This window comes from Halictus rubicundus, chromosome 8, assembly GCF_050948215.1.
Source record: "Halictus rubicundus isolate RS-2024b chromosome 8, iyHalRubi1_principal, whole genome shotgun sequence".
NCBI classification, from domain to species: Eukaryota; Metazoa; Arthropoda; class Insecta; order Hymenoptera; family Halictidae; genus Halictus; species Halictus rubicundus.
Window position 1 is genome coordinate 16,417,855 of NC_135156.1, and position 227,570 is coordinate 16,645,424.

At 44.1% G+C, this 227,570-nt stretch overlaps 13 protein-coding genes and 2 long non-coding RNA genes across 29 annotated transcripts; 8 read left to right on the forward strand and 7 right to left on the reverse strand.

Annotated features, from left to right (window-relative positions):
- Positions 1-9,580: 9,580 nt before the first annotated feature.
- On the reverse strand, positions 9,581-12,128 carry LOC143356661 (FAD synthase). The gene is made up of 10 exons (XM_076792539.1): positions 11,739-12,128; positions 11,549-11,643; positions 11,351-11,474; positions 11,180-11,292; positions 10,975-11,118; positions 10,778-10,917; positions 10,494-10,697; positions 10,223-10,396; positions 9,874-10,137; positions 9,581-9,688 (listed from the first exon to the last, which is right to left on the reverse strand). The coding sequence occupies exons 1-9, from the start codon at positions 11,857-11,859 to the stop codon at positions 9,882-9,884; spliced, it is 1,371 nt and encodes a 456-aa protein (XP_076648654.1). The 5' UTR covers positions 11,860-12,128; the 3' UTR covers positions 9,581-9,688; positions 9,874-9,881.
- An 862-nt stretch (positions 12,129-12,990) lies between these two features.
- Positions 12,991-14,723, forward strand: LOC143356663 (transmembrane emp24 domain-containing protein 5). Its single transcript, XM_076792542.1, has 4 exons — positions 12,991-13,305; positions 13,776-13,972; positions 14,042-14,108; positions 14,186-14,723. Exons 1-4 carry the CDS (start codon positions 13,117-13,119, stop codon positions 14,414-14,416), a joined length of 684 nt encoding a protein of 227 aa, XP_076648657.1. The 5' UTR covers positions 12,991-13,116; the 3' UTR covers positions 14,417-14,723.
- A 110-nt stretch (positions 14,724-14,833) lies between these two features.
- LOC143356659 (uncharacterized) lies at positions 14,834-21,956 on the forward strand. Of its 2 annotated transcripts, none has more exons than XM_076792534.1 (5): positions 14,834-15,776; positions 16,210-16,393; positions 16,490-16,683; positions 18,595-18,801; positions 18,913-21,956. In XM_076792534.1, the coding sequence occupies exons 1-5, from the start codon at positions 15,596-15,598 to the stop codon at positions 21,585-21,587; spliced, it is 3,441 nt and encodes a 1,146-aa protein (XP_076648649.1). In that variant the 5' UTR covers positions 14,834-15,595; the 3' UTR covers positions 21,588-21,956. The 2 variants fall into 2 exon arrangements, with proteins under 2 accessions (XP_076648649.1, XP_076648650.1); XM_076792535.1 differs by having other exon boundaries at positions 15,645-15,776; positions 16,214-16,393.
- Positions 16,674-18,672, reverse strand: LOC143356662 (carbohydrate sulfotransferase 11). Of its 2 annotated transcripts, XM_076792540.1 has the most exons (5): positions 18,544-18,672; positions 18,038-18,458; positions 17,647-17,966; positions 17,399-17,585; positions 16,674-17,328 (listed from the first exon to the last, which is right to left on the reverse strand). In XM_076792540.1, the coding sequence occupies exons 2-5, from the start codon at positions 18,143-18,145 to the stop codon at positions 16,816-16,818; spliced, it is 1,128 nt and encodes a 375-aa protein (XP_076648655.1). In that variant the 5' UTR covers positions 18,146-18,458; positions 18,544-18,672; the 3' UTR covers positions 16,674-16,815. The 2 variants fall into 2 exon arrangements, with proteins under 2 accessions (XP_076648655.1, XP_076648656.1); XM_076792541.1 differs by lacking the exon at positions 18,544-18,672 and having other exon boundaries at positions 18,038-18,524.
- On the reverse strand, positions 21,677-25,866 carry LOC143356660 (solute carrier family 2, facilitated glucose transporter member 10). 2 transcript variants are annotated; one of them, XM_076792537.1, is made up of 6 exons: positions 25,379-25,866; positions 24,748-25,153; positions 24,091-24,642; positions 23,670-24,016; positions 23,243-23,471; positions 21,677-23,170 (listed from the first exon to the last, which is right to left on the reverse strand). In XM_076792537.1, the coding sequence occupies exons 2-6, from the start codon at positions 25,091-25,093 to the stop codon at positions 22,923-22,925; spliced, it is 1,722 nt and encodes a 573-aa protein (XP_076648652.1). In that variant the 5' UTR covers positions 25,094-25,153; positions 25,379-25,866; the 3' UTR covers positions 21,677-22,922. The 2 variants fall into 2 exon arrangements, with proteins under 2 accessions (XP_076648652.1, XP_076648651.1); XM_076792536.1 differs by having other exon boundaries at positions 25,237-25,866.
- Positions 25,867-26,887: 1,021 nt separating this feature from the next.
- Positions 26,888-74,155, forward strand: LOC143356545 (FERM, ARHGEF and pleckstrin domain-containing protein 2). Of its 7 annotated transcripts, none has more exons than XM_076792333.1 (21): positions 26,903-27,364; positions 28,799-29,074; positions 29,972-30,076; positions 30,153-30,375; positions 30,919-31,042; positions 31,130-31,217; positions 31,513-31,668; positions 32,125-32,285; positions 32,553-32,627; positions 36,976-37,118; positions 39,261-39,491; positions 70,437-70,588; positions 70,867-70,956; positions 71,500-71,875; positions 72,094-72,203; positions 72,279-72,419; positions 72,501-72,655; positions 73,041-73,162; positions 73,295-73,455; positions 73,527-73,786; positions 73,853-74,155. In XM_076792333.1, the coding sequence occupies exons 2-21, from the start codon at positions 28,889-28,891 to the stop codon at positions 73,884-73,886; spliced, it is 3,093 nt and encodes a 1,030-aa protein (XP_076648448.1). In that variant the 5' UTR covers positions 26,903-27,364; positions 28,799-28,888; the 3' UTR covers positions 73,887-74,155. The 7 variants fall into 7 exon arrangements, with proteins under 7 accessions (XP_076648455.1, XP_076648453.1, XP_076648448.1 ...); XM_076792337.1 differs by having other exon boundaries at positions 73,301-73,455; XM_076792334.1 differs by lacking the exon at positions 26,903-27,364 and adding an exon at positions 27,583-27,695.
- A 5,848-nt stretch (positions 74,156-80,003) lies between these two features.
- Positions 80,004-83,018, forward strand: LOC143356720 (uncharacterized). The gene is made up of 4 exons (XM_076792631.1): positions 80,004-80,067; positions 80,653-81,348; positions 81,606-82,449; positions 82,524-83,018. Exons 1-4 carry the CDS (start codon positions 80,004-80,006, stop codon positions 82,669-82,671), a joined length of 1,752 nt encoding a protein of 583 aa, XP_076648746.1. The 3' UTR covers positions 82,672-83,018.
- Positions 83,019-84,395: 1,377 nt separating this feature from the next.
- On the reverse strand, positions 84,396-93,034 carry LOC143356552 (uncharacterized). The gene is made up of 7 exons (XM_076792346.1): positions 92,877-93,034; positions 92,691-92,732; positions 90,579-91,268; positions 86,338-90,036; positions 85,427-86,014; positions 84,951-85,082; positions 84,396-84,535 (listed from the first exon to the last, which is right to left on the reverse strand). Exons 1-7 carry the CDS (start codon positions 92,995-92,997, stop codon positions 84,510-84,512), a joined length of 5,298 nt encoding a protein of 1,765 aa, XP_076648461.1. The 5' UTR covers positions 92,998-93,034; the 3' UTR covers positions 84,396-84,509.
- Positions 93,035-99,611: 6,577 nt separating this feature from the next.
- Positions 99,612-108,449, forward strand: LOC143356125 (retinaldehyde-binding protein 1). Its single transcript, XM_076791562.1, has 5 exons — positions 99,612-99,950; positions 105,599-105,939; positions 106,792-106,920; positions 107,335-107,569; positions 107,922-108,449. Exons 1-5 carry the CDS (start codon positions 99,827-99,829, stop codon positions 107,951-107,953), a joined length of 861 nt encoding a protein of 286 aa, XP_076647677.1. The 5' UTR covers positions 99,612-99,826; the 3' UTR covers positions 107,954-108,449.
- On the reverse strand, positions 102,354-103,896 carry LOC143356127 (uncharacterized). Its single transcript, XR_013082618.1, has 2 exons — positions 103,138-103,896; positions 102,354-103,098 (listed from the first exon to the last, which is right to left on the reverse strand). It is a non-coding gene; the product is annotated as an uncharacterized LOC143356127 (long non-coding RNA).
- Positions 108,450-113,802: 5,353 nt separating the features above from the next.
- Positions 113,803-126,409, forward strand: LOC143356122 (alpha-tocopherol transfer protein). Of its 2 annotated transcripts, XM_076791555.1 has the most exons (7): positions 113,803-113,978; positions 118,829-119,341; positions 120,820-120,911; positions 121,166-121,411; positions 122,256-122,450; positions 122,905-123,076; positions 124,755-126,409. In XM_076791555.1, exons 2-7 carry the CDS (start codon positions 119,071-119,073, stop codon positions 124,793-124,795), a joined length of 1,017 nt encoding a protein of 338 aa, XP_076647670.1. In that variant the 5' UTR covers positions 113,803-113,978; positions 118,829-119,070; the 3' UTR covers positions 124,796-126,409. The 2 variants fall into 2 exon arrangements, with proteins under 2 accessions (XP_076647670.1, XP_076647671.1); XM_076791556.1 differs by lacking the exon at positions 113,803-113,978 and having other exon boundaries at positions 119,103-119,341.
- LOC143356126 (uncharacterized) lies at positions 123,131-124,724 on the reverse strand. The gene is made up of 2 exons (XR_013082617.1): positions 124,488-124,724; positions 123,131-124,409 (listed from the first exon to the last, which is right to left on the reverse strand). It is a non-coding gene; the product is annotated as an uncharacterized LOC143356126 (long non-coding RNA).
- On the reverse strand, positions 126,159-156,390 carry LOC143356124 (alpha-tocopherol transfer protein-like). Of its 4 annotated transcripts, none has more exons than XM_076791559.1 (5): positions 156,262-156,390; positions 128,908-129,081; positions 127,569-128,122; positions 127,279-127,429; positions 126,159-126,611 (listed from the first exon to the last, which is right to left on the reverse strand). In XM_076791559.1, the coding sequence occupies exons 2-5, from the start codon at positions 129,074-129,076 to the stop codon at positions 126,577-126,579; spliced, it is 909 nt and encodes a 302-aa protein (XP_076647674.1). In that variant the 5' UTR covers positions 129,077-129,081; positions 156,262-156,390; the 3' UTR covers positions 126,159-126,576. The 4 variants fall into 4 exon arrangements, with proteins under 4 accessions (XP_076647674.1, XP_076647675.1, XP_076647673.1 ...); XM_076791560.1 differs by lacking the exon at positions 156,262-156,390 and adding an exon at positions 154,760-154,885; XM_076791558.1 differs by lacking the exon at positions 156,262-156,390 and adding an exon at positions 150,311-150,447.
- Positions 154,969-183,901, forward strand: LOC143356121 (alpha-tocopherol transfer protein). Of its 2 annotated transcripts, XM_076791554.1 has the most exons (7): positions 154,969-155,256; positions 157,207-157,408; positions 161,563-161,846; positions 173,275-173,566; positions 173,673-173,767; positions 180,680-180,994; positions 182,976-183,901. In XM_076791554.1, the coding sequence occupies exons 4-7, from the start codon at positions 173,401-173,403 to the stop codon at positions 183,330-183,332; spliced, it is 933 nt and encodes a 310-aa protein (XP_076647669.1). In that variant the 5' UTR covers positions 154,969-155,256; positions 157,207-157,408; positions 161,563-161,846; positions 173,275-173,400; the 3' UTR covers positions 183,333-183,901. The 2 variants fall into 2 exon arrangements, with proteins under 2 accessions (XP_076647669.1, XP_076647668.1); XM_076791553.1 differs by lacking the exons at positions 154,969-155,256; positions 157,207-157,408; positions 161,563-161,846 and having other exon boundaries at positions 173,173-173,566.
- Positions 183,902-187,636: 3,735 nt separating this feature from the next.
- Ac3 (adenylate cyclase 3) lies at positions 187,637-222,943 on the forward strand. The gene is made up of 9 exons (XM_076791542.1): positions 187,637-188,468; positions 203,192-203,571; positions 207,384-207,668; positions 211,925-212,199; positions 213,129-213,457; positions 213,842-214,177; positions 216,768-217,073; positions 218,852-219,187; positions 219,925-222,943. Exons 1-9 carry the CDS (start codon positions 187,857-187,859, stop codon positions 220,105-220,107), a joined length of 3,042 nt encoding a protein of 1,013 aa, XP_076647657.1. The 5' UTR covers positions 187,637-187,856; the 3' UTR covers positions 220,108-222,943.
- Positions 222,944-227,570: the final 4,627 nt, after the last annotated feature.

The window sequence follows — 227,570 nt, forward strand, 5'->3', positions numbered from 1 at the left end:
CCTCGTGAAGATATTTGTTTACTCGAAACTTCTTGAGTCTGTGGTTAGTCTTGTGTCCGGTTTGACCATCAAAATCTAACCCCTTGTACTACGATTTATTTTACGGTTGGTTGTAAAAGAAATGGCTAACAGGCACATTAGTTTGTTGATTTGACAGTGATTTCTGACTGGTTTTAGGAATTCATTTTTACTATATAAGATATTTTATTGGAGTCTTTCGAATTCGTAAGGGTTAAGGCAGCATCCCCTGTAGTACATTTTCAATTTCCCGTTGTGGTTTCACTAATTAAATTACTCTGATTTTGTAAGAATCTTTCGAATTCTTAAGGGTTAAGACTGCATCCCCTGCAATACATTTTAAATTTCTCGTTGTGGTTTCATTAATTACATACTCTGATTTTGTAAGAATCTTTCGAATTCTTAAGGGTTAAGACTGCATGCCCTGTAATACATTTTAAATTTCTCGTTGTGGTTTCATTAATTACATAACTCTGATTTTGTAAGAATCTTTCGAATTCTTAAGGGTTAAGACAGCATGCCCTTTAATACATTTTAAATTTCTCACAGGTTTTATTAATTAAATTACTCTGATTTTGTAAGAATCTTTCGAATTGTTAAGGGTTAACAGCGTCCCCTGCAATACATTTTAAATTTCTCACAGGTTTTATTAATTAAATTACTGTGATTTTGTAAGAATCTTTCGAATTCTTAAGGGTTAACAGCGTCCTCTGCAATACATTTTAAATTTCTCGTTGTGGTTTCATGAATTACATTACTCTGATTTTGTAAGAATCTTTCGAATTCTTAAGGGTTGACAGCGTCCCCTGTAATACATTTTAAATTTCTCGTTGTGGTTTCATTAATTACATACTCTGATTTTGTAAGAATCTTTCGAATTTTTAAGGGTTAACAGCGTCCCCTGTAATACATTTTAAATTTCCCGTTGTGGTTTCACTAATTAAATTACTCTGATTTTGTAAGAATCTTTCGAATTCTTAAGGGTTAACAGCGTCCCCTGCAATACATTTTAAATTTCTCGTTTTGGTTTCATTAATTACATAACTCTGATTTTGTAAGAATCTTTCGAATTCTTAAGGGTTAACAGCGTCCCCTGTAATACATTTTAAATTTCTCACAGGTTTTATTAATTAAGTTACTCTGATTTTGTAAGAATCTTTCGAATTCTTAAGGGTTAAGACAGCATCCCCTGTAATACATTTTAAATTTCTCGTTGTGGTTTCATGAATTAAATTACTCTGATTTTGTAAGAATCTTTCGAATTCTTAAGGGTTAACAGCGTCCCTTGTAATACATTTTAAATTTCTCGTTGTGGTTTCATGAATTACATTACTCTGATTTTGTAAGAATCTCTGGGATTGATATTTGGCACGTGTGAACTGTACGGCTCGTTTCGCCGTTCGAAAGGTCCAATAAACCGTGGCCGCGAGTGTCCTCTTCGTCGGGGCGGGGGTGTACGACCAGCGTGCACGCTCTCTCCGCGATTCTAAGCAAACGATACGCGTCGCTTCGGTTTGTTTGACGCCGCGCGGATTACGAGAGCTCTGTCCCGAAAACGCTTTCAAAGGTGTCCGAGCTTTCGGGAAAGACGCGGCGAAAGCCGGCGAATCGAAACGGGGAACAGCAGTCTGCTGGATCGACGACCGCGTCTATTTCCGTCCGAAGTGCTGCGACGATCGAGCAGATGCACTTGGCTGATCAAGTTATTAGAGTTGGCAAACACTAAAAATACATCGGTCCATTGTACGTAAAGCCGCGCAGCTTTTGCGGAAACGGAAATCCAGCGGCTGTTGCGAAACACTGAAAGACGCTACACGAGCGGTTTAACGCAGAAATGGTGGAAGTCGATTTACTCCGTTGATTATTGTTTCGGTACGTAGAGAAACTTGATTGATAAGCAATTAGCGGTCGTGAAAAAGTCGACTTTGTTTACATTAACAGGATACTTTCTCTGTCCGAGGAATATCTTTTATTTTCAATGTAGTCGATCTTTTTGACTCGTATGCATAATCGGTTGACAAAACTGTTTATTAAGACCGCTTGTGTTTTATACACAATTGGAACAAGAAAACACTGCACTCAACGCGTCTTTGCGCGTGGAAAGGGTTAAGAAAAGAGTGCAAAATTGTTGACAGACGATGACGAGGGATAACGAACCCCGGACAGAGGGTTAACAATACTAAAAGAAATTGTCTTGCTTTCTTTCAGGGTACAATGGCGGTTCGCTTTAACGCGACTTATCGCGTTCCGGTCTTCCCGGTTTGTCGGAGACAAATCCGATGTTTTGTTCGCCGGTTCAAAGGGGAGACGAAGAGGGGGGAGAAAAGAGGAAGAAAGGAAGAAGAAGGTCCACCTGGTCCCTGCCTCTGGTCCAGTCCGGTTCGGCTCGGTTAGGCGAGGTGAGCTATTTACGTCGCTATTTAGCCGCGCAAAGGGAGGTCCTGCGAGAGAGCCTTCTTCTCGGCAAGAGGAAAAAGAAGAAGAAAAAGAAGCTGGCCTGCTGGCCAGCTGACGGTCTCGTGCCGCAACTCGAAACTCCTCGCGAGGATTCGATCGCTGGCATTTTGAATACCGAGACCGCGACCGTTTACCGGCGGTGGTCGACCGCATCACTCGATCTTCGTCGATCACGGTCGATCGGGTTCGCGGTATCCAATTTTTCGACTCCGTCGCCGCACGCTCGAAAGTAAGTGTCCACTGCCGAGTTGAGGTGCGCCGCAACCGGACAAAATATCGATGCGTTTGAGAGTCCCGAAATTTCTCGGGAATCCCGAAATTTCTCGGGGAACGGGAGAGATCGTGGAGGCGTCGAGCGTTCCTCGCGAGAAGACACACAATCGAGCACACGCCGCGTACGTTGTTCCCCTTTCGCGATTCTCTCTTGGTCCGCTGCTCGTTTCTCTTCCTCCTATTCCTCGAGTCGGTGTATTGATCCGTCGAGTTTTCAAAAGTAAAATAGGTTATGCCGTTGAATCCCACGGAACTATCGCTCTCCGGACGAACGGCAACGAACGAGGCGCGAAACCAAAAGAAACAGAGGCGGACGGGGGAGAATGGAACGGCTGAATTGATAGACGGATACGGAGAAAGAGGCGGCCGCGCACGCGAACTCCGCCTGCATAATGTAGCCTGGTGTTGCGTACGATTCCGCATGGACAAGCTGCACGTAACATTTACACGGAAATTTACGCGAGCGAGAAGGGAGAGGGCCAGGTTAAGCAACACGGGGACGAGGATAGACGCGATGGGCTCGGATCGTCGCCAATCTGCTCGGACGAAACGTGGATCATTATGCGACTCGGTGGGAACGTAACTCGGGGCACGGTGCTGGAAAAAGTCTGATTAGTCGCTTCAACCGGAGGCATTTCTACCGACATTTTTCCTAACCCATTAAGCATCAAATTCTTGCTCTAAATGTGTACACACATCTGAGACAATTTCAAATCTAACAAATATCCCCATTCGGGGATAGCGACGCTTGGAATGTATTCGGCTCTTTCCATGTGCACGATCTCAAGTGGGGATCATGGTCGTAACGGGTTAGTACAATCTCTCAACCTAACGCTAGGTTTACGGAGCATTAAAAGCGAGTATTTTACATTACTTTATAAAAATAAGAAGAACGTGTCTGTCCAAGTTTTCAGCCAGTTTTTAAATAATATACACCTGAGGAAGTAAGTTCGTTGAGTAATCCCACGTAGATGGATCTTCACAGTCTCAATAATCGTAAATTAAAAATATTAGAACCCGTCATTTTGACGGGTCCCGTAAACCTAGTGTTAAAGACAGTCAAATCAATCTTTCTCTTTATTTTAACATTTCGTAAGAAGGTACGTTGCACTTAGTAAAACATTTTGAAGATGAAGATATGGAATGAAATAAATTCTGATAGCGATGTTAATAGCATCACAAAGTCTTGTGAGACATATGTCAGTTCTGTGCTTTGACCAACAACGATATCGAATCCTACTCCTTTCGGCTTTGAACCGCAGGATCGTGGCGCGCGCGCTCTCCTGGAAGACGATCCTATTTAGCATGAGTCCGCTCTCCCTCTCTCTTTCTCTCTCCGCGGTCAGGCTTTTCAGCTCTAACAGGATTCGCATGTTCGTTTTCGCGTCGCAGCTAGTCCCGCACGGACGCGTCCGGCCGAAAACATTTTCGCTCGTACGACGATCAGTTTCCCGACGTTTAAAGCCGTTTCGGAAACCGCGTGTCTCTCGTATCTGTCGAGCCTGTGACCGATTCGAATCGACGGCGAAACAAGGACGTCGATTACGATCGCGATAAAACCGTAAACGACCCGGTCGAACGGAACGAAATCCCCCGTTGATGCTCGAACGACGCTGCACCAAATGGAAATCCGCCTTTATTATCCCACCCCGCAGACACGGAACGCGATCGTTAAGTGCCGATCGGATGACTAATTAGTTTAGTTGATTTTCTGGCTCTATGACAACTGAAAAGGACCCGGTTTCCAATTCCATTGCATTTCAACGTGTTAAAAAGTCCCGAGGCATGGCTTTCCAAAATTATCGAATAATTTAGTCCTAAACGTGACTTAGACTTATCTCTTTATGATAACAGCAAGATCGAATTTGCTCAGGTTTCATACGATTTTTGTGGTACTCCAAAGAAGAGATATGTTAAACAATTTGAAAACGTTTTCATAGTTTCAGTAATCGCCAAAGAAGAAATCATCCACCAGTCATTTAGACTGGTTCGGTAGTTCCAGTGTTAAGCAACGTTGTGCAGAAAATTAGCACTTTGAACGCCAAACTAGAAACCCCAAAAATTGCATGAAATCAGAGTAAGTTATTTAATGAAATAAAAATTGCACAAATTTAAATGTACGATACTGAGTAATCCTCCAACTTTCTTGCATGTTACAGATTCTAATTAACCCTTTGCACTCGAGTGGTGACTCCAAAGCACCACTAGAGATTGTTGTGGCATTATTTCAAAGAAATTACAAAAAATATTACAAAATATTTGTTACATTACAAAATTTGTATTCAATAGATTACTGAACATTTAGATATTATATGTGGAAATCGGATCAGTTTCGTACGAATAAAATGAAAATATTCCGAGACGGAAGAAAAATTTAGTTTTACAATGAAAACAGCGCCGAGTGCAAAGGGTTAAGTTTAGTACAAAGAATATATCAACGTAAAAATTAATGTTCAAACCTGCACAAATAATTCCGTCAGCCACATATGTCTGACGTGGCGTTCAACGTGTTAATATGCTTTTGTGACGTTGTCAGCGAATATGTTAACCCTTAAATGCACGAGTGGGGTCCGCAAAGGACCCCAGTGTTGGATTTTGTGTTAACATTCTTAGCCGCGGCATTTTTAGTTTACAGAAATTTTACAGTTTTACAGAAAGTTTACAGAAACAAATTGTTGCTGTAATCAAAGTTAGCAAGGAATTAGGTAAGTGGGGTTCCTCAATGGACCCCATGTATGCATTCGTGTTCCTAATATTTAGTTTACCTATGCACTTAAGGGTTAAAACAACGTACGAAAATTAGGAAAGCGGGAAGCGGGAGGGTCCTGGAGGCTGATGTCAGAAGAAAATCAAAGCGGGTTTGAGTCCCGGTTTCCTAAAAATCGTACAATAATACGGCAAGGGGTTGAAGTCGGTTAAGGGTGGACAAAGTCGGGCACCATCGGCGTATTATCGTAAAGTATTGCCGGGCGGATCGTACGGTGGCGTACGTTGCCGGTGCAGTTTTGTATCGTTTCGTTTCCATCGTTTCGATAGTCCTCATCCTATTTTAGCACCCTTTTCGGGACTGGCTACCCGAGGGAATCAATAACCGACGAGGAAGCGACTGTAGATTCGGGTACCGGTGGAGAGAGAGAAGGGGAAGGGGAACCCAAGGAACCAAAGAGTACCGAGGGGCGTCGCGCGTCGAGTAGAAGAGCTCCCTGCCGTAGCGTAGCGGGTGCCGGGTGCCGGCCCGGGAGGGTGTTGGGTGTTGGGTGTTAGAGGGTGCAACAGGGACCGCGAACTTTAGGGTGGAGGTGGCACGCGAGAGAGTCGGAGCTTGGCTCCGCCTCCGGCACGCGACCAGCACGCGACCAACGCCATCGACCACGTCGTCGGCTCGCGAGGGCCACCACCACCACCTCCTCCACCGCCATCTCCACCACCACCACCTCCACCACCACCACCACCACCACCACCACCACCACCACCAACAAAGTCGCGTCGTCGTCGTCGGCTCCGTCGTCTACCTCCACCACCACCGTCACCGCCGCCACCGCCGCCGCCACCCTCGCAACCACCGTTGCTCTGCCGCCACCGTTAACGTTACCGTTACCGTTACCACTGTTACTTCTATCTCGCCACCGGCTTCATCGACGATTACGCGACCACCGGACCACCGTTCGATCTTTCACGCTCCGTACATTTTCTTTCCTTCCTCTACTACTTCCTCTCTCCTTCCGTTCCGCTTTCTCGACTTTCGATTTCGAACACCGATTCTATCCGAATCCTCTTACCCGGACCGAAACCGATCATCTCTTTCTACCCACTCTCTCGAAACTGACCGAACCTCGCATCTAGAGACGCGTATGCGACCTATATGCGGCCAGGCACGATCCATTCTTCTTCGATCGTTCGACGCTCCCCATTCGCAGCCAAAAACCTAGAGACGACAGTTTCTAGACCTCGTTTCCGACCACCGTCGATTTCCAGAAACGACAATGCCTCGGCTTCCTCGTTTTTTATAACCTCCTAGGCCAACGCTGTTGTATTTTGTTTTGTTGTCTCCGGACACGATCAAATCGGCCGGCAACAAACCACGCCTTCCGGGCAACGTTGCATGTATCCGTCGCGCGCATTGTCGTTATTGGCCGAGGACAGCGATCGACAGCAGATCATAGGACAGCGTCGAGATTGAGCGATGTAGAATGATCATCGCTTTGATGCAAACGAAATTGTTAGCCCGCAATTTTTCCCACGTCTACGCCTGTCGCGAAGCTCGCTGCACTGTCCTAGAAGAACCAGGCAAATAGAATTTTGCATCTGGGACAAGGGATTACCATGCATCCGTAAAAGCAACGTCGCCGATTACAAGCACGAATATAATCGAATTCTCTCCGTTCAACGAGAAAGGAATTTTACTGACAAACGTTCGAAAGACGAACAAACCGTTTTTGTAATTATGAAAATTCACGATGCTTAACGCCAGAACTACCGAACCAGTCACAATGACTGGTGGATGATTTCTTCTTTCACGATTACCGAGACTGTGAAAACCTTTTCACGAGAAACATGTTACCATAAAAATCGTATGAAACCTGAGCAAATTCAATCCTGCTGTTATCCTAAAGGGATAAGTCTGAGTCACGTTTAGGGCTCGGTAGTTCTGGTGTCAAGACCGAGCGTACGCATTTATTTAGCAATTTTTTAAAGTATATCTTTGAAGGTGCTTCTCGTAGACGCTCATTAGTCTCTCTGTTGTTTATGACGTAACAGCTGTTCATTTCATTTAATCGCTGGAAATTGAATTGTATGACGAGTTTGATCCCACTGTAAGTGAAAATAGACACAGCTGTCGGAGGATTAATTTAGAGCGGGGCAGATGTAAGACTCGAAAAGATCAATGTCCGTCAATTTTTTCGAGAAGGTTACCGGCGTGTAACGAATCGAAGAAAGCTGTCGGGGGGTGGCCGATCCGATCGAGAATCGGCGAATAAAATCATTTTCGGCTGGGCCGTACGAGCCCCCGTATAAATACCGGCGTCGGTGATGAATACGTCTGACCTAGCTTGGCCCGAGATAATCGAAAATATGAAAAACAGTCGGCATTTGGTTAAGTTCGGAGGCTGGGAAAGCGTCGAGTGGCGCACTGTATGCGGCCCGTGAACTGCAGAACCATGGGCGTTGCTCGGGTAGTAGCGATTCATTCCCCTCTTTATCGTTCCTTCTACTCCAGCTTTATATAGCCGCCCACCCCGTCCCCAGAACCTCAGCCCCCACCCCTCGGAGCGGGGCTGGCCCCCAACCCCCCGTTTCCACACAGCCCCCCATCCCCCTCGACCCCTCCCCCGTCTCCTCGCAGCCCCGAACCCGCCGCTTCCAACCCCCAGCCCCCAATCCACCGCCTCGCCCCTTCTAGCCAACTACCACCCACTCTCATTTTAAACTTTCAAAGGAAAAAAGCTAGAAATACTTTAACTCGAAATGAAATTTCAAAAGGATGGAAGGGGGGCCCCCGACAACGATTCCCTCTCCAACGAACAACCCTCTCCTTGCTTCTTTCTTCCGCGTTGCAGCGCGACTGAAAAATATGTAATACGAATTCAGATACCCTTCCTTCGAACTCCCGACTAACCGTCTAGCACGCCATTCTCTCCGCCTAACCCACAGACCCGGCATACGTTCTACGACACGCACCGTTTAAAAAAGGTCGGCGATGTCGCAGCCAAGATGCATGTCTCCCCCAAATTTTCATTATTTTGCATTCTGCTACATCTACATTGCAAACCGGTCTTTCGTCGTGTCGCGAGAAACAAGCATCTTACATCCATCTGGCATCGACCTGACCCTCTGTCGTACCTCGCGAACGTGAACGATTTTTATGCAACATGAAAATGTTCTGTATCAATTGCAGAAATAGAATAGAATCGAAATGAAGAGTTCTTTTCCTCTCTATTGATCTTAACGGATTGAGGATACATGTATCAGTATCGTTCAATTTTTTCACTATTTTAGATTTCACTTACTAACAACCAGACCGTGATTAGACGACCGGAGATTGACTATTAGATGACCGGTGATTTCATCTTAGACAAGAATAATGCGATCGAATGTGAACAATGAAAACATTTCAACAGTTTAACACGTTCGCTGCCGAACAAGTATTCCCAGAAATCCCGCAAAATCAAAATAATTTAATCGTTGTAATAACAACTGCAGAATTATCATAAGGATTACTTTTTCGGTTCAAGCAGCAATATTGTGAACAAAATTAATTTTTGAAGATTGGCATTCTATGACCGACGTGACAGTCAACGAGCGTAAAATATTTAAAAAATGGATGTCCACGACGCGTTAAAAGATCATCGAAATCCGGAAGGAAGTAGCTTTTCCGTAGCTTTGGCAAACTCCACCTGAACGCGTTTACTATATTTTCCCCGGCCATATACCGAAGTAAATGTGTTTCGACGAGTGGACCACCCCCTTGTCCAGGAAATCCCTCGAGCGTCCTCGTTCTTGCGAATACATCGACTTCACAGATATTAGGCGGCCCAGAAAGTCGCTGCGGTTTTCGTACCTCCGAAATTAAACGGTTTTCCCACTTTTCCAGCAAATTTATATTGTAGAAATCTGAATAGGCCTTAATATCTTAACTCAAGACCACAAGTTAGTTATCTGTAATATTTATTCACGTGAATCGTTTACAGTTCAAAGATGAAATATCTGTTTCACGAAAATAGAGTTACAACAGCGATATCAGCTTGAACCGCACCTACTTTCTAAGCTACCTCTCAAAATTCCAATAACTCCTCCAAATTTTTTCCGTCTCTTTAATAACCACGACAGCTCATTAAATAACAATTATATAATTCCAGTAAAATTACAATCGTGTCGACTGCAGCACCAACGTGTCTCCGACTTTTCTTCTTGCTTCCTCACGCGATCTTCGCCTTATCATCTACGAAAACAGATCATTTTTATTTATTAAAGAAAACAGATTTCTCATTGAGAGAGACAGGAAAGAATTTTTAAACTTAATTTTACACGATTTAAACCATCGTTCTTGTGTGTATCGGTCGACGATCATTATTTTTCGGAGATGTATACCATAATGTAGGACAACAGAATATTTTCTTTTCTTACCGAAACGATCATACTTCGTCCGCAGTATGATAATGTATAGAGAGAGACCCGACGAAACTCGCGACATCTTCGTCCGTCCACTCGATCAGAGGAAAATGTATTTGTACGCTCGGAAGAGACTCGCTAAACAATCTCTCGAGCCTCTGATAATCTTCTATTTCCCTTTCGCTGCCGTTCGATCGTTTTCCGAGCAACAACATCCGCATTTCCGGTCTAATTAGAACCGTTCCGTTGTTTTTCAAGCAGCACAATTCGACGTTGTACCTATCACAATAGTCCATTTCTTTTGTTTCGATTACGGATTCGGTTTCCATTACTTTCGCGTAGCGCTAACAATAGCCGCATCTACCTGTTGCTAATTTCTTGAAGAAACTTATTCGCTGTTGGACAGATGCCGCGCAATTTGGTCTTCGAAGGTCCCCCGAGCTTTTCCATCGTAACGCGAGCAAGATGCACCATGACAACGGATTCTGCACAACCGTCCAAATAGATCCAGACCTCCTCGGGTTTCCGACAATAGTCTCTGGAAAGAAGATAAAGCGAGAAAGATTGAGAAATCCGCCGATTTTGAAAACGCTACGGCACGAGCAATCGATACTTTTTTCCACTTGATGCATTACAGGAATATTTCGAAGGACTTCTGATAAATCGATCTACGCTCCGAGTTTTCGAGCAACTGTTCGTATTTGCTCAGGGCGTCGACGTGAGGCGTGCGATCGTAATTCACCAGCACGCCGCTCGGAACTCGAGAACAAAACATTCTTTTGGCAGCCTCGGTGTCCTCCTCGTTCTCGCTCTCTATGGTGATACGCGCTTTGTAATACCTGCAACAAATATTTCGAATCTTACAGACACCTTCGACGATCGCGCGACAAACTTTTCTATCGTGTGAAAATCTCGTTACCTATTAGTCTCCGGATACGAGCCGAACGTGACGTTCGGACACTTCCGTACAACATCGTTTAACACGTTCGCGAACGAGTCTTCCCTCGCGTTTAAGAAAACCTCTACGGTTGAAAAAGATTTGTATCCGGAAAATAACTCCTACAAACATCTTCTATAATTGTTTCTCCGAAATAAGAGAATTGTCACAGAATGTACCTTGCACAGAGCCTGAAATGGAAATTCGAAGAACATAGGTGATCCAGGAAAGACAAAAACGTTCCGCAACTCTATGCAGGGGTAAGGAAAAGCTTCTCCCGTGACTGGGCTTATGCAAAATTTGAGAACAGATTTGGTTGGAATCTGGAAGAAGATTGTGAAATTATTTCAACCGCTGAACGACAACTGTGAAACCTGGACTTACGTATGCCATTTTATAAGCAGGAGAAGGAAAATCATTGCAACCAAAGCGATTCTTCACGATGTCCACCAATTTTGGATGATAATGCAGCGTATCGTCGAAAGCCAATCCCAAGGCTGTGAAATACATATTATTTTATCTAGAATGTTCCATGTGCGAATTCCAAATAAATACCTTGATAAGTGACATCGTCATGAGTCGGTCCTATTCCCCCAGTGGTAAACACGTAATTAAAATTTCCGGAGAAACGCTTGATCGCTCTCGCGATATCCTGGACGTCGTCCCGAACGACAGTGATCTGTAATGCGTCGATTATTTTAATACGTCTATGACAACGGAACCGGTGATTAAGATGTGCACGTAGAAACTAACTTTTTGAACCCTGACTCCATGCTTGTACAGTAAATGGCTCGCATAAAAGGAATTAGTGTCTCTCACTTGAGCCTTCAAAATCTCATCGCCGACAACTACACAGAAAGACAAAAATAGAAGCCAAGATTTTTAACGCGGGAAACAATGTACACGAGCGTACGCAACTGACAATTGCACAGGCTGTTATTACCAATTATCCCCGCCGTCGGGTGTTCCTCTTTACTTTTGTTATGTACCAACTTTACCCTCGTGGTTGTTAGTCCATGGTGCTTCGACGAGATATTTGCTAAACATCGTCGCAAGTGTATCATAATTGACCGTTTAACCTTACAATGTACGGTTATCGTACGGTAACGTTCTCGAGGATCGTTTCGCAGCGCCTCGCAACTAAAACGCTAGTCGAATTGACCCGGTTCCTCGAAATGTACCTAACGGAAGGCTAAATATCATACAAATACATGCGGCATTTTCCTCCGTTTCGAATGTTGAAACGATTGAAAGATCAGGTATGATTGTTGCCGTACATGTCGCCAGACACCGCGCATTTTACGGCAATAATCATTTCCCCGGCGAAAAACAGCATCTTGGACAAGTAGAGTCACCTGTGGCGAAATGTTCAAACTAGGGATGTTCGATTACGATTCGATTCTTTCAGTGAAAAGATAGAATCGACCTTTTTTCTGTCCAATAGCATTCTTTCGGAGGTGTTCGATTGTTCCGCAAAGAATCGATTCTCGACATTGAAAAGTATCGATAGCTATCGAGGGTCGTTTGAAATTGTGTATTGACACCTGTGCAAATCTGATTTTTTTGTTTTTTTTTAATAATGAGGCACACAGGCGTAGTGATGGGCATTATCGACTAAATTCAACTATCGACTAATTACTATTTAGTTACTACATACATACTATCGAATATTTAGTCGATAGTTTTTAGTCGACTGAAATTTCGTTTTAGTGGTTACGTCTAGATTGCGGGCTATAGTCTATGCCTACGTATATCACATGTACAGTTTATATCGCATAAATAGCAATAAGATTTTAACATCTAATATGAATTAAAGTATTGAAATATCTATTACATATTTCATTACTTGCATATTTGCACGTCCTGTCATAATCATGTATTTCTAACCTTTTCGTTTCTTCGTGTGACACTGACATTTGAAATTTCAAGATGGCGACGTGTAAAACGTCGATAGTTTAAAAAATCAGTCGACTGAAAATAGTAGTTGGCTACTATCGATTTAGTCGATAGTTTTTAGTCGATGGTGCCCATCACTACACAGGCGCTTGTTTTCAGAATTATGTAAAACCCTTAGAGGGCTAAAGAAAAGACAACGCTGTCTGTATGTTGTGCGTCAAGGTCATCCAATTTGGAGACACTGCGATGAAAGTTGAACGACACGAGTTTCGCCTCTTGTATGATACATACTCTGTGTTTGTCGGTGAGACACAGCGAGACACCAGCGAAAGTTTAGATTGTAGCACGTTTACCTGTCAGTCGTTGTGAAAGCGATTGTCAGACGGGTGGATCATTGTAATGATCTATTCGATCAAACGCGTAGAATGTATACTTTTTTACGAAGTCTGGTTCTCGGGGTGGTTTTCAGCCTTGTGAATACCAGCACGGCTGGATCCTGGAACGAACCTTTGCCATTGGTAATCTCGAATTACAAAGTACAAATCGATGCCGGGAAAGAGGATTGTTACTTTCAATATGCTTCCGCCGGAGCGGATTTCTACGTGCACTTTCAGGTACGTCACAGAGTTGCGTCTCTTTCGATCCGTCGATTCAAATCATTTCGTTTACACGAAGCGTTCGATTGAATTTGAAACTCGTCTGCCGCTTGAAAATTCTTACGATCAACACTTGCGCCATATGGCTGTGAGTAATGCTAATAACAACAACCATAATGTCGTCCTTACCGCATAAAACAAATAAAAAATAATAACAGAAAGTATGAGTTTAAGTGACAATAGAATTAGCATGTAGAGTATCCGTGTAAAGCTAAATAGATTTGGTACAAGAACTGAGAAGAAAATGCATATGTTAACTAATACACAAACAAGGTAAATACAGGTAAGCACAGAAGACGATACTTTGCGCAAATAATAGATTTAACGAGTAAGCTCTGTTATTAAGTGATTAGAAAGAAATTTAAATGTTTGCTATATTCTCTTTTTTGAACTAGCAAGTATTTATTGGATGATATTTTTGACTGCAGGTGATAAGAGGCGGAGATGGAAAAGCTGGCCTTGCCGTAAGGGATCCACTAGGTGAACTGGTTCATCCTTACCTATGGCTTCCTAATTCAGCTTATAAGGATACTGTGAAAACGGCTGGATACTATTGTATTTGCATGGACAATACATTCTCACGATTTGCTTCAAGATTAGTCAATTTATATATCTCTGTGATCAAGTAATGTATTATAGTATAAATTGTTTATAGGCCTCGATCAGTATCATTAAATAATACCATCTTTTGCAGGTATGACGAATGGGATAAATATTCCAAGGAGCTGGAAGACTTGAATGTATCAGTTGATAATTTTACGGTAGGAATATTCCCTGTCTTACGCACACTTATTGAATCACAGTTTGTTTGCATTATAGTTGTTTGTTTCTTTAACAGAGATCGATATCGTTCGTGGAGAGAAATGTAAATGAAATGTTCCAAACGCAATATTTGAGTCGAGGTAGTGAAGAACGAGATTACAATTTGCTATTGGACAACAATTTTTATGTGCAAATGTGGTCCATCACCCAGATAACGGTCATAATAATAACAACGACGATACAAATATATTTTGTTAGAAAACTATTCGAGGTGAAACCGTCGAAATTTTCTAGGGCCGGCATATGAAGAAGGCAAAGCCTCCCATCGAGAATTAGTTGTAATTCTTCGAGTCGGGTTACAGGTTTCTTTCCAACTATCTTCAGTTTAATCAACTATTTTCCTTCACACGAAACTGTGAGAACTTATAACGTAAGACTGTATCGCATTTCATATTTGCGTCAAGGGATGCAAATTTTTACTCATTTTCGCAATTGTCAACATTTTAGTATAGACCAGCAGATTCTATTTATGTATAGTTGAATTTATTGAAAGAAAGAAAAAACATTGTATTTACACGAAAGTAATAAATAATAACGTACATTTGTTATATTCATTTGAGTGTCGTCGAATTTATTGGACGCTTTAAGAATTCTTTAATAAACAATTTCGTAACATGGAAGTGCATTCTTCCAATTTTAATTTGAGTGCGCAAATATTAAAAAATTCATTGTTGTGGCGCCTCTCGTGGCGAAATCGTGAACCTTATCGTCTCTGTCGATAATTGGCTACTAGTTTGAACGTTTTGTCGCTAAGTGTATTGGCGCTGTACGGACATTTTACCGGAGCAAATGATTCTTGCCGCTATTTACGCCGTACCTTACGAGAAAAGCGGTACGAATCATGTGTTAGCGAAAAGGGTCGAAGTTTCTACAAAAATTTCTAGAAAAGTCATTATTTAAAATTTTCCTATAACTTCATTCTTTTATAAGAAAATTGCTAGGGATTGCTATAAATTGAACGTGTCCAGGTGTACAATTTCAGTGGTTGAACAGGTTAAAAAATCAACAGAATATTCAGGAAGCTAAGGAACTGAAAAATAGGAATGTAAGAAATATCCTAGAGCGTGTTGTTTTTTATATTCAAATTTATATTTCGTATAATGCGCCACGAGGAATTAGTCGAGTGGATACGCTTCTGATTGGCACGCTTCTAGTTTGAAATCGCAGATTTCAATTCGGGATTGGCTGTAATTAATGTTTGTGGTCAGTGGTTGTGATCGTGATGTTTTCGTTGCGATCAGTCGCGGCGGTTTCGTTTGCAGAAAAATTTTCGTTTCCCTTGTTACGTCTGTGCACGAATGGTTTCCGAACTGGAAAACCGATAGCTGAGGTTCACCCTGAGATTTAGGATAAATCGGCAAAATGGGACGCACGCGGCTGACAGTGGAACGCGTTCTTTCGTCTATTGTGTGGAATTGAATAAAGAATGGCCGGGAAGATGGCGGCGGCAGAGTTGAAACATGACAATGTTTCGTGCTACGAAACTGTGAAAAGAAATGCATCGACAGCAATGTCGCACAGAGAGATCGAATGTTACCGGTTCCGATTGTTCGATTTAATTTACTATATGACTTCTGTCAGTTTTTTTTTCATCGATATAGCAACAGGTGAATAAAGAAAGAAACTAAATATACCATGTATTTTCTCTATTGCATTTAGAAATTCTGTTTTCGATCGATGTAACGTAAACACGATTGACGAGCATATTTGATCGTCAACGAACTTGAATTGTTGTTCACGAGTTTATTCCAGTCTTGTGTGTATTGTTTTTGTGCACATCTTTCACAGTACAATAACAATTATGACCGAATAATATGTAGAACTCAACGTTTTTTAAATATGTTTTTACGTTTTATATACGCTCGATGTATCATGTAATAAATATATAAGCTATAATTAAATAATGTATTCTCGTACGAAAGAATTTCATTCAATCAATGCCTTTTACTCTGGATGCAGGTTTTAAATGCAAATTAAGAGACATTTATTAAATGCGTCTATCGATAACATACAAATTATTATCTGATTCTTTTTTTGTAGACAGTATTGTTTTTACGGAATATTTTTTACAAGGCCAATTTATTTGGGGATGCTTTGCCTTGAGTTTCACAATTTTACCCGCCGCTGTTATCCAAATGTTTAGTTTGAGATGGTATCAGAGCGATGGCTCCATTAAAGCTATACATTGGCTCTTACATTTTCTCTTTTTAGGAGTATTACAAAGGTATTCTTTTTTTAAAATTCTTTTTTCTTTTGTTTAATCAGTTCACAATCTTTGGTTGCATTTTCTTCGAGAGAAGGTACATACTTTTATTTTTAGGTATTTGATATTACTTTACGCTACAGTTTATTCGTTGAGGAGCAAACGATTTGTAAAGGATAAAAATTGGGTATATAGACAGGAAAGCGATATATGCATGCTACACCTGTTCGAATCGTTTATGGGGGCTGCTCCGCAATTAATATTGCAGCTATACGTTATGGCAGTATTACGTCGTACGCCGCTGTGGACAAGTAAGGACAATCAAATAGTCGTATTATCTACGTTACAGTAGAGACCGTCGATGCACAGACTCTGGCTAAATGCAGCTATGTATCACATTCACGTTTTTTTCTTTTATCACTATCGACAAATGTCTTAAATTATCACAGAGGTGAATAAGAAAACAATTTAAAGTCGTTTTCGTAAACCTTATTAATTTCGTTGAGCAACGATCGAGGAACATTCTGCATATACTCCTTAACAAGAGCAGTGGTTGTAACTCCTCGCGGATTGATGTTTCTCCAATCGCCCTTTCCATATAAATAATCGCTTAAACCTAGTTCTTGTATCAGAAACTGTTGATCTCTATCGAATGTGTCGAACTTTAAGATGTAATTGTATTTAATCAAGCAAGGCTCGCACGTATCGATGAACGGTGCCCAATGTTCGTCGAAATACTTTTCTTCCACAATGAAGTGAAGAAATTCGGTAAACGTAGGTTCCAATTTTGTTTCGTTCGCTTGCCTATATTTACGATATTTGTGCGCAATGTGTCGTCCAAATCTTTTATAGTAATAATCTCTTCCTTGTATGTGTTCTAATTTGTCTCTGTACGCGGACACGAGCCGTTCAAACGGATGTCGAACAATCAGAAATTTCATTGTGTTATTCAGCTTCTGCAACAGAGAACGTTCTCATCGATTAATATTTTTTCTGTACATGCGTTTTCATTCTATTGTTACATACTTGATATGCTTTTTTCACGTCTCTGTTGCGTGGGAATGCTTTCCTGACGATAGTGTTAATTTGTAAAATATCACGGCGAATCAATTCCATAGCTGTCTCCGTTAACACTCCTCCGAGCGTAGCGAAATGCTTCATCCACGTGGAACTCGCAGCTTTGTATATGGGGCACCATGATATCGCGTGCACTCTGCAAGGTGTGCACTCGAATTAATCCAAGTTTGCAAACACACTCATTATGCTGTACTTACGTATCGATGATCATGTTGGACAATACATTGTCCAAGTTCGTCACCGGTCTCACGATGCTTTTGCAATACGTTTCCAGTTCGTTTTTCCTATTGTTGAATTGGATTCGTGTCTTCTCCATTTCTTTCTTAGTCAGAGTAGTCGAAGCAGATTTATTTCTAACCGGGTCGTAATGTTTGTAATATCTACTGTCGATGTAGTTCACAAATTTCAAATTTTTGCTCGTCTTCAAGCACGAGTTGTGCAACAAATTCAGTACGAATATCAATGACAAAAATATCACGGCGACTATCGTGATCAGTTTCACTAACGTCAGCTGCCTCTGTAACAAAATAACATGTTCGTTACCATTCGAAATCGTCGGACCGTTCCATCGAACGACATAGCACTTACATGTAGCCCTAAGAACATGTTACCAAATACATGTAAACACTTCACTTTTAGAAAACATGGACGTATATTCGTTTGGCTCTCGAGTTCCGTCACTTTGACCTTTGGCATTTTGTGGTCTCCTCTCTGCGTGTAAAAAGTTTCTCTAAAATGATAATACTGTCGTCGGGAGGAGGGTACTGTGACTCGCAGAGTTCGCAGGAATACTGTAGCTCAGAGTCCGCATATTTTGACTTCCTTCAGCCCGCCCCCGTAGATAACAGAAGCAGGAAGAAAGATATCACGGACAGGTTCTATCTTCCTACGGAAGACTCTTCTCGATCCACGATCGAACCGTTTTGGTCGTACATTCCATGTAGGCAGTCGATGGTTCGGTGACTTTAACAAAGATTCTTCCTCGAATAGCGTGGGAGCGTTCGAGGTGCTAAAAATAAAATGACTGCCTCTGTCACTGGCTCACTAAAAAAATTGTTACGGAAATCCGCGAGCTGTGTGACGCCGGATCTCACCGTAGAAACCTGAATAAATGAATAATTTTGCATAAACGAACAATCGAACAGGTTTGTCGGCCGCGGTGTCCTTTTGCTCGCTGAGCTGGGCTATAGGCACCTACACGAAAGCGATGCACAAGATAAATCCTGACCACGAGGCGACATGGGTAGCATTGGTTCTTCAGAGTCTCTGGCGGGCTGGTATGCTGATGTCTAGAATAGCCGTTCTGGTCTTAACGGCGCTCTGTTTAAGGGAATGGTTTTTATTGTTCCTGGGTAAGTATCTCGGCAGGCTGTGTAAGCCAGCGCAAAAGAACGCCTAGACTAGAAATAGATTTATGTGTTCGACGCGGCGGCGCCTCTCATGATACCCGACTCTGTTCGCAGGACTCCATTGGCTATTTATGACGGTCTGGGTGATCCTACAGAACACAGACTTCTGCCCGACGATGTGGGAGGAGCGTATTTATAATTGTATCATAGGACTAATTTATTGCTTCGATTTCTTTAATCTGCGGGTCGGCAGGTCCCGGTACAGAATGCTTATCTTCTATTTCGTCGTCACGCTCGAGAACACGGTGTTCCTGGTGGTGTACGTGTTCTGTTACAAGAACACGATCAGGACCGAGGAGATCGCTACGGTGGCCAGTCTGGTGGCCGGGGGGATGATGATCGGTCTGGCGAGTATGCTACTGTACTACGGCAAGTATCATCCCTCCAAGGTGATGATCGGGGCCGGGTCGATGGCCGCCGACAAGCGGGACAAGCGTGCCGAGACAGCGACCAAGACGACTGGCACGCCTAGGTCGTTCAAACAGTATTACTCGAACTCGCCGTGTTCGGTCGGTCATTCTCAGGGGGCCGCGTCCGAGGAGGTCACCACGGACAAACAATCCTTGCTGACGAACATCGTGCAGAGCTCGGACTGCGCGGAGACCGGCGTTATCAATCAGAGCTGCAAGGTCGCGAGCGAATCGAAGACTGCTGCCGTGCGCGTTGTTACCGAGTGCGAGTCGGCGCACAACGAGCCACCCCTCAAGGACGAGGGTGGCGGGGCTGAATCGAAAGGGTCGTTCCTCCCAGAGAGCAGCGCGGCTCGGGAGTTCGAGATGCAGAACGACTGCAACGACGCGGCCGAGAAACAGAACATTCACCGGCAGAAGCGCAGGGGCATCTGTCTGCCGACCAGCCACGGCTTCGACATCGAGAACGTGTCGCCCAAGGCACCGCCACCGTCCTCCAGCTTGTCGGGATCGTCCCGAAAGAGACGAGGCATCTGTTTCTCGACCCAATTGATCCTCGAGATGGAGAACGACGAGAACGAGAAGCTCGCGGATAAGAAACTGCTGTCGAACATCAGCGGAGCTCGCGAGGACCTGTTGGAGGACCGGTCCGAGGCTCGCAAGGAGGACGAAGAGGAGCACAAGGAAACGGACCACGATAACGCGAACAAGATGACTAGCAGGGACAGGTTGAAGACCCCGCCGATCTTCGACGATACTCGCGAGAAGATCTCGGAGACCGAGAAGCTGACGAAGGAGCAGAGGGACGAGACCATGAGCTGCGTCACCTCGATACACGACTACGAGAATGTCTGCCCGTTAGGGGTCGCCAGGCCACCCTGGTGCATTCGCAGCTGGAAAGGATACACGGACATAGAGACTTATATTCATGACGACAGCGTGGTCAGGGACAGACGGAGGGACACTCTGACCAGTACCACCACCGGGACCACGTACAGCTCGGAGTTCTCCGATATAACTTGCGTCAGCTCGATACTCAGGGGGATTTTGAAGCAGGACGATTACCTCGACACGTTAGCCTACGATCTGATCGATCCCAGAGAACTGAGAGCTATCCACAGCGAGGACCCGTCCTCTGCGAAAAGACCCTCCGAAGCGGAAGAGCAGAATGCCACGCTCTACATCGCGAAACCGGTCGTGATCGACGAGAAGGGCGGTATGTTTGCTCTGGACACCATTCTGGAGGAGCACGACGAGGAGAAATTGGATTACGGTAGGCCCGCTCACGACTCGGTTAGCACCCTCGTGAGCACGATCGATCAGATCAGAAGGTACACGGCGGACAACTCGCCGAGGCACGTGTACCACACGACCGGGAGCCAGTGGGAGGATTTCGACCCGAAGAACCTGATCAAGAAGGCGCAGTTGACCAGGGCGTTGTTCAAAAACGACCTGAAGGACCCTGCCACCTGCAGTAAGAACTACTTCAACAGACTGGACGAGCCGGACTCGATCGTTCGCGGCAGGTGCGAGATAGACACTATCAGGGACTTGGTGAAGTATTGCGCGATCGAGTCGATCAGGAAGACTCCGCTGATAGACGCCATATTGTCCGACTCGCCTATTCTGGGCGGAAAGGCAAAGCAACCTCAGAAACAGCAGGACGCCTACCGGGAGAACGAGACCGAGAAGGATAACGATATATACGTCGAGATGAGTCCTCTGGTCCCGGTCGTTCAGGATGTCGAAGTTGTACAGGAGAGCTTCTCCGGCAGCCCCGAGTCTGTCAAGACTTGCAACGTCGTCACACCGAACGTCTCCGCACAGTCCGCAGACCCTAATCCAGGGGAGAAAACAGAATGTCCTGACAGGCGGAGGAGACCGATGAACTATCCGAAACGGAAGTTCTCGCTGTTGAAGGAGAAGTTCGAGACGAAGTCGCAGCTGGTTTACGTTGTCACGCCGAACAACGCTATCAAGCTGGGACAGTCCGCTGTTCCAACGGAGCTCGACACGTCCAAGAAGAACGCGTCGGTTGCCTCGAGGAAGAACACGGACTTATCCGCGAGGCATGATAAAGAGAACTTAGCCCCTGCGGCGCCGTTGAACGTCGCGCATCCGAAGAATGCAACGGGGGACAGGTGCCACGCGAATCGGGAGAAGACTGACTCGATTTACGAGAACGACAAGTCTCGCGATACCGATTTGAATCTGAAACAGAGGAGGCACATATTTTTGGAACAGGTGCTGTCGCCTCCCAAATTGCTCACGTGGAACAAGAAGAGGTCCCTCGTCGGTTCAGCCGTGAAAAAGTTCTAGGTTTGCCCCCCAGCGAAAGAGCTTGATCTTGATCAGATTAGCTGTCCCTGATTAGCCAATCGGAGGCAATCGGAGCACTCTTAAGAGTCTAAGGTAACGAGCTTCCTCGCGAGAGTGATATTTAGATTTATTTTTTTACTGGATCGATGTCTTCCTGTGCTCTGGCTCGGTTGCCGCTCGGCGATCAATTCGGAGACGAGTTGTATTGTGTACTGTATCCATTTTTATTAAGTATGTAAATCGATTACATCGTTGCCAAGTACGATATTACATTATACAATATTAAAGATCTGTAATAATTATACATATGAAAATTATTTTTATATACAACAATGTTATATATAATAAAAGACTTTTTTTACATAATAATATATGTATATGTATATATATATATATATATATATGTATATATTTATGTACAAGGTGAGCTGCTCGAAATTGGAATCTGAAATGTCTACGTTGTTTTCAGTGACGACAATCTTTTCTGTATATTGCGAAACGCAACGGAGATATTTTAGCATCGCACGCAACTCACCGAGTACATGCATATATGTTTTTCTCTTATTCTTTTTTTTTTTGTAAATGGCACTGGAAAACATTGCATGTTATTGCGATGTAGGTGGAGACTACAACGAGTAGATCGGAACAAATGCGATAAACATCAAGATTGCAAAGATTCTCTAAAAAACAGCACGACTATAATAATAATAACGATTATCATTATTACTATTATTATAATAAAAATAATACTATCTTTTAGTACGAAGTGGCGTACAACGCATGTACCCTTCTCTAAGTATCTAATTTACGCATACGTTACCGTAACTTTTATCAGTGCAATCTTTACTGAACTATATAACATACGACTAATTACTTTTACCGTACACTTAATGCTTACTTCTCGTTTCTACATTCGCGAATTCAATTATACTTCTCGTTAAAGTGATTGCATCGTGCAAACGTGGAGTTCAACGAATCAAAATCGAAGAAAATAAATAAGGAAAATAAACTAAAACTATACCGTCAGTCTTTTAGGTTGAAAGTGGATTGCATATGTTAGACGTTCCCCGTCACGTTCGTCTGATATGTGATACAATGATTGGTGGTCAAACAAGTTCCGTTCAAATAACCAGACACGCGTTATTTCCGTACAACGTCTTCTGAACACAATATTATTGCACAAACAACTTATGAATACCTTCGCGTCCTTTTTCTTTGTTAAAACTAACAGCGAGTCGTCTACACATAGAAAACGTGGAAAATCGTTGGCATTCGAAACGCATTCTGTTCGCGTGCGTATACCCATTACGGTATACAACTTTTCGTTTCGTACGTTCAGATTAAAGTACTCTGACCGGCTCCCGCGTTCTTATCGTACTTCTTTATCCATTTAATATGGCAGATCAACGGCAGGCTGCGTAAATTATTACATACTCGTGTACCGAGTGAAATTTTCCGGAGCTCTTGAGCAATTTGATGCAACGACTTGCCTTTCGTTTCCGGAATGAACAGGAAAACGTAGAATATGGTGATCAGACACATGAAGCTATAAAACAAGTACGATCCGGCCAGTGTCAGCGATTCTGGAAGAGAATAATTGCGTACATAGGATACGTTGGTTGAAGAGTATTCCATTAAGAAAATGAAGGACTCACTGATCATGGCGACGACCGATTCCGTGGCGATAATGTGCGTTACCCATATGACGATGAAGAGAAAACTGATGCATTTTCCTCGGATCGCTGCAGGGAAGACTTCTATGAGATTCAGCAACGGCACCGGACCCAATCCTAAAGCGTAAGCAGCCTCGTACACCAGCAACGTTATCACCGCCAGGATACGCAGACCACCGGTGAGACCTTCCGAAACGATAATGTTCTGTGTCTGTAACAAGTAAGGTCTACTAAAAAATTCTGAAAACCAGAATACCCATTTAACACGTTCGTTACCAGCGTCATGGATATGTGACGTCCTCAATCTCGCAGTCTATTTAAAGATAGTCAAATTCATGACACACTTCTGCTAAATTGTTTTAAATACTGGTAGCGAACGTGTTAATGCCTTTTCCCTCAAAGTATATACCTCACAGGAAGACTTCACTTGAGTCCACGTCTCTGGACTGGGCGCGACCATAGCCAGAGGTGTCGGCAACAATGGGAATGGCGGCGGTGATCCGGCTGGCATGACAATCTGAACTTTCACCTCCTCGTTTCGGAAGTTCTTGCAGTGAGGAGTGACTATATCCAGGTTATCGTCGCTGCGATCTATCGTGGCCAGCAGCGACAGCAACGATATCGTTGTCATACAGATTGTCGCCGAGGTGATGAGCGCGGTCCGTCGTCCGCATCTCTCCACTATGATCAACGAAAGCATCGTGCTGAACACCTTCACCACACCGAGGGATATTAAGGCCGTGATCTCGGCGACGTCTGCAAGGTAAACGATACAGAGACGCAACGTTTTGATAGCAAACGGCGAGGCGAAGAGGAATACAAGAACTTACTCGAACAAATGCCCAGTAACGCGAACAATCGCGGCGCGTAATACAGGACCTGTCGTTTGCCGGTGCCTTGTTGAAATATCAATAGGAAAACCATGATCGTGAAAGTCTCGAGAATCGTATGCCAAGCGTTTTTCGACGGCTGCTTGGAGACGTTCGTTATACGTTTGTAGAGCAGGAACGGTGGGGACCGTTGGAGAAATATAATGGTAATGATGCAGGCCGCTAACGAAGGGACGGCGGTGATGCCAATAGAAAATCGCCATTGATAGTCTATATTCTTCACAGCGGCGGCGATAACGGAGACCAGGAACCCGGTGGCAGTGCCCAATTGATACAACATCATGTTGTACCCGCGTTTATTCGAGTCCGACACCTCTGCCATATAAATGCAGTGCGCCACGGCCGAAACGGATCCAGAATATCCGCAAATTATTCGCGCAACCAGAAGTAGGATGTAATGATTCGCCAATGCTGATAACGTGGCGCCGAAAGTCAAGAAGACCAGCGTCAATATCATTGTCCAACGACGACCGAACGAGTCCACTAGAAACCCTGTAACACAATGTTATATTGCTAATGTTCCAATTAAAGCTTTTACCACAAGGTAAGGAGTTGTTATGTTGGAAGTGATTTTAGGATGGTTTTGCAGAAGCTTACCGCCAGTTAAACCACCGAGAAGAGCTCCAATGAACCAAATGCTGATGACAAAATCTTTCTCGAAGCAATTCAAATTGAACTCATGTTTGATCAGTGGGGCTATGGGTTTTGCTACTCCCATGTCACAGCCAAAGGCAATACCTGCCAGAACCGCCACCATGGAGACAAACACATTCTGATTTCCTGATGTCAATGGTGTTAAATTGTCGGTTTGCTTTGGAATCGGTTTCCTCAAGTTCTTTGGTGGCAGGCATTGGTATTCCTCGTTTGGAGCTTTGGTGATACATGTTTCTGTGGTTTTGCTCGCGCTGTTTAACAGTATCGCTGTGTCCTCTTCGTCCGACATTTTATTTTTAATTCAATAATACGTTCTGTGGATTCGTATTAAACCATCTAACCCAAAGTCCTGGAAATTGCATTTGTATGAAACATTGGCAAATTGTATGATCGTTTCGAAAATTATTTCAGGCGTATAGATCAAACACACACCTAAACGAAGACGTTAATATTTTCAACACTACATGCTATAGTTTCTATTACATGATTATTTTAGATACGGTACGAGCGTCGGAGTCTTGTAGGAGGTAATAATAATATTGACAAAAGACTGCAGTATTTTCGTTTGACTTACGTGACCAACCTGTGCAGCGGACAAACAATCTACGACACGATAACTTGCTACTCGCCTCACATAAAATCACGATAAATGCCGTCGTTGTTCCTATTTCTTTTATTCATTGATAACTTGACATTTCGGATTCGAAGAACACACGAATTGACAGGTCTCGCGAGCGTTCAGGTTTTTAGCGCCATCTTGCGTATTAGAAGAAGCGTAGTAGAAGCGAAAAGGAGCATGTGTGCGCAAAAGCGAGGCACTGCCTTACTTTTGCCACAGAGTATACCAGAGGCGAAGCTCCCGCTCGGAGCCTCTGATGCTCGCAACTCGCAATCCTAAAATTTTCGATGTACATACGAACAGTGTTGCCATTTGATTATGTCGATGTTTCTGTTCTTTACATTAGCCATGCCAATGAAAGAGGACAAAGAGACTGCATCCAAGGAATTGGAATCGTTGCAAAGCGCGGCAATATTTGAACCATAATATGACAGAAAAGGGGCTTTAATTTCGATTTCGAGAATGTTATCGCAATTACATTTAGCTTGTAATCCATTCATCACGAAGCGCATTCATAGAGCTTTAATTTGTGTGTTAACAAATTATTAAATCTTAAAAGGAACAGTTTTAAATATTATTTTAATGGGCGACAGTGGCGCCTCTTGTATCCAAATCTCGAAGCTCCGCCCATGGGTTCGTACAGCGCCAATACATGTAGCGGCAAAACGCTGAAACTGCTAGCCAAATGTTACCGACAGGGACGATCGATAACTTCGCAACTGTCGGTAACATTTGCCTAATAGTTTCAGCGTTCTGCCGCCACGTGCATTGGCGCTGTATGGACCCCTGGCCGGAGCTTCGATTTTTCACCACGGGAGGCGCCACCGTAGCTCCTTTAATTAATATTTGCAGAGGAAATATATTTGGAATGGTTAAAACTGTGTTTCTGATAAACAACAGTACATCAATTTTTCTCCGTCCACGTAATAAACACTGCGGTTTGGTTTGCGCGAAACCTACGGATCGGTTTAAATTAATTCTAGCAGAGAGGAAATGAGAGTTCTCACGCCCGGGATTTCAGTGTCCTCGGTATAGTGCTGCCCCCTAGTCTAATTTTTAGCCTGGACCAGAACCTGCATCATCTTACCTGCATCATTAGCAGCGGATTCCTAATAATGCCAGAGTGGATACTACTTCTATGTTACAAGAGGTTCTCCTATGTAGGCTCTGATCCAGCCTAAAAGATGATACAGCTTCTAATACAGGCTAAAAAGGTGATGCAGGTTCTGGTCCAGGCTAAAAAGTTGATCGAGGTTCTGTTCCAGGCTAAAAAGATGGAGGTTCTGTTCCAGGCTAAAAAGATGATGCAGAAAAGTGGGGACACTAAAACCCCGAGCGTGAGCACTCTCATTTCCTCTCTGATTCTAGAACGTCAGTCTTCCAAAAGGTTTCTCGACGGATCTGGTAGATGTCGTTGGTCGTGTCTTTTCGCGTGACTCCGCCCTTGTAGCGCGCCGCGCGCGCCGTAACTCTCAACGCAGCGGAGCAGAGGTTTAGTCGGGTATCGGGCTCGAGTGGTTCGGGTTATTCGTCGGGTCAGTCTCTGTCCTTTTTCGTGGTAACGAGCTGGCACGGTCGGACGTCGCCGTGCCACCGCGGTCCATCAATGAATAATCGGACCGTTTCTCGCGCGCTGAGAACCACTGACGTCCCGTATAATTCATGCCAAGGCGGAGACGAGCGCTCCGTAGGTGTGTGATGTGGTTCAATTCGGTGACTTCCTCGACCGTAGCTCGGGGATATTCGGGGATCGTACGTGGAGTATATGCCGGAAATAATGGTGGTAACGGCTCGTTAAAAGCACGGGCAACGTGGGCACGATCGTAACGACGACCGGGAAGGTGGTGCCGGTGAACGAGTCAGTGTTGTTCGGTGATCAATGAACTCTGCGTTGCTGTATGTTTGGGCGTGCTGCCACTGTTACCTATTAAGCCGGCAGACGTACGTATCCGAGAATGTATACCACGTATGTGCGTAGACTCTTTCCTGTCGTTTCGTAATGCCGTAGGTACTGCGATTCCTTCATTTTCGAAGAACATTCACTGCCCCGCCTTGTTCTGGCTCGATCCTTCTCTCTCTCTCTCTCCCTCTCTGTCTCTCTCCCCCTCTCTCTCCCGTTCGTTCCTCGGTACACGCAATGGTTCCCCGCACCTCTCTCGACGGTGTCATTATTTCCCCGAAACGACATCGCGACGTACCGTTCCGTTTATTTTCTTCTTGGTCCGTGTTAGAAAGCTCGGCGAGCCAGAGCTAACGAGGCGGACGGTTAACGGTACATTTCTATCGTGTGTGCACACTCGCGGGATCTCGAGATCGTTCATTGATCGACAAATCAACACTCGGAGATCCGTTTCGACCGCGGCCAATCTCTTGATGCACACCCCACTAACGTTATCCGATCGGCAGCAGCGTAATCGGTGTAATCGTCGGTTGACGTACCAACGCAGAGACGAAGGGTATCTTCCTCGCTTTGCGGCACTACGCTAGGTGGACCGTGCGAATCGGTATACGGTAATATTACCGCGTATACCGCATCTTGCACGGACCAACATTACCGAACGATGTAAACAAATGCGTGCGATAATACCCACTTATTTTCTCTCTCTCTCTTGCGCGCTCTGTCTCTCTCTCTTGCTCCTCTCGGCGCGCCGCTCGCGATAAATTCGTTCGATTAATTGTCGTTTACGTAATCCTTGCCATTGACTTACTTGCCGTATCCGTCGGACTCGCATCGCCTCCGCTTATTATCCTTGGTGGTTTTCACTCCGCCGCGACATGACGAAGAGCGACTGTACGTGCGATGTGTCCGCGCGGTGCACAACTGCGTAGATGCGTGTCGACCCGTCGATGAGATTTTCGGTTTTTTTTAATTTTTATTCTTTCGTTTCGTTTCGTTTCGTTTTTCGTCACCGGAGTTTCGAAAGTTCGTTCCAGTTTCGAGGCGCAGTTACACAGTTGGCTTGGAACGTTAAGCGAATTTTCGAGCAGCGCGGATGCTGCGCGAGGCTACCAGGTTCAAGAGTAATTAGATATTAAAATGAACGTGTCGAAGTGGGACACGGCGGCGTTAATGGGTTAATTTTTTAGACCGCTCCTCGTCACGGTCTTCTCTCTGTCACGGTGTCCGACGGACGTCTGAAAAACTTCACCTGTTAACCCGCCGGATTCGTCGGTCACGAATTCTAAATGGGAATTGATGCAGCGATGATTTCACTGCAATAAACGCGACCGTAATACATACGATATTATGACGTAATTAAACGCTCCGCGAATGATCGTATATGTTAAATGAAATTATTTATTCAAATCGAGAAACACACATTCCTATTTAATTTCAGTTTTGTTAATTTGCTTGTACTCCACGTTCTGTTGCAGATGACTACGTAATAGGAAATTCTACACTAAATTTTCGCTAGGAAAATAAAGCCGAGCAGCCATTCTACGGTCGAAGTTAGATGTCTAAAAATGAATGATATAGAAAGTATAAGCATGAAGGGCAGCGGAGGTTCCAAGATGCCCCACAGTCATTCGACTCCGGCGGGTGTGGATGGGGGTAGTAGAACTCCTCCCACGACACCCAGAAAGGCTGGGAAAATGCTTGCTGTTCGTGTACAAATGTTGGACGACACGATCACGATGTTTCAAGTTCAGGTAAGACCCTTTGCCCGTCTCTTTTCAGTCGAGTAGAGAATTATCAACGCTTTGTACACTCTGGGACCGTTTAAAATGTCCTTAAACGCTTGTTAATGTCGAACAAGTGCCTTAATATGTCGGCTTAATGCTATAATGGCGAGTCATTGACTGTGTACCTCCACAATGGCACGTCTAACGGGCACAAATGCCAGTACAACGCGTTGAGTCTTACTTTGAATCAATGTATGAATAATACAAAATTTTCCTCAGCCACCGGTGTCCCATTTAATAGCTCCTCTATTGTTGAAAACTTGATGAAACGTCTGCGCTTGTTCCGACAAATTTGTCAGGCAGACATGGAATCGTTCCAAATAGCATATCAGGGTCATTTAGCGAATAGAGGTCAAGGGTCATTGTCCACAGAATCTGCTGAATAGTATCTGCGAGATCATTATTGCGGATGCTTTGAAATATCCTCTGGCTAAATTATTCTACATAATCGCTTGGAGCAACGCGAAATAATTAAAACAAATAGAATGAAAAAAAGATTAAACATCGTAGATTTTACATGCGCATTATTTTACGCATTGCTTAAATAATTACCGCACGACACGTTTGACTTGCACGGCGAAGCCCGTTCGGTGTGTGGCGTGGATGAGGATAACACTTTTAAATGAACTATTGGAGCACATAATTGGTTCTACTATATTGCACGAGGTGCACATATTGACGTATTGATTATTCATAAGACTTTACTTACAGCATCTGAAACATATTCTCCCCGGCCTTACACGGTACTTTAACACATTAACGAGCGTACGCGGAAAAAGATGCTTTTATGTGCATGAAATCGATAAATAATTCGTAGGATTACTTACCCTCTGTGCTCTCACGAACGCGTCTTTGTAATTTCAGGCGAAAGCGCTAGGCAGGGTATTGTTCGATCAAGTCTGTAAACAGTTACATCTTCTGGAGGCTGACTATTTCGGATTGGAGTATCAGGAACCTAATGGAACTAAAGTAAGCCATTGACGAGCACGCACACGAGCCGCTACATCCGATTTGAATCCTGATAACTGACTTGTTTAAATTGCAGTACTGGCTGGATCTGGAGAAGCCCGTTTGCAGACAAGTCGGATTGTCGTTGATAGATCCTCTATTGAAATTCTGCGTGAAATTTTATACACCGGACCCGGCGCAGCTCGAGGAGGAGTTCACGAGATATTTATTTTGCCTTCAAATCAAGCGAGACTTGGCCCAAGGTTTGCTGCAGTGTAACGACAACACGGCAGCCTTGATGGCCAGCTACATTGTTCAGGGTGAGTTGGCCGCGACATTAAGGGATCGCGCCAACTTGGAATTTTCGAAAAATCGATTTTCTCGTTTCGCGCGTTTGCTGGTTACACCGGGCCCGCATTGTAGCGGAATTTTCTCGAAAACCACGAGATTCGCTAAGCGCTGTAAGACAAAAATGGACTTTTGGGAAAGCAGTGAAAAGGGAGAAATAACGAATCAAAAACAGATCGGTTGTTTCGAGCCTATCTGGGTAATAGAGGGGATTTCGGTAATTAAGACTTAAATTTTCTGAGTTGCATGAATAATATCTTGCGTGCGAGGATCAGTATCATGTCAGCAGGCTAGGATTACGGGACGCGACAAAATTGCGCGGTCTAATATTTTTAATTTACAATTATTGAGATTGTACACATTCATGATCATGTCTTTGGGTATATACAAGTAGACAAATATCTGGATAAACACATTCTCGTTATTTTGATGAAGGTGATAGTCACTTTCAGTCCTCCATAAACCTAATGTTAATTCTTCGAGGAGAGCGGCGCCTAATTGATTGTTCATTTTAGCGGAATGTGGAGACTACGTAATAGAGGATTACCCGGATCACACTTACCTGTCGACATACAAATTTGTACCTCACCAGGATCAGGAGCTCGAGCGCCGCATCATGGAGAACCACAAGAAACACGCGTAAGATGCACACCGATTAGTTTCGTTCGACAGTTGGTAGCCGGTCTCGCGGATCGCGTTCATTGAAACCTTGTATTGTTCGAATAGAGGCCAATCGCCGGCGGAAGCTGACCTGAATCTTTTGGAGACGGCGCGTCGTTGCGAGCTGTACGGAATGAAAATGCACCCGGCGAAGGTGAGCAATCTCCTGGCTCCCCTAAAGGTGTGAATACACTGGCGAAAGTAACTTGCAAATATTATAGGAGACTGCGGGTTTTATTTTATTTATTTGTTACGAATATTGATCTGAGGTATCGATACGATCCTTCTCAGTTAACAAAGCGAATACGTTTTCTATAACAAAGCCTTCTCGCGCAGTAACGCCTCAAGTACGAGGGAGCTCAATAAATGTTACGAGTTACTTGCTAGCGTATTCGCAAATATTAATGTCGGCTTGGGAGCAGTTTGAGACCGTGCCCTTTTCGTTCTAGGACCACGAGGGCGTGTCCCTGAATTTGGCGGTGGCGCACATGGGGATCTTGGTGTACCAACACTTCTCCAAAATCAACACGTTCAGCTGGGCGAAGATCCGGAAGATTAGCTTCAAGAGGAAGCGGTTTCTAATCAAACTCCATCCCGAGGGATACGTGAGTGTACCGCGTGGTCCCTCGAAACACGCGTTCGAAAAGTTCCCGGGCTTTTGGAACCTTGTCTAGAGTCGTCTTAGGTTTGTGCGTATGAAGTCTCCGATTTTAGAGTGCAAATGTAAGGAAGTCTTTCGATCTAGAACGGTTACCACCATAATACAATCGAGGAACTTGTAATTCTTTGATCGATAAGTTTTATTTTGAGGAAAGTAATGTTTCTTTAACGCCACTGTGACAAATTGGACATTTCATATGCTACGCAGTAGAAGCTTATAGTTGCCTACCTTCCTGACTCGACGAAAATTGACACAATTAATATCGCATGCTCACGCTGGGCGGGTCCACTCGGTGAAGCGATACTTCGGGGAAAATTGAGGCCGAGCACTTTTCGAATGCACCGTGTGTACGCAGTGCGGATGTGCATTGAAACCCGATCGATCACCCTCGACTTTGCAGGGTTACTACAAGGACACGGTCGAGTTCTTCTTTGAGGGTCGCAACGAGTGCAAGAACTTCTGGAAGAAATGCGTGGAGAACCACGGGTTCTTCCGTTGTTCCGTGGTGAAGCGGGTCGTACGACAAAAGACGCGGGTGCTCAGCCGTGGTTCCTCGTTTAGGTATGTCAGCTTTGCTAAACCGGACGTAACCGGGAATCGGCGGAACGATTTATCGTAGCTTATATACCTAAACGCTAGAACTGCCTTTCCCTCCGTAACGTCGCAAACGTAGATACTACAGCGAATGCGACGTTACGGAGGAGACACTGAGCTTTCCACCATTCAGACAAAAATTCCAGTCGCTCGGACTGCTCTCTCGGGTGTTTCTAGCGTTAAGCGATAGAATCCCACGGATTGATCCGACGAATTGAATTTTGGTGTCGCCAGGTATAGCGGCAAAACCCAGAAGCAGATCGTCGAGTTCGTGCGCGACAATTACGTGAAGCGGCAAACGTTTCAGAGGTGAGTAGCAGCGTCGCACGAAATGGGATTATGCAGCGTTCAATCGAGGATCAGAACCAGAGCCTCCTCGGCATACTATACTAGTAAATGCGTAGAGTGTTAGTGCATGCGTACCGTTAATGTACTGTCCCCTCCCCCCCTTTTTAACGCTGGTCTTCATATATATATATATATATATATATCTATATATCTCGTTTGGACACGTGTACACGTAGACTTTTCTCTGGTAAACGAGCGCAGCACCGAGATCTCCTTGCGTGGTTAAGACGGGAGGTGGCACGGTCTTGCTTTAGCCGGGACATTCATTTTTTGATTTCGTTCGTCGTTGCTCCAACATATTTCCGTAGTGTTTCAAGCGTGTCTTCTTTCTTTTCTTTTTTTTTCCATTTTCTATCACTCTATCTCTCTCTCTCTCTGTATCTTACACTCTTTCTCTATCTCTCCCTCTCTTCATCTTTCACTCTATCTCTCTCTCTCTTCTTCTCTTGAGCTCTGTTTCTCTCTCTCTCTCTCTCTCTCTCTCTCTCTGTTTCTCTCTTTGTCTCTCTGTACGTACTAGTCTTCTTGTACTTGACCGTTTGTCAGTGTTGCCTGCTCGGACAGGGGTGGCGGGGAGTCAGGCTCACCATCAGGCACGATAACCCGAATGATCAATGTGTTACCCTCTTTCTCGATAGCGTGGTCACTAATTCTCGTCATTGTTATAACACACACACACACCAGATCAGACGTACACACATCAACACGCGTACCTACCTCTAACTCTAACGACATACGCATACACACGTACACGGCAATATCACAGGCACACTGTGCGAACCACCATGTTTCACTGTTCCCGGCAGCTGTATTTTGTTTCTTTTCTGTTCGTTTTCTCTATCACCATCGGAAGATATATAAATATATTATACATAGATTATCCGTGTATACATATATATGTGTATGCGATATAATGCGTATATATATATATATACATATATATGTTTACAAATATAGCGGTAGACTGTTCTCCACGATAGCGACTAGATCGATTACTCTTTCCTCACGATGATCTCGTCCTTGTACATAAAATACAGTTGAAGGACTCGCGCGGTCCACTCGCTTCAGTCGCGGCTTCCGATCGCGAAGAAGTATTTGTACGCTCGGCTCTCCCGTTTATGCGAGACAGATCGATCGCGATTTAGCTGGCGCCTCGGTGCTCAAAGAAACGCTCTAGGTACACGCTCTTTTAGAAACGTCGATCCTGAAAAGAAAACGAAAACGAAAACTGGAACAAGGACGTAATATCTCTTCCTTCGATCGGAAGATCTTTTTGACAAAGACGCTTTGTCCGCTGGCACCTATTCAAAATGCTCATTCGAGTTTCATCCTTAGTTCTCAATCGATCGTTCAATGACCTATAGCGTAGGCTTCCGGTAGCTCATTTTCTTCATTTATTGATACAATGATTAGAGCAAGATGAACGTTAGCAACTACCTTTGAACAACGTAAGTAATCGGATAACAATTAGAGGCGACGCTGGCGAGCACAACACATTATTGATAAGCGTATACGATCATATTTATTAACCCTTTGCACTCGGAACTACTTTAACTCCAAACATTTCTACCAACCTATTTCCATTCTATATGATATTTTTTTTCATTTTATGCATATTGGACAGACGCGATTTACTCACGGGCACTTAAATGTTTAATGATCTAACACGTTCGTCACCACCGTCACATGTATGTGACGTCAATAATCTCGCAGTTTGTTTCAAAATGGTGAAATTAGTTTCATGCACTTCGTCGTTCGAAGTGAAAATAATATTCAGAGAATCCGTGGACTTTTTTGTGCTAAGCTGTTTCAGTGTTTCACAAATGAGGTTCGTTGCGTTTCGCAAAACTTGTTGTCAAGGAAGATAGTCAAATAAATGCAGGTAGCGAACGTGTTAACAATATTTTGGATAATGATGTAGCAATTTTTAGTGGCGTTTCAGAGTCGCCATTCGAGTGCTAAGGGTTAATCCTGCTATTGAATATTTGATCAGGCCAACGTGTTGATGTTTAAACAATCCGTAGTTTAACGTCCACACTGTAACACCGAACGCTCGAATTAGCGCAAATCCATCGGATTTGCAGAATTTTCGAGCGAAATGGTCGCGATAAAATCGAGCGTACAAACACTTTTACGTAAAAAATGTGGAAAAATTTGTTAATGGAAGCGGATCGCGATTGAAAACGACGAGCCAACGATGCCTCGTGCAGAAGACAGTTTCCGTTTGATCATCCGAGCCGCATACGATCTGCATATTTATCGTTTCGAGGGCGTGATCGATCCCGCGGAGAAGCATCGACACTTTTCTCTTTCTTTTTTCGCTTATTCTCCACCGCGACACTTCGCGGAGCTCGAGGACACATAGGACACGTGGCAGTGAGACTTTCGACCCCTTGCCCCGATTTCAAATTTCGAAACCGAATTTTCGGAAGCTCGAACATTTAACATCGAAACTCCACTTTTTCTTGGGGGAAATTCCGACCGGTTAAAACCTCTCGGAAATTCTCCAGAAATTCATTTGATATCAACAGTGTTTGTGCGTGCTGCGCGCAAGCTTCTAATCGGGTCTTTTTAATTAAATTTTGCAAAGTGCATTTTCTGAACAGTGCACGGGAGTCAGCGTAGTTGGAACCCGAGCGAGTTTTCTTTTTCGTTGGTCGAATCGTTAGCGGCGAGAGGCTGCTTTGAAAGAGATCGCGGCGCAAGGGGTCAAAAGGTAGCGAACCCTTGAAACCAGGGCTTGAAAACTGTTATAATATCGATTTCGGTTCTTCGAACGGTTCCCAGGAACCTTCGCCCCGAATAACTGTCACGGACAACCGAAAATTCCAACTGTCATCTTTTTCCTTTCGAATTTTCGGCTCTGAAACGGATTCGGGATTCTTGCATCGACTTCTAATCGATATCGCTATAATTGCTATACATTTTCCATACACGCTGTACTATTCTCGACAGGAAGTTAACAAACAGACGTTTCCGATTTCCTGTTCTCAATTTTCACTCGATTTTATACTGCACTTGATTTTCATATTTTCCTGTGCTTTTCTCTGTGTGTTTAACTCCTTTGCATTCGACTGTCTCCTCCGAGGCACCACTGAAAATTACTATACCACAATTTAAAAACAACCCCTGCGCTATTCCAGCAGTTTTGTAGACTTTGTGTTTATAATAAATTGCTGAATTGTCAAGTGACAAAATGGAAAAGGTGATATGCGACAAAAGTATTCTAGATGAAATCGGAATTCTCAAGTCGATAGAGCTTCGAGTGCAAAGGGTTAAACGAATCGGTAGGGTATCGTCTTTGATGTCCGACTTCATTGACGAGGGATCAATTTAAATATCAAAAAGAAAAAAAAAAAAGAAAAGAAACAGGAATCGTTCCTGAAGCGAGGCAGACACGGTGCAGTTGGAAATCTCGGTTCTTCGGCAGAGTTGTTCGGGATAAAGGTTCTTCGGAGCTGATTCGATCAGGATCTTTGTCAAACAGTTTGAAAGGGTTATTTCCGGAACCGTTTCAAGCACTGGTTGAAACCAGAGTTGGGCATTGTTTGAACTGTCCCGAATAAATATTTATCTGAAATAATTATTCGAATAAATTCTCTTCGGTCGAACATCTTATTCGGAGAATAATTATTCGAATAAATTCTCTTCGGTCGAACATCTTATTCGGAGAATAATTATTCGAATAAATTCTCTTCGGTCGAACATCTTATTCGGAGAATAATTATTCGAATAAATTCTCTTCGGTCGAACATCTTATTCGGAGAATAATTATTCGTAACAAGTTATTCGTAACGAGTTTATCATTATTTGCTCGAACATCGACTGCAAAATTATTCGAATGATAATACGAATGATCGTTTATTACTTTTGATTTCACTTGGAACTATAATAAGGCCAATACGAGGTCACTTCTTCCTCGAGTGAATTTTTCTCCGAATAAATTCGTATTTGATCGAACAAGTTCATTCGATAGTAGATTTCAAAAATTCGAAGAAAATGTTGCCCGACACCGGTTGAAACGATACAACGTCGTTGCCACGATGATCGATCCAACGCTACCATCTTGAGCGAGCACGCGCGCACGGGGTACGGTGGGTAGATCGGCGTGGACGAGGGGATAAGAACAACAGACACGAAACAAAAATGACATATAAGAAGAAGGGGGATGAAAAGAAAAAGGGGGAAAAAAGGAAAGGAAAGGAAAAGAAAAGAAACAGAGAATCACAAGTATACGTTAGTGTTCTGGACAGGCTTGGCATTTGGTAGCCTAAGTCTGATGCTGAACTTGACTCTCTCTTGCTCGCAGGTCCAATTCGTTCCGGCAGACTAGCGGTGGTAGGGCATTGCAGGGCTTGGAGGGGGGAGGCTATCGTGGGGCCACTCCAAGCAGCTCCCTTATGGGCAGCTCCAGCATCTCTGCCCACCCCCTCCTGCCCCTCGGCGATCCTGGTATGTACACCATGACCGACACCAACCTCCACGAGAGACAATTAAGAACAAATCTAAGAAAAAGACGGAAAACAAAAGAGAAAACTACGGAAGAAACGCTTTCTTCTTTTATTTTTTTTTTTTTGGTTCACATCCTCGCTGTTTTCTCCGCCTCTTTCTCTCTCTCTCTCTCTCTCTCTCTCTCTCTCTCTCTTTCTCTTTCTCTCTCTCCCCCTCTCCCTCTCTTTCTGTCGTCGAGAAGAGTACACTGTCGGGTGAGGGCGGTTCCCACTGGCCACGCCCCCATTACTCCGGACCGCCCACTGGGGGCGGTACTTCGAAAACAGAAGACGATAGAATTGCTCCTCCAGTGGGCGTGGCAGTGCCTCGCGGGCTAGACTCCGCCTACACCTGCTCCACAGACTTCTCGATCTGCATAGTTTGTGAACTGTTAATCGTATTTGCGTAGCCGTTTCTGTTCTCGTACGAATTTCTTTGAGAACGACCGTGCGTTTAAAGCTCAGAGAACATACGGTGTCCTTTCGTTTCGAGATTCACGGCGTTGTTCAAAAACGAGTTCCGGAGAGATGCATGGCTAGTGTACAGGGTGTGTAAAAATTATATGTCACGACCACCGTAGCGTGATTCTACACCTCCGGATCGGTGGAAATCTGTTAAAAAAATACACCGCAAAATTCAGCTTGACCATGGAAATCAAGGTGAAAGTGTCGAAAAATTTTCTTTTATCGCATCGTATAGTACTCATCACTCAAATTTGTCGATACTTTGACCCTTAAGTTTCGAGGTCAGAATGAATTTCGCGGTGCATTCTTTTCACAGATCTCCACCGATCCGGAGGTGTAGAATCACACTATGATGGTCGTGACATGTAATTTTTATACACCCTGTGCGTAAATCGTTGTCTTCGACGATCGAGGCCCCCATGGATTTTCGTTCTTTTTTTTTCCAAATTGCTTACAGATTTTTGACTCGCACACGTACACTGAAAGATTGCCCACAGTGTACTCTAGTCGTCGGTCTCTCTCTCTCTCTCTCTCTCTCTCTCTCTCTCTCTCTCTCTCTCTCTCTCTCTCTCTCTCTCTCTCTCTCTCTATCTCTCTCTCTCTTTGATCCCGTTCCCCCAATCTTCTGCCGATCCCGCTCTCTCTCTCTCTCTCTCTCTCTCTCCTCGCCATCTTTTCTCTCTTTCTCTGTCTCTCTTTCTGCCTCTGTTTCTCTTTAGCGTTTTACTTTCTCGTTTTTTCCCACCCACGTATCGTACACGAAGCAGCAGTAATCTATATATCGTAAGCGTAGTGAGTAGCTTAGAGCGTATCACGAACTTAGAAAACGCTTGTTCGAAACGATCGATCGACCCTCCGAAGGCGGCTGCTTTTTAAAGACTTCGTTGCGGCCGACGATGTCTCGGCTCGACGGAACGCTACTTCTTTTTCTTTTTGTTTTGTTGTTATTGCGTGCTAACGACGCGGATGTTCCAACATTCTTCCTCGGCCTCGAAGGCTAAAAACGATGAATATTTGAGGATACACGAGACCTTACAGCCCGGACACGGATCTCGCGCTTTCAAATTAACAAGTGATCCACTTTCTAATTACGAAGTCTTTGAAGGGGCTGGGTCGAGACAGTCTCTCTCTCTCTCTTTCTCTCTCTCAGCTGACTCTCTGTTGCTTTCGGTTCAACAAAGACCATTCCCGACCTACGACTCGAAAATCATTCGAGCGTGGTGGTTTAAATCGGACATGCCGATAAGGTGACACATTTCTCCTTCGCTGTGCTACGTTGAACAGGGCCCCTTTATGACTATTAGAATCGGAAGATCACAGTGATTACAATAACGGCAGTTAACGGCGAGGCAAAAGCAACGTACGGTTAAAAATCAAAAATCCGAAGAAATAAAAGTCTGTATCGTGTCTATGTGTTGCAATCGATGCAGAGAATTTTTGTTTTTTATCAAAAATTCTCAGTCTATCCAGCATGCCTGGTTCAAATCATTTGTCAGGAACTGAGAGAGAGAGAGAGAGAGAGAGAGAGAAAGGGAGAGAGGAAAGGGGGAAATAAAAGAAAGAGAAGGTGGAATGGAGTAGCGACGACTAAACGAGAAAGAAGGGTGATATGGTGATATAGTTGGGATTGGTTTTGCAGCCCTGGAAACCCCAGCTCTGTCTCTGTCATGCGGCTCGATGACACTGGATTCTCCGACGACTGTGACGAGTGTCTCGATGGGAGGGACGATTCACCGTCGCGACGACACAGCTACATCGTTTCGGACGCTTACGTCCATCGACGTCCATTCGCCTGCCACGCCCAGCCAGGCACCAGCGCCTCGTCAGCAAACGATGCTTGTTACCAGCCATCAACGGATTTCATCAGCAGGTCGTATCAGCCCCTCTAACAGCAGTCCCCCTGAATTCCCACCGCCGCGACCCCAGCCCCGACATCCCTGGCAGCGATCGGCGAGCTGCCGCGAACTGTACGCGTCCAGTTTCGAGGATTCAGGTAGAGCGCGCACGAGGGAGGACGAGAAACCGTCCGCGGGCGACTCGGTCCCGTTGCTAGAACCGTTCCGGTTGCCGTCGCAGGGCGAGCTGGACAATCCGGTGACCAGGTACGACGAGAGCAATCGTTCGTACAGCGCCGCCAGCTCGAAACTGCCTTCGTTGGACCACGACTCGGTACCGGACCGCGTCTACAGCAGTTCCTATCCGGGTACCTCGTCGCTGTCCACCGAATCCGGCCACGAGGAGTCCGGCCCCGCGGGAGATCTGTCGCACGACGATCTGTCACACGATTCCTACGAGCTTCTGGAACGCGAGCACGAGTTTGAGTACCCGGAGTCCTACTCGAGTCCTCGGGACGACGAGGACGAGGAGGAGGACGACGAGAACGAGCAAGAGAACGGTCACGAGCAACCGATGACCGTGACCGTGACCGGCGCTAGCGTTGGCGGCGGCGGCGGTCGTGCTCGTGGTCGTGGTCGAAGTCGTTCGCGTCGTGGCGGCGGCGGCGACGGCGACGGCGACGACGACGACGACGACGAGATCGAGATCGAGATCGAAGCCGCCGACGCCGAGCCGATCTCCGATCGGAGCGACGAGGGAATCGAGCGCGAGATGTTCCAGATGGACACCGAGACCGATTCCTTCGTGAAGCATCGTTCGGTCAGATCCTCGGACAAGCAGCACTTCAAATCCGTGCTCGCCGACCTGAAGAACCAAACTCGAACCAAGTCCATCGATCGGTACACGCCGGCGGTCGCCGGGAAACTCGACACCGACTTCGTCACGGTCGAGTCGAGGATCCAACGATCCAGCACGCAGATCGAGCGAAAGTTCGAGATGCGTCACGCGAATTCCGTCGACCAACAGCAAACGGTCGTACAGCTGCAACAACAGCAGTCGCAATCCCAACAACAACAACAACAACAACAACAGCAGCAGCAGCAACAAACTCCTATAAGCAAGCTGCTGCCGTTGCCGCATCAGGATTCCGCGCGGAAAGATCCGATCGTGTCGCAAATGCAAAAACAAAAGATGTCCGTGCTTAACGAGCTGAAAAGTCTTAGGCCGAAGTACCATCGGATCACTCACGTCGACTCGGAGATATTGAGGGACGAGGGGATCATGCGGCCGAAATCGCGGATAGACGACGACGAGGTTAGTCCGGTCGAGACGAGCGGCAGAGCGGTCGCGTCGGATCGACGCGCGAGAACGGTGCGAGCGCGCAGCATCGCGAGCCTCGAGGATCACGCGTCGTCGTGCGTGCACGTAGACACCGGTAGCCTAGGCAGGGAGCTGAGGAGTCGCGATCGAAAGTTCAGGGAGTCCTCGATCGAGGCTAGACTAGACGCGACCTTGTCCAGGTTGCAGGAGAAGGACCGTAGGGATCGGGAGGAACGGAAGCGAGTCGAGAGGGAGTACTCTAGGGATTACGGGAAAAGGGGGGAGAAGATTGGGTCGGGGGATGCGAGGGAGAGAAGATCGATCGAGCGATTGGACTCTCGAGAGAGCAGGAAATCGGATCACCATGGTAGGCGTAGCATAGATCGAATCGATCCCAGGGAGCTACGCAGGAGCATAGAAAGGCTGGACGCGCGGGAGAGAAGCTTCGAGCGGCTGGACTCGAAGGAGAAGAGCTCGCGCCACGATCCTTACGAGCAGCGCCGCAAGAGCTTCGAGAGGTTGGACGCGCAGGGTCTGCGCGGCAGCTCGGAGTACTTGAACAGGAGCCCGAAGGAGAGAAACCATGGCGGTCATCGTCACGCGGATCGTCGTGAAAGGAGCACGGAACGGTTGGACTCGAGGGAGAAGCAGAGGTCGCAGATCACCAGGAGCAGCACGCTGGATTATAATCAGAGGCACACGTGGGAGCGATTCGAGCCGGTGCACAGGAGCAGCCCCGCGGAGCGCTCCTACGGCAGGGAGCAACGTGGCCGGAGCGTCGAGAGGCTCGACTCGCAAGAGCGATCGAGCTTCGAATTCGTTCCGGTGACGATCGAGCGGCTCGAGTCGTTTGGAGTGGGCGGGACCGGACACGAGAGGCGGTCCGAGGCGAGGGGCGGCGACCGGAAGAACCTCGAGAGGACGGAGTCGCGCGAGCGCAGACACGCTGATAGGATCGAGCAGTGGGAGAGGGGAAGACACGCGGAGAGCGGGCGATCCGGTCGTAGTCTCGAGTGTGTCGAGCACGAGGCGTACGAATGGAGGCGGGGCAGCGCCGAGAAGATCGAACACAAAGAGTCGCGTAAGAGCAAAGGGGGCGGGTCCAGGTTCGAGAGGGGCAGGTCGGAGGAGAAACCGCGGGAGAGGGATGATTGGCGGAGCTTGGAGAAGGCGAGGAAGGACGAGGAGAAACGGGAGAGGGAGCGACAGGCCAGGTTGTCGCTCGAGTCGAGAACGGAGACGGTGATCGGCGTGCCTATGGAGTTGGAGACCTTGAAGCCGAAGGCCGTGTTCTCGGAGTACGAGCCGAAGATCGTCGGAGGCGTGGTCCTGGGATTCGACGACACGATTCCGGGCCACACCCCCGTCGAACGCACCAAGAGCGACCCGAATCCCGCCAGGCAGAGATTGGGCTCGAACAGCAAACGGCACATCCTGATGCATCAAAAGTCAATCGACCTGACACCCGCCGACTCGGGCGACGAGGACCCGTTCTCGGACAGCGCGGCGATACAGAAGACCAACCAGGAGATACCGTACACGCTGCACAAGCGGCACGTGATGAACGGTACCGCCTCCGACGAGAAGTCCGAGTCCGATAGCGGCAAGGCCTCGAAGAAGCCAACCGCGACCAAGGATCTGCCCAAGCTGCCGCTCAAGATGATCGCCGACATCACCTGCTTCGACCTGTCGAAGCTGTCCCCCGTGGAGAAATCGGCGAACAAAACATCGCCGGACAAGCCGAAGGTTACCACGCCCACCAGGCCGAAGTCGATACTCATCAGCCCGTCCGACAAGCCGAAGAGCATCTTGAGCCCTACGTCGAAGCTGTCGCCAACCGACGCGAAGAGCATAGTCTGCAGCCTCTCGCCGACCTCGAGGAGCCCGTCGAAGGCGGGCTCGAAGGCTCCCTCGCCGGACAGACAGTCGCCGAGGTCCGCCTCCTTCGACAGGGGGCGGGCCGAGATCGTGATCGAGGGCCGTATGTTCAAGTCGTCCAGCCTCGACAAGCGCCCCTCGCCGTCGAAGCTGTCGCCGATCGAGCCGAACGTGACCATCGTTTCTGCGATCAAGAAACGCTCGCCCAAGGTGTCGCCCACCGATCCGGACAAGACGATCGTGTCCGTGATCCAGAAGAAACGGTCCCCGGACGCCGTGAAAACCCTGGCGACCGGCAGGTCCTTGGACTCGAGATCGAAGCCGCTGAACCTGGCGGACGTCGTCGGCATGGAGATGAAGCTGAAGTTGGAGCGCAAGGCCAAGTCCGAGGTCGAGAAGGACACCTTGAAGACGCCGGATCTCAGCATTGAAAAGCAGGACAGCATCGAGAAGATACCTCTGCCGGAGATACCGTTACCGCTACCACCGGTGATCGACAACGTTGTGCCATCCGGTTCCGAAGCAGTCCCACCGCCGGCCGTCGAGGATTCGAAGCATCCGGAGGACGCGGCGAGCACAGTTAAGGAGAAACCAGTTCCTCCTCCGGTTCCCACCACGCCGCCCATCATCTCCGAGAAGCCGACAATCGGCGAGAAGCCGAAGATCCCCGAGAAGCCGAAGAGTCTCGAGAAGCTGAGTATTCCGGAGAAGACCAAGCGTATCCTGGAGAAGATCGAGTCGAAGAGAACGAGGGCCGCGCGACCGAAGATCATCGACACCGGATTCGACGACTTTGTGGATCCAGTGGCCGATTTGCCGTTGGACGAGATGCCCGCGAAACCGCCACTGGAGCTGGACAGCCTGAAGGTCCCGGAGTTCGTTCCGTTCGCCTCGAGGCCGCACGGCGAGCCGTTGCGCTCGAAGTCTCTGTCGCTGGCCGAGGAGAAGGCGCCGATCGACACTCTGCTGTCGCCCGAGGTCGAGAACAAACACTTCGTGACGGACGTGTCGCCGAAGCGGGCCCGGCGGGTCAAGTCCGAGCCGAAGAAGGACTTCAAGAAGCAGTCGAAGTCGTTGGAAGGGGACAAGCCGCCGCTGAAGAAGTTTGCGTCGAAGGAATCGCGGCCGCCGACCGCCGCCACCAGCTCCAAGATCGACAAGTCGAAGCTGAAGCTGGGCGAGATGCCGCAGGAGATCATCATCATCGAATCGACGGACCACCCGACGGTGCCCGAGGTGAGCATCGTGCAGAAGGCCAGGTCAAAGTCGGTCACCAGGCTGACGGAGAAGGCGCACTCCGCCTCGAAGGAGGAGAAGGACGACGTCCAGAGGAGCACCGGCCGGGTCAAGTCCGCTTCGGTGGACGACGATATGATCAAGGCTGCCGCTGGAGCGAAGTTGGAGAAGGCGCGGCCAAAGTCGCTGGGCATCTCGAAGTCTCTGGGCAGCACGGAGAAGAAGGATTCGACGGAGAAGATATCCCCGAAGAGGACCGTCGCGGTGAAGTCCGGCGTAAAATCAGCGGACGCTAAGTCGCCGTCCTCCAAGGACCTGCCGAAGCCTCTTCGCGCCAAGTCGGACAGCGAGGATCGGCCGGTGGCGTCTCCCTCGGAGACTGTGCGAGTGATCGCGCGGGAACCCGAGGCGAAGCAAGAACAACCGGAGACCGTCGTAGCCGAGGATCAGCAACAAGAACAACAGCAACAGCAAGAGGTAGACCCTGGCAAACTACCGGAGCCAGGCAAAGATGCGAAAGATGGGAAGAAGAGCGCGGTTCATCAGGAGTTGACGCAACCGCAGGTCGTGCTGCGCAGAACAGGACAAACGCCAGTCCTCTTTGCTCGCGCTCGATTGGGTCTTTCGGAGGGAAGCGGAATCGGCGCGTTGCAGAGACAGGGGGCTACCCAATCGCCCACTTCTCAGAGGCGAGCGAAGTCCTTGGACGCTGCCGTGATCGCGGTGCACCGTTTGCCGCCGGCGAATGCCTTTTCGAGCAAGGACGACACCGTGGAGGAGGACCGGGAGGATCCTCAAGAGGCTCAGGAGGCGGAAGCTCGAGCAACGGAGGCGGTTCTCGTGGTAGGCTCCGCGCTCAGCTCGAGGCAAGCCTCCTTGGTCCAGGTGGAGGCGTCGCCGAACCACAGATCCGACAGCACCGACCACACCACCGTTCCCGAGATCTTCACGGACTCGTTGTCCGTCACGGAGACGTCTGCGCAGTATCTGGAATCGCCTCTCACCGAGTGCAACGAGATCGTTGCAACCGTTGACCTGATCCCTTACGAGAGAGACACGGCGCAGGAGGAAGACCGGGACTATGAGGAAGAGCAGCAGGCGATCAGGCTGGAGACGGTCAAGGTGGACGTCGGGACCAGGTTCATCGATCAGAGCTCCGTGGAGTCTGGCGCTGAGCAGGATGCTGCGCCCGAGAAGCAGGACGTCGGGGACGCGAACACCCTGGAGGAGACATTGACCGGAGCAGCTTGCGTCGTTGTTGAGAGCGTCATGGTCGAGAAGGAACCGGTGCCGGAGGTGATCCAGGTTGTCCCGGAAACGATTGAGACAGCGAAACCGTCGACGACGGAAAGGGAGGAGCTGCCCGACGTGACGGTGACGGTAAGCGCGGCGAGAGACGACGACCACGCGCACGAGCCCGCAGGCAGGCCGATCGACCTTGAGGACGGTCAAGATATGGTTAAGTCGCCGATTCAGATTTCAATCGAGGAGTGCTCGGACGATGAGAACGGCCGGAGCGAGGAGCAGGAAGACGATTATCGGGAGCTGGAGTACCAGGAGGGCGACGACAATCGTCCGTTGGACTCGGGCGACACGAGCGAGGACACTCTGGACGCCCTGGACACGCAGATGCGCACCAGGGGAATGGACAGCGAGCCCAGCTCGCCGGACTACGGGGTCGATCGGATGGACGAGAAAACTCTGGTCGAGGTGGAGCTGACGCCCGAGTATCTTGAAGCGCGGAGGGGCGAAGACGAGGAGGTTGCCGCGGAGGAGCTGCCCGAGGACGAGCCGGTGGAAGAGAACTACACGGCGAAGCAACAACCACCGACGATCGATCGTCTGTCGATCGACAAGAAGCTGAGGCTGAGCAGCGAGCGGTCGAGGAGCGAGGAGACTAACACCTGGACGCCGGACCGCGAGGACCCGGAGTCAAGCTCGTGCTCGATCGCTCGGCCTTTGGGGATTGGGCAGATCCAACCGATCGTTGATCGAAGGGAGCTTGCCGCGATGAGAGAGGCTCGCAGCGCCGGTTCCCTGGAGGAGGAGAGCGGATCGCAGACGGACCGCCCGAGACCGGAGATGAGCTCCACCTGGAAGTCTTTTCCTCTGGAGAGCTCCGGGAGCTCGAGCATCGAGGAAGGCTGGCCGCCACAGGACGAGAACAACGCCGTACAGTCGCAGTCCGAGGACAGCAACGGTCAGAACGAGGACAGTTTCCAGGAGGATCTGGCTGACTTCCCGGGCCTGGTGTACCCGATCGGGCCGGACATCTTGACCAGCTGCGGCACTTTCGCGCTGACCCGTACGCTCTCCAGGATATCGGAAAGGTCGACCACGTCGGAGCAGGACAAGAGCGACCTGGAGGACTCGTTCAAGCCCAGCTCCAGGTCCCCGAGTCTGGATGACGAGTCTCTGATGTCCAGCGACCATCAACCGTCCCTCTCCTCCGACCCGCCGTCGGGCACCGCTCTACCGTCTGTTTCGGACGATCGTCGGACTTCATCCGAGCTGCCCGATATCCCGATAGACGTGCCCGGTGGCGGTGTGCAGGAAGACGACGCGAAATCCCCGAAGTCCGCAGGTAGATCGAAGCTGCAGGCTCAGAGCTCCGAGGACTGGCCGTCACCGCCAAGCTCGCCGGTGTTCGAGCCTCCGGTGGTCAGTCACGTGGAGACCTTCTACATGGAAATCAAGCCTGAGGAAGCTGTCAAGGTTACCGTCACAGACAGCACCGACACCCCCGACCGTGTAGATCACGACAGTGACTCCAGCGACGAGAATCGCACTCTACACGACGACCTACACTCGACCTTCCTCGAGGACGGACAGAGCTCTACCTCCGGGACCACCGTGGACGGCACCGTCAAGGTTGTGGTCAAGCCGAAATCGAACTCGTACATCACCGGCTCCTCCCACAGCGAGGACACCTCCATGGGCCTGTCGATGTCGGAATGGTCCAGCTCGAACAACACCGTCCGCCAGTACTGTCAATACTCCGGCGGCACAAAGTCCGACGACAATTCCCTCGCAGAGTTGGGCGCCTCGATCTCCGATTGGTCCGGCAGCACCACCGTCGTCCCTCAACAGTACTACTCCTCGGCGATCGCCGTGGAGAAGAGCCAGAGCGACACCACCACCTCGGACAAGAGCGTAACCAGCATGCGGCCGAACTCCAAGTGTAGAACAGCAGACAGCCCACCGACGACTCCGCCCTCGCCACCGTTACCCCCACCGCCGCCGCCTGACTCCCCGCCCCTGACTCCGCCCCTAGACGCGACCCCTGGACCGTTGTACGACGAGGAGGTTGCGTCGCCGTGCGACGAACGACGATCCTCGGACAGGACAACCAGGGACGAGCAACTGGACGAGGCCAGACGGTTCATCGAGAGCCAGTTCGACGAGCAACGACGCCTCGCGTCCCGACGCTTCGACGAGGAGCAACGGACGCAGGGAGGCGGTTCTAGAACGTCCTACGTCGACATCTCGCCGCCGAGAATCACTCTGAGGAACGAGTTCGACGAGGCGGTGGACGAGGATTTCCGGGCAGTGATGTCCGACGACGGTGATCCGCCACCTTTACCCATCCTCGAGGAGGAAGAGGAGGTGGACGACGAGGATCGCCTCTACGACAACGTTCCCGCGATGAAGTACCCCAGCGGCGACCACGTGCGCATGGAGGTGGGAAGGGGCGACAGCTCGGAGGACATGCACGAGAAATACGCGAACCTGGCTCTGGGTTCGAGGAGCCCGCGCGGGGACGACGAGTGGTCGTTCGAGGAGGAGCGAAGGGATCAGCCTGGTAGTCTGACCCGGAAAGAGAAGCACGCGAGCGGCTCGGCTTCGAAATTCGAGAGAGGATTCTCGGAGCCGGCCGAGACGGCCAGGTACCACGAGACCAGGTCGACGGAGAGGCCGGTGGTGGTGCCGATCAGGGCGAAATCGACGCCGTACTATTCCACAACGAGTCTGAGCGGCGAATCCACCACGTCCAGCCCACCGATGCCGATCCGGACGCAAATCCGTACGAAAACGATGCCTTTCCCGTCGAGCAGGAGCCCGCAGAGCGAGGGCGACACCTCCTCGAGCATGGACAGCCCCGTGCACACGCCTATCCGGGGCCAGATCACAGTGCGCCGGCGCAGACGCGAGAACCTGAAGAGGCGGCACCGCGTGGTGGTCGACCTGGAGGTTAAGGACGGTCAGATCGTGTCGAGTACCGACTCGAGCTTCGACGTGGCCAGCCACGACGTCGACGACGACGAGGAGGAACCCGACGAGGGGGAGGAAGAGGAGGACGAGTACTTGGAGGCGCACGACGAGCGAGAGACACGTCGCCAGCAGCGTTGACCGCTCGAACGGGAAACGACACGGCCGAGTCCCTCGATCTGGTGACGCACGGCTCTCCTGGTTACTCGCTTCCGGTTCCTCGAGCTCCGCTTCCGGCGTCGGCACGCGTCCCAGCCCGCTGCTCGCTCGTGCAAACTTGCGGCGCTGGCGGGAACGCGATTCGCACGCTGCGGAGACGTTTCTCTCGCGCGGGGCATTTTTCGTGGCTCGTCGTACACGTACACGGACTTCCGGTCCTCGGAATTGAGCGTGGCCTTCACTCCTCGTACACCGGTGGACCGTGTTTCCCATTCTCGTGGCGACAAGTCGGATCGATGGATCGTCTGCGAGGATGAGATTCAAGGTGACCGTGGTACGACGTCGATCGACGGGGAGGAGGCTCGCGGAACGGTGAACAATCTAGTCTAACGTATCTCCCGTTAAGAGTATATAATTATCTACGGTTTGTTACGCGTTTTAGAAACTCGATTTACTTTGATATCGTCGTTGACCGCGTATTAGGTGGGAGAGAATCGCGGCACGGCCGGCGTGCCGCGCTGTTAGCGTAACGTGTAAACGAGAAAGCCGATGATACGAATCGAACGAGATGATGCTGCACCTATTAACGATAGTTAGTCTGTAATATGGACGCGACAAACGGTCGAAGACCGGGATGGGATACACATGTAGCGTATCAAATACGCTAATGCGAACGATTACGAATCGTGTCGGTATTCGTCGCGGATAGGGGGAAAAAAAAAACGGTCGCGCGGCTGTGTTCTCCTAATTAACCCTTTGCACTCGAGCGGCGCCGATACGGCGCCCGGCTGATTTCAAGTATCGACCCGAGCGACGCTGCTGCAGCGTTACAGTCTTTTGTAGATATTCCTCCCGGAAATACTCTCGTGAACCAGGCTCGGCTTACACTTTCAGCCAGGTCTTAGCTCAGTTTAGTCAGTCTGAGCATAGCATTCGGGCTTGAAACAGTCTTGGCAGCGAATAGAGCAACCGAAAAGTTTTTGAGCCCTAAAACTATGGATCAAGGTCGGCTCAGCTCGAGTTCGGACGAATTCAATTTTGCCGCTTTCGAGGAAGAAATTACATTGATCTCTAGTGGAGAAGATAGTGAGGAAGCAAGAGGCGTGAGACGACGGAAAATTAGAATTATAGAGAGCGATAGTGAAGTTGAAAGCGAAGTCGAAAGTGGAACCGCGGAAGATGCAAGCAGTTCGAACTGGGTACTTTGCAGAGAGTACGAAGAAATACCGCAAAAGGTACAATTTATACCCGGCCAAAAGCCCACAGCATCAGAAATAGTTTCCAATATCGAACAACCAATGGACTTTTTTCAACTGTTTTTCACCAATGAGCTCGTGGAAAAAATTGTTTGTGAAACCAATGCGTATGCGAAAGAAAAATTGGAAGGGAAGACGCTATCTGCAAATTCGATATGGCGAAGCTGGCATGATGTGAACACAGCAGAATTCTGGGCATTTATTGCTGTTATTATCAATATGGGCACGATGCCGTTGGCCAATTTGCAAGAATATTGGTCGAGGAATATCGCCGGTTATATTCCTTTCTTTTCGGACACATTTACTAGAGACAGATTCAGCCAAATATTCTGGACGCTTCACCTGGAAACTATTTTACCACGTGACACGAATCCGAGATCGCGTCTACAACGAGTAAGTTGCTTTTTGGACTACGTCAGCTCAAAGTTCTTGGATTATTTTATACCGGGCGAGCAGATATGCGTGGACGAGTCAACGATAAAATTCGACGGTCGGATTTCATTCATAACACACAATCCTAAGAAACCGACAAAATGGGGTATCAGAGTTTATACTCTACGCGACTCGAAGACTGGCTACGTTTGCTGCGTTTTGCCGTCTTATGGATCACCGACAACAGAGCGCTTGGCCAGAACCGATTTACCCGTTTCATCCAGAATTCCGATTCACTTATACAACATGTTGTTGGAGAAAATTCCAGGTGCTCAGGGGCACCATATGTTCACGGATCGGTATTACACTAGTTGCGGTTTAGCTCGGGAACTAGCCAAATTGAAATGCAATATCACCGGAACGATCTTAACGAACAGGAAAGGATTGCCCAAAGAAATGAAAAAGCCAAATTTATCGAAAGGCTCCACGGTCGCGTATCGACGGGACAACACCTTACTTTTAGGGTGGAAAGACAAGAGGATTGTCACTTGTTTAACTACGAGGGGTGACACAGGAATGTTGACGGTGAAAAAAATTATACGAGCTGGTGTGGAAGTAGTCGTCAAGAAACCCAAGATTGTATTAGATCATACGAAATATATGGGTGGTGTTGATCGGGCCGATCGATATGCATCGACGTATTGTTTTCTGCGAAAATCGTTGAAATGGTGGCGTAAGCTTTTCTTTTTGGGCATGGAAATTTGCCTCATCAATTCTTACCTTCTCTATAAAGAAGAGAAGACTAAAAAAGGGGAAAAGCCACTGAGCCATTTGCAATTTCTAAAAACACTTGTTGAGCAATTGAGAGGAACATATCGCCAACATCGTGAGCAAGCGTCTACGTCGCATTCCGATGACATCAGACTCAATGGAAAGCTGCACAGTGTACTTAAAGGGCCGAAAAGGGACTGCAAGGTTTGCTCTGACCGTAATACGCCTGGAGGTAGGCGGGAAGTAACCTATTATTGCGATACGTGTCCTGATAAACCTAGGGTGCATCTTGGGCATTGTTTTACGAAATATCATACAAAAAGTAATTACAGAGTATAGTATTTCTCAAATTTTGTTGTTTTTCATATAAAAATAAACAAATTGGTGAAATCTTATTATTTCTATACGTTTGTTCGTTTATAAATGATTTTAAAGTACTTGTTAAATGTTTCCCTAATTTCGCCGAAATCGTCTCGAGTTGCTGGTGTTTGCGCAAGCGGAAAGGGCCTCGAGTGCAAAGGGTTAAAAGGGTTTCTTGGGTGGGTGGAGGATGTTTAACGAGGAGGAGGAGGAGGAAGAAAGAAGAAGATGAGGAAGAATTGAACGCGCGACGCTGTTCGAGTTTTACGAGAACGACAATCATTCGTCGGATGTAAGAGAGAGAGAGCATCGTCGGGAGACCTGGTGTCGAGGCATGGGTTCTTGCCTCGTTTCCGTTCGAGAATCGTATCTTCGACGGCCGGTCGTATACAATTCGGTCGTAGTTTTTAGGTCCGTGTCTCTCGTTTCTAGGAACGAATGGACAAGTTGCTCAACGTAGATACATGAATGGGGGAGGAAAAGGAAACGATTCTCGCGTACTCCCACGCGTCGTCCGCTTCTTGACTCGCTTCGCTTCGTTTCGTCTCGTCTCGTCTGCCGGCGAGTCGACTTCGACGGGGAAAACATCGAACGGATCGAAAACTATCGCTGCGATCGACGATCCGGGGCCCAGCGAGTTTGTCGACTTTCGATCTCGTTGGTTTTCCGGGGCTCCATGGACGGGCCGGTTTCTCCAAGCTCCGCCCCCTGTCTTCGCGCATTGGTAGCGGGGCGGCGCCGGGCGATAGAGTGGGGGAGGAGCTTAAAACATCGAACGGATCGAAAACGATCGCGGGCCCAGCGAGTTTGGCGACTTTCGATCTCTACGGGTTGGTTTTCCGGGGCTCCATGGGCGGGCCGGTGCTTCCACGCTCCGCCCCCTGTCTTCCCGCATTGGTAGCGGGGCGGTGCCGGGCGATAGAGTGGGGGAGGAGCTTAAAACATCGAACGAATCGAAAACGATCGGGGGCCCAGCGATTTTGTTGACTTTCAATCTCTACGGGTTGGTTTCCGGGGCTCCATGGGCGGGCCGGTTCTTCCACGCTCCGCCCCCTGTCTTCCCGCATTGGTAGCAGGGCGGCGCCGGGCGATAGAGTGGGGGAGGAGCTTAAAACATCGAACGGATCGAAAACGATCGGGGGCCCAGCGAGTTTGTCGACTTTCGATTTCGTTGGTTTTCCGGGGCTCCATGGGCGGGCCGGTTTTTCCAAACTCCGCCCCCTGTCTTCGCGCATTGGTAGGAGGGCGGCACCGGGCGCTAGAGTGGGGGAAACGCTGTCACACCCACGCGAAAGGGCGTCGCCAACGACCGTTTACCAAAACGCTGAATTTCGTTTCTCTGATTTGACTAAGTGTTCTTAAACTTAGGGGGTAAGTAATTTTCAAGGAAAATGCGAGCGGGGCGGTTTTACGTGAAAGTTCGTTTTGCGTTCGACTCGGGTAGGAAAGTAGAAACATATCAACGACGACCGCAAGAACTATTTCGAAAATCGTGTGGGGTTGGTCGAGCAAACTCGCTGGTCCGCGTCCGCGACCGAAAGGCAAGAAAGTTGCGCGCGTGCAAGGATCGTTGTTTCGCAGGCGCCTCGTCCCGTCCAGCGGCGAGCGCTTTTCGTCGGAAGCGCGCCGGAGCGGAAAGATTGCACAGGCACGGGCATAAAAGGGCAAAGGGGAATAAATAGATAGCCATTAGCGGGCGCGCGAGGGTCGGGGTTGAACGGTTGACGTTGCTCGTCGGGCGTAAGGGCGCAGGTTAAAAATACGAGGCGCGGGTTAAGAATACGAGCTCGGAAAAATTGCGACAAAAAGAGACATAGAGGAAGCGGAGGCCGACTCGAATAATTTGTTTGTGTGTCGCGCGTGCAGCGCACAGTGGGCAATTTGGACGAAATCGGATTCAAAATCAAAGAACTCTCGATAGAAATGAGGTAGAGCGATGAAATTTTTTTTAAATTAAAGCTGAAACTTTGTAGAATATGGGAAAAATAGGGAGATTATGGTACGAACGCTTTTTAACCTTGAGAAAATTCGTTAAACTTGCACAATTTCAAGAGAATTGTGGTTTCTCCAATACCGCGCGCGGAAAAATTTTTTTTTCAACATGCTATACATCATTTCCCATAGATTTTTTCACGCTGATTTCAGATCTGGTCTCAAAATTTGTCTACGAACTCGGGATTTTGCAAAAAATAGATTTTTGTGACAAAAACTAACGAAATCATTTTTTCGTTGAAACGATTGGATGGTAATAATCGCTCTAGCTCATTTCTATCGAAAGTTCTTTGACTTTGAATCCGATTTCGTCCAAATAGGCACTGCGCAGCGTACCGACGGAACCGTCCTGCGACAACCAGCGACCAAGGAAGTATCGGCCAAGAACAATATTTTTAGATCGACGCCTCGTCGCCTTCGGACGTTGGGAGTTTTTGGTTCGCGTTTCCGTCGGTTGAGAGTGAGAGAAAATCAAAAACCGCTCGTTCCCGGAGGCTGTTCGAAAGCAATAATCGCGTCGTGGATCGGACGGTGGAGGGAAAGGGGCGACCGCAATTTCCACGAATCTGACTCGTCCCTCCGACTATACGCTTAACCTGGACATTCCTCGAGAGCGATACGATAGATCACACAGCGACCACGGGCATATGCGACACAGGCGAATCTATTTTTCATATCACGGCGACGCGTCTCGACCATCGGGAATCCGGTGTCCTTAACGATTATCAATCGTTTCTTTTCTATACATGTATCTCATATCGTTCGTGTACGTTTTCTTGTCGCTTCATTCTTGTCGGTTATTCCGCGTTTCGTACATACATACATACATACGTACGTACGTACGTATGGACCTACATCGTTTCGTTTCTTGTACATACCGCGTTGTTCGAATCGATTTGTGGTTTTTGTTCGTTGATACCCGCTCGTGACGCGAAATACGGTCGATGATATTGAAGAGGCGCGAAACGGAAAGGAGGGCAGGGGAGAACGCGTGCACGCGAAGCAAAGAGGAGCGCGCGACACTTTGAGCGAGAGCACCATCGCGAGATCATCGTGGTGGTCCCTAATCGTTAAGCACGGACAGCACACGCGGACACAAGGTACACACACGCCCACATACACACACGCACACACGACGGTGGTCGGTTCAATCGTTTTGCGTGAACGTTGGAGACGAGCGGCCACTTGACCGCCGCTCCATTATCCTCCATTGTTACCCTATTATCGTTGCAACTAATCGATTAACAAGGTTACCCGTTTAAACGTACGTCGTAGGACTCAGCGAAAGAAAAACATTACGAGAAACGAGAAACGGAAAAGCTGTATCCGTTCTCAGCATCTATAACATTTCTAGAAGAAACGAAGGGAGAAGGAAAGAGCGTATCGAAATTATTGGGCGGCTGCCGAGCGCCGATTACGATGGCGAGGTTCGAGTCTCATCTTGCCCCGACGAGTAGCCGCGAAAATATTCGTTCGTCGAGTCGACGGACCGAGGACGGCTCAGCGAGACCCTCCGGTCCTTCGTCTCTGTTTCGATTTAGGACGCGAAGGGCCCGCGAGGGTCTCGCTCTGCTGTGTTCGGTTCGTTCTCTGTTCATGCACGCGCATCCCCGTTGGGTCGTCGACCGACTCCGTTCTCCGTAGGGCCGAGTTTTCCGGTGCGCGATCCCTCACCGGCCGGCTGCTGCTCTTCAAATTCTCGTCGACAACGGTTCACGGGGGGGACACGAAGCTCTCGGAGCCGATCTGCTCCGCCCCCCAGTTCGCCCCACCCACCGCCAGCCACGCCCGGAGCTCACTCCGCCCCGAACTAGCCCCGCCCCGAATTTACCCCGCCCCGAACCGTCGATCTCTACTAGAGTCTCGCTTCTTTCCTTCGTTCTGCTCTGTCTTTCCGTTCTTATTCCCGTTAGGAACATACAGGAAGCATCCTGTTCGAACCTCCGCGAGCCAGTGGGCGGGCACAAGAGCCGTAAGGAAAAGAGGTGTTTTCTTTTTCGTAAAAGAAAAGAGGCGTGGTTTTATTCGTCGACAGAGTTCGTAGCTCGCCGAAACTGGCTCGCAGGGACACCGGCTTACGCGCAGTCGACGAGTGCGGATGTTTATACCGTTTTCCATACCGTTTGAACGCTGAGAGATCGATCAATATTATGATCGATAGGTCGAACTCGTAAATCATCCTGTCCGGAAAGATGGAAAAATTGGTAAACGCTCCGCAAGCTGTCGGCCGCGCGGTCTATAAGAGGCGGGTCGGCTCCGAGAGCATGAGACCACCCCATGCCCACAGGCGGAGGATTAGTATCGTCGTGTCCTCGATCAATTTCCGTACTCGAGTCCCCGTATCGGTTTCCGCAAAAGATCATGACTTGTTCTCGTCTGTTGCATCTGTGCATCGTCAGTCCTGTCCTTTGCCATCGATATATTGTATCACACACGCACGCGTCTCTCTTCGAGCACCGTTTTTCTCTCTGTTCTTTATTTCTTAGTTCTCTCTCTCTCTCTCTCTTTCTCTCACCCCCTCTTTGTCTCTCTCTCTTTCTCTACCCCGTCTGTCTGTGTGTCATCGTATCATTCTAGTATCGCCATCAACGAACCCATACTTCTCAGTTTCTTTCTTTCTTTCTTTCTTTCTTTCACTCCGCCACTGAATCCAAGAACTCACAGGACGATTTTCTTTCTCGTCGTCGACGAACTGCTTTCAACCCCCCATAGGCATCGCCATTGTCATTTTTCTTTCCCCTCTTGTTTGCCGAGTATACGTATATATATATATATATATATATATATATATATATATATATATATATATCATTGGACGTCGTCGAACGCGTGCGTGTTTGCGACTTAACGCGTCCGCAGCCTCGAAAGATCGTCGCGCTGGATGTTCTCCGGCAATCGGCCGAACAAACTCGCCTCGGTCGCTATACATTCAGCAGAGAACGCTGTTCCGGGCAGCGGCACACGGGTCGTCCCGTGGGGCGTTGCCTTGGCTCGGTTGGATGAAACCACGCCCACCGAGGACACTCTATTCGGAGAAACTGTAAGACACTTCTATCTTCTTCCCCGACGTTATCAATCGCTACTCTAGAATGAGCGTAATTACAGATTCCTTTACGAGGTATTGTCCCAACTTTGTTAAAATCGAGAGCAACAGGCCACTCCCATTGACGGCCCTCTAAAGTCAGAGAAAGAGATGGGAGATCATTTACCTTGCTACTCTTTCTCTACATATTTGCCTTGAAACGCCATTCTCGAATAGGCGTGGTCACAGTGTGGTGGGGGTTACTGGGCTCCGTTAATCTCGAGAGCAACCAAGCCACGCCCACTCACGACACTCCAACGTTAGAAAAAGAGATAGGAGATCACTTATCTTGCAAGAGCCACTCTATTTCTTTCTCCAACGTTACCTCGCCTAAATCGCTACTCTAATACGAGCGTAATTAAGGATTCCTTTACGTGGTATTGTCCCAACTTTGTTAAAATCGAGAGCAACATGCCACTCCCATTGACGGCCCTCTAAAGTCAGAGAAAGAGATGGGAGATCATTTACCTTGCTACTCTTTCTCTACATATTTGCCTTGAAACGCCATTCTCGAATAGGCGTGGTCACAGTGTGGTGGGGGTTACTGGGCTCCGTTAATCTCGAGAGCAACCAAGCCACGCCCACTCACGACACTCCAACGTTAGAAAAAGAGATAGGAGATCACTTATCTTGCAAGAGCCACTCTATTTCTTTCTCCAACGTTACCTCGCCTAAATCGCTACTCTAATACGAGCGTAATTAAGGATTCCTTTACGTGGTATTGTCCCAACTTTGTTAAAATCGAGAGCAACATGCCACTCCCATTGACGGCCCTCTAAAGTCAGAGAAAGAGATGGGAGATCATTTACCTTGCTACTCTTTCTCTACATATTTGCCTTGAAACGCCATTCTCGAATAGGCGTGGTCACAGAGTGGGTGGGGTTACTGAGCTCTGTTAATCTCGAGAGCAACCAAGCCACGCCCACTCACGACACTCCCCACCCACTCTTCTAGAAGAAGAGATAGGAGGTGACTTATCTTGCAAGAGCCGCTCTGTTTCTTTCTCCGACGTTATTTATTCCGGAGTATTGCCCCAGCGGGCAACCCGTGCCGCTGGCAAGGCAGCGCGCAAACAGTCAATTCGCTCGGAAGTTAAATAAACAACGGGAATCCGACTCGTAGCGACCGAGACGGTTTCGCGAGAATCGCGAGAACCTCGAGCCGGTCGATCGTTTTCTATCCTCTCGTCAAGGGGCCCGTGCGAGTCGTCGCTTATCCTACCACCTGTTGTACCTGGCAACTCGATCGCATAACCGCCGGTGATCGTCGCCACGACACACCTAAACGAGCGTCCACGGGTTTCGAGATTTCGAGGCCCGGACTGAAACACCAGCACTGAAACGGTTCGTTTATACAGGTTTTTAGAATTCTAGAGTCCCCCCCCCCCCCACGTTTTCAGTTCACCTTTCGCGTAGAGATCGGCATCGTCAATTCGGCTCGTTTCGAAATCTGGAAGGTCCGGATTCCGGCGAGTACAATATATTCGTTGTTGTAATCGTCGCGATGAACGGCAGCTCGCGCGGGCCTTTTTAGCAAACGACTGAACACTGTACTCGTTACGATTAAAGAACGTCGCGCGCCTACGGGATGGTAGCGTGGGCGCGTCTCCATAGTGTGTATTTAAGAATCCTAGACGTAAGAAGTTAGCTTGCAAAGAGGTCGTGATGCCTACCTGCGATAGGGATCAAAGTATTAGACAGGTAAAATATATGGCAGGTAACTGGTACGGTTATGCCGATCGTCCCACCTTGTCGTTTCGCTCGGTTGCCCTCCGGTCGATACGGGGCACTCGTTAATGAGGATCGACGACTCATGCCCACGCATGTGCTGGCTCATCAATGATTACGTTCAATTAGAAAACGTTTTCAACGTACAGCCTCCCCGAATATTGTCGCGCGATGGGATTTCTCAACCTTACACTACAGTCTAGTTGATTTCTAATTGTTATTCAATGGCAAGCATTTTTAACTAACTCTGTAGGCTGTGTTAACAGCCTTTTTAATAGATTTTCACCTGTGCTCACTTTGTCACAGTCAGATTGCTCTTTTTGTTAGAACATATTCAATATTCGCCAGCACGTGTGTAGTCAGAGGATCGATCCATCGTTCATGCCAGTGTTCCGAGAGGGATTGTGTGCGAGGAAGAGAGAAAGAGGGAGCGTATGATTGCGAGAGAGAATGACAGAATGAAAGAGGGATAACACAGAACTCCTTTTTACCATCTGTTCTCCAATAAAGATCTCCCCAAGAGGTTTCGAACTTTAAACCGAAGGACACCCGACGATACATCGACGATCGAAATAGTTAAACCCTCCGAGTCTTTCCGACACGGCGGGCGGCTCGATTACTGCGCGGCCCGGGGCTGCAGGGGCGGGCACTTCCATCTCGCCCCGCCCCCTTCGTCCGTTTACGCTGGTAGAATCGTCGGAACGTGTAACGTAGGCTGATACGCTATTGACTCCATAATTTCATCGGTGAAAAGTTACAATTTTTAGATGGAACCGCGACTGGTCAATTCCTGGGGGCATTGCTAACATTTCAAACAACGAACAACTGGAACAATCAGCGATCGAACTAGACTGTAGATACTATGCATTTGTGACAAAAACAAAGCTGCTTTAACTCCAAAATCAAACGTTCTCTACATAATTTCTTTTCATTTTATCTATCTGAAATTGGTCCGATTCAATTGACAAAATATTGAAGTCATGCAATACTTAAATGTTCAGTAATTTATTAGATAGCTTGGATATTGGTACAACGAGTTTTAGTGGCTCCTCAGATTCTCAAAAAATGAAACTTCTATTTGGCTGAAGAATTTGTATTTCGCACGAGGATCCGCTGTCGACCAACGCGGATTACGGAGCGGTTAGTATGTATCGTTTTTGGGTAGGGTCGTCGGTGTTCCTCGGTGGTCCTTCCCCCGGGAGAAAGCCATAGACTGGTGGTCCAACCCGTTCTCTATACTGTGTGCTTTATCGACAGGTGGTGAATCGAACAATCGTTGGAGCTATGCGAACGGCTACGTGAACTCGCCGGCTTGGCACGTGCCGCTGCGCGTTGCGCAGATTCGTAACGTAATGGTTCACGCAACGCCACGCACCCTCACCAACCGGTTCATACCGGCGTACCCACGTTGAGAGAGAAAAAGACACACACTGTTGCGGGCCCGAACAGGGACCAAACAAGTACCACGCTGCTCGCCGAGTTACCCGAGACACACGAACTACATACCGTTAGAAATACGTCGCTCCGTGATTGCATCGCATCGTGCGCCCGTTTTCGAACGATCCGGAACGGTCGAACCTGACCTCAGACTGACAAAAACCTGGCTCCCGACCCTGGAACGACCAAACACAGAATTTTTCGGACGTACGACTTCCCTCGATGCGTTCCCGATGCATTCTCTATGCGCCCGAAACCATTATAACGTGACAACGCGTTCGGTTTACACTATGTTTACGGAGCACTAAAACTATTTTAATGTGTCTGTCCATATTTCTAGCCGTTTTTTAATAATATATATATATATATATATATAGCCGAAGAAATAATTCCTTATGGACGCATCTTTGCAATCTCAATAATCCTGAATTAGAAATATAGAACGCGCCATTTTGACGCGACCCGTAAACCTAGTGTTAAACCTACCGGCATCGGTCAAACGAGTTTCGTATATTTTATTCTGCAATCGTTCGAATTAGAAGAACCATTCCGTGGGAAATGGGTGAATTACGATTCAAAAGCCTTCCCCAGCCCTTCGAAAAGGGCAAGCTTCTAGATCGCTGTACTTCGATTCCAGTCGTTAACCATTCAAAGAGAAATCCGTTTCATCGAAATCGTCGTTCTTCGCTGTAGCTCGTAGATCTTCTCCTTAAAAAAAAAAATATATTAGACATACTCAACGTCTGCGCACAAGCCGGGAAACCGGAAGAGCGCCACGTGGCAAACCGGAAACGCGTCACGGTGTCGTTCGAGCCATCCTTTCCATGTTTCATCCTTTGTATTCGGAGGTGAAAGATGCGAATTTTGGCTCTGACGATTCCGTTGCGATCGACGGAGAATGACTCCGGTGACGCCTTGACAAAGATATCATGATCTACTCCGAGCCGTCTCGGGATCGAATCGGAACTTTGCCGAGAGATATTTCGGCTCGCACGATCGATCGACGCTTCTTTCGAGGCTCGATCGATTTTCACAGCCCCCTTGCCTCTCCCGCAACCCCTCTCTGTTTCTCTGTCTCTTTTTCTTTCTCTTTCTCTCTTCCTCGATCTCGTTAGGTATCCCCTAGTTGCGCGACCACCATCTTGCACCCTGTGTCGCCGAGAATCGCCGGAAAATCGATCGATCGTCTTCGTTTCTTTTGATAAGTCAAAATTTTATCTTTTCTTGTCATGTCAAGTTTGACGTGTGTCTTTAACAGTTTACCCACCGAAAGCCTATTAACATCTACCGGCAATTGTTCCATCATTTTTGAAAATATATGATCCACGGCTAAGAGCTTTTTGATAGATCCTCCAACGACAATTGCAAGCCAACCCCTGATACATAATCTAATAATTTTCCTTCCTTCCGGTATAGCACTATTCTTGAAAAGCCTCTTAGGCTTCCGGTAGATAAAGTGTTAACAGTAATAAATAAAAATCATTTATTGGGGATGAGTTGTTGGTTCTATTGATATTGAAGGATCTATTAAATAACTTTTCAACACAGATCATAGGCATTCAAAAAACAACGATAAACGCGGTCCAACAATTCTGCGTTTGATAACCAACAATTCTAATCGATTTCGAGACACCAAAGATCTAAAAGTCGGTTTTCTCAGTCGCTTTACTTTTTGAGAAATGCCATTTTTAATTAATCGGACCGAATCTTTCAAGACGTTTTCCGTGCCCCGAATTTTAGAGAAATTTTACTCCAACATCGTTTTTAAACGTTTTTTCAGAAAACGTTTAAAGATCGATATAATTTGTTGGTTGTTGTCGGCTTTGAATTTCGCGCTTTCTCGGACGAATCTCGGCGGCCATTGCCACTTGTGCCTGCACCCCGCACCTTTAGATCATATTATATGTAGATCACCGTAGCGATCGGTGTGGATCACCAGCGGCCCCTTTCGACTCTCGGCACGTTTCCGACGCGAGCTCGATCATCATCCTCTCGATCAAAAAATTCTACGCTCTGTCTCACGAAAATTTCAAGCCAAGATCAAGATCAGAAGACTCGTACAAAAAGACTGGCCCCTCGTGAGCGAAGATTCTTTCATTAAAAATATTTTCCCCGGGGAAAGAGATTTTGTATTCAAGTCTTAATCTAGATGTCGTTTTATCGAAATAACTATAAATGATTTATGCGGTACCTCAACAATCAGATACACGATCGTGACTGCGGATTTTACGCATATATGGGGAAAAAACGAGTAGGTGCAATTAAAAATAGCAAACAGATTACAAGAATCCAGTAATGTGGACATACTATTTCCAACATGTCAAAATTATTAACACGTTCAGTGCCAAGTATCATTCCCAGAGATTCTCACAAAATCAGAGTAATTTAATTCATGAAAGCGAAACTAGAAATTTTAAATGTATTATGGGGGGATGCTGTTTTAACCCTTTTGAATTCTAAAGATCTTAATAAAACGAATGTCTAAACCTAGTCAAGAATCACTGTCAGTCGTATGTAGACTGCGGATGTTTATGCAATTTCCAATTTTTGCAGACAAATTTTCAGAAAATGAAATTAATGGCCTCTGTAGATCCAAAATTAACAAAAATCGTACTGAATTCTATCGAATTTTATATTATAGTATTTCTTGAAGATTTTCATAAGTCATAAATGCATAAAGATCCGCAGTCTGGTCTAACTGACACGGCAGTTAACGTGTTAATGATGGAAATCAATTTCTACTTAGCTCCGGTGGCTCGTAGTTGACGCGTACAAATTTTCTTTTGCATACAGCTCCAATTATGATTTTAAACAGCGAAGCGTACAAAGTTAATTTGACTGAAGTACACAGTGAGACTGCGACCCACAATCTGTGGGGGCGGTAGTGGTAAAAAGGCAGAGCGTAGATGCGACATCCGGGGATGTTAATTGCCCGAGGAACTACGATAGATAGTTTGCCCCCATCTAGGTGTGTAGTTTGCCGTGTTCGATCCTGTCTGTTCCCTGTTCTTCTTTTTTTTGCGCGCGGAGATGTGAACTCACGGCGAGGTCGTGCACGAGAAACACTTTCGTTTCGAAACCAAGAAATCGCCCAATGGATCCCCGATGATCGCGTGTGCATTATCATGATCGATCGGAACGGGACGCACGCCGATTCTACGGACCTCACATCTCTGGCTGCAGTGTGGTACTCGATTTCTCCCCGCATCGTGCACCCACGCAAGCACGCACAAAACACACGCAAACGAGGCGCCGGAAGTTACCAGAGTTCGGCACGTGCTTCCTGCCGAGTCCAAATTTTCGAGACAACTCTATTCCCAGGCTAACGCATTGAACAACGTTCTTCTGCTATTCGGGCTGCGGATTTTACCCGTTTAACAGAAAAACATGATCTATATTCTGGACTTGTTCAAATTATTACAAGAGAAAATACACACTTTTATTCAACTTCCGCTTCCTGCGGTTATCTTGGAAAATGTTTGTTCTGCACGGAAATCCGCAGTCTTGTTATATTCAACTCACCGCTGGCCAAGAGGTTGCGCGAGTTAAGGCAGGAACACACTACAGGGTGTTCAAAAAATAAAACCATTCAATATTTATATGGTATATAGGATACATTGTACTGAGTAAGAAAGCTTTGGTTTAACACAGGTCGAAAGGTCAACCGTTTCTGAGATACAAACACTTTTGCTTGCCAAGTTCATGATTCATTCACTACTGGCCTTTTGATCTTTACAGAAATCTTTCAACGAGTCCTTCTTCCTTCGATAAATAATTGACAAATAATTGTCGATAAATAATTATATCTCAGAAACGGTTGACCTTTCGACCTATGTTTACTAATACTGTTTTACTCGGTACAGTGTATCCTATATACCATATAAATATTGAATGATGTTTCTTTAACACCCTGTACATACTATCGCACCGCGTGAAATAATAATATACAGGGTGTCCCATAACTGTTGTGCTCCCTTCACGGGGCTGATCCTGCGGTGGTTTCAAGTAACTTTTCGCAAAGGACGAAGTTGCTTCGAACGACCTCGGGAATCAGCCGTTTCAAGGACGCGCAGCATTCTTGAAACACCCTGTATATGTTCCTACCGTTAAATAGAACTCGAACCGTGGCGCGTAACACAGACTCCGTGCAGGCCTGTTTCTCCGAGGTTCAATGTGTTAGACCATTTGATCCGCTCGAAAGTGTGTGCGCGTGGAATCGATTCGAATGCGAGTTTCGATTCCCTGAAAATACGCTTTCCTGTCCGACTCGAACGAAGGTCCTTCGAATATCAAAGGCTCGTGTCCGCGCGCGATTTCGCTCCCAGGGGCCGAATTTTCGAAGATGTCGAAGAGGTCGAAGCCCGAACAAGATGGGACCAGATCAGAGCGTGTACACAGTGATTTTATTCGTTCGATTTGATTCGTTTACGATTGAATTTTCGTTCCTCTGGAGTCTCGATTACTGCCGAACTTTGTCTGTGAACCATTACGTAGCGAACTCCCCTTTCTCTCACGAACAAACTAAACCACCGACGATCGTCTGTTTGTCGCCTGTCACTCGCCCCCCGACACACGTGACCCCCGTAAACCGGAAGTCGTCCTGCGGAAGGGACTTCCCCGATTCTGTTCCGCGACAGAGCCACGACTGAGCACCTCGACTGATTCTCACACTCACACGACCAACCATTGTGGCCAGTCATTCTTTCCAAACGTGTATGCGTATTATCACTGTGTAACATTGTACATGTCTCTCTCTCTCTATCTCCCTCTTTTTCTGTCTGTCTCTCTCTCTCTCACTTTCTTTCTCTCATTCTCTCTCTCTCACTCTGAATCTATTATCTACGTTTCGCCCTTTCCACCCTTCTTCATACCTCGCTCTCTAATGTGGCCTTGTTCCAGGTGTTCGCGGCCGAATCGATCTCTGTTCCTCCTCGATCTCGCCACAGAGATCTCTCGATCTCCCGCAGGACCCCGTTTCGCGACCGGAAGTGCCAAACGTTTGCGAAAACAGAACTGAAAACTTGCCCTGTATCGTGCCCGAGACTCCTAACTCGCGTAGCGTTGATTCCGGCATAAAATGGCGAACGCGCGTGTTTCGAAATTGTAGGAATGCAAATTTCGAAAATTCGCGGGTCAAATTGGCAGACACATTCGCCGGACGGAGTTGACAAGAATATTATTTTCCATTACAAAGTTTTTCATTACAAAGTCCATGGTACCAAAAAGAAAAGGAAAAATGGAAGAAATGGCACGAGGAATCTAAAAATTTAACGGGATCCATTTCACGTTTGACCCTTTGCTCTCGAAACTGTTCTAATTAGAGCTCCGCACTGAGATCCGGATCCGAATGTCCGAAATGAGATAACCGGATGGTAAGAGCCCCACTTCTAACTTCCGGTACCCAGAAGTTTCATCGTACGTGGAAACTTTATCGCAAAAGACATTTGAAGAGTTCAGGGCAACAAATTTGCAACAAACTGTTTGCGACTGTTTGTTACCCCGAACGATTAAAATCTCCAAGGTTTGTAGCCTTGAGCTGTTCACTCAATAAACAAGAAGAGCGACACGAAGCTCTGCATTGAAATTTTTTCGTAATTTGTCGGATGCAACGAGTTCAGTAATACATTGCTCTGAGTTCTAGTTATGATCGTTTTTAGTGGCGCCTCGGAGACGCCATTCCGAGTAATGCAACGGGGTTAATAGCGAGAGTAAAATTGTACACGGATTTTTATAGAGTTTTACAAGGTTTGCTTCGTTGGACCGTTCCAACGCCATTTTAAACGAGTTGATTTCGACGCCAGCGTTTCGACGATCGACGCTATCGATTCCCTGGCACGGGAATCAGTGCCAAATACACGATACAGGGACATTCTTTCGACGTGGTACGCGTCCCTCTCAGTTTCTCGTCCGAACAACTCGATCGACTATATGCACACTCACTCGAGAGCCTTTTATAAACTTTTTACGAGCGTCGTTCGACGGATTCCGAGGACGGTCCGGAAACGGGGTTCCCGAACACGCGTTTCTTCTCGGAGATCGCTGGATCGGTGGATCGTTTATGCGTTTCTAACGGAAAATCGTTGAATCCTCCACGAGTGACATAACCATCGATTTCTTTCGAATCTTTTTTTGTTTCTAGGGACACTTTATACACTCTTCGCGTTCGGTCTATAGATTTTATCAATTTTACCGATACCAGCACAAACGCGCACAAACCTCCGTGGCCCATTAAATTATTCGTCATTTTTCTATCCCATTTTCTTCCGCAACAGACTATTTTTCCGTTCATTAACGCGTTCACTGCACAATCGATCCTGTACAATCATTTTGTTCGTGACATCGACGGTGTACAGTTCGATTTTACCACAGTGATCACTGCGGATGTTATGCGTTTCTGATAAAAATGGGTAGCCGTGATTTCGGACAGAGTGATCGAAGGAATTTAAGAATACATAACTTAATGAAACTGTTACAGAGAACAATTTTCTATTTGATTCCCGTGTCTCGTAATTCACGCAATTTTTATTTCGCACAAAGATCCGCTGATAACAGTCTCGAGCCTTTTTAGATTGTCACAAATTATACAAATCTAGTCAAATTCTTCAGGGACGACGTCTCGTACAGCGTACCGATTCTAGATCACGTTTTAACGGTCGGACAGCGGAACCCGGGTCCATTTTGATCCAGCTATTCAGCCCCCGAGGACGATTTTCAATGAACCTAGAGAAAATATCATTAAAAATATGTTTAAACAAAAACTTTACGAACACGGAATCAAAGATTGCCGTTTGCACAATCGTAAGCGGGTTCCGAGTGTGAAAATTGATTACGGTCAAATTGTTATGCGCGATTCGCTTCCATGCTACTATTGCTCAGGTTTTAGGAGATAGCTATGGGAAATGATTTGAAGATAGTTCTGCAAAATATTTGCAGGAACTGTAACATCACGTAACATCGATCGCGCAAAAATCGAGGATCCGGCGTCGTCCCTGAAGCTTCGAGCGACCACGTTACACGAAAAATTCATTTTCAATCGAACGCCGATTCTGACGCGAGTCCCGTCACTTGAACATGATCGCGACACGCCAGTGAACATGTTATTTCGCCAAATTCGAACTTTCCCCGACGAGAAATCGTCGTTCGCATAAAGATCCGCCGACGATCGCGCTTCCACGTTTTCCCCCCAGGCTCCTGCGCGTTTATTTCCCGGCGAAAAGAACTGAAAAGCCATGAAAGGTTCGCCGTGTCGAAGGAGCAGGATTTTCAAGGTCGCCATTCTTCCCTCGAGAGAGAGCAGGAGGACGAGGAGGAACACGCTCGCTCGATCGGACCGTTCTCCGATTGTTATTACTCTCTTTTGTCCCCTCGGTCGCTCATCGACATACCGTACTCGTTAACTCTATATATATGTTCAAACTATACATACGTATACATATATACATATGAATCTATACATATATATATATATACACGGTCCGTATATATACGCGCGGCGGTGATTTCCCCTCCCCCCTCCTCCCCGGCCCCCGTTATTGGACTATTCGTAAGAAAACCAAAAGAAAAAAACAAAACAAAATAATACATTTTTACATACGCGCGGACAACGATTGTTTCGACACGACAACAATTTGTTGTTCGCGATGCGAGCGTTGTTCGTGGAACACGCCGGCGGGTGGGAGGGGTCTTTCAAAAAGACAATGGTTTGTAGGTTTGCGGAGAGGGGGGGAGGTGTGGGGGGAGGATGAACAAGATTCTCGGGTTGAGGGTGGGGGTGGTTGGTTGGAGAAAAGACAATTCTATAACGGGTGAAAAATCACGGCGTTGTTTCGAGGGATGGGAAAAGACAACTTTTCAAGCGTAGGGAATCTATTGTACATTATCGATTTATTGATACATCAATTATGATAATAATAAATTATATACAAAGCGAGACAAGTGTGTGTGGCCTCGGAGATCTTCTGTGTGTGTACTCCACAAGTTTCTCTCGTATCGTTTTCTTCGTTTCCTTTTTTTCTCTCTAATTGTTTTTTCGTTCTCCGACGAGATTTCTGTCTTCCATTTCGACGTTCGTTTCACGCTTCTCTCCTCCCTCCCCCAGCCCCACGAACGGATCGAGGAAACGTTTTTGTTCTCGATGTGTGCTCATCCTCGAGAACTGCGGCCCGGTAGACGTCGGGTCCGCTCCGACCCACCCGTTATCATCCGAGAAACGTATATCTTTCGAGATCGTTGATCGGTAAAACGGGTCTCACGAGCTTCGTAATAAAGCATTTCTGTTTAAATTTTTTGGAGATGTTCCTGAAAGATCGCTTCACGCGACATGTCTGTCTTTTTTTTTTTTATGAAACTCTTTTGAGTTTTGAGTCGAACGTCCTCTTTAAGGATCAACGACTGTGAGAAGACAATTCGGAATAGCATTGATCGATAAATCACTCTGCCTCGCATATTAGAGATTAATAGACTGCGGATTCGTATGAAGAATAAACATTTTTCGAAGGCAATTCTAAGAAACAGAAACTGAATAAAAATGTATTTTCCTTTCACTAATTTCTGTGAAATTCTGAAATTCTGCAATTCTTCTAATGCCTTCACAGTCTCATATTTTACCTAATATTATTTTTGTCACAAATGTAACGTAATCACGCAGAAATTGCAAAATTACAGATTAAATGTCGAGCGACTCGGCGTCCGCCCCCGATATCGGCTTCCGCTTCCGACTTTCCGCCTTTCTATCTCTCACTTTCTCTCTCCGCCTCTTTCTCTCTCTCTCTCGCTATCTCTGTGTGTCTCTTTTCATCCCTTTTGCCTCGTTTCTCTCGATATTCAGTTTCGTTTGGCGTTCGACACGCGTTCTTCCGGTCCCCGCGAATCCTCCTCTTCCCGATCTTTATTACCGTATCTTTTTATCGCACTCCCGGATTCGTTGGTCGGCCGGATGACAAATAACCATGTGTGAGTAATCCCTAACAGTGCCTAATCTTTACTGTCAGTGATGCGTTCGTTACTATGTTTATTATTATCGCTACTATTCTTGCTCTCTTGCTGTTGTGGTCGTTCTTGTTCGTTGATATTATTTTTTCTGCTAATCGTTTTGCGAGTCGACACGTTCGGTAGCACCAGACTTCTCCGTGTAGTGCGACTTATGTTGTATTATGAATGGCTTCCACGATTCGCAGAGCGCGTCGCAAATCTTGGTGCAAGTCTGGATTAATTTCACTCGGAAAAAATCGGTCGAGAATGTGGAGAAACTATCTGATCGTAATATTTATGAACTGACATGGCGTGCCAAAATTTCAGCCCGTAATTTAGGTGGGACGAGTCTACTCTTGTCTCGGCGTTTTGCCAAATTCTCATCGATTCGCAGCTGCAAACACGTTCGCGAGTTTCGTTGCACCCGTACGCGTGCAGACAACGGTTGTACTACGTTTTCGATCGATTTTTTTTAAAGAGAACTGCTCTTTGACCTGCACCGTGACCTTTCGAAACACTCTGCACGATCAAATATCTTTACAGAGAATTATGCATTCGAAAAGCGGAACGTTCACACGTTTGCACACGACTTCTAATTAGCATGCATTAGCTGCACGTCTTAGGAGGCACTCGTCCGTCTGGCGATACAGCATGTCCGCGAATTATGTTCTCCACGATTATGTGTTTTACAGACTGCGGATGTTCACATCGAACCGACTGGGTTCTTCAAGTCATCGTTTTCCTGATCTCGGATTTATTTATAAAATACAGAGCCTTCGATTTTACGACCTATAACGATATCGCTTCGAGACAAATCGATCAGTATTTGCAACAAACGTTAGTCGATTTCGTTCAAAATCGGATACGACATAGTGCACCCTAAATCAGGGGTAGTTTAAGTCATCATTTTCCTGGCCCCGAATTTGTTTATAAAATACGGACGTCTAAACATCTCAATTTCTACACACTCGCTTGGAGATCTATAACGATATCGTTTCGAGACAAATCGATCAGTATTTGCAACAAACGTTACTCGGTTTCGTTCAAAATCGGATACGACATAGTGCACCCTAAATCAGGGGTAGTTTAAGTCATCATTTTCCTGGCCCCGAATTTGTTTATAAAATACGGACGTCTAAACATCTCAATTTCTACACACTCGCTTGGAGATCTATAACGATATCGCTTCGAGACAAATCGATCAGTATTTGCAACAAACGTTAGTCGATTTCGTTCAAAATCGGATGCGACATAGTGCACCCTAAATCAGGGGTAGTTTAAGTCATCATTTTCCTGGTCCCGAATTTGTTTATAAAATACGGACGTCTAAACATCTCAATTTCTGCAGATTTTAAAAAGCGAACTTTGCGCTTACAAATTTCTATCTCGGAAACTGTTTCTCCTATCGAGTCAATTCTTTTTTCACGCTAATCGGGAATGTTCGATCTACCGAGAGAAATTTGTATCGTTGAAAATTGTTCATCCGCAGTCTGACAATTTTATCCAACGCAGCACGTAACACGTTTCTCTCAAGTTTCGGAATAAGTTATTCCGATTTCGTTGAGAACGCGTGGTAGATGATGCGTGTGCATTCGACCGAGAAAATTTACCACTTGCACGTGCATCCCAGAGTAGCAAAACGAAAAGAAAAAGAATAAAATAAAATACTGATTCATCGTTTATTCCACCAGCGAAAGATGACACTGTACAACGAACTTCAGCGTTTCCTTGAAGCGCGTTCACCTTGAAAAGCTTCCGGGCCGCTTGAGAATCGAGTTTGTCAGCGCACGCGAGTAACGAAAGTAAATTTAGAGAAAGTTAGGCGCCCAAGAACGCTGGTTGCACAGTGTGATCATCATTCCCAAGTGGGGGGGTTGTTCTCGTTTCCCGGACGTCGCGGGGGACGAACGTCCGAGAGACGTCGCCGGATAGCCAGTTCGGTGCACCGTTCTGCATGCTACATCCTCTCACTTTCTCTGCCTCCTCATCTTCTCGAGAGAGCGTTCTCGTTTCTCTCTGTCACGGTCTCACCCTCTTACACTTTCTCTCTTTCTCTCTTTCTCTCTCTCTCTCTCTCTATCTCTCTCTGTTCACTCTTCTTTACGTTTACTCGTACCGTACTCGTTCTTCTCGAGCCGTGGTCTTTTCGCTGTTTGTGGTTCAGGGCCGCGTCCATTGGAATTCCCTCTCTGACTCCCGTTCGTTTACAGATAATAAGCCGGGGACCCCGAAGAAACCGGAGAACAACAATTCGGTGTTCGCCAGCGAGAAAACGAGCATGGTCGACACGCCGGACCTCAGCCCGGTGAAGCAGGTCGTCAGGAACGGCGAGGTCGAGGACACCGAGATCAGGAAGACCAAGGTTAGCTCTCGATACCAACCCCCTTCATCCTTACAATTTGTTCAGATTTTTGCTTTGGCAAATTTCCGCACAAACACGCGTAAGTCAATCACCGTCCGACAAGCTAGTTGAATTTTTACATTCAATTAGATTTTCAAACCTGTCTGAACAATTTTTGAGGAGACCGAGAAACACACTGTAGCTAGTAATTCTCAGAAATATGAAAGTGTTCGGAGCAATATTAATTGTAGGTTCTATTGTATCACAAGTTTTACAGTATGTTAATTGTATTTGAACAGAGATGGCCCACGGACAAGGCGTATTACATAGCCAAGGAGCTGCTGATGACCGAACGAACCTACAAGAAGGATCTCGACGTGATAAACGTGGTAAGTTAACCAGTTAACTGTGTTTGACGAGAATTCTCGTCATGAAGAAATGGAAATATTTTGTGCCATGGCTAGTATACTCGTCAAAACAGCTATAATTCGAACAGCGGTTAATTTTTGCCACGCAACTTAGGTACACATTTTTCAAAGAGGTCGCAACAGCTAACTGGTTAAATATACTAAGCAGAATTGAAGAGGAAACTTCTATTTCGTCGTCTACTTGAATCAGTTTAAGAAGCAATAAACCTGTTAGGACGTTATGATTAATAATTGCAATGGTGCTTGCTTTGGAACACAAGATTTCTATAGTAGAAAGTTATGTGCAGCGACCTAATACAATTTTCTTGAAATAAATAGCCTGATCGGTTGCCAAGCTTTTCAATTTGGGGCTGTGTGTGATGTGCCACGAGTTAGGGAGTTTTTTCACGAAGGTCTTCAATTAGGGGCTGCATAATATCGGATGAAATGTGCAACAGAGCGTCCAGCGACGAGGGAGAAGTTGCAATGGGCTTGGCACTGATGCGGTTGTCGTTTTGTTGGCAGTGGTTCCGCGAGGAGGTGTCCCGGGAGGCGGAGCTGGAGGGTGAGTCGGTGGTTTCTCTGATCGAGCTGTTAGCGGACGTCCACGGTCCCTGTCTTCAAGAGATGGAGGCTAGGCTGGCACGATGGGAGAGCAACGCGCGCCACAACATCGGCGATTTCCTTTACAACACGATGCTGAACGTGCTGCCGCTCTACGATCAATACCTGGAGAACCTGATACAGGTCCTCGAGAAGATGGAATACTGCACGAGAACCTCCCGCCGCTTCGATCAACTCTGCCGCGACTTCGAGGAGCAGAAGCACTGCTATCTGCCGCTGACTTCGTTCCTCCTGAAGCCGTTGCAACGGTTGTTGCATTACAACTGTATTATAGACGGTAATGCTCTATCACAGGGCCGCTTTGCAACCCTGGAGCAACTGATTGCTTCTAGTAACAGATACCTTAACGCGTTTGCGACCACCGCCACAGATTTTTGATAGCCAAATTATTTTGATGCTCAACCCGTTGCGCCACGATTCAATTTTACGGTTTCGGTGATTAGAACTTTTCATTTTATTGTGAAAACTGACAATTAAAATTCCCCGATCTTTCAGGACTGCTGGACCATTACCCGAAGGACCACACCGACTTCGAGGACTGCCTGGCAGCCAGGGATAGACTAGGCGAGACGTTGCTGGAGGGTCTCAGCATCATCAATCAGGCCGTAACCTATCAGGACACCATCGTTCTCTTGCACCTTCTCGCGCGCCGTTGAGCTAATTGTCTTGTATCTCCGTAGGAGAATTTGGTTCAGCTACACGAGATGCAGAGGGACATCGGCGGGTTCGACAATCTGGTCCAGGAGGGTCGCAGGTTCATCAGGCAAGGCTGCTTGCAGAAGTACAGTCGCAAGGGCTTCCAACAGAGAATGTTCTTCCTGGTAATACATTGTTCGAACGACAATAGCGAAAGCTCAAGAAGGACCGGCCAGTCTTTAACCAATCCCCTAACTGTTCCCCAGTTTTCGGACGTGTTACTGTACGCATTCCGCACCCAACAACGAGCTCAATGCTTCCGGGTGCATGGCCAACTGCCGTTGAAGGGCATGAAGATCCGCGAGACCGACAAGAAGACCGGCGCGGACTTTGCGTTCGTGATCGAAGCTTCGGGGAATCAGTGAGTGCTCCGTTAATTACATCATTATCCTTTCCTCGCTCGAAAGGCGTCTTAACCCTTAGATATTATTCAACTACGTAAAAGTTAGAGCATTTAAACCGAGTCATCTGAATAAGCAAGTTCGACAAGTTCCAGAGCAAGCGAGATCACGCCTTGTACATTTCAGCGAACCGAAGTATCATATTCTTCATTCTTTTAATGTTCCATTAATACCCGACACTAAACATAGCGTTGCATTGCGCGGACTTCGACCGCGAAGAGTTAGTGGAATCATTGACCATAAGGGAGGCGTCAAAAGGAGCCGTGTGTCGCTATTAAAAGGTCAATTGACCTGACTGACTGCAATTGGCTATGAGCTGCCTCACTATGGTTTAACTGTTTGCAGGCCCCTGACAGTCTCGGCCATCAACGAAGAGGAGAAGAAGCGATGGTTAGAGGACCTGAACATGGCGATCGTGCAGGCCGACGCGGATGCCAAATTGCCCTACTTGAACCTGCAGTCCTCCAGTAAGTGAATACCTTGCTCTCTGCACATACGGTGGGCGGAGCTTGTCGAGAGTGGGCATGGCCGCGCTGCTCTCGCTTTCTATAGGGCCAGGGCATTGCCATAACTGATGTGCCAAGAACGATTCGATAAAGTTTTAGGCTCCGCGGACGAAATGGGAGACGGCATCGGCTCCGAGGGCAACAGGGGTAGCTGCGGTACCGTGAAGGAGTCCCAGAGGAACAACATGACCGTGCACGTTTGCTGGCACCGGAACACCAGCATCAGCTACAGCGATCGGTTGCGAGCGTTCCAAGTGAGTCCACACCGGTCCACAGAACCTTCGAGAAGGCACCTGGATGATACAGTATCGTGTCCTCGTTTCAGAACCAACTCAGCGGATTTCTGTTGCGGAAATTCAAGAACAGTAACGGTTGGCAAAAGCTCTGGGTCGTGTTCACGGACTTCTGTCTCTTCTTCTACAAGTCCCACCAGGACGACTTCCCGTTGGCCAGTCTGCCGCTGTTAGGCTACACCGTGACCACGCCCTCCGAAAAGGACGGCATCAACAAGGACTTCGTGTTCAAGCTGCAGTTCAAGAACCACGTCTACTTCTTCCGCGCCGAGAGCGATTATACGTTCGGCAGGTGAGGGTCAAAAATAAACAAAAGAAAAGTGGAAGAACATGTTGAGGACATTGCACAATTTTTCAGGTGGATGGAGGTGATTCGGAGCGCGGCGCAGTAATAGGTCCGTCGGCTTCAACGAGAAGGAAGGATATTATTAGCGTATTCGATTAAACGAGACAGTATATTAGATAAGAGAAATTTCGTCGTCTTCGATGGACGAGATCCGTACGGAGAGCAAATCGGGACATGAAAATTGTGCGGCCTTACTTGTGGACTGAGCAGAGATAGATCAAGATCAAAAACAAAAAAAAAACGTAATCGACAATCAAACGAAGTCGAAGACTGTAGGAGGAAGCATTTATATTTCCCCATTGAATTCCGACACTGACGCTAGAACTACCCAGCGCTGGAAGCGACTGGTTTGCCTTGTGGAACCAACGAGACTGCATTTATTCGGATTTTTATCATATTCGGCGAATTCTCGCCAGAGGCATCTTTACAATGTCGGCGATGTTTAAGGAAAAAAATCATGGACCAGATCGGATCGGAGGACGATCCGGTAGTTTTAGCGTCGACAGAGACAAATCGGATCGCGTTTCCTTGTACCGCGACACCGCTGACACGCGATAACGGTGATAGTCGGCGTGTAAATAGATTTCCTTAGACCTAAGCGTATCATCGCCCGTTTTCTTTCCGAGTCTCTAATGCATTCGATGGACGCGCGCGATAAGCGCGCTCGCGGCGACCACAGCCATAAACACTGTCCGACAAGTATGGATTTTTGTCCAGTTTCGTGATTTTACTGCGCTGCGCAGAAAATGATCGTTGGTCGGTAGAACGTACGTCGTCCTTCGTCGCGATACGACGCATCGACGAGGCTGCCGGCGTCGCGACGCGCGCAAACCTTGGACCAATTTTCCAGTTAGATTCTTTCGATGATCCACGTCTTGGAAAAAAGACAATAATTTCGGTTAGCGTTAGTTCCCCCTCGTTATTAGATTACCGATCGGTTTGTTGAAGTAGCGCGCTCGCGGAGTTGTTGTTTCTCCCCGTTAATCGAACGAAAGAGTCCTTCCGGTGATCGTTTTTGTTGAGATTAGAATTAGGCGTACCTGGGAACTGCTACCTACCCTATTACAATGATTTTTGGGGGATGTTGTAAATATCAACGTTTTGAACAACTTTTTCCTGTGCGTAATAGTGGCGGCCTCGAACAAAACTGTCGGTACCACTACAGTGAATTCTGACTATCCTTGTGCGTCTGTGGGCAGCGCACGCTTTAGTATCGGTGGCCACTTATCTTCTGTTTAGACATGGGGATCGGGTGAGCTTAAAGGTCCCGTGCACAACGGTGTAGGCGTGACTGCAAGAAATGTCTTTTAATTATTTTACGCAAGCGTTGTCGGCCGCCAAACCAACGTAGGCACTTTTAATTGAGCGGTAACAGACTTTTATCGTATGCAGCTGTGCACGGCCACTAATACTAGCGGTGTCACAGACGCACGTGTGTAGGCGGAATTCATTTTGTGGTGGTACTAAGTGAAACTAAGCGGGACCGCCGCTAATGTGCAAAGGGAATCGGTGGACGTTAGGTACTTAGCTGTTCCCGCAAGTTCACCTTGAATTATCCCGAACGAGTGCGTCGCGCGAAACCGAGAGAACGAACCAATAACGATCATGTAACCTGTTAAACGGGCGACTACTCGGTGAATCGACGTCGTGTTTCACTCGACTCGCGGAACATCGTAGACTGATATAGATATTACAATGTTAACGGTAATCGCTTTTAGGTGACCGAGTGAGAAAACGAATTTTGTTACCGGAAGTGATGATGGGAGGCGAACGATCGACACGTCCTCCCCGGTTAACAGGTTAATGGTTATCTGTTTTTCAGTTGCTCCGATTGTTTTGTTATAACATAGGATTTAATTAATATATGTATATATATATACACATATTCTATATATATAAGATAAGAGAAAAGATAAGAGAAGAAAGAATTAGTTTTATACTCGTCTAAGAAGAATCGTACTGACAAGATCAGAACGTCGGATCGCAATCGTTCAGCGCTCGTACGTTTATTTAACAAAAATAACAAAAAACACAATAGACACTCTCTCTCAAAAAAAAAAAAAGAAAGAAAAGACAGAATTGTACCGCTTTTGCCGATCGAAACGAGTTTCATAACGTGGACTCGAAATGTATGCCGTTATGTAACATTATGTATCGATATTTCGCAATAAACGTACACATTGACGCTCTCAGCTGATCGTGTTATGCAAAGAACACAAAGAATTCGCAAGAAATGTTCATTTTCCACTTCTTAATGTGTCCTTGACCTCGAGTGACCTTGAATGATCACGGCTATCGTATTCTTCGGTTGATTTCTTGTTAAATAAAATAGAGGGACTAACTTTTGTTTCTCTCAATCTCTGTGGCTGCGAGTTTGGTCGCCGATCACGATCAGCGGTCAGTGACCGTGACTTTGATCAGTGATCTGATGAGTCTTGAGGTCCGTGGTCATTCAAGGTTGTAGGCATAAAACATTCTGAAAATCTTTGTAACCTTCGATCGTTTCTTGAATGTTGCGGAAAAGGTAGTTGATACATTAATATTCATTTTTCTTAATCCTCGTGACCCTTGCGCCGGTCACCAGTGACCACCATGACAGTTACCGTGTGAACCAGTGCTTTTTGAAACTGTTTCATTGGTCCCAAGTACATTCTCCCGATAAAAGCGTTTGACCATCACGTGCGATCAAAGAGCAGAACAAGACCAAAGTTTAAACAATCTCTTTACCGTTCTGAAAAGCGTAGGAGTCGCTACAGTGACTCATCGTGAATTTTTTTGTCCCCTGCAAGGTATTACAGAGCGCGCAACACGGCACAAACGAAAAAAAAAAAATTCAAGAAAACCTTGAGAATCGCTCATTCTTCTCTCTTCAATCTCTGCGTCGCTCTCGTGAGAACAGATCGCGGTTCCGATCTCCGCGTAGGGAGTTTTTCAGGTCCGATGGGTTTCTGCTAACGAGCTTAATGAGCGTCGGCGGCGGCCGGTGTGTGTACGCGCAATTTGCACGCGGGCCGGATCGATGGATCGTTTTTTTTCTTTCTCTCGTTTTACCGTTCCCGTGGCGAAACTCGTTTATTTTCGCCGAACGTTCGTCGTCTTCGTGGCGTGAAAATGCAGCTGGAAATACCCGCGTGTAAACAGATCGCGAGCGATATGTCCGGCAAAACCGTTTCCCCGATATCGCGACGATCAATCGGCGTCGATGTAATAATTCCCGTCGTATTAATTACGATATGCGAATCCGGTCAGACTGGTATTCAATCGCGAGAGACTTTATCCTTGCGGCGTGAGCGAATCGGACGAAACTAATTGTGTGTTGTACGCGATGGAATCGCGCGTACGGAAAAAAAGAAACTCTCTCGCGACGCACAGTCTTCGGGCTCTTATCGGAGTCGGCAGAAAATTTATAAACTAATACGTTTTCCACCTGAGGGGCTTAATACTTTTTTTTTAAAAATGACAAGAGGGTGTATCGATTGATGAAAAAAAGAAAATAGAATTTTGTTAGAAAAATATTAGATTTCTTATTGAATACGAAACTTTTTGCTAAATTTTTGTATTGCAATTTATTATCGTATGGTTACCGATCAACTTTTGTTTCGAAAACTTATTTATCAGGTTGTTGGGAATGCGTGAAATATAAGATAAAGATGAGAATATAAGAAAATGGATTTCTTCGATTCGGGCAAAGATGGGCGAATAAAGTCAATTGCTATTTCAAGTAGAATGTATCCAGAAATAGTATGCAAAAAATCAGATATGTACTTCTCGTTACATTGTTTCAAACTCGACTCAAAGTTGATAAAGATGAAAAATTCGGACAAATTGTTAACCCTTTGCACTCGAAATTATTTTAACTCCAAAATGAAACATTTCCTCCGACCTAGAATATTGCCCTTCTATATATATATATTTTTTCATGTTATACATATGAAAATGGTGCAACTTACTGGTACAATACCGAAATGTTTAGTAATTTATTAACTACAAACAACATACATTTAATAATGTAAAAAATATTTTGAATAATGATGCTGAATAATGTTAATATTTCCGAAACATTTTTGGTGGTTTTCGAAGGCTTTATAATACTGGACGTAACTTGTAAAAATCGAATTAATCGAGTAAACGTTCAACAAGCAGCACGTGTTCCAGGAAATGTCTCGAGTTTTATATTCGATTTTCCTGCTTCAGTTTTATCAACAAATTCATATATTTAGTTAAAATTGTGGCTAGTATCACAATCTACATTAAATTGCTAACGCTTCGAGAATTGCATTTTTCTAGGATTGTCTCGAACATTGTGCGACGCTTCGATCTCCAGACGATTTTGTAATCCGCGATCTATTTCTTTAGCGTACTAGAAATTCGAATGTTGTTCGCTGATCCAGGTCAATGTCGAAGCAGACGAATCGAACTGGGGTTATCGCCTGACGATTTTTCTCGTCAGCATTCCTCGAGCGCTTTCCGATCGCTGTACGTCATTGCCGTCCTTTTATCGATCCTCAAAAGCGTTTCAGCCGAGACAACCGCGCGCGTTTTCCAATGACGCAGTCGCCGGGCCACTGGTTTTTACCAATTGTTATCTGTCGAATTCATCCTCGACCAGAGGGAACCCCCGTCATGATAACGCGACGCGATAACATCGCGGAGCGTCTTCGATTCTCTGAACGAATCACGGGATCGTGGAAAAGCGCAAGGTCGAAGCGGGAAAGTCGCCGAGTTGAATTCGCTTCAAGGACAACGGGTCCACGAGTCAGGCCACAATAATGGCGGAATACGACCATGCTAATGGAAAAATTATTCTGTCAGGGTGGCTCACCGAAAGCAATATCAATGAAAAATGATGCTCGCGACATGGATACTTATGCTTGCTCTTACACTTCATCCGAGAGATCATTCGGAGAGATTCATTCTGTCTAATCTATGTGTTTTGATGCACTCTGCTTTTTTGCGATTGCGGAAAGATGCGAGGTGGTAGGTCTAACTACTGTTTGAAAACAATTTCCCGAGTCCGCGTGCATTCCAGATCTCGGTTTGTACCATCTTTGTAAAAATGACGGCTGCATAAACATTCAAGTCCTCGTGCATCATTACGATCTGCGACTCAAAACGATTTGTACCAGCCCCGTCAAAATGGCCGCTGTACAAACATCCGAGATTGTATTGGGCTGTCCGGAAAGTCCGTGCCGGTTTTCTGTAGGTGGCATTTGGACAGGTCTGGATACGTGTAACAAAGGGATCTTTCAGGCATTTTTCGAAACAAGTTTGATTAGGATACGTTAATTTTTGTTAGTTTTGTACGCTCTTAAATGTGGAAGGAAACAGAGTGAATTATAGCTTCAAAAGCTATTGGAGCTTGTTTGGGATGTGCTAATTACATTAGACATTACACCCTCAGATTTTCGTCTCTTTAGGTCAATACAAAATTCCCATAATGCCAAAAACTTTAACTCTTTGGTCGACACAAAAAATCATATTTAAAAGTTTCTCGCCGCAAAACGCAAGTTTCGCGAAAGATGGAGAAAGATTATGGGAACAAAATGGCACTTGTAATAATTCAATAAATAATTCAATAAATATCTCGAAATTTAGATGTACCGTGTTTGAGTTTCCCTTAAAAGTCTAGCAGATAGAAAAGAATTTCGCGAGTCCGCGTGCATCGTGGCTTTGCGATTCGAAACGGTTCGTACCAGCTTCGTCAAAATGGCGGCTGTACGAACATCCGAGATGATACGAGAATCGCGACGGCAAGAAGGTTGACGAAGGCTCGCGAACGTTAAAAAGTCGTTACTTTTTCTTCCTCGTTAGGATGAGTTTCGTGTATGACTTAAGCGTCGAAAAAAAAGGCGAGAGACGTTGATTGACACGGAAGTTCAACGACGTGCCGAAGTCGCTGGAGGCGATCGGATTCGCGGAAGAGTTCGGATATTCGGAGAAGCCAGGATATCGGATTCGCGGGTGCGATCATCGCCGGATTACCTTAGCCTTGGCCAACGGACGTTTTTTTGCCCCCGTTGCCTCGTTTCGCGCTTAGATCTGCGTTCGAGGAAGCGTCGCGACCGTTTCAGGAAGATCCGCGGTCTAATCAGAGTGGGAGGGACGATATAAAGATGAGCGATTCGCGTAACAGCGGAATAGAAGAATCGATCTCTCGACGACTATGTGGCGGTACCAGAAAATCGGACTGATCGCCGCAGTGGCCCTCGTCTGCGTCCATGCGCAAGGTATTTTTCTCTTTTTCACTGACTTCACTGTTTCGCGATCTCGTTGGCAATCATCGGACAGTCGTGCCTCCGCCAACGTGATCTGTAACTTCGTTTTTTCCACGGATTAAGGCTGTCATCCGTGTAACAGCACTATGACCGAACATCTGAACGGCATCGACGTGCTCTCGCAACAACCAAGAGGGAATAGGGAAAATGAAAAGTGTCTAAGCCGTGCCGTTGTCGCTAAGTGGACGCAGTTCTGTTAAAACAATACGCAAACAAACGTGTACACGTCGGTGCTGATCTGATGCTCTTGTGTTGTGCTGTTCAAAGTTGTGGTTACTTAATGTACAAACTGTTCGATCACGGATGGAAGAAGCGTTGATAGGATTCATTAATTCTTTGAAGACGTCGCTACACTATATAATGACCCTGACGAATATGTAAACTTTTCAAAGAATTCTTGAATTTCCAAGGAAGATCGATCTTGGGAATTCCGGGATACGTAGATTCTGTCCACGATCCAACCGGATTTATAATTTTACAACTCGCGGCTGGATTATTGCTTGAGGAAGGAAGGTTAATTAGGTAATTTTTCTGCAGATGCTGAGATAAGAGCGAAACGATCCCCGTGGTCAGGCCTTGGGGGATTAGGCGGCGGTGCAGGCGGCGGATTTGGAGGAGGCTTTGGGGGAGGATTTGGCGGTGGAGGCGGTGGTGGCGGCGGCGGTGGTGGAGGGGGAGGTTATGGTAGCGGCGGTGGCTTCGGCGGTGGAAAAGGCGGTGGCTTCGGCGGTGGAAAAGGCGGTGGCCTTGGAGGTGGTCTTGGAGGCGGTCTTGGAGGCGGTCTCGGTGGTGGTAATGGAGGTGGCCTTGGCAACGGTGGTGGCCTCGGTAACGGAGGTGGCCTAGGAGGCGGCGGTGGTCACGGTGGTGGCCTAGGAGGCGGTGGTGGTCTTGGAGGTGGCGGTGGCCTTGGAGGCGGAGCCGGAGGTGCTGGAGGCCATGGAGGCGGACTTGGAGGTGCTGGAGGCCACGGATCAGGTGGTTGTGGCTCAGGTGGTTGCGGAGGCTCCGGCCCCGGTGGTTATGGAGGATCCGGAGCCGGAGGTGGTGCTGGAGGATATGGTGGATCCGGAGCCGGAGGTGGTTCTGGAGGATATGGTGGATCCGGAGCCGGAGGTGGTTCTGGAGGATATGGTGGATCCGGAGCCGGAGGTGGTGCTGGAGGATATGGTGGATCCGGTGCTGGTGGTGGCGCAGGACGTGGTGGCGGACACGGTGGTGGAGGAAGCGGAGGTAAGCATCGGAATCCACCATTTTGACTATAGTGGAAGTCGGTTCAGCCGTATTAAGTTGATACATTTTTCACTTTCTCGTGTCTGCAGTTTTAGTTCGACTTAATTATGTAAAAAGAATTTTTAAACCTTCCTCTTTACATATTGTAGAAAAGAATAAGTTATGAACGGCTGATTTGATAGATGCGAAAAAGATCAACTTGCCCCATCGCCCTAGACAGTTTTCCGACAACTAATATTTGTTCATTTCTGTGCCAGGATCGGGTGGAGTAACAAAAACCGGCGGTTATGGTGGAGGCTTAGGCGGAGCCGGTGGTTATGGTGGTGGAGCTGGTGCTGGTAGCGGCGCTGGAAGTGGAGCTGGTGGTTACGGAGGCGCTGGTAGCGGTGGTGGTGGATACGGAGGCGCTGGTGGCGGTGCTGGCGGTTATGGTGGCGGTGCTGGTGGTCATGGTGGCGGTCTTGGCGGTGGTAGCGGTCTTGGAGGTGGTAGCGGCCTTGGCGGTGGTAGCAGTCTTGGAGGTGGTAGCGGTCTTGGAGGTGGTCACGGAGGTGCTGGCGGCCTTGGAGGCGGTGGCGGAGGTGCTGGCGGCCTTGGAGGCGGTGGCGGTCTTGGAGGTGGTAGCGGTCTTGGAGGCGGTCACGGAGGCGGATCTGGCGGTGGTCTTGGAGGCGGTGCCGGAGGCGGAGCTGGAGGCTACGGTGGCGCCGGAAGCGGAGCCGGTGGTTACGGCGGTGCAGGAAGTGGAGCCGGTGGTTACGGTGGCGCTGGAGGTGGCGGAGCAGGTGGTTACGGTGGCGCCGGAGGTGGTGCCGGAGGTTATGGCGGTGGTGGAGCCGGAGGTTATGGCGGTGGTAGAGGCGGAGCAGGTGGCGGATGCGGTCCGGGTGGATGCCCAGGTGGTGGATACGGAGGAGCATCGTCATCAGCCAATGCGGCCGCAACGTCCAGCGCCTCCGCAAATGCGCAAGCTATCGCAAACGCGAACGCTTTCGCCGGCGGTAATTCTCATGCAAGCGCGAGTGCGAGCGCAAACGCTGGAGGCTATGGGGGCCCTGGCGGCGGCTATGGTGGTTACGGCGGCGGTGGCCACGGACCAGAGTAAGTTTCACTTTCGTTTATCTAGCTTTTACGCCAGCGATCAAACGTCTAATCATCCTTTTCTCGAAACGCAGTCTGTTCTCCCGAATGGGCGACATCGACGAAGGTGCTGAGAAGAGCGGCACCGTGACCGGCGCCAAAGGTGTCCACAGCAGCAGCTCGGCCAACATTGACTCCTCCGGGAAAGGCTCGTACAAGGTCTCGGCTGGCAAGACCACGTGAAACTACGGACGAGATACTGGAACCATGGAGGAGACGATAGCTAGCGAAGCAACGTTCCCGAAAGTTTCACCCGCGAACGAATTAGAATGAAATTTGTTTCTACTGTACACGCGTTTCTGTAATTTCCCAGTGATCATCCCTTGTCATCTGTACTCCCTTTGATTCTCTCTACGCCCTGTTATCATTCTCGAGCTCTAGAATAGTCGATCGCTTTGCAAATTGTATCCGTTCCGAAACACGAAATCGTGAATAAAGTGGGACTTTGTTGAGCTGAAGCGACTGTGGAGGATATTTTCGTACTACGGTTCAATTGTATAACGAATAAACGATTGATCGTTGTTGTTGGACGTGTGCAGCATAATTCATAATAATTCGTCGCGTTCTACCTTTCCGTGTTCGCGACGATGACTACATTCAGACGAAAATACACCGTGCGGTCGCGTTAATCAAACGTGTCTGATCCTTCGATCGACGTCCATTCTACGAGCCTCGACATTAAAATTCCTCGGAGACGCAACGACGCGGTCGATCGTAGCGCGATTCTCGATCCCGGATCCATTGTGTCTTGCGCGATTCGCGAATCGATAAGGTTCTTCGACTTCTCCCATCTGTTCTAGCGACGGTCGAGCAGAACCTCATGAATAATTCGCGACCAACAGCGCCTCGAGGAGTCCGACGATGATGTAAGCGTAAGCGGAATTCCCGCGGACACTGCGGTTTGTTTATGATCGTTCGATCATTGCCTCGCGTCGATCGCGCCGCGGAAACTGGTTTCGGCGCTTCGAAACCGCACGGGTCGTAATAAAACGATTGCAACCTGTTTCCTGTCGAATTCTATCGAATCGTTTATCGACTCTTCTGTTTCAATCCTCGCAAGACTCTCATTTTCTAATCAATCGGCTATTAATCGAACGACAATGTGATGAAGCAGGTTCCGTTTCACTGGGCAGCTTCTATGAACAACTGTTCGTAGAATTTCTGTTGTTTCAATACTTGTATTAACACCTCCACATTTCATTAACAGAAACCAAAACTGGAAAGACAAATCTGATCATACTGGTTACTCCTTCGACCCTTCTACATCCTCCATATCCTAATCCAATTTACAATAACAATTAATTTATTAGACTTGGTTAAATAATTGTGTCACCCATACATAACTGACGTGGCATTCAACGTAATACTTTTGCTTGGGATTATAAAACACGATTTCCCAGCTTTCGGTATAGCACAATGATTGGAAATCCTATTAATAGTCGATGCATCTCTGATATCTATAGTCTTGCAATTTTCATGCAGCGATTTCGCGAACTGAGCTGCGAACGATCGCTATTCCACTGCAGATTTCTAAACGGATATAAATGATCGCGTACAGAGGGATCGTGGACAATGAATGGCGGATAATCGGCTCGTAATTAAACAACGTGCATAACTCGTTTTGTTGGTTTTAATGGATACACGTCGGATCCGTTTGGGCACGCGGCCGGTACATCGCTTATGTCATTAGCGATTATCCGTCGCGGCATCAGCCGTCGATCGTAATCGCGTCGTGTAATAGCGGTACAATCTGTTCGACGAATCGGCGATTAGTTCACCGGCAATTACCGGGAGATCGCCGCCGCTCGGTGAAATAATACATTCTCTTTTTTTTTCTTATTCGTACAAGATTGTATCTCGCCAGGGGGGAGGAACGGAATCGAATAAATTACAAGCGAAATTAAAAGTACAAAGCGGACATTAACGACAACGATAGCGTGTCCGAGTCGAGATCTCGACGCGTCAACGACACCGTCGCTCCTCGAGCATAAATGTCTTGCACTCTCGTCTCAACTTCTCTGTTAACCTTTGACGCCGCCGGACCAACCTGAAACGTTCATTATGATAATTACGGGATCGAGTCACCGGAAAATTCCAGCTTAGCATGACGCTAATTTGTTTATAACCAGACTGCGGATTTTATGCGTTCACGACAAGAATGACTGGACGAGGTTGGAAATAGCAGAAAGATTGAAAGAACATATGTACGTAAACATATTATTTTCAACTGGTTCCTTGCTAGTGATGCAGACAATTTTTATTTTGCATAAAAATCCGCGGTCCATTGATAACTAGCACACGCGCTAATATTCGTGGTACGTTTTGTAAGAGGAGACTGCTATTAAAACTTATAGTATTGTTTTAGCGTGAAATCAGCTGTACGCGATCCCCAATCAACCCCACCACGAATACCGGCTCCGATTGATCTAATTCGCGTAATTTCAAAGGAAAGCGATACTTACTGCCGGCGTTGCTACTCGCATAAGCGGAAGCTCCGCTCGAAGCCCAGGCTCCGCTTCCGGCGTGGCTCGCAGCATTGCTCCCAGACCAACTTCCGCCATTGGCATGACCCAAACCTGGCTGTGCACCTGCACCTGCAAAGAAACATACTCGTTTCATTCATTCGTTCCGATCTTCTCTTCTCTTCTCTAACGCGCAATACTCGACGAGTCGATGTTTCTCAATTACAACCAATGTTTATACGCTCCTCTTCATTCACGGTTACACAACATAACGAGGCTACGGTCTCAAAACAGACCGGAAGCTTGCGATCGGCGATTAGCCAATTAACAAACTGCGTCTTTGATTAATGCGTTACCGTGGGAAACCGCCTTATTGAAACGATTCCTTAGGCGTTCATTCAGTCGCGTTCATTCTCGGCAACGCGGCTTGCGGGTTAGAAGCCTTAAAAAACGATTCGAAAATCGCGCGGACGCACCTGCGGAGGATTGAGCACTGCTGAACGCGCCCGAAAACGCTCCTCCGAAGCCGGCTCCGCCCCCTGGAGCCGCTCCGAAGCCGGCTCCGCCTCCTGTAGCCACCCCAAAGCCGGCTCCGCCCCCTGGAGCAGCTCCGAAGCTGCCGGGGCCAACTCCGACGCCGCCTCCGCTCCCGGAGCCGCGAATCGTCGCCAGAGGATGTTGCTGATGTTGATTATAATCCGGTCCAGAATTTGCACCGGGTTGAGGATTGTAGGATCCAGGAGCTCCTGGATGCCCTGCGCCGTTGAAATTAGGGGATCCATCTCCAGGTGAGCCTGCTGGACCCTGATGTCCAGGTAACGTACCGGCAGGTGCACCGTTTCCAGCGCCACCTGGCGAGAATCCTGCACCAGGTCCGAAGAAGGGGTTATCTTTGCTGACGGGCTTCTGCGCATCTCCGGTCGGCGGGAATTCGTGTTTACCGACTGAACTGGACCAGGATCCTGCACCTGAAACTGCAACTGCACCCACAGGTGCAGCCGCGCCCCCTAAGAACGGGTTGCCGTGGCCGATTGGCTTGCTGGTGGTTTCCGGTTGTGAGTTGCCTGAAAATAGTGGTTAATTTAATTAATGGGAGACTGTGGATTTTTTGTAAAATAAAAGTTGTCTCCGTGTGTTACGAGAAGTCTCCTCCTTTATCACCAAACCTATGATATATACATAATCGGTCAAGTGACCGCTTTGAGATTTTCATTTTATAATTATATTTAAACATTCAAAAAGCTATGAAGATGTGCTCGTGAGAATTGAGTCAATAGATGACTTGGAAAAGTTGAAAATTCTTCTAATCTTTCCAGCGTTTCAATTTTTACTGTCCATTTTTTTAATAAATGCACGAAATCCACAATCTAGTGATTTCAGCAATTACCTCCGACAGGGGCAGACACCTTTCCATTCAAGAACGGATTCTCCACGTAAGGTCCAGGCGCGCCATAGCTTCCAGGTGTGGGAGAACCAGGTTTACAGCCACCGTAACTGCATCCTGGTCCACCGGATCCTCCAGGAGCAGGGCCGCTTCCTCCAGGGAATACATGCTGCGTATTCTGGGAAAGGTCGTCAGGGCTACCGTCTCCGAGCGGACCGAGAACTTTGTCTACACCAGTAGAACCATCTTGATCGCAAGGCTTTTTCTGATCCGGAGAACCGCTGCACCCACTTCCGCTTCCGCAAGGCTTCTTCTGATCCGGAGACGCGCTGCACCCACTTCCGCTTCCGCTTCCACAAGACTGACCCGAACAGCCCGTTGTTTCTGCACCGGGAATGTTGTTTCCAGTACCTCCGACCTGTGGCCCATTGGGATGGAATGGTTTCGGGGTCGTTGGACCTCCAAAAGGTCCTGGTTGGTAGGACGGTTTCGTAGTTCCTCCGTATGATCCAGGTTGGAAAGGATTTTGACCAGGTTTCGTTCCAGGGCCACTGAAAGGACCTGGTTGATAGGGCTGCTTGCTGGGGCCTGTTCCGTCTTGGGGCCCAGGTTGGAAAGGATTTTGACCAGGCTTTGATCCAGGACCACCATAGGGCCCAGGTTGATAGGGTTGCTTGGTGGGACCTGTTCCATCCTGAGATCCAGGTAGGAAAGGATTTTGACCTGGCTGATACGTCTGCTTTGTGGGGCCTGATCCATCTTGGGGTCCAGGTTGATAAGGACTTTGACCTGGTTGATTCGGCTGCTGCGTGGGGCATGCTCCACCGTGAAGTCCAGGTTGACAGGGCTGCTTCGGGGATCCTGTTCCATCATTTGGTCTAGATGGATATGGTTGGTTCGCCGTTCCTGGCCCACCATGAGGTCCAGGTTGGAAAGGGTTTTGACCAGGCTTTGTTCCAGGACCACCATAGGGCCCAGGTTGATAGGGTTGCTTGCTGGGACCTGTTCCATCTTGAGGTCCAGGTTGGTAAGGACTTTGGCCTGGTTGATACGTCTGCTTTGTGGGCCCTGTTCCATCTTGAAGTTCAGGTTGATAAGGATTTTGACCTGGTTGATTCGGCTGCTGCGTGGGGCATGCTCCACCGTGAAGTCCAGGTTGACAGGGCTGCTTCGGGGATCCTGTTCCATCATTTGGTCCAGATGGATATGGTTGGTTCGCCGTTCCTGGCCCACCATAGGGCCCAGGTTGATATGGTTGCTTGCTGGGGCCTGTTCCATCTTGAGGTCCAGGTTGGAAAGGATTTTGACCTGGTTGATACGACTGCTTTGTGGGGCCAGTTCCATCTTGGGGTCCAGGTTGATAAGGATTTTGACCTGGTTGATTCGGCTGCGTGGGGCATGCTCCACCGTGAAGTCCAGGTTGACAGGGCTGCTTCGTGGATCCTGGCCCATCATGAGCTCCAGGTTGATAAGGATTTTGACCAGGCTTCGTTCCAGGACCACCATAGGGCCCAGGTTGATAGGGTTGCTTGCTGGGACCTGTTCCATCTTGAGGTCCAGGTTGGTAAGGACTTTGACCTGGTTGATACGTCTGCTTTGTGGGCCCTGTTCCATCTTGAGGTCCAGGTTGATAAGGATTTTGACCTGGTTGATTGGACTGCTGCGTGGGGCATGCTCCACCGTGAAGTCCAGGTTGACAGGGCTGCTTCGTGGATCCTGGCCCATCATTTGGTCCAGGTTGATAAGGATTTTGACCAGGCTTCGTTCCAGGACCACCATAGGGCCCAGGTTGATATGGTTGCTTGCTGGGACCTGTTCCATCTTGAGGTCCAGGTTGGTAAGGACTTTGGCCTGGTTGATACGACTGCTTTGTGGGGCCCGTTCCATCTTGAGGTCCAGGTTGATAAGGATTTTGACCTGGTTGATTCGGCTGCGTGGGGCATGCTCCACCGTGAAGTCCAGGTTGACAGGGCTGCTTCGTGGATCCTGGCCCATCATGAGGTCCAGGTTGATACGGTTGGTTCGGCGTTCCTGGCCCACCATGAGGTCCAGGTTGGTAAGCTGGCTTTGTAGTTCCCCCATACGGTCCCGGTTGATAAGGATTTTGACCAGGTTTAGTTTCAGGGCCGCCGTACGGACCAGGCTGATAGGGTTGCTTCGTGGTTCCTCCGTGCTGTTGGTAAGGCGACTTCGTAGTTCCAGTTCCGTCATGGGGTCCTGGCTGATAGGAAGGCTTCTGTGTGGTGGGCTGACCATACAGGTTGGGTTGATGCGCGGAATTCACGGTTTCCGAGGGTCCGTTGGCAAATGCTGGTTTCGTTGTACCTGTCCCACCGTACGGTCCCTTCGTGGTGCCATGGGGTCTGACGCCGGTCGGACTACCTGGCGCAGGAATCACGTTGATGTGAAATATCTTGCTCTCGTCATCATCGGAAGGTTTAGGCTTGCCGTGATTCGGTTTCCCTCGTCCTTTCCCATTCTCCGGATTGTAACCTCCGTGATCAGGGGCGGGTTTGCCAGGTGGCGATCCAGGCCGCTGTGGCCCGTTACCCGAATCTGGTTTCTTGTCCCCAAAATGGGGGTTATACGTCGGCGCGGGACTGGATCCTGGAGATTGTCCTGCGTTCGGTCCTTGTCCAGGAGCTGGTCTTGCAGGAGAAGTTCCTGGAAAGGCACTGGAACCAGCATTCGCGCTTGCGCCGTTCTGCGGCTGATTTCCTGTGGGGCCTGGGCCGCCTGGACTCTTTGAATTTCCAGGATTCCAGGGGCTCGGTGCGTTTCCTGGACCGCCTGGATTCTTTGAATTTTCTGGATTCCAGGGGTTCGGTGCGTTTCCTGGACCGCCTGGAGTCTTTGAATTTTCTGGATTCCAGGGATTCGGTGCGTTTCCTGGACCGCCTGGAGTCTTTGAATTTCCTGGATTCCAGGGGTTCGGTGCGTTTCCTGGGCCGCCTGGACTCTTTGAATTTTCTGGATTCCAGGGGTTCGGTGCGTTTCCTGGACCGCCTGGAGTCTTTGAATTTTCTGGATTCCAGGGATTCGGTGCGTTTCCTGGACCGCCTGGAGTCTTTGAATTTCCTGGATTCCAGGGGTTCGGTGCGTTTCCTGGGCCGCCTGGACTCTTTGAATTTTCTGGATTCCAGGGGTTCGGTGCGTTTCCTGGACCGCCTGGACTCTTTGAATTTTCTGGATTCCAGGGGCTCGGTGCGTTTCCTGGGCCGCCTGGACTCTTTGAATTTCCAGGATTCCAGGGGCTCGGTGCGTTTCCTGGACCGCCTGGAGTCTTTGAATTTTCTGGATTCCAGGGGTTCGGTGCGTTTCCTGGACCGCCTGGATTCTTTGAATTTTCTGGATTCCAGGGGTTCGCTGCGTTTCCTGGACCACCTGGAGTCTTTGAATTTCCTGGATTCCAGGGGTTCGGTGCGTTTCCTGGACCGCCTGGAGTCTTTGAATTTTCTGGATTCCAGGGGTTCGCTGCGTTTCCTGGACCACCCGGCTGTCCAGAATTTGGTCCACCGTACGGAGAGCCGGGAGGAGTTCCGTGAGGTCCAGGCTGACCATCCGGATTATTTCCACAATTGCCATAAGCACCGGGACTGCATCCTGCTGGCGACCCTTGAGGATTGGTCGCAGGACTCTGATAAGTAGGCGCTGGTATACCAGGTATAGGCGCTTGCTTCACGGGACCGACGCCGCCGGAGCCTAAACAGAGAACGAGAATGAGAATTCTAAGTACCGAACTTAGGGCTCTAAGTACCCTTTAGGGCTCTTACTGTCTCGATATCCGAGTATCCGGATTACTCATTATTAGACACTTTTATTCAAAATAAATAGTTTGTGTTTCAATCGCAAGACACAAGAGCTAAATATAAATTTACATGTTTCATTAATAATTTTAATGTAGTGGAAATAGTCTTAAAGTCATTTAACCTTTCACTGTTTTAAATTGCACCTACGCATTTTCGTCATAAATGCGTAAAATCCGGAGTCTACTCATTACGAATCGAAATCCGGAATTTGAGATCCGAATCGGAATATCCGAGACGAGATATCCGGATACTAGGAGCCTTAGCCCTCGGATATTCGGATTCGGAATTCGAGTTACAATGAGTATTCCGAATACTCGAATATCCGGACAGCAAGAGCGTTAATTCCAGTTCAATTTTCTTTTTATCTCGGTGCCTGAAACCAGTCGTGGGAACGAATAACCGTGCAAACAAGAACTCGTCAAAAATCTAGCTGACCTTGACTGCAGCTCGAACCAGGTTGACCAGCACCGGAGCACGGGGAACCAGTTTGGGGTCTATTGTTCCAGCCTCCGGCGGGTTGATTCGGCTGCGGGCCACTTCCAGGTACGCCGTTCAATCCAGGCCCGGGCTGTTGATTAGGTTGTTGACCAGGCTGTTGTCCAGTCGTTGGCTTGTTCCATGGGGAACCCGGTGAAGGTCTTCCACCGCTCGCAGGCCCACCTTTGACTGGCCCCGAGGCGCCTGAAGGACCTCCAGCCCACGGTTGTCCTTCTTCGCCTGGTGCACCGACTTTGTGCACTTTTCCAGATCCACCAGGCCTCTTCTTGTGACCGTAATGATGCTCCGGCCTGTACTGTCCGTCGTCTCCGTCGTCGCAGTCGTCCTCTTCCTCTTCCGGCTCCTGCCAGTCCTCCTCTTTCTCCCAGTAATCGTCGTCCTCCCACTTCCGCTCGCACTTGGGACACCCGTTCCGGTCTGTCTTGCCCCCGGGCCCGGAACCACCGGAACGATGACCATGACCATCGTCCTCCCGGTTCTCGTTCGCGTATCCGGCTCCGTCGTAGCTGCGAACCCCCTTGTGACCGCTGTGATCACTTCCGGGAACCTCCACGCCGCCGGCGAATGCGTCAGAACCGCTCAATGCGAACGCTCCTGCACTCGCCGATGCGGATGCGGATGCAGCGCCTGCAGCAACGCAAGAATACACGGTGCAACATCCTTCGATCATTGCAAAACGCTACCTTTACGCGCTACTCATAAATGTTTCCCAACAAGCTCGCGAGAGCATAGACATTTTTGTCGAATTTAATTTTGGAGGAATATTTCAATTATATCAAGAAATAAATCTGACATCTTGTTTAGATTTAATTTTTAGAAATTAGTTAAAAATTTTTAGTATTAGCAATTTAAAAATAATATTTCTTTATATGTATCATTGTCACTTAGTATTAGCACCTTCTCTCGCTTCTGTTTCTAATTAATATTTTGTATGTTAAATCGGCCAGGCTTGCAAAAAGATCGCTGCAATTTAACGAATGTTTCAACCGTGCAAACGGTCTTTAATGGTACTGCGGGACAATTTCTAAAAGTTTTTTTGAACTTCTTTTATCTGCTTCTTTTATCTACTTCTTCTTGAATCTATGAATGGGGGTAATAAAATTAGGAGCAGCATCTAGGTGAGATCTAATTCACGAATCACAGTCAATTAGCAGCACCAGGAACAATGTAACACTGTAACCCTTTGCACTCGAACGACGACTCTGAAAATTGTTATACTATTTCTTAGAACAATTCTCATGTTACAAATTCAAGTGTTGTAAGGACGACTAATAGTGTCACAATAAACTTCACATATACAGGGCGCCTCAGTATCGATGGTACGACACCGTGGAGGGGGTGATTCTGCATGAGAAAATGAGTCGAAAATTGCGGAATAAGTTTTTTTCGTTTGGGGTTTTGTTTTCGAGAAAATCGAGTTTAAAGATCCAGGAAGCAGGAAGTAGAATTGGTTGGTCATGATCAGACGCGTCAGACGATTCCTATCGAATAGCATGCGTATTCGCTGCATTTTCAAACTGGATTTTCTCGAATACGGATGAAAAAGTTTTATTCTATATTTTCGACTTGTTTTCGAATGTGGAATCACCCCCTCCACGGTTGTACCATCAATACCGGGACACCCTGAATATAAAAAGAAGTCAGAAGAAATGCCTTGGTTTTGGAGTGAAAAGAATTACGAATCTTACTTCAACCTAATCGCTGCTCCAAATCAGGCTACCTTCCCGGTAATTTATCCTGCATTTTCCAGTCGTAGAATCTCGAGTCCAAAGAGCAACACGCTTCACACGGAATTTATACCGGAGCCGGTCGAGGCGAACCAGTTTTGAATGAAAATTCGAGTCGGCGGGGAACACGGACATGTTACGAGCAAGCGGAAAACCCGTGGAGAAGGCAGAGGACGTAACGAGCGTCGTACAAAGTAACAATCACGCGTAATGATCACGCCGAGACAAGTTGTAATTAGAAGATCGCGCGCGAGCTATGATCGGACCTGGCGATTAATTCCGTTGTCGCCGGTGATTTTCAGTTCGAGAGGATTGTACGTACTGTGTGCGACGCTGCCGGCGCCGGAGTTGGTCCTGTAGGCTCCTGAAAGCAGTGATGTTTCGTGTCACGAAAGGACTCGATGCGTCAACGCGTATAAATAGCGGAGGAATGCGAGGACGAGGCCCGCGGATCGCGAGTAGACTGAACAATAGTTATCGAAGCGAGAAGGAGCGGCTGAATAGTTACCTGATCCGACGACCAGTACACCGATCAGCAGGAGGATCGTCGGGGCCCGGATCATCTCGTGATGAATCGTCGCGGACGATCGGCTGAATTGTTCCTTCGCGGTCCGCGTGTCTCGGACCATTGCGAAGTGAGTCTCTGTCGAATACTTGTATATATAAGGATACCCCCGGCGAGGTGAAAGGATGCGCGTATCATCGTCATCATCATCATCCCCGACGAAGACGCCCGGGGCGACGTGGGTGGCGACGCATAGATCGTTCAGCTCTTTCTACCCAACCACCATCCACGAACGGGTTCCAGGAGCCGGCTTTGTCTCTCGTCTTAGGGACTACGTCATCCTGGTTTAGGAGTTTCCCGGGACTAGCGTGCAGGATCCTCATGCAAATTGGTGCGTGTAACAAGAAAATCTTCGCTTCCGACGAATTTACGATGCACCATCGCGTCACATCGCGTCGCGATGATTTGCTGCTATTGTCGTTGCTGCATTCTTCCGCGATGACTTCAAATTTATTCGACTGCACCATTGCTCGCCTAAAAGCGCCGGTGAACAGCGAATACTGTGGGGTCGTAGGCGGAAGATGGTTTTGCAAATGAATAAACAGAGTTCTAATCCAAGCTCTATGAAACTCTATAAGCTCTATATCCAGGGAGAGATTTAACGGGGCTACAGATTGAGACAGACGCCTGTTCAACTCTTTCTTTATATTATTATGGATTTCTTTGAGTATTTTCGATAACGTTGAATTTCACGCAAAGTAGTCATTTAGCAAATTATATTCTGTATGTCACCCGCTCAGTGTAAAAGTAGAATATCTGTTTCTCATCGAACCTGCAGGACACGTGTCTTGAAATCATCATCAGCATCATCTGCGACATATAAATCGCTTGGTGAGGTACATCATTTACAGGAAGAATATTTATGTGTTCGTCTAATAAGGGTGTAAAGATGATGTAATTGTGACTAGTTCTTTACTCAGAAATTAGTCTATCCAATTAAACGCTTATATTAAATACGGGCGTTACTGATTCGTGCCGCTTTTGCCGTAAGGTACAATGTAAATTCCGGCACGAATCATTTGCTCCGTTCAAATGTCCGTACAGCGCCAAATCACGTAGCGGCAAAACGCTGAAACTGTTAGCCAAATGTTACCGACAGCGGTAACTTTTCCTCAACGACAGTGGCGCCTCTTGTGGCGAAATCTCGAAGCTCGGCACAGGGGTCTGTACAGCGCCATTTGACGTAGCGGCAGAACGCTGAAACTGTTAGCCAAATGTTACCGACAGTGGTAACATATTCTCAACGACAGTGGCGCCTCTTGTGGCGAAATCTCGAAGCTCGACACAGGGGTCTGTACAGCGCCACTTGACGTAGCGGCAAAACGCTGAAACTGTTAGCCAAATGTTACCGACAGTTGATAACCTGACAATTGTAGAATCGGAAAATCGCAACTCACCATCAGACACCATATTTACCGACCGGTAATGCACGGTCGGTAACGTTTGGCTAACAGTTTGAGCGTTTCGCCGCTGCATGAATTGGCGCTGTACGGACGTTTGAACAGAGCAAATGATTCGTGCCGGAATATACAGTTTGTCTTACGGGACTAACGGAACGGATCATTTGCACTCGAATTCAAAATAATTGCGTAAATGATTCTTGCCGCTTCTCCCGTAAGACCAATGTAAATTGCGGTAAGAATCTCTTGCGCTCGGATTAAAAATCATTTACACTGTTTTCTCGCTCCGACTTCGTAATTATTGCAGGCGCTAACCAATGCTGGATGCATGCACTTTGGACTTGAGGAATTAAGAACGGTTTGTTGAAATAAATGATTAATCGGTGTATACGTAACAGGACTCTAAGATCTATAGAATTAGAATGTGCCTGATCAACTTTGCCCGGCGTATGTCAATGTCGAACCGTGGACCACTTCCTTCTTTTGACAATAGCGAATTTTTTCCCCAGACTATTTCCGTTGGTCGTTCGTCACCGACGTTTGAAGTTGTCCGAGAATAATAGAAGAAAAATGATTATGCATGCCGGCGCGCGTCGCAAAGTGTTATGGGACATTCAGGAGACGCTTGCACAGGAACGCAACGAGCGATTTTCATGATTTATGCGCTCCACGAACTGGAACGATAATTTCGTGGCCCGGCTGAATATATCGTTCGTCCATATTTTAAGCAACACAAACGACAACCGACTGATTAATCATTGTTATGCTCTCTCGCGGCCTGAAAAAAGAATATCGATTACCAGTTTACTTGCGAGAATGACGAAGCAAGGTCGAGAATAAATGTTTACTAAATATTTATGGTAAGTAATACGGGATAAGATAGTTCAGCACGAATATGACAGAAAAAGACATTGCTGCAGTTGAATTTCGTTGAGCGATGATACACACGTTTTTATTTGCGGACGTTCTCAAAAAATTTGCATGCAACATCAGTTTTGCGATTCAATTCAATCGATTGTGTTTTATTCATAATCTCATTACTGAAATGGAAACACGACATTACCGTTCATTTACTAGAAAGCTAACAATTGTTACAACGTATGGTTACACAAAACGAGTTTCTATCCGAGCGAATCGAAATTTGATTCGACTTTGCGACAATTGAATTAGGCAAAGAATACCGGGTGACACAGTTAATTACTGATTGCGCATTGTTCCGCGTCGATCCAGAGTATCTAATTTACATTTCATTTTGATCCACGCCAGGAAAGTGTTTATGTTCCACTTTCGCGAAAATTCGTTCGCATGAATCTGACGGTTGCAACAGCGGTGCCTTGCAACGCGTGCATTCTAGATTTCAGATGTCGCTTATCGAATGAGACACTCGAACAAACATCGTCTTTGAGTCAGGGGAATTATTTTATTGGACTTTAATCGATGTTCTATCCAGTCGTGAGTTTGCTATGTGCAGAGAAGCACCGAGCAAATTTAAATAAACCGGCGTGGCTACATCACCGATCTGCAATGTTATCTCTGTCCACGAAGCCCGTCGAACTTCGTGTTCGGTTTTGTCAACAAACTCGACGATAAGATTTTCGAGTGAACTGTTAAAAAGCACAACAAATTTCAATAGATAACGGACATCGAACAGGTTCAGATTCGCTTGTTGTTTATTGTATACTCATCCCCGCTTTATCTGAACTGGATAAGAAATTGTTTGCACGCCTCCGAGATGCATTGATTTTTCTGTATCATTTCGCCTTCTTCGTGGGGACAATGTTACTTGAAATGACCTCAGCAATCACCCCTTTCAATGAGGTACAACATTTATGGGACACTCTGTATATAATATTGACATACTTAAATCGTTTTAATCTTCGTGTTCTTTTAAATTGCGTTTAATCATCTTACCAGTTTATCTACGAACTCTGTGTAGTGATCCCATACGGTGTAGATTAATTGATCACAGGGATCAAGTAATATTTCTCTTTCCGACGTATTAATCACTGAAATGTAATGCAACGCAAATACCGATTCGGATCGATATCGAATCTCTCCGAGACGTATTTTCTATTTTCTAATCTATTATTAACCGTCCACCAGAACGATTAGGCTAATAATCTTTCCACTGTGAAATTAAATTCACCATAAATTCTCTAAGAATATAATCTCGGTGCACATTAACCTTGTGTACAGCGAATGAGTAATTCGCGGGGATCGAGTTTATCTTTTCGACGTTTTAATCGCTGCAAAAGGTGAACCTTTACACAAAAATACTGATTGCATCTGATCGACATCGGGCTGATCAGATTGCAAATTAAATTCAGTTTTCCATTCGAATTGCATCGGACGAGCGTTGAATGCAGATGGATCTCGTACAGGAAACGAGATGCTTCGCGATACTGTTACAATAGTAGAGAAACACCGAACAGTTGTTCTCGCGAATACTCCCCGTCATTTTTACCAGATTGTTTTCGTGTGCAAGTATTAATTCGTCAACGTAATTGTTGGTGCTCATGATGAACACCGTGCACGCACACATTCGCGCGGCAAAAGATAGGAGGAAGCGACGATCGTGGTTGGCAACGTTTCGCTGCAATCTCTAATTCTCATTACTTTACGTAATCCTCGATAAATTCGCAGGGAACAGAAGCAAAACGCACAAAACATCGGCCAGCACGAAACAACAAAGCATTGTGGCGCTTCACACTAGGTCGACGGAGCATTAAAAGTGACTAAATTAATTTATAAATTAATTTATAAATTAATTTAGATTAATATTACATTTTTTCTTTTTTAGAATACATATGTACCTAGAGAAGCATCTTTACAATCTCGGTAATCGCAACATTAAAAATATTAGGAAACGTCATTTTGACTTCGTAGAGAATGAATTAAAATTCGTGCATCGAAAATTTCTAGAGAAATCTTTTTCGTTAAGTTTATCCTCTATGAAATTTTCTGTGCTTCTTTGCGGGACCATTGCGAAATATCCCAATTTGATTTTCAGTTAAATCGAGTCTTAATGGTTTTCAAATTGATCGGTTTTAAGTGTGTTTAAGTGTGTTTAAAGAATGATGGGTGATGATAGTTTATTCGCTTGTAAATCAGGTTTTTGTTACAGGAGGCTCTTCAAGCAACGAAAATTGTTGTTACGCAACGGGAATTCATTAAAATTATGCGTTTGTGCTCCACCGAGCGATAACGCCCGGTGGTCTCGTTTGTAAAAGTTATTTTACGGTGCAATAAAACTGGTTAAACAAAAGGCCATCACGCGTGCCAGGTCTTAAACCTGTTCATTACAAATTGCTTTCTTTCCTGTTTACCTTCCTGTTATGAAATTGATCTGAGCAAACAAAACAATAATAATGTACAACACTTAACTTTCACCTACAGAGTGTTCCAAAAATTACTTCCTTGGAAGGGGCGATTCCCGAGCTGATTCGAAGTAACTTCTTCCTTTGCGAAAATGTCCGCCTCGGCTTTGTTAAGGAGTTATTAACGAAAAACACGGACCAATCAGAGCGTGGCAACAACTGAGCGTGGCGTTGGCATTGGCCGAGCCGGAGTCCGTCTGTTGTAGCCGCGCTCCGATTGGTCCGTGTTTTTCGTCAATAACTCGTTAACAAGGCCGCGGGGAAAATTTTCGCAAAGGAAAACATTACTTCAAATGACCTCAAGAATTACACCTTTCCAGGAAGTACAATATTTTCGGGACATCTTGTTTAACAGTTTCTTAGAGCCCGTTCGAGTTGCGTGCTATACACTATACCGCTTCAAATTGCACCTGCTCATTTTAGCCATAAGTGCCTACAATCCCCGATCTACGCATTACCATCAACCACTATCCTTTCCATTTTCCGCACCGAAACCGATTTCCGTGCATAGACTCCATCTTCTACACCGTTAACACGTTCACGGACAAAAAAAAATGTCAGTGAGCTGCAAAAATAGACAGGCAATTTTTCTTGAAGCTAGTTGCACCATCCGAAATCTGATTGGACATAAACAATAATAATAAGTTAACTGTCATTAGTAACGACAGTTGGTCATTACTTTGAAATGTATATTGCATTTATCGAGAACAGCTCCGAATACCTGCACAACAGTCGTCTAACTTCAAACTTTGTATTGAACAATCGTACATGTACGTTCATTCCGATGTACCGAGTTCACAGGTACAAGCATGAATTAAATTGCATTTATCGAGAACAGCTCCGAATACCTGCACAACAGTCGTCTAACTTTAAACTTTGCATTAAACAATCGTACACGTACGTTCATTCCGACGTACCGAGTTCACAGGTACAAGCATGAATTAAATTGCATTTATCGAGAACAGCTCCGAATACCTGCACAACTCTAAACTTTGTATTAAACAATCGTACACGTACATTCATTCCGATGCACCGGAAATCTATATTAATTACAAAAAAATTTCAGGTTGTATAAAATTAAATAAATTCAAAATCGTCTTTACATTTTGAATGCTGCAGCATTCATGTCACTTTGCGTCGCTATGAAAATGAATGCTATAGCATTCACGTCCGCGAACGTGTTAACACCAGAACCACCGAGCAACAAATGCGACTGACGTATATCGCTCCGTGACAGTGCCCATTCAGACTTCATACAACATTTATTGTAATGTGTGCTTCAACGAGGAGGTTCATCAAAAAATTTCCGATGAAAACTTCTTAACAATTTACAGTAATTGTAAAAGAATAATTCGGATATAATAATTCAGATAGAATAATTCAGTCATTTTCTAGTGTTAAAGCATCCTCGGCCATCGGTACACAAGCATGAGTCGCACAAAGAGCCACGGCAGTCCCTAATCAACCTGTCCCCGGTAGCGCTATCATTCGCGTTTCCCGATCGCGGTGAGAAAGAACTCTGGGGTCGAGTTCCATGTTTGTCCCGTGTCATTTGATTCTTCCGAGGAACAAACGAATTACTCATCCGCTCACGCGAGAAAGAGAGATAGAGAAAGAGAGAGACAAAGCGAGAATGAAGTTCGTCGATATGATTCTCAAGAGGAAGAAACGGATGATTCGCCAGCGAGAGAGAAAGAGAATGAAACTGGCGGAGGCAACGATCGATGCTTATCAATCCGTCGGGCAGCAGGCGTCGCGTCGCGTCGCGTCGCGTCGTGTGCGCGTCTCTGTCTTCATTATCAGGTGACGTACCCGCGCACGATGCGTCCCACAGTCTCACAGTCTCACAGTTTCACGGTTTCACAGTCTCACGAAATCGTTTGCTCGATTCTCCGGGGGATCGAGAGCGGGCACGTTGGTCGCCGGTTGGACTTTGAGCGGTCAAAGATTGGATCCGAGATGGTGGACAAGAGCACGGGCCTCCTTCCCCGGCCGCGAGATATATCCGATCACAGATATATCGCGGTCGTCCTGCCGCGAGGATCGTTTCGAACACACTCGCCGCGAAAGCTGAACCGGCCCACGAGATCGGAACGGAACCGTGCGAATTGGAGACATGTCGTTCGAAATACAACTGGGACCGCCGGAACCGGAAGCCCTGGCCTTCGCCGCAAAGGAGCTCAGGGAGACCGAGGAGAACGTCAAGAAAGGATTGGAGATGCTGAGGAAGTACCTCGCCGGTGAGAACACGTTCTAACGTATTTTAAATACGCTTCCGCTCGGACTTTATGCGATTGCTTTCGAAGTATGATCGATTGCGGTCTTAGGAACGATGTGACGTTGGATTTGTTCCGATTGGAAGCCTGGTTAGCGAATGTTTAAGAAAAACGTGCGAAAGTAAAGAGAGTCGCGAAAGCTGGGCTCGTTCTGTTTGCCAGAAATTGTTTTAAATGATCAGCGGTGGAAATTACGACTGTTTTTATTTACATCGATCAACATTAATCAACGTACGAATTTTGTTTCATAATATCGACACTCTATTAGTTATATTACAACTATTCTATTAGTTCACGAAAACTAATGTACTAGCTCTGTTTGGAATGAAAATGTTTCTAGAATGATGTTTTAGTTTGAACAGATCGCGTTAGAAGTTGCGCCTGTTTTACATTGATGAACTTTCATTAACATTTTTATTAACGCACTAATTGGTTTCACGATACTGCGTGTACCTCGATCATTTTACTATTTCACGAAAAATAATATGAACGTAGTCACACCAATTCTAGCCTGAATGTTCACGTCACCGTTCTCGCACCATTTTGCACTGAAATCAGTAACAACTGGACTGCGGGTTTCATGCATTTATGGCAAAAGTTGGTGAAAAATGAAGCACCGTAGAAGAGTTTACGAATTCAAGTACGCTATTTTCGACCAGTTTGGATTATTAACAGAAGAAACGTAACCTCTCCCGTTACGAATGACGTATTAAATTTTCATTTAGCATAAAGATCTGCAGTCCGGTAATAACCGTCGATGAATTAGCGGAACACTCTAATCCGCAAACGTGCGAACAATTTGACTTTCAGCTGTCGCACCTGTGCCGCTCGTTCTCGAAGAGGATCGAAGACGCGATCAGTATTTTTTTTTTTTTTTTGTCGAGTGTACGACTCGTCTGAAATTCGGCGCGGAACTCTGCGTCTCGCGTTTCTAATTTTCCCCGGCGCCGCTTTCGATAGTTTATCTCCCGTCCAACGAGCACGGCTGGCAGAATCGCGCGCATGACGAATCGCGAAATGATTTCCTCTTATGCGAACAGCTCGGCGCGCGCGTGCCGAGTAATTTCGCGCGGCACCTTCCGGCCGAAATTCATATTATTCTTTATCGTTGACGCGATGTACCTCCTCGTGGATCACCGTGGAGTCGTAAAAACGATCGACACGATTTACGATTCATTGTTCGGGAAATCGTCTATTTTCCGGGGGGTTTTTCTCTCCATTTTATTTTCGAGTTTTCCGCCGTGACGAGAGCCTCTCCGGTTTTTGGTTTTGTGGAGTTGACGAATCGTCCTGTTTAATTACAACATTCGCTCGGACACTTGATAAATGTTTGACAACGCGACAATGTTGTTCATGATTCATTCGTGACGCGGTGTCCACGAGTGCGGCGAATTTTTCATCGATTCGATCATTTTCGCGAAATTAACGAAATTAAAAAACTTGAAATTGTTAACTAATTTTATGCATTTCTGCGAATAATGTTCACGAGCTTGAATGCATTCAGCTTATCGATGTCTAGTATTCCGGTAGGGTAGCATTAAATGAATGCAATTTATGATGCGGAATTACGTTTCCGAACGCAGCAAATTTTCAGTCGGAGTTGCAGAATTTCTAGCATTTCTAGCAATTGAAAATATTGAATAATAAATGAACAAGCTTTGAATAAACGTCGGTAATGCTCCGACACGTGTCACGAGACAAAACAGCAAAACTGAGAAAACACAGTTTTACAATATTTGTGAGAGACGTCATCGCGCTAACGCGCTTTTCCTCTCAGCTAATTAGAAAGACAATCGGAGGAAAACCGGGTGATTAATGGACCCGTCGCGTTTTCAATAGGACACGCGATTCTTGAGGAGTCCAGATAAACGCAAATTAGACGAACAAACAGGCTAAAGTCATCGATGACGTTCCTCCGGAACTGACATTTGAGGAATATAAATGATGGCATAAAAAATTCCCGAAGACGTGTCGATGAAGAACGTGTTTCTTCGTTACGATAAAACCGTGTTTTCCTAAACTCCGAAAACGTGTACCGACACGATCCGAGTGCATCGGAGGCTAGACCCGGGGTCACGTACTTTGATAACTGTTATCACGAGCCAATGGAATCGTGGCTCGCTCTATCTGTCTTTCGTCCGCCCATTGGCTCGCTTCGAAACACAGTTCTCGCGGTGTAATAATTTTTTTTTCCCTCGGAACAGAACCGATTTTCATAACATTACGGACTAAAAATAATTTTAAAACAAACAAGATAATACGCGGGAACGGTTTACGTATTACTGAAATCGTACGGTATTATATAACAATTTCTAAAACGAGGAAGGGCGAACGAATTTTTCAACACAATTTTTCTTCTTTTTAGAGTGGAAAATGTTAAGGTAGTACCCTTCATGATGAACTTTAATTTTCTATTCTGTATACCTACTTCGCCTCACTTTTTTCAATATAAAATTACTCAATTTTCGGTTTTTCCATCAGTTACCGATCATCCCGTGTATTCGAAGAAACAGAAAAATGTATTGTAGAATTCTTTTTTCTCTCGAATAATTTCCCTTCAACGAATCCTTGCGAACGAATTTTTCAACACAATTTTTCTTCTTTTTAGAGTGGAAAATGTTACTTAGTATCCTTCATGATGAATTTTAATTTTCTATTCTGTATACCTACTTCGCCTTACTTTTTTCAATATAAAATTACTCAATTTTCGGGTTTTCCATCAGTTATCGATCATCCTGTGTATTCAAAGAAAAATTTATTGTAGAATAATTCTTTTTTCCCTCGAATAATTTCCCTTTAACGAATCCTTGCGAACGAATTTTTCAACACAATTTCTGATCTTTTTAGAGTGGAAAATGTTGAGTAGTATCCTTCATGATGAACTTTAATTTTCTATTCTGTATACCTACTTCGCCTCACTTTTTTCAATATAAAATTACTCAATTTTCGGTTTTTCCATCAGTTACCGATCATCCCGTGTATTCGAAGAAACAGAAAAATATATTGTAGAATTCTTTTTTCTCTCGAATAATTTCCCTTCAACGAATCCTTGCGAACGAATTTTTCAACACAATTTTTCTTCTTTTTAGAGTGGAAAATGTTAGGTAGTATCCTTCATCATGAATTTTAACTTTCTATTCTGTATACCTACTTCGCCTTACTTTTTTCAATATAAAATTACTCAATTTTCGGTTTTTCCATCAGTTATCGATCATCCCGTGTATTCAAAGAAAAATTTATTCTAGAATAATTCTTTTTTCTCTCGAATAATTTCCCTTTAACGCATCCTTGCGATCAATTTGTAAATGTTAATTTTTGATGGAGTGTTAATTGAATTGGATTGATATTGTGGGAATCTTCGGGCGCTCGACGAGCTCGAGAGTATGAGGCAGAGTTAACGATAGAGATTCGTTTCTTTTTTTTTTTTTTATCGTAAACAACCTGTAACTACGTGGCAGCGATCGAGGATCCCCGATAAGAGCGATCGATCCGAAATCCGTCGCGATAAACGAAGCCGACGGACCTTGACCCTCGGCTGCGGCAACGAGAACCGAAGGAGATCCGTACACTCGAGATAACATTCTTATTGCACTGGCGCAGAATCGCGTCCGCCGCTGATAGCGTCGGAAATAATGGCTGATACCGTCCACCGATCGACAAACTAGAAAACAACGGGGCTCTGCCGTTGAAACCTTCCTGTATTGTCTTTTCGAAAAAATTGTAGAAGCTGTTAGGTGCAGATCGCAGCAAAGATACTGGGGAGATTGCCGTGACCTTTGATCCAGTCGGTCAGAATCTCTAATTCAATTGATTGTATTTTCATTCTGATAGACAGGCAACGACGAGGATCAATGAAATTTTCGTCTTTCCGGAGAATTTTGAACAGCTGTCTGATGTCGAGAACATGAGTAATTATAGTGGTCCTCGGTCTAGCATGTTAGAATTTATCGATAAGTGACTTGAAATTGAGATTTAGGTTTCAGCGAAACGGTTTGAAGTCGACGATAGGCGAACGTGTATTGTTTTCTGGTGCATGGAGGAATCAGCGGAGCAGGCGACCACCTAACAATGCGATATGGTTGTTGTTTTATCGCGAGAGTACAGTGGAACTCAAAAGTTTGAGAGCGAATAATTGTTACATCGATAGCTTTGGTATTTTATGGAAAAGTTGTTCAATACGATGACTCATACGTTCGTTTCCTGGGAAAATAGTGTGCAGAGAGGATCTCGTCTTTCTCCAATATGGCGTCCGTAAGATCGACGGAAAATTCTGACAAGTTTCAGCTCCTCGGTTGTTTCAACCGAAACACAATAACCAGCTGTGTATTTTAGTTTTCTAGTAGCTCAACAGTCAATAATTTATATCGCTTCGCCGAAGACGTTCCCTTATCGGTGTTCCTATTAAATGTTTACATAGATATAGTTTCGCGTGTGCGAACGAAAGGGGCACTCGTGCTTACACGATTATCGTCGATCGAATTGTATCATCGTGCTTATCGAGTTTTCAATCACAATATCGCTTTACGTTTAAATCACAAGTGCGTGTTAATTGGTGCTCAAACAGTGGGACACCGAACTCGTATATCTGTCTCTTCGTACTTCGATTCAATTTTGAACTATTATTATTTAATTATTCTATTATTAGATCTTCGCCATAATTATTTTACTACTTTTGCGTTCGATGCAGGGCTTGTTACAAGCCTAGAAAATTGATTCTCAAATTATTGGTCTTAAATCTATTTTCAAGTCACAGGAAGCTTTCAGGAACAGGAAGCTTTTCTGCAACATAGTCCTTTCCTTTTCGCGATTATGCGTTAGGTGTGCAAATCAGCTCGGAGCCGTTTCATCCAATAATTTGTTTGCACACCTAATAGATTGCAGGGACTGAATACTTCCTCTCGCCAATTTCGTCCACGTTTTCAAAATGGCGGAAGGGAAACCTCCTCTCTCTCTCTTTTTCTTTTCGGGTTTTCCATCGAGTCTCGCGTGTCCCACGGTCGAATCTCGTTGGCACGAGAGCCGCCGATTGCTTTTGCAACTTCTCCAGGCAAATGGGGGATCATTGCAATTTCCTTAACGAGGTTCCGCGCAGGCAATTTCCTACAGGACAGAGCCCGGATCTTCCTCGCACGCGAGGACAGTTCCGTCCGCCATCGCTGTCGCGGAACGTGAAATGAAAATCGTTCTTTTCGGCCCTGATAACGATCTTCCATAATTACGCCTCGGATTCGACGACGATTAGATAGGAAATAACCTTCCTTTCCCCCTGATGGGAAAACAACCGAGAGATTCGATCATGTTCTCCCCTAATTGACGAGATTTCATTGTTCTCTTGCGATCGCCGATGCTCCTAAACAAATTCGATCGTTCGGACCTTCGTTCCATTGTTTCATTCCACACATATGAAACTTTCAATTTTTATTTCGTTCAATAAATTGCTTTCGATCACGTGGAACTTTAGTCTCTTCGTGTCTTCGCAAAAGTGTCATAATTCGTGCTGTCAGTTTATGAAATTATTGTAACAGGAAATATGATCTGCTCTTCAGAGGAACCCAGTAAAATTGATTTGCTACGGATCGGAAATTAATCGGACGTAATAATTCTTTCTTCAGAGGACACCACGCTCTACTACGGCACCGACGATGACTTCCTGATGATCTTCCTGCGGCCGTGCAAATTCTACCCGGTCAGTGCCTACGAATTGATGAAGAGAGTGGCCGAGTTCAAGGAGAAGAACGCCAGCCTCTTCAAGAATCTAATTCCCAGCGACGAGAGGACAGCGTTTCTCGAGCACAACGTTGTCAACGTCTTCAAGGGCAGGGATCACAAGGGCAGGAGGGTGATGGTGGTCAATTCTGGGAAAACCTGGGACCCTTCCAAGGTCACCGCTGACCAGATACTCAGACTGTTCTATCTGATCCACGATGTCGCCATGCTGGAACCGGAAACGCAGGTCAGGATCATCGAACATTCGGAATTAATTGTTTGCACATCTAGAGAAATGTGAAAATTAGAAAAAAATTTGCTGAAACGTCTTCCACCGTATAGTTTAACACTGCAACGACGTGACCCGGGTCCACCGTGACCCAGTACTTCAATGGCATCGCCTAGCCATTCCTGGCGATAAATTTCGATCGAGAATTGTGAAATTGGGTGAAAAATAATCTGTTTCAAAATCAGCGCGTTCGCAGATTCTTTTAATCTTTGTAGAATTTAAAATTGCTCTAGCTCATTTTTGCCATAACTGCATGAAAACCGGGTTCTAAATGTTCAGATTGCTCTCGAAAGCGTTATATATTTTATTATTTAGCGATGGTAACAATGGGCGTGACGTTGAGCCGAGCTATTTTACTAAATAGAATGGAATGGACGTTAAAAAACAATTTCAGTTACTTAAATTTCGGTTCTACCTGCTTTAGAAAACCGTACCCGAAAATCTCTTCTAAAAGTCGCGTTTGCTGAAACACGCGCCGAGAGCAAAGTCCATCGATGCTAATATAGTTTACCGATCAGCAAACAAAAGAAAAAAACGCGGAACAGCATTGTTTAACGAGGGGGGCAGTGCAGCGTTCGCTGGTCGATTTGTTATTAAAAGTTCTCGACGATGGAAATTGCGAGCAGCGACGCGCCGAGCATTCGTGTGAATTGGAAACGACGGACGAGCGATTTCTATTATAGGAAAAGGTCGTTCTATTGTAGAAAATCGAGTCGGATGGTTGTGCAATATCTTACGAGGAAAAATTAGCTTTCATCGCATGAGCGATCTCATTTCCTCGCGATACTCACGATGCGTTTCCGTTCGCAGATTTACGGAACCGTCGTGATTATGGACTTCGACGGACTGGCCATGAAGCAGGTGCTCGGGCTGACGCCATCTTACAGCATGAAGCTGCTGACTTTCATCCAGGATGCTATGCCGTTGCGTCTTAAAGAGGTTCGCCACGAAAACTGAATGGGGTATTGTGGGTTTTGATTTCGAAAAAATCGATTCCAGTACAAGTCTTGTAGAATATATAAAAAGATCGTTATTGATTATTCTCACTTTAGAAAAATCACAGGCGTACTTCAAACATCGATAAATGTGCGTGCAAAGTCCCACTGCAAAAGTTTTAACAGTTTTTCCGGAAAAAAACGCCTAGAAATTAAAACCAGAATACCTCGTTAATGCGTGAATTATTCAGAAAATATTTAATACTTATGGAAATAGTTGCACAAGAGAGCCTAAGATGTCAATCATTTTTGTCTCGCAACACAGACGGAATGAAATCAATTGTTTTACAACATCTACGGGGTTTCTTTTAGTTATACCGAACGAAGTTGTTGGTGTTGACTCGATTGCTCTTTGCAGGTTCACATCGTGAAACAACCGATCCTGTTCAACATGGTCTGGCAGATGTTCAAGCCCTTCGTCAGGGAGAAGTTGAAGAAACGCATGTTCTTCCACGGCAGCAAAATGGAATCCCTACACAAGCACATCCCGCCGAGCCACCTGCCGAAGAACTATGGCGGCAATTTACCGGAACTCGACTATACCAGCGCCGATTGGTACCCCACTTTGGTCAAATGCGAAGATAGAATTAAAGGTGACACGATTTCCCCGACCCCTGACATGTGAACTAGTTGAAATTCATCAACGAACCTGCAAAAACAATACATTATGTATCTGAAGTTCTTCGGTCCTCAAGAATTATCGAATGCTTGAAATTCATCAGTGATAGAAAACTGTTGAAAGATGACAAGCATTTAAGAAAATGAATACATGATCGTCCATTTGTTAAAATTATTAATGGAAAAAAGAAATGTTTAGTTCGTGCCAGTACCCTGTAATCGATGCAGAAAATTTTTATTTTGCATATACATCCGTAGTCTAGAGATTCTATGCAAATGATCGACTCTTATAATTTTTAATTAACCATTGACTTCTCTGTTTTTCAGCGTGGAACTCGTACGGTCTCCGCAAGGACTAAATAGACTGAGATTCGCGTGGAGAAGGAGGAAAATAATAATTGTTACGCGGAACGCTCGAGGCGATCGCAATTGTTGCGTATTTCTAATAAATTTTTAATTAATTGTATACTTTTGTACACTAGGCAAGTTGTTCCAATAAACGAATACACTGCGGTTATTCCAAAACAGCGATCCGAAAATATAATGTGCCGACACACGTGACGATGTTCCGTTCCGAATAATTAAAACCGATTTTCAATTAACGCGCTCGCAATGCGAGCGACGATGTTGCAAAGGTTGCTGAGACAATTGCACTCAACGAATGTTTTTTTGTCGAAGTTCAAGGAAACCGTCGGGGAATGTTAGAACAATCGTGCTTATTGAAAGAAAACGCTGTGTAATGTTACGAAGTAATAATAGATAACCTTCCAGCGGACATGTCGTGGCATTTAGCATTTTATCATCAAATAACCATTATATAAAGGATAGTTGACATATACAAATTTTTATTTTATATGTTGTACTGACTTATTTCTTTTTACACGTCTGTGAAATCATCAATTTTTAAGATATCGAAAAATCCTTCGAGATTCGTTCATAGGTCACTGAAGACTACACACATTCAAATTTGAAGAAAATCCGAAACATTACTCCAAAAAGTGTCTGGTTTCGCGTGGAATGACCCAATATAATATCTATCATATTTATAATGGCGGTCCTGCCTCTTTTTATGATTATATGGTTCTTTTGAATATAAACATTAAATGCTATTCCGGTAAGAGCGTTAATAAATGCATTAGACAGTTTAGATCACGAAGAAACATCTCAACTATGTCCTCGTTGGAAGCTGATACACCCTTAGCGTTTAATTGTGGATAAATTATAACAAGAAAGACGAAACAAGACTAAAAGAATACCCATAAGGCCCGAAACTGCTAGAGGGGGTTTTACTTGCTTTATTTGCGCAAAACCGATCTGCGTGCAGGAAGTGCACATACGCGTTAGCCGAAAGGTTAAACAGACCAACGTTGTATGATGATTTTTAATGAACTCATTAACGACCAATTTTACATTGAAAAAGCCGGCCCTGTAATTTCATTTCGTAGGAAGAACGTTGGGATGCAGAACGTAAATGCAAAGAAATGTTTGCATTTTCGAAACAATGACTCTCGGAGACTTAATCGGGGCGTGGGATTGCACAGTTTGAATTCATAATTTTCTTAGGTCTTGTGAATGTTATTAACGCAACTGTCCTCTTTATTTCAGCATTTCCGGATGCTAGCAATTTTGAAATTCAAAATTCTTAATTACACAATTATTCGCCTAAGTTTGTTACATCATTAACATTGCAACTTTCCTTTCTCACCCTTAACTTTTCCTTCTTTCTGCAATAGTTGCTATAATTGTTAACAAACTTCAAAATTCTTAAGCAATTTTGAAATTAACAAAGTTATTTTGATCAGATTCTCTGATCTTGCAAACAGAGTAAGCAAGTGCAACCGATTTAGTTATTCGACTGAATCTCTCAATCTGTGGAAATTGGAAATTTAGTATTTTCATTGAATTTACTCGAACTCATACTGACCTTCACGTGTCCTTCACGCGTCCACCACCAACAAAACAAAAACCCCAATCGACCATTAGAGATCTCCTGAAAACATTTTACCTCCGTCCAAACATTTCTCGCTGCGAATTATAATAATAACGTAATTACGAGTCGATCGTAATCGTAATCGACAATGTCCGGCGAATCACCCTGAATATTAATCAGGAATGATCGGTAATGAACCTCGTGTGAACGACGTTGTCAAGTTACGGTACAGCCGATGGAAAAAATATGAGATGAAAGAATTTTGTTCGGGGCGTAACGACTGAAACAAAATGGACGAGGCGGCTGTGAATGATAGAAGATGGCGGACGAGTAGGGGCATCGAATACGAAGAGACTTTGGCAGAACAGTGAAGAAAGTATTGGAGAGCGACGAGAGGGAACGGTGAAACTACGGAAAACAGGAAATTCCGTGGGACAATGGAATTCTAATTAAAACGTATACCGGTGGATTAACGACGGAAGATAAAACCGCTGTGAAATTGGTCCCTTGGTGAAATTTCACAACCCGAGCAACCGCGTCAGCGATTTATATCGATATTCCAGAGCGTGTCGGCGTATGTATGTTATTTTCATGACTGCTACCTGTCGTCGCGTGCGTGACGATCCACGATTTGTCATCTGTACGTCATTGGACTCCGCTGGCACAGAAAATGCTAACGAATCCGTGCGAATAATACATAAAAAACAAATTGCAACGATGTTTTATTGTCCGCCATTCGTATGGCAATTTCAATTTTCTACAATGTCGAGTAAAAGTAAAAATCGACGGTATATTCAATTTAACGAGCGATTGCTTTCTGTCGACAATGCATTTATCAAAAGTTAAAAAAAAAAAAAACACCGAAATAACTTGTTTCGCTCTTCGATCTGCGGTCAAAAATAAAATCATGTTCCCGCGAAATGAAATTACGGAAGGCAGACAATTATTCATTTTCTGCCAGCAAAGTAGTACAGTAAATGAGCGGAAACATTAACGCTTTCGGACAGCTGCGATTAGTATCTACCAATTGTCCAAGGGCAGAATTGACCATAACCGTACAGGACTTGAAACTCTTCAACTTTCACGGTCCCCAGTGCAAACACTCGGCGAACGCTTTCTCTCCTCGCGTCTTTCGCAATCGTGATCCCGTCGTAATTGTTTACTCGCCGGGAAAAGCTGTGCAACAACGCAGTTTCCTCGGATTACGCGACGCGTGTGTCCACATTTGGAACTATAGTAAGCGGTGCTTTCGCGTGAGCGACCGATTTACAATGTAAGACGACCTTTCCAATACCAGTGAAATTCCCAAAATTCGTGAAACGGAAGTAAACTCGGTCGACGCTATGCGTTCATTCGCAAAACACGTTTACAAACTCGATGCTGGTTCCGCTATTTTCAATCGAGCCAATAAAGGAGTGAAAAATAAATTCGCAAGCACTCTCGACTTATAAAAATTGCAGTAGCCGACAGCGAAATCCCGAGGCTGTTAAGTATTAAATTTAGGCACTCCAGATTCTGTGTATTGGATGCTAGAACGCGGTTTCCACGCGTTGTACAATTTCATGTTTATTTCCGATCGTGCTTTCGCATCGTATTTAAAGCAGCTCGGACTCGTTAATTTGGCCACGATCGAGAATGACGCGAAAGCATGACGCAATAGAAATTTCTCTGTTGTGTCGTGTGTCATGGCCTGGTTTCGGACTGTCATTACGAATCAGGTTGGCCAGTCGCGTCGGGCTCGCTCTCTCAGAGGTCTGAGAACGTTTGCTCGTTATGCAAACTCCGGGAGACGTGCTCTGACGATTTCGTAATTTATATTGCCCGTCGTCCTCGATCCCACGGTGTTCTGGAAGGCTGTCGGTGTCGGCTCGAGTTTTTTTCACCGCGTCGAAACTTTCCGCTTTTCCCGACAGTTCTCCCGGTTTTTCGCCGTTTTCCCGCTGGACTTTTTACTCTCCCGCCCGAACTTGCGACCTCGCGCGATCTCTCTCACTCGTCCGCGTTTAATAGCACCATTTTTTCACTCCCCCGGTTCTTTTTTTTTTTTTTTGTTCAACTTTGTCCCCGAGCTTCGCCGCGTCACCGACAAAGTTTTCGCGAAAAAGCGCCAATCCATTTCACCTTGCGGATCACTTTATCAAAATATTCGTACGAGTTTATCGCCGCGTTCGATCGAACCGTTCCGACGAAACCGTTTCTCGACAACAAAGGAACATTGACCCCGTGTACCCTAACGACCAGACAGAGTCGCGAGGAAAATTTCGAACAGGTTCTACCGAACAAGTATGTTGTTGAAACTTACCGGCGATTTTTGATATTTAATTTCTTATATTTTTGGTATCTTGTTGATACAAGGATTTTTAGAGTTAACGTAGTGTATTCTGGTATGTTAAAGTATATTCTGGTATATTCTAGTATATTCCGGTATATTCTAGTATATTCCGGTATATTCTAGTATATTGTATTATATTCTGGTATATTCCGGTATATTCTGGTATATTCTGGTATATTCTGCGATAGTCTTCTATATTTTAGTATATACTATTATATTCTCGTATATTTTGGGATATATTAGTGTATTCTAGTATATTCTGGTATATTCTACTATATTCTACTATATTCTAGCATATTCAAATATGTTCCATTATGTTCTGGTACATTCTATTATATTCTGGTATATTCCGGTATATTCTGGTATATTCTGGTATATTCAGCGATAGTCTTCTATATTCTAGTATATACTATCATATTATATTCTCGTATATTTTGGGATATATTAGTATATTCTGGTATATTCTGGTCTATTCTGTTATATTCTACTATATTCTAGCATATACAAATATATTCCATTATGTTCTGGTATATTCTATTATATTCTGGTGTATTCTAGTATATTCCGGTATATTCTAGTATATTGTATTATATTCTGGTATATTCTTGTGTATTCTAGTATATTCTGGTATATTCTATGATATTCTGGTGTATTCTAGTATATTCCGGTATATTCTAGTATATTGTATTATATTCTGGTATATTCTTGTGTATTCTAGTATATTCTGGTATATTCTATTATATTCTGGTATATTGCGGTATATTCTGGTATATTCTAGTATATTCTGGTATATTCTGGCATATTCTACTATATTCTAGCATATTAAAATATATTCCATTATGTTCCGGTACATTCTATTATATTCTGGTATATTCTATTATATTCTGGTATGTTCAAGTATATTCTGGTATATTCGACTATATTCTAGCATATTAAAATATATTCCATTATGTTCTGGTACATTCTATTATATTCTGGTATATTCTATTATATTCTGTTATATTCAAGTATATTCTGGCATATTCGACTATATTCGAGCAAATTCAAATATATTCTATTATGTTCTGGTACATTCAAGTCGGTAGTGACAACTTGTTGCGAAATTATTCGGTCCTTTTCATTCTATGAAATTACAAACGACAAAGAAGTGTTAGTCGCTGTAACCGTAAAACAACCGTAAAACTACAAGCAAAATGGCTTCCTAGATGCTCAAACTCGATCAACGAATTAACTCGAAATATTCGGTCACCAGGACCTGACAATCGAAAAACAATCCAGCAATCTAGAACCCAAAACCGACGAGAGAGACCAACCAAATTCGTCTAGAAAATCGAAAACACTACCGGAAGCAGAATTCTCAACAAGATGGCGGCTGTCCGTCCTCGATCCCGAGCAGCCGAGCAACAGTGCATCGCGTGGCGGAAGCGAATCGCGCGTTGAGAGGAGAAAAAAATATAGGAAAAGGAAAACCTGATTCCCGCGAGGCATCGTCGCGGAACCGTTAGATGCGAGGTAGCGAGGGGGGACGAGACGGTATGGGGGGTCATGACAATGCGAAGCAACGGAAGGAAACGCGTTGGCGTCGCATCGTTCGACATTTGACACTGGGGGCCCTCGATGAAAATTTCATGGCGACCGTGGATGTTCGCGGTCTGTTAACCTTTGTCTTCTTTTTCTCACTGTCACGAGCAAGTTGGCAGTACCGGGGAAAGGTGGGAGTAACGGCCGGTCGCTTTCCAGCCGATTTCTGACAGCGAGGCGTTTGCACGAGGCAGTCTTCTCCGGTGTCTTGGCCACGCTGGGTCATCCTTCCTCGGCGAGCAACAACCTGTTTCTTCTTCTTCTTCTTCTTCTTCTTCTGTCGCAATCTTGCTCTCTCCGTCTTCCACTTCAACCTCGTCCTGCCTGGCATCCTGATCGAGAATTCCCTCGTGCTCGAACCGTGAAATGACATCCTTGGATCGTGCCAGCGGGATTTCGTGAGATCAACATCATCGTCCGCGACCTCATCGAGGTCAGACCAATCGGAAGAGACCTCCGCGATCCCAGAGGTCTGTTTCTGTGCCATAGTTACTGCGACAAGGTCTGCAAGAACTCAGGATTTTCGTTCCAGTCTGATCAGGTACCGTGTTGTTATTGTTGTTGTTGTTGCTTAGCGGTGGCTGCGATGTTGGGACTTCTTGGATGTTGTTCCTGAGGGATCGGGAGTGTCCCCAGGTAGGGAATATTGTTTTCTTTTTTTTTTTTTTTGGTTTGTGTGGGAGTGAAGCATTCGAGGATTTGTGGTTTCGGTATAGTATAGCGGAGTTTTGTAATCATTCACGACACATAGCGTTCCAGGTGACTGACCTTTTCATTTTTGTGAGTTCATTATAAGGCTGTCCGGTTGATTGGAGTTTTCTTGTGCGAATTGCGGAACTGTGGAGTACAGCTAATTAATTCGTCGGGTAGCATGTGTCGAGGAAAAGTATTAAGGAAAAACGCGACTTGTGTAAAGAATGTCTTGACCGACCTTGATAATTGTTTGTTATTTTATTTGCAAGGGAGACGAATTATTTTATAGAAGAGAAACAGCTTTATGTGATTTCGCTGTCTCTTTGTGCCGTGCGAATTCTGGTTAACCTTGCCGGAAACGTGAATCGAGGAATTCCTCGAATGGGGGAATTTATTCGATGACGTTCGATTAAATTGCATTCGTGTTTCCAGCCATCGCGAAATTTAAAATTCAAAACTGGGTATATCGATTTCTCTAATGGGTCTGCTGTTAATCCACAATTCTTTGGAGCGTGTAATACGAATTCTGGAGCTGTCATAATACTTCACAGCAGCAGTAAAATATTTCAATGTCCGGGAGAAATTGGGCTTTCTTTTTTTAATCGAATCGTTACTCTTAAGAACGACAGTGTTAACAAGCTACGAAATAATAACTGCAGAAATTAGTTACGAATATCGATTGCTGAACTATGGTTGCAAGAATGAAAGCAGAACGATAAAAATGTTCTTTTTGCCTTAATCATTTTTCCAAGTTCTTTCGATATTTCCATATTTTTACATGTCGCTTCTCCATGTTTGATGTATCCGTAGAAATTGTCAAGTAGGTGATGTAAATTTACATAAGAGGTCGTATGAAGTTACAAAGTTACATAATCGATTAATGAAGCGTAAGTTGAACCTAAGGCTGGAAACTAAGTCGAATGTTTCTCTTAAACAACGTTCGATGACGCATGACGCATGACGATGACGATCTTTTCAGGTTTAGAGGAAACAAATTGAATTCACAGTTTAAATATCTTAGTAATTTTTCAGACGTCGGGTTCAAATTTCGAGTGATCGCAGGAAATCGATTTCGATCTCTCGATCGAAGTTCCCACATTCTAGCTCAGAGCTTTGGATACCTCGAAACCTGCTAATCGAACCTCTGTCGATTATCCCTCGAATCGCAATTATTCGCGGTCGCGAAGTTCGAATTTCCCGGCGCCGGAACTTCATTTTAACGGACGAAACTTCCCTCGAATGGAGACCCTAACGATGCAGAATCATTCTGGCTGAACATCGGTCGAAAGTTTAACCGTAGGAACGCGCTCGCATCCGCGATTTGTCCCTGACGACGATCTCCAACGTCTGCCGTGCGATTCCTTTCTACGATCGCCTTATACGTACGGTGGCGATGCGTCCTTTATGCAAGAGGACTGTCTTTTTAATCCGGAAACTCTCTATTTCAAACCATCTAAAATTTTTCGAACGAATAAACGAACGCGAATGCGAATTTTCTGCATCTCTTTGATATTTTTAAGACACGGAGGAAAGGTCGATTTAATTTTTGTTTTGCATAATATATTATCTATAGAGAGCGAATACGAACTCGACGTTGGTTCAGAGCGAATCGTGCCCGGTGACGCAAGGCTCGCGAGTGGAAATGAAAACAGAGTGAACGAACTTTCTCGTGCGATTCTTTGTCAACGAACACGAGGCTTCGGAATCGGAAACGCGATAAAACTCCTCGGTCCACGGGAGACAAAGAACTGATAAGCCGAACGCATCTTTGCACGCGTTCTTTGTTGCAGGAAATGCGAGTAGAATCAAGTAGATCAAGGACTCGGTTGACTCGTTAGCATGCGACATAGCGCAGACAGAGAACTGTAGATTTGATATTCACGGATATCGCGCTAGTACAATATGCAATTTTTTAATACCGATTCGACGTTGTTAGATCATGTTGGTCGGGACGCCATTATAAAAGTAGGTTTCGAAGATTTCTTCAGTATTTTTGTCATCGCTGTACCTGCTTCCGGTCGGATTTTACGGCATTTTGAAACTCGCAAAAATCGAAGCACTCGCACTAGTGCAATATGCAATTTTTTTAAAGCGATTCCACGTTGTTAGATCATGTTGGTCGTGACGCCATTATAAAAGTAGGTTTCGAAGATTTCTTCAGTATTTTTGTCATCGCTGTATCTGCTTCCGGTCGGATTCTACGGCATTTTGAAACTCGCAAAAATCGAAGCAGTCGTACTAGTGCAATATGCAATTTTTTAATACCGATTCCACGTTGTTAGATTATGTTGGTCGGGACGCCATTATAAAAGTAGGTTTCGAAGATTTCTTCAGTATTTTTGTCATCGCTGTACCTGCTTCCGGTCGGATTCTACGGCATTTTGAAACTCGCAAAAATCGAAGTACTCGCACTAGTGCAATATGCAATTTTTTTAAAGCGATTCCACGTTGTTAGATCATGTTGGTCGTGACGCCATTATAAAAGTAGGTTTCGAAGATTTCTTCAGTATTTTTGTCATCGCTGTACCTGCTTCCGGTCGGATTTTACGGCATTTTGAAACTCGCAAAAATCGAAGCACTCGCACTAGTGCAATATGCAATTTTTTTAAAGCGATTCCACGTTGTTAGATCATGTTGGTCGTGACGCCATTATAAAAGTAGGTTTCGAAGATTTCTTCAGTATTTTTGTCATCGCTGTATCTGCTTCCGGTCGGATTCTACGGCATTTTGAAACTCGCAAAAATCGAAGCAGTCGTACTAGTGCAATATGCAATTTTTTAATACCGATTCCACGTTGTTAGATTATGTTGGTCGGGACGCCATTATAAAAGTAGGTTTCGAAGATTTCTTCAGTATTTTTGTCATCGCTGTACCTGCTTCCGGTCGGATTCTACGGCATTTTGAAACTCGCAAAAATCGAAGTACTCGCACTAGTGCAATATGCAATTTTTTTAAAGCGATTCTACGTTGTTAGATCATGTTGCTCGTGACCCTAATATAAAACTAGGTTTCGAAGATTTGTTTTGAATGTTAAAACGTTGCACATCTTTAGAAAAATAGTCGACGAAGAAGTGTATAGACTTTGAAATAACACAAATGATTCGTGATCAAATGAATAAAAAGAATATCTACTATGAAATTCTGAACCGTCAATCTTCATTTCTGGCAGCACTATTAGTCACCAGCGATAGATGAGATAATTAAGCGGTAATAGACTATTATAGACTATTAAATCGATCGCAAATCGAAACGTTTCCGTCGACTACAGAGAAGATAGACTTTACGCGGACACGCATGTTTTAATTCTCGTTTTTGTCAATTAGACGTAAACGCGAAGATTCGATAAGAGTCGTGCACGGACGAGTTTAATCAACGCTGTTCAATTGGCTTATCAGCCATTGGATTAGGATCTGTGTGCGTGGAACGTCAACACGCACAGTGCAGAAAGTGTGTGTACTTTGCACGCGGCTGCACTTTGATCGACTCATTTTTCCTAATCTCCGATCTCGGGAATTTTGTCAATGCGTTTCATCGCTGCTTTTGAGTCACCCGGTATCTGTAGAATAATTTTGGACCATTGTTAATACCGGCCGATTCCCTGGAAGCTTTTTCTGGGAATTTTTGGAGTCTGCGTCAGCCATCGCAGAAAAAGAAAGTGGGCGTTTAAATGTTTGAAGGAGAGTGCATTTTGGGAATTTATAGTGATTCCTTTTTTATTGTGTGTTTTCGTATCGTGGGAATTGGCGGATGAGATTAATGTTGTGATTTATTATTGCGACGACACCAACTGCACACGTTCTGACACGCACACGCACAAATTCATCACTACACTTTTAGGCTACTTGGACTTTTGGGATTGGTTCCAGCGTTACTGTGTCCCTAATGCGCACCGTTGTGTAAATAATACTTTTGTTTTGGTGTGGTTTGAGAGCTATACTTTTTCGATGATCGGATGCTTAGCTTAACCAATCACTGCAACGCATCGATGTCCCACTGGTAATTTTCCATCCTATGAAAATTTACCATTTTTCAAAAATCGTGAACCTTGTCTACCCCAAACTATCGATGTTCTTTTGGCAACAGAAAATTCTACCATCTTCTTCAATAAAAATAAATGTTATACTTATCGGGTCTTCGTTTGATATCAATTACGCTAACTTCTTATCGAAATTATTCGCAGATTGCAGACTTTGCATTATCAGCAGACTGCGGATTTCTATTCAAAATAAAAATTGTCTGCATTAACAAGATACAGGAGCCACGTATGTAGTTCTTTCTTTGATCAATAATTTTAACGGGTTGAAAATGGCACGACAGTATTTAAAAAAAATTTTTAAATTGTTTTGTGCATTCGTAACAAAAATGAAATACGATACAGGAGAAAGATACAGAGAATTAAAAGATGCTGTTGCGTCAACGTATTCCTATAAACAATTCTGCTGTAATTCATTTAGGAAATGTTGATTAATAACTCGAATAATGTCGAAACTTGCCAGAAGAAATCGAAATCGGCGATCATAGTTTCAAAAAAAAAAAAAATGCGCACCACACAGTATACTCAGAAAGCCACGTGAAACCAACTTCAGATTCAAACAAGATGGCGTCGCTTTGCAGAACGCGACTTCCTGTTTGCCCTGTTATGCGCAGCCGGCGACTGGATCATCGGTTTAACCTTTGAACCCTTGTGTATACGGTCAGGTGGGGCACAGCACACGAGAGGGCTCTCCGATTAGCTCGAACGACACAAGCAACAACAACAGAACAACAACAGCAACAAAAACACCACGCGACGCAAAGTGTCGATAGCTCGTGTCGTCACTGTTTTGGACACCGTAGACGTCACGTAGGAAAACACACACACACATAACGGGGACACTCCGACTGCGGGATTTTCGTTCGGGATAGTTCGCAGCCACTCGAGGAGGAACCGGAAGTTGACCATGTATGTCCGACAGATCTCCGTGAGACAGGGGGGCCCCGGCAAAGGCAAGGGGAGTGACAGTTCCACGATGTCGAGGCAACGGGACCAAGATGGCGGCGGGACCATCACCGGTGTCAGGGACGTGCCGTGTTTCAAGGTCGACGACTTTGTCCTGATGGCGGATTTCGACGACAACGACGAGTTCTTCAGGGAGAAGGCCAAGAAGGAGCTCAGGGAGACGCCCGAGGTCGTCCAGCAGGCTCTCAAGGACATCAAGGTGATGGTACAAGGTAACTGAAACTCGATCCCCTAACAACCCAACCTGCGAATTTTTATTTACACTATTTCTTTACCTTTGCAATTTCTGTCATTCAATTTTTCTTTATTCAAATTTTTTTCGAATAATTTAATCAATGCTAGCGCACTGGCTCTTGACTTTTTGAGTTGGAACATCTTCGAGTGCAAACGGTTAATACATCTACACCAGAGTATTAATAAATAAGTTAGTTTAGTATTATAAATAGAAAAAAGAGAACGACAAATAGAACGAACCGACGATAGAACACTTTTATCAAACGTATCAAGCAAAAAGAGAGAGACAGTCTTAAAATAAACCGTGGACAGTACGATATCGGTTTCCCCGATAGAACAAAGTTCGTTTAACGATCGAGATAAAAATCGTCCCGTAAAAGTGTCCGAGTACAATCTGGATTTTTCATCGATCACCGTTTTTCACCGTGATCGCGATTATGTCGGGCAACGATTGCTATAATGTTCCCTCGAGGGCCGGCTCGATGAAAACGAAAGTTCCGGCTTGCTCGTCGTCGGTAGAACTCGAAACCAAGAGTGACGGTTCAACGATGAACAGGTTGCGAACGATTTATGTACTTTCTACCGTTGGAGAGATCACTCGGGGCTGCTGGCAAGAGAAATAGATCGGTGATCAATGTCGAGAGAGCCCCCCGGGGATCGTTCGACAACTGCCTGAAATTGCTATTCTCTTCGAAGAGAATTATTTCTTGTTCTATCGGATTATCCGCCGCATGAAATAGACTATATCTCGCAATAACAACATTTTTTTTTTTGGATTTCCTAAATTCTCGAATATTTGTTGATCGTGGATTCTGTTGGTAAAGTTGTCGGTTTCGAAATAAAAATTGATCTTTGAGACTTAATCGACTAATATTAGTTCGGAAAAAAAACATTGGAAGAATTTAAGAATCCTGGCGCATTATTATTATTATAACTTCTGCACGTTGCAATTAATGCAAACAATTTTCATTTTGCATAAAAATCCGCAGTCGTATTATGAGAGCTTTCAAATCGATGATTTTATCAGGTGGAGAAACTCTAAAGTAAATGTTATTTCTCAAGCGTGTTATTATTATGCAATTGTACAAACACCCGTACATAATAATGCATTTATACCAATTAACGCTTTTACGGCGATGTATCTCGGATCTGAGGTCAAGTAGAGTTCTGCCAGGAGTGTAAAACGCTTGCGATTCATTGACAACAACTCGTCGAACAAACAAATTGCGTTCGAACGGCCATTTAACGCTCTCCCGAAGACTTTTAGTGGCCATAAAGTTCTAAATAGATTTGGATATCGGCGTGACTGGTGTAACAGGCCCGAGGCAATAATTTCCGTGATGCCCGTAATGATTTGCGGTTACGATCGTCCATGAATTACTATTTTCTTTCGTACACGGAAGCGTATAGCGAGAAGAATCAAGATGGCCTCTGACCTTCGTGTTTTCGATTCCAGGCGAGCCGGACCTCACGCTACCGGAAGACGACGAGTTTTTCCAGAAGTTCTTGCGTCCTTGCAAGTGGTATCCGAAGAGCACCTACGAGCTGGTAATCCTCGACCATAAGTTCTTATCACTTAAAAAGACAGTCTTTCATTTCGCTGCTCCGATCTTTAGATTTATTTTCAAACACAAAGCTGATTCATTAAAAAAAAAAGAAGTCCATTTTTGTGTCGAAAGTATCACAATGTTTGCTTATACATTATTTTCTCCGGGAAAATATTGGTCACCGTACGTATGCTACACACGATCATGTCGGTATGGTTGATTGGGAAATTAATTTGTATGTTTCATCGTCGATAGTTGAAGAGGTTCTACAAGTTCAGGGCCAACCATCCACGACACTGCGACAATTTACTGCCCAGCAACGAGAAAAAGGTTCTGTCTGCGGAGATACTAATTCCTCTGCCTGATCGTACACCGAACGGTTGCAGAGTGTTGCTGATTAATGCTGGAAGGAAGTGGAACACTAAAGAAATCAGCATCGATGAGATCTTCCGGTCTGTTATGCTTTCGTTGGACGCCGCTATGGCGGAACCCAAGACACAGGTATGTAAACAATTCAAACGGACGCGGAAGAGGTTAATTGAATATTTTTTGAACAACTACACCGTGAAATTGTATTTTGAAATAGAACTTGTCTACTTTGGCATTTTATTTCCCTCTTTGAATCATTTTAACGTGATGTTGGAAAGTCAGTTAATCTTCTTGGTCTAGCTTGGTTATCGCAACAGATGGAATGTGTATTTTTATGTAAAATAAACATTGTTTGCTTTAGCCCCAACACGCAGAAGTTGCGCGGACATTTTATTTCTTTCTCTCGAGCATTTTAGCGTGTTGCGAGACAAGACTTTGTCAAGATCATTTTTCGACTATGTAAATTTCGCGAAGTATACGTTGACTTTTTTGAAGTGTGCACAGCTTGCTCAACACTCCGAGTGTCAGGATTCTGCAAAATTGATGTACCTCTTGTTAAGCTAACAATTGCGCACCTTGTCGTCGAACTTATGCGGAGTCATCGGCGTTTGCTTTTGCACAGACTCCATCTTGTCGTTGCGTGTTGATCGCAGTGTTTAGCACGCGAGTGTTGCTCGGCTTGTTTGCACCGTATACTTTGTTCACGTTTCTCTTCTCTTTGTTTACGAGCCATTGTAAGCCTAACTATACTGACAACAATATCAGGAAACGATTAAATGTGGGCGACACGTTAGGGATCGGTATTTACCACACAAATCAGATTTTGGAATCCTCGTAGGAGCTAGCAAAAATTAATTGGTGATCAGCTCGCTTCGATGAACATTCAGCTCGATAAAGTCGATAATTTCTTGCGTTAATAATCTTTTGTTTCGAAGCACAGAAGGATTTTTCGTTGAACTGTGATTTTTTCTTCTAGATCGCCGGTGTTCACGTGATTTTGAACATGGAGGGCATGTCGTTGAGACACGTAGCGCAACTCACGCCAACTTTCGCGGCAATGTTGACAGACTGGGTGCAAAGATGTCTGCCATGTCGACTAAAGGGTATCCACATAGTGAATCAGCCTTTCATATTCAATATGGTCTACGCCGTTTTCAAGCCTTTCCTTCTAGTAAGTCTTTTGGACAGTCGTTTCCATCGAACAGCAAAACAAACGATTTTTACCGTCGCCATCTTTGCTTCTTCCCTTTACTTTGCCGTTTTACGTTGCAGTTGCCAACTTTATCGATTTATTAATTGAAACATCACATTATTTTCGGCAGTACCGTGCTCAAAAAAAGTACAAATAAAATTTTATCAAAACTTGAAAATAATCGAACAATGTTGAAATTGTTAAATCGTGTATTTAATGGGCCATTCTTTTCATTGCGAAAGAAATGTCAATTTCTAACAGCGGGCCCATTGTCTCGGGTTTTCTCCGCTCGGTTCATCTGCGATCGCAGGTGAAAGTGTTGATCCGGGTACGCTAATTGGTTCGCGCGTAATTACTCCATCACCGTGGCAACTATGGTCAACTTGCGAAACGGGACGGTTTCGTGAACGCTCACGTTTCGGATTTCTTGCAGGAGAAAACGCAAAAGAGGCTCCATTTCCACGGGACGGATCGCGACGCTCTGATCTCGCACCTGGGTGCCAAATCTGTGCCAACCGACTTGGGCGGTGAAATGGTCCTGCCAAAGGTGCCAATTGGCGAAGGTATTTGCGAGTACTTCTGCTGGTACGAGAAGGAGTTCGAAGGTAAACCCCGGCACTGGTGTTATCTGTCGCCTGTTGATAATTGTAATCGTTAAAAACACTAATGACTCTCGTTTTATTTCACAAAAAAAGAAAAAATGAGCTTTGCCTTCATTCCAACTACCAACACTAATCCGTTCAACATTAATCTTCAAATAACATTGATCTTTCCGTGTACGTCTCATTAATATATTTTAATACTCTGTAACGGATGTCTACTGCGCTTATGCTAACACTGATCGCTGGATTTTTTGATTTTTTTTTCGCTGATATTTTTTGTATCGTATTGTTTTTTGTACACACTCTTTAACAAATACAATGTCTTCACTGTGCTTTGTTGAATAAAATAAACGTTATGCTGCACGATTCACTCATTTATAACCCGAACGAAATACACAGGACAATTAACATCTCCTTAAAACAAAAAAATATTCAAAACCATCGACTGCTGGTATTTGCCATTATTAATTTCGCATTAACGCTTACCTCCAACATTCACATTTTACGAAACCGTAGATTATAAAAATCTAGGGAATCACGTACAGAATGCAAAATTAATCGAGTTCTACTTTGAATGCAAAATTATTATTTTGTCGTTTACCGGAAATTAGTTTTCTTTCCGATTGTTGTCGCCTGGAATACGTATAAAATCGTTGATAGTTGCAAATAAATTTTCCACGTTGTCGGATGACGTTTGAAGAGTTGCAAAGCAGTTTTTGCGGACTTTGATCGTTTCGAACGAGTTCATTTAACCCTCTTCCGTCATGTGCAGAATGGCGGAAGTTCCCCGCAATTATGACCGGTCACTGGGCTGGGATTATCATTCGATTACGTAATCGGGTATAATTTTTCGCGATGATCCGACGGAACACGTGGCACGTCATTGCAGGCCACGGTGCCTCGTAACCGTGGCAGCCAAGTTCGAAGTTCCTCCGAAGAACGAACGAGCATTGCCTTGCAAATGACAGCGAGCCATTGTCGCAGCCATCGCAGCCTTGGATTTATGCAACATTGTCAATTCATTAGTGGAAACGGCCCCCGTTGAATATGCCACTCTCAAATTATCCGGTTCTAGCACCGGACCCACCCAACATATCAAAATAACCCTCTAAAAATTACCATCAATTTTCAAAAACCATCTATTCAGCTTTAAATAAAGTTCCCACTCTGTACTTCCAATATATCAATATTTAAAAATTCTTGCATTTCCTGTTCAGCAGTTGTGGCAAATATCAATGATTAAAAATCACTTTTGCAACTTTAAATAAAATTTGTACTCGGTTGCTATACTATCAGGCTTGTTTAATAACACACTGTGCAACAAATTATAATTTCTCTGTCCGCTGAATATTTGTGTTTACTTCTCGTCGTGGGGAGTCTTCGGAATAATTAAAATTTGAAATTTGTGTTGCACAGTGAAATTGACGAATATTATTCGCGGCATTTTAGTCTTCCGGCAGCCGCCATTTTGTCCGATCACGTAACCAGTGGACGTTTCAACCATTTCGGAATTTTATGTGAATGTCTTTTAATATTAGAACTATACGCGACACTTGTTAGAAGAAACATTGTTTTATTAAGCACAGTTCTAATTTAACGGTTGCGAAAATCTTCATTACAAAAGAGTTAATCGTATTTACATTTTCCTTATACCGGACCGATCATTGTAATTTGTTTTCAGCTTCCAACAAATGCGGATATCCTTCCGGAAAGAGACGATAAGGATTTTATGGTCGTCCGTCGACCTAATCGTCCCTGTTGAACGACCACCCTGCAGTCAGGATGATCACGTGATCCGGGGTTCCATGTTTTCGATGGAAAAAGGCGGGAAACGAGGGAATTGCACGAGGCAACCAGGCAATTCCTCAATTAGAATTAAGAGAAGAAGATATGAAAAGATACTTTAACTTAATTTAAGCATGATTGTTAAGACAGAATAGAACTACGATTTTAACGTCCGTGCAACGATCGACGCGTTCGCTGCCACTGAAAGTTGTTCAACAACGATCACAAATCAAATTTTGTTAACGATAAAAATGATAACATGATTGATAATTCATTTTACGAGAACGAACGATACTTTCGCGTGGCGGTGAACGCGTTGAGATCTACAGCGTCTGTAACACTTTCTGCGACAACGAGGAGGAAGATGATTGATGATCTCGTGCATGATTGTTGCGCTAAGATCACGAGAGAGTTTAAATATTTAGACAGCTCGCTGAGAGCGAGTACAACAATTTTTTTCCGAGCTAGCGTGAACAAAAAAGAGACGAAGAATAGGATGACCTCGCGTCGTTTCGCGTGCAATAAAATGACGGTATTCGCAAGTAACTTGAAGACCCATTCTCAATCAGTTTCGACGAAGGCGTTTTTAATTGAGATTTCAGTTTGTACAGCGAACGACGCGCAGCGTGAACTCGACGTTTCCGGACAAATGACAAGGTTGACAAGAATCAATTAAGAAAATCATCCGCGACACGCCAGCAAACGAACGTACAATTACCGTAGTCGATTTCTCGCGTCACTCTAATTAAGTACACGTCTCGTGCCCGGGGAGACTAATAAAAACGAGTCGGTTCGATTCGTTTCTAGGAAAATTCATTTTTACACTCTTGCTTTGTCGTCGAAGTTATTGTTTTGATAATCACACTGCGGATCTTTAGGCGAATTTCGATTATTGCTTTACAAACATTAGAATAAGGGAGACATTTCTTTTAAAAACCTTGGTCAGAAACTCTGCTATTTTTCCTCCATTTTCTACCACCTGTAGATAGAGTATAGACTGCGGATTATACTTGCGAAATGAAAATTGTATTAATTTGAAGTTACGGGAGTCGTGTAAATAGAGCAGTATATTTCAATTATTTAAATACTTTTACCATTTCAATTCGGACTTACTCATTTTCGGTATAAATACATCAAATACATACAGTTCATTGATTAAATAAGGAAATACAAAATAAGAATAGGCTACCATCTCGTGTTAAGATTAATATAAAGATTCGCAGTGTGTGGTAATGTTCAATTATTCGTCGGTCGGATTTTCAGGAGACAAGTGAAATTTTATTGTGGATTTTTTCCTCGATTTGATATCCGTTTTATCGATGGTTCGATATAATTTATTGGAAAATTGTTCTACCACTAAGTATCTCTATGGTTCTCGTAATAATACAAGGCTAACGATAATTGTAGCTGCGACAGCCAGCAAACCTGTTGCTTCGTCGGCATTCTTTCTCTCGTAAGAAAAGTAAAAAACACGAAAAAATTATCGTGGACAGATAGGGATGAGAGAGAGAGAGAGAGAGAGAGAGAGAGAGAGAGAGAGAGAAAGAGAGATAGAGAGAGGAATAGGAGGGGCAACGGAAAGCAACAATCTGATTTTTTATAAATAATGCAGACGAGTCGACGAGCCGAGAATGTTGTCCCGATCCTGTCCCGATCCTGTCGGAGGCAATTGTTCCTCTTCACCCCTTCTCGCGGGGACGTTCAATACTATTTACACGTTATTTTCCTTTCACGTAACCATAAGAGTTGATCGCTGCAACAAAAATGAAAGTTTAGTCGAGAAACTGCGATTTCAAATTGGATTTTTACTATGTCAGGCGAAGAAGATCGACAAAAGTTAACTACGCCAGTCGGTGATCACCCAGTCTTATGTATGATTCACTTAAAAAATATTTTATAATGCTTTCTGAATTTTTAAATGAATATTTTTGAGCCTCCAGGTGCACGCAATTATATCTTTACATTTTCTGAAGCCTTAAGTTAATTTTTCCGAGCAATACATCTCGGTCGACTAAATAGAGATACTTTTCGAATTATTAAATTAATTTTTCTAAGCCCTAAGTTTCAGTAGATTAATCCGAGAAGGTTTAATGGTAAGTAGTAAACTATCCGAGCCCACGGAATATAAAAATAATTGACTTTTCGGTTGCATAACGTATCAGAAAAAACTATTCGTTTCATCCTGAAGCCTGAAAATCGGTATCGAGATCGTTTTTAAATTCGAAACGCTGCTATTTCACTTACAAAATACAGGAATACACAATTATAGACGCAGTTAACGTGTTCAGACTCTATATTTGGTCTTCCTGGTGCTAATTTATTTTTCTCGGGTAGAATGTTGATTGAAAAATTGTTTATTGCCGCTCGAGATCTCGAGATCGTTTTTGAAAACAATTGATTGCAACAGCATTTGAACGTACCGTCGTATTCCCGATCACACATCAACAACAGTTCCAACCACTGTGGTCCAGTGACACGTGGTATCTGCAGGGTGCCGCCATAGCAATCAGGCAAGCACTTAGGCGACAGGTACTGGTGCAAGGATTTGCGGTCGGTACCGTGGAAAATAATCTAAAGAAAAACAAACATACAAAATTACGTTCTAAGGATCTCGAAACAACACTCCAAGGTCATGTAATTGAATCAGGTAGCTTCCAACACAAATTGCATTTTAGAATGATCTGAAGCGAAAGATTCTTTTCCAACGCACCCTGCTCTTCAGTTTCTCCCTGAGGAACGGCTTGAACAGCGCGAACACCATGTTGAACACGTATGGCTGGTTGACAATGTGGATGTTCTTGACCCTAAGCGGCACAGCTTCCTGCAACCAATCCAATATCCTCTTTGCAAACGGAGGATTGAACTGCCAGGTCTGTTGAAGCGTCAGACCGTCCATGTCGAAGATCACGACAGCTCCTGCGATTTGTGTGCTCGGTTCCAAAATGGCTGCCTCTAGATAGAGAACGCATCCTTTGTAGACCTCGTCCAAGCTGCATTTGTTATGCTTCCATTTTTTCCCCAGCTCGATGATCAGCACTCTTCGACCATGCTGATCTCGGTTCGGCAAGACGGTTAGGATATTGTGTTCGAAGATGTTCTTCTCTTTGCTCGGTTTCAGACCCTTGTAGACGTTCTCGTGCTTGACCTTGAACGCGTAGTAACTCTTGATCAGTTTCAGCGCGGACTCGGGATAGTACTTGGCGGGCCTGAGGAAGCGGATCATCCACGGCTCGTTGTCTAATGGCACCTTGAGGTCTGTTTCGGCTGTGGATGCACAATTATTGTTTCAATTTTACTCAACTTTTTCAGAACGTTCAATCTCACCGCCAAACGATTCTTCAAGATGATTTAAGCAGAAAATACATTTTCATTTAACATTAGAACTACCGAGCCCGCCAAAATGACGGATTTCAGATCTCTTCTTTTGCAATTCGTGAAGCTATAGAAATTTTTTAGTACATTCTGTATTTACGTATCCTGTTATTATTATAAAGGAATATACACGAGTCTCGAGTTTAGGGCTCGGTAATGTTAAATGAAAATGTGTTTTCTCTTTTAATCGTCTTAAAAAGTCGCAAATATTATAACGCTATAAACACTGTGCAAATGAAAAGAATTTGGATTTTCGAGAAGTCGATTCACACGGTATCATGTCGGGCGTCATTTTAATCGGGAAAGCGTTACGATCATGTCGACCGTCGAACGTTTCATAAGAAGATGATTGAAAACAAACAAAGCTATCACTGAATTTAACCAAACACGCACTGGAGGATCGATCGAATTTTAACTGAAGCGTAACACGGTAACTATCACTTTTCCACCCTATATACCTTAATACTTTTTTACTCGGAATTCGATACTCTTTCGAATCACAGATATTTAGATATTGCGACATTGTAATACAAAAACCGGTCACCTTTATGTCTCGGTAAAATATCAGGACGTCAAAAAGCCAATGATCACATTGCATGTCGAGGAACTTTTGTTTCAAAATTTTTGTTATGCAACCAGTGGGTTACTGGGAAGATTTTCTGCCATAAGTGTCGCACCTTTTAACAGTTCCCTGAGCTTAGCAATGGACTCCTTCTGCAGTTCCGGCGACTCTCGAAGCTCCCTTTTGGCGACCTCCTCCAGCTCCGGGCTCGGGTGCATGAGCTCCAGCTCCAGAGTGAATTCGCCTAACTTCAGGCTGGGCACCTTCTCGAGGTCAGTCAACATCGTTCCTGCGAACCGAAATCAATCAAATCACTCGAACAACCAACTTCCTCTCGATGAAAGAAGAAAAAAAAAGATGCGAGTATGCCATGAATCCAGCGCTCCGAAAATGTGCAGAACAGTCTGAGCACTTACTCCGAAAGTTTTCGTCGATCTCTTTGAATATCACTTGTGACATGTTAATGAATTGACGAGCACGCAACTTGGGACAGGAAACGATTCACCAGGACCTGTTGTACCGTGTACGAAGGGCGAGCAATGTTTGAGAAACGAGTCACAGCGGAAAACGAATTTATGAAGCGGGAACGACAGGCATCGCTCGGTTGTTGTATGTACAAACAACCGCTCACTGATTTTGCAAACTTTTCGAACCGCGTGAAAACAATAGTTATCGTCTGCAACACCTCCCGCGAAGATAGCAGCTTCGTAAAGAAACTAGAATTTGACGCGTCTCTCGATCGGCAACAGTTCAACTGTCGCGGATCATCTGGTGCCTGGTACGAGATCGATCGAGATCAAACTGTGTACATTGTCACACAGGTCAATACGTAGCTGCAGAGTCAGCGTGCATGATCTCCGTTAAATTTTTCACCGATAACTATGCTTTCGATCTCCAGCAATAATCGAAAGCTGTCGATAGTTTGAGGCTTGTTGCCAATTTTAACCGTTATCTTCGAACTCTGACAGTTTGTTGCGACGAACAGCAGTCATTAACGATCACGTCGGCGCGCTAACTTCGCAAGTCCATTTTTAATTTTCCTGTCGCCTAGAGTAAGATCGAGTTTCCGAGCAGATACCCGGAGCACATCCGCGAAGACACTGCTGGCCGGACACTCGGCCCGCAAACTTTTAATTAGAGCATCGAAACCGGCTGAGTAATCACTCGACGACGCGGCAACGAAACATGACACGGTTCCATCATGACGTAGAGTCAGTCATCGGTTTTTCGTGTGTCTGTTGGATCGTTAATGTCAACTATCGACCTTCTGTCACCTGCTAACGATTCGGAACCTCGATCACCTCGATCACCTCGATCGGAGCCGTTCATCGCTGTTTACACCGATTTCCTATGATCCCGAGTCAGATTTCATTCGGAATTTTATTAATTAATTGATTTCTCGATGTGGCCGATGATCCGAGGATTGTGCACAGTTCAATTCGCGACTTTTTCACATGATTCTTGTGCGCAAATTTCGCGGAGAGTCACTTATTGTATTTTACATAGTACCTGATATATTCATTTTTTTTTTCTGGAATTTCTTTATGAAAAATTGTGTTACTTTTCCGTTGTTACTGTTCCGATTTTTGCGTTCTGTATTCGTTCAAGCAGAGCTGCGTTAAGACTGTTTCTATTTCGCGTTTCGGTTTATGCATATATTCTACATTGTATACTTCTGTCGCGCTTATCGTGTATTTATAAATTGTTAATGTCAATGCAAATTGTATATGTACATTTTTTAGCATTGGCCATATATGCCGCGGAGTGTGTAGAATTTGATCAAGCTTTTGTAAATTTGTCTATTCAACATTATGGAAAATTATCTTTTTATTGTTGCTTGTCGTGCTCATTGAAATTCATGAACACAAACGAGTAACCGTGCATTATTCACTATTTGATCATCGATTTTATTTTATTTTAGTCATTTCGCCAGGGAAAAATTCTGTGGAGTCATGTTTGCTTTGTTATTTAGTCATCTCAATATTGTCGGACCGCATGATTCTTTAAATACCTAAGTTCACATAATAGGCTATGAATTATTCACAGAGTGGTTATCAATTTTCCGTGAGACAGTCACCGTATCGTTACAACACTTGTTCATTTCTTTTTTTAGGCTCCTCAGTCAACTTTTCAAGTACCGACGATGAACCAGAGAAAGTTCATAATTATCGATTTTTCGTTCAACAATTTCTTCCGGAAAAATTGTCTATATATTATTTTAAAATGATTTAAGGAAGCGATAAATATTTATATGGCTCTCTCTCTCTCTCTTCTAGTAATCGTGACTGTCCAAAGGAACAGGTGACAGGTGACATTGTTTCTTTCTTCGGCAATTGCAGGATTGAACATTTCTGTTTAAAATAATTCTTTTGATATTTCTACTGCTTTAACTTTCCCCCACTAATTTTTCCCACGAATGCATAAAATCCGCAATCTAATCGGCCCGGAGAAGTTTGATTTTGCAAAGTGATCAGCAATGAAATCTTTAAAAATAGTTGCGGCCCTAAGAGGCGAATGAATTCATTCGAAACGAAAGACCATAAGTTGCTTTCCCCTGGTTCCTTTCAGTTTCGCGATCTATGGCTTTCGAAAGGGAAAACGAGGATCGAATTAGGTGATCGCAGTGGCACTGATCGAAACGAAGATTCCGCTTTTCACGTTCAGACGAAGAATGAACGGACGCGTCGGCCACTCGGTTAGGCTGAAACCGAACTGTGCGTTATCTGCCGACCGGTGTTATCAGTTTCCAGTGCAGACCCGTGAGCGTGTATTATCATTAGCGCAGCGCGGTTTCATAAGCGATGACTAGCAGTGTTGTCGACCGTCATTTAATCTGCGACCGCCAAGTAAAATAGGGAAGCGTGGCAGGCGAATGGTAATAATTGTTTACAAACAGTTCGACACGCATTCGCGTGGTAATAGCGATCGATATTTACACGGTCGAGACTGTCACGACACCTTGAGTTCCTTCAATCGAAGTCCGCTACACAGGAGGCGGACGAAAAGGTGCGAGACAATGATCATTAACTTCTCATAATTTGCGGAAGCTCGAATTCCTTCCGATTATAATTTATCGCTTCGCCAGAATAATGCCGTAACAATTGGCCTACTTTTGTCTTGATCTTGTTAAAATTATTACAGAACGAGGCAAATGTATATCCGGCTTGTACATCTTGTAACAATTGATGCAGGAAATGTTTATTTTGCAGAGCGGTGCGCAGTATCTGTTTTACAACAGGATTTTACATTGCGCAAAACAAATTATTGTAATTATAAGGGTTATTGTAGAAGTAAATGCCGAGTCGCGACGGTACTAACGAAGCAGAATTTTTCTCTTCAAATATTATTATAGCACTATAATAATGTTATTAGCACTGATATTATTTCCCGTCGATTTCTACTCGAGCGAGTTTTTCATTGAACGTGATACAATAATAACGATATTAGCGCACGCGACTCGTTCTTTTTTTTCTCGCCAGAGATCACGGGTCTCGCGAAAATCTCGATCTGTCCCCGGTTGAAAGAAAAGGGCTGCACGGCGGAGGGTAATCCGGACCAATTAAATTCTCGCGCGCGTTTCGAAACAGGCGTTTCCATTTGCGTTTCCATTCGAGAATCGAAGGAAAAAATCTGTCGCCCGCCGAAATCCAATTGAATCCAATCCGATTTATTGCGCGCGCCCCAGAATCGCAGTCGCACCGAAGATTAAATTCGCCGGGCGACAAAATGCCTTGCAGCGCGGAGCAATTGGCGTAATTAACCTACTCTAGCCCGTGAACGAAAAATGATCTCCACAGAATGGAACTTAATGTTCTCAGCGAAACAAACAAAATCGACGGTTCCCCACAAAATGGAACCTCGGAACACTCGATTAGCTTAAATTAAAAAAGAATAAATAAATAAAATCAACAACGAGCCTAGCCAAAATTAAACTTCGTAACATTCGGTCGAATTCAACGAAATAAACAAAATTCACTATGGCCCCCACAAAATGGAACGTCAGAACATTCGATTGGCTTCAGCGAAACGAACGAGATAAAAATGGCTCTCCGCAAAATTCTCCCCGCAAATCACCATGAATTTTCGAACAGTTCCGATTCCTCGTCGCTCGAACGTCTGAAGAGACACGAGATCGTATGCGCGAGAATGGATCGAGAAATGGAATTTCGCGCGCGAGGATCCACGTTTTCGGTGACAGAAGCACTATTCGAAGGTCATATCGCGATTGGAACCGCAATTAAATGTCTTCGAGGCGACGGATGCACCTCGCGGTCCGAACAATCACTGTACTCGCGTGGCACGGCGAATTCGCACGCGAAAATTCACCGTTCACCATAATGGCCGCCGCGAGACATAATTCCCTCGGCGCCGCTTTTCCTTTTTTTTCTCTGTTCGCTATGCGATTTAGCCTGGCAATTATGTTTTTTTGTGCAATGGCTCGATTGCAGGCGTTGCAGCTGGAGCGTGGAAGCGCTCTCTCGCCGAAGAAAGCTGCACCGATGCAACCTGCACGCAGCTTGTCCTGCATTTTTGCCGTTTCAGCTCGGTAATGCATGCTCTTTCTCCGTAGAAACTGCTGCGAACTTTTTCTTGTTATGAACAGTCTAAAAAATGTGATTATTCTCTTATTAATGTAGTAATTGGCCAATGTATATATAGTTGATTTAAAAGGGTATCGAAGAAACGGAACAGAACTATCCGAGCGAAATTGAATGAATTGTTCGTTGTAGTAATGTTCGCGTGCACCGGAGACGTTGTATAATAACAATTCTTAATGTACAATACCGCGGACGAGGCATTGTTTGTGTTAATAATGAGAGTACCAGGTACACTCGCGAGCGAACTGCCATCTCTTTAACGAGGAGGAAATCAAAATGGCGTTGGAGAACAACTTTGTACGCCACTTACAATTTAAACGTAATTGCTTCTACAAATACTGTAAGCCCCCTCAATACGATGAAAAATTAAAATAAAAAAACATGGTTTAAAAATTGACGCAATTCTCAACACAATTATTAATCAAATATTCAAGTGTTCTGAAAATACGCGAGGAATTCATAGTAAAAATTGACGCAATTCTCGAACAATTACTGATCAAATATTCCATGGACGTCGTAAATACAAAAATTGCACAAAATCGGGAACAAGGCATCGTAATTAAAAATGATACGAGACACCCGTCAACATAATCGATAAAGAAGGGAGCTCGCTGTGATTTCGTCAGCGGAGTGTTTAAATAATATATTCTTCTACGTATATCGAAGAAATATTTATTTGTGTCCACAAATAGCGACTTTAATCGTCTATAAATCTCGCGGTGCGTTAGAAAATTGCGGGCACAATGATGTTCGCAAACGAAAGTGATTGTCGCGTGATGAATAAACGAGCTTTTACGATTGTCATAAGGACGTTCTTTCGCCAGTGCTATCGTCCTGACAGCGTGGCACGCTCGTTGCATAGAAATCGTCGAAAGAATGCGTCGTCGTTGCCGATTTAAAAGCGCATCGCGTCCGTAATAGGTGGAAAAAAATGTTGTTCGAGGTTGTTCATTCGACGCATGCGATCGCGATAACGTAACCCGCAATGCAGCCGCACTCATATTTTCACAAACGACTCATTTTTCTTCGCAAATGCGTAAAACGTTTAAAATTGCATAAAATTCATAAGATTAAGCGTTTTCATTGCCCCGCATTTGATGTATAAATAAATGATCATAAATGTATAACTGTTCGGAGTTCAGGTTTTCAGTTTTCTGTAGTTTCTTGTAAAATTCGTGTAGTTTTGGATCCTCGACAGGAAGAATGGTGTCACCCAATTATGGCTGGCAGGACAGTGGACGTGTTAAACGCATCGCCGACCAGAGACCTAATTTGTCTATGCACGATGCGCTCCAGACAAGTTTCGCTCGACAGAATTATCTGGTAAACAATTTTTTTCCCGTGCAGAAACCTATTGCACAATCGAAATTTATGGCATAACGAAGCACGATGTAAAGCAATTGCTATTAATTGCATTTTACGTTTTCGGAAGCGTGCGAGCAGGGAAAATCGTACAGTGTGCTTCAGAAAAGTCGCAGAATAAATCGCGAAAAGTAAAATTGCAACAGTATGTTCCGAGCATGACAAAATGCCGTGTCATGTAATACCGACGAACCGCAAGGTGAATTCGGTGACGTTACATGTATCTTATTGTTCCAGAAAGTCGTTGGCAAGAAAAATTATTCACCACATTCGTATTCGTGGCGCAGAACGAAAATTACAAAATGAACGGTGAAAAATAACCATTACGAAGCGAGGCATTTGCACAATTGCAGGGTCATGTAATATTGATGAGCAACAAAGTGGGCTGTCTAATGTTGCGATTAAATTGTAGAAGGTTCTGCAAAACCTCGCAAATGCAAATTAAGTAGAACCTTCAGCTGTTCGAGTCGCGGCTCGAATAGAGAACCAATTTCAATACTGCGAAACCTGACGGACAGCTCTACGCTTTGTAATATTCTGAAAATTACTGTGAAACAAGCTAGGATTAATAAACCAAAAAGAAAAATTTATTTAGGTGTGAGCGTCGAGTGTAAGAAATTTTCATTCGAACGACATCTCGAAAGTTCGCTGTTTATCAACCGAGAAACTCGCTGAACTGATTTGGCGTGCGCATTTGTCTCTCCGTAGGTTTCTCTTAACAAGTTTGAAGCGACGACAAATATTCCCGGGTTGCTATTCAACGGGAACGAGAGTATGCGTGCCGGTGACGCGTTATTCCGGCTGACATTGTTGTCCTTCCAATGCGGGAAACCGGAAACGACGTACTTACGATCGTTTGGTCATCTTTGTGGCGAAACCGCAGAACTTTCGATGCAATCAATTTTGCTTACATCAAAGCCGAAATATTACGGAACAATTAAAAAATATATAGAAAAATTACCGGTACAGTTTTGCCCCGGAAAATATTTATCGAAGTTGGTCTGTCTTGAAAAATTGAATATTTCTGAGGAAGGTCAACTTCAACGAACATAATCGCAGAACTTTCGATTGAATTAGGTTAGAGCGACGAAACCTTGCTTAAATCGAAGCCGAAATGTTGCAGAATAATGAAAAAATAAGTAAAAAAATGATCGGTAAATTTTTGCCCCGGAAAATATTTATCGAAGTTGGTCTGTCTTGAAAAATTGAATATTTCTGAGTAAGGTCAACTTCAACGAACATAATCGCAGAACTTTCGATTGAATTAGGTTAGAGCGATGAAACCTTGCTTAAATCGAAGCCGAAATGTTACAGAATTATATTCGAACAGAATTATATGTTCAAAACATGTTGAAAAAATAAGTAGAAAAATGATCGGTAAATTTTTGGCCCAGAAAATATTTATCGAAGTTGGCCTTCCTCGAAAAATTGAATATTTCTGAGGAAGGTCAACTTCAATGAGTATAATTGCAGAACTTTCGATTGAATTAGGTTAGAGCGACGAAACCTTGCTTAAATCGAAGCCGAAATGTTGCAGAATAATGAAAAACCGAGTAAACAAAATTAGGTTGAAGCCTCGCCCCGGAAAACATTCACTGAAGTTGCTAAGGAAAGTTTCTCCTCTGTTAACAAACCGAAACTCTCAGAAGGAAGGTCAACTTTAATAAATATTTTCAAGCATGAAACTTATTCATCCATCTTCCTCCATATTTTTCCTTTGTTCCGCAATATTTCCAGGTTTTTTTTTAAAAGAAAGTTTCATATCTGAATTTTACCCGAAGTTTGTAAACAAATGACGAAGCGACCTCGCTCTGCATTATTGGAAACGCTGGAAAAGTTTCTGCGCTGACATTGTACATTTGTTGATAACGACATCTGTGAATTTGCTGTGTATACTGTTCGTCAGTCGCTTGTGATATAAATTTTTTCGCCATTATGATGATTAGAGTAATTCGCCGTAGGAAAAAGAAAATTGCTGCTAGTGCGCGGCTTTTATGCAATTGCGATAAAGATTGCAAGAGTATCGGACTATTAAATATATCGTTTCCTCCTTGTAAGAATGATCGAAAAAGCGGAATGACGTAACAAGCCTACGAGAAGAAAGAAAAAGGAAAAAATGTAGAAATTGGTCATAGACGGCTGAAGATTTGTGTAATTCGTGTTTGAATTGTCAATTGTGTCGAACGCGGGCAGGAAATAAGGCAAATCCATCGTGACATGCAAGTTTCGAGCCTACTTCAGTACAACTGATCGATGACGTCCGTGAAATCGACGAAAGAATGATCTAATTAATCGCAGAAAGTTTTCACTTTCCCCGAAGATCGTTTCAGAAATAGAAAAATGTAGATCGATCGAGGATTCAGAATGATCAACGATCGGGTAGATTCGCGAACCGATGATCGAACGACACGCAGCTTGAAATTCACATAGCATCCAGAGATCCGCCGGAGATCGACTGAGCTGTCATCGTTATAATACCAAGTTATGGTTTCACGAGACAAGCCGCGATCATTAGAATTGTAAAACAGCAGATGAGAGCGTGCAAACGTTTACGCACACATGTGTATTTGTTGCTAAATCCGCGGCAAACAGCGAGTCTTCATTATTTTTCAAGTGCTCGTTTACATAATCGCTTACGTCAAGTTAGCTTCCCCGCTTTTAAGAATCATACTAATTGTTCGCCGAGGATTCACGGTGTAAGGGAGAGTCCCGTTTTCTGGAGATCGATCATCGTGGTTATTTTGATCGTAATTAGCGGACCTTGCGCAGATTTTCCATCGACCTTCGTTTGTCTCGCGAAACGAGAACATTACTTTTTACCATAATTTTTCTCGCGTGTTAAATTATTCCGCTCTTATCCTGTTATTACTGTTATTGTCATTGAAACACGCCGTCATTCGGAGATAATTGAACAAATACAAAATGCGAGCTATGATTGATTTCTCGCGGTCGCGACGTGCTCATTACGCGCGCGCATAAACAAACGATAATTCATTCAAACACGTGTCACCCGGAAGAGTTTTTATTTATTTTACAAGATTGTAACTCGTGCAATATAATGTTCTTCCAATTTTCCATATGCATCGCAGACCTGCAAACACGTTTTTACACCTAACTCGGTGATCCACTGAAAAAAAGTCGACTTGGACATCGAATGAATAAAATTCACATTAATTACGATCGTAATCGACGCTATTATTTCATCTCGGCTCATGCATATTCGATCGGGAATGGAGAATCGGGGAGAGAACGAGACGCGAGAAGGAAATTACGAGGATTTCGGTCGAAGGCTCGCGATCAATCGGCATATTTTTCTTGTCGCGACAGTTCGAGGGAAGGACGATCGATCTCTCACGGGAGGGTCTTGGCGAAAAAGGATCAAGGACGCGATTGAAAATAGTAATTAGCCGCGGAGAAGCGCAACGTAAACTCCTTTAATTGCGCAACTTTTCCGCTCGTGTTTGTTCGGCACTTGACGGCCGCTGCCGTGTCTTAACCCGGACTAAAAAATAACGAAACAGTTTCTTGCGAGACCTCGTTACAGAACAATGGGAAATACATTCCATTTTCAACGCTCGAGACCGTTTATAAAATTGCTTACCGGTTCTCCTCTCCTCACGAACCAATTCTACATATTCATTACCGAGAACTTCATAATTAACCCTTAGCACTCGAATGGCGACTGTAAGGCGCCGCAAAATATTTTTTACATTATTAAATTTGTTTGTATTTAATAAATTAGTAAACATTTCAATACTGTACGGGTAAATTGCACCATTTTCATATGTATAGCATGAAAAAATATATATATATAGAAGGGAAATATTCTAGGTCGGAAGAAATGTTCCGTTTTAGAGTGAAAATGGCTTCGAGTGCAAAGGGTTAAATATTTTAACTTCTAATAAATTGTTTCAATATTTTATAACTCAGATGCAGTGCGTTTGATAAAACATTTTAACGATGCAGATGATGCAACAAATACAAACGGTCAATGAAATTAGCTACCAGCGCGGCGTCGGATTCAAGATGGCGGCACAATTTATGCTTCGTCTGGAACAGATACTCTTAGGTTGGAATAAGTAGATTGCGCAATCGTGTTTCGAAATAAAATACAAATTAGCCGCTCGCGTTCAATAACATGTTTGCATTCGAAGAAGAACCAACTCCATAAAACCGTATCGTGTACATCAGCGCCTTTTTCCTCCTCCGACGTCCGGCTAATTATTACAGCATAAATATTAATGCGATCGTGTTTTAATATTGAACAATGTCACTTGTCGGCTCTAGGTCGGAATTACCATTGTCAATGACAACAAAGTAAAAAGAACAGTCCGCTTTTAGTACAAACTTGTTGAACCACTGATCGATCGTGTTTTTCTCCTTGATTAAACAAACATTGACAAATTTACACGATGTTCACTTACGGCATTAAAAATAAAAATTATGTCACAATACGTGGCAATTTCTGCCTGGAACGGATGCAAAATGTTAGATCAGCAAATAAGTTCGGAGCCTTTTTACTCGATCGGCCGTAACTTTAGTTTTAATTTTAGTTTTAATCTTAGTTTTAAAGTGCCGATCGTCAGCTTCAAAAATGCCCTACTCTTCGCCTTGAAAAGTTGAAATTCAAATTTCCACATTGGGTCATATTTCCACGCGTAATAAACGAAGCGCTGCATGCTCTGGTAATCGTTGTCAATTGGCTACCTTTGCCGGGGACTCCCGAAATCCTGTTGGAAAACGATTGCACAAGTATCGCCGGTATAGTCAGCGTCTACAACCACGTAAACACGAGCTTCCTTATCGGCGTATCAACCGTTCGGCGAGTTCAAGCGAACAAGCTCTTGCGTTACGACACCGGCCGTTCTCAAAGGTCGAATTCTTTCGCCATTGGCGACCTCGAAGGTGCACGAGCCGCCGGGAGGGAGGAGCCTAAGCTCGAGGTGAACCTGTCCCATGATCAGGGTCATTCGTATTCTTCTTTCCGAGCCGTCAGAGCCATCGGAGTCACCGCAGCGATTTCGAAACTGCGCGCGATGGACGCGGCCGATCTCGTTGACGCGTGAATAAATCTGCAGCGATCCCGATGCTCGAAAACAGGGCGTCGACCTTGCCCAACATTCGCCAAGACGTCCATTTTTTTCTCTCTTTATTTAACACTAGGTCTACGGAGCACTAAAAGTGACCATTTTGCATTACTTTATAAAAATAACAAGAAGCTGCTACCCACATTTTTAGCAATACTTTTCAAACAATATATACTCAAAGAAATAAATTTGCTGGATAATTTCTCATGTACGCATCCTTAGAATCATAATAATTTTAAATTAAAAATACTGGAATCCGCCATTTTGACGGGTCCCGTGAACCTGGTGTTAAGCATTTCAGATCTCAGTCGAGATCTATTTCTGCTGCGCTGAGACAAATTACAGTATACATACGTATACACATTCATACATACACAGTCCACGCTAAATCAAATCAAATTCGCAGCTTACATTTTTTCAACAACTTAAAAATTCGAAGACAAGACGTCCATTTTATCGGCTCGGAAGAGAATTCACGGTTGGATTTATTTTTCAAACTGTTTGATTTTGCGGATTTTCCGAACACCTTTGCGAACGAATCTCGGGCAGCAAAAATGTCTTCTTCCGACGCAATGTCACACAAATTAGACGTACACATAATACTTGAACCGTTAAATTGCGATTAATTCTGACCAATTGTACATGGGAAAAGTTTCTTCGATCAGTTAGAAGATGCATCGGAAGTGAAACGAATGTGTTAATAATTCTCTTCTAATGCGAGCGGCTTGGTTCGAAAAGATCCGACAGTTATCACAAACATACATTCCTGCTATGCATACTTTTGTCAATAGGTTGAAATTTGAACACAACAGTTTGAGCACAACTTTTTCGATATTCACGTTTAGCTTTAGATAAGCACGTTTTTTAGATATTCGGCATAAAAGAACTGTTGGAATTACTACAGCGAGCTATAAATGCGCGGAAGGTCCGCAGTGCAATGGATACGAATAAAAATGCAGAATCTACAAAGTCGATCCTAAGCGTCCAGCTCGGAAAGAACGACGGTAATTAGGTGAATCGTTGGGCAGATCGCCGGTTAAGTACGAGCCCGTAAAAAATCGAGATAAACAGCGAGTGTATTTCGGCTGGCAGAGGATTTCAGGCGGCCGTCGGTGCAATTAGCGTTTACGATAAGGGCGGGACCGTGCGGGATTAACTTTGCCGGTGAAAATATGTTGTCGAGCTGTTACGAGGGCGCATCGACCCGCCGCGTCACAATTGGCAATCGACCAAGAGCGAGAGAGAGAGAGAGAGAGAGAGAGAGAGAGAGAGAGAGAGAGAGAGAGAGAGAGAGAGAGAGAGACAAAGAAAAAGAGAAAGATTCCTGTCGTAGGAAAAAGGGTGCAACGGGCTGGATCGAGCTGCTCCAGGGCATCGGTGCAATCTTTAGGCGTTGCAGCCGCGGATGCAACGCGTGCCAACACGGCCGATGCGCGTTCCTCGATGCGATCGTTCCCGGTGAATCGCCGCTCGATGACATTCGAGCTGTTCGACGTCGCAACAGGCGTCCTTTGTTGAATTATTCCCGGGACAACGACTGACGTACTCTCCTTCTCTCTCTCTCTCTCTATTCCATCGCTGACACGACTGTGTCGCTGCTTTCTCGCGACGACTCCAAACGGAATCGCGAAACGGGCTTAACGAGATTGATGCGAATTATTCATTCCTCGTCGAGAGAAGCTTCCTCAGAAACGATGGTGTAGAGATCATGGTCGGTAATGTCGTTCACAGTGACAGAGAGAATCGGTTTTCGGGCAGTAGACATGATTTCAATTGACGAGCAGTTGTTATTGAACCTTTAACGTCGCACCCATGTGTGGGTGACGAAATTATTTGGCCAGGTTTTAAAATGAATTTTTACGTCTATATATTCGTTGTACCGAATTTGATTAGGATCTGTGAAATTCAAGAAAGTCCAAGCAGGACTACATTTAATTTTTATCGATTTTTATTTCATTAAATTTAACTTACTTTGATTTTACGGAGTTCTTGAGGTTTCTAGTTTGGCGGTCAAAATGTTAACTTTAAATGTTACCAAACATTTCTTCGGACCTAGAATATTTTCAATGATTTTGTTCACCTGCGTATGAAACCGATGTGATTGACTTGTACAATACTCGAACGTTTAATAATTTATTAACACGTTGACTGCCACGCGAATTTTATGCGTTTCACACAAGATTTTATTCGTAGCACGGCTCGGCATTGCTCGTAATGAAAAATGAGTAGATCGAACCAGAAACAATAAGAACATTAAAAAAAAATATGAAACTGCTGTGGCATTATTTTCAACTCAATAAATTAGGGAAAGAAATACACGTAGCTGTGTCTTACAATTTTTATTCTGCATCGAATATTCGCCGTCTACTAATAACAATGTGAACAACAACATTAACAAACAATGTTAAGTTACTTGACGAAGAATATCCCACACCTTACACTGTAATCTAGTTAATTTCAGCATTTTTAAATTGATATTCAGTGGCACTGCAATAGTTTTGCCTTTATCACCGTGGTTCAACGAGTTCAATACAAACAAATTTAATAATGTAAAAAATATTTTGGATAATGACACAGCAATGTTTATTGCCGCCTCGAAGTCGGCACTCGAGTGCAAACACGTGAAAACATCTTTCCTGAACAGAAAATATACAATGCGGAAAACGGCGCTGCATTTTCAGCAAGATTTTCAGCCGGGAGCAAAGGCGAAAGATAAAAATCATTGTTTACGATTCTGTCAAAGCGAATAGAGAGAGCCTTGTATTTTAAAATTGGAAAAATCGTTTCTTCTTCGTTCTCCGCGATACGTTCCCGGCCGCTGACGCAATGTTACGTCTTTCCGTGCGAGTCGTGGTTGCCTGTCCGTGACGTAATATTACGACATACTATAAGTTAGCAGAACGAACTGCGAGAACAAGTTTAGAAATCTAGTTCGGAAGTGTGCGGTCTCTGTTACTGCCAGTCTTCTCTTTGTCGATGTGAAGTTAACGAGCTCATTTTACTGATTTATGGAAGTAAAATTGAATTAGACTGGACTAATCAAGATGACGGAGAAGGACTGTCAGATAGACTGTCAATGTGTCCGAGCAAAAACTAATGCGGTTCGACAGGGCAATCTCGATGCCGCGAGACAGAGAGATAGGAAAACGGCCGGTGAAAGCGTGAAGCCTTCCACTTTATTAATCGCGAAACGAGATCTTGGACGAAAGCAACCAACTAACTACTCCCCTGCGCGGAACGTCATTTGACTTTCATTCGCTCATTGCGTAAACAGTGTACGCAGCTCGTTATCCTCGCGCACGCAATGACGCCTCTCGACGAGACTACTAACACCTGTTCGGCTTGCTCGACCAACGAATTGCTGCATTTTAATCGAGTTCTCTCGGATGCTCTATAATCGGTGCTTCCAAGACCATCCTTCCGGTCGGCAGATCGGTAAACTGGAGATAGCGAAGATAAAATCATTTTCAGAATTAAATTCGACATTTTAATCGAATTCTCTTGGGCGTTTTAGAATCGGTGCTTTCAAGACCATGGGGCGATCAATTCAGTATAAATTTTTCTCGCATTCTGCAACCTTTCGATCGCCAGATCGGTAAACTGGAGATAGCGAAGATAAAATCATTTTCAGAATTAAATTCGACATTTTAATTGAATTCTCTTGGGCGTTTTAGAATCGGTGCTTTCAAGACCATGGGGCGATCAATTCAGTATAAATTTTTCTCGCATTCTGCAACCTTTCGATCGCCAGATCGGTAAACTGGAGATAGCGAAGATAAAATCATTTTCAGAATTAAATTCGACATTTTAATTGAATTCTCTTGGGCGTTTTAGAATCGGTGCTTTCAAGACCATGGGGCGATCAATTCAGTATACATTTTTCTCGCATTCTGCAACCTTTCGATCGCCAGATCGGTAAACTGGAGATAGCGAAGATAAAATCATTTTCAGAATTAAATACGATATTTTAATTGAATTCTCTTGCGTGTTTTAGAATCGGTGCTTTCAAGACCGTGGGGCAATCAGCACAGTGCAAATTTTTCTCGCATACTGCAATTTTTCGATCGCCAGATCGGTAAACTGGAGATGTCGAAGATAAAATCATTTTCAGAATTAAATACGATATTTTAATTGAATTCTCTTGCGTGTTTTAGAATCGGTGCTTTCAAGACCGTGGGGCAATCAGCACAGTGCAAATTTTTCTCGCATACTGCAATTTTCCGATCGCCAGATCGGTAAACTGGAGATGTCGAAGATAAAATCATTTTCAGAATTAAATTCGACATTTTAATTGAATTCTCTTGGGCGTTTTAGAATCGGTGCTTTCAAGACCATGGGGCAATCAATTCAGTATAAATTTTTCTCGGATACTGCAACCTTCCGATCGCCAGATCGGTAAACTGGAGATAGCGAAGATAAAATCATTTTCAGAATTAAATTCGATATTTTAATTGAATTCTCTTGCGTGTTTTAGAATCGGTGCTTTCAAGACCATGGGGCAATCAATTCAGTATAAATTTTTCTCGCATACTGCAACCTTCCGATCGCCAGATCGGTAAACTGGAGATAGCGGAGATAAAATCATTTTCAGAATTAAATTCGATATTTTAATCGAGTTCTCTTGGGCGTTTTAGAATCGGTGCTTTCAAGACCATGGGGCAATCAATTCAGTATAAATTTTTCTCGCATACTGCAATCTTCCGATCGCCAGATCGGTAAACTGGAGATAGTGAAGATAAAATCATTTTCAGAATTAAATACGATATTTTAATTAAATTCTCGTGGGTGTTTTAGAATCGATGCTTTCAAGACCGTGGGGCGATCAGTTTAGTATAAATTTTTCTCGCATATTTGAACTTTCCGATTGGCAGATCGGTAAACTAGAGACAGCGAAGATGAAATCACTATCCTAATTAAATACAATACTTGGTGATTAGTAGACTGTGGATTTTTGTGTAGAATAAACGTTGTAATAATACAACAGTACTTTTAAATTCTGGTTCACATTAGATCTACTCATTCCTGTCATAGATCCATAAAATCCGCTGTAAAATCTGCTTAGTGATTAACCCTGATCGAACCCCTGGAGAGGAAGGACGGGAAGGCCATCTTGTCGGAGAGAATACGTTCAATTTGTCAATAAAGCCTATCTGTTTCTAAAATTAACCATTTCTCGCAGAAAAAGTCTCGAGAAATCCCCTCGTTACGCAACGTCGTCTTTCTGATGCAGTTTTCCATACGGAATATAGTCGGATACGGGGCACCGGTTTCGTAACCGTCTCGACCCCCCTGCTTCGTTTCCGCCCTCCCCCCCTATAATAATAATCATTACGTGTCCTCTGTTTACAGGGCGCGGACTAACGATCGTTGGAACAAGGTTCTGCCAGGAACGCGAAGCTTTCTCGGTCCGCCATCGATCGCTGGCTCCGCGGACAACTGGAAGTCGACCAAACGACTGTACAAGTCCCTGTAACCCCTTTTCACCCCTCTTTCACCCCCTTTTCTCCCCTATTTTACCTCTCTTTACCCCCCTCGTTACCCCTATTTTACATCTATTTTACCCCTCCCCTTCGCCACAACGTTATCCCCTTTTGAACCCTCTGTTACACTTCTTTCTCTCTTCGTTTATTCCCCTTTTTTACCCCTACTTTTACCCCTATTTTATATCTATTTTACCCCTCCCTTTCGCCACAACGTTATCCCTGTTTGAACCGTCTGTTATGCTACTTTTTCCCTTCGTTCATTCCCCTTTTACCACTATTTTGCACCTGCACCAGTTTCACCATATTCCACACCCCTATTTTACCCCTTTTATACCCTCCCGCGCCTGGAAAGAAAATTTTCGAAAAATTATTCGATCGTCCCACCTTGAAAGAGGCGAAAAGAAAATGGGTGGAACAACGTTTCAGGACACGGATGGGGTACGGGAGGTTGTCAGAGGGCTGGCAGAATAGTCGTTTAAATTTGGCAATTGGGTAATTAGGTCGCCCCGTAATGGGTCGACCAGCTGAGATAAAGCACCGGCAAGTTGGACAAGGGAATCTACCGAGCTTTGAGGAAGAACGATGTTTCTCGGGGATGAAGATCGTTTCTGCTGGACCGCGAGATCTATAGTGCCGCCATTTTGTCGGGCGTGTTCACGTGATACACCGTCGTGTCTTGTTTCGGGAAGAATCTTAACGCATTTTCGCCACCACTGTCGTATGTGAGTTTATACGTTCACAAGCTCGCTGTTCACGTAAACATAGTCTAATTAATTTCACACATTTTGCTATTCAAAGTTACTCCTAAATAGTTTAAGTAATTCACAGGGAGCGCGTAACATTCTTTTGATAAATCGTTTTAATCGTTCGCAAAGGAGGCGAGAGTTGCATTTTCTCTTATATTATAGTTCGCGATAACACTTAACAGGAGTCGGATCCGGATCGTCCATCGAAAGAGGGCGTCCGCTCGAAGTTCTCCGCGTCAGCTCGGCGCGTTAATTACGCCGGCGTGTTAATTGAGACCGGTGTAATTTCAGAAATGACCCGGGCACCTCGTTTCGGACCTCGAAACGGAAAGGAGAGCGCACAGTGAAAAGGGGTAAAAAAATGGGGGGAATAAAAGGCGTGGGACTTACAATGGTCGAGAAGAAAAGGCGATGAGAAGGCGACGCGAGGGGCAAAGAAAAAAAGAAGAGAAGAGAAAACCGGCGAAGGGACGAAGAATAAAGCGAGAAAGAGAGACAGAGAGAGAGAGAAAGAGAGAACAGGGAACAAAGGAGAGGCGAGAAGCTTCATTCTAAACTCTCGCGACTACGGAGAGAACGGGACTCGTTGCGTTGTGACTTTGATTGGGCTTTAAGATAAGAGAGGAACTTGATTTCGCAGGCGACGACGGAGAAAGGGACGTGAAATGTTTGCCAGATAAATTACCGAGCATTATCATCCTGGAAGAACGCGCACAGCTCGCGGGAGAGAGAGACTCCCGGTTCGTTATCGAGTTTTTCCTCTGCAGTACCCCCGGGGAGAAGAAAAAAAAAAGAATTTCCGCCGAGGGAGTAGGATAAGAAAGTTGACGTTGATAATTACGTTATTGTTGATCACGGTTTAATTCGCCGGAGAGAGAGAGAGAGAGAGAGAGGAAAACCGGCCTGGGAAAAAGAACGACCTAGAGGGACGTCTTCTCTTCTAATATCTTCCAGAACGATATTAAAATTAATCCCGTTCCAGTGAAAAAATTCCAATCTCTAGAGCAACATTTGGCGACTTTCAATTTTTGAATTTCCCGCCACGACTTTTCGTAACCGATTAGCTGCCAGTGTGTGTCAAAGCGTTGCGTAATCAAGCTTTTGACCTTTCATTCATTTTGAAAAACCATTGCTATTTATTCACTGTTCGTGAATGGATAAAAAACAAATCGAAGAAATCCAATAGTAAAAATTTAATGGTAAACATTCTATGGTCACGCGAACGAGTTAATACAATAAATAAATCGAACGGAAAGATTCGCTGAAAGAAATGTGTGATCGCCGAAAGGGTTTTTTTCTTCAAAGCGACTAAACTTTAACTTCGCCCTACGTAGGGACACACCCAGTAGATTTCCTGTCGGACACACCGTATCATGTTGCCGAGCGTAAAAAGCCGGTGTAATCCCGACCCCGACGTCGATTATGGCAGCCGACAAGCGTCATAATCGTCGATTACACTTTCAAATCGGCGATTTCAATTTCCGATTGACGCGACACAGAAAAACCAGGCAGAGACCTCGGAGGAGATTCGCGATTTACATGCAGCGCGTGCTTCCTTAATCTCCCTAAACTTCTTTCGCTGTTTCTTGCTTCTCGTTCGCGCAATCCTAATCGAGCCATCGTTCTCGTAATCGTTCATCCTCGTCGCGACGAGCTAGAAACGCGACGATGCCCCTCGCGACCAGAAAAAGAGGACGGAGAAACGTATTTGTGAAATTAATTAGCGCCGTGTTCTTCGAGTTTGTACGTGTACGCCCTTGTTGGTGAGCACGTTGGTCGCCTGACTAATTCATGCAAATTGCCCCGCTTATGTCAAGATAATACCACTGTCTTTCTGTAAAAATAACGTTTATGGAACCTTGCGATTGTCAGAGATTAAATAGAGTGCTCTGGAGAAAAAGCATGTTCATATCAACACTTTGAAACGCCACACGAGAAACCTGAAAAATTCCATAGAAACAAAGTAAGTTATTTGATGAAATAAAAATTGACAAAAATTAAATGTATGATATCCAGTAGTCCTCCAACTTTCTTGCATTTTACAGACCCCAATCGAATTTGGTACAATGAATATATCAACGTAGAAATCCAGTTTAAAACCTGGACAAATAATTCCGTCACCCACACATGGGTGACATGGCGGTCAACGTGTTAAGTGTGTGTATTTATGGTACAATAAAAATTAAATAAGCCGAGAGTTACTAGTATATTTATTACGTTTTATATTTCTATCTAGCATTTTCTGAGCGATTGTAACCATGGGCAATTTTATCAAAATTTCTTCTATCCTTGGCCTAGTAAACTTCTAGCTTCAAAAAATGAAACTCAAGTGGTCGAATTCTAGAAAAGTGATTAACGTCGAACGACTGGTTTCAGATTTCCTGCTTTATAATTATCGGAATTACGCAGACGTCTCTATGGAAAATTATTGAATCCCTCGAATGAAAATCGTGTAAAAGGATATTCGGTCTCGTTGCTTTTGCAAGTAAAATCTATTTTTTTCGAATGTTAATGGGAGTGTCCGTGTGCACGTTCTAATGGGAATTGATACCGCAGGGAAACCAATTTTCCTTGTCGACATTTTTGTAATTCGTACGGATAGCGCAATAAGGATTCCACGGTGTAGCTGGGACGGAATTTATGGTTCCATCTGGTCGCGGAAGAAGGAACAAACGGTGTAACACGAACGGTTAATTAGTCAAGTGGCCCGAGTCGCTGAATCGACGCTCACTTCGAGAACGTTAAATCCAGGAAACACACTGGAGGATTTCTTGCGAAAGTCGAGTGTCTTATCGTTGATCTTGATATCCTCGATCTGGAAATTCGCGATCGATCTTTATGCCGGAATAAATTCGTACGGGGCTCCATCATTTCTACAACAACTGCTTGGAATTATTTTTCATCATATTTCTACCTCAACTGGCGAGGTTCAGTCTTACAGTTTGTATACTAAATTTTTCACAAATTATAGTCTGGCTGTATTGATCGTATCATACGAGATTTCATCGTTTACGTTATAAAATTTGTTCGTTAATCGTCGTGACAATGTTTGGGAATATTTATAATAATTTTACGCCTCGATTAGCGGAGGAACGTTCTGTCAGATTGCGTAATGCAATAATTATTATGCTGATATATTATGGTGTAATAAATGATATGTTGTTATGTCAGTCAAGTCGGTGACATGATTGCATTGGATGATTTGTTTTTGCGGAAGTGTCAACTTGTTGCTGTCTAGAGAGAGAAAAAAAGAGTAGTTTGCAGAATTACTTCGCTGGACAAGACATAATCGGTGCAATTAGTACTACAATTTATAATACGGGTTTTTATAGCAGCGACTGTCAGGAAATAACAGTATTAAAAAGTGTTCAGGCTTTTTGCTACAGAATGGACACGCTGATGGGACGACCGAACGAAATTGCTTCGCGTCGTTTCGTTTTTACTTTCACTTTTAGCCTCGACCTTCAATTTGTTATTAATTCGCGTTTTATTGTTCGTACTTCTGTACGTTTATCGTTCCCACGGATCGCTAAAATAAATCGAGGTTGAACACAGATATGTACACGTGTCCTAAATGACTGTATTTTCTACATTAATATTTAAAATAATTTGTTCATACCACATTTTTAAACCATATCTTGAAGTACCATGATAGGTTCGCTACCACCGTGTGACGATCACGATTTTGCAAATACCGCGCAAAGAAAATGAAATTAATCTCGTGCGTCTCGTTGTTTAATATAAGAAGAATATTAAACATAAGAAGAATTTATAACTGTCCTGTGATAATTTTTTCATACTTCACCGCAGGAGATATTTAACCCTTTGCACTCGGCGCTATTTTCATTCTAAAACTAAATTTCTCTTCCGTCTTAGAATATTCTCATTCTATTCATACGAAACTGATCCGATTACTACATATAACATTTAAATGTTTAGTAATCTATTAAATAGAAATTTTGTAATGCAACAAACATTTTCTAATATTTTTCGTAATTTCTTTGAAATAATGCCATAATAATTTCTAGTGGTGCTTCAGAGTCACCACTCGAGTGCAAAGGGTCAATAAATTATTTCAATTACAAAGGCCGTTGTTGCAAGATAAAGCATGAATTATTATATCAAGAAAACGCTGTCGTGCAAGTATGTACAGTGTCGCTAGAAATAAAGAACAGACACCATGGTGGTGCAAAAAAAAAACGAAACAAAAGAAAGAAGAGAAGCAAGCAACCATCTACTCACGTTCAATGATCGACATGACGATCCCTCGATCCTCCCAGGCGTCACTCGCGATGCCAAAAGCGAGCTCGGCACAACAAATACCGTTTCGATCACCCACTGAACGAGTTGTGACGACACTGATCGACGAGAACACGCCGGGAAATGGGAAATTCTGCGATCCACGACTTGGACAGATGACAGAGATAGAGAGAGAGAGAGAGGAGAGGGTGGCGCGACGATCGGTTTTATAGGCGAGTTAGGCGAGTTAGGCTCGCCTGAGCGCCGCGACGTACCGATCGACAAAACGGACGAAAATGCGAGGGGCCCGGGCCCCGGGGCCCGTTCTTATACGCGCGACAGGTTCACCTTCAGGGTCGAAAAGGCGAATCTGGTCGGTTTTCCATGAACGGCCGGCTGGACTCTGTGCGTGACGTTGCGCGACATTGTCTCCGAGCGGATCGCCTTTCCAAAACCGAGTGGGATCGCTTCGATCGCTGTCAAAACAGTCATCCGTCACGGAAACAACTCGCACAAGGTCCAATTAGAGTGTTTTCACCACGGTCAAGGTCCCCTCATGCCCTCCCCCCACTTCCTTACGTCAATGGAAAGTCCCATAGAAATTAACCGAGCAAAATCAATTCAATTTTTGTTCAGAGCTTCTTTCCAATCCCATCTCAGTAAGACCATCTTTTGGGAATTTATTATGGCAAAACTATGCGAGATGGACCCACAAATCTTTCTTTCGCGTATTCGGGCATCTTTCAATATAGTATACAAATTTTCGTAGAGATCGTTAGTATTTACGCCGGATGGAGTTAGTCGACTGCCCTTCGAGGAAAAGTATATTCCTTTCTGTATAATTAGGAAAAGTTGAAGATGTCCCATAAAAATTAATCCATAGCACTGATTGCGTCGAGCGGGTTCCTTTGATGAAAAAAGAATTAATTTTTCTCGCACTCTTCAAGTTTCTTTTCCACCTTTTCTCACGCGTACAAAGCGAATCCTCCTCTATTCCGGGAACGTGAATTAACGTTATTCATAGTAAGCTACACACGGCGAAAATTAGTCTACGGCACTCAGTCTCGACAGACTACGTTGCAAAACAGTTGGCAATAATAAAATTCTAAAAGTGGTCAATTTTTTTGCTGGAAGGCAATAAAACGCGACACTTTATGCAAAGTTGTGGTTTTATAGACCGGCGCAAAGAGAGACATGTATCTTGAAATTTTATTTGCCCCGCGCGACTGGTGCATTGATAGTAGAACGAAGGTATATCGAATTTTATTAGGTTGGCCGTATTACCATATTTTTTCTAATTTTCCGCCTTGCAAATGCATCGGGTCCTGCAGTCTTTTGCTACTTGACGACCATCTAATATTTCATGGGCGGCTATAAAATTAAATTCGCACGTATTAGAAAAAAGCAGGGAAGATTAACGTTGCCGCAACGAGCATAAATCTTATGGAACATGAAATTCAAATACGATTCAACGACAGAGAGAGAGAGAGAGAGAGAGAGGGAGAGAAGAAAAGAGGATAGGAAATTAGAAAGTCTACGGTGTGCAAAGGTGAGGTTCAGGGACTGCTGGGGACCGAGAACGAAGTCATACTAAGCCAGTAAAACCCATAAGAAAAATTCGAATCGCCAAGGCTCCACAAAAACCGTGCAACTGATAATTAAAATCCGGATCAACACAGAATCGAATTTTCGAACGATCCAAGTACGATTCGATAGAGTAATAGTGTTTCAAAGGGGGATAAAATGAGTTGTCTCTGCCGAAGAGAATGCAAAATTTTGTTTAAGTGGTCCACAACAGTCGAGATATCGTTTATCAATAAACGCGCCGCGTCCGCCAGGAAATATGCAAACAATTCCGGAAAATTCCTTCGCATACTGCCGTGCATTTCTTTCCGCGGAGCATTTAGGATTTTTGGGAAACTCGTTCGTGAATTATTGATCGCCGCAACCTGCAAAATTTCCATCGCGGGAGCAACGAAGCTCGCTCCCGCCGCGCCGAGTTTTCCATCGTGGAAAATCCGCTGTTTTACAGACGTGACGCAGCCTGAACCACTTTTAACACTTTGTATTTGCATAACTATTAACTCGATACTTCGTGGAGGTGACGCGCTCGGTAATAGTGGACGCGTCTCTCGGAAAAAACGAATGAATAAATGATGAATGCACGAAGTTCAGCAAACAAAGATACTGTTTGCAAACGTGATACCGAGAAGAAACTGCCACGTTCTGCATCACCTTCGCAATATTATCTTTCGTCTTTGTTGAAATAAAAAACCGCATAGCAACGAGACGATCGTGTCCAATCACTGGGCCTGTTACTGTGCAATACTAAACGCGATTCCCTTATTTTACAATATCTAGTAGCCAACCAGTTACTTCCAGTTTGTACTAAACAAAATTTCCCCACTTTCTTGAGCAACTATAAATTAATCCACACTTGACAAACGCGAAGCCTACCTACTATAGTATTCATAAAAATCGTAGAAAACACTGGCAATTACCAGAAGAATTAAACATCTACTCTGCAACCACCGCGATTTGTTAGAACCGGCGAAAATGGCGGCAGAGCGTGAGAGGATCGACGTTTCCTCGCGATTATGGCTCGCAGATTGTGTCAGAACGGGGAAAAAATATTTTTCGAGAAAGTGCCAACAGACAAGGTCTCCTGTTTCTCGAAAAGCTGTTCGCTCTGATGGATGGGCTCAAGTTAGGCGTGGGAACGTTACCAGAAGAAGTCGTTTCGCTCGACACCGGTCAGAATTGGGTGGTCCGATGATAGAGGGAAAGGGATTAGGCGAATCGAGTAGGGGGATGGTGAGCAGAGCCCGAATATGGTGGCTCGGGAAATTGATGTGGACCGAGGGAGTCTGCCCGGAGACTCTTTCAAGAATTTTTCCGGTAAATGGATCGAGGAATTGGAGTATTATGTGGACCGCTGACAAGTCACTTTTTTTTGGGACGAATGCATTTCGGCAGGGTGCTTCGCGATACTGTTGCGGCGAGAAGCTTCATTTTCATCGATCCGACAAAAAATCCCTAGCCTGCTGCGTAACAAAGAGAAACTGCTAATTTTTCTATTTTTGGGGGACCAACCGAAAATACCGAAAAATTTCGGAAGCATCAAATGATTGCCTCGAAATTTCAAAAATATCTTCAGTACACACCCTTTTATCACAGGGACCAAAAACTTGAGACTACCTCAATTTTGTCTGATTTTTCCTATCGTGCTGCAGGTCGAAAATATTTAAAATCAGTATGCCGTCGTTTTGTAAACAATCAAGATTTTTCATTTCTTCTGGTCCGGACCTTAACCATATCTATACCGATTAATGAACAACTTAATTTTTTTGTTTCGAATCTTGGCAACCGTCGGACCATGTTTTTCAAAGGATAATCTATACAAAATTATGCGAATGCATTTTGGCAGGGTGCTTCGCGATACTGTTGCGACGAGAAGCTTCATTTTCATCGATTCGACAAAAAATCCCTAGCCTGCTGCGTAACAAAGAGAAACTGCTAATTTTTCTATTTTTGGGGGACCAACCGAAAATACCGAAAAATTTCGGAAGCATCAAATGATTGCCTCGAAATTTCAAAAATATCTTCAGTACACACCCTTTTATCACAGGGACCAAAAACTTGAGACTACCTCAATTTTGTCTGATTTTTCCCATCGTGCTGCAGGTCGAAAATATTTAAAATCAGTATGCCGTCGTTTTGTAAACAATCAAGATTTTTCATTTCTTCTGGTCCGGACCTTAACCATATCCATACCGATTAATGAACAACTTAATTTTTTTGTTTCGAATCTTGGCAACCGTCGGACCATGTTTTTCAAAGGATAATCTATACAAAATTATGCGAATGCATTTTGGCAGGGTGCTTCGCGATACTGTTGCGACGAGAAGCTTCATTTTCATCGATTCGACAAAAAATCCCTAGCCTGCTGCGTAACAAAGAGAAACTGCTAATTTTTCTATTTTTGGGGGACCAACCGAAAATACCGAAAAATTTCGGAAGCATCAAATGATTGCCTCGAAATTTCAAGAATATCTTCAGTACACACCCTTTTATCACAGGGACCAAAAACTTGAGACTACCTCAATTTTGTCTGATTTTTCCCATCGTGCTGCAGGTCGAAAATATTTCAAATCAGTATGCCGCCGTTTTGTAAACAATCAAGATTTTTCATTTCTTCTGGTCCGGACCTTAACCATATCTATACCGATTAATTAATTTCCAACTTAATTTTTTTGTTTCGAATCATGCCAACCGTCGGGCCATGTTTTTCAGAGGATAATCTATACAAAATTATGCGGCACGTGTAGTTTTGATTATTTCGACTTGAAAAAAATCACACGGGCGCTTGAGATACCGATGAATATGTATGAGAAATCTCAATGCAGAGGGTCCGATAGTTTTTTCAGCAAAAAATCAGAAGCAGAGTGATACCTTTCTCGATCATTGCAGCCGCAGATCGAATGTCGAAGTGGCAACGGAAGAGAGTACACTTTGCAGGAAACCGATTCGAAACAGGGACTGCTTTCCTCTGGACAAGCCGCGAAACTGCAGTCGCCGTACACTGTCGACGCAGTCGGTACAATCGATCGAAAACCAGAACCACAATGGCGGCTGCCGGCCGATTGGCGCTGTAGTAGAACAGGCCGGCGGTGGTGACTTGCAATTAACCATTCGAACGAGCAAGTCGCCCGAAAAACGATCGACGGAGACTCTAACGTTCGAATAGTGTTCGCTCCGAACAGCTCGCTCTCGAAATTTCTGTTTTCGAGAACGAACACCGCTCGTGGAACCGGAAGTGGATGACCTCGGGACAGAGGCACGTGCAACAAGTCCATCATCACTTCCGGGAGCGTCAGCTGTGCTGGTTCGTCGACCCAAATACGATAGGATAATCTACAGAACACTTTTGCGGAATCAACGTGATCACGGTTGGTATACTTTAAATTATTTGAACACGCGGAAGATGAACGGCTACGGTGATTGGATTTTTGTTAATGTATTGTCAGCGGTGTTTTAGTCGGATCCAAAATAGTACGAGAATCTGTTGAACACTTTGTATCAGCTGTATCAACTTTATTTTGGAGATAGATCTTTGACAGATATTGGAGATTTATTGCTAGACTGTAGATTTTGGAGATAGATCTTTGACAGATATTGGAGATTTATTGCTAGACTGTAGATTTTGGAGATAGATCTTTGACAGATATTTGAGATTTATTGCTAGACTGTAGATTTCTATGCGAAATAAAAGTTGTATGCATTAATTGCAAGGTGGAGGACCTACGTAGACGCTAATACCTTTTCTTAATAATTTTAGCGAGTCGATAGTAATACAACAGTATTTCTAAACATCCTCCTCCGCTTTTATTATTTTATATTTGATCTATATTCGTTTCTGTTAAAAGAATGAAAAAAGAATTCTGTAATGAATACTTACTTGTACGACGGAGTGAACGCACAGAAAACGATGCAGATTGTTTTCGAAAATGTATACTAATTGAGTAATCGGTAACCCGACGAAGAGAGGTGCGAATGATCTTGTACACCTGGTGGCCTGAACGCGGTCATAGTCCGTTTACTAGAGATCGTTCGAACACGACGATTTATGATCTCGATGGTACGCATGAGAATGATTAGCTCCTTTTCTCTTCGGTTTATGTTCTCTCGATTGTAATATCACAAGATTCAAGACGATTCGTATGTAAACACGACCGAACACTTTCGGATGCAAACAAGGCTATTACATTCATTATACATTCATCCGTCGCCGTGCTTCACTGGTTCACCGGAAACCACTAGGGACCACTGTTCCTCAGTGAAAATGCTAGAATCACCGGCCGAAAATTCCCTAGATCACGGGACACAGTTTCTCCCTGAATCCCGATGGACTTTGACGGATCCACGCGCACCGGAAGCTGCAATAATCCACTCACCGTGGTTCTCCGACTGGCAGGCGAGATCGAGGGACGGGTGGATCGAGCGATCGAGCGGATCCGTGGACACACTGGTGACACGCGTCAAGCGAAAACGAATCGACGCGCGCTAATGGATGATGCGTGAACCGGGACTCTATCCTCTATATAAACGCGTGCGACCACCTGCAAGTTTGAGCTCTGACCTTCCCTCCTCTGATACGATTACCCCCACCCCTCGGATCGATACTCATCGGAACACTGCCTGCTCGATCATCGCCGGCGCTACGCATCGATCCATCCGCGCCCGTGGATCCGGAACCGGAACTCGCCTTTTCCGGTATTTTCAAGTATACAAAAATCACCGACACTTGAACCGATCGATTCTATCGTGCTGATTCGCGTATTTATTTATTTGTCTAATTAATAATTACCCAGATCCAAGCTGCCCAGGCTTTTAAGAAAAATCGGTAACACTTGTCGATACTCATTGAACTTCCCGAGAACATTATTTTCTGCAGGCTCAATTGCTCATTAATTTCTTTAATTAATAGTGGCCTGGATCTCGAACTTAGTTGTCCAGTTATTTAACACTAGGTTTACGGGTTCTAATATTTTTAATTTACCATTATTGAGATTGTGAAAATCCATCTACGTGGAATTACTCAACAAACTTATTTCCTTAGGTATATATATTATTTAAAAAATGGCTGAAAACTTGGATAGACACATTCTTCTTGTTTTCATAAAGTAATGTAAAATACTCACTTTTGGTGCTCCGTGAACCTAGTGTTAAAGTGTTGAAGATATGTGTACAATATAAAATGAATATACACGATTGAAGGTTTGTTTTTAATACATGAAAAAATAATAATATTTCGTTTTGCTTTAAAGTTATTTGGACGATATTATCGACGTCGATCGCTATTGTAGATAGTTTTACAGACAGTGATACTCTTATTACAGCCCTGCTATTCATCGATCCCGGACCGCTTCCCAACAGGGGCGGGGGGTTGTTTGTTTATCGGAGGACGCGTCGACGAGCGGGTTACCGGTGTTTATAAATAAATCGACGATGAACTTGGCGGTAAAACCGTGTGAGCCGGCCGGTGGTGCGTTGGGGTTGGTCAGGGTGCTGCCTCGGGCTGGAACGAGATTATGGAAAACGGTGAGTAGCCTGGAAAATTTATATTTTTTTCGGGAGGGAACGAACCGAGAGATTCTCTTGAGAATTTGGTGAATTTTGTTTGCGAGTTGTTGTGCGTGCTGGGATCTCATCTGTGGTGGGAATTATTAAATCCCCTTCTGTGTTGGATATGTCTCGATCGCTGGTGCTGTGTAGTATCTGTTTTGAAAATGTTTTTTAAGTAAATTTAGTTTTCCTGAGAATATTTAGTGAGCTGTTTCACTCGAGAATTTGGCGAATTAAAAATTTTGTTTTGCGGGTTCTGTGTGCTGGAATCTCATTTATGGGTCGCTGAGAATTATTGAATTCCCTTTGTGTTTGATCTCTCGATTGCTGAGGGAGCTATTGACTTGAGAATTTGATAGATCTGATGATATTTGAAAACTGGTAGATGATTTTTGCGTTCGGCTTCGTGTAATGTAATTTGCGGTACTGTTTTTTAAACGCTTCGCCAACGCATCTTCGTCACTGGGAATGGTTGCACAGGCCTTCTTTGTGTCGTGTTTTTTCCAACAGTCTGAAGAAGTATACACCTTTTTTTTTATAGTGTCGTTAATGGCGTTTTTCTGTAGCTGGAATGCAAACAAAATGCAGTTGACAATGCTGTTGACTGTTTCATTGTGTTCGTTGCTGCTTCAAGGCGTCTTGCCGGGCTGTGAAAATGCAAATGGTGTCACGAGGGGTCTTTAAAAATGCTGGAACAAGCATGAGGAATTTACAGATTGACGCTTGTGCGAACTAAATTCTTTCATAAATTTCAAAGATAAGTCTTCAAGTCAGCCGAAAAAAATTGAGATAGATGTCTTTCGCCCTTAAAGCGTCAAACATTTGAGCCAGATAAAAATTTTACTTTGATAATTTCAGTCAGTTGAAAATAATGCATGCGTATTCTTAAATGCGCTTATAAATCTTTACATTGTTTTAAATTTCGTTAATTTCTGTCACGAGTGCATAAAATCCAGTTTAGTTATATTATATCGCAAAGAAAATTTTAAGCTGAACCCTTGTGGTGTTGACAAATCTTCCACAGTGTCCGATAAGCTTGCAGTTTTAAATTTAACAAATTACAGTGTACACCGTGGATTGCAAAAAGAACATCGAATAGAGCACGAGATAGGTGGATAGATGTCAGGCCACCGACACGTAGTTTAACACAGTTGTTAGCATCGGCAGAATCTGAAGGCAGCCAATTAATTATCGCCCCTAACAGTTGCGTCAACGTTGACGAGCAACGCGAAGGTCTTCGGAGCAATTAGGGGCGGGCCGCGCGCGTGTATGTGTGAATTATTAGGGGAGGATAGTCAATTATCTTTCGACTTGAAATATTCAATCTATAACCAGCCTCGGTGAAAACAACAATTAAGACGCTCGCTGCAAGCGCGTAAATCGTTATAAAATATGCGTAAATGTTTCGCTCTTAATTAGGATATCTCGCTGATTGTTCCTCGCAAGCGGCATATGTGCTCGCCGTTAAAATTTTCTCTGATACCTCGAGCGAAACATCATAAATCTCGCCGTAAGAGTACGCGAACGTGTAAAGAACCGGCGAAGGTCATCCGCCTGTCGTCCTTTGGATTACCCGGGGTCACCGCGTACCTGTTGGCCAGGTACGAACGATGTCGGTGCAGGTGCAACCGCATTCACAATATTTATTTGTATTTGCGCGTCACTGTCTCGTAAACGTCCCTCGCTTTTCCGACATCGATCAATCAAGCTTTCGATTACCAAAAGTTGCACTGAAAAATATTCACTCGTCGAGGAAAATGATTCGAGTCAATTCGGGAGACGTCGACAACTTGCCGAAGACATTCGCCACTCTAATTTATTCCAGTGCGCATAACATGGCAATTCAATCACTTACAACTCAATTATTTCCTCCGTTATTAACACATCTTGCGCGGGGCACTTTGCCGCGAAAGTCTTACCGTGTGGCATTCATTCTTGCAGCACACGTTTTGTATTTTTGCAACGTATGTCTATCCGATTTTATTGCAAAAACATCACAAAAGCCCATCGATAATAACAATAATCCATCAATAATCCGTGAAAAGCGACTTTTCGTTTCCCGCGCAAGATGTGTTAATGAACATTTTTTTCATAAACATTAAAGTCGACTAAAGGCTCCAATTCCACGCTATTGTGGAATCTACTGTTGTTTCTCGTATCGACGTGCACAAAGTGCTGCTGTCCATTAGAAAAACAGTGCGATGTTAGTTAAATATGTGCTTCTATTGTAGCTCCGGGCAGAAATTACGTGAATCCAGCATGGCGGCCGAGCTAGTGGCGGGAATAAACGCAATTGTAAGCGCAATGTTTTGTATCCAGCTCTTTCATCTGAACCACAATACTGGTATCCACTTCGATACAGCACCGGTATAGTTCCCACGAGTGTCTTCGGTAAACTTCGTCGGTCGAAGTTCACCAGATAGTTGTGACTGGAGAAAATTTCAGAGGATCACGCACGTCGAGCCACGTAACTCGAGAACTTCATTTGTATTCGTTCTGCGCGTCACCGAGAAACGGAAAGACAAGCGTTTTCTTGTTCCTGACGCATGAATGGCAGTTTCCGCTGCTAATCGAGGATGTTAGGCGTGCGTAATATTCACGGAAATTGTTCGAGCAGTGCTGAAAGTAATTCCGAGTCGAAATTGACCTGGCACGAATGGTGGCCGCAAATGGTTGTCGTGTATACACGTTGATCGATACCGTAGACGAACGTATCAAGAGGAATATAGCACGATCGATGAACTGAAACTACAGAACGAGAAACGATCTAAACGATAATTTCTCATGCTGCTACAGCCGAGTATCGTTTCGTCATTCTACCGACACACAGCATCGGCACAGAGAACTCTCAGGCGATCGAACCGATCGCAGTCCGATTAGCATGTAGCCCGTTGCTTTTCTTTCCTTTTCCAATCGTAGTTCACCCGGGTGAAAGTGAAATTGATTTTTTTTTTTATCATTGCACATTTATATAATCTCGCCGATCCCATGCCGATTACATCACACGCGGCGCAACCGGAATTACACGATGATACTTTTTGCAACGATACGATCCTCCTCGCGTCCCCCGTCGCCGTCGCTATCGTTTAACGACAGACGATCGCATAATCGTTCATGAACGGCACCGGTTCCACAGTCCCCGCTCTCTGTCCCCGTAGAAAGGGAAATCGACGAAAATTTTTCTGAACTACGAACCGCCGCGGCACGAACGCGCACCGACTGTGTACACTAACCGCGTCAGGCATTATACAGGAAGTAAGAGTTTCCCTTTCTTCGACCCGGTATGTAAAAGGTGATCGATGAACCGTTCCCCTCCACCGTTCCGTTTGATAACGCGTTCGATTCATTATTAAATCATTAACGGCAGTCAGGCTCGTGCTGGAACCACTGAATGTGACTGATTGGACACTGGACTCATTTATAATGCTGACGAGATTGCGTTCATTCGGGTCTGGGAACAATTTTTATCTGAACACGTATTTCCATAGAGGAGCTCGTTACAATCTTATTCAGACAAACGATAGAGTTTATTCGGAAGTAGAACAATTTTTATTATAACTCTTGTACAGACATTTTTACGATTCCAATGATTGCGAGAGGTAAGTCTCCTTTAACCCCTTAACGCAGTTTTTTTGGAAAAAAACCGGCTAAAAAAAATCAATTTTTGATATACTGCGCTTTTGTTCCACGGAAAAAGGCTGTATTTTATTCTTGAATAAATAAGTGTTATAGCTTGCAATCCCATGTGAATGATAAATATCAATAAAACGATTTCTTTTCTTTGCTTTCACATTGTTATTTTCAATTCTCGATTATATTGATTCGAGTGTGAAAAATTACAGCAGCATAATGTACAACGCCGCTCGAATTATCTCGAGCGTGCACAGTTTGGCCTGTTTGGCGCGCTCGAATTAACTCGAGCGTACAAGTTAATTGTATAATAGTTTTACAATCGCTTTGATCGTGAAGAAGTAGAATTGAGTAGTTCATTGGATTCAATCGATGTCAAAGCAATTGAGGATTTCATCGAGCAGCGTAAATTTCGCTGTTCTCCGATGATGTCTGCGAACTAGATAAAAATGCCATGATCCTCGAGAATGAGTTGAGTGTCGGCGAGAATTTTCCCGCAGAAAGCGGAGCTTTCGAGGAGGAAGTCCGCCGGAGGAGACCCAGGTGACTTCGCCTCCCGTTTCTCCGGGTCCAGGTGGGCGACACACAACTCGCGTGACGTTATGGCGATTGTGGCGATTGTGCTACAGCGGCCCTGCAACTTTCTCGCTGGCAGATCTCTGTGCAAACGCGGAAGGAGCCTGAAACCGGCCCAGTGGGTTCGACGGTGGTCGCAGTGCACGCAGGATCGCGGTGCCGATTGGACCACCACTCGTCCTTGACAGCCTAATCGAAGAGAATCAGGGTGAGTACCCATGCAACCACGATTTTTGTGCGGTCCGAGAATCACTTCGACCCCTTTCAACGCGTTAAGCGCCAAACATCAACCCAAGTTTAATTAATGAAACCGAAACTAGAAATTTAAAATGTCTTATAGGGGACGTTGCCTTAACCCTTTTGAATTCGAAGGATTCCAATAAAATTCGGTTTATCTGGATATCACATAATAAAAATTAATTTCTAAGCTCAGTCAAAAATCTGTTAACTTCTGCTTGCCGTCTTGACTGCCAGAAGCTCTTGCAAAATATTTGTGATATTTTTTGAAAATTTATTTCCCCGTAGAGCACCCCCCTGTAGGAGGGTCTGAGTTTTGCGTTTTTGACTGGGAAAATTAATTTGTAATTGCATCGATGGTTCAGATTGCTTGTACAATGTTTATTGTCCTAGCTGGAACACCGTTTTTAGCGCATGATTTCATGAAATGAAATATTCCGCGAATTGAATTTTGTGACCGTGAGAATTGAGAGAGCCGATTAGATCCTCTCGGCCGGTGAAATGCAAAATCGCAGAGTGACCCGATAAGACGGATTTGAATGTTGAACACGAGGGGTTTTTGTTCCAGAGGTGGGGAGGTTAAAAATTCGCAGAAGAAAGAAGCCCCGAACGCATTAACGCCTGTCATAAAACCGTCATCCGAGCGCGACATGCATAATCAATGATTTTCTTCGGAGTTTTCTTGCACGAGCGTCCATCGATCAATTGTATTACCCTAGCTGAAGAATAAAGTTGGCCGGTTTCAAAGAGACTGCGCGGCGATTTGAATTTCAAATCCTCCTCGGAACGGAAGCGTTTCGCTACTGATATTTTCTCGCGAGTATCGCCGCTATGCTGAAATTCAAACTGAATATCAAGTGTTCATTATTTAATGTATCCTCGCCCCATTCTACACTATTTCGTTTCCGGCTTGGTCCCGAGTCTGTTCGAACAAAACGCTAATTAATCGCGAACATCTTCTGCGATCATTAGCATGGTAGACGCGAAGAGTTTGCAAAATATTTCCAGCAGAAAAATGGCTTCTTTCCCGTAATTAATAGCTCTCGATATCTTAGGAATTAAGACAGGCAGGATGAGAAATGACCGAAAAACGATTTACTAAAATCGGCCAAAAATCGGTAATTTTCAAATCGCGTTTTCAATGTGTTTCCGATTGAATTTCCAATCGTTTTAACGCCAGATTAAACCTGGAAGAATGCACTTTACGACAGTGCAGTTTGAAATTGCCGGGAACCGCGAAATCACGTCGAAATTACGAAAAAAACAATTTACTAAAATTGGGAGAAAATCGGTCATTTTCCAATCACGGTTTCAATGTGTTCCCGATGGAATTTTTCAACGTTTCAAATTCCAAATTAAAGGGGCAAGAATGCACGTTACGATGGAATGTTGTAAAATTTCCGGCAACCGCGAAATCAGGTCGCAATAACGAAAAAACGATTTGTTGAAATCGGCCAAAAATCGATAATGTTCAAATCGCGTTTGAATTCGTTTCCGATGGAATTTCCAACAGTTCTTTACGCCAAATTAAAGCTGAAAGAATGCGTTTCAAAGAGGCTATATTGTAAAATAGCCGGGACCCGCGAAATTACATCGCAATCGCGAAAAAACGATTCGTTAAAATCGGCCAAAAATCGATAATGTTCAAATCGCGATTAAATTCGTTTCCGATGGAATTTCCAATAGTTTTTAACGCCAAATTAAAGCTGAAAGAATGCGTTTCAAAGAGGCTATATTGTAAAATAGCCGGGACCCGCGAAATTACATCGCAATCGCGAAAAAACGATTCGTTAAAAACGGTAAAAAATCGGACATTTTCGAGTCGCGTTTGGACGTGTTTCCGACGGAATTTTGGAACGTTCGAGGCCTCGAACTGAAGGTCAATTGGCTTCAGCAAGAGTATTAAAAAAATGGTTGAGCTTCGATTTTAGAAATAGCACAAGTTAAAAAGTAGAAACGCGGATGTGGACGAAGTAAAAAGTAAAAGTGCAATTGAAGTGAAAATGTTGATGGCAGATAGGGCGGTGAAAATCATTTCTCGCGGTTGAAATAGTTGCAGTAAACCGGTCGCAATAGGAGTCGCGGGAAGCACGATCGAACCGCCGCGAAATGACGCTCGATGACTTGTCCGATGATTACCGGTTACGTCTTTAACTGGAACAAAAGATGGAGAAGCAGTCGGTGTTGCGGCAACGCCTGCGACACACAACAGAGAAAGCAGTAATCGGACGCTCTTATGCGTGTTGCATGTTGCATGTTGCGTCGGCGAACGTAACAAAAGATTACTGCATGCACGCGGTTAACGCACGAATTGCGTGTCCTTCGCGCGGCGCACGACGCGATCGATCAGAAATTACGAAATCGAGCAAATCCGGGGAACAATGGTTGCGGTCGCTTCGATTGTTGTCGATACTGGTCATAACGATGGAACGAAGAAGAAATTATTCATTTCGGGACGATCCCTGATCGTGATTTGCAAATTGCAACACGATATTACGTGCACGGTTATAATTAGATCTGCGGATCTTTATGCGAAATAAAAATGTGCATCGATTGCGAAAAGAAGGTGCCGCAGAGACACGTGTTTCGTTCCTTGAGGATTTAGAAAATTTATAAACAGTATATTCGTAAAATGATTTAATATTTCCACCGTTTTCTGTTCCACCTACAATTTTCAACCCCTAACTCTTTCCATAAAGATCTCGAGGGATGTTCAATTCGAAGATATATTAGGGTAGTTATACAATCGATTTAGTTTATAATTTACTGAAGATTTCAAGCAAATTTCATGTATCTCAATGGGTTTTGGATATTTTTGAAAATTAAACATCAAGCAATTCCCAACCCCCTCAGCTTTCGAAAAATCTTCCGATACATTGATGATGAGGGCCACGTTATAGCAATAGCATAGACAGTTTAGATTCTTGATATTAATGAACTACAGAAGATTATTAAATAACAAAGAGCTCAATAAATATTCTTACAATCTATTACCACTATACGTTGGATTGGTCGTAAAATCTACCCCACTGTTTACGTAACGTTTCCATGACAACAGAAACGTGTCGATCGCAATGATCATCAGATTCAATAAACCTCCATGCAACACAAAGGCAGTCAATACGTTCCTTCACAAATGTCATACAAGAAGAACAGACTCATTCTAACAACAATACGGACGAATCCTTTTTGTCATAACCGGACGGCGAATTTATGTGCAAAATAAAAATTGTCTGCATTCGTCGCAACATACGGGAGCTATTTACATATACATTTATATCTTTTCTTAATCATTTCGATAACTCCAAGATAATAAAACAGTGTTTTTAGATTCTTCGAATATTTCAGTGTATTATTTGAATAGTATTCAATATTAATATTTTGGAATAGACCAGCAACGTCCATCTTTATTTTTCTAGTCTATCCGCGTCAAGAGAGTATACAAATTTAAATGTAACGATTGTTCCGCAACGATTTCCGAATCGGGGCCAAGTAGAATCGTCCTTGGACCAGCAAACGGGATTAATCGCACTCTCGCAATTGCATTCGGCGGCCGCGGGAACCGAGCCCAGGATGCATCTTGATATTCACTCACTTTTACTTTCGCCTTCTCCGGGGAGCAGCACGTGCAACATAACGCGGCCACCCACGACAAAAGTCGCGTACGACGCGCGGTCGTTAGCGAAAGCATCGAGCCGTGGATGCAACAGGATGACCATGACACATTTCGCAACACGATCGTGTCGTCGGTAACGCGCCCGCAAACGCGAATGCAGTTTCTGGATCGTTTCAACGCTCGGTGACGACGCGCTTCCAATAACAAGCCACGATCGATCACCGAAAAAAAAAAGAAGAAAAACAAAACAACAACTCAACCACAACATGTCCAATCGCGCACAAATTCTTCAACAAATGAAATGAACTACAGTCAGTCCCACAAGTATTCGTACGCTCTTAAAAATCGCGTAACTTTTTGGAGAATATTTTTGAGAAGTTAGAACAATTGGATCACCACATAACGCGAGAAAAATGTTTGATTAAAATTGCAATTCGCCGAAATTTTTAATTTTTAATATAAGCCCGCATAAGAAAGTTGCGAAATACAACTTTCAGTATTTTCTCTGCGCTTTCGACCAATTGCAATTTTCGTGAAAAATTTTTTTCGCTTTATGTAGCGATCCGATTGTTCTAACTTCTAAAAAAAAATTGAAGTCCAATATTGACTAAGTTATGCGATTTTTAAGAGCGTACGAATACTTACGGGACTGACTGTAATTGAATTCGATCGCTGATCCCATCATCAACGATAGTAGATACCATAAGTATAAATTAGAGCTGTTTATCGCACAGGAAAAATTCTGACAGATTCGGTCGGTTCTCTCGTGTGTTTTACATAGAGGAGCGTTCGTTGCACCGTGTGTTTTACAATAATTTCTATTGTAATTAACGTGCCCGTTAAATGATTGGTTCGCGGGTTTCTAACGGGTCCGTACCGGAGGAATAATAATAATAATAATCGTTATTAGCGGATTCCATTGGAATCGACGATGCCACGCTTCAATCGGCTGACCTTGGGAAATCTTTCTCAGGTGTCGGCTAATTAATGCATTTATGCAGCCGACGGTGTTTATGTCTAGATACTTTCTCCATTAACTCTCGCGCAGTTTCTTCTTCTGCAGTTTGATGGCCTCTCGCGTACGACTGTCTAGCCTAGTTGACGCCCATTGGGGCTAAATACAGCTGGAATAACGAGCATGATCTCCCCCGAGAGGGGAAATCATTGCTCGGTGGAGATCCGAGAAATCTGACGCGAGAGGCCCGATCAGAACCAACTTCCTAGATCGTTTGATCGTTAACAACCGCTGGACACAACGACGGGAAAACTTTATTTATTTGTTTGGTCGGCCGAGCAGAAACCATAAAATTCAATGACTCGTTTATGCAGTGTTTCTCGTTCAGAATTAAAATCGCTCGGGCTTCGACGCTTTGTCTCAGAATTTTTTTCCGATTGCGGTCGAGCTGGAACGAAAATTGTGCATTTTCCGCCGCCATTATTAACATGTCACTGCAAGATTTTCCTTTTTTTTATTAAAATGAGACTGGAGCAAACATTGTTCGAATGCATCGCGATTACTTTTTACCGGATACCATGCTCCACGACTTTTTTTTCTTAGCAAAGGCAGGATCGAAATGAAAATGATTTATTTTCTGTGGCAATCACTAATTGATAATTTGCTGCAACTCTTTTTCCGATTCCGGTGGAGAACAAACATTGTTCACTTCCGTTCCGATTATTTTCTAGTAGATACTATGCTACGCTATTTTCTTTTTTTTTAACGATTGTACTCGAATGAAAATTAATTATTTTCCTATTCAAGACTATTTTTTAAATTAAAGCAAGACTAGGACAAGAAAGAAAGGCAAAGACGGAATTAAGATGAAAATGATTTACTTCTTGTTGCATTTATTAATGGATAACTTTCTTCAGAATTTTTTTTTTTTTTTTTAAGAAGAAGATAGACCAAGAATTCTTCCTTAACGCTTTCATCTACAACATTTTCGATTAAACTACGCTTAAAAATGACTCTCCTACTTCCTCCATCAATTTTTCCACCGAAGGTCATAAACAATCTCAAAGATTATCCACCTTTTAGAAAGTTTCCAACAAAGTGGGCGGACTGTGAAGCGAAGAAAAAAATTATTATTTGGCAGGCCGAAGTACATTTCGCAACACGGCAGTGCAGAAAAAGTAAAATCCAGTGAAGTGAAAGCGCAGTGCACAGAAAAATTGCAAATATTGAATTAACACAGGTCGTCGCGCTCGCTTCAAAAAGTTTTCCCAACCGTGGGAGAATGTCATGCAAACAGTCAATACACTTCGGAGAATTTAAACGATGACTTTAACAGAAGTCAGAAATAACATCCATCACAAATTCTCTAACCATAATCCCGAGGAAATCACGACTGAGTAAGCATTCTAATCGCTTGGAGTGCATTCCACTCGTATTTTGCAATGCGCCTGAAAATTTCATAACATGCAGTAGCAAGTTGCGCGAATTAGCTCGGTTGCTCTGGTCGGTAAGCAATTAGAACTTTATTTTCAACATGGCTGCTTTATCAGAGAGATTTAGTAATAATTTCAGTTCTTACACGAAAGGGATGAAATCCTGACAAAAGACGATGCAGACTATTCTCTAGAGTACAGGTAGTCGACAGATACATAAAGTCCACTAATTAATTTCTGCGACTAACAGCATTTTTTCTTTTTTTTTTGAGGGGGGGGGGGGAGGTGTTTGTATAAAAGTCTGGCGACCCTGAGTTTGCTATAATTGGGCAAAAATTCGTTCGAACCATGACGTAAGGTTGTTCCAAAGCCGGGGCCGGTTGGTAAGAGGGAAAACCACGGTGCATTTCGCTGCAGCGCGGTGCATCGAGGCCGGGGCCCGGTAGTTGCGGCCAGTTGCATCACCGACCGGCGCAGCGTCGCTGCACTGCAGTGCACTTCTTGGTCCCGCGATCGCGGTCTCTTTCAAACGTTTCTCTTAGTTGTTTTTTTTTTTTTGTTGTTGCTGTTTCACATCGATACCAAGGCCCACCGCTTTCTGAGACGAAAGCTGCATCAAAGGGGGACGCTGTCGACGACCGGAAGTCCTCTTTGTTCCCGCGAAGAAAGTGCCGAACACCATTGTTCCCGCGTTCTCTGTGAACACGCGTCGGTATCCACGATTTTCCACGGGGAAATTTCCCCATTTACCGGGCCCCGTGAAACTTCCTGTAGGAGGTCCCATGGGGTTTTTGGCTCCTCGCTTGAGGAGGTCCCACGGGAAAATCGAGACTCGTTTCGAACTGGTTTCTAATTGATTTTGTTTGGAAGAAGTGAGAACGTAGAAATTTATTGATAATAGAAGGAGCTTTTAAGTCGATTTTATTATTCAGGCCCGAGAATGATCCATAAATTCCTGAAACATCGAGAGGTTGACTCAGAATTTATTTTTTGACCGATGGAGTATTGGAAACGATTTCGGAATTTGTGATAAATTTGGAACCTGATTCTAAATTGTCTTTGTCATCGGTTTAAGAACAAGAAAAAAGTCCGTGAAAAATTGAGGAGTTGATTTTCAAATTGATTTTAATTGATTAAGTTTGAAAATTATCTGGAAATCCGTGAAAAATTGGGGAGCTGTTTTTAAATTGATTATAATTGGTGAAGTTTCAAAAAGGACTTGAAGATCCATGAAAAATTGGAGAGTTGTCTTTAAATTGATTTTAATTGATGACGTTTGAAGAAAAATTGTGAATTTCCTTCAACCTTAAAAATTCATCCAGTCAATTAGCATTGACTTTCTCGTAATCGATAGAAAATTTGTTTATTATATCTTCGATGGTAACAGCTGCTCTCTACTATTTTTTTTTTCTTTATTCAGACCTGTATGTGAATGCAAAAAATACGTTCCCTATATTTGTGTCAGTTATATAATCGAATTACATACGTGAAAGCCTGCGATTTTTACCATTTTTAACCATTCGCGGCTCGTTACAACGTTAACTGATTTCGATCGAACGTTCAGATTGTGTGTAATCGACACAAGTCTACAGAACGCGTTTTACAATGTATTAAACGTACATTGAATAATCATTATTCGACTGGGGATCTTTATATAATATCAATTAAAGCTTTCTGCATCGCAACAAATAGAGGCCAAACGGAAAGTTTGTTTTTCCTTGATTCATTTCGGGAGATCGAAAAGAATATATTGCCAATCCTTGAATTTCCTCGTTTTTGAAAATCCGCGGCCTCGTGACGATCGACGCTATCTCCGTCGAGTCACCTAATTTGCCATACAGCCGAAACTGGGAGGTGTGCGAAAAACGCACACGCTCGTAAATCGCATCGCGGCCTTGGGAATCGCAATTTTTGCGAGAGAAAGGCGCCGCCGGCTGCATTGTCCTCGAGCCGCGATGAATCGCTTGCACACAGTGCGCACACCGGCAGAAACTTTGCCAGCCCGATGCGTTCGCATAAACTATAACCTGTAACAAAGACAGTCATCTCCGGAAGAGGATCCTTCGCGCACGTGTCGCGGCAGGATCACGTTCACCGTCGAAGGACGAGAACAAGCAACGAGAAAAAGCGCGTCTCGCAACATTGTCATTTTTGCGCAATCAGTCGACGACGAAAACAAACCGGTTTTTTTTCGGCTAACATTTGCTCCGCACGCAAAACGCAAAAACAGCTATTACAGGTTTTTTTTTTTAAATCGTAGTCGCTGACTTGTCGGGGATTTTTTTGTCTTCCGAGGAAGCTGATCTTCGATTGTTGAGATATTGTTTAACACGTTGAGCCCGGATATTTCAGACGGCTGGAATGAACAGAGATAAATAAATAAATAGATCACTGCATTTATTTTTTAACTTTGACGCTGATTAATGATTTTGCTAACGTGTTAATGATTTGCTAAAGTAGAAGTGAGGTTTGTGGAATAGTCAACTGGAGTTCCGGTGGATACCCTCTTCTGCGAGGTTAGGTGTCCTTTAACCTTTTGCGTTCGACTGTCCCCTCTACGGCACAAATCACTATAATTGAATTGCCGCATCGCGGGTTGCAGGGAGAACAGTTGTGAAGAACAAGAGCAAAATCCCTGAAGCATTTCCTTTTTAATGGACTGTAGTGGGGAACTTTTTTTGAAAAGTTAGCTAGTCCCTAATGATGCATAAAATGGAGAAAGACTTAATTAGAAATAGACCGAAATCCTTAAAATACCAAACAGTCTTCCAGGCGATAGGAGAACGTCTTCCTCGAAGTTAGCTACCGTCTTTCTTACCGCAAAAAGTCCCATCAAGACTGCTTCGAAGGATCTATAGGAATCGCTTCAAAAATCATCGGAAGACATTGAATCGTCCCAAGGGACACTTAAAGACGATCTAAACTGACATATTACGTTCTATTAAAAGTTAGCTACCCCCTACAAACGATCTGCAAAAGCGAGTCAGTCCAGCCTGGAAAGACCTAACTATCAGTGGACTGAAAGTCGCGAAATACCGAATTGTCTCACAGTGAACACCAGAGGGAGTTCTTCGAAGTTAGCTAACCAAGTCCTGCGCGGTCTAAGAGCCTCGCCAAGAAAGCGACCAGTCCAAACGACCCACCGGAACCGTCTTAAAAATTCTGGAAAGCCGTCTCGTAGAATCTTTCAAATGAAAAGCAAACTTTCCGAAACATTCTATCCGCGAGGGGATCCGCTTTCCGGAAAGTTACACTCCCATACAAAAAGATAGCACGCGTGTGCCATCTTTAATTTCTCGTGTTAAGATTACGCTAGCATGGAAACTCTAAAATATATGGAAAATGTACCTTCTACGTATATGTAAACATAACACAGGTTGACTTTACTTCAATGAGTTCTCTCAGTTGAAAAAGGAACACATAATCTGACGCAGACAAAATGATAGCACACTGGAACTATGTTTACATATTCTTCAGTGTTTCGTGAGCTTGCACGGAGTTACAGTGTTCAAGTTGTATCTAGAGCTTTGTCATATTGCTATTCTCATAATGGGTCGTGGCAAAAAACTTAGTGAAAGCGAAATTAGCACAATTTTAGCTCTGAGAAAACAAAAGTTGTCTATTACTAAAATTGCAAAAGAAGTTAGTCGCAGTCGAAAAGATATATATATATAATTTGTTGAAAGATACAAGTGCATACGGAAAGAAGAAAAGTACAGGAAGGCCAGCAGCTTTGTCTGAACGCGATACACGAGTAATTATACGTGCTGCTTCCAATTCTTGTGGTACTGCGAGGGAGGTCGCTAAGAAAGCTGGAGTCGAAAGAAATATACAAACTATTCGTCGTGTACTTCAGACTAGTAACATTATAAACCGGTCTGGAATAATAGCGAAACCATCATTAAATGCCAAACATAAGGAGGCACGTTTGTTATTTGCAAGAGAACATGCGCTTTGGAAGAAGACTTGGAGAAGAGTAATTTTTACGGATGAAAAGAGGTTTAATCTTGATGGACTAGACGGATGTAAATATTATTATCATGATATTCGTAAGAAACCAATAACAAAAATTCGACGTCAAATGCGTGGAGGTGGAGTAATGGTCTGGGCTGGTGTCGGATATAAAGGAAAAACGGACATCAAGTTTATTCAAGGAACAATGAATAGAGTCCGATATCTCGAATTAATAAAAAATCAAATTTATACATATGGGGAACGCATTGCGAAAACGCCATATATATTCCAAGTCAATGCTGCAGTACATACCGCTAAAATTATTAAGGAATATTTTTTAAACGAAAATATTTCCAGTCTTCAATGGCCGGCGTGCTCACCCGACCTGAATATCATTGAAAATTGCTGGGCAATGCTTTCGCAAGCAGTGTATGCTGAAAGCCGACAATTTCAAACATAAATGAATTAAAAACTTGCATTGTAACTGAATGAGAAAATTTAGCTCAGGCAAAAATTAAAGAACTATATAATTCTTTACCTAAAAGGATGGTGGAAGTCGTAGAAAACAAAGGAGGTTCCACACATTATTAAAAAAAATGTAGTTTGGCGTATATATTGCTATAACAAATATGTATACTTTTGTTTCATGAAACATACAGTTGTGTTGTACGAAATGTATATCTTTATTTTTCAAGTGTGCTATCATTTTGACTGCGTCGGATTATGTGTTTCCCTTTCAACTAAAAGACGTAATTGAACTGAAGTCAATCTACGTTCTGTTTACATATTCGCGGAAGGTATGTTTTACATACTGCACAGAGTTTCCACGCTAGCATAATTTTAACACGAGAAATTAAAGATAGCACACGCGTGCTATCTTTTTGTCTGCGAGTGTAGCCGCCTCTGAACCAATTTCGCGGGAAACCCCCAAAAGAGAAAGGTCGGAGAGAAAGGTCGCCCGAAATCTCCATTAATCTGAACAAGTTGTTGCGAAAGGTCCCGACAAAAAGAATACCGAGCAGCCGAGAAAGGTGGGGCAAGCTAAGGGGAGCATTAAAGCGTTCGGTCCTCGAGCATCCCCTGACCTCGTCAACCCCGAAGAGCCGCGTCGAGGATGTCGATCGAAACGAAAGAAAATGTTGGCTGGTAAGCTCGCGGAAGCATAGATCACGGGGCTGGGCAGCGGGGCAGAAGACAAAAGCGAAACCAGTTCCCTCCGGTGTTTGATAGTTGGTGCGAGCCAGCAGTTGGCTGGTGACTGTCGCTCGGCCGTATGCTAGAGCCGCACGAGACCGCGTGGAACGCAGAAGGTTAGCGATCGCGCGTGTTCTTCGTCAACGGTGTTCGCCGAACGCAGATATTCGCGAGTGTTTGTTATCGAACCGGGTGGGGTTGATAGCGATTAAAATTGTGAATGACGTTGGGGTGCACGATGCCGCAGGGTCAGGACAACAACGCGGGCTCGTTGGTCCCGAGCAAGAACGGCTCGGAGTACGAGATCATCGGCGAGGACCTGTTGCCGGAGAAGATCGATGCTAGGAAACGACCGCAGGACGAGCTGAACGGGATGCCGGAACCTGGGGCACAGACTCAGACTCTTCCCGACGACGAAGAAGTCTGCCTAGACTTGTCCGAGCCGTCGCCGGAAGTGATGGAGTACGCCAGAAGGGAACTAGGCGAGACCGACGAGGTCAAGTGCCAGACCATTCAGGAACTCCGCGACATGATCTACGGTAATTTCTAGCTTGTCAATTGCCTGACTGGCTGTCACAGATTACTGGTCTCTCTCTCTTGCTCGGGGGTGTGTCCTCTTGTACAGCTGCACGTTCTGCTTGACAGAGAGGGGCGAGTGCCAACCCCACAGGATGGACGACGACTTCCTCATCAGGTTCCTCAGGGTGAGGAACTTCAACGTCAACCGGGCGCATCGATTGGTAAGTTCCATCCCACATGATCTATGCAATCTTCTCTTACCCGTCGATCATTCCTCTGCATCTTCCAGCGAGCCTCCAGACAGCTGGAAAGTACCACTGACTTTTGATCATGACATTTTTTACTACTTCTTAGACACTGTTTTTCACCATTGTTGAGGACACATTGTTATCTTTACCGCAAAACAATTCCTGAATCGTACTAATCTATATTTTCAACACAACATGTTGTGCGAAATTTCCGAGTTCGGTCCCTGAGCGCTATAGCGGTCGTTTGAAGGTCAGTCGGCTTATTTTTGTTGTCCCTTAACACTAGATTTACGGAACCCGTCAAAATGACGGATTCTAATATTTTTAATTTAAAATTATTAAGACTCCAACGACGCATACACGGGAAATTATTTAGCAAATCTATTTCTTTGGGTATACATTATTGTAAAAATTTTGCGACAAATGTGGGTAGCAGGTTCCTGTTATTTTTACACAGTAATGCAAAATAGTCACTTTTAGTGCTCCGTAAATCTAGTGTTAAAAGAATCCCTAGGCGAAGCCGATGTTCTTTTTTAGGGGCAAACAATTCTGTACGAAATTGGTATGGTTTTGTATTTGTTAAGAAAAATTTCCGAATAGTGTTGATCAGCTTTTGGGGAGATAAATTGTTGTGAAGAGATTTTAAAGAATTCCTGGCTCAAATGAATCTGCATCTTGAAGTAGGAAAAAATTCGAAATGGCGTCAGCGTGATTTCTATATCTATTACGAGAAAATTCTGGAATTAGCTTGGGTTTTTTTCTTGGAAGGAATATTGTTTATCCAATGTTCCGCTCGTTTTTGTCAGACCCATTTGGACAGGTTCGACGCGTAATTGCAGTAAATTTTCGACACAAAAACTGAAGACACGATATTAAACTGACAGGATGCAGTTAAACGGTTCTAGAAGAGTGCACGCTCGCGAATTCGAGCGAGATAATGCTTCCTCGAACGGCGGAAAGAAAAAATATATAGTAGGATGATGCATACGTACTGGTAGATACGGCACGAACTTTCCCGTAGACTCCGGTACGTATTTCGATCGGGTCGATTGCGATTATGGTACTGTCCGCCTGCGTAGTAGTTTTTCTGCGCGTTTCTTCTTCGGTGTATTAGTCAGCGCGCGCGCGTTTGTTGTCGGTCATCAATGAAGATACTCGGCGTCATTGCACGAAACAGTTGTATATCCGTTCGACGTTGGTCGCTCCGCGATTACGTTCGCGAATGTGGTAACACCACGAACAACTCGAGATTAATAGTTCCAGCACGGGTCAAATGCTGTAATGGCTGTGCGAAAGTTACTGCGGAATTACCGACCATAATTGGGACCCGGGCGTTTCGTAAAAACCGTCGGACTGCAATCAAACCGCACGCGAATTTTCAAACCGGCGGTGCATTCGGGTACAATGCTTCGATCCGAATTTTTAAACGCGTATTTTTCCGAATTCAATTGGCTCGCAATTAACATGCGATTCTCGAAAAGTCCTTAATTCCCGCGCAGTGTGTGCAACCTGTTGATGCTCGGCTAATTTGCATTACTGTGGCCGCATGAAAGTTGTTCAACGCTTGACGTTCATATCGAAACGTTTGTTCGTCGTTCGAAACGCTTCTATAGTTAATCGGCGTTGGCTAGAATCGATCATCGGAATAAAACATTTTTCAACTGTTCGAGATATAAGAATTGATGACAGGGGTACAATTGATCTACAATCGGAAGAATTTTCTGAAATTGGCTGAACGAATTAATTCAAATTCAATTCTCTCGAGTGTTTCTATCGAAATATAATGAAATAACTTGAAACAAAATATAATGAATATAACGAATAAACTTGAAACACTGAGCCAAGTACACTTGATTAATCAATAAAAGTTAATCGATAGCAGAGACAGAATTTTTCTGTAACTGGAAGAATATTCCCAAAATTGATTGAACGAATTAATTCAAATTGAGTACGCTCCGTTAATCAATAACTTTGGAAATACGAATTTTAGCTGAAAATTCCACACAGACATTTTCTAAAAAACTTGAACTACAAGATTCTAAAACGATAAATTATTTCTTGCATCATCCAGTGGTCTCTTAACGAACAATTATGTAACTAATCCAGCAAAAGAATGTATTGTTTGCCCGTAGATAACCTTGTGACTCGCAATGAAACTTTGACAAACGTATCGATGAGTAACGACGCAAAAACTATGATCTGAATGTTCCTCGCAGGATCCAGACACAATTTATTCGTGATTAATAAATAATTACAGTATCGTGCCTGACGTAAATCACCGCTGGACTGTCCATTTTATGCATTTATGATGAAAATGACTAGGTAAAATACTAGATCACTGTTACGTTGTATCCGATTTATTAAAATTATCATCAGAAAAAACACGTTTTAATGCAACTTCTGCTTCTTATAATTAACGAATTACTGCACCATGACGTAAATCATCGCTGAACTTTGCACTTTATGCGTTTATGATACAAATGCATTAACAATTTATAGATTCTCAATAATATTCTTTCATATATAATAATGCCAGAAAACCTCGTTAAATTATATTAGCTGTATTTGTTAAATCATTGAGTAAGAAATTGATTGGGAAATTCTCAGCTGTTGATCTTTGGTCTTAAGAAGACTACTAAAAGATTGCTGACAAGTATAATGCGGATTTTCATACAGAATAAAACTTATCTGCATCAATTGCAAAATGCAGTAGCCACGTAGACATTAATTTCTTTTCTCGATAATTTTAATCAGTTGGAAATAATGCGACAGTGTGCACAAATTCGTTGAATGTTTTTACTGTTGTCCGTGTGATTTTGCCATGAATGCATAAACGAAAGTAAGTGCAGTTCAAAGCAGTGAACAGATTGAAAGAATTGAAAAATATAAATATCAATTTGACTGGTGTTTCTCGCAGTTTATAAACTGTTTATTTTGCACGAGGATACGCATTCCGGTAATCGATAGCGGTCAGGTCGATCGTCTCGTGGTCATTCGAATCGAACAGAAGACAAAGTTTATCAGTAATGGCCCCTCGGATCCGTGACAGGCCGGATTGTTCGCAATCTGGCAGCAGCGCTGCATGATTCGCCGAACAAGACCAGTTGCAACAGTTGCACAACCATGCCAAGGCGAACCAAGTTGCAACTAGCTGCCCGGGCACGCTTGAAAATGCAGTTTTGCACTTTCCACAGGTTCGAATCAGCCTCCACTGAGAGTAAAGTTGCGATCAACGAGCTCTCGCTTGTCCGCCTCCTTCGATTAACATTGAAACTATTTTTACACCGTAATCACAGAGGATACGGCACTTAGCCTGCACAGCCTGCATCTCTGCTAGCAGAATTTTGCAATTCAAATTCGAGGTTTCTGAGTTACCGTCGCGAAAAAGAAAAAACTGGACGAGATCATACGTTAGCCGACGAGTATATTTATTCGAGGTGACTTCACCGTTGTTCCGAAAACTTTTCTTTCGCGCCTTGACTTTTTCTGCTGTGTTGTTTAATATTCCTGTAACAATTTCCTCTGGAAACTCGTGCTATGTGATCAGGCGGACATTTTCTCGAGGAAATCGTGGTCCTTGTTGCTCGGTTGATGTGCAGGAAATTGCTCACTATTTGGAAAATTCTTTTATGCACTAAATTTTTAGTGAGGAGGATGTTCCTACTTGATTTTTCTGTTTTACGGCTGAATCCTTTCATCAAGCTATGAAATAAAAGTCTGAGAATAAATTTCTCCAGGACACCTCGCAACTAAATCGAAATGTTCGATCAAACGATCGATGGATTTCCAATGGAAAATATTCACATAAAACGTCTCATTTGTATCCCTCAATTAATTCGATGTTTCTGCTGAACGATCAAACAGATTTCTAAGAGGAAGCATTCGCATGGAACGTTAGTATGTTTCATTCGTACCCCTAAATTTCTAGGAGGAAACGTTCCCCCGAAACGCAATGGCGACCCGATTGTGGCGTCCACTAGTATAATTGAATTTTTCTATCGATCTCTGGAACGTATTTCTGCAGAAAAGAAATCTGTAAATGTCCGTAAGAAATATTAGAATTTCTCAAACCTAATAGAAAAGACTCCCAATAAAACGAATGATAGAATGTTTCTATCAATTTCTGAAACTTATTCCTAGGAGGGTGGGGGGATTCATACAAAATATAAGAGAGTCCCAATCGCACCCCCAGAGCTTGTTATCAAATCGTTCTATCAATTTTTCAGTGATCCGATAGAAAATACTCGCCTAAAATATTATTACACCGGTGCCGACGGCAAAATGAATTCCCGCGTGTCAACCCATGGAATAGAATTTTAATAATGGAGGCGAGTTCTATTCCGGGTAGCGCGATTCTCTGATCGGCGATCGTCCAAATAAAATATTCCATTTCGAAAGGACCTTAATCGAGCGATTCAAGCCGTGTGGTTGCACATTGCACAATTACCCGGCGCGACGGGTATCGTTCGAGCGAAGACCATTTCGAGATATCGAATCAGCCCTCCGCGGAGAGCGCTTGGATCGCGAACGCGGGCGTTAATTGCTTAATACAGTCAATTATTCCCGCGTATCGATCGGTCGCGGCTCACTTTCAGTGTCACGTGACTCTGCCAGTTGATCGAAAGGAGGTCGTCCGAATCCGTGGAAACAGTGAGACTCGGTCGTTTGTTATTCGCCATTTTTTCTTCCGACAATCTGGACAGAAGTGGACATACAGTCAGTCCCATAAGTATTCGTACGCTCTTAAATATCGCATAACTTTGTCAATATTGGACTACACTACTTGAATTTTTTGGAGAAGTTAGAACAATTGGATCACTACGTAACGTGAGAAAAATGTTTGATTAAAATTGGTCGAAATTACAGAGAAAGTACCAAAAGTTGTATTTTGCAAAATTTGAAAAGTACGTTTTGTACATCTGCATCAATTATACATATTCTGAATATTTCATCTGAATCGGTCAACATTGCACTGAGAGCTACAAACATTTAACGATGAAAACTTAAGGGCGAAAGTCGCACAATTTTGATCATTTTGCAACATCTGCAACGTTCACCGATTTCGATGAAATTCTCAGAACATGCATAATTCATACAGATCTACAAATCGTACTTTCTAAATTTTCAATGTAAGTCCACACAAAAAAGTTGCAAAATACAACTTTTAGTATTTTCTCTTCACTGTCGACCAATTGCAATTTTTGTAAAAACTATTTTTCACTTTATGTAGTGATCCGATTGTTCTAACTTCTCAAAAAAATTCAAGTAGTATAGTCCAATATTGACAAAGTTCTGCGATTTTTAGGAGCGTACGAATACTTATGGGACTGACTGTATATCAGTCGCGAACACCTTCCCGATGGATCGTTAACACGTTCAACATAGCGACCGGAAAAATTTGGTAGAATCAAAGCAATTTATTTTGTTAAAACAGAAAGAAGACTGTGAAGTTAATAAGCAAATTCAGCACACGCTACCTGTCACCGAAGAAATTCATTTTGGAGAATGGCGACTGTAAGGCGTCACTAAAAATTGCTGCATCATTATTCAAAATATTTGTCACATTATTAAATTTGTTTGTATTTAATAAATTACTACACATTTCAGTACTCTACGAGTAAATTGCACGATTTTCGTATGTATAGTATGAAAAAATATATACAGAAAGGAAATATTCTAGGTAGGAAGAAATGTTTCGTTTTAGAGCTAAAGTGGCTTCGAGTGCAAAGGGTTAAGAGTGTCGCTGTATTATCACGAACTTGTCCGAATTATTAAAGGAGAAAATCAATTTTCCTTTCCTTCCAGTACCTTGTAAATGACTCAGAAAATTTTTCTTTCGCACGAAGAAGAGATTTTCTGGGATCGTGGCATGACGAGCCACGAAGCAAACGGAAAAATGGTAAAATAATTAAGGCGAATGTCCGCGGGACACAAAGGGGCGAGTCGTCAGATTATTCTATCCATCAGGAGCAGCGAGCGTGTTAGAAGAGCCGCTGGTGTTCCTGCAGCAAGCGTGCTTTAATATTTCGCTGGATCCGCGAGACTTCTTCCACCGACAAAGCGGGGAACGCTCGAATAATTGGTCGGACGTTCCCCAGGAAGCCCCGAAAAGGACGCTTTTGCGGCTCATCCTCGCTGTTCTCTCCCCTTCGCAGTGACATTAATTATTCGTCCGTCCGTGATATCCGCTTGCAACTGCACGATCCTGATTCCCTTCCTCTGCAGGGTGTTCATTGTACCGAACTTTCGGACGGCTCGCCTTTGTCGCGATAAACCCCCACCCTGCTATTATATTTTTCCCCTTGATATCAAACCGTAGATTAGGTTCAGTAGGTCGTAGAAGAGACCCGGCCCGTCCGACGAGATACTAAAAAGAGCTTTAAACCGCTCCGGATGCTTCGCCGCTTGAAAAATAAATGAGCTCCGCGCCGCTCCTCGCAATCGCATCTCCGTCTCGTTGATGCCATTTATAAACCATCTTTACCTACATTTTTAACACATCCCATTTGCGGACTATTTGAAAATGCGGTTATTAGCAATTCAGGGATTCCGAGAATTTCGGACCGGCTTGAAATCGCCTCGAACTGACCAGTTTCTGTGGACGTTAGGAGGCCCTAAAAATTGCTACACGGTTACTGTGGAAATAGTGTTTACATTGTTTAATATTTTTTTCTCTAGTTAATGAACTTTCCTTTCCGCGAAAGAAAGAATATGTCGGAAGAAACATTTGGTATTCGAGTTAGAATTGCTCCGAAGGGATTATGTTAATGCAAAGGGCTAAGCCGTTTTTGGCCCAGTGAACTGTTCTTCAAATTGTCAAACTCTTAAGAATTGACCCTAAGTCCCGAAGGATCGGTACTGTTTTTTAATCAGATCTTTCGGTAGATAGTGAATTACTACAACTTCAAAGACGATCACCCGGAGATCCATCAGGATGTGAATCCGGCAGAGATGACTCACATCGGCGAGGACGACGTGATGACAGTGCCAGCGTACAGGACTCATTGCGGAAGGAGGATGATGATCTTCCGATTGGGAAACTGGGATCCAAGGAAATATCCCGTCGAAGAGATCTTCAAAGCCACGGTGATCGTTCTGGAGCTGGGAGTCCTGGAACCGAGTCATCAGATCCTCGGCGGCGTCGCCATTTTCGATCTGGAGGGCATCACTATGTCGCACGCTTGGACCATCACGCCGCAGGTATAATATACTTTACGAATTTCATTCATTTAATCAATTAAGCAATTAAATATTTATTCTGAAGAGAATAGGAATTATATTTGACCACTTTCCCGGCATTCTCTTGATCCCAATATGGCGGAAGGTCTCGGAGGAAGAGAAAAATTGAGATGTAACAGTTACGAATGAATTTTTCTTTTTTTTCTAAAATGGTTGGATCGACTTTGAAAAGTATGGATCGTTATTCCACTGCCACCGTGTATACGGAACAATGTCGACGATTTATCAATTAGCATTGAACGCTCGGAGATTCCGGGACGATCAGTGCGGAGTAATTGGAAATTTCGTGCCGGCAACGAAACGACATAATATTCGATTAACAGGGTGGGAAAATGGGTGGATGACTATGGTTGACTGGGCCGCGCATTCCGATTCCGTTTTCGCCGGCGTTCAGCTAATAACGAGAGTGGGGTTTAATTAAAGGAAACGGTCCACACCGGTTCCGCGCGCGCCTCCCCTAATTTATCTCGGGCTTCGGTATCTCGGTTATCGATCTACTTTCAGCGTTCCTTGAAACTTAAACCATTTATAATGCCCTTGAAACTAATAGTCCCTCCTTTTATCTGGCGACCTCCTGTTACATTTATTCATCCCCCGCGAATCCAGTCGAGTGCCTGTTAGAGGAGCACCGTCGGGCACTAATGGTGTCCTTGAAACTTCAACAATCTCGAAACTTCCCCGCACACTCCTGCGTTTTCTTCCCTGAGTCGCTCCTGATCGCATCATCAGGTATCAATGATGCCGCCACGGTGCTCTTAAAGATGTTCCACCATGCTAAACGTTCCTAAGACGTTGCTTCATCTTCGCTGGAAAGGACGTAGGAATTTTTCTTCTGATCAGTTATGGTCTTTAATCGACGATTTTATTTTATGCGACTTGTCAGGGTGGCTCTTGAAGTGCCACTATTTTTCCTGGCCGATCAAAGCGCCCCTTGCAGTGTCATTAGTTTTCCTCACTGTTCAGGATGATCCCAAAAGTACTAATTTGTTTTTCCTCGTTGATCAAAGTGGTCCTTAAAGTGCCATTATTTTTCCTGACTGATCACGATGATCGCAAAAGTACTATTTTTTTTTTCTGGCTGATCAAAGTGGCCCTTGAAGTGTCATCATTTTTCGTGACTGATCAGGATGATCCTCATAGTACTATTTTATTTTTTCTGGCTGATCAAAGTGGTCCTTAAAGAGTACCATTATTTTTCCTGGCTGATCAAAGTGGTTCTTGAGGTGCTCAGTATTTTTCCTGACTGATCACGATGATCCCAAAAGTACTATTTTATTTTTCCTGGCTGATCGAAGTGGTCCTTGAAGTGCCATTATTTTTCCTGGCTGATCTGGATGATCCTCAAAGTACTATTTTATTTTTCCTGGCCGATCAAAGTGGCTCTTGAGGTGCTCAGTATTTTTCCTGACTGATCAGGATGATCTTCAAAGTACTATTTTACCTTTCCTGGCTGATCAAAGTGGCCCTTAAAGTGCCATTATTTTTCGTGACGTATCACGATGATCCCAAAAGTACTATTTTCTTTTCCTGGCCAATCAAAGTGGCTCTTGAGGTGCTCAGTATTTTTCCTGACGATCAGGATGATCCTCAAAGTGGTCCTGAAAGTGCCATTATTTTTCCGGGCCGATCAAAGTGACTCTTGAGGTGCTCTGTATTTTTCCTGACTGTTCAGGATGATCTCAAAAGTACTATTTTATTTTTCCTGGCTGATGAAAGTGGTCCTTAAACTGCCATTATGTTTCCTGACTGGTCAAAATGGTTCTTAAAGTGGTATTATATGTTAAGCTGATCAGGGAGGTTCTTGTAATGCCGTTGTTTTTCTGATTAATGTAAGACGTAACGATGTGAGATGTAATTATCTTCGGAGGGTGTTCAGAATAAAATTGAAAATGCACATCAACGTTTGTTGGCAACGTTTTAATCTGCTTCGGTCGGTCTCCAGGTGGCCAGCATGGTGATAGCGCTGATGGTGTCCGCGTTTCCTATGAAGATCCACGAAATCCACATCCTCCACCAGTCGTGGGTGTTCGACGTGATGTTCGCGGTGTTCAAGCCGCTGCTGGACGTCCGGATGCAGAACAAGATCTTCTTCCACGGCAGCGACATGGACAGCCTTCATCAACACATCCATTCGACCCACTTGCCGAAGAAGTATGGAGGCGTCAGGGAGGAACTGCCCTACTACAAGTGGATAGAGAGCCTGAGCAGGGTCCCGAAGATCGTCGAGGAGATGAAGCAGCTCGGATACATAGTTCCCGAAAATATACCCAAGAAAGGCGAAGAGCTTGTCAAGAACTGAGGTCCTGCAACCTTTATCTCGCTCTTGCACCCTCGATTTAACGCGCCCACGCTCGAGAATGTCCGGTCACTTTCCTTATAGTAATCTGTGGAATCGAATGCGAAAAAGAGAGCTGCAAACTGTAGATTTTTTTATTATTTTTCATTCCCGAGTTTTCTAACGAAATTGTCCCTGAAGATAGAGAGAGTGAAAGTAGCAAGGAAAGAGGAACATGTTGATTAGTAATTTTTTTAGTATACATTCAGAATTTCATTGAATTAGGATAATTTTAATGTACGTAGTACCATGTCTATTTTTACTGCAGTTCTTTGGAATTTTTGTGAGAAAACTAGTTCCTTACAATGTTCTTCTCTGAACATCAGCAATTAGAAAAAGGAAAGTGATCGAACAATTGTCGGCGGATGTGTGCACTCACACAATTCCCAACCCCCGTATTCACCAACGCGTAATCATCCGTACTTTTCTACTCAGAAGAATTTTTGCATCGTTGTTACCTTATTGTTAGTACTCGGTGTAAGCTCATTCGAGGGAATCGATTCTATTAGAGATAGGAAAACTGAAAAGAATTTGTAATGTGAAGGCTGAAGGAGTCGACGAGGAGAGTGTCACAATAATCAATCGAGTTTGTAGAAAACACCCATTTGTATAATTATTACCATTTGTTTCTCGACTCTTTCGAATCCAACGCTTCGAAATAATTTATTATAGAACACCGTGGAGAAATGTTAGCACTGGTAGTATCGCAACCCCTTCTAAAAATGTCAAGGGTACATTCGATGGTATTCAGTGCGAATTGAAACGTTTATTGCAATGTGTGCACAATGGGTGAATGAATTCATCTAATAATAGGCCACGAGAGTATCTTCACAATTCGCTATTAATAAAACAAAACGAGAAATCAGAAATCGTTCTGTTCGACGAGTTCGATAGTTCCAGCGTTAATTGACCAAAAAAAGAATTCTAATTTTTTCCCGAGGGAATTTCCATCAGAGTCAAGCGAGGTTTTAAAATTCGCACTCGAGGAACGGTTCCATCGACGGGGAACACTCATTTCCTGTCGAAAGTCCCTCGGAGCGACTAGGTTCATCCATAGTTATGAGGCTCGATGACGAATCTGTTGGTCCGAATTTATCATGGCCAATCTCTTTTTTGTTACTTTCATTTCGAAATGCAAAAGTATACGGCGAGAAGTCATCGACGACAAGCAATTACGCGGCTAGCAGAGACGCCTGACGTCGGATGACGACTTCGTGATCTTTACTCGCCTCGATTATGATTCATGCGAGCATGTTTACGACCGCGCCAGGAATAAAGCGGGTTTTTTCTTATTATGGCACGGGAACGACGCGCCGGGGAATAAGAACCACCGCGACTCTATTTTTCATGAAACGACTTCTTGATTTTGCATGAAACGCGGCGAGATATGGTTTACGCTGCGTTTAATCGCGTTTCATAGCTCATGGATTTCGTTTATGGTTATGATTTAGACGCTTTGTTTTCCTAAATTGTTACCAGGCGGAGGAAAATCGTTCGAGGATGAATCGTAAAGATGGAAGGGACATGTCACTTTTAATAATTTTTGAGAAACGAGTATGTGTTTATCGGTAATCAAAATTATTGGGACTGTATACGATGTTAAGACGCGTTTATGGACAATTTAAGACGGATTCATGGAATGTTAGTTGACGGAGAACCACAGGCTTTCGTTTGTTATTTATGTGAGACCGGCGAAAGCCATACGTTCCAAGGGAACTATGAAAATGCATGTGGGACGAACAGATACTTTACTATTTTTAAGAGACACACATTTTTACTAGCAATAAAAATCACCATTTGGTTTGGACAGCAATTTCTGGTGTACCATGCACTTTCGTTCATGGTCAACGTAGAAACCCTGTCAGGTCTCCATCGTCGACAAATTTTTCCCTGGACCTTCTAACCGCTTCATTCAACTATAATCCTTCCGACCCTACTTCTCTGACTGCACCAGCATAAATTGGACTCCTTCCTTTGATCATAACCTCACTAGGAAACCAACAGGCGAAAGCCCTGCGAGGTCTCCGAGAATAATAATAATGTTCCTGCATCGTTCAAACACTTCATTCAACTACGATCACTGAAACCTGCTTCTCTGATATAACCACAATTAATTGGTCGTTACTTCGATCGTAACCCCATTAGGAAACTAATTGGTTAAAGGTCCACTACGTCTCCCATCATCAACAACCACAATAAATTCGACTCATTCCTTTGATGATAACCGGCGAAAGCCCTACCGGGTCTACATCATCAACAAAATTTTCATCGACCCTAAGGAATGCAAATAAAAGAGCCTTAAGGGCCCCTCTGCATTTTTAAGGACACAAGGATGCAAATGCGCCAATGGCTGTATAAACACAAAAGGGCTCGGTATTCCCAAGGGTTCTTAGGAATACCAAGGTCAAATATTCCAAAGTTTTCAGGATATTTCGAAAGGGCTGAATTTTCCCTGGGCATGCAAAAGGGCTTTCTCGGTTCTCCCAAGGAAGTTTAGGAATTTCAAGGTAATATCAACAAAATTTTCATCGACCCTAAGGAATCTCTGCATTCTCAAAGACACAAGGATGCAAATGCGCCAATGGCTGTATAAACACAAAAGGGATCAGTATTCCCAAGGGTTCCGAGGAATACCAAGGTCAAACATTCCAAAGTTTTCAGGATATTTCGAAAGGGCTGAATTTTCCCTGGGAATGCAAAAGGGCTTTCTCGGTTCTCCCAAGGAAGTTTAGGAATTTCAAGGTAATATCAACAAAATTTTCATCGACCCTAAGGAATCTATGCATTCTCAAAGACACAAGGATGCAAATGCGCCAATGGCTGTATAAACACAAAAGGGCTCGGTATTCCCAAGGGTTCTTAGGAATACCAAGGTCAAATATTCCAAAGTTTTCAGGATATTTCGAAAGGGCTGAATTTTCCCTGGGAATGCAAAAGGGCTTTCTCGGTTCTCCCAAGGAAGTTTAGGAATTTCAAGGCAATATCAACAAAATTTTCATCGACCCTAAGGAATGCAAATAAAAGAGCCTTGCACTCCTCAAGGGCCTCTCTGCATTCTCAAGGATACAAAGATGCAAATGCGTCAATGGCTGTATAAACACAAAAATGCTCTGTATTCCCAAGGGTTCTTAGGAATACCAAGGTCAAACATTCCAAGGTTTTCAGGATATTTCGAAAGGGCTGAATTCCCAGGGAATACAAAACTTTCTCGGCTCTCCCAAGGAAGGTATGAAAGCCCTACCGGGTCTAAATCATCAACAAAATTTTCCCTGCACCCGCTAACCACTTCATCGAACAACAATCATTAACACACCTGCATCTCGGATCTATCCTCACCAAATTGTCCTAACTCCATTGATCAGGACCCGATTAGCAAACGAAGCGGCGAGAGCAGGCCTACCTGAACGAATCACGACCCCTACAAATTTTCTCCGGACCATCTACCCACTCCGTTCACCGAAGACACTCGAGAACTCCCTTGACCCTTCCGTCCCACGTCGAATTCCTGGCGCACGGTAGACCAGCCCATCCGAGGAGGACCCAGCCTCCCTCCTCCTTCCATCATCGAAACGATCTTCCGCGTTCAACGATCCGCTAAACACCCCTGACAAACTGGGCGCGGCAAGCGCGAGTCCCAGAATAATCCTCGCGACCCAGTGAAAACCCTCATCGGTGCTGGGAATCCTGTGTAACGGGTCTCTCCTCCGAAGGGATCATTTCACGGAAGAGGCTACCCGGCGAGGGAAAGGGTGCACACAGCGCAAGCTGTTATCCGTGCGGATAGGCAGAACGAAGCGGTGGTAAGGTGGTGCGAGCGAAACGGAGAGCGCAGGTAGAGAAGAGCAGGCTCTGGCACGCCGCTCTGTATTTCGTGGTGGTTGATATCGACCCGGGTTTGTAGGGTCGTGTCGAGTCTCGGGGTACGTATGGCGCAAGCCTGGACGGGATCGAGGGCGAGGAGGTGAACGGAGAGGAGGCCGGGCGAGAGAGAGTGGCTCTCCTCGGAGGAGCGAGGAGAGAGCGCCGGCAGTAGTAACCCGGCCAGTTCCCCGCGCGCGGGTGCAGTCGCATCCGAAAACCCGTGTGTGTGAGAGTGCGTGAGAGTGCTGGGGATCGGCGTGCGTGTCCTGGTGCTCTGCTCTTTGGTCCTCGACGAGCCTTCGACTCCGAGGAAGCTAGGATAGATCCTACGGGATAGGTCCTTACAGCAGAGAAAAAGAGGGAGAGAGAGGGTGGGTGAAAGAGAGGATTCAAAAAGTTGGAAGGCTGCAAGACTCGAAGCTCTGCCAAGGAGGAGAACTCGCGGGTGAATCCTCTAAACGGAGGCCTGGTGAAGAGAATATTAAGGAACCTAGCTCTCCGGGCAAGGGTCTCCATAGTTGCGAGGGGGACACCACGGCAGGTCTAACGGCGGACCTAATCCCAGACATCAGCTAGTCCCGAGGCGATGTCTCGGGGACAGGTCCGAGGCAGCTGGACAGGGTCTCGATGCTTGTAGGCTCGCCGGGGGCGAGGACATGCGAGGATTGTGAGCGATACGCTGGCGCCATGTCACGCAGACTAGAGACCTCGAACGAGGATTCGTACCTGAGCGCTGGCAGGCCGTCGAACCTCCTGCGGACCAGCTTCAGCAGCGCCAAGCTCGAGTCCCTGTACAGATCCTCCTCTCTTCAGCAACGGAGGGGCGGTCTCGAATGCTTTCTACTGGCAGCGTTGTTCTACGGTCTGCACACCGGTGCCTCGCCGGGACAGGAGCTCCCAGCCCGTATAGTAACCGCCGTGTTCCTCGCGCTGAACTTAGCCTTGCTGTCCTGGGCGAGGCACAACCCCAGAGCGAAGGACAGGCTATGGTCCGTGGTGCCTCACGTGGCCTGGCAGCTGTCCACCGCTCAGCTACTCGCTCAGCTGTTCCTCAAGACCAACGAGGTCACGCCTAGGGACGGCCTAGGATGGCTGTTGCTCCTGCTATACCTGCTCTTTGCCACCCTGCCGCTTAGGCTATCGCTGTGCGCGCTATTAGCCTTCGGTACCGCGCTCACCTACCTCGTCGCCGTCGTTGGACTGTCCAAGGCACCCATGCAGATACCCATCGATGTCCTGGTACGTCTTCTGGTTTCGCTTGTCGGGATCACTGTTTTCAGAGCTGCCCCCTACCTAGCAGATCTACTCACCGGATGGGGTGGGATATGCGGATCATGGCTGTGTGGCGTGGCTCGATTTGGGCGGGTTTAAGGCTCCGAGGGATGCGGGATTATGCTCTGCCACCGCGCCGCTAAGGGAGCATGATTTTTTGGTGCTCCTCTGTGGGGAATCGGGATCAGGGGTGCTTCTCTCAGAATGTTGACACGGTGACTGCCACGTCTGTCGCATATGATTGACAGTGATTTTTGAGTAGGTTGAGACATTCATTTTTATCGTGACAGATACATTTTATTAACACTAGAACCACCGAGCCCTAAACGTGACTTGGACTTATCCCTTTATGGTAACAGCGAGATTGAATTTGTTCAGGTTTCATACGATTTTTATGTACTCCAAAGATAGACTAAACTGTACACCTGATATACTAAAAAATTTCTCGTGAAAACGTTTTCATTGTTCCACTAATCGCGAAAGAAGAAATCATCCACCAGTCGTTTTGACTGGTTCGGTAGTTCTAGTGTTGAGATCTTTAGATTTCAAAAGGGTTAAAACAGTATCACCTATATTAAATTCAATATTTCTAGTTTCGCTTTCATTAATTAGATTACTTTGATTTTGTAAGAATCTTTGGGAACGATACGTGGAAGTTAACGTGTTACGGCGATAGTTAATTCGCAAATCAGGATTGTGTATGGTCACCGTACTGATAGGGGGGGGGGGGGTACTGATAGTTGTTCTACTCTGGTCTTCTGGAAATTAGGAGTATATATTGTTCGTATTGTTCGTAAACCTTTGAGACAGAAGGGGGAAGACCCGTTTCACTCTACCGGGGATCAAAGTGTCTTTGAATTATTTAAAATGATTTTTAGATGTCTCAAAATAAAGAATTTTAGGGTTGCGATAGGTAGTACATTTTTCAATGTTGATTTGTGAGAAGCAAGAGCAGACTTTTGTCTTCCTGTTCTGAAAGTGTTGGAAAGATAAAGACAGCGTGCACAACGAGGGAAATGTTATGTAACAATCTAGAACAATATTAAAATAAATTGAAATCAGAGTGGGAGTAGGTAGTAGGCAAAAATTCATTGGACTTCCCTGCATGTGTTAAAAATTTCAAAGAGGCACAAATGTTCTTTAATCCTTTAAAACTATAAATTAGTATGAAGTATGAGGACTGTCGGGATTTTCCAGTGTAATTGATCGAAAATTAGCTATCATTTCTAGTGTCCTCGAGAGTGTCGCCAGCTAGGTGATGACTGTCTAGAGACCACTGGAGATGATTGGTAATTTGGGAACCGGGGTTATGATCTATTTGCTGGAACATACACGCGTCGATTGTTTAAGCGAGGCATATTTAGTCTCCACGCGTGTTTTCGCAATTAAGCGGTTCTCTAATTATTGTGAATTAAGGGATGGAAAGGCTATGAAAAATCGTCGAGTTAAATATTTGCTGTAGTACGTGTATCTTATAGTGATTCTTAGTGCATAGACACAATCTCTAGACTAAAAATTGAGTACAGCGTTTCAAGGTTTAATATAAGGGGTGGAATGGGGTGAAGGATCCTTTAATTACAATTCGATTATCGTACGGTACAGTAATCCCTGTATATTCAGTGGATTGTTTTACAAAAATTTTGTTCGAATATTCGTCGAATATTTTCTAAAATAATATTCGCCGTTGGAATTACACCGAGGTTCCAAGACCCCAGGAATTCAACCCCTCTCGAGTGATCGATTACCCTGAATGGGTCTCTGCTAACCCCATTGTCACGCTTTTTAATTCATTTATACCGGCGAGCAGCCTTTATTCGAACAATTAATCCTGGAACGTTCTACACAGAAATCCGTAGACAACCGAGACAAAAGTTCCGGAAAGAACGGAAGATGGTTCCTCTCGTCGAAAGAACAAAAGTTCTAGCATGTGTTGCCCGAGTCAGCTACAGTGATACCGTTTTCTTTAATTACATGGAAACGGAGCTGTAAATCGCAAATACCTTACGACCTTTCGCCGGATTATTATGGCGTGGGATGCTGCAACGACATTATGAATATTAATGGAATGTTAAGCACCCTTCATTCCCGTAGAAACGAATGCTGTGTCGGGGAATGGTGAATCACTATTCCATTCGTGCCGAGAGGCGTGGCAGAGCACTGTTTCTCGAGATAACTAGATAAACTTGTTTATTTATTTATCACAGTGATAAATGCGCTAAACCTAGTAGTTCCGGTCAAATGGTCAGTCTCAAATTTTCTATTTTAAAATAGAACGTTTTTTTGGGAAATTATTGAATAAATTTCTTAAATCAACCATACACTACAATGATAGTATCGAGAAGTTTAGATCAATTCAATCTTGCAATTCTTATGGTGCAACAGAGATGCCGGATAAATAGATACATTATGAGACTTACTAAAATTGTTAATGGAACAAACCAATGTTTATCTGGTTCCGGTAACTGGTAAATGAGGAACAAAATTTTCATTTTGCGTTGCTCGTGTTGCAAGTGTCCGCGAAATGATCGCACCGTGTTAACTCACACGCGACGTGTCGACAGGGGAACGAAAACAAACAGGGGCGGGGAAGGAAAGAGATTAAAAGAAAACAAGAAAGCAAAAAAAAAAAAAAAAGGCTGAGCAATTCCGGTTCGGCGTGCCGGGGGTATATGAATCCGGGAAAGTCGATATTCTCCTCGAAACATCCGCGAGAGCATGCCGGTCACGAACAAAAGAGAGAAACAACAGAGTGTTCGTCCTCTGTTCCGCGGCATTACCGCCGTGTGTATTTCCAAAGTATTGCGGAGTATAGCGGAGTATTGAATATCACGAGAGAGCCTAGATTCTCATTCTACTACGCGCGAGCCTTAATGGTAAAGCAATCTCCGCGCTGATGGTCGCGGTGGCGTCGAAATCGGAAGCCTGCGATTTCAACTGACGATTGACCGTCCTCGAAACGAGCCGTCTTATCACGGACAGCTTCCCAGTGAACAGGTCCAATTTCCAATGAAATGATTCGAAACGTTCTAAACGGATATTCTCTCGCAACGCATGGGAAAGTGATAACAGATAAAGGTGATCTTCAGGAATTTTTTTTTGCGAAACACGATTGACAGTACGGGAATAAAATTCGGTGGGGTCTGTAGGTGCATCCTCTAGCTACTAGAATATATTTTTTTCAGTTACATTTGTTCAATTAATTTTTGGACAGTGCATATTTATGTCGAACTGCCCCGCGAGCGAGCCCTTATGAGTTCCAATCGTTACGATATATTTGAGAGTTGTATTGATTATTTAAGTTTTATTGATTATTAGTTACCGTTTCTAACAACGGCCGCAACAATTAACCCTGATTGCTCACAGCTCCGAAAACGAGCTCCGGTTACAAATTACCGGGGGAAGATAATAACGACGCAAACGAGGAAAATTCGGCTTTCAAATCGGCCCGAATACACACCGGCGAAGCAATTTAAAATTAATTGGATCAATTATGCTCGGCTCAGCGCTGATCCCGTATGGTAAATAATACACTCGACCCAGTTGTTCCAGAGAGTACGATTGCGAAAATGCGCAAAGAGGATGAAACACACGCCGCAAGACGTCGGCCATTTCTTTCGGCGTGCGTCGAGTAGTGTTGGCAATTTTTCCTCCGCCGTTCGGCCGACAAGGATTTCTTGTACGAGCCTATTTAATCGGCGAATGTTTTCCAGAGATAAATCGAAAGTATAACGATCGTAAAATTTACGCGAGCCTGCCTCGACGCGCAACAAGTTAAAGCGCGGCCTGATTAACTTCCCGGTCACGTAATTGCTTGGTCGAATGGCGGGGGATCATTCTTGCGATCGCGTGGCGTCGCCCGGCACTTCCGTCGATGACTTTCCGCGGAAAAGGAATCGATGCTTTCCACGAAATCCGCGATTTCATTGGATTTCCTGCGGGTGAGTGGATGAATGAATAAATCAGGCGGGGTTTCGATTAATTCTTGATGGGAGCACGAAACGCCAGAAGAAATGTCGACAGGATCCTCTAATTAAGCGTATTAGCGTCGCTGCCAGTTTTATTCATTCGCGCAAACCTCACTTTCAAACATTCAAGCAACGTATCTGGTAAAAGCCACTCGTTTCACCGGTGGAAGTAATTAGCGAAAACTCAATTACTGGGTGAACATGATCAGACCACTCTTCTTCGAGATACATTACCGAAGACATGAATAATCCAGCTGTTTAGTCGTTTGCATAAGTCTCTAAAAAATGTATGGAAATATTAACGAAGTCTCTCTTTTGCTTTTTAACCCTTTGCACTCGGCGCTATTTCCATTCTAAAACGAAATTTTTCTTCCGTCTTGGAATATTTTCATTTTATTCATACGAAACTAATCCGATTACCGCATATAATAATTAAATGTTTAGTAATCTATTGAATAGAAATTTTGTAATGTAACAAATATTTTGTAATATTTTTTGTAATTCCTTTGAAATAATGCCACAACAATTTCTAGTGGTGCATCAGAGTCGCCGCTCGAGTGCAAAGGGTTAATTCTAATATTTTAAATTTACGATCATTGAAAAGATTGATTTGTTCGGGTATGTATTGTTTACAAGTAAAATAGCCACTTTTCTACTGCTCCATGAACATAGCGGTGAATAATTTATAAATTTCCGCGGGGTTTCAATGACGATCGGCTATCAGGCGTTTGACGAGGATCGATGGCCTTGTCAGTCGGTCATCATTTTGTTCCCGGAGGAGCCATAAATTCCCGGCGCGTTTTGCGGGGGTGGTTCGAACCCCTTCGAGGGCTGGGATTAAAACACCGTTGGAATACGAGGCGTGTTCCGTTCATTCAGATCGTGGGTGTACAGAGGAGGACACGGGGAACAGAACACGGCTCGTGGCCGACGAGTTTTAAACTCGTTCCGCGACGCCGCGCCAACAATCCTGAGCGGGCCGATCAATTAACTGGGTCGCCGCTTAATTGCTCGAGCCATTCACGCCGTCCCCCTTCCCCCTCCACGGTTTATTAAAGTTGTATCGGGGTTCGGTATAATTCGTCGCGGAGCGAATTATTCGGAAGATTCGAATCTTCGAGTAAATCAAATAGATCTAGCAACCTTGTCCGATTCGTGTCGGGCTCGTCGAAAAAATGTTGAGGACGGTTTATTAAATATTCGTGCCTGTTAAAACGTCACGATTATTGAAATTTAACGCAGCGGACATCGCCTCGGTCATGTATCAGTGACGTGTGAAGGGAGATTGTTTAAATAATTGGAAAGAGTAGGACGGTGCGAAGATATATGAGAAACGCAGAATTTGTTTCCAAGTTGACATTTGGCGTAACGAGTAAAGTGCCTGACTGCCACGCGGATAGCCAGGGTTCTAGTCCCGGTGGGGGGGAATCTATATAGACGTCTTGCTTTTCTCGAGAAAAAAGAGGAAAAAGGATTTCTCGAGACCCTAAGGAATGCAAATAAAAGAGAGCCTTGAACTCCCTAAGGGCGCCTCTGCATTCTTGACAATACAAGGTTGCGAATCTGCCAATGGCTTTACGAACACAAAAAGGGCTTCCCAAGGGTACCTAGGAATACCAAGGTCAAATATTCCAAGGTTTTCAGGATATTTCAAAAGGGTTTGTGGATTCCTAGGGAATGCAAAAGGGCTTTCTCAGTGCTCCCAAAGAAGTCTAGAAATTCCACAGTATTATGAAATCTTTCCCAAAAGTTCCAGGATTGGGAATGGGTCTGGATTCCCAAGTACTTGTAAAAAAGTCCCAGTATTTGAAAATATCCTAGGAAGGCCCAAAGTGAATCTTCCAGCGGTTCTAAGATCGTAAAGATGGTGACCCAGGAAAATTAAGGGTCTGAGAAATACAAACACAAGCCTTTCAAAGGGTGTCCAGTGTTCTCCCAATGTTCCTAAAACTGTGAATGCAAATTCAGAATGCAGGCGTTTCAAGTATTCCAAGGATATTCCATGAATAATAAAAAGGACCAAGATTCCTAAAGAGGACCAAGGATTTCTAAGGACTAAGATTCGTAAGATTCCTAAAAATCGAAAGTCCTATTGAAAGGACTCGAAGAAAGTTCTGTCGAAGACGGCGAATGCAAATGCAGAATGCAAAGAACCCGGGGGATTCCGGGAGAGTCTCCAATATCAAGCGTTATGCAAAATAGAAATTTTCCTTTTCCATGCGGAGTTAAAATGGCGATTTTCCGGGAGCTGCAGAGTAAGAAACTGTTCGGGAAAGTTTCTCATTACGTTCGTTTTCCGGGTTCCGGAATCGCCGAAGCTTCCTGTCGTTCCCGTTCGAATCTGCGATGCTAATGGTCGCGACAGATTGTTCATTACCGGCCCCATCAGAAGTCGATTAACGGACGTCCCGTCGTCGTCGTCGAAGACGGCCGTCCCGAAATTCCCTGAATCCGAGAACAGTTTCTTGGATGGTTGACGATCACGTTCCGCGGAACTTCCCCGCTTAATCATCAAATTTTCTTCCTCGTTTCCGACAACCCCTCCGGCCAACCACGCGGGACATCGCTGGTTTAATTACCGGCCGGATGGACCGAAACGACACCTGCACCGGCTGCTAATTAACGGTCGAACGCGACGGGTCGATTAAAAGAGAAAACAGATTCGACGATTCGATGACGCGCGAGGGAAGCTGCCAGGGACGAACGAAAATAGGTATCCCCATTGCTGATAAACATGATTTGGTAACAACCCTCGAAACGAGAAACATGTACGATTGAAGAATATCTCTTCAAGGAATTTTCTTCAAACTTTTCGCTAGTAAACTCGTGTTTTGAGGGTTGTCTCGTGGACTGAAAATTTGCGGTCGTAAAACTTGTGCCGAACTTGTCCCCCGTGCAAAAACAGTCCTGGCTCAATTGTTACGTGCCATTCGATGGCTTGTCGTTACGTACGCGCGACACGTACCTTGAAGATTGTCGGAGAAGAGGGGAGCACACGGAATATTCCGGGCCGTCGGAGGGATTCCGTGGATAGCCGATCGCATTTATATATTTTATCCCGTGGCTCCATTGCTGCGCTCCGGCATGCACTGCGGCAAAATCCTCTGCGAGACGAAACTGGTCCTCGAGTTGCATATTGCGGTGCAGGGAAGCGAAATTGGGTGTTGGATTAACGCCTCCGCTGCGCCGCCGCGCCGAGAAAAGATTGCGAAAATCCTCGCCGATGCACAATAAATGCGGCCCGCGGAATCATCGACAGATAATCCGAGGATGATGAAAATCCTCGAGAAAAATTCGAGAGAGAAAGAAAAAAAATATTTGATCGAGGATCGGGAACGAGATGGCGGCCCGGAAGTAGTTGAAAGATGGTAATGGATTTACGGGCTGGAGAGCCGGTTAGGAGAACCGACTTGGCCGGAGTAATTGGACTCGCTGCGGCTGCTCTCCGCCCCGCGGAATAATTATAAATCCGCAATCTCGGGGCGCAACGAGCAACAAGCGGAGACCCGGCCGCGCCGGTTTCCCACGGAAATTTTCTGCGCGTTCCGCCCCGAGGAAACGGTTTTAACGGAGAACTTCGGGAAGGGCCGGTTCCTCCGAGCAACGTTCTGCCGCCACGGGCTGGAAAATTGTGCCGGTGAAACGCGACGCTGTGCGGTGCTGCGCTGCGCTGCGCCGCACCAGCGAGGTTGCACAGAGCCAGCCGCGAATGCAGTTTTCCACTCGAGACCCCGAGGTGAAAGTTTCAACTCGACTCGGGTATCTCGAGGAGCGACGAAAAACAAAGGAATAAATGAACGCGTTCTGCCGTGCGTTCTGCCCGGGCGGGCCGGGCCGGGCCGCCAGTTGTTCGCCCATTTGCAAAATTGAAGGAAGTGCCGCCACAATGGCACGCCCTAACGATCCCCTTCCTCCTGAAAAGTTGCTGAAACCCGTATTATTTCGCTGCACCGAAGAGAAAGAATACAGGAAGCTCCTCCGTGAACGTTTCTCCGGAGATTAATTGCTTGAAAGTGGTTCCTAACCGAGGCTCTGCGACGGGTTGGACACTGGCAAGGTATTCGAGGGTTTGGAAGATCTGCGGGATTTATAATCGATCGTTTTAGTCCTTGGGAGACATCTGGTAGAGCCTCGAGGGTCTTATGAAGTCCTTGGGAATCCTTTGAGAACCTTGGGAATCCTTTGGGAGACCAGAAAAGTTCTTCGTAAACCTTGGGAATTCTTTGGGAGACCAGAAAAGATTTTCATAAACCTTGGGAATTCTTTGGGAGTCCAGAAACGTTCTTCATAAACCTTGGGAATCCTTTTGGAGTCCGGAAAAGTTCTTCATAAACCTTGGGAATCCTTTTGGACTCCAGAAAAGATTTTCATAAACCTTGGGAATCCTTTGAGAGTCCAGAAACGTTCTTCATAAACCTTGGGAATCCTTGGGGAGTCCAGAAAAGTTCCTCATAAACCTTGGGAATCCTTTGGAAGTCCAGAAAAGATTTTCATAAAACTTGGGAATTCTTTGGGAGTCCAGAAACGTTCTTCATAAACCTTGGGAATCCTTTTGGATTCTGGAAAAGTTCTTCATAAACCTTGGGAATCCTTTTGGACTCCAGAAAAGATTTTCATAAACCTTGGGAATCCTTTGAGAGTCCAGAAACGTTCTTCATAAACCTTGGGAATCCTTGGGGAGTCCAGAAAAGTTCCTCATAAACCTTGGGAATCCTTGGGGAGTCCAGAAAAGTTCCTCATAAACCTTGGGAATTCTTTGGGAGTCCAGAAAAGTTCTTCATATAACTTGGGAATCCTTTTGGAGGCCAGAAATGTCCTTCAGGTGTCTTAGCAGACCTTCGAGGATCCCCTAAAAATTTTAACGATCCTCTTGGAGACCCGAGAGGTTCGTTAGTAGTCTCAGCAGCCCTTTGAGGGTCTCCTAAAAATCTCAAGGATCCTTTGCGCCCATCGACAGCCTCTATAGAACCCTTGACGATCGTTCACCTAATTTCCAGTTTCTAGAACGACCTCAGGTGTCTTTCGGGAGCGTCCCAGCCCGCACGCAATTCGATCAGTGCTCACTAGCGAATTTCGAACGCCGTCCGAACCCAATTTCCAAGACAGGTGTGTTCATTGGCAGATAATTAACACTTGTGCGGCCGTCGAGGTCGCGAAGAACCAACGAGTCCCGAACTGTGTCGTCGAAAATTGCGTTGCGAACCGGTAACGAAGTTACGGGCCGTCGGCTAACGAATTTTCCCCGGGCAAGAAGCCGCGCGAAAAGCGAAAGTTCGAGGCCTGCCACGTGGCTCTAGCGTTAGTGACACTCGAGTAGAGTTCGGTCAATGGTAGTTTAAAATAGAGAGAGTAAAAGAGAGAGAGAGAGAGAGAGAGAGAGAGAGAGTAAGAGAGAATGGTGAACGGGGAGAGAAAGAGAGAGAGCCCGAGGAAGAGAGAGATGTGCAATGACGCGACGTGACACCGCTCCATGCATGACATCCGATCGGTTTTCAATGGCAGGTACGTTTCTTTGTAACTCATCCAGTTGGTGGAAAGGCCTCGATGCCGGTCGTGGATCCTCTGCACGATCAATGGATCACCGCTGTTCAACGATCACCGACCACATCTTGATCCCTTAAACCGTCCACAACTTGGCTCAAAAGCTTCGCCTATTCACGATTTTAATTCTAATTTCTCAACCTTCTCACATTTCGTAGACTCAAACAATATTCGCAACAATCGGTACAATAATGTCTGAATGTATAGTTACAAAACTGACTTGGCACTCAAATTGTTAATATGCATTCTATCCCTCCATTTTCAGCTTGTGCAACACTATAATTTACTAACTAATCCATCTCCGCACGCTATTACCGCCTATAAATAATTCTAAAGCATCGAACACCGAGACTGATGAAAGAATCATTTCGCACGTTCCCGGAACGAATATTCATTCCATTCGCCGCGCAGTACGTTAACGCATTAATTCTCACGCGAAAGCAGGAACAATCTCCCGCGAGATTGAATCGGAAAACCGCCGGACCAACAACGAACGAATTAAATAATGAACGATTAATCCGTCGAGCGTGATGATCCGACGCCATCGGCAGTCGTGTTGAATTTACCACAGAGTTTTCATCGGGTCCGAATACGATCAATGTTATCGGCGAGTCAAACAAAAATTCTCCGCGTTAATTCCCGGCGAGGGAGAAAGGGAAAGAAGGACAAGAAGTTCAATTACGAATTCGCCTATTGTTTCCCGGAGGGGACAAACAGCGTCGACAAAAGCGCTCGCCGATGACTGCCAGGCCACATCGAGCGTGGAGCCTGATCAAACGTGGACACAGTGGCTCGGCCCGGTTTTCCCACCGTGAAATATGGAAAATGAAAATCGGCGAAAGGGGACGCGCCGTCTGTTTCGCGAAGCGAGACGTCGCCGTTTCACGGTTGACGCCGTTTCACCCCCCGATTCTATTTTCTACCATCGAAACCACCCCCTCGTTCGCGACCCACTCCCTCGAATTCGTGCCGACATCCCGCAGAACGGAAACCGTGGATTGAAAGCCTCGGGAACGACAGCTTTCCTATCGAATCGACCCGGTATCGCGATCATTTCGACAGAAAAATAATGTAGTTCGTTCACTGCCCCGATTGTTCTCGCACATGCTCGCCATTCGACCGCGGAGCGCTTTTTGCGGATTTTATATAGTTAATAATAGACTGCGAAATTTGAGGTTTGAATAAATGGAGCTTTTTTCAATAATATTGGAAAGAGTAGACGTGATCCTCAGTGAAGATATACGAGAAACTTAGTGTCCGATTACGAGTTGATCTTCTGTGTAATGGGTAGAGCGCTTGACTGCCACGCGGTTAACCAGGGTTCGAATCCCGGTGGGGAATGGGACCTACAGGAAAAAGGGAGAAGCAGTTTTTTCAATCAATTTCTACTTTATCGATGACTTGGATTTCGTGCTCTCTCCCTCTGAAGGGATTAGACAGAGCGGGTTAGGATTATTAAAGGTCCAAGGGAATGTCCCTTAGGGACCACTGCACTTTTCAAGGTCAGGAAGATTCAAATATATCCAAGACCCTCTCGAATACAAAGGGCCACCAGTATTCCTAAGAGTCCTAGAAATCCTAAGGGTCATATATTCTAAGGTTTCCCGTATTGCGAAGGGTCTGAACTCTCAGGGATTGCAACAGGGCGGTTCTCTTCTGAACATTTCCAAGGGTTCCTAGGCATACCAAGGTCAAGACTGCGAAGAGTCTCAGAAGAACTTCCTAAAGAATTGCAAAAGGGGCTCTCGATATTCCCAAAGGGTCCTAGGAATGCCAAGGTCAAATCTTTCCAAGGGTGACAGGGTTGCAAAGAGTCCATTGCAAGGGTTTACCAGATTCCTGAGAAGGACCCTGAATTCTCACAAATGTAAAAGGAACTAGTATTCCCAATGTTCCCAAAATTGTAAATGCAAACCGAAGAGGCTAACATTTAAATATTCTAAAGACACATATATTCCACGAAGAATAAAAAGGTTCAGAATTGTCAAGGCTTCTAAAAATGCATTACATTATTACAAATAAAATAATCGAGCCTATAAGGGTGGTAGAAATGCCAATCATAGAGCTTCAAAATGACTGGTTCCTAATTTTTTCCTTCACAATTACTGAAATTATAAAAATGTTCCCATGTTTGAATCAACTTCTTTATTGAAGCACGTGTTGGAATAAAAATGGTATGAGGTTCGAATAAGTGTAGTCTTGTAATTATTACAAAGCAATAGACATCGGCCGTATTTATGACTCGGTAGTTCTAGTGTTATCAAAAATTGAGTGGTACAATTGAGTAATACTAACTTTGACCGAGGGTCACCGTTTCCACAACAGCGTTTATTCATCGTAGAGAGAAATAAGGTATTGTGACGTGGTTTTTCGATGTTTGAGCGCAAGTGGTGGCAGCGCGCGACTCGTCGGCCACGACGACCGCGGCTGATTCTAGAACAAAAGTGGCTTATCGATCCCTGGGGCGGTTTCTCGGAAATTTAGCGACGCTTTTATCATATCTCCGGCTCTCTCTCTCTCTCTCTCTCTCTCTCTCTCTCTCTCTCTTTCTCCTGCTCTCGTTCCCGGACGCGCAGAAACTCCTCCGCGGGAATCGACAGACGGTTAATTTTGCGAGTCGCGGATCCGTCGTCCTCGTCGTTTGGAAACGTGCGGAAATTTTCTGGGTCAAGGGAGCGAGTAAACACTCGAGAGACACGCGATCGGTGTAATGCTTTTTTCACGCGAATTTCATTTACTTTCAACTGCCGCGGACGGCTTTGTTCCGCACCTGCCGCGTTGTTTTAGCAATCGTTGCTTCGCCATTGTTCGTACTTTACCCGACACGGTTGAAACTGCTTGGAACAATACCGTTGACTCCCCTCAATGATTATCTTTCGATTTTCGCCGGTTGTGTCGTTTTGCCACCTATATGCACTCTTCAAACAATGACTGTACTTTGTTCTATCGTTCCGTATTACATTCTGTCTTACGAAGAGATATTATTGATCGTTTCAATCTTGTCTCGATAATTCTGTATTCATTCTAGAACGAGTTTAAGATTTGTCGAATCCGAATTATCACTAGAACTACCGAACCAGTCAAAATGACTGGTTCTCAATTTTTCCTTTCACAATTACTGAAATTATAAAAATGTCTTCATCAGAATTTTCTTAATGAACTCCGTTATTGGAGCACACGTTAGAATAGAAATGGTATGAAGTTTGAATTGATGTAGTCTTGTCGTTGTTACAGAACAATATACACCAGTTGCATTTATTACTCGGTAGTTGTAGCGTTAATTACGTCTTATGCGATTCGAAATTGTTTGTTCGAGGGAAATGGATCGCAAGGATAGGACGAGCACATTGAATTTAAGCCGCGGAAGAAGAATCTTCTTCTCGCCGGGAAAGGATGAAATAATAGTAAGACGTGGAAGTAATGTTATTCAACGGGAATTCAATTCACTGCTTTATGCCGGGACACGTCTTATTTCTCGCGGCCGCTTTCAAAACGGTGTCATTTTATTGAACGTATCCGGCGCAGGTTTCTTGGCTTTCCAATAGCAAAAAGATTTCTTTTATTCATGAGGGGCTCATTTGCATGGGATCGCGTGCCCGCGAATTATTAACGTGCGCGGTATCTTCTTCTGATTCATCCGCGACCACGATTTCACATCGTCTAGAAAATTATCGATTGCATTTCCCGCGCGTCGCGTTGCCAACTATGCTTTACGGTAATTCATAGCTTGCCTGGAACACTGCGACGTGTATGATTTAGCAGAAATATCTTTAATGGCCCGGGCCAGTCACGTGACTTTTTAATTAATAATTTAAGTCTGTGACTAAACTTGTCACATTTTTTCCTCTGTATTATCGATATTATGAATTCTGACTCGCCAGAAACGTGCTTCAAGTTTTTGGCTTTGTTTCGCGGAGAATCAAGACGAAATATAGCTCAATTTGTAGCTGGAGATATTTTCTAGTGCGCGCTGGTCTCGATTTCATCCAGAAAACTCATCCAATGGCATAAAAATGCTCGGATTCTATGCCATGCGCATCGTCAATTTTTGGCCTACTTCTAACGCTTATGTTACCAAATATCAGCATAATCTTGGTAGCTCCTGACCAGCGCGCACTAGATTGAACCTTCCTCTTTCGAATGAGCCCTTTACAAGCGATAAAATATTCTTATTTAAGGACGAAAACTTGAAGCGCGTAAAACCATTTTTGGACGGTAATGTAGTCACTCTACCTTATCACGAATCTACGAAGACCGGCGGCTACGCACTTTCCATTTCTTTTTCAAACTTCTTTAATATTTTTCCCGACAAATGGCAATATTATTGTAGATTTTTACGCACGTAGGTGATTATAGATTGACTCACATTTGAGGCATAACAGTATTCGTTGGAACTATAAAGTGAAACGTCACTGAGCATCGTAGAAAATTGAGGTTATCCACATAAGGATTACGGGGGCATACTTTGTTATATTTTCTGGCCAAAAAATGCTGCCGGAAAATCCAGAGAACCATAAATACCGAAACTTAAAAATTGATGAACAGCTGCCTAAAGGGATCTAAGCATCGCAGTCTCCAATAAATTCTTATTTAAGGATGAAAACTTGAAGCGCGTAAAACCATTTTTTGACGGTAATGTAGTCACTCTACCTTATCACGAATCTATGGCAATATTATTGTAGATTTTTACGCACGTAGGTGATTATAGATTGACTCACATTTGAGGCATAACAGTATTCGTTGGAACTATAAAGTGAAACGTCACTGAGCATCGTAGAAAATTGAGGTTATCCACATAAGGATTACGGGGGCATACTTTGTTATATTTTCTGGCCAAAAAATGCTGCCGGAAAATCCAGAGAACCATAAGTACCGAAACTTAAAAATTGTTGAACAGCTGCCTAAAGGGATCTAAGCATCGCAATCTCGAATAAATTCTTATTTAAGGACGAAAACTTGAAGCGCGTAAAACCATTTTTTGACGGTAATGTAGTCACTCTACCTTATCACGAATCTAGAGAGACCGGTCCCTTAATACCTTTTATTATCCTTCTGTTCCTTTTATTGTCAGGGTTGACGGAACTTTCGGTGCGATAAAACGAAAGAAAAGAGCTAGGAGAAGCGTCAGGAAAAATGTGTGAAGGCAAGTAATCGACCAGGAGACTTTCTAACATGTTCGGACAGGTCCTGACGGTGACCCTGTCGACCGGCGCCATGTTGCTGGGCGTCTCCAGCTACTCTTTGACCGAATTCCGGCAGCGTCGAGCGTTTTTGGAGACGAGGCAGAGCCTGGAGGTGCAGCTGGTGATCGAGGAGCAAAGCGCAGAGCAGGAGAGGCTTCTGTTGAGCGTGCTACCCGAACACGTCGCCGTAAAAATGCGACAGGACCTCGGCGCCTCGCTCGACACCCAGTTCAAGAAGATCTACATGTCCAGGCACGAGAACGTGTCGATCCTCTACGCGGACATCGTCGGTTTCACGGCGATTTCCTCGACGTACAGCGCCAGCGAGCTGGTCAAGATTCTGAACGAGCTGTTCGCGAGGTTCGACCAACTGAGCGAGAGGTAATTACGGCAATCATTATACGATAATGTTACGGAACGTTCATGCAAAAATATCTCGAGTTTCACAGGTCCTTGTTTCTTTATTCTCTAAAAGAGAACCGATATCACAACCCATATGTGGGTGACGGCATTATTTGTGCAGGTTTTAAAATGAATTTTTACCTTGATATATTCATTGTACTAAACTTGATTAGGATCTGTAACATGCAAGAAGGTTGGAGGACTACTCGGTATCATACATTTAATTTTTTGCAATTTTTATTTCATTAAATGACCTACTTTGATTTTATGGAATTCTTGGGGTTTCTAGTTTGGCGATCAAAGTGTTAAAAAAGTACCGAACACCTTGAAATCTCTGACAAAATGATCTCCGAAAAAGAACATAACTTTACCGCCGAATTTGCCCACAAAAATGTTGAAACTTTCTCTCCCGAACACTTTCTCTACAGAATTATGAATAACAGAGATATTTAGGCGGACCAATGTAATATAATACTATTTTTATTATTTGTTGCTACAGTCGACACTTTCTTAATTCTTCCTCTGACATTCCTTGGATCTTATTATTATTATATATCGTTTATTTTAAAGCGGTCGCATTAACAGCTGGGTCATTAGCGACCACATCGATTACAATTGAATATAAAAGAGAAGGTTGCAGTTAATATTTACATTGTGGTGGGTTACAGCAAAAAACAAATTTATAACATTTTATATATATATATCAATCGATTTAAAACACAAAAGAGTGTTTCCGATATTGTTCTCGTTTAAATTTGTCATGAGGTCTTTTGGATCTTGTCGAAGCCGTTAGGCAACAATTTCCATCCATCCAAAAAAAGAAATAAAAATATAAAATTGAAATTCGCAATAAAATTGCGAAGTGAAATATGTGAACAGCCACGGACCGCAAAGGAAGTTGGAAAATAAAACCAGCGGCCCGTAACCGTAACCAGCGGTCGGTATAAAAATCGCGTTCGGGACGAGATTTCCGTTAGGGAGCACGATGGGGATCGGATCGATCGGCAGCGAGAGGTATCGGGGCGGGCGAAGAATCGGTTCGTTTACAGTCCGCTCGGCTAACTCGAATCGAATCGTCGCGCAGCTCGTCCTCCGTTTTATCGTCGCACAATGAGCATCCTCGGATCGCCAGCCGCGAAATTGACTTTATCGGGAGATTCCGGCCGAGTCCTTTCCTCCGTTTTCTACTTTCTCGTTACCCGAGCCCTTCACGGCCGTCTCCGACGAATCGATACGTCCGGGGACAAAGTGGTATCGTTACTGGCTCTCTTTCGCGAAAGAGACACGCGAAGCGTCTCGTCCCTGTCGCAGAAACCGTAATCGCGTACTGCAAATGATGTGCAGGATGTCTGAGAAATTTTGTGCTTCCTTGAAAGGGACGAGGGTATTTTTAGTAACCTTTTCCTTCGCGAGAATGTCCTCCGCGGGCCTCGTTACGGGGTTATTAATTCAAAAACACGGACCAATCAGTGCATCCTGATCCTTATGCACCCTTCGGTAAATACATACGTATAAACAAAGGTTACAATTTTTCATTCGTTTGGTGCCACTGATGCAAGATTCCTCTCTCGCTGAGAATTTTTGAGGACTATGTTAACGTCAGCTCCGGATCATGATTTCTCTGAGTCAGCAAGGTCCCGTTACCTTAATTACGAATTAGGGATTGCCTGCAGCAACCAGAGCCCAACCTGAAGGGAATAAATTAATTTCTTGGCTCTCACGCCGCGCTATATGAGTAGCCTATGAGGATTTGTTCGGGACTATGTTAGGATTAGATCTGAATTGGAATTTATCTGAGTTAGAAGTTCGCTGTAGTCCAGAGTAACCTGAATCGAGCCTGAAGTAAATTAACAATTTCATTGTCGCTAGGTCCAGTCCGCAAACTGGTTGAAAATACATTCTTGTGATAAAATTGACTTGTGTGCTGTTAGGTCCGATAACGTTCCGGTTAGGTCTAAATTGAGTGAAGCCTCGATCAATCTGTGCCAGTTAGCTTCCTGTCCCTTAAATAATGTATCTACTGGCACAGAGTTGTTTTAGAAACACAAATGTTGTACGGGAAACAATATTGTAGAAATGAGAACAACGTCCGTCTAATGGAACGATATTGTTCGTCCTCTCGTTGCTTGCCTTCTAATCTAGAAGGGAATAATCTAAACGCTAACAAAAAAGCGAGAAACAGCGAGCAAAGAAAAGAATAGCGTAGAGAGGAAATCAGTCGAGCTAATGGAAAGATATTGTTCTCGCCCGGCTTTCTAATTTGTATCAGTCGGTGGTAGAACGAGACATTATCGAATATTAGAAAGGGAAAGAAACGAGCGGAGGTCGTAATGAGAGCGAAAAGGGATTAGACCGGTCTTTGTTTCGTTGCCTGTAATAAAATTGTCGCCGCTCTGCCCCGTTTCCACGCGATGATTTCAATCAGTGGCGGCCGCAGTAGCGTAGTCAATGATACGGCAGCCTTGTCCTTATTCCAGTGGAAAAAGGCTCGCCGAGGAGACCGGCTCTCTTTCCCGACGGTGTTATTAAATGAAATATTTCTTTGATATCCTCTTTGATGCCCGCCGAGAAATTTTCAATCTGTATATGAGGTCATTCTATAAATAATTACGTTAGACCTGCATAAATACGCGGGCAGAGAGAGAGAGAGAGAGAGAGAGAGAGAGAGAGAGAGAGAGAGCGCTCTTCTAAGGTTTTTCGAAACGGCGCGCATACTTGTTCTGAACCTTGCCCTTTATCCGCTTCTAATTAAAACGTCTACGTATTTATAGCACCGGTTCTATTTTGTATGAGCCCTTAGTGTGCGAGGAAAAAAAAATACTTCCATCGGTAAATAAAATACGACACACGAACAACCGAACGAAAGTCAAACAAGCCTTTTTCTGCTGTCAATATTTCCGAGTTTCATATTTCATTGACGAGATTCCGTTTTGCGAAAATCAGCATCATCCGTTTACGATGCAAAATTACTCCGGCGAAGCCCAGCCGAATGTACAGTCACTGACATTTAACCTGCACCGTGACACAGCTGTTCATTTTTGTAAAACTATAATTGGATCTTGTAAATACACTGCGGATTATTTATGGGTCGTTTGATTATTTCGGTGTGTGGCCGGGGAGTGTTTAATCTGCTGTGATTGCGATGGGTGGATTTTATGCGTTCGTGACAAAAACTGAGTGCTTTAATGCAAAATAAAAATGTCCAGCTTTCTCTAATAATTTTAGTAAGGACGACGCTACTACATCAAGATCCTTCATCTGTCTTAACCCTTTGCACTCGAGTGGTGACTCTGAATCACCACTAGAAATTGTTGTGGTATTATTTCAAAGAAATTACATAAAATATTACACAATATTTCTTACATTACAAAATTTGAATTTAATAGATTACTAAACATTTAAATATTATACGTAGAAATCAGATCAGTTTCGTATGAATAAAATGAAAATATTGTAAGACGGAAGAAAAATTTAGTTTTAGATTGAAACTAGCGCCGAGTGCAAAGGGTTAAATTTTTTACTGTTTAACGTAATTATAGCTACCCCTCTTTTTTTACATGAACGCATCAAATCCGCAGTCCAGCGATAACATTTAAATGTTGTATTATTTTCAATCCGTTGGAATTATTAAGAAAAGAAACAAACGCGTATGTCACTCTTGCACATTGCAATTGATCTATTTTTATTCTGCATAAAGATCCACGGTCTAGCGATGAGATTAATAAATTGTGAGATTTTTCAAAATAATACGATGTTGAGTATAATTGATAATATTTCTGACTGTTCTTCAGGTACGAGCAGCTAAGAATCAAGATCCTCGGCGACTGTTACTACTGCATAAGTGGCGCGCCTGTCGAGAGGCCGGATCATGCAGTCCTCTGCGTGTACATGGGGTTGTCCATGGTGGATGCCATCAAGTATGTCCAGCAAACGACGAAAAGCCCCGTTGACATGAGGGTTGGCATACACACTGGCGCGGTGTTAGCTGGCGTTCTTGGTCAGAGACAATGGCAGTTCGATGTATATAGCAAGGACGTCGAACTGGCGAACAAAATGGAGAGCAGTGGAATGGCAGGGTGAGTTGACGATTTCATTAACAATACCCGAAAATCGTCTGCCAATGAACATTCGCGTGGAGCAAGTTATGGCACAAATATTTTCCAGTTTCACCCCTTAACTCTCCTCATTTGAAAGAAACGAACTTAATTAATTTTTAATGGACTATTGCCTTAAATATTGTATTAATAGCACCACAAAATTATTGTCATCGGGGATTATGTAGAAAAATGTATAGCCCAAATATTTTCCAGTTTCACCCCTTAACTCTCCTCATTTGAAAGAAACGAACTTAATTAATTTTTAATGGGCTATTGCCTTAAAAATTGTATGAATAGCACCACAAAATTATTGTCATCGGGGATTATGTAGAAAAATTTATAGCCCAAATATTTTCCAGTTTCACCCCTTAACTCTCCTCATTTGAAAGAAACGAACTTAATTAATTTTTAATGGGCTATTGCCTTAAAAATTGTATTAATAGCACCACAAAATTATTGTCATCGGGGATTATGTAGAAAAATTTATAGTACAAATATTTTCCAGTTTCGCCCCTTAACTCTCCTCATTTGAAAGAAACGAACTTAATTAATTTTTAATGGACTATTGCCTTAAATATTGTATGAATAGCACCACAAAATTATTGTCATCGGGGATTATGTAGAAAAATGTATAGCCCAAATATTTTCCACTTTCACCCCTTAACTCTCCTCATTTGAAAGAAACGAACTTAATTAATTTTTAATGGACTATTGCCTTAAATATTGTATTAATAGCACCACAAAATTATTGTCATCGGGGATTATTTAGAAAAATCTATAGCCCAAATATTTTCCAGTTTCACCCCTTAACTCTCCTCATTTGAAAGAAACGAACTTAATTAATTTTTAATGGGCTATTGCCTTAAAAATTGTATTAATAGCACCACAAAATTATTGTCATCGGGGATTATGTAGAAAAATTTATGGCTCGAATATTTTTCAGTTTCACCCCTTAACTCTCCTCATTTGAAAGAAACGAACTTAATTAATTTTTAATGGGCTATTGCCTTAAAAATTGTATGAATAGCACCACAAAATTATTATCATCGGGGATTATGTAGAAAAATGTATAGCCCAAATATTTTCCACTTTCACCCCTTAACTCTCCCCATTTGAAAGAAACGAACTTAATTAATTTTTAATGGACTATTGCCTTAAATATTGTATTAATAGCACCACAAAATTATTGTCATCGGGGATTATTTAGAAAAATTTATAGCCCAAATATTTTCCAGTTTCACCCTTTAACTGAATCTTTCTGGAAATTAAAAAATGTTCTGCATTCGAGAGTTAAAAAATTCAATGAATGGAAAAGTGATATATAGACAACGTTCTTTTGGTACACGTAAATTAAAATGGACTATAATTGAAATCGCTTTGAAATTGAACGTAATAAAATCGCTGGAGCTTCTCAAGCAAAAATTGAATAGTGTTGCAATATGTGTAGATCGTGTGAAAATATAGGAATTGTAAAAATATAGTGCAGGAAATGGTTTGTTGGATGATTTTCCCAAGCGAGGAGGGAGATGTCGACGTTCTAATGAATGGCGTACGATTAGGCTCGTTGTCGAGGTTCGAGCAGTTCATATATTCTATAAATGTGGGCAACCGGTTCGACCCGAGTGAAAATAGTAAATCGGAAGACAGGCGGCTGGTAATTTTAGCATAGTTACATGTATCGATGATACGTCTGCTGTTATAGTTATCAGATAGAAGCCTTTATTAAATGGATGGTGTAGGAAGCGTGTATTTAAAGCTCGAATTCAATATTTTTACTCCGCGCCGTTCTAGGCGGAGGGTAATCTCTCTCCCGAGGCGAGGAGGATCGGAGAGGATCCTTCCATTATTATCTAGCAAATAAAAACGATGGCCCGGGACCGACTTTGCTATCTCCTCGTCGCATATTTCAACCACCGAAATGCGAAATCGTTTCGCTTCGACGCGAAATTCCTCGGAAACGGAATGTGCCGGTGATTATCAAAGTAGTGTAAGTTAAAATTCCCAAAAAAATGCTCCTTTTGCTTATCGTGCATTACGTCGATTGAGATTTTACTAATAATTGTATAACGAAGTGGAAAATTATATATTCTATATTAAACGGAGCGAAATTTCACTCTTAAACTTCATTCTTCCCAATATTTATTTTTTCCCCGTCAACGCCTTAAACATTCAACGTTCCAACAATTATATATTAAAATGGGGTCTTCAATGCGTATTCCAGAATTTTTAATCAAATTAGTCGTGAACAATAACAAAAAGTATGAAGACGAAGGGTGAAATATTACGTGTTGCAAGTTATCATGGTAACATTTTTTTCTTTTTACGAATATTTTATATCATTCTCATAATCACCGGCACACACGTCCTTCGGTATTTCAAACAAATTAACCAATGGAACTTTCTCTCGTCGATGTACAACGTGTAAACATTCTGCATCCGGTAAATAATTATTAATAAATTCACTCTGACGAGCACGACTACAAAAAACGAAACAATAAGGACAAGGACTAGGTAGAAGGACTGAAGACAAATTTTTTTCTTCCAGGGATTGAAGTTTTTTAATTATCGAGCATCGACGGTGTACCACGAAAAAAAGTTAATTATCGGAAAGTTGCTCACCCGGAGGAAACTGAATTTCGTGTTTTTCTTTTTAGTAGACAGGTGCACTATAACAGACAATTGTAAAGCGAGAAAAGAATATTTGTTCTGCTTGTTTTATCGAAGAAGAAAAATTTTCTTGAAAAGGGTTGAAACTGTTTGAGCCTGCACTATAAAAAATTAGAATTTTATTTTCCTTTATATTAGAATAATTCAATGTATCTTGGAGGGGGTTGAAATTAGGGGTTGGCTCTATCCTCCACCATCGAAAATTGCTTCGGAACAAAAATCAATAAAATACTAGTCGTTTGAAAGGGGTAGAATAATCGGATCCTTTGTTTTGTTTGAAAAATGGAAATGATAATTGGGAACAGAGTATAGTGGAAGACCGTAGAGGATGTTTTCGAGAATACAATGGCGTCGGTAGGCGAATTCGGTGGCTGGTCGAATGGTATCGATGCCGCGGCGCATAAAATACGTCCTTGACGCTCGCGAGCACACAATGAACGGGGCCAGGTCCGCGTGTATATCTTTGACATTAATTACCTAGCGAAACGCCCGGCGAGCAGTTTTTAATGCGCTGTCGTACGTCTATTTTAGCGGGCCGAGTTAAAGGGCGAGGTGTCTGTATCAACGCGTCAGAAACGGTCTCTCCCTCTCTCTCTCTCTCTCTCTCTCTCTCTCTCTCTCTCTCTCTCTCTCTGTCGCTCTTTCCCTCTCACCTTGCCGTCCCATTCACTTTAAGCGGCGGCCTAACACAATTCCTCCGGCTATTTTTGTGTCAACCTGCACTATTTCATAACATCGCGAATCAATCTTTTAGAAATCAGTGCTCCCGCCTGTCCTGTGATATTAAATTACGTTCTGCGGATCGAATTATCTGTCTACCGAGTGAATCAGCATACTGAAGTGCTACGTTCTACAGCAATATATTCTGTCGGCGAATCACAAGTTTCTGAACTGTGCAATTGCAGAAATTGTATTGTTTCTCTACAAAAAGAACGCACAACAACCATCACCGATTGAAATAAAATTGCTTTAACACTAAACCTACCGACACTTCATGTATACCTAATCCTACCATGAGCGGTTAAATGACCGCATCAAAAAAAAAAAATATGTATCTTAATATAGAAAGACATGCTACGAAATTTTTTCGGAAAGTAAACAATAAAGAAAGTTGTGAATATTGAAGAATGGGTTTTACGTACATTATAGGAAAAGTCAATGTAACATGGCGATACAGTAACGTTGTGTACAAGAAATTCTAAACGAAATTTCAAAGACGGTCATTTGACCGCGCGTTGGTAGGTTTAGTGTAAAAATTAGATATCTCGATGAAAACTGAAGATCAACTTTCTACCGTGAGATGATATACTAAAAATGATAGTGTATTGAACATAAAGATTGTTACAGTGTTTCCCGATGAAACGTTTGCATTCTAAAGTCTCGGTACACGTTTCAAGAATATATTTGGCTCGATGTTCGTGTTCAACGAATTATGCTGAATCCCTCGTTCCGCGCAAAATGGCGGCGGAGCGGGAGCCGGTCGAGGCTCGTGCCGTTGAGACGGAGCGAGGGATCCGGTAAACAATATGGCTGGCTTGCGAATAACCCGGCTGAATAAATACTCGAAGGAGAGTGCACATCTCGAACGCGACGCTCAGCTTCCTGAACGGGGAGTTCGAGGTCGAGCCAGCCCACGGCGAGGACAGGGAGGAGGCCTTGCAGAGAGCGGGCATCGTCACTTACTTCATCGTCAGGGCGTTGAAACCGTTCAAACCTGCCGTGACCAAGAGCCTCGCCTCCTTGACGGACGCGGAGAACACTAGGAAAACGATGGACAACAGGAACAACAAGGAGGACTCGGAGGAGTTCAGGCAGAGGCTGCGCAAGGAGCTAGATAGCAAAGGTATCGTTAAAACAATGCCAATCTCCCCCATCACTTGGAAAAAGACCTGGAACAATTTCTGTTGGATGAGCAGCCTTCATAGTCTGTCGTGCAACATAGTGTAATTACTAGACTACGGATTTCATGCAAAATTTTCAATTCCAGAAAATAGAAACCAAAGACCTCCATTTCTTAAATATTTCTAATCGATTCAATATAATGAACGTGCTCTTCGCACTATTTAATATTCTGTCTACTCGATTTTATTGTAAACGCATAAAATCCACAGTCTAGAAATTACTGTTGGAACAATCCTGATTAGGGTACTGATTCTCTTTTATTAACCCTTTGCACTCGGCGCTATTTTCATTCTAAATTTTTCTTCCGTCTCAGAATATTTTCATCTTCTTCGTACGAAACTGATCCGATTTCCACATACGATATGTTCAGTACTTTATTAAATACAAATTTTGCAATGTAACAAATATTTCGTAATATTCGTAATTTCTTTGAAATAATGCCACAACAGTTTCTAGTGGTGCTTCGGAGTCAGAGTGCAAAGGGTTGAGAAAGATTAAGTCTTTGATAAAAAACATTTCTTCTCGAGAACTGTACTATTTACAATTTGCTAGGTAGCTATACCATTCGCCAGGAACAGTGAAGATCCTCCCGTCTTATTCACCTGTCAGACCACCTGTCTTACTTTCCATGAACGAATTTCGCGAACTCCGATAATGGGAAAATATAAATTGACCGTGATAGGTTTCGGCGTGTTAATACACGACGCAGAGCCGAGTCCCGACATGTCACCTAAATGAACAGTCGGAAGCGTTTATGTCTTTCGGGCAGAGTTGGTACACGTTAGGATCGAATTGTCCCGAACGTCAACGCGGATCGCCGACGTCTTCGCGGCTGACAGGTTTAATTAACGAAGATAATTGGGTTCGTAGGAGGAGTAGCGGACCTGAAGGGGCACGCGTATTGGCTGACGTTGAGGTTCAAGGACACGAAAGTGGAGTCCGCGTTCCACCACGCCGAAGAAGCGTTCTCGCCGTTGTCCCTTATCGGTGGCCCATTGGCGATGATCTGCGCCGCCCCTGTTTGGAGGTTTCAACCCTGGGGACCCTTCACGTGGGGCGGATTGGGGGTGGTCGTGCTCTTCGGGGTCGTGTTGGCGGGTGCCACCTGTTTAGGCGGCGCTGTCAAGGCTATGTGGCTGAGAACGTCCCTGGCCTTGCTGATGACGTTCTCTCTCGGGGTGTTCTTGCTTTTGGACATGGTGAGCGGTCCAATTACCATCTCCGATAACACTGAACCTTGCTTTGACTCCTGGACCGTATTCCCCGAGACATTAATCGATATACTGATTGGACCGGTTCGTGCTACCCTGATGAACCAAATTTTTGTATATAGAAATTAGTAGCGAAAGAAAATTCGAATTTTCAAGATATTGTTCAACCGAACAGTGACATTTAAAATCTGTGGTGGCAGATCTGTTCCTCATCAATATATACACAACTTCTCCGTGTATATCATTACTCTAACTGTTAATAGTTTCCAAGATATTCGATGAAATCTGTTTTTGACTTCGAGGGTTGTTTCTCACCCCGGTTCCGAACTAAAGGGGATTGACCGAGCAACTCCCTAATTTCCCTAATTTCAGAGCAACTGCGTGGTGATCCAGGAGCCAATCCCCGTGCTGAACGCGTCGGTGACCCCCTCGCCAAGGTGTCCGTACCCATCCTATTATTCCTACATCGGTGTTCTCACCTTGGTGGCGATCTCGATGCCGACCTACATCTGTTACCTCGGCAAGGCGACGCTGATGTATGGCATCGCAGGCGTCCAGTGCGTCATCAACCTCCAAATGCTCGGACCGCGGCTCGACTGGGAGGATCATGCTTCTTCACCCCTCGACCCCACAGCTTACCCCTCGAAAAATAGCCTATCGACGACCCTGCTCATCGCGGCTACTGCTCTGGTCATCGTGGCGAGATACGTGAGTAATTAAGTCGTTCTATTCGCTGCCCAAATAAATTCTCGGTGCCTTGTTCAGTGACGTTTAACCCTTAGCACTCGAACGGAGACTTTTTACATTAACGTTTACATTACGATTTTTTACATTATTAAATTTTGGTGTATTTAATAAATTACTAAACATTTCAGTATTGCACGAATAAGTTGCGCCATTTTCGTATGTATAACACGAAAAAAAAATATATAGAAGGGTAATTTTCTGGGTTGGAAGAAATGTTTTATTTTGGAGTTAAAATAGCTTCAAAGGGTTAACTTTCATTCCGTGAATTGAAGTATACCAGATTATGTTTCGAAGTGTTCCCAGTTGTTAATTTATATATGATATAATATATCTATTGATATTAACGACAAATGTTGATTAACACTAGATTTACGGGACCCGTCAAAATGACGGATTCTAATATTTTTAATTTACGAATATTGAGATTGTAAAGATGCATCCATGAGGAATTATTTAAGAAATTGATTTAACAAAAGATGCCGACAAATTTTGATAGATACAATCATGTTATTTTTGTAAAGTATTGTAAAGTAGTCATTTTTAGTGCTCCGTAAACCTAGTGTTAATATCAATCTATTCTTGCGAAGCAGTAGAAGCGATTCATAGAAAAATTGCAATTTGAGGAAAAACCGATCGAGGAGATTAAGTTAAAATTAAACTTTGAACGATTGACGGATCATGAAAGAGAAAGTAAAATCGATACGCACAATTTACAATATAGTATCGTTTTACGCCGCTGCACCGGCTGTGATTGAACAACAAAATGTCGGCCTACGATGTCACAATGTAAACTTTTTAATTGAACGACTAAATGCCCCAACTAAAAGTTGCCTACTGTAAACGCGACTAAACTCCGAGGAAAAAAAAAAAAAGAAAAAATGGTACCGAACAAATCGATGTTTCGTTCGTTTACAAAGGAGTAAAGATACGAAGTAAGAGCCACGAACGAATTTGTTATCGATTGTCGAACGGTTCCGAAAAGTGGTTCCGCCGCGGTGCTTCGGCTCCCAATTAAGAACCGAGTACGTAGAACGTACAAAAGCAGTTGGAGGTTTCAATAAAAAATAAAAAAGAAAAAAGAATCGCGTGGGGGTTGTCGGAAGAATATCCAGGTCCCGGTCCGCGTCGAGAAATGAATAATCGATCTTCGGAGCACGCGGAGCCCGTCCGACAAATTCATCAGAGTCGAGGACGTGCTCGTCCCGAGGCTCGAGTGTCCATTCTTCATCCCCCGGAACGCTTCAACCCTGTCCGTCAACATTTTATTCATCGAGGGGGTAGTATACACCCTCCACCTTCGCTTCCGCGATTCAAATCGAGGAATCGCCTTGTCAGATCGAACGTAATCGCCGGAACCTCGTCCGCGGATCGAACAGAACCGTCGGTTGCAACCCCTTGGAAAAAAAACCACCCCTGACTCGTGGCTTTCATTGTTCCCCGCGATTTTTTTTTCCCTGTAACTATGCGCAATTGTTCGGTGAACCAGCCCGGGGAAAACTTTGATTGCCGGCTGCACTTTCAAGGGGGAGAAAACACCCTTTTCGGAAAAGTCACCCCGTATTCGCCGACGGAGTATAATGTCGAAAAAACATTTACACGAATTTTCTGCCCTTTCAGAAGGTCAGTGTGTCCGTGGAAAAAGGAGATTTCGAGAAGACGGTCATTCAAAAATAATCTTTTTCAAAAAAAGACGTCTAGCTTCAAAAAAAGGGAGGGGGAGGCTACCCTTATAAATGCAATAAAATTAATTGAAATAGTTTCTGGAGATCCTCGAAGTACCATCTCAGCGATGTTTCTTTTCACACTTGGATGGCAGGACCCGGGTCCGTTTTGACCCAGTGGTTCAAGGGCATCCTCCTTCCGAGTGTTAAGGGGGCCGGCAGGCATTTGGCCTTGACTGTCACGTTATGTTACGCTGTGCCTTTTTTTCTAGACATTTTACGTCTTAAATAAGTAAGTAATCAATTAAAAATGCATATCACCGTGTTTGTACATGTCTTTGCTACGTCTGTATAGAAACTTTTTTTCGATACGAACACTAAATCTCTCGAAATTAAGAGAATCTCTCAGCGGCAGCCATCTTGTGACGTCATTCTTGCTTCAGAATTCGAATTTTCTGAATAATATTACAAATTACTCTAGGATGAGGTAGAAATTCGCAATTTGGGCTCCATACAGACGTAGATTGGACTTTTAGGAAACACAATTGACCACTTCTAAGCTGCTGATTGCAATATTGAAGCGGCAGTTTGTCTCGATTTTGACCCTTGCATACGTGTATGGATTTCAAACCATGCCGGCCCCCTTAAGGATCTTTTACCTTGAATAGTGGTCAGATAAAAAATCGTTCTCGCAGTCTCTGTTGTATCGAAGATGAGTCCCTGAAGGGGAGAGATAGGTATACAGACACGGGTGGCTAAAAAAACCCTTGTTGCGTGGTCAGGAGGGACATCGGACGTCGAAAGGTTAACAGGGGGGTTGGTGGTTTATCCATCCCGGTGTGGTGTGGTTGTTCCGATGACTGGAAGATGACTCGATCGATCGGTTGCAGGCGGAGAAAGCTCGGAGGATGCTGTACCTCCGTGGCCGTGAGGTGGTCGAGCAACGGGAAAGGGTGGCGGACATGAAGCGTAGAAATGGCGCCCTGATATACAACATACTTCCGCCCCACGTGGCCGCCTATTTCCTCAGCAGAGCGAGACACCACGACGACCTATACAGCCAGAGTTACTCGGAGGTGGGCGTGCTGTTCGCCAGCATGCCGAACTTCGCAGACTTCTACAGCGAGGAGAGCATCAACAACCAGGGCCTCGAGTGCCTCAGGTTCCTCAACGAGGTCATCTCCGACTTTGACGCGGTGAGCGCACCCCTCGTTCCAACCCCCGACCACCCTTAACCCTTCAATTTCACCCCCGTATTTATTCAGTCGATATTTCTACCAGAGTTCAAATTACCGGTGAAATGTTTTGTCATCGTTCAGAATTTTATAGAACAGAAAGAAAATTTATATTTACAATCAGTCCCATATGCAGGGTGAGTCACCTAACGTTTGCACCTCAAATATCTTTGTTGTTTCTAAAGATACGTAAAATATGGTAAGTTGACCAATTTATGGTAGGTTGACAAATTTTGTTTTTATGTCATTTTTTTCGAGATATCAAGATCACCTTGACTTTCTTAAACGGAACCACCCTTTTTTAAACACCTACGATGATAGTCCCTTTCATTAGGAATGCAGAGGCTATATTATTCCAAGGTCATTCAAGGTCACAGACAGAGAAAACGTATATTCGTACGCTCTTAAAAATCGCATAACTTTGTCAATATTTGTCTATAGTTTTATTTTTCTTTATTTGATTCCCCTAGAGGTTACAAATCCTTACATCACCTCCTCCTTCCGTCGCCGCTTTTCTATTTTCACTTAAACCTAACTTAACACTGACTTAAACGTAAACTTAACCTAAACATAATTCTATATAGAGAGAGAGTATATTTACAAACAATATTGGACACTACTTGAATTTTTTGGAGAAGTTAGAACAATTGGATCACTACATAACGTGAGAAAAATGTTTGATTAAAATTGCAATCGGTCGAAGTTACAGAGAAAGTGCTAAAAGTTGTATTTTGCAACCTTTTTATGCGGGCTTATATTAAAAATTTAAAAAGTACGTTTTGTGCATCAATTATACATATTTTGAATATTTCATCTAAATCGGTCAACGTTGCACTGAGCTACAAACATTTAACGATGAAAACTTAAGGGCGAAAGTCGCAGAATTTTAGCCTTAGGGATTTTCGCCCTTATGTGATCATTTTCGAACATCTGCAGCTCATTGCCACGTTCACCGATTTTTATGCAATTCTCAGAACATGTATAATTCATACAGATCTACAAATCGTACTTTCTAAATTTTCGATGTAAGTCCACATAAAAAAATTGCAAAATACAACTTTCAGTATTTTCTCTGCACTTTCGACCAATAACGGAATTATTTGTGCAGGTTTTAAAATGAATTTTTACGTTGATATATTCATTGCACTAAACTTGATTAGAATCTGTAACATGCAAGAAAGTTGGAGGATTACTTATCATAGTATCATACATTTAATTTTTTTCAATTTTTACTTCATTAAATAACTTATTTCGATTTTATAGAATTTTTAGGATTTTATAGGATTTTATAGAATACTTATGGGAGTGACTGTATATCGACCGCAACGCAATCGAATTTTTTTGCGTTTTAACCCTTAAATGCATAGGTAAACTAAACATTAGGAACACGAATGCATACATGGGGTCCATTGAGGACCCCACTTACCTAATTCCTTGCTAACTTTGATTACAGCAACAATTTATTTCTGTAAACACATGAAACATAACCTAAATATTGACAGAAGCAAATGGCTGAACTCTCAGTTGACAAATGGCGCGGCTAAAAATGTTAACACAAAATCCAACACTGGGGTCCTTTGCGGACCCCACTCGTGCATTTAAGGGTTACAGGAAATTAGTAAAAATTCATCGCGAATCTGACTCGATATTGTCGGGAAGGGGGTTAATACAATTTTTAGGGTGGGGGGTGGGTTTCGTTCCGCCGGAATGAACGTGTTTGTTGTAATTGTAATGTGTAGATCCTCGACCAGAACAAGTTCAAAAGCATCATCAAGATAAAAACGATCGGCTCGACGTACATGGCAGCGTCCGGTATAATGGAGTCCGAGGACACCGAGGAATCGCCTAGATGGGGTCACCTGTCCACTTTGGTGGAGTTCGCTCTGGAGCTGAAGAAGGCTTTGTCCAGCATCAACGAGCAGAGCTTCAATCACTTTGTCCTGAAGATGGGCATCAATCACGGACCGGTCACCGCCGGGGTGATCGGTGCCAGGAAACCTCATTACGACATATGGGGGAACACTGTTAATGTCGCATCCAGAATGGAGAGCACTGGCAAGGTTGGCTGCATCCAGGTAACTACCTTAATCTACGTGCCACCTAATGCATATCGTCATCACGTTACCCTTCGCCAAGTATCCGACCGTATACGGTGACCATATTGTCTTGGAGAAAATAGAGAACGAACGAAGAATTACTTTATCGTAAAAACAATTTTTGTTTTCACCTTCTTTAACACTAGGTTTACGGACCACTAGAAATGACTATTTTACATTACTTTATAAAAATAACACGAATGTATCGATCAAAGTTTGTAGCCATTTTTTAAATAATATATATCCAAAGAAATGAATTTGTTGAATAATTGCTCATGGATGCATTTTTACAATCTCAATGTGTTCGCAATTTAAAAATATTAGAATCCGTCATTTTGACGGGTCCCGTAAATCTAGTGTTAATAAATCAGGTTTGTGTTTTAAAAGCTCATAAAACTGTATGCAGTTTCGTACGTTTCCGGTGACTGATATTCAATTCGATTTCGATTCGCAAAATAAAGGACAAAATGGCGATTTTAGAGAAAACACAAATCTAAAGGGCAGGCCAGTGAAACGAAGGACTGTCCCTCTTAAATAAAGAATTTTCCTCTTAAACAAATGACAGTCCTCTTAAATGAAGGACGTAAGGTCACCGCACCCATAGGTCAAAGGGCTGCCATCGATAAATTCTAACGACAAAGTATCGAAGGATCACTCTCTAGAGGGTAACATTTTCCACTCGTTTCGATGTTATAACGATGTAATTTCGATGTTAGGTGACAGACGAGACCAGGAGGATCCTCGAGCCCTTCGGCTTCGGGTTCGAGCAACGTGGTCTGGTGTTCGTGAAGGGCAAGGGCCAGCTGCTGACACACTACCTTGTATCGAAGGACGGCGTGTCCTTGAACCTGGACAGCGACCTGCCGGTCGAACCGACTCACCCGATCATCTACCAGTAGATTACAACTCGAAGGCTCTAAGAAAAACGTCAACGCAAATCTCTTCCTCGTTCACGAAGTGATACCTAACCAGTGTCGCGACGAAAGGTTCTCGCCGTTCCAGGCGAGCCCGGCAAACGGACTATGGCACGCACAAGGTCACCAGTCTCGGATCAGCGATTAGGATGCCGGCAGATCCCGGAAGACAGCATCGGTCAACGACGCGAGGACGAAGGAGAACCTGTCGGCTGAAAATCGAAGCAGGATTTGATCGGGAAAAATTCTTTCCGGCCGAAGGAACGTGGCGGATCGATTCTCGTTGAAAGTAGAAGGGGATCCACGGTGATCTATATTTAGATCTACCCGTAGACATCCCGGGAAGAGTTGATCGGGCGGGATCGCGTTCTCCCACGAGAGATCGTTCGAATTCGACTCGAGGTTCAATACAGTTCCTTTTTCCGGTTCGAATATTGCTCGGCGAGCACCAGGCGAGATTATGGCAAGAGTTCAGAGACAAGATGGACGTCGCCGTCGGCCGCCGACGCGACGAAAAGAGATTCTCGATTCGAAAAGCGATGATCGAACGTGATCGAAGCGAAACCGTGTTCAACGGAGACGAAGTACAGGGTACAAATTGAGGATTAAGTAGGCTTAGGGATCGATCGAACGAGAACCCCCAGATCTGGGGGTTCTCTCGATCCTTGGGGGGGGGCCGAGAGCGATCGGCGTGGGAAACGTTGAAGTTCGAATAATAATTGAACTAATTTACTAATTTTATCGGCGGCGCCCGGGCGTCCCGCGTTGATATTAAACTAGGATTAGGTCTTTAAAAGTGTCCTATTTTACATAGAACAGGGAAGGAACATGGCCGCCGACGACGGCGCCTCTCGCGGAATTCGCGGCAGATTCTGAACGGGAATCAGCGAAACGCTGTCGATTTCCGCGTGGTCGGAAACGCGAATTGTCGTGATCGATGGATCGTTCGGCTGTCTGGGAGCGATTAAGTGTTCGAGGACGCATTTTTGTGACTTGCCAGTTTCGGCCTCTTTTTGAAATATTTAAGAAGGGCTAGTTGGAGATTTTGTCGAGGACAGTGCTCAAAGATTTTGGAATTGATTGTAGAAGGATGCAAACTTGTTGCTCTAAATGAAGCTGCAAAATAAATTACACGAAAATTACAATTACTACACCGAGGATTTTATGCGTCTATAACGAAAAATTAACAAGTCCAATGGAAAACAGGAGAAGCATTCGAAGAATGTAACTGTACTGTTGTATTATTTCCAACTTGTGACAGTAACGATTAAAAAGTGAAATAAACGTGTACGTTCTGCAATTTGAAATGAACGCAGATAATTGTTTTGCATAAAAATCCTCGGTCGAACAATTACAATCGCAGAGAAAGTACGATTTCCATTAAAAGAGAATCTCGGAATTCGTTGCTTTTGATATGTTAAATTGCAATTTCGTTAGTAATGGAAATTCTTGCGAAATATTTGACGAGGGTGTTCTGAGGATTTTATGTGTCTGTAACAAAAATTAACAAGTCCAATGCAAAACAGGAAAAGCATTCGAAGAATGTAACTGTACTATTGTATTATTTCCAACTTGTTACAGTAACGATTAAGAAATGAAATAAACGTGTACGTTCTGCAGTTTGAAATGAACGCAGACAATTGTTTTGCATAAAAATCCTCGGTCGAACAATTACAATCGCAGAGAAAGTACGATTTCCATTAAAAGAGAATCTCGGAATTCGTTGCTTTTGATATGTTAAATTGCAATTTCGTTAGTAATGGAAATTCTTGCGAAATATTTTACGAGGATGTTCTGAGGATTTTATGTGTCTGTAACAAAAATTAACAAGTCCAATGCAAAACAGGAAAAGCATTCGAAGAATGTAACTGTACTGTTGTATTATTTCCAACTTGTGACAGTAACGATTAAGAAATGAAATAAACGTGTACGTTCTGCAATTTGAAATGAATGTAGATAATTGTTTTGTATAAAAATCCTCGGTCGAACAATTACAATCGCAGAGAAGGTACGATTTCCATGAAAAGAGAATCTCGGAGTTCATTGCTTTTGATATGTTAAATTGCAATTTCGTTAGTAATGGAAATTCTTGCGAAATATTTTTCGAGGATGTTCTGAGAAAAAGTATTGAAGTCCGAACGACCTGATCGTTTAAAAATCAAATTTGGAAGCTTGAAAAGTGGGTAATTCTGTAAAAATTGTAGGACGAGAGGCCGGAGGTTGCGAGTCGAATAGAAATCGATCACAGGCAATTCCCTAGGATCTCAATGATTAAGAAAGTGTCTAGGACGTAATCGTTGTGGTAGGCCGCTGATCGTCACTCTATTTTTCTAGATCCGACGAGCACGCTCTAAATTAACCCTCTTAATACCGTCGTCCGAAAGATCGACGATCGAGACAACGGAAACGGATTTTCTAGGAAAATCGGAGAACGTGGATCGCAGAGGTGATTAAGAGGGTTGATCGGCGCGGTCAGTTAGTGGTAGGGCTTTTTTCCTAACGTGGCTCGCGGAGGATCGTTAATGTCTCTCTGAAATCGGTATTTTTCCTCGATCAATCGGTGCCCGTCGACTGTACGCTTTCCTACGATCCGATACCAAAAGGAAACTCGCAGGAGAAGCTAATGCGAACTGTGCGTGTACCATAATACTCGAACTAAACTAAACTAAACTAAACTAAACGCGTTCCGGTGGGTGGACTCACACTGTCAGAATTTCGAAAATTTCATTTCTCTCCAAACGATCTCGCCGTTCTTGGCGATCGAATCACTCGAACTTCTCCGGGATCCGCTCGGCGTCGCTTCACTGCTCGTTTTTCAAAATTCGGACTCTCCAGAAACAATCAGAATTTCTAAAAACTGGAATTCAAATCGGACATTGCATCTGTTTCATTTTTAGTTCGCCATTTTTCATTTCGTCATCGAAATTAACTTAACATTTCTCTCTCGTTTCCCTCTGTCATTTCTATTTCCATTTTCTAACAGTAACTACATCGATATAAATTATATTGTATTGAATATTTCAGTTAACTTTTACCATGAATGCATCAAATCCGCAGTCTGCCGATCACAACAACCATTACGTTAATACTTTTGTCCTGTAAGTTTCGAACTTGAACTCCCTTTGTCTAAGAAAATATTTATAAGATTACTTTTTTTTAATGTCGTTTATTTTTCTGATTATGGGGTTTGCACGAAGACGAGCAGTATGGCGACTACGATTGGGTCCAGCGCGATCGCGCGTGTATTTATTATATTAGCCGGGGTTTCACGGTGTAATTATTGTAATAATCGAATCTCGGGTCACGGTTGTTGTAACGTGAATCACAGATCGGTGTATCGTAGGTACTATGAAAGTAAGGATCGTCGTGATGCATTGTGGATCCAGCGTTCCGTGACGAAACGCGACGGTACGGGGAGGGGGGAGACATCGAAACACTATGGACACATGGTTCCATGGTAATACTTCGAACATTTTTTTTTTTTTTTGAATGCCTGACTGATGGAAATGTGTGAGAAAAGTTTGGAAAATCTCGAGGAGCGAGAGTGGGGAGACGGAATTGTACAGGGTGGTCCATGATTTTTTACAAGAATGATCCAGAATTATAAATTGAAATCGATTTCGATTCTGTTCGATGCAGTTTCTTTAGCATTTTCGGATAAGTAGATTACAATGGACCGCTCTGTACATCGAAGCGTGTGTTCAGAGAGTGCAATCACAAATTTGTTTAACGATCTCACGCTGTCAGGATAGTGCTTGAGAATTCTATTAACTCGAGGATGCTGGCGGAGTCTCTGTAGTCCTAATTTAACTATACTTTCCTGCGGACAGTTTTCTATTGAGGGTCTCCTAGAAATGTATTCGAATTGAATTGTCGAACGTAGAACTTCACCTAGAAACCAGCGCTTTGTCGAACGATTTCCGAGATCCAGCGATTGAGAACAACAATACTAGCAACAGTCATAATATCTAAACATATGAATGAAATATGGAAAAAGATTTGTCAGGCATTGAATCATTTTCTTAAATTTCTCAAAGTTCCTCAGTTCCAATTTATTGAAATTATATTCGAGCATTCCGTAGACATAAATACAGCCTTTACTCGATACATGTCCAAGACGCGGGTCTAGCCAGGGACATATATCGGTCAGGACATAATATTCTTCGATCCACGTAGAAAAGGACAGTTGTAGAGGCCTCGGTTCACGACCCCTCACGGGGTATACTTCTCGGTAGTTCTGGGACTTTTATCGGCTAGGCATTTGGGACACATATAGAGTAAACGCTGTGATTCTGAAATTCGGATTTTCGAAATCGTTCGCAGCGCGATGGCGGCAGCTCGCATCGAGTCATCGAATCGCGTTCAAGGGCCAGGCTCGCCGATCATTTATTTTTCTACAATTTTGAGTCGATCTTTAGACCAAAAAAAAAGCAACAAACAAATGACTCGAGCACACACGCAACGCACACAGGATCGGAGGATGACTGAATCGTTTCGTCGGCGACTATTAGGACCGTTGACACGGAAGACCGGCCGGGAGATAGTCCCGCCCGGTCTCGATCATACAAAAGAACCGTTAAGTACAAAACAACTATCGAATTAGCGAACCTTCTAATTACTCCTCTGTTTTTTCTAACGAGAGACGGCTCGCTTGAATCCCACGTCACAACTTTTATTCCCGTTCGACTCGCAAACGTGTTTCTTCGGGACGATTGCGTTCGCGGTTTCGTGACCGGGAGGATCAAGGATCGAGATTTGGTGGATCAAGAGGGGAAAGCGAGTGTGAGAGAGAAAGAGAGAGAGAGAGAGAGAGAGGGGAGAGTGTGTACGGTGTAATTTAGAAACGAGAAAGCACGGCCTAAGCGCGACGAAAAACGGACCGACTGGGAAAACGCGATTTCGAAAATCGTTTCGAGACTTTCTTGAAGAAAAATTCAAATTCTCGCGTGTTTCTGTCGATTTTGAGTCGCAGATCTCCCAGTTAATGTCAAATCATTTTTGGTGGATTCGATTGTTGATTTGATCGAAAATGTTATTAATTCGAGAGGACGCTTTGTCGCTCAAAATTGACAGATTCGAGGATTCGTTTGTTGCATCGAGTTTAAGGAATCGTTCAAACGTGAACGCACATTTCTTTAAGGTCTCGGACGATCGTGAGCGTACAAAATGGCGGCTGCGCGCTCCGTTTGAATTTTTTCCCGCCGATCGCGCGCTTTCAGTCGGTTTCCGGCGCTCGACACACGGAAAAATAGTTACAAAAAAGAAAAAAAGGAACGTAAGCATGAGTAAAGAAATGGATGAGACAATGGCGTCAGACCAGATCTTGTAAAGTAGCAATAAAAGGAACATCGTGTATATATATATATATATATATGCAGAGCGCCTCGTGACGCGTGGACTGATCTTCGGGATAAAATCCACATAGATAAAGACTATTGTTGTCGAACGCATCCTCTGATAGCCTCGTGCAGGCTGCAGCCATTTTTCCTTCCCGCAGTTGTTCACAACTTAGAAAAATTCGAACGGTGGCCTTTTCTGAGTCGGGAGCAACGAAAATTATTTCTTACGGGCTCAGGATTTTTCTAATTCACGAAACAATTTTTCTAATATCGCTGCAACGTTGCTGCCAGTTGTAATTTGACAATAGAGAAACTAGTTTTCTGTATTTAGTTTTTTCCACGCATAAAAATTTCTCTAGTTCAGGAAAGAATTTCTATAAACAGTTTCCGCATTTCTGGTAGCTGCGTCAAAATTGACTTTCACGCGATAACAATCGGGCAACGTGTTGCACGGACTTAGAGGAGAGAGTTGTATTTTCTTTTATAAAGTAATTTTTTCATCGAATTCGAGCCTAAGCAGACGTCCACGCGTCTCGAAGCGGCCCGCGTGTGTATCGAATAGAATTAAAAGAAGAAGAAAAACGCACGGGTCGAGTAAAACAGGGCTGGAATTGATAGTAAAATGGCGTTCTCCTGACGCCGTCGGGTTCAGGGGCGGACGGTAAAGGGGATTGGGGGGGCCACGACCCGGCCGAGTCTGTGTATAGCCGTGTAAGGAGAATTATATCATTGTAGATATCATAGTATCTTAGATGTGAGAACTACGAAGAGGGAACACTTGTTGTAAACTTTCAAAGTATACTTCTTCTGGCTGGATTGTGTTGACTGTGGCGGGGGCGGGGGACTGGAGGCTGGGGGGCACGCCGGGAACTCGTGGGGGACCGAGTGGAATCACGCGACTGTATAATAAATGGCTCCTTTGCCGATGTAAATCGCTATGATTATTTATTCAACCCTCGCCCATCCGATACATCGCAATCACAATTATCAACGGTTATTCTGGTACTCGAAAATTTTTTTCAGGAAAACTATTGAACCGCTTGCATTGCGATTTTTCACACACGTTCATTGGTATTTGAAGTATATGTGCGATTTTTTTCAAGTAAAAATAATCAAAATTACACGAGTTATACATTTTTTTTTGATAGAGTATGTTTCGAAAATCGACGGTTGCCATGATTCCCGACTGAAAAACCAGAATGGCCCCTTATGCGAAAAATGTCGGTAAAATGCGTGCTGAAAATTTCACCTACGTAGGTTAATGTCGCTGTATAAACAATTTCAAGTGGCGATGATTACTTTTTTTAACCATTTTCAGCCTGGAACTGCAAAGAGGTGAACTTGTTAACGACATTTGCTGGAATACCATTTTTCTGGCAGTTTTATGTATCTCTTCTGAATTGTATTTTTGTGACATTTTTATTGGAAAACCTGTTAGCCGTGACATTTTTCTTGAACGGGACAAAGGACAATTGGTTGCTGGCGAGGACAGTTTCCCGAAGGACAGAGGGTTGACATTTTACTGTTTCATCGAATGAAATCCACGCGGTTTGTTATAAACGAACGTTTATTTTCTGTTAGGTAACAAGATTCATACATGAAATTTTGGACCACTCTACGTGGTCCTTTAAATTTGTAATCGACAGTCCCTCGCTGGAAGGATCGAAGTTTCGAGGGACCACTGTTAACGCGTCGACTGCCATTTCAGTTCGAAATTAGAATCAACGTAATTTATTTAACGCCAACGAAAACAACGTGCTCAAATTTACGATATCAATTCACTAATAACATTTATTTCTTCCTTGCTAAATCGTTTCATTAAATGCAATGCAATATTAAGACAATTTGCCAGAAAATAGTTATGGATTCTCTTAACGTTATCCGATGTCCTATGAATATAATATATAAATAATGTAGTGTATGTATATATAATGTAGTGTATAAAATTGTTTACACTATCTTTAAGTTAACCGAGAGATTGCGGACGTCACACGTCTGTGCAACGAGCGTGTTCATTACGCTTTCGGTTTTCTAAATATTTCGAAGATCGTGAGCAAAGGTAGACTCCAATCGCAATTTTATAAAATGGAATAAAAATAATATATAGAA

Coding starts and splice junctions, on each gene's coding strand:
- LOC143356124 (XM_076791557.1), bottom strand. CDS start 129,251: ATGTCACAAGTGATATTCAAAGAGATCGACGAAAACTTTCGGA. Junction 127,430..127,568: donor GGGAGAAACTGAAGAGCAGG/GTGCGTTGGAAA, acceptor GTTTTTCTTTAG/ATTATTTTCCACGGTACCGA. Junction 126,612..127,278: donor GTGTGATCGGGAATACGACG/GTACGTTCAAAT, acceptor TTTTTGTTGCAG/CGATCAACTCTTATGGTTAC.
- LOC143356545 (XM_076792340.1), top strand. CDS start 28,889: ATGAATGATATAGAAAGTATAAGCATGAAGGGCAGCGGAGGTTCCAAG. Junction 32,286..32,552: donor AGCCGTGGTTCCTCGTTTAG/GTATGTCAGCTT, acceptor TGGTGTCGCCAG/GTATAGCGGCAAAACCCAGA. Junction 39,969..40,181: donor GGAGTCCTACTCGAGTCCTC/GGGACGACGAGG, acceptor TCGAAGCCGCCG/ACGCCGAGCCGATCTCCGAT.
- LOC143356122 (XM_076791555.1), top strand. CDS start 119,071: ATGTATGTCCGACAGATCTCCGTGAGACAGGGGGGCCCCGGCAAAGGC. Junction 121,412..122,255: donor TGGCGGAACCCAAGACACAG/GTATGTAAACAA, acceptor TTTTTCTTCTAG/ATCGCCGGTGTTCACGTGAT. Junction 122,451..122,904: donor TTTTCAAGCCTTTCCTTCTA/GTAAGTCTTTTG, acceptor GATTTCTTGCAG/GAGAAAACGCAAAAGAGGCT.
- LOC143356661 (XM_076792539.1), bottom strand. CDS start 11,859: ATGATACACTTGCGACGATGTTTAGCAAATATCTCGTCGAAGCACCAT. Junction 11,644..11,738: donor CCCGACGGCGGGGATAATTG/GTAATAACAGCC, acceptor CTTTCTGTGTAG/TTGTCGGCGATGAGATTTTG. Junction 10,138..10,222: donor CTTCAAGAAATTAGCAACAG/GTAGATGCGGCT, acceptor CTATTGTGATAG/GTACAACGTCGAATTGTGCT.
- LOC143356659 (XM_076792534.1), top strand. CDS start 15,596: ATGGCCGGGAAGATGGCGGCGGCAGAGTTGAAACATGACAATGTTTCG. Junction 15,777..16,209: donor TTTCATCGATATAGCAACAG/GTGAATAAAGAA, acceptor CTTTTTTTGTAG/ACAGTATTGTTTTTACGGAA. Junction 18,802..18,912: donor ATGGTTTTTATTGTTCCTGG/GTAAGTATCTCG, acceptor CTCTGTTCGCAG/GACTCCATTGGCTATTTATG.
- LOC143356552 (XM_076792346.1), bottom strand. CDS start 92,997: ATGGTCCGAGACACGCGGACCGCGAAGGAACAATTCAGCCGATCGTCC. Junction 86,015..86,337: donor GGTGTCTGCCCCTGTCGGAG/GTAATTGCTGAA, acceptor CACTATTTTCAG/GCAACTCACAACCGGAAACC. Junction 84,536..84,950: donor TGCGAGTAGCAACGCCGGCA/GTAAGTATCGCT, acceptor TGAACGTTTCAG/GTTGGTCCGGCGGCGTCAAA.
- LOC143356662 (XM_076792540.1), bottom strand. CDS start 18,145: ATGCCAAAGGTCAAAGTGACGGAACTCGAGAGCCAAACGAATATACGT. Junction 17,967..18,037: donor ACATGTTCTTAGGGCTACAT/GTAAGTGCTATG, acceptor ATTTTGTTACAG/AGGCAGCTGACGTTAGTGAA. Junction 17,329..17,398: donor ACGTGAAAAAAGCATATCAA/GTATGTAACAAT, acceptor TCTCTGTTGCAG/AAGCTGAATAACACAATGAA.
- Ac3 (XM_076791542.1), top strand. CDS start 187,857: ATGCTTGTAGGCTCGCCGGGGGCGAGGACATGCGAGGATTGTGAGCGA. Junction 188,469..203,191: donor AGATACCCATCGATGTCCTG/GTACGTCTTCTG, acceptor ATGTTCGGACAG/GTCCTGACGGTGACCCTGTC. Junction 212,200..213,128: donor CAAGGAGCTAGATAGCAAAG/GTATCGTTAAAA, acceptor TTGGGTTCGTAG/GAGGAGTAGCGGACCTGAAG.
- LOC143356121 (XM_076791553.1), top strand. CDS start 173,248: ATGACGTTGGGGTGCACGATGCCGCAGGGTCAGGACAACAACGCGGGC. Junction 173,567..173,672: donor ACTCCGCGACATGATCTACG/GTAATTTCTAGC, acceptor TCTGCTTGACAG/AGAGGGGCGAGTGCCAACCC. Junction 180,995..182,975: donor CTTGGACCATCACGCCGCAG/GTATAATATACT, acceptor GTCGGTCTCCAG/GTGGCCAGCATGGTGATAGC.
- LOC143356660 (XM_076792537.1), bottom strand. CDS start 25,093: ATGTCGGACGAAGAGGACACAGCGATACTGTTAAACAGCGCGAGCAAA. Junction 24,017..24,090: donor GTTACTGGGCATTTGTTCGA/GTAAGTTCTTGT, acceptor TTTACCTTGCAG/ACGTCGCCGAGATCACGGCC. Junction 23,472..23,669: donor AAGTGAAGTCTTCCTGTGAG/GTATATACTTTG, acceptor TACTTGTTACAG/ACACAGAACATTATCGTTTC.
- LOC143356663 (XM_076792542.1), top strand. CDS start 13,117: ATGTATACTTTTTTACGAAGTCTGGTTCTCGGGGTGGTTTTCAGCCTT. Junction 13,306..13,775: donor ATTTCTACGTGCACTTTCAG/GTACGTCACAGA, acceptor TTTTGACTGCAG/GTGATAAGAGGCGGAGATGG. Junction 13,973..14,041: donor TTATATATCTCTGTGATCAA/GTAATGTATTAT, acceptor CATCTTTTGCAG/GTATGACGAATGGGATAAAT.
- LOC143356125 (XM_076791562.1), top strand. CDS start 99,827: ATGTCGTTCGAAATACAACTGGGACCGCCGGAACCGGAAGCCCTGGCC. Junction 106,921..107,334: donor TGCCGTTGCGTCTTAAAGAG/GTTCGCCACGAA, acceptor TGCTCTTTGCAG/GTTCACATCGTGAAACAACC. Junction 107,570..107,921: donor ATGCGAAGATAGAATTAAAG/GTGACACGATTT, acceptor TCTGTTTTTCAG/CGTGGAACTCGTACGGTCTC.
- LOC143356720 (XM_076792631.1), top strand. CDS start 80,004: ATGTGGCGGTACCAGAAAATCGGACTGATCGCCGCAGTGGCCCTCGTC. Junction 81,349..81,605: donor CGGTGGTGGAGGAAGCGGAG/GTAAGCATCGGA, acceptor TTTCTGTGCCAG/GATCGGGTGGAGTAACAAAA. Junction 82,450..82,523: donor GGCGGTGGCCACGGACCAGA/GTAAGTTTCACT, acceptor CTCGAAACGCAG/TCTGTTCTCCCGAATGGGCG.